Raw genomic sequence first — 288,358 nt, 5'->3', positions numbered from 1 at the left:
ACTCTATGAACTGGCAAATAGAGAATAATAATTACAGTTGTGTTTTTTTCAAACTTTTGTCCCCAGAGAGACATGTCTGCTGCCAGCTCTCTACTGACGGAGGATCAGTTTCTGTGCTCCATCTGTCTGGATGTGTTCACTGATCCAGTCACCATACCATGTGGACACAACTTCTGTAAAGCCTGCATCTCTGAACACTGGGATAGAAATGTCCCGAGTCAGTGTCCCAACTGTAAAAAGGTTTTCAACATAAAGCCTGAGCTGCAAGTCAACACTTTCATCTCTGAGATGGCTGCTCAGTTCAGACAGTCAGCTCAACAGAAAGCCAGCAGCAGCAGCTCAGAGCAACAAGTGGTCAAACCAGGAGAAGTTCCCTGTGACGCCTGCACTGGAACCAGACTGAAGGCCCTGAAGTCCTGCCTGGTGTGTCTGGCCTCCTACTGTGAGACTCACCTGGAGCCTCATCTGAAAAATGCAGGCTTCAAAAGACATCAGCTGATCGACCCTGAGGAGAACCTGGAAAGCAGGATGTGTGTGAAGCACTTTAAACTGCTGGAGCTGTTCTGTAAGACCGACCAGGTGTGTGTCTGCATGCTCTGCACTGTTTTAGACCACAAGACACATGATGTTATTCCTCTGAAAGAAGGATATGAAGGAAAGAAGGCTGAGCTGGGGAAGACAGAGGCTGAAATTCAGCAGATGATCCAGAAGAGACGACTGAAGATTCAGGAGATGAATCGCTCAGTGGAGCTCAGTAAGGAAGGAGCAGACAGAGAGATAGCAGATGGTGTTCAGGTCTTCACCGCTCTGAAGGAGTCTGTTGAGAGAAGCCAGGCCGAGCTCATCGACACGATCAAAGAGAAGCAGAGAGAGACAGAGGAACAGGCTGAAGGCTTCATCAAAGAGCTGGAACAGGAAATCTCTGAGCTGAAGAAGAGAAGCTCTGAGGTGGAGCAGCTGTCACGCTCTGAAGACCAGCTCCACCTCCTCCAAAGCTTCACGTCCCTGAACGCTGCTCCACCCACCAAGAACTGGACAGAAGTCAGGGTCCGTCCACCTTCATATGAGGGGACTGTGAGGAGAGCTGTGACTCAGCTGGAGGAGACGCTCAGTAAACAGATGAAGAAGCTGCTCGAGCTGAAGAGGGTCCAGCAGTATGAGGTGGAGGTGACTCTTGATCCTGATACAGCACAACCCAGACTCATCCTGTCTGATGATGGAAAACAAGTTAAACTTGGTGATGTGATGAAGAATCTCACAGACAATCCAGAGAGATTTGATTCTTGCCCTTGTGTTTTAGCAAAGCAGAGTTTCTCTTCAGGAAGATTCTATTACGAGGTTCAGGTTAAAGGAAAGACTGAGTGGGATTTAGGAGTGGCCAGAGAGTCGATCAACAGGAAGGGAATCATCTCACTGACTCCTCAGGATGGTTACTGGATGATAGCGTTGAGGAATGAAAATGAGTACATAGCTGGTGCTAGTCCTCCAGTCCGTCTCTCTCTGAAGTCTCAGCCTGAGAAGGTGGGGGTGTTTGTGGATTATGAGGAGGGTCTGGTCTCCTTTTATGATGTTGATGCTGCAGCTCTGATCTACTCCTTCACTGGCTGCTGCTTCAAAGAGAAACTCTACCCATACTTTAGTCCCTGTAACAACGATGGTGGTAAAAACTCTGCCCCTCTGATCATCTCTCCTGTCAATCACACTGAGTAGAACAACCATTTGATTTTCTAAAGAAAGATTCACTCTCACTAAATTATGTACTTTGTACACATTGTACATTTTTCAGAATCTGATCACTTATGGTTCACCTCGATGAGACGCATAAAAACATCTAAAATACTGATGAGTATGTTCTAATGTACTCTAGTTTATTCTACGGATTGCACTCCCTGCCGTCATGACTTGAAGTGATCAGAAAACTATTTACTCAGAAATAAACTTGTGCCCCTTCTTTATATGTCAGGGGGACAAGAAAAGTATGTATTGTCTCAGAATTGTGTGTTCAAAAAGTGTTTCATACTTGCACACATTACTAGTGGAAGTAATGCACTCCTTTTTCATCAGTAAAATACTGTATATATATATTTTTTTTAAATAATTTTAAAAGGAAAACATTATGGGTATGTCTGGTGTGTTTTAAAGGGGACGTTCAGAATTCATTATTGAATTATAGTATATTGGTACAAAATGTATTGACAGTTACTTGGAAAATCAACAATACCTGATCATTAAACATTAGGCTGCAGTGGTTTCACAAACCAGGGGAATGTAAATGTTACATCTCAGCTGTCTGTTGTGTTATGTTAATTGTATTTCGTCCACCTCTCTGCACACTGCTTGACAGGGCTACTTGTGGCCCCACGCAAAGTTATATGATGAGGCCCTCTGTGTCGCGAGCGTCGTCGTCGACGGGGGGCGGGGGTGCTAGTGGAGCCTCGCAGCGGCAAAACTGTTGCACGCTTACACTGTAGGTGCGCCGCATTTGCGCTTCAGATGAGGCTCCCTCCGCAAAATGTAGCACCCTCCGCAAATTGAAGCACCCTCCGCAAGCTGAGGCCCCCTCCGCGAGGTGAGGCCCCACGCAGTCTGCGTGATCGGCCTGTAGGGGAAGGGCGGCCCTGCTGCTTGTATAGTCTGAACAAAACCTCAATGGATTAAAAAGAAGGAACAAAGAATGTTATTTTTTGTGTTTTTTTTTAAATGTACTTACTGAAGTACAGTTTTCACTAGTTCTCAATTTAGGGAAAGTATCTTAAAAAAATGTACTTGACTATTTCCATTTGTATATTATACATAACTACATTTGTAGTTAGATTTGGTTCTTCTGAAGCTTTATAAACTATTTAAAACCCTCTTGGATCAGCTGATCATAGATATTAAGATTGCTGTATATGTTTGTTAGAAATAAGGCCATCAACTGGTTAGCTTAGCTTAGCATAAAGACTGGAAACAGGGGAAGAAAAAGCCAGCCTGTCCAAAGGTAACAAAATCCACCTATCAGCAGCTCTGAATCCAGTTTGTTTAATCCATACCAAATCAGAGGAGTAAAAACATCAATAAGACATTTAACAGGGGATTATGGGTCGGGCTATTCTTGGCTGGGACCAAAACAAGTTGCCAAATTGTTTACGTTTCAGTTTTCGTACAGAGATATATTAAGTACACTTAAATGTGTATTTTGTCACTCACTATTTCCCCCCTTTTCCTAGTATATATGCTAAACTAAGCTAATCTTAGTGTCTGATGGCTGCAGCCTGTGTCAGTGAGAGCGGTCTGACTGGTTGGACTGCTTCTAATGATTATGATCTCATTCTTCACCTTGAACACACTCCAGCACTGCCTGTACAGGTGAGACTAACTGACTGCAAACGTCCCGTCTGACTGGGAGATCAATAAAGGTTTTTTTAAATATCAAAATTGCATGAAATATGCTTGTAAAGTCTATTTTATTAATGCCCTGTTTATAAGATGGAGCTTATCATTTGAAATGTCATTATTTTTAAAGAGGTGGATGGTGAATAATATTACAATTAAAAATGTTTCACTCACATCATGACTTTGTTTTTTATTACAGTACACGTTTTCTGAAATGTTATCTTTAAATATACTAACGCATACAGAAACATCATAGAAATGTGTACACTGGTTAAAACCAGGATCACATTCTTGTTTTATTGTCGACTTATTAGAGTCAAAGGTTTTTACAGAGGGGAGTTTTGATATGGGTTTGTACCACGACATAAATCCAGAAAAACTGTCAGCAGCCTTTAAGAAAAATCTATTCTCCAGATGTTTTTTAGGGAAACAGATGTTATAATTTGTATATATATATATAATATCTGCATGTATATTTTCTATTTCGACATGTATATTTTATATTTTATATTTTATTTTATTTTCTTTCTATTCTTGTATATTTTGTAGTTTTGTTTTATTGTAAAATGCCTTTTATGCTGCTGTAACAAAAACAATTTCCCAATTTGGGATCAATAAAGTACGATCTATCTATCTATCTATCTAATCCTTAACGCAATCATCAATAATCAGTCTATAAATCTGGCTATTGATGATATATGAACAAACCACTCAGAGTACAGATGGGAGTGAAACTCATTTTGATAACATTTAAAAAAAAGGCCTTTTATTGTGAATTTACATTTTGCAGTACACAGGTAATTAAGTTAAAAAAAATAGTAACTAATTCATATGACCACTTTTTGTGTTTGATTCTAATTTAATCTGGCATTATTTAATGATAACATAGTAAGGAATCAAAATAGCCCAACCTTTCAAAACTATCAACCAATGGTGACATACCTTCACCTGTTAGCGACACAATGCTTGAATAGCACGTTCTCTAATAGGGAGTTGGCTCAAGGAATAAGAGGTTAAAATAAGGGCAGTGTCTGCAAGATTCAATACAACCTGTCTGCACTGGGTAAACTAAAATATGCTATGAGACAGTGAACAAATGTGCAATCTCATAGTACGTCTTAACACACACAATATGTCTAAGAATACTTCAGTTGTACTGTGTGAATGAGGTCAAAGGTCATGTTATATTTCAATGTGTGTTCATTGAATTATACTGGAAGTAGTGTTTCATATGAGGGGCCGTAATTCATACTGGTCCTCTCACACACATACATTCTCCTTTTACATACTGTACATACATTTTCATTCTCACACACATATTTCAAAGCACACATTCATACATTGTCACTCACATATTTATACATTTTTCACTCACACATATATACATTTTGCTCTCATATTCATGTATTTTAACGCTCATATTTATACATTTTGCTCTTATCTTCATTCATTTAATGTTTACATTTAATATTATAAATAGTATATGCATGTCTGAAGACAATATATGTATGCAAGAGAAGAATGTATGTATGTGTGAGAGAAAGTATAGTGGAAACGGAAGGAGTATAGTTGAAACGGAAGCATTATCGTGCTGTGATTGGGTCAGAAGGTCGAGCGAGGCGGGCTCATGTTCAGAACTTCTGATTCAAATCAACATGATGGAGGGAGATTAATCCGTGTATCTTCGGACCATTTGTTTTTATTTATTAAAAAAGTAAACGGAAGAGCGTCTGCGAGGCGTTTTTGCTTTTTGTTTTTCATAAATATATAGAACCATTTCTTCAAATAATATATATTTTACATTTGAAATGAAAATAAATATATAATCATTTAAATAATAAATAAAATGTAACATTAAAATAATAATAAGTTATTTTTAATTCCTGAGGTCCAATTCTAATGCATGTTTAAAGTCATCTAAAATAATAACTAAAGAGAAATTAGAGTGTTTATGAATGTACTGTTTATATGTGTGTCATAGTCTCCTCTGACTCTCTACTGACACCAACAGGCTGAACGTGGTACTGCGCAGAACAACAATTAAAAACAGGAGACTGTCAGTGTTTGACATTTGATTTTACTTTTTTTAAAAATGTACATTACAATTTAAGAAGAGCAATCATTTCATTTAAAAAACGTACACCTATGTATACAACGACACCAGTTTATAAAACCATTGTATCCGAAAGACAGCAGCCGACAGAAAAGTTCACAACGTTCACGTAAACGACACGAAAGCAGAACCCGAGAAACCACAAAATAAACCGGGGAAGATTGAAATAAACGTTTAGACAATCAAACCATTTTTTTTTTTTTTTTAAAAGAATTCCATTTGGCAAAGAAAGAGCTTAACTGGACCAACAAAAATACCTATTGAAACTGAGTATTTATTAGAAAACAAACTGATAAATAATGTTACTAAGTCTGAGTTTTGAGCCCAACTTAGAAACAAATATTGGTGTTCAGTAATTGTACTTTTAATTATTTTAAAGAGGATATCCCTACTTATTCTGCACAGTTTGTTTTTCTGTCAAATGCAACTTTTTCATTGAAATAGAGTGAATTTAACGTCAAATAAAATTGTTAAATGCTGGATTAAAAGCTTTCAGACTGAAAATACAAATACAGACATGATTTAAACATAGCTGAATTAGCTGGGTAACAGAAACTTAATCAGGCTGCAAAAAAATATAATTTAACCTGTTAAGCCCTGAGCCTGTTTTTCAGGTCTCAGGCTCGAAAATGACATTCCCAGAACAAATGACCATATCTTCCCTTCTAAAAGGGTTAAATTAATAATCTTTTTCTCAAAGTAATGATAAACCTGTGAGTTGGATGTAGAAAAGTCAGAATCAATATAGATGTTTTTTATTTCAAAAAAAATTCAGATTTTACATAGTAAAAAACTGTAAATTATAGTGTCCGTCCAAAAATTCTTTTTTACTTATAGTGAAAACTACCCTTGGATGATGGGTTAGTAGACTAAAAGCTTTAGGAATCCAAAGTACAACATATAATAAGTACCCTGTATCAAGATTGATGCAAAACAAGTGACATTTGACCTTTTTAGAGAGATTTAGCAAAAAGAAACCACTTCTGGTGTCATTTGGGTGGATCTTCGATATCTCTGGCCCCCCTTGGTCGATTTTGATGGTTGACACCTCTTTCTGACCGTTAGAGCCAATAGAATTGAAGGGGGAGTCCCCCACACACACACTCATTGTGAAACGAAAAGGTGGGGGCATTGCGCATGTAATTTTGCATCAGAGTGAACCTATCTCTAGCTTTGACATCTGGAAACGGAAAAGCAGTTTTAATGCTTATGGATTATCAGAAATCATTTCAAAGGGACACAGACACATTGGATTAACCTATGGATTAACTTCAGCAGCGTTTTTATCGTTTTAATGCCATTGAAGACCACTTTGGAGAGACTACAGAGCCAAGGTAAAAATGTTGGCATTTTTAGCTACCGAGCGTCACCTGTTTTGATGTCCGTTTTTGCTTATAACGTCGCAAATTCGTATAATTCAGTGATAATGTGGGTACCCATCGATTCTGTGTCACCTCACGATGTGAATCGATGTCATGGATGTAGAGAAGAGATAAATAATAAGGTTTTGTGAGTGATTTTCGGTGCAGTAATCTGTTAGCATTTTTCGCTCGTTGCTAATTCAGAGGCTCAGTGTTAGCATTGTGGGTTTTCTTTTGAAAAAAAAAAAAAAAAGATCAGTTAGATGAGTTTCTTCCCGTTACATGGATATAAAACATTCATAGTTTTATTAAATGAACATGCCCTCAGACACTGTTTCCTGCAAGATGTTGCGGCAGTGCCCCGGTACCGGGGTCTCTCGGGCTTAACAGGTTAAAGAGGCTAAAGCTAACAATCCCATTACATATTTATACATTATAACATACATTTATTTAAGCCTTTTCATTTATCTCTTATTTAAAGTAAAATATATCTTAACCTCTTAAGCACGGCGGTCCCCCCATTGGACCCCTCCCACCGTTTTGTTTTCGAGATAATGTCTCAGGGCTTCTTAACATTTATGAAACTATTAATGTGTAGCACCAGATTAACGGGAAGAATCTCAGCTAACTGAAGATATGAACCATTTTTACCAAAACAAAACACAAGTCTCATAAGAAGCGTCTACATGACCCCTGAGCGAAAAAATTCTAACGCACTGCGGCACACAATTCAAGATAAAAATACCCTTATTACTTATCGTAGCTGCACATACAATATAGCCGATTAAAGCTGAGACTCCACTGATTATTTAGGTATAGTATCATCACTGAGCGATCCGAACTTTGCGACAGGGGAAGCAAACACAGACATCACAACACGTACCTTTTACGGCAGATCGTCTCACCGTAGCTGTCAATTAGGTCAAAAGACGTGTTCAATGGCATTAAAACGAAAAAAAAAAATGCTATAACTGTTGATCCATAGGTTGATAATGTACCTGTGCCTTTGAAGAAATTATTTATAATCCATAATTCCATTTTTTATGTAAAAATCGGAGCGGAAAAGTTAGCTGCTAATGGTAGCCACCAGAGTGCATGCAGCTTCCGGTTTTGGTAAGGCGTCCCTCTCACTCCTTATTTGTTAACGTTTTGGTGTGTATATAACTTTCCCTCGATTCCATTGGCTCGAGCGGTTATAAAGAGATTTCATTCATCAAAATCGAGCAAGGGGGGCCAGAGATAGGTCAAATCCACCCAAATGACCCCAGAAGTGGGGTTTTTTGGCTAAATCTCTCTAAAAAGGTCACATTTCACTTGTTTTGCATCAATCTTGATACAGGGTACTTATTATATGTTGTACTTTGGATTCCTAAAGCTTTTAGTCTACTAACCCATCATCCAAGGGTAGTTTTCACTATCTGTAAAAAATAATTTTTGGACGGACACTATAATTTACAGTTTTTTACTATGTAAAATCTGAATTTTCTTTCAAATAAAAAACATCTATATTGATTCTGACTTTTCTACATCCAACTCACAGGTTTATCATTACTTTGAGAATAAAGATTATTAATTTAACCCTTTTAGAAATGAAGATATGGTCATTTGTTCTGGGAATGTCATTTTCGAGCCTGAGACCTGAAAAACAGGCTCGGGGCTTAAGAGGTTAACTGTGATATTTTTAAAAAAGCGGCCCAGGTTAACGTTTTCAATCGGTTAGCTTGTCGATTAGCATCAAGCTAGGAGATGAAGTTCAAAGAAAATGGACAGAAATCTAATATTTTAAGTTTGTTTGTGGCTCTTTCTAGTTTTTTTAGCCATAGTTTCTTAAGTTATTGACTGTGAAGAAAGCTAAAGCATAAGATCTATAAACAATGATTAAACAAAATGTATGTATTACAGGTTGTGTCTGTTATATTAGCATTAGCTTTTACATTTTAAGCCCAAAAATAAAAGCTCCCCTGCGGTCGATTTTGTGGTTTCATTAAATCTTTCAGCACATTCATATAGAAACAAACAGTGTCCGCCCACCACATTAAAAACCCAACATACTATAATACAAACTGGCTGTAAGGCTTAGTACAACACAGAGTTACATCATGTTATAAATCCCTGAAGATATGATGTAAAGTGGTTCAAACACGGAGAGTAACGTAAAAACATTTCTCATTAATACCAGAAAATGTAATATGTTCATATTTCAGCACTAACACATTGTTAAGATGTTCAAGTATAATATTCATGATGTAGTGTAAAGACACTAAAGGAAATAAGTACGATTGTAGTGTTTTAAAATGCTCATTAGAAGAAAAAAAACTGTGATTTTCATAACTCAAAGAGGGTCAAAATGTTATATTTTGTACCAAGTACTGAACTGTAATGACCAAATAACAAGACATATTTAAAGCCAACTTTTTTGATTATATATAAACCATTTAAAGTGCAAACATGTCAGGAATTATGCTGTTTTTAGTCTCAAATATGGTAATTTCCTACTATCCTTTGCTTTTTTAATCATACTAAAGGGAATATTTATGTTAAAAGTTAAGATTGGGAGAGATCATTAACTCAAAGAGGGACATATTGCCCCTTTTCGTACAATGATTTAGAGCAGGGGTGTCAAACTCAAGACCCGGGGGCGAAATCCGGCCCGCGACTTTATTTTATGTGGCCCGCAAGAGCTCTGAAAGAAGACAATACGTTTATTATACGGTTACATGCCGCTTTACAGAAGCACGTTGCCCATAAACTACATGAACCATAATGCATCTCATTGTGTGACATGCGCACTGAAGACACTTGCAATCATTTGTCCTAAACTTCTGCTTTCAGACGTAGTTAATTATGAAGTTATCAGATAATAATCCAACGCAGAGGCAATAATGTAATATAATTCATTATTTTATATATTATATATTTATATAGTCTTAAAGTTACAACCGGCCCTTTGAGTGAACCATAATGTTAATGTGGCCTATGATGACATTTAGTTTGACACCCCTGATTTAGAGCATCAATGGCTAGTTGACAAACAAAATTGACAGTAATATAATTTTCTGATAATACATTTATAATTTTAAGTAACTTTTTATGCAAAAATGGCAGGATGTGTTTCTAAATCTCAAATTTACCAATTTCCTTCTATTCTTTACATTTTATCGTCGTAAGTGAATATTTATGTTAAGTTTTTGAGAGATCCTTAACTCAAAAAGGGTAATAAGTACCAGTAACTGTTTTTTTTTAACCGTCAAAAGTCTTTCATTACCAAGATAATCCATATATAGTTAAAACCATTTTTTAAAAACTATTACAAATTATTGTGCAGCATTCATTTTGATTTACAATTAGAAATGTCAACATAATGGATGTAGATTCAAAATATTGGGTACAGCCCATAGACTGTATCTATGGTACAGCCGTATTATACGTGGTTAATTAAGATCAATATCCTTACGCCTTCTGGACAATATTCATTAATATGCAGGACATTATTCCAGAGATAAATACCGGACATAATTGAGGATTTATCAATTAATTAGCACTAAAAATGTACCTTATTGTTTCCTGTTTTGTGGGAACTTGTTTAAGAAATCATTGGTGACAGAAAATCTGTGATTTAACGTCACCGGATTATTTAAAAACTGGTTAATTAACAGTATAACAGTCCCAGTGTGTGTGTGTGTGTGTGTGTGTATGTATGTGTGTGTGTGTGTGCGTGTGTGTGGCGGCAGCCTTGTGAAGGTGTTACTACGTCTCCGGTTCGATGGCTGTTGCCGCGGAAACGATTTTCGTGTGCTGGTTAAAGATGGCGTCGAAGGCCTCGTCTCTGTGGATCATCGCGCCGAACACCATCGGCTGCAACAAGACGGGAAGTGAGTTCAATTCAGAGGTAATAATACTTTACTTAACATGTAATCTATCAATTAAATGTATGTATACAATATAACTGGAGGGAACACAGGGATTTCACCCTAACCCAAGGGAAAAACCCCAGAAAGGCGTGCAACAAGACATCACTATGTATTACTCACGCTTCTATTGGCTCGCGCTCCGACACATTGTACGACGTGAGAGGACTCTTTAAAGTAGAGACACTACATACTGATATACACCTGGACATCAGCAGGAGAGGACTCTTTAAAGTAGAGACACTACATACTGATATACACCTGAACATCAGCAGGAGAGGACTCTTCAAAGTAGAGACACTACAGATGGAGCATCTTATTTCAGACTCCAGCTTACAGCTTCCTGCCTACTACCAGCCAGTTACCTGCCTAAGACCTGCCAAAGACCAGTATCTGGGAATGTTAAGCCCTCCCACTATTTTCCAAGAGGGCGTTGCCAGATTTTCAATTTCAGGATTTAACCAGGAGATGGCGCTATATATTAAATAACTATGGCCAAACTAAGACTTAGTTTTTCACAAGAGAAAATGCAGATATTATATAAAAAACTAAAGTTAAAATCTTGTTTTTAATGCCCCAAGAGCAATAAAAACACTTGTTAAAAAAATCCTGAGTGAGGCTTTCATAAATTGCATTTAGCTGACGCTTTTATCCAAAGTGACTTACTATTTAATAAATGATAAATGATTATTCATAACAAATATGAGTGATGTGTGATTATTATTCATGCTATATACTGATATAGGGCTAAGTAAGCAATCAATCCTGCAAAGTAACCCTTAGTTCCCTTGTTCAATATATTTATTCAGACAATGTGAGTAGAAATACAGAAATTCTGCTCCCACCTAAGGCCAACGTTGCAATATTACAAAATTTCCCTAAAAACTTACCAAAACGTAAACATTTTTAAAACTCTTTTATTTGCTCCAGAGGCCAGGGATTAAATTGGGATTTGATATGTGGGGGGGCTCTGTTAGAAGGTGCGACGGGGGAGGGGAGAGAGAGTTAGACGCTCGTGAATTGTCAACGGGGGGGGGGGGTTGACATCAGAGCATCGTCCTATGGGCTTAGCCCCGGACAGGTACAACAGGTATTCACTCAGAGGGGGGTAGGTACTAAATGCCACCCATTTACATGTAGGCAAACAAAATCAACATACAGTAGGGGGGTGGGGGATGGTGAACGGTATGGTCAATGTTTGTAAACACAATCCCCAGGATGTGTCCTTATCAAACCAAAATAGAAAATGCAGATATTACACTCAGACATTGGAAAAGTCTATGTTAAAAAGCCTCAGTCACCTTAATTCATGTAATAAAAACATCTCAGGTCAGTAACACTGAAAGCTAAATGTGCAATATCATGTTCAGCTATGTTACTATTTATAATGTTATTGTTGTTTCAACAGAAGATGTTTTTCTTTATATTGAAGTTAAATGCATCAATCTGGTGCACTTTGAGGTCAAAATTAAGAGATTTATGGATACCGCTGGAAAAAGCTGCATATGCCGAGCCTGTACGTAGCGCTGTAACTTCCTCCACAAAAGCAGCCTTCTGTTTATTCAACATGGTGGGGGCCGAGGGAACCGGGCAGAGTTTTTCGCCGGTCAACGTGTGTGAAAGTTTAAATCTTCCTTATTGAGCTTTAAAACAAATGAATAACGACTATATATAATAATAAAATAAACACCGGCTGTTGTTATGCCTGCTGTAACGTTAAATTACTCCGTTCTCCGCTTAAGTAATTATGCCGTTACAAGCTTCATAGTTGTATTTATCATCTAAATTTGGCGAAACAAGTTTAATATTCTAATAAATAATATATTAATAAGACTTTGTTTATTTGAAATCAGATGAAAACAAACTGTAACGAACCCTGCCGTGTTATCTATGATAAAAGCATGGTGATGGCAATAAATGCATTAATGAATCCCCAAAATCTACAGAATACATTTAATTTAAGGGGAGCAGTTACTGAGAAGTATATAATGAGAACTGCTACCAATGGTGGCCTATTTAGTTTATTAAGAAATACATATTTTTAGCTTTTTTTGATCTGCAGTAGGAAATGGAGCGGACCTGCAGAGAGTAGCGACAGAGAAGGGCTGGTCCAACCTGATCTGTAAAGTGATCTAACTAAGTGCTATTCATATTCTTGACGGGAAGTGCAGTGTAAATGGGGGGCCTATAGCCTATGCATTTGAAAAGCAATATAAATCACACAGTTAGTATACAATAGGCTTTAAAAGCACCATCGATAACCATTGCCCTTCTCCTATTCAAACTGAGAAACCTGAGAAATTTGTGGGTGATATGTTCATGGCCATGTTGCCATTTGACTCATATGAGAACATGGTCAAAATCACCAACTGGAGGGGGAGCAAAGGGAAAATGCCTCTTCCCCTCAATGTGAGGCAGACACTTGAGTCCAGTGTCTCCCGTCGGTTCCCAGGCCTGACCACGGACCAGTGGCATAACATTAGGAACCGGGTAAACGAGAGACTGAGGAGCCCACGAAAAACGGATCCAGAAACACCTCGCCCTGGTTTCCGCCACAGATAGGCAAACTGTAGATAGGCCAAAGATAGGCATACTGTAGATAGGCCGCAGATAGGCATAGTTTGTTAAATATAGGACCATAATATTATATATTAGGAATTTTTGTAGATTATTTTGTTAAATAAAAACATGGTGATGTTTTATAATATAATATTAGGATTTATTGTAGATTATTTTGTTAAATAAAAACATTGTGATGTTTTATAATATAAGATTAGGATTTATTGTAGATTAATTTGTTAAATAAAAACATGGTGATGTTTTGTAAATGTATGATCCTATCTGAAAAAATATTAATACTCCTAAAATAAATGGTAGACATATCAAATTGTTTCCTCTTTGTATTTGTTTTATTATTTTCTCATCTGTGATGGATAAAGAAAGTAATCCAAAAGTAATCTAAAAGTAATCTGATTACGTTACTTTTTTAAGACACGTAACTGTAACTGTATTCGGATTACTTTCAGAGCCATGTATTCAGTAATCAGTAACTGATTACATTTACAAAGTAACCCTCCCAACCCTGTTCATATCGCAATATATTCCAGAAGTCTGAAATGCAAAATGTTAGAAATTAAAATGTTTAATGTTTAATAGCATTATTTAGTCTAAAACATACCGTCAGTTTAAAAGCTGTTTTATTGTGAAAAACCCGGAAGTTCTCATAAAATCTCAATGCCAAGCTTTTATTCTGAAAATCCTTCATATCCGGTTATGACGTCAGAAGGAGTTACCGTAAATGAGAGCTGCCGTAAAAGTGTTTCTAGGATTTCTAAACGAACTATTACAGCAGCTATTATAAAGCATTAAATAAAAAGTCATGAAAGAGATAAGGAGGAGAAAAGGTTTAAGGAAGTAAGCAAGGAATACAGAATGTCGAAATCCTCTGTTTCACGCGATGAAGACAGAGGACGGCAGTCCCCCAATCTACACAGCGGGAGAACGAAGATCATAAAGCTGATCGGAGGAGACATCACGATCTTTCCCACATTAGTGCAATTCACCTATACTTAACCCCAAATAAAAGAACCCAATAAAAACAGTTGTTAAATAATAGTGAAGTCACGTTGTAATAATAACTCATCTCTCGGTTTGAGTGTTCTTTTTCTGCTCTTCTGACTATTTCTCATTATGGGGAAAAATAACACCCAGGGTCCTGATCGTTTTAATGAAGTTGAATACAGAATATTCATATTTGTCAGTGATTTCATGTCAATTCCGCGAACATAAACATAAATAATCGTGGTGAAGATGATGATTAAATTAGGATTACAAATCGGGAGAGCTGGCTGCATTTCCTATCGTTCGTTTTTTTCGACTAAACAACATTATTTTGTTAAATAACAACATGGTGATGTTTTGTAAATGATTACATGTCTTATTTAGCACAGACTATGATCCTATCCGTGACATATGGATCTTAACAAAGATCCGCTATACATTAATACCAGACATATTGTACATCCAGTTTACTGTATCGAAGTTGATTTCACATGAGCTCCAGTGTGGAACCCCACTGCACCCCCTGGTGGATCAATGATCCATTGCAGCTGGCTTCACAATAATTAAATGTATTTATCACGGGGGCGGTATCAAGTCAGACTGGGGGCCGGCTCTTCATCACGAACCGATCACGGGCCGATCACGGACCAATCACGGACCAATCACGGACCAATCACGACCCTCGCGTTTCAAACTGTCTGAAATAAGATGCTCCATCTGTAACTACTGATATACACCTGAACATCAGCAGGAGAGGACTCTTTAAAGTAGAGACACTACATACTGATATACACCTGAACATCAGCAGGAGAGGACTCTTTAAAGTAGAGACACTACATACTGATATACACCTGAACATCAGCAGGAGAGGACTCTTTAAAGTAGAGACACTCCATACTGATATACACCTGAACATCAGCAGGAGAGGACTCTTTAAAGTAGAGACAATACATACTGATATACACCTGAACATCAGCAGGAGAGGACTCTTTAAAGTAGAGACACTACATACTGATATACACCTGAACATCAGCAGGAGAGGACTCTTTAAAGTAGAGACACTACATACTGATATACACCTGAACATCAGCAGGAGAGGACTCTTTAAAGTAGAGACACTGCATACTGATATACACCTGAACATCAGCAGGAGAGGACTCTTTAAAGTAGAGACACTGCATACTGATATACACCTGAACATCAGCAGGAGAGGACTCTTTAAAGTAGAGACACTACATACTGATATACACCTGAACATCAGCAGGAGAGGACTCTTTAAAGTAGAGACAATACATACTGATATACACCTGAACATTAGCAGGAGAGGACTCTTTAAAGTAGAGACACTACATACTGATATACACCTGAACATTAGTATAATAGGGCCCCTTTAACTTGTAACAGTATTTTTACACCGTAGAAATCCATTCCAGGCTCTCTTGTTATTTGCACATTTGTTTTATATCTTAATTTAACTCATTCACTTCCACATTACATCAGATCATAGCGCCCTGTCTTCTCGTACCTTTGTTGTGGACGGCGTTGCGATGGAGATGCCGCTCCCTGACCCCGGCAGCACGGACAACACTTTGTACTGAGAAGAGAAAAAACACAAACATTTAAAAAAAACTAATTTGAAAACAAAACAACAAGAAAAACAAACTCTGATTGACCTTTATATATCAGTATAGAATACTTGATTTTAAAATGTTAGTAAATAGTGAAAAATGTTCATCCCGGTTCCTCAAAGTCCAAGATGATGTCTTTCAATGTTTTGTCACTAGAAACAACAAAGATTTTCACTTGTTTTAAATATTTAATATTGTTCTAACTTATTTATTTTTATATTTGTGTGCCGAAGGCGAGAGGGGTCTGCCTGCAGGCTCCACTCTCAGGACACCTCCACTCTCAGGACAGGAAGTGACGATTCTGACGAACACGTTTTTCCCCCACCACCGAAGGACTCGTCTGATGGAAGTTTTCAAATCACAATGGAGACTCATCTCGGAGGTGATGAGTCCGCTCACCATGCACTTTGGGTCGGCCTTGGTCAAGCCCTTTTGACCCCCCCAGCCTGGTTCCTTGTAAAAGTTGACTTAGCCATTTTTCGCTCAAATGACACCATGGAGGAATGTAACAGGAGTTGACAGGGGACTCTGCCCGCCTCACGAGTGCCTATTTTTTTTTTTGGCTATTTCACCCGGTTCCTTCTACCGGGGACACTGCCCGGTCTCGGGTGTCCCCCCACGGCCTGTGTCCAGCCGTTTCCCCACCCCCACTCATCCATATATTAACGGATTTTGACCATTTTTGTTGCATTTTTCTCCTCTCCTCTCACTGATCGAATGGCAAACGCGACCCACCATCGGAGGGCCTCTGCCGGCCCGGCCTAGTGCCGGTGCTCTGGCGGTCGGTTCTTCCTAACTGCGGGTTCGACTCTGATGGCCGGGAGGGTGTGCTGCGTTGGGGTGGGGGACTTCCCCCACTCTGCGTGTCTCTTCCTTCCCGGGCCGCCCGATATGAACCGTGACCAAGACGCACCGTCTGACTCAGGGGTCCCACCACGGGTCCCACAGCGGGGTGGAGGTTCCGGGCTGGAACCTCCGCCGCACTGCACCCGGCAAACATGGTTGTTTCTCGAACCCTCCACTGTTGTCTAGCGGCTGTGACTAAAATACAAGATGTCGTTATTTATATATATAATAAGTGTCAGTGCGATTTTATTTTGTATTAGTGTGCATTTCCTGTTTGGAAAGTGGCGCTGTACTGTGAGTAAACCATACAAGGTGTCCCTATTTATATAGGGACACCTTGTATACGATTTTATTTTGTATTTGCGTGCATTTCCTGTTTGGAAAGTGGCGCTGTACTGATAGTGGAGATTTTATTTTGTAATTCTTAGCGTGCACTTCCTGTCCTGAGAGTGGAGGTGTCCTCAGAGTGGAGGTGTCCTGAGACTGGCGCCTGCAGGCAGGCTCCCATGCCGAAGGCAGTGCTGCCCCTGGCCAAATTGGGGCCCTACGCAACATTTTGTCAGAACAAACCTTCTGGATGTCGGTGATGTCGGCCAGTTTGATGACTTTGTTCCTCTTGGAGGATCCAGATCTGGAGCTGGAGCTCTCAAAACACAGATGACTGAAAACACAGAGGAACAAACACGGATCCAGTTTTACACGTTTCACAGTATTTATTCTGCACTTTTGTTTTTTTAAATGCAACACAGTAAAGTTTGGGGAAATTTGACAATTATTTCTGATCTTCTATAAATACTACTGCCTCAGCTTGATCTCAAAACTTTAAGTATTTCAGTCTCCCTCCTCATCTGTGTTCTGTCTGAAAACATTGTGCGGGAACAATAATCAATGTGAACAGGAAGTGAGGGACTTACTTCTCGGTGACGTAGAGGTATCCGTTGCGGATGTAGTCAGTGGGCGACTTCCTGTCTCTGTTGATAAGGCAGCAGCGCCAGCCGCTCTCACACACTGACACACAAAGAGTCAAACATCACTACATGCAGGAGGGTCAGGGAGCTTCTTGTGGGAATGAGGGCGTTTCCAGTGCTTTTAGACTCAATGTATTTACTTTTAAGGGTCATACATGTATAAAGACATTTGTATTTTTCATTAGAGGTTCATTTATGTCACTGTGAAGCAAAGAAACAAATGCAAATAAACGGACGGGACAAAAATACCAATAAACAAATCAAGAAATTCAAATAAACAAAAGCAACAAACACAAACACATATCTTGAGTTCCTGCCCACCTGTCAGGGGGCGCTCGCTCTCCTGCAGGTTGAACACTTCGTGGAAAGCTCCTCTCTTGGTGCTGCTGTATCGCCCTCCGTCTTCATCCCGGCTCGCACCGAGAGGAGCCGCCGGGCCGACGCTGCCCCGCCCGCTGGTTAACGTGACCTGGAGGGGGGGGGGGGGGGGATACTAGCTTTAAAAATCAGCAGCAAGAGAGGATCTGTGGGAACGTCCTGAACATCACTGTGAGACGAGTCTATTGTTGTTCCATCCAATGGATGCATTATCAGAGCGGCGTGTTAATCACACTAATATGGATTTGACAGCTATGTTCGCTTCACAGAGTATCTTTTCCAGAGTAGATTGATGAAAATAGTGCTTTTTGAACATGAAAGACTATTCCCAGTTATGCAGAGCTTAGTATAATTGTAATCTAACCTTTAACCCGGACAACTCAGATGTGTTCAGAGCTCTTCACAAGATCCGAACCATAAGGGTCACCTTCCTTTGTTTCTGTTGTTAAAAATGTGGCTCAAATCTTGACAATGTCCTGAAGACTTAAGGATGTTTAGAGTCTTACAAAAAATGTAACGTTGGTGGTGAAGAGAAGAAGAACCAACTTCAATATTTGTTTACCTGACACAAAATTGTACCTAAAAACTAAAAAAGATGTTGATACAAACCGTTTAACATTAGTTTGGAAACATGAACATTTGGTAGGATCTAAGAGTGACCTGAGGATGGCCGCCAGAGGAAAGGGGACATTAACATATCAAGAAGAACAATTCTGGTGATCATCAATGTGTAGAAGTTTTTACCTTTATTACAAACCTGAAAGAAATTGAGTAAAAGAGGCAACATTTGACGTATAGGTTTATGATATCTCAAACTAACACCGTCACAAACTCTACCAGCAGCTGACAGGAGGGGCATTAGTGGCACTACTTATCTAACTACAATAAACACTGCTGATCTCCACCACACGCACACACCACACACAACGACACACACTACACACACACACAACACACACACACACACACACACACACACACACACACCACACAACACACACACACACAACACACACACACACACACCACACACACACACACACACACACACACACACACACACACACACACACACACACACACACACACACACACACACACACACACACACACACACACAACACACACACACACACACACACACACACACACACACACACACACACACACACCACACACACACACCACACACCACACACACACACACACACACACACACACACACACACACACACACACACACACACACACACACACACACACACACACACACACACACACCACACACACACACACACACACAGATCCTACCTGTTCAGACTCAGACAGCTGTGAGAGAAGAACAAATGCAAACTGAAAAACCAGGAACACCAGAAACCAGCTGCTGGGACCAGTAAGAACCAACGGAGGATGGAGTACTCCTTTATTTGAAGTAGTAATATTACAAGTCATTTTGTGGATGTATTTGAAGTATTTTGTCTATTTTTTCAGGATATTTTCTACACATTTTCTGGATATTTCAGAGTGTGTACTGACCCTCCTGGTGAGCGTGGAGCCGCCGTGCTCCTTCAGCTGCAGGTCGGTGGGCAGGTGGGTCCAGATGATGAACGGCGTGTCGAAGCGCTGCCTCAGCTTCGGACAGCTCTTGAAGAGGAAGTCGATGACGAAGAACTTTATACCTGCGTACACACCTGGGCAGAGAGAGACAAGTCAGAGACACTGAATCTCTAATTCAATCTGTTGTTCAACTTAATACAATGCACAGAAATGTATTAAATCCTTGGAGTTAAGATGCACGGTTACTCAAACATTCAATCAAAGTTTTGGCTTCCTACAAACTTAAAAAACATCATCAACTGCGATATCATCATATAGGCCCAATCCCAAACCGCCCCCTACACCCTACCCCTACACACTACCCCTCCGTTTGCGCGTTCGCGCGGAGAGTCCGCCACATTAAGTGCTGTTCCAAAACAACGAGTGTGGAGCGGTGTGGAGGGGGAGTGGGCTATCAAGCCCTCAAACAGCGAGTCTGCAGCGGTGCTGACTTGAGACTGGTGACCGGAGTCACGCTGTGTGTGTCCGTCAGGAAACACGCTGTTTACAAGTAGTTCCAGCAAACATCCACTGATACATTGCGATGTTAACAACCTCATGATAACCTCATATTTTTTTTAACTTAGGGTCATACCTGTGGTTAGTCTAGATTAGAAAAACGTAAATTTGTGCATTTTATTATAAAGTTGTGTATATTTACAGACTGTTGCAAAAACTAAGAAGCTTATAAACATCAGGTTTAAAACTAAAAGAGCTTTACAAAAAAGTAACACAATGAAAGATGTTTGGAGTTTTATTTGAGTTCTTAATTTACATTTTTTGTCAAAGAGATGCTGATTTGAAACCGTTGTTACATACAGTTACGGCATTTCCTGTTTCTGCCGGAGAGAGGGGAGTTTGTCCCAAAGCTTGCCGCTGTATTTACTCCCTCCATCTGACAGGAGGGAGCCTCGTTGAGCTGCGAGTGTGGCTACAGACGGAGTTCACTCCGCCACGGAGGGGTAGGGTTGAGGGGGTGGTTTGGGATTGGGCCTTAAACACTGATCAGATCGGCTGCATATTAAACTAGGTGCTTCCTAAACTAATAACCAGCCACCAGGGGGCGCTTGGAATAAGGAAACTTTGCAGCAGAGAGAAGAAGAGTAAGATACAAAAGTGTAGGAGGGCAAAACTAAAATGCACTGAATTCAGGTGAAGAAAAACGTCATGTTAAATCCTATATAGATCCAAATATGCGTTATTTAGCAGGAATTCAGCAGTTATTAAATGCTAAATGCAACGTTCTTCTTACTTAATACGGTTGTACTTTTAGTGAGTAAACTTTAATATGCAGGACTTGTAACAGAGTATTTATACAATGTGGTATTAGTACTTTCACTTAAGTAAACCATTTTAGTACTACTTAAGTACCTGTATAAGTATGTAATATAGTGTGTGTGTGTGTGTGTGTGTGTGTGTGTGTGTGTGTGTGTCGTACCTATGAAGAATCCCAGCAGTTTGAATGGCAGCAGGCAGGAGGAGATGAAGGCCAGCCACAGACCAACGTACAGCTTCTGAGTCAACTCAGGCTGAACCCAAATGAACAAACTACACACACACACACACACACACACACACACACACACACACACACACACACACACACACACACACACACACACACACACACACACACACACACACACACACACACACACACACACACACACACACACACACACACACACACACACACACACACACACACACACACACACACACACACACACACACACACACACACACACACACACACACACACACACACACACACACACACACACACACACACACACACACACACAGTATTACATTTCTGTCCACGCACCATCATTCCTCTCTGAGGTGGAGCAAACTGTGTGACTCACTTCTTGATTTTCTCCAGTCTGTTCGCCATCCTGCCAAACAGGTTCTGTGGCACAAAAGGAACATCTTTTAATAATAATAAGAAGAAGAAGTTTATTTAGTATAGCACCTTTCACAGCAATACAATTCACAAAGTGCTTCACAAGAAAGAACACAAGTTTAAAACTAAGACCATAGAAACATGAATACAATAACAACATGAGGCAGAAATGTAAGGTCAACATAAAAACAAAACACAGACCACGTAGAGTCCCGAAAGAAACAAACATAAGAACAGAACACATCACATCTCAAGTAGAAAAAAAGCCAATGTAAAAAGATAGGTCTTCAGTTGTTTGTTTGCAGTGAATCTGTCTGAGCTGTCACACGCTGACGTAGCTCCGCTGAATTCTCCGTCCCGTCTCACCTGAGCTTTCTGAGCGACGTCCAGAACCAGCGTGAACTTCTCCGACACCGTCAGGTCTTCTTTGGGAGGCTCCTGGAAAACAGAGGAGACAATAAGGAGATACAAACTGACACATGTCAATCATCTACACAACTAGTGACCATTACAACTTCCCCAGTTAATTACTCACATTAAGAAATATACCTTATGTTTGTATGAGAACTTCCACAACTAACATGTTTTTGTATTGAAACCAGGCATAACCTTATCATATATTTGTTATTACTGTATGCATACCTTTCAAGAACAGAAATCTAAAAAAGTCAGGTCTAAGAAATACAATATAGAAAAACTTAGGTAGAGTACATGAAAGTTCCTTAAAATTGAGTAAATGTACTTAATAACAATGCAAGTTACATTAAAATGTTATGTTTTTGAATGCAAATCTGGTATTATTTTAATAAATATGAGTTAATTTGAATACTTTTCAAGAACAGAAATCTGAAAAATAAGTAACACAGGTCATTTGAATTTCAAGGACATATAGAAATGTATGTAAAATACCCTAAACTACCTCAAAATTGGAATAGGTTACATGGAATTTTTTATATTAAAAAGGCACAACCGTTTTTAATACCAAATTTGAATACAAATGAATTATTTGTTAATTAAAAACCTACTTTTCATGACCATTCAAAGTAATTCCACTATTTAACATGACATAACATTAAATGACGTCCCACAGCCACCAGGTGGAGCTGTTAGTCTGTCAGACTAACTTCCTGTTCACCTGTCCAGGTAGCCTGTCAGGACACTTTCAGATTTTAAATGGATATTTCTTTTCATGTTGAAGATAAATCACAGAGAGATTTCTCACCACGGGCTCGGAGACTTCAGGTACGATGCTCCACTGGATCCTCCAGCCTCTGAGAGCAGTGCATCATGGGAACACACAGGTAGATATGAGATCATTTCACACTGTCTAAATATATCTGTGTGTCAAAGATTTTGAATTCAAGCTGCTCAGAATCATTGGTTCATTTTTAAAACACGGTGAGGCTTCGAGTGGATGAAAAGTTACCTATCTGTCAAGAATGGAATAAAAAACATCTATTAAAACCTGACTGAAGTACTTTACTCCATTTTACACTCTTAAACACATAGTTACCCCCTTTCTATTTCCCATTGAGTAGTTTTAAAGAACATACGAGTTATAAAGTTACTTATAAAACGGACAAGCCAAATCAAGCAATCTGATTGGTTCTTAGCCGTGATATACTGAGCGTATACCACGGGTAGAATTGTAAGTTACTTTTCACAACAAGTCAGTATCCCTCCGCGTCTGAGAAAAACTGTATACAGTTGGGCTGAAAAGCAAACTGCCTGCAGTTTGCTTTTCAAACTGGAACAAGAAAGCAGTGGAGAAGTAACGGGGCAGAAACCCTCCTTTTTACGCAGCGGTCCAGACATAGACATCAAACGGCAAAAACATATTCAGTGTGCAGCTCCTTTGGCATTAGGGCAGGGATATTTAGATACTTTCCAAGGTTTGACATAATGAATTGTGCTACTTTTAAAGCAAGCAACGATGTTTTCAAATCTGTAATCAAAAAGGTCCGCAAAAACGCTATCGACCAATCAGATTGCTTGATTTGACTTGTCCGTTTTATAAATATATTTACATTTCTTCCGTTACGAAACAAACTTACAGAGCATAAGATGGAAACATTTAAGATTAACTTCGACCTCCGGGGGTGTCTTACTATGGAGGAGTGGATTGAGCAGTGCCTATCTCCAGAACAAAAAGCACCTAAACGACGACATGCAGAGCTACGTGAAGAGCAGGTAGACCAACTGGAAAAGGATCACCATTCAAAAGCTTTCTGATGCGGGTCTTGAAACAAAGCAGAGAAATTATGACCGTTAGTGGCCACAGGTGTGAAAGCTCTCTCCAGAGCTACTGGAAGCCGAATCTCGGGGACCGGAGAAAGTGGAGCAATATTCTCGCCACGCCAAGCAACAGCCTAGAACAACCTCAACCTATACAAGTAACCACGTAAGCCATGCTACTGATGCTGGACAGGTTTTCAGTGGGTGCACAATAAACGGCAACATACAAATTAATGTAAATAAATAGCCAAATAATGGATCAACGCTCTCTGTCTAATATGTTCGCTAGCTGTTGTTAGTGTTGTTGCATAGCAACCACCTCGCACTATGTTTTGTGCAGAAGGCAACGGACGGACTATTTTATTTTGAACATCATTATTTAATAATAACAACTATTTAAATTAGAGTGTGTATTTTTCATTCATATTGCCACACTTGGTAACCGTTTTATAAAAGCAATAGCTCACTTCAGGCCGTGATATATGGCCATTATATCACAGTTAAGGGGGTTGTCGACCCTCTGCTTCGCGTCGGGCCGAACCACGCCCCTTAACTGTGATATAATGGCCATATACCACGGCCTGTCGTGAGCTATTGCTTAAGTATACCGGGATCTAAGTACCCTAAACGAGCCAGAATCAACAGCTCATGAATGGAGTGTCTGAGAAATAGCTGTAACTAACAATTATATTATTCAATTGATTGTTATCATAAATCCCAGATAACAGTGCCAATATCCTACCAGTTCCTCACAGGTGATGTGTTCAAATGTCCTGTTTTTTCAGTAAAAATTCCAAAGATATTCAGTTTAATATGATATCAAACATAAAAGCAGTGAATCTCTATATTTTTGTTCGAGGTGTTATCGCGTGTAGGTGTGATATCACAGATAGGTGTGATATCACACCTACACGCGATAACACCTCGAACAAATGGGCTCATTAGCATATCAAATGGGCTCATTAGCATAATTAGTGGGGGATGTGACCTGTCACTTTTTATGCATACTAATGTCATGGAAGGGGTATCAGTACTACTACTTCCATGGATCCTGGACATTGGAACAGTCCTTCGGCGGGACTCGATGACGAAGCATCCTTGAAATAGTGGCTCTGGAGCAGCTTTCCTCGACATTGAGAAACACCCACTGTCTCTGATTGGAGCCGTGTGATTGGCTGTAGGAGAGAGAGGGGCGGGGCTTACACTGACCTGGCGATAAGATAATTTAAAGAGAGGCGGACGATGGCGAGGAACAGGAACATCGGGACGGCCCAGCCGTGCCACGCTGCATACATGTAGACCTGCAACACACACACACACACAGACATTTTGAAGGTGTCTTTATATACAGGGTTCTTACACCTTTTCCAAAGTCAAATTCAAGCACTTTTCAAGCATTTTCAAGGTACATTTTCAAGCTTTTCAAGCATCTTACAGCTGTTGTAAATTACATATTTATATACACATACTTATACTCAAATGATTATTTCCCTACCTCACATTAAATCAGATGTTCTTTATGCTATAAACAACCACATGTGTGTTTCATAATAGCATTCTACATGAGGATGAAAAATTAAAAATGTTAGAAAAGAAAACTAAGTTTAATATTTCAAAATGAGTGACCCATCTGTACATAGACTGGGCATCCCATATAACCTGGCTGAGCCAATATAAAACAATCAGCCAAATAACTTTTCAATATATTATTGATTACTATTTTTGAGGTACTTTTAGGTTGGCAGTAAACACAAGTCAGAGGTAAATGGTGTACTTTTCCTCCACTACATGTATTTAATACCTTTAGTTACTTTACAGATCTGGATGAATGATGTGAAATATAATCAAGTGTTAAATCAGACTTTAGTTCCACCTGGAGTAAATTCAGAAGCTACTCTGTAGTATACAAAGTCATTCAAACTAGCTGCACCTTTACCAGCTTTGAGAACACTTTCATGATCAATCATTATAAAACATATCATATACAATTATTAGGGATGCTCCGATCGCCAATTTTGGGGCCGATCGCCGGAATCAGTATCGGCCGATACCGATATCGCTCTCTCCCCCCCTCTCTCTCTCCTGACAGCCCGTCAGTATCTCCTGCAGCTCACTGATCCAGTAATGAGCGACCCGACAGTGAAGAATACATATATTTATAACTAGTTTAGCTTGTTCCAGAGGTAGATAAAATAGCTAAGTGTGTTAGGTCTAACTCTTAATGTGTGTTCTGCTCCGTTCACCGGTCCGTCACAGCGGGTGGAGCTGCAGGATTTCTGCTTCACACACACGTTGCATACCGCTATTTTATTGTCATTTTCGGACACTTAAAATACTGCCAGACTAGTGAAGCCATTTTGGCGAGCTTGTTTTGCCGCGCACAGAGAAAAGTGTAATGTATTTTACATGCAACGATAGCCTAATCTAAAATGCTATACTATGGCGTACCTTTCGTGTGGTGTGTGGCTCGTCAACGCAGACTCTCGCATCGTTATTGTTGCACACTTTGCATGAGGCTACTCTTGGGCTTCGCTTGACCCTCGTCTTAGCCATGGCTTGTATTTGTCTTCTGCTAGCCAACGCTCGTTGAAACGGCAACCTCCTGGCATACTGTCATCTATCACTCTCATCAGAATGCCCAGGTCACACACGTAACAAAAACACTTGCCGGTCACGCGCATTGCGCGGGAAGGTCGGAGCGGAGCTGTTTTATGTAAAAGCGAAGCAATTAAGCGCGCTCCGACTTCTTTATTTTCTTTTAATCTAAAAAGCGAAGTAAAGCATTTACAATTTCAAGCACTTTATCCCAAATTCAAGCACCATTCCCAAAATTCAAGCATTTTTCAAACCTTGAAAACACCTCGTACAATTTCAAGCATTTTCAAGGATTTCCAGCACCCGTACGCACCCTGTATATAGATCATTCATGTGAATGCACACTAATAGCTGAAGATGCAATAATTAAAAAGGTGTCACGAATCAAGATGAGGTCATGACTAAATAAAAAACGTATATTTATAGTCGACAAAGTATAGTTAAACTTCAAAATGAATGCTCAAAATATACATTTATCCTTCTTAAAATGTTTTGTCGAGACTGTGTCAGTAGTTATACAAATGCTCCTTTCGTCTCATTAGTATGCATAAAAAGTGACAGGTCACACCTGCTAAGTCCCGCCCCCTACTTATGCTAATGAGCCCATTTGATATGCTAATGACCTCCTTTGTTCGAGGTGTTATAACATGCAGGTGCGATATCGCACCTGCCCGTTATATCCTTATGACGTACAGGTGTCACATCCTCCCTGTAGCCCCCACCCCTCTCAGTCCACCCCCCTCACATACAGGTGTCACATCCTCCCTGTCGCCCCCACCCCTCTCAGCCCCCACCCCTCTCAGCCCACCCCCCCCCCCCTCCTGTCCGGTCAACATGTCCGTTACAGTTTAAATCTTCCGGACAAAATTAGAAAAGTGCCGGTCAAAGGTCTTCTATGTTATTTATTGAGCTTTGAAACAAATTGATATGATTCAATATTAAACAAACTAATTATAGTAGATTAATTAGCTATTCAAACGTGTACAGTAATTTACAATAACACGGGAATAATAAACGGAGCGCTCTCCCCCTCTCCTGACAACACGCCAGTATCATGCAGCTCGCGGATCCAATAATGAGTGACCCGACAGTAAAACTAAACATATCTATAACTAGTTTAGGTAGTTTGAGAGGTAATTAAAATAGCTACGTGTGATATTCTAACCTGAAGTGTGTGTTTTGTTCCGCTCACCGCATGCAGAGCTGCGTGTCGACTCGTCAGCAGCAGCTGGTCTCTCCCGTCAGATTAGACTTTACTCGCGTTTATGTCCATATCGATCAGATCTAGCTAGTTCTAGCTAATGATATGACTACCTGCTTATTAAAAGAAACCTAAACAATAAGCGTCGCTATGCAACGGGGTGAGGCCACAAAGTATAGCACAGCATTATACATTGTTTACATGCCCACCGGAACCCCGAGGCATTACCAACAGATCAACGCGCAATCAACCCATACAGGACATCTCTTTCTCCACATTATGTGTAGACATTATAATTTACTATTCTTGTCTGTCACATACTCTTTTGTCTGTCACACACTATTCTTGTCTGTCACATAAGTGGCGCAACTGATGCGGTATTGCGCTAAGGGGATATCATTTTGACCGGACATTCTGACCGGAGAGATTTAGATTTGCCGGTCTTCAGCATATTATACCGGTCATAGTCCGGTAGTTACCGGCTAACGGGAACTCTGGGGTGGAGACAATGAGGCTTGATTTGGATCTGATCTGGAAAAACTCTGGTAAGTACTTTTAACATTATAATATCATGTCATTATTTAATGTTGTTTTGTGTGTGTGGGTACAACGAAGTCTCTTTGAGAGGAAAATTATAATTTAAAGATCTTAATACCCCCTTATTGTTTAATTACTTCACACAACTATTAAAGAATCCCTATATGAAGTTACATGAGGCTACATCTACTGGAGTGCTTTTGTTTTTGTTACTAAGATACTTTTTAGATACACTTTTGAAGTGAGCAACACTTTACAACTGGTAGAAAGTTAAGTACTTTGTATGGAATTGGGTTCTCTTTAGAGCTGTTTTCAGTGAGACAATGCAGTTTCTGATAATTTTAAGTTTCAAGTTTCAAGGCTTTATGGCATATGCCCATTAGCTACAGTGTAGATATGTCAATGAAAAACATAGGTCACAGGCTCCTCCAACAGTGCACATAAAACAGATAAAATACTGCAATAGAATGTTTTGATATGACAGATTTGTGCGTAATTCTCTCACAAAGGAACTGTAAGATACACGTTTATGTATGGAAAACTTTATAACTTGGTAAAATATTCATTCATTTGTAATGAATTGAGTTTTCTTCAAGAAGCAAACTCTAAATGGAGAGTTTGTGATTTTAACACTGTTTCGATGAAACAATGCAGTTTTGATAACTTGACTTGACTAACATTACTTTTTTTAAATACATGTTTTCAGATGCTTTACTTTTGATTTCTTTCATGTTATTTTAACACATTACTTTTTTCATATTTTTCAACATACTGTGATATTTTTTTTTTTTTCTCTACTTTTTTCCATTATATTTTTGAATATACAGACATTCAACGCAATAAGTCCCACCCCAATTAGCAAATCATCCAAAACTAAGGACCCCCACTAAGACGAACAGATTTTCTTTAAGACTGTGACTCTTAAAGGCACTTTGGGATTTTAGTAAAACAATCCAGTTTTCTGGAAATAACTTAAATGATTTTTGTTTTTTCTCCTACAAAGATACTTATAGTTACACTTTAATGGATGCAAAACTTTATAACTTGGTAAAATATTCATTAATTTGTAATGAATTGAGATTCTTAAGGAATCAAACTCTAAATGGAGAGTTTGTGATTTTAACACTGTTTCGATGAAACAATACCGTTTTGATAACTTGACTTGACTAACATTACTTTTTTAAATATATGTTTTGTTAGATGACTTTACTGATTTTTGCTTTTTTCTTCCTTGCTTTTGTTTGTGTTACTAGGATACTTTTAGAGACACTTTGAAGTGTGCAACACTTTACAACTGATAGAATAGTACTTTGTAAGGAATTCGTTTTCTTGGTAGAATATAAAGTACTTTTGTAAGGAATTGGGTTTCTTAACAATCCTGCTCCACCATTAAATCACTTAATCTGCTACTTCCAGGCAAAAGCTTTTAAAACTTGCATCGTGTATTAAGTCATGTCTTGGCAAAAATGAGAGTCCTGGGTGCTTTAAAACATTTCTTAGAACATTTTGATATATTCAAACACATAATGAACTGCAATGACTCACTGCTGCATCAAATTTATTTTACACTGCTGGGAGGACAAAACTGTGAGACTCTCAGACCCTTTTGTTGTCAATCTAATTAGCCTGTCCTCATTCTAACTCAAGTAATTTAACCTAAGTGGAGCCAACCTAAGGAGTGGGCCCTACAGTCTGGGACTAGCTTACTTTTTAACATTCTACTCAAAGGGCCCGTAAATATTATCTCCGCCAATATGCTATATTAAAATATCATTTAAAAAAATAAAATAAAAAATAAAACTCATTTCATGTTGAAATGATCAAGGAAAAGCCAGTCAATGTTATGTTAACACAAACAAAAGTTCTCTTTTATATGTTGAAATATAATTTAAAAAACAACGATATAGTATTTCCAAGTCTTACTTTAGTATGGCAAAATTAAGAATAAGTCACATTAAAGTTTGTCATGATTTTCCGTAAAAAAGTCAAGTATAGTTTGTCAAAAGAATATGAAAAAATCATTGTGTAGAGTAGTATGTTGAAAATCTCAGTGTTTAACTGAACACACCTACATGTGATAACACCTCGAACAAAGGGGTAATTAGCATACAAAGGGGGGTCACTAGCATCAGTGGGGGAGAGGTGCTACGAAAATGAACTTTGAGGAGAGGGAACTTGTAAGAATTTCCAAGGCGAGAGGGGTCTTTGATAAAAAATATGAACAGAGTTATACCGACTAATTATTTACGGCGTCCCGAACGCATACCTCGTCAACCATCTGTTTACAAACTCAAAGATTATGATGGAGAAGAGATTAAGGGGACTTTTTTATGAGAAAGAGTTTAAAAAAGTGAAGGTAGTACTTTTTTCTGAACAGATTTTCTGTAAGACTGTGACTCTTAACCTGTTAAGCACCGAGCCTGTTTTTCATGTTTCAGGCTCGAAAATGACATGCCCAAAACAAATGACTACAACTTAACTTCTAAAAGGGTTATATGAATAATTTATTTTATCAAAGCAAGGTTACATCTGTGAGTTGGAGGTAGAAGTGTCAGAATCAATATAAATGTTTTTTATTTTAAAGAAAATTCAGATTTTACATAGTAAAAACTGTAAATTATAGTGTCCGTCCAAAAATTATTTTTTACAGATAGTGAAAACTACCCTTGGATGATGGGTTAGTAGACTAAAAGCTTTAGGAATCCAAAGTACAACATATAATAAGTACCCTGTATCAAGATTGATGCAAAACAAGTGAAATTTGACCTTTTTAGAGAGATTTAGCCAAAAAACCCCACTTCTGGGGTCATTTGGGTGGATTTGACCTATCTCTGGCCCCCCTTACTCGATTGGGATCGTTGACACACCTTTCTGACCGTTAGAGCCAATAACGAAGGGGGGAGGCCCACACACACACTCATTGTAAAGAGAAAAGTTGGGGGCTTCGCGTTTGAAAATCTAGGTTAGAGTGGAGCTACATTCTAGCTCTGGCATTTGGAAACTAAAACGCAGTTTTATTGCTTATGGATTATCAGAAATAATTTCAAAGAAGGCACAGATACATAGGATGAACCTATGGATTAACTGCAGCATCGTTTTATTGTTTTAATGCCATTGAAGACCAGTTTTGACCAAGGTAAGCCATGTTAGCATTTCTAGCTACTTAGCTCCACATGTTATGATGTACGCTTTCGTTTATAGCGTCGCGAATGTTTATCACTGAGTGTTGAGGAGGGCACCGTTAGATTCAGTGTCTCCAGGACACCAAAACGAGTGGTTGGTTGTGCATCTAGGATAAGTAATAAGGGAGTTATTGTGAGTTTAGGTGCCGCTTTACGTTACATGTTTTCGCTCGTGGTGATTCAGAGGCTGAGTGCTAGCATTGTGGGGTTTTTTTGAAAAAAAAAATTAAAAAGATCAGTTAGCTGAGTTTCTTCCCGTTACATGGATATAACACATTCATAGTTTTATTCAATATTAAGATTCCTTAGACGTTGTTTCCTGCAAATGACGCGTTTATCCGCCCGGTACCGGGCGGAAGGTGCGTAACAGGTTAAAGGCATTTTCTAGTAAGACAATCCAGTTTTCTGGAAATAACTTAAAAGATTTTTTTTTTTTTCTCCTACAAAGATACTTATAGTTACACTTTAATGGATGCAAAACTTTATAACTTGGTAAAATATTCATTAATTTGTAATGAAATGAGTTTCTTAAAGAATCAAACTCTAAATGAAGAGTTTGTGATTTTAACACTGTTTCGATGAAACAATGCGGTTTTGATAACTTGACTTGACTAACATAACTTTTTTTAAATATATGTTTTTTTTTAGATGCTTTACTTTGATTTCTTTCATGTTGTTTTAACACAACATTACTTTTTTCATATTTTTCAACATACTGTGATATTTTGTTTTTCTCTCCTTTTTTCCATTATATTTTTGAAAAACTACACAGTGATTTTTATCAAAATACAACATGCAACTAATACATTATACAATATTACGACTTTTTGCGATATTTTCAACACAATATACTTGTACCGTTTTCTGTAGGGCTTCAGGATATTTGGCATGTCATGCATAAAACCGGTGTCATCTTTCCTGAAACTGACGTGCTGTCCGTTTTACAAACAAGTTATCTTTCTGCTTCTTCACCCTCTGAATTTTCCTCCCCCGTCCCTCTTCCTTCAGCCATCACAACAACAATCAAGTCAGATCTGTGAAATTAAACACCTCTTCCCAAAGAGTGACTTCCCTATTGAGGGAGTGGGGCAGTAGGGCCTAACCCGATTGGCCTAATATACTAACATGCAGAACGTATGGTATGTTTGAAAAAAAGACTAACCATCTATCCAGTTCAAGCTGTCTTTAAGATGCGACATCGCGCTCTGAATTCTGGAGAGGGTGCTGCATCGGTACAGAGAAACAATCTGCAATGGATGTCGAGTCAGTCACCCCGGCCAGAGGCAACACGATTGTCTGAATGACATTCCAGAATATTTCTTCAGAAACAATTACAACGCGTTAATGAAAAGTCTTTGGCTCGCCGACTTCATTACAGTGAATGACCAGAGTCTTAATGATAAAAAAAAAAAAACATTTACACGGCTGAATGGAGGATCCAAGGCGCTTCGGAAGCTTTTCTGTACAATCTCAAAAACTGCAGATGCCTCAAGGAGAGACTTGAAAATGCCGAGCTGGATGGAGAAGAAGAAGACTAATAACCAGCGGTTGATTGAAGCCAGGGATTTTTATTTTATTTTTTTTTTTCCCGATACTTTGACTTTTCTTTAAAGTAAAATAAAAAAATGGGTAACTACTATGGAAAACAATCTGTATATATTTATCAGAATGCAGTCAATACCTGTTTAATAAGTGTGTTGTTGATGACGATTGAAAACAGAATAAGTAGTGATCCCTGTGTAAACAGAATGGCTGAAGTTTGTAAACTAGAAGACATTTTGGATATCGTTCATTCTGGCAGTACTATTCCGGGTCATTGGGAAACGATTATAACATTTAAAGTGGTACTGGAATCTTCATTTTCCGAAACATTCTGTGACATTACCGAAGAAATGAAACAAACACCAAAAGTGTATCATGTGCTCGCATTGTAAGCTCTGTTTGTAGATGTAATGCATCTTTGTGTCAAAAACAGCATACACACGAATACTTTGGCCGAAGTGCAAAAACTCTATTATAATATTTCCCTTCATCTGGGGGATTCTGTGCTGGAGAAGATCATGGGGATGCTGCAATCAGTATAAATGTATTACTGCTTCCTATGGGGTGAAAACAATAAATTGTAAATATGAAATTCTGCAAATAATAAAAAGTGTTTTTACATTTAAAAAAACTGTTGTCTTCAAATCATAGTATAGTATTTCCTACATATCATTTTAAAAAAGAGTCACAGTGTAGAATGTCTGAACATTTTATTTTTAAAAGTACTAGTATAGTATGTTAAAAGTATCGTGAAAAAAGTCCAAGTATAGTATGTAGTTAAGAATTATATTATATAGTTTATCTGCAATGTCAGTATAGGATCTCTAAAAAAAAAAAATGAGAGAAAGTCATAGTATAGTTTGACAAAAAGATCTTGAAAAAGTCATGACATTGTGTGTTGAAATGGTTTTGAATAAACACATCAGTATTTTTAAAAAGTACAATTGTATCAAGTGCATCAGACAACTCAAATTACTCAATTTGAACCATATTATATATAAGTAAAGAATGGTCATAGTATATAGCAGGGCTGTTTAATAGTTTTCTGTGTTTCAGTGTTTCAGTGTTCTGTGTTTCTGTGTTTCAGTGTTTCAGTGTTTCAGTGTTTTGTGTGTCAGTGTGTCAGTGTTTCAGTGTTTTGCATGTCATTGTGTCAGTGTTTCAGTGTTTCAGTGTTCTGTGTTTCTGTGTTTCAGTGTTTCAGTGTTTTGTGTGTCAGTGTGTCAGTGTGTCAGTGTGTCAGTGTCGCAGTGTTTCAGTGTTTCAGTGTTTTGTGTGTCAGGCCCCGCTCACACGGGACCGTTTGCGTTTATGCACAGTATGCGTATTCAAAAAAGTCTTCCGTTCACATGCATTTGTTTCATTTAACGTGTCTGTTCAAAAGAGGCCGCTGGAAACGCTGTAGTACATATGCCGGGACTGTAAATGGCGCTGTAACTTCCGCCAAAATACACCAAAAGCAGCAAAGAAGAGCAGCCCAGCAGCCCCGCCTCAATGTTGCCATGGCTACCCTTCTGTTCATGCCCCGCGGTGTATTTAGCAACATGTAGTTCATGTAATTCTCCATGTCCACTTGTTGCTGATGGTTGTGGTAGAGGAGCTGTATATTTTTGCACTAATATCTGTAGCATGGTCAGTAGCAGTAGCACTAGCAGTAGCTACTGACAGGAGAAAGTGTGTGTGGCGATTGCTGGTATTCAGCGGGATATAGTAATTTCCTCAGCATATGGATAAATGCAACGGGGAAGTTAACTGAAAGAAACCGAATCTGTGGATATTGCATCGACCGTGGAGAGGACCCGCTCAGAAAGAGAGATATTCTCTACAAACACCGGGTGAGATCCTCCTTTGTCAATATAATGGATCAATGCATGAAATCTGACTCTGTTTATTTTGTTTAAGGAGTATATTGGGCGTTAACAATTCTGGTTTGCCTTTTATAATATTATTTCATTCAAGAACCCCTTGTGCGTTTAATTAACACAGCTATTTTTGATAGTTGGTAACAAAACATATATTTAAAAAAGTAATGTTAGTCAAGTCAAGTTATCAAAACGGTATTGTTTCATCGAAACGGTGTTAAAATCACAAACTCTCCATTTAGAGTTTGATTCTTTAAGAATCTCAATTCATTACAAATGAATGAATATTTTACCAAGTTATAAAGTTTTGCATCCATTAAAGTGTAACTATAAGTATCTTTGTAGGAGAAAAAACGAAAATCATTTAAGTTATTTCCAGAAAACTGGATTGTTTTACTAAAATCCCAAAGTGCCTTTAAGAGTCACAGTCTTAAAGAAAATCTGTTCGTCTTAGTGGGGGTCCTTAGTTTTGGATGATTTGCTAATTGGGGTGGGACTTATTGCGTTGAATGTCTGTATATTCAAAAATATAATGGAAAAAAGGAGAGAAAAAAATATATATATATCACAGTATGTTGAAAAATATGAAAAAAGTAATGTGTTAAAATAACATGAAAGAAATCAAAAGTAAAGCATCTGAAAACATATATTTAAAAAAAGTAATGTTAGTCAAGTCAAGTTATCAAAACTGCATTGTTTCATCGAAACAGTGTTAAAATCACAAACTCTCCATTTAGAGTTTGCTTCTTGAAGAAAACTCAATTCATTACAAATGAATGAATATTTTACCAAGTTATAAAGTTTTCCATACATAAACGTGTATCTTACAGTTCCTTTGTGAGAGAATTACGCACAAATCTATCATATCAAAACATTCTATTGCAGTATTTTATCTGTTTTATGTGCACTGTTGGAGGAGCCTGTGACCTATGTTTTTCATTGACATATCTACACTGTAGCTGATGGGCATATGCCATAAAGCCTTGAAACTTGAAACTTAAAATGATCAGAAACTGCATTGTCTCACTGAAAACAGCTCTAAAGTGAACCCAATTCCATACGAAGTACTTAACTTTCTACCAGTTGTAAAGTGTTGCTCACTTCAAAAGTGTATCTAAAAAGTATCTTAGTAACAAAAACAAAAGCACTCCAGTAGATGTAGCCTCATGTAACTTCATATAGGGATTCTTTAATAGTTGTGTGAAGTAATTAAACAATAAGGGGGTATTAAGATCTTTAAATTATAATTTTCCTCTCAAAGAGACTTCGTTGTACCCACACACACAAAACAACATTAAATAATGACATGATATTATAATGATAAAAGTACTTACCAGAGTTTTTCCAGATCAGATCCAAATCAAGCCTCATTGTCTCCACCCCAGAGTTCCCGTTAGCCGGTAATTACCGGACTATGACCGGTATAATATGCTGAAGACCGGCAAATCTAAATCTCTCCGGTCAGAATGTCCGGTCAAAATGATATCCCCTTAGCGCAATACCGCATCAGTTGCGCCACTTATGTGACAGACAAGAGTAGTGTGTGACAGACAAAAGAGTATGTGACAGACAAGAATAGTAAATTATAATGTCTACACATAATGTGGAGAAAGAGATGTCCTGTATGGGTTGATTGCGCGTTGATCTGTTGGTAATGCCTCTGGGTTCCGGTGGGCATGTAAACAATGCATAATGCTGTGCTATACTTTGTGGCCTCACCCCGTTGCATAGCGACGCTTATTGTTTAGGTGTCTTTTAATAAGCAGGTAGTCATATCATTAGCTAGAACTAGCTAGATCTGATCGATATGGACATAAACGCGAGTAAAGTCTAATCTGACGGGAGAGACCAGCTGCTGCTGACGAGTCGACACGTAGCTCTGCATGCGGTGAGCGGAACAAAACACACACTTCAGGTTAGAATATCACACGTAGCTATTTTAATTACCTCTCAAACTACCTAAACTAGTTATAGATATGTTTAGTTTTACTGTCGGGTCACTCATTATTGGATCCGCGAGCTGCATGATACTGGCGTGTTGTCAGGAGAGGGGGAGAGCGCTCCGTTTATTATTCCCGTGTTATTGTAAATTACTGTACACGTTTGAATAGCTAATTAATCTACTATAATTAGTTTGTTTAATATCGAATCATATCAATTTGTTTCAAAGCTCAATAAATAACATAGAAGACCTTTGACCGGCACTTTTCTAATTTTGTCCGGAAGATTTAAACTGTAACGGACATGTTGACCGGACAGGAGGGGGGAGAAGGAGGGGGGGGGGGTGGGCTGAGAGGGGTGGGGGCTGAGAGGGGTGGGGGCGACAGGGAGGATGTGACACCTGTATGTGAGGGGGAGGGGGGTGGGCTGAAAGGGGTGGGGGCTACAGGGAGGATGTGACACCTGTATGTGAGGGGGAGGGGGGTGGGCTGAAAGGGGTGGGGGCTACAGGGAGGATGTGACACCTGTACGTCATAAGGATATAACGGGCAGGTGCGATATCGCACCTGCATGTTATAACACCTCGAACAAAGGAGGTCATTAGCATATCAAATGGGCTCATTAGCATAAGTAGGGGGCGGGACTTAGCAGGTGTGACCTGTCACTTTTTATGCATACTAATGAGATGAAAGGAGCATTTGTATAACTACTTGTGTCGGCGAGAAACTCCCTCTGGGGGGAACTTTGAGATTTTAGCCTTTGCAGACCATTTACATGCACTAAAACCTATACAACACATTACAGGACCTCTTTAATAAATTAAAAGATAGGAGCGTTTTAGAAAATATGGATCTGAAATTTATCAAATGAATTAGTATGTTGGCAATAAATCGCATTTTTATAAATCCCAACATTTTTCAGTTTCCTCAAAAACACGTCATGATAAAAAAAATCATTCGTTTATTTTCTATTTTTTACTTTTCTTCTACACTATAATAGTTGTTTGTACACTTTATAGTTTTCTTTTTCATTTTCAATCTATTTCACTATATTCTTTCTTTAAAATCTGATCAATAATAGGTTATCTGTTTAATTTGTCCGCCTTTGTGAAGCTCTTGGTAACAGGGGTTTGTATTCCTATTTAAAGGTCCCATGTCATGCTTTTCCGGTTATTACCCGTCCCATTACAAACTCAGAGCCAGGCTGTGAGTGTGTGTGTGTGTGCTCAGGCTGAGTTCAGGTGAATGAGTACTTCTACCAGGAAATGACACCAGTAATCCAGCTCACACTGTCCGCTCCACGCAGCAGCGAGCCCCGCAACATCCCGCCAACACGACACACAGACCCCACGCAGCATTCTCATCTGTTTGTCATTACTGGTGTCATTTTCTGGTTGCTAACGCCATTGTAACACATAATCACTGATGTTCCGCTGTAACGGTGGTGGACTCATCAGAACAGAGTGGGCGAGCTGACCAATCAGAGCGCAGTGGGCTCATAGGGAGGGGGGGGGCAGGAGCTCCAACAAGGCGTTTAGGACAGAGAGTGAATACACATACTATACAGAGTATGAGAAACCAATGTGATTTTGGAACATTGAACAATGTAAATCTATTCTAGTAGACCTCAACAATGGAAATATGATCAGTAGAAATGACCATGACATGGGACCTTTGAAAAGCGCTCCACAAATCATTTTGTATTATTATTATCATCATCATCAGTAACCAGCGGGCTGAACTCACAATGAAGGCGATGGCCGAGGTGTAGACGGAGTACCAGCTGGACAGCGCCGTCAGGTTCCTCTTGAAGTTGGACAATGGTTTCAACCCTCGCTCTGAAAAAAACAGAAACTGACCAATCACAGACGCAGAGAAACACAGATGTATCTTGATAGCTCTTGTATTCTGTATTGTTTGTGATGAACGGTGTAGGAGAGTATTAATACTCACTGAGTCTTCTCATGTTTTCAGTCAACCTGTGTGTCGGAAACCACATGTTTAATTAGGATGTATTTATTTAAAGATATTCAGCTTTAACACATATTGTTTTTATCACAAATTGGGATTTTCGTTCGTCACAGCGGCATGTTAACAGGCATCAGACATTATAAAAAATATAATGAACAATAAATATTAAATGAAACATACAGAATAGGTTAAAATACTAAGAGGACCTACATCTATATAGTATTAAAGGTCACCTATCATGCTATTTTTAGGCAATAGCATAGGTCTCAGATATATAAAAATATATAAAAAACATGTCTATGAAGTGTTTTGCTCAAAATACCAAACAGATCACCCATTCTAGCCATGCCTCATATCCCTCTATTTCACTTCCTGTTTCAAAAGTGCTGATTTTGGGTATAAAGCTTTAAAAAAAAGAAAAAAGGAGGGGACTGAGCTCATGCGGGACCCAGCAGCTACTGTCTAAACTAAATGCTGCCGTGATGAAACGCCATATCATGGATTATCAAGGATTGTTTCTGAAACAGTATGGAGCTCAAAGGCTTTCTCTCTTGCCGGTTATACCACAAGGTGAGTTCCTTTCTATTTCCTGCTTCTTCACACACATGCTCTCCAGTACAGGTTAGCTCTGAGTGTTAGCGATGCTAATGTAAACACCGACCATATTACGTCCAAAACAGTCAGGCATTGTTTCTGATAGCAACGTTTCTGATAGGCCCGTGGGTCCACATTTCAGATATTACGTCATATCGGCAGCAAATCTGGATCAGCTCCGTTGTAGCCCCGTTTTTAGAGATTTGGGTACGGAGGAAAAGAGAGAGGGTTTTATTTTCTGATGCTGCGTGAGTTCCCCGACACACCGGGGACACATATTTATGTATGAAAGACATCAGAAAGTGCATTTTGCATGATAGGTCCCCTTTAAAATATTTCCACAAAAATTGCAAGGAAGATTCAAGAAACCTCATCAAATCAAACCTAAAAACAAACTGCCATTAAGTTTTATTTATTTATTTGTTTATTCCAAACATGGCAGTTATATTAAAACAAAACATGTACACTTATACTGGTTGTTGTTTTTTATAGCGCATGGTGGAGAGGAGCAGGGAGAAGAACATCTTATTCTACCTTCCCCTTATTACAAAAAAATTACAAAAATAAATAAAAACGAAATAACCATTAAAAATTAAAATAAAAGCAATATTCTTTCAGTCACAGTTGCTTACAAATACTGAAACATAAAACCAGAACACGATCAAAAGTCAACTTCATACTGTCTAATTACACTTTCTTTATGCATTTTCTGAAACATAAAACATTTCTTACAGCCCTTGTCTTCAACAATTAAATGAATCGCGTCTATTTGTTGTTTTAGTTTTTAGGGTTTCTGTGTTTCCCCTCCTCACCTCTTGGCGCTCAGCGGCTCATCCGTCTCCACCGTCTGCTCCTCCTGCTGGAAGCGGAAGTCCTCGATGTAAACGCCAAATCTATCGTAGAGACACTTCCGGAAGCTGCTGGACCAAGTGTCCTTCTGTTTGTCTAAAGAAAAGATGGAGGTTACATGGTTGTTGACATTTCACCACATGTATACACTGAGGTTTATACCAGACTTTGTCTTGTAGGAAAATATCAGTCATAGATATCTGAAAAATCTGGACGAATAAAACCTAAACTATAATTTTATAAAACAACAGAATTACTTATCTATAGAAGAACAAGAAAATTTTATTTATACATTTACATGTGTGTTACTCACATTCGTGTTCTGTGGTTTTTTGTATGTGTTTTATGTGTAGGTCTTAGTATAGAGTGGTGAAGGAGTGAGTCCTAAAACCTGGAAATGAGTTTGCATATCACAACTTCTTGTCCCCTTGTCTCTTAGTCAACTTTGTTTAACCATTGTTTGTTTGTGAGCCTGAAATAAGGTCTGAACAGAAAAGATTCAAAAGTTTTGTCCTACGAAATAAAATGCGTCAGTAAATACCCCACTGGTGAATTAAAAAATGTCAGTTGTCAACAAGTGTCTAAATGAGACGACTAAACGCCATCAAGCCCAACATTAGCCTCCTTTAGCTTAGTGGTGGTGACGTGAAGTCATGTGACCGTGCTGTAGTTCCTTTATAGCCCAACATTAGCTTTTTAATTCTGGAGATTGCATTTACACTTCAATTGTTATAAAGTGGTTTTAATATGTGGAGATTATCCTGCTGAACCAAACAAGTAAATATCATAAAAGTTCGATTAAGAGATTATTTTGTGCAATTTTCCGAAATGTATTGGCTTTTTGTTTAGGGAGCCCTTGCAATGCTTACTTCCGTGTTGGCCTACAAAGATACATCATCCCTGCACCACTCAAACATCCTATGACTGATGAAACAACATTTAAAAAATATTGAACGATAACGAGTTACATTACATTGCATTTAGCTGACGCTTTTATCCAAAACGACTTACAATAAGTGCATTCGACCAAGAAGATACAAACTAGAACGAGTAATGTAAGAGAAAGATAAACTCACCTGTACCGCTGACTGCAGATGTTGAAGGGGACGGTGCTTTAGGCGTCTGTGAAGGTGAGTCTTCAAGTCTGTAAAGCAACAGAAACGATCATTCAGGTGATCAGATTCAGCCATGAGACTACAGGAACAAACCGCTCTCTCTGATGGTTAGCATTAGCTCATTAAATAACGTTTATTTGTATTTAAAGGTCCCCTATTATACTGTTTTTCATCAATATATCACAGGTCTCAGATATATACAGAACATGTCTCTGATTGGCTGAAACACCAAACAGATCATTGCAGCATCCCATAATCCCCTCTGTTTCAGCCCTGTTTCCAAAGTGCTGATTCTCTGTCTGTTACTTTAGATGAAAATAAGGAGCCCCTCCCCACGCCCCTCTGAGAGAGATTTGGTTAAAAAGAACACAATGGTGCTCTAGGAGGAGATTCAGGTGATAAGGGGGGGGGGGGGTAACCTTGGTTGGTGATTGGCTAATGATTACACAAGACAAAACATCGTTATGACATCATAAAGTGGCCAAAATCTGATCAGCTCATTTTCAGACAGGTTTTTATAAAAATGGATCAGGACAAAAAGAGAGAGAATCTTTTTTCCTGAAACTTTCAGAGTCTCTTTCCACAGAGGGGACACATGTTGATGTAGAAGAGACATGAAGAAGAGGGGACACATGTTGATGTAGAAGAGACATGAAGAAGAGGGGACACATGTTGATGTAGAAGAGACATGAAGAAGAGGGGACACATGTTGATGTAGAAGAGACATGGAGAAGAGGGGACACATGTTGATGTAGAAGAGACATGGAGAAGAGGGGACACATGTTGATGTAGAAGAGACATGAAGAAGAGGGGACACATGTTGATGTAGAAGAGACATGAAGAAGAGGGGACACATGTTGATGTAGAAGAGACATGAAGAAGAGGGGACACATGTTGATGTAGAAGAGACATGAAGAAGAGGGGACACATGTTGATGTAGAAGAGACATGAAGAAGAGGGGACACATGTTGATGTAGAAGAGACATGAAGAAGAGGGGACACATGTTGATGTAGAAGAGACATGAAGAAGAGGGGACACATGTTGATGTAGAAGAGACATGAAGAAGAGGGGACACATGGTGATGTAGAAGAGACATGAAGAAGAGGGGACACATGTTGATGAAGAAGAGACATGAAGAAGTGGATGTTGCATAATAGGTGACCTTTAATAACCACCTGGGTTTCAGGACGTCGTTGATCTTCTGCTCCAGCTCGCTGCTGCGGCTGCGCTCTCTCTCCAGCTCCTGCCGCAGAGAATCCACGTTGGACTCCTCTCTGAGTTTCTTCAGCTCCTCCTCTGAAAACAGACGAGGATGAGACAAGACACGTTCATGTTACCCAAAAATAAATCATATACGAAACAGAAAACAGCAGAGGTGGAAGAAGTACTCAGATCTTGTATTTGAGTTGAAGTAGAAGTACTCCGATCTTATACTTGAGTAAAAGTAAAAGTACTCAGGTCTTGTACTTGAGTAAAAGTAGAAGTACTCAGGTCTTGTACTTGAGTAAAAGTAGAAGTACTCAGGTTTTGTACTTGAGTAAAAGTAGAAGTACTCAGGTCTTGTACTTGAGTAAAAGTAGAAGTACTCAGGTCTTGTACTTGAGTAAAAGTAGAAGTACTCAGGTTTTGTACTTGAGTAAAAGTAGAAGTACTCAGGTCTTGTACTTGAGTAAAAGTAGAAGTACTCAGATATTGTACTTGAGTAAAAGTAGAAGTACCAGAGTGTAGGAATACTCTGTTACAGTAAAAGTCCTGCATTCAAAATGTTACTCAAGTAAAAGTAGAAAAGTATTATCATCAAAATATAGTTAAAGTAGCGACAGTAAAAGTAGCCATTGTGCAGATTGGTCCATTTCAGAATAATATGTATGATATGTTTTATAATGATTGATCATGAAAGTGTTCTCAAAGCTGGTAAAGGTGCAGCTAGTTTGAATGACTTTGTATACTGCAGGGTAGCTTGTGAATTTACTCAGGTGGAACTAAAGTCTGATTTAACACTTGATTATATTTCACATCATTCATCCACATCTGTGAAGTAACTAAAGGTATTAAATACATGTAGTGGAGTAAAAGTACACCATTTACCTCTGAACTGAAGTGGAGTGGAAGTACAAAGCATAACATGTAAATACTCAAGTACAAGTGTCTCAAAATTGTACTTGAGTAAATGTACTTGTAGTTGTAACTCTTTATTTATGTGTGTGTGTGCGTCAGACGAGGTTAAGCAGGCTTATTATTAGCAGTGTGTGTTACGTAAAGCTGAGGAATAGATATTGACAGATTACCCAGCATCTGTGCTGTAGGGCATTTAACCCTGAAGTGATGCTGAAGGCCAGAGTGAGTCGACAGCCAATTAACACACAACTCTCCCAGCCACAGATTTAAAGGGACACTTTACTTTAACTTATTTCATGCTAAATTAAACCAATAAAATAACCTTGACTCGAGGTCCAATAATCAGCTTTAACCTGGCTAAAACATTCTGTGTATTTAAGTGATTTTTTTCTATTGTCTTTATTGAAATGTTGCAGATAGCGACATTATTTATTAATGGTGGTTAATTTGAGAAGAGAGAAACAAATTAATTCAAGATAAATAACACAAATAGTGGTGATTATAATAATAATAATAATAATAATAATAATAATAATAATAATAATAATAATAATAATAATAATTACTATCTACATACATTACTATATAACGATAGTTATTCAATAAAAATATAAATAAATACAAAAAAAAGAAAATAACATAATATGTTTCAGAGGAAAATGTCTAAATAAAATTGAGTTGAAGAAATATATAAGATAAATATATAAAAAATATAAATAACACGTGGTTTAAAAGAGAAAAACACAGATTATTATATATTTTTGAGATGTTATGTAAACAAAGGAACCCCACACAGAGGAGTGCAGTTCAGGTCAGATTAATCACCTAAGAAGTGTTTCTCTAACAAGGCGATTTCCAGGTGACCTTTGACCTCGTTGAGATCCGTCCTGGAGTCGTCGTGGAGAGCTGCAGAAAACGTTGCATGACTAGCCTGAGAGAAAAACACACAGTCAAATACATAAACACATAACAAACAGACGAGTTAGTTTACAGGTGGTATCTCTGGATATAAATCAAAAAACTAAACTACTTCACTATAAGTATATAAGTTAAGTGAAACATGGCGTCTAAATAAGTAGGACACAAAAAGAAACATTTTAATTGACCTTTACTTTTTATTGTATGCTACCATATACTTCCAATCTGTCTGGTTTCAGACAGAGGGTGAAAAGAGGTGCTGCAGGCAGTATGAGAAAAATAAAGAGCTTTATGAACATTAAAGCATGGAGACATGTCCCAGTAGAGACACTACATACTGATATACACCTGAACATCAGCAGGAGAGGACTCTTTAAAGTAGAGACACTACATACTGATATACACCTGAACATCAGAAGGAGAGGACTCTTTAAAGTAGAGACACTACATACTGATATACACGGAATATCAGCAGGAGAGGACTCTTTAAAGTAGAGACACTACATACTGATATACACCTGAGCATCAGCAGGAGAGGACTCTTTAAAGTAGAGACACTACATACTGATATACACGGGAATATCAGCAGGAGAGGACTCTTTAAAGTAGAGACACTACATACTGATACACACCTGAACATCAGCAGGAGAGGACTCTTTAAAGTAGAGACACTACATACTGATATACACCTGAACATCAGCAGGAGAGGACTCTTTAAAGTAGAGACACTACATACTGATATACACCTGAACATCAGCAGGAGAGGACTCTTTAAAGTAGAGACACTACATACTGATATACACCTGAACATCAGCAGGAGAGGACTCTTTAAAGTAGAGACACTACATACTGATATACACCTGAACATCAGCAGGAGAGGACTCTTTAAAGTAGAGACACTACATACTACTGATATACTACACCTGAACATCAGCAGGAGAGGACTCTTTAAAGTAGAGACACTACATACTGATATACACCTGAAGCATCAGCAGGAGAGGACTCTTTAAAGTAGAGACACTACATACTGATATACACCGGGAATATCAGCAGGAGAGGACTCTTTAAAGTAGAGACACTACATACTGATATACACCTGAACATCAGCAGGAGAGGACTCTTTAAAGTAGAGACACTACATACTGATACCACCCTGAACATCAGCAGGAGAGGACTCTTAAAGTAGAGACACTACACATACTGATATAACAACCTGAACATCAGCAGGAGAGGACTCTTTAAAAGTAGAGACACTACATACTGATTATACACCTGAACATCAGCAGGAGAGGACTCTTTAAAGTAGAGACACTACATACTGATACACACCTGAACATCAGCATGAGAGGACTCTTTAAAGTAGAGACACTACCTGATATAAACACCTGAACATCAGCAGAGAGGACTCTTTAAAGTAGAGACACTACATACTGATATACACATGATGTTCTCTTTAAAGTTCAGGGTCAGAACTTGTTTCTTTCTAAACTCCTGGTTGATATTGTGTGTGTTTGTGTACCTGAGCGTCACTCTGCTCCCCCTCCGACCTCCCTCAGCTCCTCTGAATCTCTGGCGGAGACTCGAGGTCGGCTCACGACCTCCTCGTTGCTCTCTGTGGTCGGAGGTGTTGGGAGAATCGGCCAGATCCGGGAACTCGTCCCGTCTCTGGCCCCGGAAACGGATCCTTTCCAGATGTTTCCGCATGGTGGGCCGCCGTTTAGCCGGTCGTTCTCTACCCTGTAACATGACTGCTGGCAGCACTGCAGAGACTGAAGGAGGACAGGAACACATCATTATTATTGTTATTATTATTATATTAAAGTTCCTAGGATACATTTTGATATATTGCAACATAAATATACATTTGATTTAACTACATATCAAAGAATACAACTGAACAGAATCAACATCAGTTCATCTGACACACGTTAAAGCTGTAGTTCGTTTACATCCTAATCCAAAACCCCCAAAACTATAGGTGAATAATTACATTACATTTAGCTGACGCTTTTATCCAAAGCGACTTACAATAAGTGAATAAAAATGAATCTGGTTGTAATATAAACTAAAGACTGACCTGAATGTGAGTCAACAATCACGTGACCCATTTTCAAACAGTCTGTTCAGGGAGGAGGAAGTGTTTCACCAGCTGCTCTTAAACAGGGACCATCACACAGCGTTGTGAAATATAGCTATTAATCTCCAGATGTGTAAAGAGATGTCCTTTATGTGTTGAGAAAATATTCCTACTTATGCTCAATACACTATTTGAAAAGCCTCTTGGATCAGCTGTAAAATGCATCGTCACAAAGTTAAATAACAAGCCTCAATAGTTCTTCTTCCACTCCCTCTTGGCAAACTGCCACTGAGAGGTGGGACCACACTGTAAGAGAAGAGTTTCAATTTCCCGGAAATGAAAGCTGAAGTTTGTCTGAGCGACAGCAGAGCAGCAGCCGAGACAAGTCTCTGTTTCTCTGAAGAAACACTCAACTGAATCCAGAAGCTTTTTCTCAACAACACAGCAGGACTCTGCAAACACTGGTGAGTACACTACAGACACATCACTTACTAAATATTTAGTCAAAGTTGGATTAAAATCAGAATCTGACTGTGTTACATCAGTTTACCATATAAAGAATATTATACAATATAAATGTGTCAGTTAAGATAAAACCTCAACATTTACATTAGCAACAGACAACAATATAACTACAATGTAAACTCTGGTTAAGTTAGGTTAGAGAGCATACAGTCAAAGCTAGCATTAGCTTATACTTATTTTCATATTTCCTGTATTTGAAAAGATCTTTATAAATGACTCTATTAAATAAAGTAGAATCTAAATAGTAGATTTGTTCTGGACTGTCCAAAGCAAGGGATCTGGTGTTATGTTACAAGTGTTGCTTATAAAAAGGCATGACAATTAGATATTTCATCTCATATCATTTGTACACACTGTGGTAAGTAGCCTTGAGCTTTGAACCTGTTTCTGTAGTAACTGCTGTCTGCCTTTTGAAGCTGATAACGTTTACTGTTTTTTAACAACTAGTATTAACTTCAGTGATGCTCAGCAGGAGGTTTCACTCCTCTGTTCAACAACGGCAAAATCCCCCAACAGTATTAGAGCTTACACATTGTGTTTCTTAGAGTTTAAACTGAATGCTGCTATGACTTTCCAGATTTCATTTTAACTTTAATTTGAATTCTTACAGACAAAAAACCTAAATGCTTTTGGTTGTCATTGGTCTATGTATGTCATTTCTAACATAAAACGTTGGGGTAGTTTACATTTTCGGGTTCATAGTAGGACTCTATGAACTGGCAAATAGAGAATAATAATTACAGTTGTGTTTTTTTCACACGTTTTGTCCTCAGAGAGACATGTCTGCTGCCAGCTGTCTGCTGACTGAGGATCAGTTTCTGTGCTCCATCTGTCTGGATGTGTTCACTGATCCAGTCACCATACCATGTGGACACAACTTCTGTAAAGCCTGCATCTCTGAACACTGGGATAGAAATGTCCCGAGTCACTGTCCCAACTGTAAAAAGGTTTTCAACATAAAGCCTGAGCTGCTGGTCAACACTTTCATCTCTGAGATGGCTGCTCAGTTCAGACAGTCAGCTCAACAGAAAGCCAGCAGCAGCAGCTCAGAGCAACAAGTGGTCAAACCAGGAGAAGTTCCCTGTGACGTCTGCACTGGAACCAGACTGAAGGCCCTGAAGTCCTGCCTGGTGTGTCTGGAGTCCTACTGTGAGACTCACCTGGAGCCTCATCTGACAAAGAAAGGCTTAAAAAGACATCAGCTGATCGACCCTGTGGAGAACCTGGAAAGCAGGATGTGTGTGAAGCACGATAAACTGCTGGAGCTGTTCTGTAAGACCGACCAGGTGTGTGTCTGCATGCTCTGCACTGTTTTAGACCACAAGACACATGATGTTGTTCCTCTGAAAGAAGGATATGAAGGAAAGAAGGCTGAGCTGGGGAAGACAGAGGCTGAAATTCAGCAGATGATCCAGAAGAGACGACTGAAGATTCAGGACATGAATCGCTCAGTGGAGCTCAGTAAGGAAGGAGCAGACAGAGAGATAGCAGATGGTGTTCAGGTCTTCACCGCTCTGAAGGAGTCTGTTGAGAGAAGCCAGGCCGAGCTCATCGACACCATCAAAGAGAAGCAGAGAGAGACAGAGGAACAGGCTGAAGGCTTCATCAAAGAGCTGGAACAGGAAATCTCTGAGCTGAAGAAGAGAAGCTCTGAGGTGGAGCAGCTGTCACGCTTTGAAGACCAGCTCCACCTCCTCCAAAGCTTCACGTCCCTGAACGCTGCTCCACCCACCAAGAACTGGACAGAAGTCAGGGTCCGTCCACCTTCATATGAGGGGACTGTGGTGAGAGCTGTGACTCAGCTGGAGGAGACGCTCAGTAAACAGATGAAGAAGCTGCTTGAGGTGGAGCTGAAGAGGGTCCAGCAGTATGAGGTGGAGGTGACTCTTGATCCTGATACAGCACATCCTGCACTCATCCTGTCTGATGATGGAAAACAAGTTAAACTTGGTGATGTGAAGAAGAATCTCCCAGACAATCCAGAGAGATTTGATTCTTGTGCTTGTGTTTTAGCAAAGCAGAGTTTCTCTTCAGGAAGATTTTATTACGAGGTTCAGGTTAAAGGGAAGACTGGGTGGGATTTAGGAGTGGTCAGAGAGTCGATCAACAGGAAGGGACAGATCACACTGACTCCTCAGAATGGTTACTGGGTGATATGGTTGAGGAATGAAAATGAGTACCAAGCTTGTGCTGTTCCTCTAGTCCTTCTCTCTCTGAAGTCTCAGCCTGAGAAGGTGGGGGTGTTTGTGGATTATGAGGAGGGTCTGGTCTCCTTTTATGATGTTGATGCTGCAGCTCTGATCTACTCCTTCACTGGCTGCTGCTTCAAAGAGAAACTCTACCCATTCTTTGGTCCCAGTCTTAATGATGGTGGTAAAAACTCTGCTCTTCTGATCATCTCTCCTGTCAATCACACTGAGTAGAACAACCATCTGATTTTCTACAGAAAGATTCACTCTCACTAAATGTAATACATGTATTCAACTGGGGAAGTACATTGTACACATTGTTAATGATTCAGAATCTGATCACATATGGTTCACCTTGATGAGACGCATAAAAACACATAAAATACTGATGAGTATGTTCTAATGTACTCTAGTTTATTCTACGGAGAAAACTATTTACTCAGAAATAAACTTTAGCCACTTCTTTATATGTCAGGGGGGAAATAAAAGTATTTATTGTCTCAGAATTGTGTGTTCAAAAAGTGTTTCATACTTGCAGACATTACTAGTGGAAGTAATGCTCTCTTTTTTTATTAGTAAAATACTGTATATATATCTTTTTTATATAATTTTCAATGGAGGGGAAAATGATGGGTCTCTGGTGTGTTTTAAAGGGGAGGTTCAGGATTGATTATTGAATTATAGTATATTGGTACAAAATGTATTGACAGTTACTTGGAGAATCAACAATATCTGATCATTAAACATTAGGCTGCAGTGGTTTAACAAACCAGGGAAATGTAAATGTTACATCTCAGCTGTCTGTTGTGTTATGTTAATTGTATTTCGTCCACCTCTCTGCACACTGCTTGTAAAGTTTGAACAAAGCCTCAATGGATTAAAGAAAAAGGAACAAAGAATGTTATTTTGAGTGTTTTTTTAAATGTACTTACTGAAGTACAGTTTGCACTAGTTCTCAATTTAGGGAAAGTAGGAAAAAAATGTACTTGGCTATTTCCATTTCTACTTAACTACATCTGTCTGATAGATTTGGTTCTTCTGAAGCTTTATAAACTATTTAAAACCCTCTTGGATCAGCTGATCAGAGATATTAAGATTGCTGTATATGTTTGTTAGAAATAAGGCCATCAACTGGTTAGCTTAGCTTAGCATAAAGACTGGAAACAGGGGAAGACAAAGCCAGCCTGTCCAAAGGTAACAAAATCCACCTATCAGCAGCTCTGAATCCAGTTTGTTTAATCCATACCAAATCAGAGGAGTAAAAACATCAATAAGACGTTTAACAGGGGATTATGGGTCGGGCTATTTCTTGGCTGGGACCTAAACAAGTTGCCAAATTGTTTTTACATTTCAGTTTTCGTACAGAGATATATCAAGTACACTTAAATGTGTATTTTGTCACTCACTATTTCCCCCCTATTCCTAGTATATATGCTAAACTAAGCTAATCTAAGTGTCTGATGGCTGCAGCCTGTGTCAGTGAGAGCGGTCTGACTGGTTGGACTGCTTCTAATGATTATGATCTCATTCTTCACCTTGAACACACTCCAGCACTGCCTGTACAGGTGAGACTAACTCACTGCAAACGTCCCGTCTGACTGGGAGATAAATAAAGGGTTTTTTAAATATCAAAATTGCATGAAATATGCTTGTAAAGTCTATTTTATTAATGTCCTGTTTATAAAATGGAGCTTATCATTTGAAATGTCATTATTTTTAAAGAGGTGGATGGTGAATAATATTACAATTAAAAATGTTTCACTCACATCATGACTTTGTTTTTTATTACAGTACACGTTTTCTGAAATGTTATCTTTAAATATACTAACGCATACAGAAACAGCACAGAAATGTGTGCACTGGTTAAAACCAGGATCAAATTCTTGTTTTATTGTCGACTTATTAGAGTCAAAGGTTTTTACAGAGGGGAGTTTTGATATGGGTTTGTACCACGACATAAATCCAGAAAAACTGTCAGCAGCCTTTAAGAAAAATCTATTCTCCACATGTTTTTTAGGGAAACAGATGTTATAATCCTTAACGCAATCATCAATAATTAGTCTATAAATCTGGCTATTGATGATATATGAACAAACCACTCAGAGTACAGATGGGAGTGAAACTCATTTTGATAACATTTTTAAAAAAAAGGCCTTGAATTGTGAATTTACATTTTGCAGTACACAGGTAATTCAGTTAAAAGAAATAGTAACTAATTCATATGACCACTTTTTGTGTTTGATTCTAATTTAATCTGGCATTATTTAATGATAACATAGTAAGGAATCAAAATAGCCCAACCTTTCAAAACTGTCAACCAATGGTGACATACCTTCACCTGTTAGCGACACAACGCTTGAATAGCACGTTCTCTAATAGGGAGTTGGCTCAAGGAGTAAGAGGTTAAAATAAGGGCAGTGTCTGCAAGATTCAATACAACCTGTCTGCACTGAGTAAACTAAAATATGCTATGAGACAGTGAACTAATGTGCAATCTCATAGTACGTCCCAACACACAGAATATGTCTAAGAATACTTCAGTTGTACAGTGTGAATGAGGTCAAAGGTTATATTTCAATGTGTGTTCATTGAATTATACTGGAAGTAGTGTATCAGGTTGTTTCTGTGCTGAATGACAAACTAATTGACTTAACAACTGAGTATGTGCACTTGTGAGGGATCTTAAAGTCTGTTGATAGATGCCTTACTGACTTTGACCTTTAAAAAACGAGAGCACAAAAAACCTCACTGACATTGAACTGTCTGACTGACTGAGTGCAAGTAGTGGAAGAAGTATTAAAGAGGCACTGTTATGCTTTTGGGGTTTCCCCTTTCCTGTAATGTGTTCTGGAGGTTTGTGTGCATGTAAATGGTCTGCAAAATAATAAATATTGCATAAAAAATACTCAGATCTTGTACTTGAGTAAAAGTAGAAGTACTCAGATCTTGTACTTGAGTAAAAGTAGAAGTACCAGAGTGTAGGAATACTCTGTTACAGTAAAGGTCCTGCATTCAAAATGTGACTCAAGTAAAAGTAGAAAATGTATTAGCATCAAAATATACTTAAAGTACCAAAACATTGGTCCATTTCAGAATAATATATATGATATGTTTTATAATGATTGATCATTAAAGTGTTATCAAAGCTGGTAAAGGTGCGGCTAGTTTTAATGACTTTGTATACTGCAGGGTAGCTTGTGAATTTACTCCAGGTGGAACTAAAGTAGCAACAAATGGCACTTAAGTACAGTACTGGAGTAAATGTACTAGTTACTTCCCACCACTGATTGACTGTAAGTGATTATCTGACAGGTAACTGACAGTTTAAGTGATCTGACTCTCAGTCCATCACCTGCTGATTACCTGCGGACGTCAAGCAGGTACCTGAACCCCCTTTGGTAACCAAGATAAAAGGTCTAGGAAGTAAGAAAGTAAGGAAAAGGGGAACAGAAGAAGGCTTTCTCACCGTTAAGCCGAAGAAAACTTTCCCTTCTCCTCCTTTTTACCCCAACGGTCCAAACCCGGTTGGAAAACCAGCTCACAAACCGGGTTAAATCCGCTCCAAACCGGACCAGGTTTATCTCGGACCTTCTCCAGACCTTCACCCCTTCTCTGCCCCAAACAGGTAGTCCAGGTGTGAACGTTTTAGGGTGTAAAATAAGGGTTCAAAAGACCCGGATCGTTTGTCTCTACCTGAGACAATAATCACTGCTGTGGGCGGGGTGGCCAGCGGCAGGCAAACAAGGAAGTGACGTCATCACGTTAATGTTTATGTTACGCTCTTAAAGTGAACGTCACTGTATTTTTATTTTCTTTACTGTATTTTTATTATTTGTATGTATTTTGTTCTTACTTTATACGTCCAACCCCTGAATACATGATGTTAATATATGTTCTTGAATAAATACAATTAAAAACTAAAAATTAAAATCTTAAAGTAAACGTAAGGTGTTACGCACATAGGCGGAACTTGTGCACTGCACAGCCACTTTGTCTATGCAGGAACTTTAAAGTTAGTTAGTTTGACAGGCAGTTGTTTAGTGTTGGATTGGTGTTACATTCAGTTGTTAGGAGTATTTATAAGCTGCAGGGTTTTAGTCGAGTTGCGGGCATGGTCTCCACGATCCAAAACACCGACGTGAAGCAGGTAGGACTCACCTTGGTCGGGTTATTATATTATAATGTAGGGCTGTCTCATACACAAAGACATGGTCACAAATATCCAGAACCACACCCTGTGGAAAATATTAGCAATATCACACTGTTTGCGTGCCCTTCTTAAGAGTTTTCCACCAGGTTTGAATGATCATGTATTTTAATCTTCCTCACTTCCTCACAGTCTTATGACTCGATGCCTTCTTGCAAATGCAGCTCATAATGCAACACATTATTTCCCCAACGTCCATAATCTTTAAGCTGTAAAACGTCCCATTACAGAGGGAGAACATTGAAAGGGAAACACGTATTTGTTTTATTTTTAAAATCATGCAATCTGAATGTTATGTGTGCCGAATTGATGGGTGGGAAGTATTGTTTAAAATAAAACACAAGTCTTCTTTTTAACTGTGACATACCTGCACCAGGTGGCGGGGCAATGATACAATTGTATATTCTGTAATAGGGGTTTGGACCATATGAGACTGAAAAAGTGCATTGTCTAAATGCTGTAGGTAATAGACGTGTATAGACAAGTATTTTCATTTTACTTTATACTTCTACTCCACTAGCCAATGTTGTACTTTTTACTCCACAGATGTATTTACTTGTTAGTTGATACATTCAGATGTTGACACAATACATAGGAGAAACATGATTAAAACATGATTATTTTGGTATAAATTCAACCATCCGACATTATAATTAAGGTACTAAGACCATGAGTAGGTGAACAGAAAATAAATTGACTTCAAGAAGTCTGTATATTCTGTGATAGGGGTTTGGACCCTATGACACTGAGAAAGTGCATTGTCTGCAAATACTGTAGGTAATAGACTTCACAGAACAAACAGAACTATTCCCAAAGAGAGTGAACAAATTGCCATAGCAGGGTTTGTTCTGACATAGAAACATTGGTGTAGAAATACTTATATTCTGCTATTTTGTTCCCCAATGTTCTTTATTGTTTTTTTCCACATTTACAAGTGCACAGAAAAAAGACAACAGACAAAGAAAAACATCCCCAAAAACATTTTACATTACATCACTGCTAAACTAGATAATTAACTACCATTGACATACACTCACATGACAGCACTTAAAGTGAAGAAGTACAGTAAAGTAAAGAACATAAAAAACATATCCTTATTTTTCCTCAAAAGAGCTATGAGACGCTTAGCATGGAGGAGACGCATATCAATTAAAGCTTTCCCACTTTTGGGATGCTATGAGTAGTTCCCAATATAAACAACTTAGGGTGAAAAGGTAGTTTTATACCTATCATCTTGTCTACAGCATGAAATACCTCGCACCAAAACTCTCTAACTTCCCCACAATGTCCCTTTGTGTTGTTGACACTTAATGCATAAGCTGTGGTCAAATGTATGTTGGGGCAATGTATTCACGTTACATTTTCATAGTTGAAACTCATGTTTACCGTTTATGTATTAAGTCTAGTTCTGTACCTACACATTTGAGGCACTCGTACTTTAGTATTTCAATTTAATGCTACTTTGTTCTTCTACTCCACTACATTTCAGAGGTAAATGGTGTACTTTTACTCCACTACATTTATTGAATACCTTTAGTTACTTTACAGATTTGGATTAATGATGTGAAATATAATCAAGTGTTGAATCAGACTTTAGTTACACCTTCATTTTACTTTATACTTCTACTCCACTACATTTTGGAAGCCAATTTTATACTTTTTACTCCACAGATGTATTTACTTTAGTTAGTTGATCAATTCAGATGTTGACACAATACGTAGGAAAAACATGATTAAAACATGATTATTTTTGCTATAGATTAAAGCATCCAGTGGGTTAACAGAAAATAGAGGTCTTTAATATAAATATACTTCACTGTTCCAGCTTCTTCAATGTGAAGATTTGCTGCTTCTACTTTCTGCAATGAGTACTTTAACTCCTAATACGTTTTTACTTAAGTACTATTCTTGATGCAATGCTTTTACTTGAAATTGGGTTTTTTTTCAAGTGTGGTATTAGTACTTTTACTCAAGTGAAGAATCTTCGTACTTTTTCCGCCACTGTTTGTTGTCTGAAGATGCAGATCCTGTTTCTATTTACGTGTATACACTATAGACTTTATGCAATACTTTTTATTCTGTATTTTTGTATTTTATTATATATGTTGCATTGTTGGAGGAGCTCAGGTCAGAAGAATGTAATTGCCATTTCTTCACTGTAACTTTGTGCATATGACAATAAAACCTTTAAAACCTTTGAAATCTTTGAATCTTTCCCCTTCCCTTCCCCCAGAAAGAGGCTGATCGTGCGGTGGTCGTCGCGGTAACGTCTCGGGCGGTGTTTGACTGTGGAGCTGATGATGGAGATGAGGTGTGCGAAGTGAGCGTGGCTTTCCCTCTGCTACAGGTAGACTCTAACACTGAACTATTAAAAACACTTTCTTTGGTTAGTGAAATAATGTTTTCCCCTCTAAAATGAACTCAGGTGAGCATAGCCATATTCATATATCTGTGTGTTGGGAAAATCCTGAATGTCCTCTTCCAATATGAGAGTAACATGATAACAAAGGCCCAACTGTAGCTGTGTACATGACAGGATGTATGATTACCTAGAAGAGCATCAGGACTGTTTTAGGCATATGATAGCTATGTGATTAACATGATCATTCAGCCTTTATGGAGATAGACATATGACAAGCATGATCATTTCTGACGTGGAGCTAATCTGAAGTAAACATTGAATACTGCTTTCTATTCCTCCATCTTGTGACTGTGTAACTCCCTCTCTTGGATATCAGCATGTGAAGGACACTGTTCAGGAACTAGTTGATGCTCTGTATGTGATGACTACTTCCATTCTGGAGAGGATCAGAAATACATGGATCCTGAGATTGAAGATCAAGCCGGTGACCAGTGATATTTGAACACTGTGCCATAAACTCATTTTGTGTAAAAAGTAGTTTATTTTGAGTCAATCCCACATACACACATGCTGCTGCTCCAGGAAATAGAGCAAGTGAGAAAATGAGGATTAATCCGCCACTTAAAATAGTTCCCTTAAGCACCGTGAATTGCCTTGTGTTGAAAGGTGCTATATAAATAAACTTGCCTTGCCTTCCTGTGACGAAGGTAACTTCGTCACTGTGGACTGACGGCTTCGGGCCTTGTAACTCAGCACTTTAGTGAACAGTTTGTACTTTATTAGCGTTCAAGGTTCAAGGTTCAAGGTTCTTTATTGTCAAACTGACATAGCTACAGAGTAATTATGTTGTTGAAAATCTTATGTCACAGGCTTCTCCAACAATGCAACATAATAACAATACAGACAGCAAGAGCAATACAAAAAGAAAAATAGTTATTAAAAAAAAGTGAGCATGTGGAATAGTGCAGTACGAGTCTATATACAAGTTATTGGAATGATATATATTAGATAGTAGATATATATTACTGAGTAGCAGATGAATGTTTTTGATGTTGTTTCAACAGTTCAATTGTTTAACAGTCTCACTGCCCGCGGGAAGAAACTGTCTCCGAATCTTTTTGTCCTTGCCAGGATGCTGCGGTAACGTCTGCCAGACGGCAACAGAAAGAACAGTTTGTGGCTGGGGTGATGGGGGTCTTTGATAATCCGTAGTGATTTCTTCCTGAGCCGCTGGGAGTAAAGGTCCTCCATGGATGGCAGCTCCGTCCTGGTGATGTGCTGTGCAGTTTTCACCACCCTCTGTAAAGCCTTACGATCGAGGTCGGTGCAGCTGCCGTACCAGGCCGTCATGCTGCCAGTCAGGATACTCTCTATCGTGCACCTGTAGAAGTTGCAGAGTATCCTGAATCCATTTTGAACCTCCTCAACCTGCGGAGGAAGAAGAGCCGCTGTCGAGCTTTCTTGGTGATGGTGGTGGTGTGAAGAGACCATGTCAGGTCCTCAGTGATGTGGACCCCAAGGAACCTGAAGCTTTTGACTCTCTCCACCGTAGTCCCATTGATGGCGATGGGGGTGTGTCCCTCTCCCTGCTGCTTCCTGTAATCCACAATCCGTGATTGCACAGTACAGTTTGGCATTACATATTTGCACATTTTATATAATTTATACTAATTATTGAGGTAGTATTTATTAACTGCTTAAACCGTATTGATTGGAATGTCGTCTGGCAGATGCTGGTCGGGTCCTCGGCTCCGCCTGAAAAGATAGGGGAGTTAGCGAGAGCGCCGAAAGTATTTATGCTGGTGTAAAAATGACAGCGGTTGAGAATAATCAGGGTGCAAATAATATGTTGAGCGTGTATGGGTCATGACGTTGGGTTGCATTGATTGTACGAGTTGCCACTGTGTGGAGTTGACATGTCACTCCCCCATGTCTGTTGCTGCTGATTGTGTGCACCTGGTGCCCTGTGTTGTCTCCTCCCCCCTCACCTGTGTCTTGTTGATTAATTAGTGTGTGTATTTAGGCTCTGGGTGTTTCTCAATCGCGAGTAAAGCTGCTTCAGAGCCACTATTTCAAGCATACTACGTCATTGAGTGCCGCCGAAGTACTGTTCCAATCTCCAGCATACTTGGAAATCTACCGAGCCCGGCGTACTCCGTTTGGAGAAATATCGAGGCTGCACATGAGTAGACTCCGCGGTCTTAAAATCCCCACAATGCTTTGCGCACGGACCAATTTCCCGAAATCTGTGGCCGTTTCTCAATCGCGAGGATATTGGCTTCCAAGCCAATATTTCAAGGATGCTACGTCATCGAGTGCCGCCGAAGTACTGTTCCAATCTCCAGCATACTTGGAATTCCACCGAGGCCGCGTCCTTGGTTTGGGGGAAATTTCGAGGCTGCACATGGGTAGACTTCGCGTCCTTAAAATCCCCACAATGCTTTGCGCATGGACCAATTTCCCCAAATCTGTGGCGGAAGATGTAAGGCGGGGCCTCTCATATGACGCACACCTGCACACTTGCTAGCCTGTTCCACTCTTTGTTTCCAAATGTCAGGAAGTATTCTTGACTCGCTTCTGAAGCAAGATGCTCGGCAGACATGTGCTACAAAGCAAGCGTACTCACGATTGAGAAACACCCTGTGTGTTTCCTGTTTGTAAGGGGTGCGAGATTGAGGCTGTGTCATCTGCCCGTGAGTAATAAATGCCCACACCGGGTTGTATTTTGGACGTTCTGCCTCTGCCTCCTTGCTTGGTCGGGCCGCTCAACGGTCAGCGTCACACTTCCCTACAAACGCACCATTTTCTCATATTTGGCGCACTGGTAATGACTCAGCTGTTATTTTAAATTGAACCCTAAATATACTTGTGATATGTTTGAACAGATTTTACAATGGATTTGGAGTTTTGAGAGCAAAGTTTACAATAAGAAAAAGAAAGAACAACACCAGACTAAACTTTTAAAGGAACCTTTTCAATTTAATTCATATCTCAGGCGCTGCAGAAAGTGAACGAACGTCTGTTGGAGGAGAATCCATCTGAGTCACTGCTGTTCGATGTGGTCCTGATCACCAGCGACAGTCAGCAACAGCAGCAGAGCTCCCGCATCATCAGCAACACCCGACATCACGGTAATATCACTTTTACTTATGGTTATCCAACCTTAATGATCAGCAATAGCAACAAACAGTACGGTAATAACACTTTAGCCTTAAGAAGCAATCTAACTTTAACCAGCAGCAGCAACACCCGACATCACGGTAATATCACTTTTACCTTGAGCAGCACAATCATTATTCTAACTGTGACCATAAACTCCATCACTGGACATTACGGTAGTCTTATTTCAACCATCAGCAGCACAACACATCATAACTGACTGTCCTTTATTTTATTTATTTGTTATTCTAACCTTTTATGCTCTTAACCTTTTCTATATTACCATATTTTATTCAATATGCTCCTTATAGCATCGTGAAGCACCTTGAGATGACGTTGTTTTTAAAGTGTGCTATATAAATGAAATGTATTATTATTATTATTATAATAAGGTAATCTTCAGCAACAACACAGTAATTTAACTTTAACCTACAGTAGCAGTATAACATTATGGTAATAAAACTCTAATCTTCTGTAGCAACAAACATTACAGTAATCCAATTGTAACCTTCAACAGCAGCAAAAGACCTTAGAGTTATCCAACCTTAATGATCAGCAATAGCAACAAACCGTACGGTAATAACACTTTAGCCTTAAGAAGCAATCTAACTTGAACCATCAGCAGCAACACCAGACATTACGGTAATAACGCTTTTACCTTGAGCAGCACAATACGGTATTCTAACTGTGACCCTAAACTCCATCACTGGACATTACGGTAGTCTTATTTCACCCATCAGCAGCCCTGGACACTAACTTTAATCTTCAGCAGCAACACATTAATTTAAATGTACCTTGCAGCAGCAGTATAAAACATTATGGTAATAAAACTCTAATCTTTGGTAGCAACAAACATTACAGTAATTCAATGTTAAAGGGGACCTATCATGCAAAATGCACTTTTTGATGTCTTGTATACATAAATATGTGTCCCCGGTGTGTCGGGGAACTCACGCAGCGTCAGAAAATAAAACCCTCTCTCTTTTCCTCTGTACCCGAATCTTTTTAAAAAACGGGGTGTAACGGAGCGGATACAGATTTGCTGCCGATCTGACGTCAAATCGGCAGCGGACCCACAGAAAGTTGCTCTCAGAAACAATGCCTGACGTGTTTTGGACGTAATCTCGTCTTTGTTTACATTAGCAAGCCTTGCTAACACTCAGAGCTAACCTGTACTGGAGAGCACATGTGTTTAAAAAGCAGGAAATAAAAAAAGGAACTCACCTTGTGGTAAACCCGCAAGAGAAAAAGCATTTGAGCTCCATACTGTTTCAGAAATAATCCTTGATGTGGTTTAGAACAGGATGGCGTTTTATCACAGCAGAATTTAACTTTATCTCCGGTAGAATTCTGATCAGGCATTAGCTCCGCCTCCTATTTTCTTTTTTTTTCAAGCTAAGGACCCAAGATCCGCGTTTCTCTAACAGGCCTGCAAAAGAGGGGTTTGAGCAGTATGAGGCATGGCTTCAATGGGTGAACTGTTTGGTATTTTAAGCAAAAAACTTCACAGACATGTTTTGTATAGGTATGGCCCTACAATATATTTTTCCAATATAGGATAATAGGTCCACTTTAACCTACAACGGCAGCAAAATACCTTACAGTTATCTAACCTTAATGATCAGCAGTAACAACAAACAGTACGGTAATACGGGCGGCTGTGGCTCAGTGGCTAGAGTGCTGGACTTCGAATTAGGGGGTAGCAAGTTCGAGTCCCACTGCAGTCAGCATGTCGTTGTGTCCCTGGGCAAGATACTTCACCCCAAATTGTTCCTGTGGGGATTGTCCACAGTATTGAGTATGTAAGTCGCTTTGGATAAAAGTGTCTAACAAATTACATGTAATGTAATGTAATAAGTCTTTAACCAGCAGTATCAACACCAAACATTACGGTAATCCAATTTCAACAAGCATCAGAACTACCAGAGATTACAGTAACCTAACTTTAATCTCCAACAGCACCACCAGACATTTCTGTAATCTTACTTTAACCAGCATCAGAACTACCAAACATTACGGTAATCCAATTTCATACGTCAGCAGCAACACTAAACATCACGGTAATCTCACTTTAACCAGCAGCATCAACACCAGACTTTACGGTAATCTATGGCTATCCTTTTGTCTTATTGATGCAGTGGTTGACCTTTTGTCCTGATGTCTTTCCCGCTCTGTTGCAGGTCTTGAAATAAGCAGGTTCTGTTTTTCCAGCGAGGAGGATTTCACGGAGAGTTTACTGAAAAATAACGTGCATCTCTTCCTGACGACGGACAGAGACGAGGCTGCGCAGGCGTCACAAAAAGGTCTTAATTCAAACTATCTCGGCTATTTCAAAGTCCATCCTGTCTATTGCTAGTGTGAATGTCCAGGTGAATTATCCTCCTTCTCATTGGTCCAGGTGTTTTCTCCGCGCTGCTAAATGGGAAGGTAGCTTCGTCAGAGCAGCTCAGAGTTGTGTTCTGCGGGGACGCCGTCATCCGGACCGACGCAGAACCACCATCAGCGAGCCAAGACGCCGCTCAGGTACTCACGTAAACAAAAGATGATACCTCTTTCGTCTAGATCTTTTGTGCACCAGTCAATCCTCAAATTGAATACAGAGATAAATCCCACATCAAATGTACGATAGACGGTCTTGTATGTTGTCTTAAAGGTCCCCTATTATTCTGTTTTTCATCAATATATTATAGGTCTCAGATATATACAAAACATGTCTCTGAAGTGTTTGGCTCCAAACACCAAACAGATCATTGCAGCATCCCATAATCCCCTCTGTTTCAGCCCTGTTTCAAAAGAGCTGATTCTCTGTCTGTTACTTTAGATGAAAATAATGGCTGGCTTATCAAGAGCACAACTGAAACATAACATCTGAAACGATGTAAGTCAAAGTCAAAAAGTCAAAGTCAGCTTTATTGTCAAAAATTCTACATGTGTTATACTGTACATCCAGAAATATCGAAATATCGTTTCCCGCAGTCCCACAGTGTGACATGTATACATAAAACAAAAGAAAAAGGGCCTAGATAACCGGGGTATACAGTTTAAAATGTCAATAATATATTTAAAGTTTTCAAAGTACAGTTTCAGTGCAGTAGCAGCGGAGATGGGCAGAAAAGTGACTGGTGCTGGATGTGTGTGGTGTGTGGTGTGTGTGTGTGTGTGTGTGTGTGTGTGTGTTGTGTGTGTGTGTTGTGTGTGTGTGTTGTGTGTGGTGTGTGTGTGTTGTGTGTGTGTGTGTGTGTGTGTGTGTGTGTGTGTGTGGTGTGTGTGTGTGTGTGTGTGTGTGTGTGTGTGTGTGTGTGTGTGTGTGTGTGTGTGTGTGTGTGTGTGTGGTGTGTGTGTGTGTGTGTGTGTGGTGTGTGTGTGTGTGTGTGTGTGTGTGTGTGTGTGTGTGTGTGTGTGTGTGTGTGTGTGTGTGTGTGTGTGTGTGTGTGTGTGTGTGTGTGTGTGTGTGTGTGTGTGTGTGGTAAAGTCCAGGACCATTTGGGGCAGGGGAGAAGGGTGGTAGGCAGGGTGGAGAGTTCAGGGGAGAGATGTCAGAGAGGGGGAGAGAGGGAGGGAGGGAGGGGAGGGGAGGGGAGAGAGTTCAGTATCCTGACCGCCTGGTGGAGGAAGGTGTTCCCCAGCCTGGTGGTGCCCGAGCTGAGGCTGAGGAACCTTCTTCCTGAAGGCAGGCGGCTGAGGAGACTGTTGGAGGGGTGGGTGGAGTCACCCGCAATGCTGAGTGCTTTGCGGGTGAGGCGGGTGTTGTATATGTCCTGTAGTGAGGGGAGTGAGGCACCGATGATCCTCTGGGCAGAGTTCACTATGCGCTGCAGGCTCTTGCGGTTGGAGGCGGTGCAGCTTCCAAACCACAGCGTGATGCAGCTGCTGAGGATGCTCTCGGTGGCGCCTCGGTAAAAAGACAGCATGATGGGGGGTGATGCTCCGGCTCGCTTGAGCTTCCGGATGAAGTACAGGCGCTGCTGGGCTTTCTTCGCTAGTGCGGTGGTGTTGTTTTTCCAGGTGAGGTCATCAGTGATGGTCACACCAAGGAATTTGGTGCTGGTCACCTGCGTCACAGCAGCGCCGTTGATGGTCAGGGGGAGAGGGGGTCGGCGGTGGGTTCTCCTGAAGTCAACAACTATCTCCTTTGTTTTCTCCAGGTTGAGGAAGAGGTTGTTATTTTGGCACCACAGGGCCAGCTGGTTCACTTCCTTCCTGTAGTTAGTCTCATCGTTGTTGCTGATGAGACCCACCACAGTAGTGTCGTCTGCAAACTTCACGATGTGGTTGGAGCTGAAGTTGGGTTAGCAGTCGTGGGTCAGCAGAGTGAAGAGAAGGGGGCTGAGCACACATCCTTGGGGGGCCCCCGTACTCAGTATGAGGGTGTTTGAGGTGTTGTTGTTGACCCGTACAGCTTGTGGTCTCTCTGTGAGGAAGTCCAGCAACCAGTTGCAGAGAGAGGGGCTGGGGCCCAGGTCTGTAAGTTTTTGTACAAGCTGCTGGGGGATGATAGTGTTGAATGCTGAGCTGAAGTCTATAAATAGCATTCTAACATATGAGTTATTGGTCTTAGTCTTAGTGTCCAGGTGTGTGAGGGCTGGGTGGAGAGCGGAGGAGATTGCATCCTCTGTGGACCGTTTAGCTCGGTAGGCAAACTGAAATGGGTCCAGCGATGGGGGGAGGGTGGATTTGATGTGCTTCATGACCAGCCTTTCGAAGCACTTCATGATGGTAGAAGTTAGTGCGACGGGGCGGTAGTCGTTGAAGCCGGATGGAGATGACTTCTTTGGCACTGGAATGATGGTGGTTTCCTTGAAGCACGAGGGAACAACAGCCTGGCTCAGGGAGATGTTAAAAATGTCTGTGAGGACATCTGTGAGTTCTTCTGCGCAGTCCCTCAGCACACGACCAGGAATGTTGTCAGGTCCTGCAGCCTTGCGGGGGTTAATCCTCAGTAGTGTGCTCCTCACACTGGCTGGTGAAAGACGCAAAGCCTGGTCGTCGGTGGGGGGGGTGGTTTTCTGCGCAGGTGTGTTGTTCTGTGCTTCAAAGCATGCAAAGAAGCCGTTGAGGTTGTTGAGCAGGGAGGTATTACTGTCACAGGTCTGTTTGTAGTCCGTTAGGGTCCTTATGCCCTGCCACAGGCTCCGTGAGTCCCTGCTATCCTTGAAATGTCCTGTAATTTTTCGGGTGTATTCTTGTTTTGCTTTCCTGATGCCACGGGTCAGGTCAGCCCTGGCTGCTTTCAGCCCAGCTGGATCTCCAGCTCTGAAGGCGATGTTGCGGGCCTTCAGCAGCGTGTGGACCTCCCCTGTAAGCCATGGCTTCTGGTTGGCCCGGATGGTGATGGCTCTGTTTTGTGTCACATCGTCAATGCATTTGGTGATGTAGCCCGTGACTGTCTCTGTCTATTCTTGTATATTGGTGTGATGGTTGTATGTGGCTGCCTGCTTGAACATGTCTCAGTCTGTAGTGTCAAAGCAGTCTCTGAGTGCAGCTGTGCTGTCCTCTGACTACACCCGAACCTGTTTTGAAACCGGTTTGGTGGCTTTTACCCTGGGTCTGTAGGCCGGTTCCAGCAGAACAGTGAGGTGGTCAGAGAGGCCGATGTGGGGGAGGGGGGATGCCTTCTATGCTCCCTTGATGTTGGAATAGACCAGGTCTAATGTGTTTTTCCCCCTGGTTGGTAAATCAACATGCTGATATATAAGGAGCCACTCCCCACACCCCTCTGAGAGATATTTGGTGAAAAAGAACACGGTGCTCTAGGAGGAGATTCAGGTGATAAGATGGGGGGGGGCGGGGGTTACCTTGGTTGGTGATTGGCTAATGGTTACACAAGACAAAACATCGTTATGACATCATAAAGTGGCCAAAATCTGATCAGCTCATTTTCAGACAGGTTTTTATATAAAAGAGTCTCTTTCCACAGAGGGGACACATGTTGATGTAGAAGAGACATGAAGAAGTGGATTTTGCATAATAGGTGACCTTTAAATATTTGTTAAATGATGTTGCAAACAGAGCTGCTGTGATGCAAGAAACATTTCCGACTCGATCTGACAATAAAGTAAGATAAGATAAGATAGTACTTTATTGATCCCAATTTGGGAAATGTTTGTGTTGCAGCATAAAAAGACATGGCATTGTACAATAAAGATTAAAAGAAATAAACAAGAAATTAGAAAATATACATGTTGAATATTAATAAAAGCTTATATAAGTTATTATATATACATTAGTATGTGAGGAAAGGAATATTAAATTGAATATAAATGTCAAATGTCCAGTGTGATAATATTATAAGTATAATAGTATCGTGTTAACTTTTGTACTTTTCCATAAGCCCTATAGAAGATTTTTTCAATAAAAGCTAATGCACGTTTCTTGCGTCGCAGAGTTTCTGGGCTCAGCTGGGCGAGATGCGGCGGAGGTTCGGCGTGTTGGACAGCCCCCTCAGCCTCGTGCTGCTGACGTCCCGCGGCGGGAGGGAAAGCTGCGGCGCCGCCCTCCAAACGCTACGATCACGAGGCGTAAACATGGACGAGGCGTACTCCCTGGCCGGGGCCCCGCGGATCCCCATCCTGTCCCTGCTGAGACCTCACTTCCTGCTTATCAACCACCTGGAGGACTGAGGACATCATAACTGGGATGAACTGTTACAAGATTAAAAATAAAATTCACTGTGTCTTTAACAGAGATGTCAAAAGTACACACATTCTTTACTCAAGTAGAAGTACAGATACTCGTGTTCACTCTGGTAAAAGTAGAAGTACTGACTAAACTTCTTTACTTTAGTAAAAGTACCCATAACTCGCAGCTGTTTTAAAGAGTACCTGACCTCCCTTTATATTAATAGAACAATAATGTCATTGTTAGCTAATGAATGTTTCCATGCTGAACAACGGCAACATGACAACGTTTTCATTGGGCCCTCTTCTTTAGAGAAGAGCAGGAAATGATGGATACACGGATCGTGTTCAAATCAATAGGCACGCAATGACTCTAAATAATAATGATCACGCCACCAAACACACATTCAAACTAAAGGAACCAGCCTGTTTGGAAAATGTAAGAAGTAGAAAGTTCAGGTATTTGTGTTCAAAATGTAAGAAGTCAAAGTAAAAAGTCGTCAGAAAAATAAGTAGTGGAGTAAAGTACTGATACCAGAAACATATACTTCAGTACAGTAACGAAGTAATTGTGCTCCACTACTTCCCACCTCTGTATATGTCAATTCAGCTCATTAGCGTAAAGAGCCAATCAGTGGTCCTGATTTAAAGCTCCGCCCACTTTCACAGTAGTTATATATTTTGGTATATTTTTAACTCTCAAATTTGATGATACAAATAAACCTGAATGAATCAGAATGTGTGTAACTGTTCTACAGTCCACGTCCGAGCAGTCTGTCTTTGAATCTGATCATATTAAACACACTGTCATGTTCTGGACTGATCGAAGGAGTTTGTTGTCAATGCAGCGAGCTTCTCTAAATAGGATTTCTACATTATTCTTTGTTTAGGAGGATTTTACCGGTGCCGAATTATCCACAGGGGTCTCAAACAGACCATGTTTTTAAAACTTTTAAAAGCACTGAGTTGAGAAAAAACTGCATTTCCCCAATGTTGTTCGGCTGCTACTAATGTTTTCTAAACGTATTTATCTTATATTCTTAAGATCTAGACGTCGAATGACTGGAATATATGGTTAAAAACTACCAAAATCTCAAATGATACAGTAAAAATGTGGCTTAAGACGGCTTAAAAAGTCAAATTATGACCGCGGGATACAATATAAACTTAATCTATATCACAGATTTCTTTGGGTTTGTAAAATGTTCGACACATTTGAGATAATTGAAGTAAGACAATGACAAAATATCAAACGGAGATCTAGTTGTTTTGACAATATTTATATTTGGAAAAATTACAGATGCGTTGAATGCAGAAAATAAGAGTTGAATTTAACATCTATACTGTTTGTTTGTGCCCCGATGGAAGGCTGACAGGCAGGTAGGCCATCCAGTTATTTTAGCCGGGCCGGCTAAAATGATTGGTCGTGCTTTTTATAGTACTACGGCTTCCACAGATGACATTTTTTTATGGATTTTTTGTCAAAGCACTTCAGATATTCATTGCTATCGGGATGTTAAGAGCATTCCATGGAATATAACAAAAAGTGTATCTCGAGCCGGTTTCTCAAACTTACCTACCCCACCTTTAACTTGCAGCTGATGTTGATTAAAAAGCCACCTTCTATATGCTAATCTAAAAATATTATAGTGCCAACAAGAAAAAATGCGCTGTTTCTATCTTGTGCATCTTATACATTACATTTAATTTAGCTGACAATGTTGTCCAAAGCGACTAACAATGAGTTCAATCAACCATGAAGATAGACCCCCAAAAAAGCAAGAATCCCGAAAGTACCCAAGCTATTAATAAACCCAACCAAGTGCTACGAACTAAAGTGAGAATTTTTTTTATTTATTTTTTTTATGGAAAAGGTGCAGTTGAACCAGGTGAGTGTTGATTCTGTGCCAGAAGATGTGTAGACGTTCAGCTGTCATGATATAAATTGGGAGTTTAATCCACCAGTTTGGAGCCAGGATAACAGATAGGTGTGTTCTTGTGAGAGAAACTCCTTCTGGAGGAAACACAGGGATGTTAGCATTCGCAGACCATACAAAAACCTATATAACACACGACAGGAAAGGGGAACCAGAAAAAAGCATAAAAGGACCTCTTTAAGTATGTCCTGGATGTAGGAAGGAAAAGTGCCAAAAAGTAGGCCATTACCAGTGACTTCAAGCAGATATGGGCATCTACTGATAGCCAATGGGGGGAGGGGATGGCAGGTATATTTGTGGGAGAACTGAGGGGGGTTTTAGAATAATTGGGCTGCTGCGTTCAGAATAAGCTCCAGAGGGGTTTAGGGTTGAGATTGAGATTTCTCCTCACACTACAGGTTCTTAGTAGTCTATCTCAAGCTCTTTGCAGATCACCGGGTCGACCTCACGGAGAGCGGAGAGCAGGATTGTGCTGGGATCTCGTCCCTTGTATTGCACCATCTGCAGCACCTCTCTTGCTCTTTCTTCTTGGGGTTTGGCGCGGACTGATTCAATTTGCTCATCAGTTAGAATTGTATTCTCGATAAGCACATCGAGAAGCTTCTCCAGAGTATCTGGAGATATCCCATTGCTGAGCGCTGTCCGATGAGAGATCAGCTGCATGTCTGAATAGGGCATTCGCCGGGACATTAACCATCTTGCTTCTGGAAGATAAAGAGGAAACATACTTTTGTTATACAACCAACAACACTTACAACAGAGATTAAAATAACTGTAAAGCTCAGAAGAAATTCAATGTAGTGTTCTACAGATAACATATGCTCTAAATCAGGGGTTCCCAAAGTGGGGGTCGCAGGGGGTCGCGAGATGATTCAAAATAAAAATAAATACATTTTTTAAATTTTTTTATTATTATTATCCAGTTTTTCCCACATAATTTGATTCTATTTGTAGGGGCACCGCACCCCCCCATGCAAATGGGCCATAATCTCATTAAATATGCGCATATTTTAATAAATTTCAGGAACACAATTCTGAACATTGGATAAAGTCAGGTTCAACATTTTTGTTTCATGTTGTAGTCATATTAGAATCTAAAGTTTTTACAGAAGGGATTTTGGATATCTCTTTATCACTCCACAAATCAGAAAATTTCATTTCATTTCATTTCAAACCTTTATTATACTGTAAACAGCCCTAAAATATCAATTTTCGCCATGTTTTTAGGTATAAAATGTTATATAATTCAGGCTATGAATGATATATAAACAAACCCTTCTGTAAAAACCTTCAGAATATTGATAGGAATATAACTGGAAGGTTTGGTGTATGTACGTGCTACTGAAGTGGACATTTCTCACTCAGAAGAGGAGAAAAAACTAATTTTGAGAAAACAACCTTTAAAGATTGCTAAACCCTCCTGTTCTTTGGATGACAGCTTGCGCCTCGACGCACTCCGTGAAGGTATTTCGTGTTCACTTGTTTTTTGTCTAACATTGCTTCGTGCAAGTGACAATTGTTGTCGTCTTCTCTGTGAACGTTTTTTTCGCTGTTCTTTTGCCATTTTGAGATTTAAATTTCCAGCGAAAGCTAAACCAGGAAGTGTTTTAGCACACCAGCCAATGAGATTTAGTTTTTTGGTTTAAGACCCCTTTGTACTTTCACGATTGGTTGCTGATACAAAGGAAATTACCATATTTGGATCCGATGAGATTGTTTACATGGTGCAAACAGCGGTCGCGGTACTTTATGTTACGTTAGAATGCTAACTTTTGGTGAATTTAGGAGAAACCTACAGACGCAAATAGACAAACTATAGTAAAATAAACACCTAAATGTGTATTTTGTACATTTTCCTTCCAAAAGCCTGAAAGAAAACATGTTATGGAATCAAAATAGCACAACATATCAAAATTGACCAGTGCATGAAAAACGATGTTTTTGCCTGCCGTGTCTCGCCTTAATGAGTGAGACACACCGGAGTTGAGGATCTGTGGGGTTTGTATGTCGATGTATGGGAAACACTGTTATTTTTATGAAAATTCACTAACAACCAACCCCCCCCTGTTGACAATTCACGTGGCGGGGGGTCGCCAATCTCTGGCACAGTGATTTTGGGGGTCGCGGGCTGAAAAGTTTGGGAACCCCTGCTCTAAATAACTCCTTTCTTTGCCTTTTTGTTCACTTGAAAGATGATGAGATGGAGCAAAATGCATGAAGGTGCACTACAGCTATACTGTTCTATTGTATCTTGTCTATCACTGGGCTCTGAACTTGACATCAGGCGGAGGCGGTACCTTGCAGATACACTCTGTTTTCCCAGGCTACTTTCCCACTCTGGTCCTGGAGCTTCAAGTTCAGGGACTCTGTGCTCGTGTCCAGGAAAACTTCAAATGTCGGATGGTAATTTGGTCCGAACCTGGGTGAGAATTCATCATGCTGAAAACCAGAACAGAAGAAATTAAGTGTTAACCTGGTTCTTTCATGATTGTGAATCTACATACAGCCAAAAGTAAATGTATGGTTGTTTATAAGCATTAGCGCCAGGTTCCACATTGCGACTTTAGGCTATTGGTTCAATGGATACCAATGAGAAGAGAGTGTACGCCATTGCATGAGGACTACCTTGTGAAAAAAACCTGTTGTTACCAGCTTCTTTTTACCAAGCCTTCGGAAAATATCTCAACTATCAGAGAAACACTGAGAATGTCACTGTAGAAAATGGAGAGGAAGCTTTTTGTTGACCGTGTCCTTCAGACTAAAACTATCATAAGACAATCTAATGAAACAAAATTGAGCCGATTGACTAGGATGACCCTTGATATTGCTTTCAGTGAAAACGTATAGTTGGTTTTATAGAAAACAGAAAGGCACGTTATGTAGACACCGGGCCTTCGAAGAGAAGCTGTGACTTTACTCACCATTGGCTGCAGGAACAGGTCTTCAGGATCAACGTGAATGCTGTATTTGTTACCAAAGTCCAGCTGACAGTGGCTTGGGATCCTTACGCGCTGAGCACCATTTTGTTGTCTGGAAATCTTCAGAAACAGGACATTTATATCACTTGAGTTCATGACATTTATACACAACAAATGTTGACGGTGCCAACAGAGAGCTGCAGGAATGAGTGAGTGAAGAATGAGCTAGCATTTTAAAATGTATGGTTCCCCCATCTCGAAGCCAACATTTATTTAATTTGTTGTTTTTGGTTAGTAACCTGAAATAAGGTCTGTGGTTTACACAAACTGTTCACGTGTAGGACATTAAATATGTCAGTTAATACCCCACTGGTGAATGTCAGTTTCTATCTTTCTTAAAAGCAGCGGTTGCTAACAAGTGACTAAATGAGACCTCTAAACTTCATCACGCTGAACATTAGCCACCTTTAGCTTAGCGGTCTCTGATGCGACTGTGATGTATTTCCTTTATAGCTTTATGGGGATTAGCAATAGGAACATAATTTGTAAGTATAGTTAAATATGTGTTTGCACAAGATCTAATTTTCTGCAATATTCCGAAATCCAATGGAAAAATCCCATTGCTTTTTGTCGAGGGTTAGGGTTAGGGCTATCCTACATCATCAGTGCACCACTCTACTGCCGAAAGGGATGACAACAAAAAGCAACTTGTACAGTCTAAACAAATAATGATGATACTAAAAATAAGAAACACAGACTACATAAAACCCTTTTGGAAACAGCTTAAAAGAAGTGTTGAGGCTGATGGAGAGCACATATGGCGGATGGCTTTACCTCATGCAAAGGGACGTTCTCCTGCAGGACAATCACGGTCATTATTTGAAGCTCTTTGATCGGTGTTCGTAGGTACAGCATGAGTTGGCTCCTTATTGGCCGGTTCTTTGTCATAAACCTTTTGATGATGTGCCAAACCAGGCCAAAGGAAGAGAGGTGAGGGACGTCCACGACCACGTGAGTCTCTGTCATCTCCAGCGGCTTCAAGATGCTCATTCCCTCATCAGAGATGTCAGCCACAGACAATGCGCCATCCTTCATCGCTGTGAAGGCAAAGAGCTGATCAACATTGGTTCATCTGCACCTAATTTATCCCTTAAAAGGTCCCCTATCGTGCTCTTTTTCATCAATATATTATAGTTCTCAGTTATATACAAAACATGTCTCTGAAGTGTTTGGCTCCAAACACCAAACAGATCATTGCAGCATTACCCATAATCCCCTCTGTTTCAGCCCTGTTTCAAAAGAGCTGATTCTCTGTCTGTTACTTTAGATGAAAATAAGGAACCCCTCCCCACGCCCCTCTGAGAGAGATTTGGTTAAAAATAACAAAATGGTGCTCTAGGAGGAGATTCAGGTGATAAGGTGGGGGGGGGTTACCTTGGTTGGTGATTGGCTAATGGTTACACAAGCCAAAGAAAATCGTTATGACATCATAAAGTGGCCAAAATCTGATCAGCTCATTTTCAGACAGGTTTTTATATAAATGGATCAGGACAAAAACATCTCTTAACTCACAGGGGGACACATATGGATTGATGAAAGTGGATTTTGCATAATAGGTGACCTTTAAAATGAGTCTAATGTCATCGACATCGGAGCCTCCCAACAGCTGCTTTATAACTTTTCACAGGTTTTCGATATTACTTGGTACTACTCGGTATCCTAAAAATGTATATCCTAGCATTGCAGATGTCTTTACCTTCCTTTGTTTCACCGTGGGGGAAGCGGAGCTGAGTTAGGGCGTCCTCGACAGCACTCTTGATTTCGAACAGCGGCCCTGCAGGCGTCTTTCCGCCTGAGTTGAGGAGGTCTTCGTCCCAAATGAGGGTCATGTACGTCAGCTCTGCCTCTTTAGCCATTACGAACACCAGGTTGGTCAAATTACACCGGAACGCACCGGGACCAGGGAACTTGTACCTGGAGACATAGAAGGGACACACTTTTATAACAAGCATTTATTGAGCTGTTGCTCAAATTATGTGTTTTCACTCACAGCTTCATCGGCACAGTTAGCACAACATGTTGATTTGAACATAAAACCAACAAAAAAAGTCGGTTTTACTGTGTAGCAACGACTGAAACTGCGGCGACAACTTAACTTAAAATGACGGCAGCACTGAAACTATAATTTCCAAGTCTGTTCACATTTTCCTTTCCATAAACTAGTCTTTAAACTCTGCCGAAGCCCATACTGTGTTCCCTTCAGTGTTTACTTCCTGTCTGTCTTCTTCTGCTGTTCCGGTTTGGTTAGGGTTAAAATCAGAACTCAAATATTGACAAAAATGACGATTGAAGAAGTATGGTGTTTACTGACGAAGGAGAACTAATCACAGCTGACGTTTCATTGACCAGACTATTTTGTGCGGACTAATAGAAAGCATATGGTCCTTTCATCAGAGCGTCCTTATAATAACAGACCTCTACATTTTCCAATTAACGGATCAGATTGACCAAGACTTTCAGATGGGGGATTTCCAACTGATCAGGTGGAGAGAAAGTCTTACTAGTCGGCAACAACAACCTGATTAATGCGAGGGGTTACAATTAGAAAAGCTTGAAAGCCCCTGCTATTTGCTACTTCATACATAGAGGCATTATTTAATATATGCAGGGGTGCACACAACTTTCTCAGTGAGGTACTCAGATGAGTACCTGGAGTCAGTGTTTGGTACTCCCCAACTTCTGGCGATTGTCAACGGGGGGGTGGTAGTGGAGTACAGCGCTTCGCGATTGTCAACGGGGGGGGGGGGGTGGCGGCAGTGGAGTACAGAGCTTCGCGATTGTCAACGGGGGGGGTGGCGACAGTGGCGACAGTGGAGTACAGCCAGGGGTTAAATTGGGCCGGGGCTGTCCGGGGCACATAGGACGATACTCTGACATCATCACCCTCGCAAATTTGTCATATACAAAAAACTATGTGTTAAAACTTTTTTCGTTCTTAATATAGACTATATTTAGTGTCAATATGTGTTGACTTCACTTTCAAATAGCAGATCTCTGTGACCGGATATAGTTTTTTGGCTTAGTGAGCGTGTCTCTGCTCCGATCAGGAGTTGCAGCCCGCAGCCCCCCCGCCCGGACTCCGCTGCTCCTCATTGAGGAGAGTCTGCAGCGGAGCAGCGAAACCACGTGACCCGTCCTGTAACACGGAGCCCGTTTCCTAAACCAAGCTAAATGTATGTGTGTGTGTGCATAAAGCTGAGTTCTGATCATAATAACATCGACTTTTGGTGATGATTCAATCGTTTACAGTGAAATGTACAGCATACTTTTGGCCATAATCTCGCAGCCCTATAACTGAGATTTCATCAAAAATGTTCTCTAGCAAGTGTGCAGAGCAACTATGATTTAAAAAAAGCAATTTGAAGGTTGGATATTTGTAAACATTTGTGTGTGTACATAAATAATTTAAGATGTAAATTAATTTAAATTTTTTGGCATCAATTGGTGGCATCAATGTTTGCATTTGATACAGATAATGGAGCAGTTGCTTTAGGGCCTCATATACAGTATAGCCCTTAAGGTAAAATCATGAGATCTTCGACACCCCCCTCCCCCTCCTTCCACACAGAGCCCCCCCACATATCAAATCCCAATTTAACCCCTGAGTACAGCGCTTCGCGATTGTCAACGGGGGGGGGGTGGTAGTGGAGTACAGAGCTTCGTGACCGCGCAGCGTGTGAACGTTGTGATCAGCTGTTTTAGTGGGGCTGCTGTACAGACCGACGTTAACAGCAGCCCTGTCTGTGCACACGGAGACCGACTCTGTCGTCCGGTGAACTAACCGCCTTCTGGAAAAGCTTCACATTTACGTCGGTACGCAAATGCGCTTTGTGACACAAGTGACGGTACGCATTTCAGATTGTTGCCGCGCATGCGTACCTGTTATGTGCACCCCTGAATATATGTCTACTGGAAAGAGCCTTATGTGAAATACCTGAGCATTAAACTAAATAAAGACAATGCAATGTGTCATGTTATGGGATTACCTGTATAGAGGTTGTTGGAACCTGCATTGAAACACTGCAGGTGAGAAGGTTACAAAATCCTGGAGTTATGAGAGGAAAACATTTGGTTATTTTAACAGAGAAAAATATATCAATTCTACCTTAAAGAACAAAAAACAGAATTCTAGAGCATTACATCATAAGACCAAAAACAATGTAGTTAGTCAGGATCCTCCCAATCACAGCACAGTAATGATAGACAATCCCAGCACAACAGTACCAGCCAATCACAGCACAGTCATACTAGCCAATCACAGCACAGTTATATTAGCCAATCACAGCACAACAGTACCAGCCAATCACAGCACAGTCATATTAGCCAATCCCAGCACAACAGTACCAGCCAATCACAGCACAGTCATACTAGCCAATCACAGCACAGTTATATTAGCCAATCACAGCACAACAGTACCAGCCAATCACAGCACAGTCATATTAGCCAATCACAGCACAACAGTACCAGCAAATCACCGTACAGTAATACCAGCCAATCACAGCACAGTCATACTAGCCAATCGAAGCACAGTAGTACCAGCCAATCACAAGCCGGCTAATACCGGCCTATCAGAGCACATTGGGGCGGGACTTAGCTCACAGCACATGAGCAGTTACATTTTGTTATATTATTCTTTCTTTATGTATACATTTTTAACTAACATATCTTTTTTTGTATTTGATCTATTCACCAATACAACAAAGCAATTTCCTTTGTTGATTCCATTGTTTATGAGTGGGTATCCTAAACTTTTTACAGAGTTTTTTTAAATGGAGAAAATCATTTTCATTCAACACAATAGCTGTTAACAAATAAAACGTAAGCTCACAGAATATTTAACCATTAGTTAAATGTTATCAGTGGTTAAACAGCATTAAATATACTTCTCGCTGAACCACTGCTCCTCTTTCACCTGTGCTTCTGTTGTCTCATCCTCTTTGCCATAGTGGTCATCTGATGGAGAGAAGAAGTGAAAAAGAAAGCGCCATAATAATTAGAAAACCTTTGAAAAAAAAGTGTTTCGATATGAAGAAACGCTCCTTTTGCCGTCAGACATTAATATTCACAAGTTTAAAGGTCTCCTATTATGCTATTTTTAGGCATATATTATGGGTCTCAGATATATACAAATATATTAAAAACCTGTATATGATGCGTTTTTGCTCAAAATACCCAACAGATCATGCATTTCAGACACCCCTGATATATCCCTCTATTTCAGCCCTGTTATACCCCATTCACACCAACGGTGTTTCGGGGCCGGTTCGGTGCTGGTGCTTGAAAAGCACCGGGTTTTCCTGCAAAAAGTTGTCCGTCTAGAAGCAAGAACCGCATACGTCACGCTTACGTCGGAGGGGGGCGAGATTAACCTGAGCTAACAGTTAAGGCGAGTACGGCAAATAAAAGTTGTAACAAGCAGTAGTGCTGAGCAAAGTGACTAGAACGCAACCACACACTTGTTAAAAAAAAACACACTTTATAAAGTCAGGCAACACTAACCAGGCTTCGTGTGATTCTGTTTATTTGTACCTTACTTTGACCATCCGTTCGCTGTTATTGATCATTGTGGAGAGCAGGCAGACGTTTTGTTTGTTATTATAGCAGCTATCAGATGGAATCAATACATGGGCTGCACAGGTTGTCATGTCCGACTATCACAAGTAGAATCATAATGAAAAATACGTCGGTAAAAAGTGCCTGGAGAAAACGGCTTAGCAAGTAGTCAGTTTAGCTTCGGTTGCTATGCTAACATCACCCATGTTATACCAGAGAAACTTTCATAACAGCGTTGTGATGCCAAACAGCGTCAATTCAGACTGACACACATTCACTTAAGGGGAACTGGGGATATGTATCAGCTGCTTGTGTGACAGTCAGACAGTGAATACTTTAGAGCCGTGTGAGCTAACCCGGAGCTAACGGGAGAATAAACTCCGGTGGAAGAGCAGCCAGCACTGCAGCGCTCGGTAAATGCCGCTGAAACACATTAATAAACAATGAACCACGGCACTCTGGAGAAAAGTATAAGGTTGGAGAAGTCGTTATTTAATTTAATCTGGCTTCGTATGATTAAAAGCAACGCAGTCCCCGGCCCGTTGTTGTTGTGAGGTGAGCTCCGTTGGGGAGAAAATCAGCGACGTAAACTGTGACGTCATGACGCAGCAGCGGCAGCACCAGTCGGTCTCTGAGCGGTGTGAAAAGAGCCGGAGCTAAACCGAAGTACCGGTTCTGAACCTGAAAAGCTCTAGCACGGAGCTTGAACCGGAGTTGCGTTGGTGTGAAAGCGGTATTAGAGAACTGCTAGTCTGGGTCCTTAGCTTGAAAAAAAAAAAAAGAGGAGGGGGCTAATGCCTGCTCAGAATTACCCGGCACATTCAGCTCAATGCTGCCGTGATTAAATGCCATCATGTTCCAAACTACATCAAGGATTATTTCTGAAACAGTATGGAGCTCAAATGCTTTTTCTCTCTCAGGTTTACCACAAGGTGAGTTTTTTTATTTCCTGCTGTTTTACACATGCACTCGCCAGTACAGGTTAGCTCTGAGTGTTAGCGATGCTTGCTAATGTAAACAAAGATGACCAAAACAGTCGGGCATTGTTTCTGATAGCAACGTTTCTGATAGGGCCGTGGGTGTAAAGCCCGCCCACATTTCTCATATTAAAGGGGACCTATCATGCAAAATGCACTTTTGTACGTCTTTTATACATGAATATGTGTCCCCGGTGTTCCAGGGAACTCACCAAGTGTCAGAAAACACAACCCTCTCTATTTTCCTCCATACCCAAATCTCTAAAAAAGGGGCTGCAACGGATCTGATAAAAATTGATCCAGATTTGAACACTGTCCTGGCGTCAGGACAGTGGCGCTACGGCTATTGGGCCAACTCCACCAATCAGGAGGAGATAGCCACGGCCATTGCCGTTCGAAAGCGCTGGAGACGCTGTAGTACATATGCCAGGCCTGTAGATGGTGCTGTTCTCACAGAATCTGCTCTTGCTAAAACAGAGCTAAAAAATGTCAAATTGAGCAAAATGAGGCATGGCTAAAATGCATGATCTGTTTGGTATTTTGAAAAAAAAAAAGTATAAATATGCCTTATATAGGTATGGTCCTACACTATATTATTCAAATATAGCATGATAGGTCCACTTTAAGTCATATCGGACGCAAATCTGGATCAGCTCTGTTGTTCCCCGTTTTTAGAGATTTGGGTACGAAGGAAAAGAGAGAGGGTTTTATTTTCTGACGCTGCGTGAGTTCCCTGACACACCGGGGACATTTATGTATAAAAGACATCAAAAAGTGTAATTTGCATGATAGGTCCCCTTTAATGAATGGAGGATATGGTTTCAATACTCACAGGTGTTTGATTTCTCAGGCTTGGTCTCGTCGCCCTTCAGCCTGTAGGGATGTCGAGGGTGAGAATTATTTCAACAGTCGTTCTTTTAACTATTACAACATGTCCTCGGGCAATAGTTTACATGTCTACAGTATTGAAGCGTTTGTATGGTGCTTTGAATAAAAGCAACAGCTGAATAACAGGTTATGTATTGATGATGATGCCAAAGAGCCCAGCAAGAGTTCATTTAAAGGGGTCCTTTTATGCTTTTTGGGGTCTTCCCTTTCCTGTAGTGTGTTATGTAGGTATTTGTGCATGTAAATAATAATAATAGTTGTTTAATGTTTATATATTCATGAACTCAAAGACGCTTTACAGTGTAAGGGAGGGTGGACAAACAAGGACAAACAAAGACAGTCAACAGGCAATTATTTTGGGGGGGGGGCTTATGGATAGACAGAGGTGATGGAAAATGGTCTACAAAGGCTAAAATCCATGTGTTGAATTTGTTGTTGAGAATATGGCCTCTTTAAACCCTTGTATTGTACTCTACTGTGTTTCTCTACTGAACCTTTCCGTACTCTAAATGACAGAGATATCACATGGCATAAAAACTGAATCCTCTTCTGGTCAGGTGACACCACAGACTCTACCTTTGTGTCTGAGGGTCCAAAGATTATTACTGAAGACTGGAGGTACCCTTACCATATCCTCTCCACATACCGAGGAGGGCTGGTGGCTCTAGGATTGTCCTTTCTTAAATCATCCATCTTCTCGGGTCTGACAGATTAACTGGTAATACTGGAAACACACACACACACACACACACACACACACACACACACACACACACACACGCGCACACACACACACACACACACAATGAAATGCAATTCCTTTAAATCAGAACCATCTTAATGGTTAACTTTGGTTTAAATACAACAAATTAGTGAAATCTCAGACAGGTACGTTGGCCTCCATTTTGACCGCATTGCATGCAGGAATGCTTGCTCATAAACCAGGAAATGGAAAAAGTTACATTTAAAGAAGTCATGTTGGACTCCAGGAGGTTCCTTTCTTTATCAAGACTGTGTTTTTCTGTCTAACAGTATAACAGACTGAATAATAATCTTGTAAATGGTTTTAACACTCACCCTGTTTTTTCCTCCTGCTTTGTCGAAGTGCGAAATGGAGTCTGCCTCTCTTACTTCATACTTTCAGTTTTAAAGTCCCTTCCTGTCTGCGCGCTCCTCCCTTTGTTACACAACAGGGTTTTTTTGTCAGTTGGTCTCAAGTTACACAGTTTCAGGAAGTAAATCCTGGAAGATAGACATAAGACAAATAAAAGTCCAGTTTTGGTGTAAAAAGGAGTTGAATCCTCTCCTTTGTCCTCTTATATACTCTACTACATCCCTGTGTACATCTGTGTATTGATTACATATACTATATCACTGTTTACATTACAGTTTATTCATTCTACATGTAGGCTACTGAGCACCAAAAATATTGTTATGTGTTATTCATATTTTACATCTGGCTTTCTATTCATACAACTCAACTTAGTTTTATGACGAGGGTCTGAGGAATAACATGTTTGTGTTTCCAACAACTGCTTCTTAGTTACTTATACTGTATAATAAATGAATACAGGAAGTACACATTGTCCTGGTGCTGTGTTGGTAGTAAGACTGGATCAGTGGCGCCATCTACTGTTTGTCTCAAAGAGCTGATAATAGAATAACTGCTGTGGATGGTGAAAAGAAACAGGAACCACAGAAGGGACATTTACATTCTGCATTTGACCCATCATAGTGTTAGGAGCAGTGGGCTGCCGTATGTACGGTGCCAGGGGAGCAATGTAGGGAACGGTGCCTTGCTCAGGGACACCTCGGTAGCACTTGGTCTTTCCGGGACTTGAACCGGTGGTCTTCCAGTTCCCAAGCCAAGTCATACGAACCTCACCACCCCATCATTCACTTTTTTTCTCCAAATTCAGTGCAAGATGGAGGAGAATTCAGATTTATTTAAAACAGCTCTATTATGTTCATTTATATTGTGTCCCTCTACTGTGACATGTCTCCATGCTTTAATGTTCAAAAAGCTATTTTTTCAATAATATTTGCCTTTTTGGCTCCGACAGTCGTCTGTAGAATTCCCAAAATCACAATGTGTTTTAAAGGTTATTTACAGTATTTTGCTGCAACACTGTAAATGTCCCTGCTGTGGGACTAATAAAGGAATTCTGATTCTCTGGTCACGAGTATCTGGCCCAACAACAATAGGAAAGGTTATTTAATATGTATTCTTAATATTATATTTCAGAGTTTTATAAAAAAAGTTGTACGCAAATGTGGATCAGCTCCGTTGATGTTTCATTTTGCCAGAAGATGTTATAAGAGGACTTTTTATCCAGTTGTATACCACATTTTGATCATATACCTTTTAGATACTTCTAATACTTACAGATCTTCTGTTCCTCAGCTGTGATCCACTCGTCATTGATCCTGCAGGGAAATAAATAGTAATAAATCTAAAAGAAAAACATATCATGGGAAAACCAAACAGACTATCTTTTTAGCTTTTCTGTAAAGTCCTTTCTGTTAGACAGTTGCTTTCTTACTCAAATGTTGCTTTGCATAGACAGCTTATGTTATAATGTTTGTGTCAATCAGGTCTTGACCAAACCACAGCACTGAGCCTGCTCTTGTTAAGATCTTAAATGACATGCAGTTAAAAAAAAATATTAGCAGAATCTCAGTCTTGATATCTCAGTGCTGTTTTGACACTGTTGACCACATTTTACATTTTACTAGACCAACTGGAAAGACAGATAGATAGACTTTCTGGCATAATACTAAATTGGTTTGAATCACAACTACCCTGTAGCTGTGTATATGACAAATAAACACTGTGTACCTTTGAACCTTTAAGGAACACAGCAAACTCAATAACACATTTGTATTGGACTCTATAGTATTTCTTTATTGAACTGTGCTTCACTCATGTAATTCTTTAAAAAAAGCTATCAGATAACATTACAACTGAATCCTCTTCAGTGAACAGTGAACAGACTCTTACTTTGTGTCTGAGGGTCCAGGCTCATTGCTGAAGGTTAGAGGCCATTCTTTTGACCGGTCACTCTTCAGAGACAGACCGCTGGAGCCTGAAGACTGTGCCCTCCGTCTGTGGAAACAACAAAAGTTGTACACATACATCTGTGGCAGCTCTGGCTCACAAGTTGAATGGTTGTCCACCAATTAGAGGGTTTGCAGCCCCTGCAGTCAACATGGCAATGTGTCCTTAGACAAGACACTTCACCCCAAATGGCTCCCGATAGCCAACAGTGTATCAATGTTAGCTTGCACTATTTCTATGTTTTTTTTGTTTTGTGTCTTATATATATTTGTGTTGTATTGTTGGAGGAACCTGTGACCGAAGATTCTCATTACACCCCTACCCTGTAGCTGTGTATACGACAGATAAAACCTGTGTATCTTTGAACCTTTAAAGAACACAGCAAACTCAATACAAATTTTGTATTGGACTCTATTGTATTTCTTTATTGAACTGTGCTTCAAGATTAAATATTCAAAGGCTTTATTGTCATATGCATAGTAGCTACAGTGTAGTCATGGCAATGCAAATCTGTCCCGAGCTCCTCACTCAATACAAAATAGTATATATAGGACATAAAACAATAAGAGAATTAAAAATAACAATAACATTTAAATAGTGCAAAATGAAACGGAGTAGATTAGAGTAGAAGCAAATAGTGCAGATTATGTTGCAAGACCAATGCGTAAGTAATGCAGATGAATGAAACTACTAGTCAGAAAAATAAATAAATACAATAAGCTAAATAATGCTAAATAAATGTGCTTCACTCATGTAAATGAACAGAGCTATCAGACAACATAAACATAGAATCCTTTTCAGGTCAGTTGACAGTAAACAGAGTCCTACCTTGTGTCTGGAGGTCTGGGTTCATTACTGAAGATGGAGTCGTCCTCCTCTTCTTTGAAATCACTCATCTTCTCAAGTCAGAGAGTAACACTGGACAAATACACACAGACAAGCACACTTTATAACGTTTTTTGTTTTTTTAACCCTTGTATCATGTTCACATTTTGCACTCTTTGGTTCATTTCGGGTCAAAGTGATCCGGGACATTGTTGGGGTCTAAAAGAAATACAGAAATTTAAAAATGACATTCACAATCTGTAACATATACTGTCTTTATCTCAATTCCTAACAACAAGGTAACAGTTATGATTACAGTAATACATGCAAATACTCTCTGCTAGATCCCAATAAACAATGGAAATGTCATTCATTTTATTATTTTGATGAAGTTAAAGTTTATGTAAAAGTCCAACTATTATCAACTATAATAAAGAGTTAAAGGTAGGGTAGGTAAGTTTGAGAAATCGGCTCGAGATCGCTAGAATTTGAAAATACACAACCGGAGAAAATCTGCCACTTCCTTACAGAGCCCCTCCTCCAACACACACGAACGCGCACATGACCAATGAGGGCACGAGATAAGTTTGTGCACAGATGGAAGGCTGACAGGCAGGTAGGCCATCCAGTTATTTTAGCCGGGCCGGGTAAAATGATTGGTCGTGCTTTTTACAGTACCACGGCTTCCACAGATGATATTTTTTTATGGATTTTGTGTCAAAGCACTTAAGATATTCATTGCTATCGGGATGTTAAGAGCATTCCATGGAATATAACAAAAAGTGTATCTCGAGCCGGTTTCTCAAACTTACCTACCCCACCTTTAAGTTGCAGATTCATGCTTATCTTACTCTGTAAAGCACTTTGGGCTGCATCATGCATGAAAGGTGCGTTATAAATACGTTTATTATAATATTATTATCTAGGAAAGTATAATTAAACAACTTTGTATTGTTTTTTTTATTTGTTAACTGATTTTAAACTTATTCTGATTATAATCATGTGTGTGTGTGTGTGTGTGTGTGTGTGTGTGTGTGTGTGTGTGTGTGTGTGTGTGTGTGTGTGTGTGTGTGTGTGTGTGTGTGTGTGTGTGTGTGTGTGTGTGTGTGTGTGTGTGTGTAATTTAACTTTAAATAAAGTTGTTGATATTTTGTATGCAGCATCCTCTCTCTCTCTCTCTCTCTTTCTCTCTCTCTCTCTCTCTCTCTCTCTCTCTCTCTCTCTCTCTCTCTCTCTCTCTCTCACACACACACACACACACACACACACACACACACCCACACAGAGAGAGACCGTCTCCTGCTGGAGCTCAGGGACTGAAGGACACAGTAAAGCGCAGCTGATAAGCGGCTTTAATCGGCTAATTTGGCCCTGCAGTGGCCTTTGCAGGAGGTGAACCCACCGGAGCTGAAAACACCCGAACACCCACTTCCCGGGGTGTGACCGCAGACACACTCCGGCTGCTCGCCACTCTTTCATCAAAGGACACACAGATATCCGCTTCAACTTTCCAATCATTGAAGCGTCTTTTAGCGCTTTGGATCGATGTGTTTTTACTTTTTCACGACGTTAAGAAGAGGGGAAGCGGAACTTTTGAGCAGCTGTTCAATAATTATGAGTTAGGGGTGTCTTATTTTGCAAAAGCAACCTGTTTTACGCACAGTTCCTTTGCGTAAAGAGCTCACCACGGTATATTTGAAGAAACATTGAGCAGCTGTTTAATCATCATGAGTTAGGGGTGTCTAACTTTATCAAACCAACCTGTTTCCACCCTGTTTTACGCACTAGTTTTACGCACCTGTTTCCATCCTGTGTTACGCTCAGTTCCTTTGCGTAAAGTGCGCACCGGAGCTTCTTTTTTTCCTCCATGACGACCCCACAGTAAGGGGACCAGAGTCCGGCCCGGGCTTCATGAGAGCCCGCGGGCCGGACCGTGGGGCGGACATGGCTGGGAACCTGAGCGGAGAGGTGGCCCCGGAGGCGGCCTCGGGGGGCCACAACGTGCCGGCCCTGGTGGTCGGGGTGCTGCTGATCGTGGTGATCATCGGCGGGAACCTGCTGGTGTGTCTCAGCGTGATGACGGAGAAGGCGCTGAAGACCACCACAAACTACTTCATCGTGAGTCTCGCGGTGTCGGATCTGATGCTCGCGGTGCTCGTGCTGCCACTCTTTGTGTATTCCGAGGTGAGATCCGAATTCAAGATTCAAGATGCAAGGCTTGTATTGTCATGTGTACATATAGCTACAGTGTAGTTATGTCAATGAACAGCTTAGGTCAGAGTCTCCTCCAACAGTGCAACACAATAAAACAGATAATAGTGCAAGTAAATAAAATAAAATAGAAAAGCACACAACGAAAAGTAAACAAACTGAAATAAAGCGGAAAAAGGCAGAGTTGGAGAGGAGCAAGAGAACCCGAAAAATATATTAGGACGATTATTGTTTACTGCGTGCAGAGGTTTGGTTGGTTTCTGCAGTTAGATTTAGTCCAAAATGCCACCTTAATTTAAAGTTAAGTGTTTGTTTCAAATTAAGCGAATTTAAGGATGTTTAGTTCATCCAGGGAGATTGCACAACATCTGTTAGTAAGCAGTGGAGTAAAGTAACTAAGAACATTTACTCAAGTAAACAATATTGAGGTTCTTATGGGAAAGGGAAAGTAATACACCTCATTTAGGCTTTGTATCCCTTTTTGGATCAATTAATGGATCTCTGCGCCACCTTCAGTGTTTGTTGTGAATGTGGTACTAGATTAAGGGTCATTTGGAAATGTGAATCGATTTTTATGCAGATCCAGGATGCATTACACAACATCTGCAGAATGTTCTTGGTATAGTATCAGATAATGAATAAAAGTGAAAGTCAATGGCCCTTAAAACCTACTTAACTATATAAAGTTATATAAAGTTATATAAATGTGTTTCTAAAGTAGTTTATTGTTGCTTTTCGAGAATTTAATGGATATCTTATTGCCATCTCAATTTGAATCAAAGTGTTTGGCGTGATTTCTGGATTGAATTGAGGGTTTTGTTAAGGGTTTTTTGTTCATCCCGGATGCTTTACCCAACAGCTAATTGATAAGATAATTAAGGTGAATGTGCCCCTTATCAGTAATGGTTTGTTAAATACTAAAAAATAAGGTGAAATCTTTGCACAATTCTGAAATAGATGTTTTAAGGGGGTTTGTTATTGCTTTTGAAAAAAAACAAGGTGTCTCCACCTTAATTTAAATTAAATATGTGTGTAATTTTCTGTCTTTGCTTCTTTTTCCATATTGTAGTTTTATTTACTCAAGCCGCTAAAATATAAATATAATATTTACATACAATAAGCTCAGATCATCTGAATTTGAGTGAAGTCTCACTTAAAACGTATGCAACTTTGGATAAGATATGGCTTTTTATTAAAGTGTCACAAGCCTCTGCAAAATTCTGATATATCTTTTGGAAAACTAAAATTGCCAAATTATTTTATTACTGTAATCCTCCAGAAAGTTGATCAAAGTCAAATCACTGGCTTTTTTCTGGAGCTTTTGACTAAAGATGAGAAACCCATCCGGTACTTCCCCTCTACGTCATGGCTCCTTTTTTGGATGAAAACATTTGCTGCCATTTGACTGGCTGTAAAAACAGATCCTGAGGTTTTCGGCCAATCCCATCCAAGAATTAAGAATACTGTGTCATTTTTGTTTATCTACAAATATCCCAGTGATGGTCAGCTAGGCAAACTATTAAATAATGTCATTGGAGATTGATGATTGGCGTGAATATTTAGTTAATGAAATCAATACAGGATCAATGTCCTGTAAGTCTGCCATTGGACGAGTGGCAGGCAGCAGCTAACACTTTTTCCTATGGAGCATCTACAGCCACTACTTTTACTTTTTACATTACAACTGTTTACTTTGCCGATGGACATTAGCCTCATTAGCATCGTTATCTGTGAGGATTCTTTGTTTTCACCATAAAGAGGGCGGGGCAGTCACTTTTGCCAGGTCGTATCTTAAACTGGCATTGAGGAAAAGTGGTGCTCAGAATATAATATATATGGGGTTGTATGACATTTGGGGAAATAAATACATAAGCTGATGAAGATCAGGCTTTACGCTCAAAAGCTCCAGAACAATGGAGTAAGTGGGCCTTGAGGGGGGGTTTCTTTTGTTGTCATTTATGTTTGGTCAGAGATAGAACCATTAGACTCAGATGGATAAATTATTCAAATCCCCAACACGACCCAAAAACCCAAATCCTGCAAATCCATTTGTTGTTGATAGGTCTCATTGAGAAAACAGCTCTCTTTTCCAAGAGAGTCCTGGCCAAAGATAGGCAGCAGCTCAGTTACAGACAACTTAAAACAGTCAAAACTCAATCACAGTCATAACAAGATCAGCCAAAGCATTTACAGACACAGCGGCCTGCTACAAAGTCATTTATGGCGCATTTCCATTGCAGGGCCTTGCTCGGCCTCGCTAGGCCTTGTTAGGACTGGCTCACTTTATGCTGCGTTTCCATTACAGTTTAGTAGCTGGGGCAGTAACTATAGTAACGCAGTGTAGGCGGAGCCGTGACGTCATCTTCAATGAGAACCACAAAAAAAAACAACATCAGCCGTTAGCTGTTAGCACTCAGAGTGCACAGCTCCTCATATCTGTTCAGAAACTAGACAAAAGTTAAACAAGTACAAACCACAGACTGCCTGTGTCATGGTGAATACAGTCGCTGCTTTATTTATGTCTCTATAGGCCGTTGTTGTGAGTGTGGACGGTCGGAGCATATACTGCGTTAGCTTAGCCAATCTCCATTTAGAAAACACGCATTTTAAAAGGTTTTTCGCCTGCCGTCTGTCTGCAGACTTGTCAAAGCATTAATTCATGGTTTTTACTAACCGGTATCAGTATGTTGTTACTTCGGCATCATTTTGAAACATGTATTACAATTAAATCACGTTAAAATATGTTCATCTTGTTGTAGTTGTAGCCCCCTTGCCAGCGATTCTCTCTCTCTCTAGTTTAGCATACTCAGCCCGACTCAGCCTGGTTGATGGCCCGCTAAGAACATCGATTTTATGGGGCCAGAAAAACTGTGAAATAGTACCCGCTAGCCGGTACTACGCCAAGTGGAAACGCAACCAAAAACGGGCCTCGCACGGCACGGCACGCTTAAAGCGCGCTGTAGTGGAAATGCACCATTAGAGTAGCTTTGAGTCTGTTTAATGAGACCAGTTCTCTGAGTTTCAGCTCATTTTGAAGCTGGTTCAAAGCCACAGGAGCATCGTAATTATACGTAGTCCAGTTCAGTACGGACTTTTGGGACAGTAGGAAGGAACAAGTCCTTGGAGCGGTATAATAATAATTTACAATTATCTAATCAAAACATTCATTTAATTTATGGGTATATTTTAAAGATGTTTTATTGTTAATTTATCTATTTTCTTTTTATTTGTATCTATATATTTATCAGTGTTTTATTTGACATCAGTTATCATGGTTTTAACTCTGCGTACTGTCCCTTTAAGAATCGGAACTCTAGCCGACCTTCAGCTGCAGCCCCGCCCCCTTTATGACGTCACTAAGTTCGTTTAATTTGAAAGGTCCCATGTCATGGCCATTTCTACTGATCATATTTCCATTGTTGAGGTCTACTAGAATAGATTTACATTGTGCAATTTTCCAAACTCACATTGGTTTCTCATACAGCATCTCTGTATAGTATGTGTATTCACCAGGTATTCACTCTCTGTCCTAAACGGCTTATTGGAGCTCCTGCCCCCCCCCCTCCCTGTGAGCCCAGTGTGCTCTGATTGGTCGGGACGTTGAGAGGCTCATTGCTGCTCGCCGCAGCTGCGAGCTGCAGCGAGGAGTGGACAGGCTTCCGGGTCGGCGATACAGCGAGACACAGCAAAACTCATCCTGAGCACACACAAACACTCACAGCTGAAGTAAAAACAATAAGTGTGGCTTGATATTGAGTAAGAAAGAGGTTTATAACGCTGTGAGAATGGGTCTGCAGAGAGCATTTCTCCGCCATCCCAACTCGTCTATTACCAGCGTTCAGGGAGCTCTATGCAAGTCAATGGGGACTCCCTGTTAGTTAGCCAAGGGATCCTGGTGTGTGAGGTGCTCCTCACACATCATTGGTCCATTTGGTTTTCACAGAACCCAGGAAGCAAACAATGGAAAATGAGAAATCTCCAACGAGGCGTTCTGGGGCAGCATAGACAGGTCTTTTCTGTGTTAGTGTTTTACTCACTACAGGGTGTACTTTGAGGGTTTGTGACTCTGCAGACCGTTTACATGCAGAAAAACCTTCATAACACACAAGGGGACGGGTAATAACCGGAAAAGCATGACATGGGCCCTTTAATACAATATTATATTAATATATTGTATTATTCATTAACTCAGTAATTATTACGCTTGCCCAAACTCACTGGAAACGACCCTGTTTTTTTGCAGCGATCACGACTGTCATCGTGTTTTTATAATAACAATTTAGCTAAAGTTTGAACACAGTTACAGTCAGTCTTTGTCTATTTGAGGACACCAGATGAACTGTACATTCCTCCGGAGGTCATCTCACATCCGGGGTCGAAGGTCAGCTGAAGGGGCCCCTGAAATAACAATGGGGATTTAGGAAATCAATGAAGACAATAACAACAAGTCTGTGTTTGTTACTTAGCGTTGATTCTCTGGAGCCTGTATGTTTGTTTATCCATGCATCATGTTCTTTCACTCATCACAGTTCACCTTTTGTTTGTGTGGTTATCTAAACTGCTTTTGTTTACAACATTGGAACACAACAAGTCATTTCTCATAGATATTATATTAATAAGTAAGAGCTATTATGAGAGACCGTTTATTAAAGAAAATATTCTGCTCTTTTTCAGGTGCATTTTTGTATGTTACGCTGACATGTTTACACGCTTTAATGTTTCTTTAAATAAACAGTAGTTCAATAATACTGTTGGAGCTATATATTGATTTGTTATTTAATGGTGGCGGTGGGATTGGTGCATCAGACGAGCATGTGTTTTTTTACCCGGGAACAAAGGATATTCTACAGGAGAAACCACAGGAGAGGCACCGGTGAAACCATTGTTCTGTATATGTGTAGAGAATAAAAGAACAAACACAACGTTCTCGCCTGGACATCGACTATTTACCTGCGTTAGGATTCGCTCTCTGGTGCCCAGCAGCATATTTAGGACCATACCTATTAGGGCTGTGCAATTAATCGTATTTTAATCGCAATTACGATTTTGGCCTGCCACAATTACGAAAACAACATAATCGAAAAAAACGATTATTTTGCTTTGCTAGGTTGTGACAGTGCACTGCAACATATTTGATCAAATGTATTTGTATTTATCATATTTATATATGTTTAGTAGCTTGTTGAAGTGCGCTCCAAAATATTTGTTGATCTTGTTTATTGGTATTTATTATTTTGATATTATTTATTTAAATGTAGATTTAAATGTATCATTTATTTAATTCATTGTTGTATTGGTTTTTCAGTTGAATTATACGCTCAGGGTAATCAACAGTTAAAAAGATACTGTTCAAATTATTATTTGTATTTAAAAGTTCAATAAATGGATGTTTTCAAAGTCAATGAATAATCGTATTTAATAATCGTGATATCAATTATTGACCAAAATAATCGTGATTATGATTTTTGCCATAATCGCACAGCCCTAATACCTATATAAGGCATATTTATACTTTTTTTTTTTCAAAATACCAAACAGATCATGCATTTTAGCCATGCCTCATTTGCTCAATTTGACATTTTTTAGCTCTGGATTTGCAAGGGCAGATTCAGTGAGAACAGCACCATCTACTGGCCTGGCATATGTACTACAGCGTCTCCAGCGCTTTCGAACGGCAATGGCCGTGGCTGTCTCCTCCTGATTGGTGGAGTTGGCCCAATAGCCGTAGTGCCACCGTCCTGACGTCAGGACAGTGTTCAAATCTGGATCAGTTTTTACCAGATCCGTTGCAGCCCCTTTTTTAGAGATTTGGGTATGGAGGAAAATAGAGAGGGTTGTGTTTTCTGACACTTGGTGAGTTCCCTGGAACACCGGGGACACATATTCATGTATAAAAGACGTACAAAAGTGCATTTTGCATGATAGGTCCCCTTTAAGTTACGCCGGTCCTTCCTTCAGGCTGTATAACCATCATGGTCCCTGGTAGACCCCCACACATATAACAACACAGACTATAACACCCCTTGTTGTGCAATACCAATTATGTGCATATGCCGTTGATAGCTGTGCGATATATACCTGGCTGCTATCTCTCTCAGAACTGTTACAGGATGTGTATTTTGTAAATTGTGTTATTTTTTAATCTTTAATATTTTGTATTGCTGCTTCTTAGTTAATATTAAGCTTTCTTTGGTTCTTTTCTTGCTGTAACAAATTCAAATGTACCCTCTGTGGGACGAATAAAGGTGTTCTGATTCTGATTATTTCATCTCTTTGTTTAGCCGTTACAAATACTAAGTATTTATGTTATTATTTATGCTATTACAGTTAAATGTTTAATTTTATACATTTTTTAACCATGTATTGTTTTACGTTGTATATTGTCATGCTTAAAGCTTTTAATTGCATTCACTTGGAATAATTAATTAGTATATATACATTTTTTTAATGCATTTATATATATATCTTAATGTATTTTATATTTTTTATATGTAGGATATATTTTATAGTTTTTTTTATTATATGTGCAAGTTTAATATTAACTGCACGGGTGGCCCATTTATCCTATATTTTTTCAATTGTTAATGTTTATAATTTAATTTAAGGTATTTTTTGTGCATTTTATTTAGTTTTTATATTTTTTTAAGCTAATTTTGCATACATGCAATATTATTTTAATAAAGTAAAAGCAAACACATATTATTGGCTCTGTTGAGAACAGTACTTGAGTAAATGTCTTTAGTTCACCTGTTTGCAACTTACAAATGATGTATCACTTGTATATAGACTCTTATGGCACTACTTCTATTCTATTTGATTGTATTTACTTGCAGTATTATCTGTTTTATTGTGTTGCACTGTTGGAGGAGCCTGGGACCTAAGATTGTCATTGTCATAACTACACTGTAGCTATGTACGAATGACAATAAAAGCCTTGAATCTTGAATCTTTAGTTAAATGTGTTTATGTGTGTACAGCTTGTATGTTAATGTTGATAAGTAAACATACTGTGTGTTTCTCCAGTTCCAGGACGGCGTGTGGACCCTCAGCACCTCGGTCTGTGACTACCTGATGATGATGGACGTGATGCTGTGCACCGCCTCCATCTTCAACCTCTGCGCCATCAGCGTCGACAGGTAAATATTGTTGCCGCAAGGGATTGTGGGAAGACATTATCTCCCATCCCTTAGTATTTGATGGTTCATAATTCGTGCAGTGATGATATTTTTGTAGGCCGACCTGGGAGGAAGCATCATTTTTCCGTTGGATTTCAAAATATTCCAGAAAATAGGATCTCAACACGTAAATGATACTTACATGTTTTGTTCAGCACGATATTCTCCACATATTAACCCCAAATGTAAGGTTTTTGAAGAGTAAATGTGACCGTTAAAGGTTGATAGCTAACGTGAGGCTATAAACGACCTACAGCACGGTCACATGACTTCACGTCACCACCGCTAAGCTAAAGGAGGCTAATGTTAGGCTATAAAAGAACTACCACCACCGCTAAGCTAAAGGCGGCTAATGTTGGGCTATAAAGGAACTACAGCACGGTCACATGACTTCACGTCACAACCACTAAGCTAAAAGAGGCTAATGCTCGGGGTGATGAGGTTCAGTCGTCTCATTTAGACACTTGTTAGCAACCCCTGATTTTATGAGCTTCACTCAATTACAAGTGGGTTGTTTACTGATGTCATTTATGTTGTAGGACAAACCTTGAAAATCTCTTATGTAACTTATTTCAGACATCCAACTATCAACCCTTTCAAAAAAATTTTGACTTTGAGATGAGGGAACAGGAAGTAGTAAAATGCCAACACATTTGTATGGTTTTAGGACTCATTACTGCACCGTGCTATGCTAAAACAGAAGCATTGAGGCACCTTTTCTTAGCATTTAGAGAATTTGAACAGCTCTTATCATACCTACCACTTTATAACTTGGGTTATTTCACTCAGTCAGGAAGATTCACAAGCAAAAAACACTTTTCCACCAAGGTGTTTTTCAGCTTCAGTCAGGGTCATCCAGATAATTAATCAAAACCAGAACCCTGAGGTCTTCAGCTCTCCATCTGAAGGTCGTCAGGGTCAGATAATCGAGCCACAGTTCACTCTAATGTGGAAATATTAGGACAACCTTTTTGTCTTGTTCCTGTAAAAGCCCCAAAAGAAGAAAAATCTGAGGATGCGTCCACGGTGATGAAGTGCCGGCATCACTCTGCACTCGTTAGTTTGACACAATGAGATTATCCGAACTCTCGGGCTGATGTTGAAGGATGAAACTCTGGAGCTGCCCCTCACAGCTGATGTCCCAACTCCAGATAAATATGATTAGAGCCGAGACTGATGGAGGCCGTGGAGCTAACGGGGACTGATGCTGATGATCTGAAGCTTTTTAGAGGTTTTACTGTCTGAATAATTTAACAGAGCGGGCAGGAAACAGATCGTGAAGGTCTGCAGAGTCCACCTGGCTTCTGGTTCCTCTGCAGGTTTGATTTAACATCAAACTGACTGATGACCTGCTGTCATTCAGTGATGGATTACTGAACAATGCCACGGCCCCCAGGACTGAGTGGGGCCTTTGAGATAGAGGATGTATACTATTTGTTATTGTTACCACACCAGAATGTTTTCTGTCCATGTTTTTGCTCCTGAAGTCCTAAGTTAAAGGACTCATTTGACATTCTGGCAAAACCAATTAGGTTAGCTTAGCATAAAGACATGCAACCACGTCGCCTGGAAATGGATGTTGCCGTATAACTAAACTGCATCCTCAAATACGATTCTAGGGAATTATATTTTCCCGGGTCGCAGTTTTTAATGCGTTGTTAAAATTATAAATTAAACAAAAAACGGTAAAGCTTAGAAAACATTTCCTGATTTTAGACTTTGTTCTAGGAATTCAGATTTCTTTCTCAGACCACAAAACAAAAAATCACTTTTGGCCTGATCCCCAAAATGTGGCCCTTATCCTCCTCCGTAGAATAGTGATGAAAATAGGATTTCAGATTTGATCACTCGAAAGCCAATAGGAGTTGATAAACTAAACGTCTCTCCAGAGGTTGAACCCTTTACATTTCAATGACGCCATGACCTTTCCTCTAGCAAACAAACTGTACATATTCAGTTTAGTTTACTTTATTTGTTTATAGTGTCGTGGACAGTTCCCATTAATCAACTATCACAAAAAACAGTAAACGGGGCAGTTTTAGCCAACATTGCTAATGTCCAGCTGTTGTCCCCGGCCAGATGATAAAAAACACCTTTTTAAAATCACAATACATCAACAGCATTGAGGCGCAGTGCCTTTGCACAAACTGCATTTTCATTTACGGCCATCGAACACTGGAATATTCTTCTAGTTGAACTTAAAACCTGTACTGACTTGAATTCTTTCTCTTATGGTGCAACAAAAATTGATATTAAGCAACCAGTCATGCCAACATTAATTACACTGTAATCTGGGTTTTTCAATCTTAACTGTATTGTAATATTATATTTAACTGTTCTATGTATTATTGTATTGACCTGTACTTAAATCATGTTTTATAATTGTTTGTGTGATAGAGATTATGCAATGTTTGTTGATTGTTACGTACCTGCCTAAGGACTGCAGATGGAAATGAGCTATTAGCTCAAATCTGGCATAATTAATCTCTTCTCTTTTCTGAGATTAATGTATTTGTATGCATGGTCCTTGTTGAAATGAATACATAATAATCATAAGCATTAGTTATAAAGAAAGGATGAAAGGATGTAAAGCTACATATACTAAAACCTTCTCTCCCGTGTTGCAGGTTCATCGCTGTAGTCATCCCTCTGAACTACAACAGGAAGCACGTGGACATGCGTCAGACGGTGCTGCTGTCGGCCACCTGGGTCGTGGCGCTGGCCGTGGCGTCGCCCGTCGTGTTCGGCATCAACAACGTGCCGGGCCGCGACCCCACCGAGTGCAAACTGGAGAACGACGACTACGTGCTGTACTCGTCCGTGTGCTCCTTCTTCATCCCGTGTCCCATCATGCTGCTGCTGTACTGCGGCATGTTTCGAGGCCTGAGGCGATGGGAAGAAGCTCGGAGAGCCAAGCTGAAGAACAGTATTCTGGACTGCCGAAAACTTCAAGAAGCGGCCGCCGCGCTGCCGGCGCTCGCCGCTCTGCCGCCATTACTGCCGCCCGTCATCAGAGGTGGGAAGTAGTGGAGTACAAATACTTCGTTACTACTTAAAGGTCACCTATTATGCAAAATGCACTTTAAACACGAGTATCTGTACTTCTACTTGAGTAAAGGATGTGTTTACTCTTGCCTCCTTATAGAGAGGGAGCTGACAGAGAGTCCGGAGCAGCGGTCCACCTTCAAGTCCTCGGAGTTAAAGGGCCCCGTGCCCACCGTCAGCTTCTCAGAGATCAAGTACAGCCAGGAGCCTCGCCGGAGGAAAACGGCTAAGATCAACAACCGGGAGAGGAAGGCCATGAAGGTACTTCCTGTCGTTGTAGGTAAGGTTCACTTCCTGTCTAACAAGTTACTACTATCATATGTATATACAGTATGTACTATCATATGTATATACAGTATATTATGAGCCTATATTCCTACTACTGCAGTATTTTTGACCTTCCAAAAAAAGTCCAAGTACTTTTTTTTACAGTATTATATTATTAAAGATTTATATTGAAACAGTTTTTATCCACAATTAATGACTGGATATAAAATGGGCGCTGGAAGGTACCTGAACGCCTCACACACATCTGATGTGTGTTCAGAGGCACTAACACAACAGTAAGAAAAGGTCGTCCTATTAATAGCAGTGAGTGTTGGTTCTAATGCGTAGAAGTGCTTCTCTTTAGCACACAGCGGCTAATCCTGCAGCTCCTTAATCTGAAATCCAATTATTACGTAAAGCTTGGCCATGGTCTCATGAACCTCTCATTAGCTCAGACGAGAGCACGTCTTCACAAGATAAAGGAAGTCACTCATTTGCAATTAAATGCTTGATATCAAATTCATTTCTGCAGGAAGAGAATCAGATAAGGTTGTTATTTGGTGTTGGGCTCCTCACAAGATTCTTCCATCGTAAAAACAGTACATTTACAAGTAAACTTTCGTTTTTTTAAATAAAAGATTGTTATAACCCATCCCATAGATTTAAAGAGGCCCTATTTTGGGGGTGTAGTGCATGTAAACGGTCTGCAAAGGCTGAAATCCCTGTGAGAGTAACTGTAACTCTAATGAGAATATCTGACGCAGCGTCCACACGGCGGCGTGCGTTGAAGCTTGCCGGCGGGCGTGTCTGAAACTCGACCAACAACCAATCGCATGAATCTCCCGCCCCGGACACACAAGCATGCGGTTTGATTGGCTAGAGCTTGTACTGGCATATGATTTGATTGGCTGACGCTTCCGTCGAAGCTTCAAAAGTTGAACATTGCTCAACTTTTGAAGCGAGCAACGCGAGCAAAGCGAAGCAACGCGAGCAAAGCGAAGCAACGCGAGCAAAGCGAAGCAACGCGAGCAAAGCGAAGCAACGCGAGCAAAGCGAAGCGACGCTCCCACAATGCAGTTCGGCAAAGCTTGACGTCACCCCATTCAAAGTGAATGGGCAGAAGCGTTGAAGCTTCAACGCACGCCGCCGTGTGGACGGGCCGTGACTGATACATTTTTTAGTTAAAAGCATTGTTTGTAAATATAAAATAATGTAACCTTTAAACCTGTAACACACTCTCTTAGTTCTCAGAATCCTGACATATTGTTTTCTCAAAATGTAGACTTTTTTTCTCATAATTCAGAATTTTTTCTGGGAATTCAGATTTTTTTCTTGGAATTCTGACTTTTTCTGAATTCTGAATTCTGACTTTTTTCTGGGACCTCAAAACAAAAATCCCTTTTGGTCAGATCCCAAAAAGAATTCACATGTGGCCCTTATCCTCCTAGAAAAGTGATATTTGAAATTGGAATCTGATTATATCACTTGAAAGTCAACTGGAGTTGATTGCTTAATTGATCATTTTATTAAGTTGAACTCAACGGCTTCTTCAGCTGTGCTATTTGGGAAATGTGTGTCAGAAATCCTCACCTAACCTCGCATGGCTTCAGAAGATTAGAAGCCAAGGATTAGTCACTTTCAAAGCGTTCAGCCTGACCTGAGAGCAGCGGTTTGACGACTTTCTTCTGAAACTTCCCACCTGTTGGGAGAAACTAAAAGCAGATTAAGGTTATTTTTGTTTTTGTCTCACTGTAGACTGTTAGAAAAATCTCACTCGTCACCGGCTTGAGCTTCAATCTCAGGATCCATGTATTTCTGATCCTCTCAAGAATGGAAGTAGTCCTCACATACAGAGCATCAACTAGTTCCTGAACAGTGTCCTTCACATGCTGATATCCAAGAGAGGGAGTTACACAGTCACAAGATGGAGGAATAGAAAGCAGTATTCAATGTTTAGTTCAGATTAGCTCCACGTCAGAAATGATCATGCTTGTCATATGTCTATCTCCATAGAGGCTGAATCATCATGTTAATCACATAGCTGTCATATGCCTAAAACAGTCCTGATGCTCTTCTAGGTAATCATACATCCTGTCATGTACACAGCTGCAGTTGGGATACCTTTGTTATCATGTGGACTCTGATATTGGAAGAGGACATTCAGTATTTTCCCAACAAGACACACCTGACTTCTTCTCCCTGTGTTCCTGCAGGTGCCTTCCTGTTCTGCTGGACTCCGTTCTTCGTGCTTCACACGGTGAGAGCTCGATGTCAGGACTGCTACGTTCCTCCGGCTCTGATGAGCGTGGTGACGTGGCTCGGATACTTCAACAGCGCCCTGAACCCCGTCATCTACACCGTGTTCAACACCGAGTTCAGGAAGTTCTTCAAGCGGTTCCTGCACAGCTGCTTCTCCAAGAACGCCTCATGAACACTCAAGATGCTACAGGAAGAGACGCCTTTTTTTATTCCAACGAGACACTACGGATGTTCATTTAGGGTCTGTACATGTTGCCATTGTTTCAGTGATTTTTCTACATAAGAAAGGTTTGTTTAAGCTTCCTGTGAAGAGGCTGAAGAACAAACTACCTCAAACCAACAAGAACTGATTTTATATGTCGGAATCTATCTTTTTAGAATAAATGTTTTTATAAAAAAAGACTCCAGAGAGATGCATTCACTTGTGTTGAAAACTATGGGACATATTTGATCCTACAGACTGATAGAAATGAATTGTGTGAAAACGATATGACTCTTTTTTCCTGTTATTACATTTTGCGTAAATGTCCTCTTCATCGAATCCAGATCTTCATCATCTTCATCATCCCTTCTCCTCATCAAATCCAGATCTTCATCATCTTCTTCATCCCTTCTCCTCATCGAATCCAGATCTTCATCATCACCACCAGTGTCTAGACCCCAAAAGGGGGTTTCCTAATATACTCACGGCTGCACTTCCCCCTTAAGATATATGATATCAGGATCAGGGTCTAATCGCTCAAGACTATTAACATTTCCATCATGGCGCATGCGAAAATAAATGTTCTTTAAACTGAAAATGAAGTCTCTCCTGATTGAAATATTCTCTATCTGTATCCTGCAGGTCAGAAATGGCTGGAAAGTTTAGCTGTCCTCGTGCTTTTGGCCAATTTTGTGTGTCTTAGTTTCATCATCCAATTACAATGTTTATATCAAACATTCGCTCCAATAAACCTAAACAAATAAATAATGAGATGAATAAAAAACGCTAACAAATGACAATTAGGAAGGTTTTATACAATACGTTTCAGATCATAAATCTGCTTCTTCACTGATGTATGATGATAACAATACAATATTTTTTTTTATTCTGACCTTGAGTTTTAGGACGTTTTCTGTCAGACTTCTTTCATCTCAAGATTCAGCTTAGCAGCCGAATACGAAGATTATTTCTTTAAGTTGCTAACCGTCAGCAGTCAGGTGATGTGTCTCCTGATAAATCACAGCTTCCACAATGACAGAAAAGATGATAAAAGAAAAAGATGACATTTGATTGGGTGTCTGCTGCTGCTCACTGATAGAGAAGCCGTCACACAAACTCTAAATGTATAAAAAACGTTAAAGGTCTTCTTTAAATCAGTCGCTCCCAAACCTTTTCTCCTTGAGGGACCCTTTCCTATGAACAACTAAACTGGAGACCCCTGACTCTTTTCATCCTCCTTTCCATTCATATTATATATTTGGGGGATTTGAACATTCTTTCATGAATGACTCAATAGAGAGGTGCAGGGATGACGTATTTACCCAGAAGTAAGCTGCTGGTTCCCTCGTCAAAAAAGCAACGGGATCTCTCCATAGGATTTAGGAAAATAGCTCAAAATAAGTTCTGTGGAAAACGAACCTGTTTGATAAATGCACGTTTTGTTCAGTCGGATAATCTCCACATGTCTACCCTACTTTTATCATTTTCTAATCATAAATCTAATCGCCAGATGCAAAATGCTAACGTTATGATAAACAAACTACAGCCGAGTACAGCAGCACGACTTCAACGTCACGCCAACTTAAGATCCATATTCAAACATACAGATTCTAAATGGTACGAGTTGAAGCGTTTGTTTGAACAGTTTGCAGGAGGCAGGTACTTGCTTTCAAGCAGAACAGGGCAAACAAACTTAGAGGAGTGTTTACGTGTTCGGCGTAATGACGTACAACGGCCTCGACAACTTCTGTAGTCCTATTCAGCCACTTGGTAACAACCATCGTTTTTCAGACACGTCAACTCTTCAGAAATCACCAGTGGCGTCACTGCTGATGTATTTAATGTCGTAGAACAAAACATGATCCGTCTCTTAAATGTGTCTCAACCACAGACCTTATTTACAGATATTTTCCAAAATCCTATGGAGAAATCCCATTAGCCGTACTTAGTTGCCCAGCACTTATTTGCCCAGCACTTATTTGCCCAGCACTTATTTGCCCAGCACTTAGGTGCCCAGCACAGCACTTAGTGCCCCCATGGAACATGTAAAATGCTAACTCACGTCCGGGTTTTAGGACTCGTCTCTGCACCACTCTATTGTATTTAAAATTCAATATTACTGTCTTTTTCCTAACTGCAGGATTCCCCCTGAAAATATGTCAAAGTTAATGAGGCCATATTCTGCTTTTTGAGGTTTCCCTTCCCTGTAGGTTTTTGTGCATGTAAACATCTCTAAGTGGTTGACCAATCAGAACAGAGCTGGCCAGCTAACGAATCAGAGCAGACTGGGCTCTGGTTTCAGACAGAGGGTGAAAAGAGGTGCTGCAGCACAGGCAGTATGAGAACAATAAAGAGCTTTTTGAACATTAAAGCATGGAGACATGTAGAGACACTACATACTGATATACACCTGAACATCAGCAGGAGAGGACTCTTTAAAGTAGAGACACTACATACTGATATACACCTGAACATCAGCAGGAGAGGACTCTTTAAAGTAGAGACACTACATACTGATATACACCTGAACATCAGCAGGAGAGGACTCTTTAAAGTAGAGACACTACATACTGATATACACGGGAATATCAGCAGGAGAGGACTCTTTAAAGTAGAGACACTACATACTGATATACACCTGAACATCAGCAGGAGAGGACTCTTTAAAGTAGAGACACTACATACTGATATACACCTGAACATCAGCAGGAGAGGACTCTTTAAAGTAGAGACACTACATACTGATATACACCTGAACATCAGCAGGAGAGGACTCTTTAAAGTAGAGACACTACATACTGATATACACCTGAACATCAGCAGGAGAGGACTCTTTAAAGTAGAGACACTACATACTGATATACACGGGAATATCAGCAGGAGAGGACTCTTTAAAGTAGAGACACTACATACTGATATACACCTGAACATCAGCAGGAGAGGACTCTTTAAAGTAGAGACACTACATACTGATATACACCTGAACATCAGCAGGAGAGGACTCTTTAAAGTAGAGACACTACATACTGATATACACCTGAACATCAGCAGGAGAGGACTCTTTAAAGTAGAGACACTACATACTGATATACACCTGAACATCAGCAGGAGAGGACTCTTTAAAGTAGAGACACTACATACTGATATACACCTGAACATAAGCAGGAGAGGACTCTTTAAAGTAGAGACACTACATACTGATATACACCTGAACATCAGCAGGAGAGGACTCTTTAAAGTAGAGACACTACATACTGATATACACCTGAACATCAGCAGGAGAGGACTCTTTAAAGTAGAGACACTATATACTGATATACACCTGAACATCAGCAGGAGAGGACTCTTTAAAGTAGAGACACTACATACTGATATACACCTGAACATCAGCAGGAGAGGACTCTTTAAAGTAGAGACACTACATACTGATATACACCTGAACATCAGCAGGAGAGGACTCTTTAAAGTAGAGACACTACATACTGATATACACCTGAACATCAGCAGGAGAGGACTCTTTAAAGTAGAGACACTATATACTGATATACACCTGAACATCAGCAGGAGAGGACTCTTTAAAGTAGAGACACTACATACTGATATACACCTGAACATCAGCAGGAGAGGACTCTTTAAAGTAGAGACACTACATACTGATATACACCTGAACATCAGCAGGAGAGGACTCTTTAAAGTAGAGACACTACATACTGATATACACCTGAACATCAGCAGGAGAGGACTCTTTAAAGTAGAGACACTACATACTGATATACACCTGATCATTAGCAGGAGAGGACTCTTTAAAGTATAGACACTACATACTGATATACACCTGAACATCAGCAGGAGAGGACTCTTTAAAGTAGAGACTCTACATACTGACATACACCTGAACATCAGCAGGAGAGGACTCTTTAAAGTAGAGACACTACATACTGACATACACCTGATCCTTAGCAGGAGAGGACTCTTTAAAGTAGAGACACTACACACTGATATACACCTGAACATCAGCAGGAGAGGACTCTTTAAAGTAGAGACACTACATACTGATATACACCTGAACATCAGCAGGAGAGGACTCTTTAAAGTAGAGACACTACATACTGATATACACCTGAACATCAGCAGGAGAGGACTCTTTAAAGTAGAGACACTAGATACTGATATACACCTGAACATCAGCAGGAGAGGACTCTTTAAAGTATAGACACTAGATACTGATATACACCTGAACATCAGCAGGAGAGGACTCTTTAAAGTATAGACACTACATACTGATATACACCTGAACATCAGCAGGAGAGGACTCTTTAAAGTAGAGACACTACATACTGATATACACCTGAACATCAGCAGGAGAGGACTCTTTAAAGTAGAGACACTACATACTGATATACACCTGATCATTAGCAGGAGAGGACTCTTTAAAGTAGAGACACTACATACTGATATACACCTGAACATCAGCAGGAGAGGACTCTTTAAAGTAGAGACACTACATACTGATATACACCTGAACATCAGCAGGAGAGGACTCTTTAAAGTAGAGACACTACATACTGATATACACCTGAACATCAGCAGGAGAGGACTCTTTAAAGTAGAGACACTACATACTGATATACACCTGAACATCAGCAGGAGAGGACTCTTTAAAGTAGAGACACTACATACTGATATACACCTGAACATCAGCAGGAGAGGACTCTTTAAAGTAGAGACACTAGATACTGATATACACCTGAACATCAGCAGGAGAGGACTCTTTAAAGTATAGACACTAGATACTGATATACACCTGAACATCAGCAGGAGAGGACTCTTTAAAGTATAGACACTACATACTGATATACACCTGAACATCAGCAGGAGAGGACTCTTTAAAGTAGAGACACTACATACTGATATACACCTGAACATCAGCAGGAGAGGACTCTTTAAAGTAGAGACACTACATACTGATATACACCTGAACATCAGCAGGAGAGGACTCTTTAAAGTAGAGACACTACATACTGATATACACCTGAACATCAGCAGGAGAGGACTCTTTAAAGTAGAGACACTAGATACTGATATACACCTGAACATCAGCAGGAGAGGACTCTTTAAAGTAGAGACACTAGATACTGATATACACCTGAACATCAGCAGGAGAGGACTCTTTAAAGTATAGACACTAGATACTGATATACACCTGAACATCAGCAGGAGAGGACTCTTTAAAGTATAGACACTACATACTGATATACACCTGAACATCAGCAGGAGAGGACTCTTTAAAGTAGAGACACTACATACTGATATACACCTGAACATCAGCAGGAGAGGACTCTTTAAAGTAGAGACACTACATACTGATATACACCTGATCATTAGCAGGAGAGGACTCTTTAAAGTAGAGACACTACATACTGATACACACCTGAACATCAGCAGGAGAGGACTCTTTAAAGTAGAGACACTACATACTGATATACACCTGAACATCAGCAGGAGAGGACTCTTTAAAGTAGAGACACTACATACTGATATACACCTGAACATCAGCAGGAGAGGACTCTTTAAAGTAGAGACACTACATACTGATATACACCTGAACATCAGCAGGAGAGGACTCTTTAAAGTAGAGACACTACATACTGATATACACCTGAACATCAGCAGGAGAGGACTCTTTAAAGTAGAGACACTACATACTGATATACACCTGAACATCAGCAGGAGAGGACTCTTTAAAGTAGAGACACTACATACTGATATACACGGGAATATCAGCAGGAGAGGACTCTTTAAAGTAGAGACACTACATACTGATATACACCTGAACATCAGCAGGAGAGGACTCTTTAAAGTAGAGACACTACATACTGATATACACCTGAACATCAGCAGGAGAGGACTCTTTAAAGTAGAGACACTACATACTGATATACACCTGAACATCAGCAGGAGAGGACTCTTTAAAGTAGAGACACTACATACTGATATACACCTGAACATCAGCAGGAGAGGACTCTTTAAAGTAGAGACACTACATACTGATATACACCTGAACATAAGCAGGAGAGGACTCTTTAAAGTAGAGACACTACATACTGATATACACCTGAACATCAGCAGGAGAGGACTCTTTAAAGTAGAGACACTACATACTGATATACACCTGAACATCAGCAGGAGAGGACTCTTTAAAGTAGAGACACTATATACTGATATACACCTGAACATCAGCAGGAGAGGACTCTTTAAAGTAGAGACACTACATACTGATATACACCTGAACATCAGCAGGAGAGGACTCTTTAAAGTAGAGACACTACATACTGATATACACCTGAACATCAGCAGGAGAGGACTCTTTAAAGTAGAGACACTACATACTGATATACACCTGAACATCAGCAGGAGAGGACTCTTTAAAGTAGAGACACTACATACTGATATACACCTGAACATCAGCAGGAGAGGACTCTTTAAAGTAGAGACACTACATACTGATATACACCTGAACATCAGCAGGAGAGGACTCTTTAAAGTAGAGACACTACATACTGATATACACCTGAACATCAGCAGGAGAGGACTCTTTAAAGTAGAGACACTACATACTGATATACACCTGAACATAAGCAGGAGAGGACTCTTTAAAGTAGAGACACTACATACTGATATACACCTGAACATTAGCAGGAGAGGACTCTTTAAAGTAGAGACACTACATACTGATATACACCTGATCATTAGCAGGAGAGGACTCTTTAAAGTATAGACACTACATACTGATATACACCTGAACATCAGCAGGAGAGGACTCTTTAAAGTAGAGACACTACATACTGATATACACCTGAACATCAGCAGGAGAGGACTCTTTAAAGTAGAGACACTACATACTGATATACACCTGATCATTAGCAGGAGAGGACTCTTTAAAGTAGAGACACTACATACTGATATACACCTGAACATCAGCAGGAGAGGACTCTTTAAAGTAGAGACACTACATACTGATATACACCTGAACATCAGCAGGAGAGGACTCTTTAAAGTAGAGACACTACATACTGATATACACCTGAACATCAGCAGGAGAGGACTCTTTAAAGTAGAGACACTAGATACTGATATACACCTGAACATCAGCAGGAGAGGACTCTTTAAAGTATAGACACTAGATACTGATATACACCTGAACATCAGCAGGAGAGGACTCTTTAAAGTAGAGACACTAGATACTGATATACACCTGAACATCAGCAGGAGAGGACTCTTTAAAGTATAGACACTACATACTGATATACACCTGAACATCAGCAGGAGAGGACTCTTTAAAATAGAGACACTACATACTGATATACACCTGAACATCAGCAGGAGAGGACTCTTTAAAGTAGAGACACTACATACTGATATACACCTGAACATCAGCAGGAGAGGACTCTTTAAAGTAGAGACACTACATACTGATATACACCTGAACATCAGCAGGAGAGGACTCTTTAAAGTAGAGACACTAGATACTGATATACACCTGAACATCAGCAGGAGAGGACTCTTTAAAGTATAGACACTAGATACTGATATACACCTGAACATCAGCAGGAGAGGACTCTTTAAAGTAGAGACACTACATACTGATATACACCTGAACATCAGCAGGAGAGGACTCTTTAAAGTAGAGACACTATATACTGATATACACCTGAACATCAGCAGGAGAGGACTCTTTAAAGTAGAGACACTACATACTGATATACACCTGAACATCAGCAGGAGAGGACTCTTTAAAGTAGAGACACTACATACTGATATACACCTGAACATCAGCAGGAGAGGACTCTTTAAAGTAGAGACACTACATACTGATATACACCTGAACATCAGCAGGAGAGGACTCTTTAAAGTAGAGACACTATATACTGATATACACCTGAACATCAGCAGGAGAGGACTCTTTAAAGTAGAGACACTACATACTGATATACACCTGAACATCAGCAGGAGAGGACTCTTTAAAGTAGAGACACTACATACTGATATACACCTGAACATCAGCAGGAGAGGACTCTTTAAAGTAGAGACACTACATACTGATATACACCTGAACATAAGCAGGAGAGGACTCTTTAAAGTAGAGACACTACATACTGATATACACCTGAACATTAGCAGGAGAGGACTCTTTAAAGTAGAGACACTACATACTGATATACACCTGATCATTAGCAGGAGAGGACTCTTTAAAGTATAGACACTACATACTGATATACACCTGAACATTAGCAGGAGAGGACTCTTTAAAGTAGAGACACTACATACTGATATACACCTGAACATCAGCAGGAGAGGACTCTTTAAAGTAGAGCCACTACATACTGATATACACCTGATCATTAGCAGGAGAGGACTCTTTAAAGTAGAGACACTACATACTGATATACACCTGAACATCAGCAGGAGAGGACTCTTTAAAGTAGAGACACTACATACTGATATACACCTGAACATCAGCAGGAGAGGACTCTTTAAAGTAGAGACACTACATACTGATATACACCTGAACATCAGCAGGAGAGGACTCTTTAAAGTAGAGACACTAGATACTGATATACACCTGAACATCAGCAGGAGAGGACTCTTTAAAGTATAGACACTAGATACTGATATACACCTGAACATCAGCAGGAGAGGACTCTTTAAAGTAGAGACACTAGATACTGATATACACCTGAACATCAGCAGGAGAGGACTCTTTAAAGTATAGACACTACATACTGATATACACCTGAACATCAGCAGGAGAGGACTCTTTAAAGTAGAGACACTACATACTGATATACACCTGAACATCAGCAGGAGAGGACTCTTTAAAGTAGAGACACTACATACTGATATACACCTGATCATTAGCAGGAGAGGACTCTTTAAAGTAGAGACACTACATACTGATATACACCTGAACATCAGCAGGAGAGGACTCTTTAAAGTAGAGACACTACATACTGATATACACCTGAACATCAGCAGGAGAGGACTCTTTAAAGTAGAGACACTACATACTGATATACACCTGAACATCAGCAGGAGAGGACTCTTTAAAGTAGAGACACTACATACTGATATACACCTGAACATCAGCAGGAGAGGACTCTTTAAAGTAGAGACACTATATACTGATATACACCTGAACATCAGCAGGAGAGGACTCTTTAAAGTAGAGACACTACATACTGATATACACCTGAACATCAGCAGGAGAGGACTCTTTAAAGTAGAGACACTACATACTGATATACACCTGAACATCAGCAGGAGAGGACTCTTTAAAGTAGAGACACTACATACTGATATACACCTGATCATTAGCAGGAGAGGACTCTTTAAAGTATAGACACTACATACTGATATACACCTGAACATCAGCAGGAGAGGACTCTTTAAAGTAGAGACGCTACATACTGATATACACCTGAACATCAGCAGGAGAGGACTCTTTAAAGTAGAGACACTACATACTGATATACACCTGATCATTAGCAGGAGAGGACTCTTTAAAGTAGAGACACTACATACTGATATACACCTGAACATCAGCAGGAGAGGACTCTTTAAAGTAGAGACACTACATACTGATATACACCTGAACATCAGCAGGAGAGGACTCTTTAAAGTAGAGACACTACATACTGATATACACCTGAACATCAGCAGGAGAGGACTCTTTAAAGTAGAGACACTAGATACTGATATACACCTGAACATCAGCAGGAGAGGACTCTTTAAAGTAGAGACACTACATACTGATATACACCTGAACATAAGCAGGAGAGGACTCTTTAAAGTAGAGACACTACATACTGATATACACCTGAACATCAGCAGGAGAGGACTCTTTAAAGTAGAGACACTACATACTGATATACACCTGAACATCAGCAGGAGAGGACTCTTTAAAGTAGAGACACTATATACTGATATACACCTGAACATCAGCAGGAGAGGACTCTTTAAAGTAGAGACACTACATACTGATATACACCTGAACATCAGCAGGAGAGGACTCTTTAAAGTAGAGACACTACATACTGATATACACCTGAACATCAGCAGGAGAGGACTCTTTAAAGTAGAGACACTACATACTGATATACACCTGAACATCAGCAGGAGAGGACTCTTTAAAGTAGAGACACTATATACTGATATACACCTGAACATCAGCAGGAGAGGACTCTTTAAAGTAGAGACACTACATACTGATATACACCTGAACATCAGCAGGAGAGGACTCTTTAAAGTAGAGACACTACATACTGATATACACCTGAACATCAGCAGGAGAGGACTCTTTAAAGTAGAGACACTACATACTGATATACACCTGAACATAAGCAGGAGAGGACTCTTTAAAGTAGAGACACTACATACTGATATACACCTGAACATTAGCAGGAGAGGACTCTTTAAAGTAGAGACACTACATACTGATATACACCTGATCATTAGCAGGAGAGGACTCTTTAAAGTATAGACACTACATACTGATATACACCTGAACATCAGCAGGAGAGGACTCTTTAAAGTAGAGACACTACATACTGATATACACCTGAACATCAGCAGGAGAGGACTCTTTAAAGTAGAGACACTACATACTGATATACACCTGATCATTAGCAGGAGAGGACTATTTAAAGTAGAGACACTACATACTGATATACACCTGAACATCAGCAGGAGAGGACTCTTTAAAGTAGAGACACTACATACTGATATACACCTGAACATCAGCAGGAGAGGACTCTTTAAAGTAGAGACACTACATACTGATATACACCTGAACATCAGCAGGAGAGGACTCTTTAAAGTAGAGACACTAGATACTGATATACACCTGAACATCAGCAGGAGAGGACTCTTTAAAGTATAGACACTAGATACTGATATACACCTGAACATCAGCAGGAGAGGACTCTTTAAAGTAGAGACACTAGATACTGATATACACCTGAACATCAGCAGGAGAGGACTCTTTAAAGTATAGACACTACATACTGATATACACCTGAACATCAGCAGGAGAGGACTCTTTAAAGTAGAGACACTACATACTGATATACACCTGAACATCAGCAGGAGAGGACTCTTTAAAGTAGAAACACTACATACTGACATACACCTGATCATTAGCAGGAAAGGACTCTTTAAATAGAGACACTACATACTGATATACACCTGAACATCAGCAGGAGAGGACTCTTTAAAGTAGAGACACTACATACTGATATACACCTGAACATCAGCAGGAGAGGACTCTTTAAAGTAGAGACACTACATACTGATATACACCTGAACATCAGCAGGAGAGGACTCTTTAAAGTAGAGACACTACATACTGATATACACCTGAACATCAGCAGGAGAGGACTCTTTAAAGTAGAGACACTATATACTGATATACACCTGAACATCAGCAGGAGAGGACTCTTTAAAGTAGAGACACTACATACTGATATACACCTGAACATCAGCAGGAGAGGACTCTTTAAAGTAGAGACACTACATACTGATATACACCTGAACATCAGCAGGAGAGGACTCTTTAAAGTAGAGACACTACATACTGATATACACCTGATCATTAGCAGGAGAGGACTCTTTAAAGTATAGACACTACATACTGATATACACCTGAACATCAGCAGGAGAGGACTCTTTAAAGTAGAGACACTACATACTGATATACACCTGAACATCAGCAGGAGAGGACTCTTTAAAGTAGAGACACTACATACTGACATACACCTGATCATTAGCAGGAAAGGACTCTTTAAAGTAGAGACACTACACACTGATATACACCTGAACATCAGCAGGAGAGGACTCTTTAAAGTAGAGACACTACATACTGATATACACCTGAACATCAGCAGGAGAGGACTCTTTAAAGTAGAGACACTACATACTGATATACACCTGAACATCAGCAGGAGAGGACTCTTTAAAGTAGAGACACTACATACTGATATACACCTGAACATCAGCAGGAGAGGACTCTTTAAAGTAGAGACACTAGATACTGATATACACCTGAACATCAGCAGGAGAGGACTCTTTAAAGTATAGACACTAGATACTGATATACACCTGAACATCAGCAGGAGAGGACTCTTTAAAGTATAGACACTACATACTGATATACACCTGAACATCAGCAGGAGAGGACTCTTTAAAGTAGAGACACTACATACTGATATACACCTGAACATCAGCAGGAGAGGACTCTTTAAAGTAGAGACACTACATACTGACATACACCTGATCATTAGCAGGAGAGGACTCTTTAAAGTAGAGACACTACACACTGATATACACCTGAACATCAGCAGGAGAGGACTCTTTAAAGTATTGACACTACATACTGATATACACCTGAACATCAGCAGGAGAGGACTCTTTAAAGTAGAGACACTACATACTGATATACACCTGAACATCAGCAGGAGAGGACTCTTTAAAGTAGAGACACTACATACTGATATACACCTGAACATCAGCAGGAGAGGACTCTTTAAAGTAGAGACACTACATACTGATATACACCTGAACATCAGCAGGAGAGGACTCTTTAAAGTAGAGACACTACATACTGATATACACCTGAACATCAGCAGGAGAGGACTCTTTAAAGTAGAGACACTACATACTGATATACACCTGAACATCAGCAGGAGAGGACTCTTTAAAGTAGAGACACTACATGCTGATATACACCTGAACATCAGCAGGAGAGGACTCTTTAAAGTAGAGACACTACATACTGATATACACCTGAACATCAGCAGGAGAGGACTCTTTAAAGTAGAGACACTACATACTGATATACACCTGAACATCAGCAGGAGAGGACTCTTTAAAGTAGAGACACTACATACTGATATACACCTGATCATTAGCAGGAGAGGACTCTTTAAAGTAGAGATACTACATACTGATATACACCTGAACATCAGCAGGAGAGGACTCTTTAAAGTAGAGACACTACATCGTAATTGAATCAAAAAAAGAAACACTACAGCTTCATATCTCTTAAAGATAATCCTTTTTTTTAATCATGTACATATACAAGATATTATCTTATGCAAAGATGTTCTCTGCAGAAACTGAAACGTTCACATTACATAAACTGGGTCTTTTAGTTGGAAGCAAACAAACAAAGAAACCTTGTAAACAATTCAAAGTCACTCTAATTGGAAAATAAGAAAAATACCATTAACAAAAGAGAACCGATAGCTCATGTCTTCCTATCAGCCAGGGTGGGGCGCGTTAATTTAATAATATTTCCTTTTAGTTTATCGATGTGTTGACCTTTATTCAAACCAGGACTGTGTCTGGACAGAGATTCTAAATTAGTTTAGCGTTAAAGGTCGGGAAAGTCTGTTTCATAAAACAGCAGAAAAAAAGATTCACTGAGGGAAGATGAGAAATAAAAAACACCATTAATTAAAAAACGTATAAATAAAGTGAATTACAGATTGATTGATAATGACAAAAAGTGGTTATCTGCAGCCCTATGGCATATTTTCTGGAACTTCTATCAACAAATATACAATTTATAATGTCTTTAGTTATAAATCGGGACATCCCAGACGTTCCTCTTCCTGACGAGAGGAATCTTTCACAATAAAAGTTCAAGTGAGGAGATTTTAAGTTTTGATTTCTCCTCCTCTCGGCGCCATATAAGGACTTCCTGTCTGAGGGCTTCCTTCATTTGACTTTGTCCAGTTCCAGGGCTGTGATTGGCTCCTCTTCCTGAACAGACACGCCCCCAGATGATTGACAGCAGGTGTGCTGGTGCTCCTTCCAGTCCTGCAGGAGAAAAAAAAATGAAAAAAACAATAAATGAGAAGAAGCTTCAGATTCAAGACGGAATTCAGACTTTTTCTCAGAATTCTCAGAAGTCAATTTTGTTTGTTTAAAGGTGGGGTAGGTAAGTTTGAGAAACCGGCTCGAGATCCACTTTTTGTTATATTCCATGGAATGCTCTTAACATCCGATAGCAATGAATATCTGAAGTGCTTTGACAACAAATCCATAAAAAAAGATCATCTGTGGAAGCTGTAATACTGTAAAAAGCACGACCAATCAGCCGGCCCGGCTAAAATAACTGGATGGCCTACCTGCCTGTCAGCCTTCCATCTGTGCACAAACTTATCTCGTGCCCTCATTGGTCATGTGCACGTTCGTGTGTGTTGGAGGAGGGGCTCTGTAAGGAAGTGGCAGATTTTCTCCGGCTGTGTATTTTCAAATTCTAGCACGAGTAGCTGGTTTCTCCAAAATTACCTACCCCACCTTTAAATAACTCAAAATTCTGTCTTTCTTTTTCAGACTCATCTCAGATTTTTTTTCCTATGAATTATGAGAGTCAGAATTGTTCTCCGAATTATGACTTTAAACACAGAACTCCAAAAAACAGTTTGCTTTTGGTCAAATCTAAAAACATTTTTTTTTTTACATATGGTCTAAAGTCATGAGAGGTCTATCAAATCAAATCAAATCAGGTTTTATTTATAAATAAATAATAATAATAATACGCTATCAGAAAGCGACATTTTTACTCGTAACTTTCAAATTAAATCAGAATCAGAATCCTTCATTAGTCCCGCAGTACGTTTACAAACTGGGCATCAGTGGTTTTTGTAATCTAGCTCTTGATTTCCTCTGCGTTTCGGCTGCTTCTTTTGTTCTGGAAGTGTCTATCGTGTTTCCAACCAAGTTTAGATTCAACCACGGCCACTTCTGCAATAGCATAGTTTTGCACGATGGACGTATAAAGAGAACATGTTAACAACGCTGAAGTGATTTCACGTCTACTCTAGCTTGAGAAAAAACCAATATGGGCTGTTTATCAGACCACAAAGAATGATTTAACTACCCCTCCCCACTTCCTTACCGTATTACATTGTGTTTTAATGTACATTATTTAATTTCATATTGTGTTCTTGTACATATAATATTCTATTTACATGTATATAGACTTTGTGCACAATTTTGTATCTTTGTATTTTATGTTGCATTGTTGGAGGAGCTCAGGTCAGAAGATGTTCACTACACTGTAGCTTTTTGGATATGACAATAAAACCTTTGAATCTTTGGTTGCTGCTGTATAGTAACTCCCATTGCAGTCAGTGCAAAACAATGTGAGAAACGACACAGCGGTCTGCGGCAAACTGAATATCTGCTTTCCTCTAACAGTGTTGTTTAGGAATAATTTCATGTACCCAAATACTGTACTTCTGCACACGTGACAAACCACAAAAACAGCTGTTGGGCTGCATAGTGTAGTCAATATATGGTGAGTTAAGAAATGAACATGTACTGGATCATGTACATGTTCATATTTTGTGGGATGAAAACGTGATGAAAAAGTCAAGTGTAAACATGTTTGTAAACGGTGATAGACGCGTCCCGGACAGTCCTAAATAAGAGATCTTTAACGAGGCTTAATGTGAAGGATTGACCTCACCTTCCTCTGGCAGAAGGTGGAGCAGTAGTTGACCTTATGGCAGCCCGTGCACTCACTCATCGCCATGCGCCCGCAGTTCACACACATCTGCTGCAGGGGAACACACACACACACACACACACACACACACACACACACACACACACACACACACACACACACACACACACACACACACACACACACACACACACACCACACACACACACACACACACACACACCACACACACACACACACACACACACACACACACACACACACACACACACACACACACACACACACCACACACACACACACACACACACACCACACACACACACACACACACACACACACACACACACACACGTTAAGGTGCCCGTCTTACATCTTACCTTATCTTAATATCCTTTTTTTTTTTCATTGTATATTCAGGATCCAAGAGTGTGTTGTTGTAATACTCATTTCAGCCACAGGAGGCAGAGGCGCGTCACTATACCAGGTTATAATGAGACTAAAAGGAGGCACCCTAATATGCTCCTTTTGCATTTTGTAAATATCTAAGGTGTTTGCAACTTTTGGGATAATAACTACACGACTCCACACAATAAATAACACAGGTCTATTTATTTGTAGACATTTTAATGCTTACATATTTTGCCTTTAACAGTTCCTTTATGTAAGGCCTGATGTGCTTAAGTAACCACATTTGGGATGTAATAATGTCAGCAGTACTGCTTTAATGCTTGCTGTGTGTGTGTGTGTGTGTGTGTGTGTGTGTGTGTGTGTGTGTGTGTGTGTGCGTGTGTGTCCTACGTTGATGATGATCTCGGTGATGTCAGAGCTCCTCTTGGCATCCGAGTCGTCCTGCTGCTGAAACGTGATCTGATTCTGAAACGTCTGAGTGAGACCAAACTGAACACACACACACACACACACACACACACACACACACACACACACACACACACACAGTTAATTATTACTCAAGTTATCTGGAAATATATTGGCAATGTCACAATAACTTTATCTCTACACCTGCAACTATTGGATGAGAGACAGGTAAATAATCACAGTACTAATACATTGTACTACTGCACAAATAATACTCTATTAATACACAATATACACACAGTACTACTGTGCTAATATTAAAATAGTTCTCCATCTGTATTTTTTAATTTTTGTTTTACTTTCATGTATGCACCACGACGTCAAGTCAAATTCCTCGTACATTTGTTACTCTCTTGACCGTATTGTTCTTGTATTTGTATGGTAATGTTGTATTGTTTTGTAAGTGAATACTGTTCAATGTATCATGGGTCCAATTTATAGTCACTTTATATATTATATATTAAAACTGTGTGGTGACAATAAAGGAATCTGAATCTGAAAGTCAACCTACCTGGTAATAAACCTGTTTCTGATTCTGATACACAGCACGTTTACAATTCTCTGTGTGTGTGTGCGTGCGTGCGTGTGTGTGTGTGTGTGTGTGTGTCTCTGCGCTCACCTCCTTCCTGCCGCCCTGACCTTTGACCCCCATGCACTCTGAGTGTTTGGCCTGTTCTATCAGAGCCTTCAGCTGCTGCACGTTGCTCTGCAGAGTGTTGGCCATGTCCTCCAGGTACAGCCAGCTGCTGCTCCGCCCCCCCTCGCTGGCCCCGCCCCCCTCCAGGCCCCCCATCAGCAGCCCCCCCCCCGACGGTGACCCCACCGTCACCGCCATCTTGGCCTGCAGCGACTGGGGGGCCACGGCGAGGGCAGGTAGCGCCGTGAGCACTGAGGGAAGGAGAAGAAGAAAAAAAAAGGAACGTTTTGAGACATATTTTGGTGTTTTAAAAAAAAAGGGTTAGGGTTAGCTCACACACCATAAAACAAGTAAAAACAATAGACAATTTAAAAGCAATACAAGCAACAATCTAAAAGATGTCAATACGCTAAGGAGAAGACGGAAAACAAAGGAGAGTTTTCAGAAATAATTTGGTGTTTTTCCTACATTTTGTAATCAAAGGAGAGTCCCTTAGTTAGACAACTCAGAATCAGAAACAGGTTTATTCCCAAGAAGGTTAACGCACACGAGGAATTAGCCTTGGTGTGTATGGTGCAGACATATACAGTGTGATGGTATCAGAGATGAGGTACCTGCGGTGCTGGCGAACACCTCGCTCTGGGCCGAGCTCTCCGACATGATGGCAGCAGCAGCGGCGGCCGTGACAGCGTCACTCTGAGCCGGGCGGTCAAAGGTCAACGTGCCCGAGGTCGTGAACTGTCCCGACGGAGACACCGTGACTGAAGGAGAAGAAGAAGAAGACATACTTTATGAACTCCTCCGGGGAACTTTACAGGATGTTAAATATTCTTTAAGAGGCGAACAAATATTATTTAAGAGGCGAAAGCTCTAGGTTTTACAATAAGTGGAAACCCTTCTTAACCTTCTTCAAATCTCTCTCATTTGTGTCTACTGATTAATTGACACTCCCCCCCCCCTTTCCCTCTTTATTACATATTTAGTTTTTATCTTTGTACTGTTTTATTATTATTTATTTTTGTTTTGTCCTGTTTTGGTTATAATTGGGATGTAAATATTGTACGTTCCTTCAAGAGAAGATCAACTATGTATGGCTGGTCAATTGATGAACAATAGTAGAGACTAAGCTGAACACTAGTAGCTTTGAACTGTTGAACATTTCTAACTGTGGTTCCTATCAATGTACCAAATGTCTTTTCTATGTGTCTTCAATACAAATAAATACAAATAAAAACTTTACAGGATGTTGCGACTATAACTTTAGGGTCATTTTTAAGCTATCAAATAATAATAAATGAATATACATAATATTTGTTCTCCAAAGGCTGATTTCCATACTTTAAACTGCTGATAAAACCACAGACTATCTTTTCTCTTCCTCTGCGGCCCCACTAATCTCACATCAGAGTGACGTACATGTTGTCCCCGGGGACAGCGTGATGTTTTTGGCGGAAGAAAGATCCTTCTTCGGGGAAACGACCAGAGATTCGCTGTCCTTCTTCCGTCTCTTGTACGGGACGAAGAGGCGGACCGGACCCGTCTGAAGAAAACATGAAATTAAATCAAAACGACAAAAAAAGTGGAGACGCTTCTAAGAGGTCATATTACTGTCTTTTTGGTTGTCTCTTTCCTGTAGTGTGTTCTATCGGTTTTAGTGCATGTAAATGGTCTGCAGAGGCTAAAATCCCTGTGTTCCCTCCACCTGCCTGAAACACCTTAATTCAGGAGGTGTGTGGCGCAGTGGGTTATGCGTAGGTGCTGGGATCAGGGGGTCACAGGTTCAAACCCCACTGCAGTCAGCATGTCGTTGTGTCCCTGAGACACATCACCCCAAATTGCTCCTGTGGGGATTGTCCACAGTACTGAGTATGTAAGTCGCTTTGGATAAAAAGCGTCTAACAAGTGACATGTGATGTAATGTGATAGGCTAAGAGTAGGGACATCTCTAAGCGGTTGACCAATCACAACAGAGCCGGCCAGCTAACCAATCAGAGCAGACCGGGCTCTGGTTTCAGACAGAGGGTGAAAAGAGGTGCTGCAGCACAGTATGAGAAACATGAAGAGACATGTCGTAGATGACAGAATAAGAATGCTTACCATGCTGATGTTTTCTGCTACCAGAGGTTCTTCATCCTTTGCACACTGAAGAGAGGAGCAGAGAAGCAGAAAAAAGCACAGAGCGAGTTTTACTGTCTGACTGGTTATTTATTTAAATCAACAATTATTCATTAATTGTAGTTTATCAGATATCAGAAAGGACAGCAATCCTTAAACCTGTTTTTAAAGTACGACCAAACAAACTTATTTAGTTCAGACAATGGAGTAAAACTCTATTTAACATATTTGATCTTAATATATTTGTATTTTGACAGGTATACGCTATTCTTCATCCATGTTCAATGTAGACTATTATTTGTCTTTTATCAGTGTTTTATTTGTATGTATGTACCTACCTGGCAATAAACCGATTTCTATTGCAAATAAAAACGGATTTTGTAAGCATATTTAAAGTACTTAAAATAAAAATTCCTAAAATACTTTAATGCGTTTAATATCTAGCTAGTGTCTTCTAACCCTAACCCTTATGTCAATATTTTAAATATGGAAAGACTTCTGGTTTTAATGAGTGTTTGTTTTCATGTAACACATATCTCTCACCTTGAAATCATAACCGTTTAATTTAGGCATTTTTCAAACTTCCAGGACTTTGTACAAATCGTTACAGTTACGTTTATTTTAATAATGTCATATTTTGGACAGGTGTTTTGCTTTGTCCCCGCAGCAGAGGACAGAAACAGAAATGGATGTAATGAGCTGTGGTTTTGTCCTGTGTTTCTGGGAAGGAAGACAAATCTAATTATTGTTCTCATCAGAGCGCTCCTGTAATATTCTGAGTGCAGGAAGCAAAACAAAGCCTCTTATCACAAAGTGTATCTGCAGTTACTTTAAAACCCAGTTACACAATGACAAATGATGAACCACAGGTGGAGGAAGGGCTCCGGTCAGGAGTACAGGAGTACAATTTGTTTTAACATCATATACTAAAGATCAATATTCTAAAGGCTACTTACGGAAACACTGGCATCACAATATCATCTTAAAGTACCAAGCGCAAAAGAACAATCCTGAGAAACGTTACTCACCCCCGTGAGGTCATCACAGCAGGCTGCACACGTACAGGAGGCAGCGTGAGGGTTCAGGATACGCTCCTAAACACACACACACACACACACACACACACAATCGCACACACACACACACACACACACACAATCGCACACACACACACACACACACACACACACACACACACACACACACACACACACACACACACACACACAGTCGCACGCATACACACACACACACACAGACACACACACACAGTCACACACACAGTCAGACACACACAGACACACACACACACACACACACACAGTCACACACACAGTCAGACACACAGTCACACACACAGTCAGACACACACACACACACAGTCACACACACACACACACACACACACACACACACACACAGACACACACACAGTCACACACACAGTCACACACACAGTCACAGTCACACACACAGTCAGACACACACACAGTCACACACACAAAAATAAAAATAGTGAATAATTACTTCAGTACGAGTGCAGCAGTACATTGTATTAATACTAAGTTACGAGTGTAGTATTACAGTATATAAATACTGCAGTATGGTGGCAGTACTACAGTGTATTAATACTGCAGTGGTTCACTCCCAGTGAGTTTCAGTAGTAGTGTATTAATACTGCAGTATGTGCTCAGTAGTACAGTGTATTAATGATCAGAGTATTGTTACTGCAGTATGTGCTCAGTAGTATAGTATATTATCACTGCAGTAGCACAGAGTATTAATGATGTAGTGTGGTAGTAGTACAGAGTATTAATGATGTAGTGTGATAGTAGTACAGAGTATTAATGATGTAGTGTGGTAGTAGTACAGAGTATTAATGATGTAGTGTGATAGTAGCACAGAGTATTAATGATGTAGTGTGGTAGTAGCACAGAGTATTAATGATGTAGTGTGATAGTAGTACAGAGTATTAATGATGTAGTGTGGTAGTAGCACAGAGTATTAATGATGTAGTGTGATAGTAGTACAGAGTATTAATGATGTAGTGTGGTAGTAGTACAGAGTATTAATGATGTAGTGTGATAGTAGCACAGAGTATTAATGATGTAGTGTGGTAGTAGCACAGAGTATTAATGATGTAGTGTGATAGTAGCACAGAGTATTAATGATGTAGTGTGGTAGTAGCACAGAGTATTAATGATGTAGTGTGATAGTAGCACAGAGTATTAATGATGTAGTGTGGTAGTAGCACAGAGTATTAATGATGTAGTGTGATAGTAGTACAGAGTATTAATGATGTAGTGTGGTAGTAGCACAGAGTATTAATGATGTAGTGTGATAGTAGTACAGAGTATTAATGATGTAGTGTGGTAGTAGTACAGAGTATTAATGATGTAGTGTGATAGTAGTACAGAGTATTAATGATGTAGTGTGGTAGTAGTACAGTATGTTATGAATGCAGTATTGTGACAGTAGTACCTGTATGAGGCAGAGCAGCGGCCTGCCGGCGTATCGGATGCTTCTCTTCCAGTCTTTGCTGCTCGCTCGCCCCGCCAGACCTTCAAACTCTGTGGGAGTGAACCACTGCTGGTTGTGTCTGATGCAGCGGCCCTTCCCCCCTGAACACAACAACACAACAACACAACACACACAACAAATCAACAACACACAACACCGTCAGTGTGGGTTAAAGCACAGTAACAGAGTAGTGAAGTGAGGGATTCAGTACGGCTGCAAATATCAGATAATAAATTATTTTCATCGCATGTTTATTTTCTAGATGAGTCGATTATTTGTCATGTCTAAAAAATGTTGAAAATGTCATGAATGGTTTCTAATGAAAGGGCCTCTTTAAGTTTATCTGCAAAGAGAGAAAACTAATAATTAAATTTCTCCTACGTCTAGACATTCTTATTTTGATTTCAACATCTAATTACACATGTTGCAGGATTGCAATCCTACATGGTACACGTGCTTGTCCCCCACTTTAAAGTCAAAACTGCTCCACCAATTGAAAATCTGCTCAAAGATTGAAGAGAACTTTGCGATGTTAACTTTTGCAGACCATTTACATGCACACAAACCAAAATAACAAACATACAGGAGAGGGAAAACCACAAAAAAGCATAATAGGGCCTCTTTATCTTCAGCCGGACTCACCTGATCCCAGCCGGTTCTTGTACAGGACCCCGCTGGAGTTCCTGCAGCGCACCGGCAGCTCGCTGTTGTAAACCGAAGGGTCCCAGTTGTACTTGGAGCAGGAGTCTTTGTCCTGGGGGGGCATCAAAGGAGTGGGATGAGTCTGAGAGCCTGAGGGAAACACAGGGGGGCGAAACACACACACAGATCAGTCTGAGAGAGGGACATCACTTTGTTAAAAAGAGTGGTGGGGACACTTTTTCAAGATAAAAAACCCCACAAATAATACATATACATACAGAAAGCTTACCATAAAATATGTTGACAACAAATGTAGCACCTATGCTACGCTGCTGCAAAACCGGGAGCAACTATCCTCTCTTCAATTATTACTAATATTAAACTTGTCGCAGGTCAAAATTGCACCACTTGGGTCACCAGAAATACACCCAAAAAAGTGTGGACAGTCCTGGAGATGGTTCATGTTCTCTTGAGCAAACAGTGTAGATTCTTTGTGCACGCTACTTTCAGAACATTTTAAACTAATTATCCTAAAAGTCCCCAGTATAAAGGACGCCTATGGACACTTCTACCACTCAGGGTCCTGGTGTTTTATAAACTGCTTTAACATGGACACCTCAGAACCAGTGGAATATTGTCAGTGCTAGTCACTTCGTAGATTTACTCAAGTACTGTTCAATTTTGAGGTACTTGTACTTTACTTGAGTATTTCAATTTTTTGATGCTTTGTACTTTTCCTCCACTACATGTATTTAATACCTTTAGTTACTTTCCAGATGTGGATGAATGATGTGAAATATAATCAAGTGTTAAATCAGACTTTAGTTCCACCTGGAGTAAATTCACAAGCTACCCTGCAGTATACAAAGTCATTCAAACTAGCTGCACCTTTACCAGCTTTGAGAACACTTTAAGGATCAATCATTATAAAACATATCATATATATTATTCTGAAATGGACCAATCTGCACAATGACTACTTTCACTGTCGCTACTTTAACTATATTTTGATGATAGTGCTTTTCTATTTTTACTTGAGGAACATTTTGAATGCAGGACTTTTACTGAGTATTCCTACACTCTGGTACTTCTACTTTTACTCAAGTACAAGATCTGAGTACTTCTACTTTTACTCAAGTACATCTGAGTACTTCTACTTTTACTCAAGTACATCTGAGTATTTCTACTTTTACTCAAGTACAAGATCTGAGTACTTCTACTTTTACTCAAGTACAAGATCTGAGTACTTCTATTTTTTGAGTACTTTTTCCTCCTCTGGTCAGTACTGTAACTCACCTGTTACCATAGCAGCAGCAGATTTGAGGCCGGTTGCCTGGACGATGCTGCCGTTGGTGTGAACCACGATCAGCGTGGCCTTCTGGGTACTGAGACCATCACCCAGCTGCAGGGTGGTTCCTCTGCTCTGTGACACACACACACACACACACACACACACACACACACACACACACACACACACACACACACACACACACACACACACACACACACACACACACACACACACACACACACACACACACACACACACACACACACACACACACACACACACACACACACACACACACACACACACACACACACACACACACACACACACACACACACACACACACACACACACAGTCCATATATTAGATAGAGAACAGTTAAGAGGAAGCTCAGAAATGATTGGTGATGATGTTTTTTTAAGGGTCCTTCAGAGGTTGAACACCTTTGGGAGATTTAGGAGCGACATTAAGAGTATGCACTCTCCACCACTTTTATGAAGAGCTGGAATTGAACTCCAATTAAAAAGGTTGACACTTCTCTAAGTCAACAGGTTTACTATGGTAGTGATTTTCAACCAGTGTGCCGTGACAGATCGGCAGGTGTGCCGTGGGACACTCTACAATTTCGGTAAAATAAAACGGCATTTGAGTGTCCCTGTTTGTTAACACACACACAGATACATTTACAATAAAGTTGACTTTGACTTGTGACAGGAATAAACCTGGTAGAAAGCTCAGCGTAACAGATGTCTGATTGCTCACCTGGACATCATGAAGATCATTACACGTGATTATAAATAATGATCTGCAAGCACATAGTCACACTGAGCAGCAGCGTGTGTGTGTGTGTGTGTGTGTGTGTGTGTGTGTGTGTGTGTGTGTGTGTGTGTGTATTTACCAGCACGTGTTCAGGCAGACTTCCTGACGTGGCGACCGTGGTTGTGTAAACGTTGTCGTCCGCACAGTGAACGTCTCCCACCGTCACAGCCGTCACCTCTGATCAACAAGACATTCAGATGTGTTATCATCAAACACATCTCCAGATCAACATTCAAAGACTCAAAGATATAAAAGGCTTTATCTTCATACGCACAGCAGCTACAGTGTATTTATGGCAATGACAATATTAAGTCCCAGGCTCCTCCAACAATGCAACAGAAATATATATACAGTAAAAGACATTAAACAAGAAAACTACATAAAAAACAATAAAAATAGTGCAACTACTTCTACTTTATTATAGCTACTTCAGTACTCTTGTTATGTTAGAATATATACAATTATAAAATCACAGCCAAACTGAAGTATAATCAGTGCAACACACAGAAATATATATGTAACATTTAAAATATCTCCAAAATGATCATCATATAATATATAGAGTTGTGCAATTAATTCACCAGGTAGCAGATGCATTTGCAGAGGTGGAGGAAGTACTCCGATCTTGTACTTGAATAAAAGTAGAAGTACGCAGATATTGTACTTGAGTAAAAGTAGAAGTACTCAGATATTGTACTTGAGTAAAAGTAGAAGTACGCAGATATTGTACTTGAGTAAAAGTAGAAGTACGCAGATATTGTACTTGAGTAAAAGTAGAAGTACCAGAGTGTAGGAATACTCTGTTTCAGTAAAAGTCCTGCATTCAAAATGTTCCTCAAGTAAAAGTAGAAAAGTATTATCATCAAAATATAGTTAAAGTAGCGACAGTAGAAGTAGTCATTGTGCAGATTGGTCCATTTCAGAATAATATATATGATATGTTTTATAATGATTGATCATGAAAGTGTTCTCAAAGCTGGTAAAGGTGCAGCTAGTTTGAATGACTTTGTATACTGCAGGGTAGCTTGTGAATTTACTCCAGGTGGAACTAAAGTCTGATTTAACACTTGATTATATTTCACATCATTCATCCAGATCTGTAAAGTAACTAAAGGTATTAAATAAATGAAGTGGAGTCAAAGTACACCATTTACCTCTGAATTGTAGTGGAGTAGAAGTACGAAGTAGCACAAAATGGAAACACTCAAAATTGTACTTAAATACAGTACTTGAGTAAATGTACTTAGTTACTTTACACCTCTGTGCATTAGTAGAAACCCTGAGTGAAGCTAAATATATATATATATATATATATATATATATATATAGGAGAATTGTGCAATTAACATTCATCTGCAACTTATATCAATATTCCAATTACTTGTATATAGACTATTCTGCACAATTTCTATTATATTCTATTTCATTTTATTTACTTGCACTATTTTATCTGTTTTATTGTGTTGCACTGTTTTGAGGAGCCTGTGACCTCAGATTGTCATTGTCATAACTACCCTGTAGCTCTGTACACATGACCATAAAAGCCTTGAAACCTGAAATTAACGTAAGGATCTACTGATTCCCTTCTATGAATAAGAGGTGTAGCAGAGGCATTAGTAGAAACCCCGAGTGAAGCTAAATATATAGCCTATTGGAGAATTGTGTAATTAATGTAAGGATTTATACTGATTCCCTTCTATAAATAAGAGGTGGTGGCATTCCCCAGTGTAGCAGAGACATTAGCAGAAACCCTGAGTGGAGCTAACTTCCATTTTCTGTGTGTGGGCCATCCTGCAGACTCGAGGCCTAAAACTTGCCTCCAAAAGCCGCCTCGGCCTCGTCTGAGTTCGGCAGGGACTCGGCTCCCATGTCGATGTTCCCCGGTTCCTCCATCACGGAAATCGTGGTGACTTCGGCCTCCGATTCGGTATCCGAGCCCACCTCCTCGTGCTCCACCTCCTCGTGCAACCCGAGCGCCTTCGTGGCCGAGTCGGCTTCGTCCATTTGTTCCTCTCGAGACGACAAGAGCCGAATGAGACCGAGCAGTAAGAAGAGTTTGGACCGAGTGCAGCCGAACCGGAGAACCACCGACAACACGGAGCCTGTTCACCGACAGAGGCTGGAAATAACCCGGAATGGTGAGAGAAACGTGGAGGAATCGGGAGAGCTAATCCGAAAGAGAGGGCGACCGATCCACTGTTTGTTTGTATCAAGTCCTCCAGGAAAGAGATGCACCGGAAACGGCCGAGAAAAAACGAGTCAATACGAAGCAACCCAGCGGCCAAAGAGCACATTACATTCAGAATCAGAATCAGAATCAGAATACCTTTATTAGTCCCACAGAGGGGACATTTACATTGTTACAGCAGAAAAGAGCCAAAGACAGCTTAATGTTACCAAAGAAGCATGCGTACACATTTTTCTTTTAAAATTATTATAATAAAAAAAGTTACACAATTTGCAATAAAAACACATCCAGTAACAGTTCTGAGGATTACATGTTAGATTTACATTACATGTTACATTACGTTTCATTACATGTTCATTACATTGTTACTTAGACACTTTCCCCACTGTATTTACTGCTTTTCTTAATGAAATGATCAATTAAATATTGCATAATTAAAAATACAACACTTTTACAAATGTCTAAACACCTTAATTCCTGAGTGACCATTTGTGTTTTTTGTCTGTCCTCTGTTCTTAATTAATGCCCTCAGTTTTGAATTAATGTAATGAACACTGACATGATGTGCCTTTTTCTGATGTCTTGGAAGAATTGTTCAATAAAGTTGGAAAGAAAACTTCTGCATTAAACAAGCTATTTACAAATGTCTGACAGTGGTTAAAAATGGTAACAGAAAATTGGAAGAAGTGTTTTCATTATTGTTATTAATTAGATTTTTTGTTATCGTTCTATCTAATGTGCTGATGTGAAACCCCAGTTTACATATGTGTTTTTATATGAATACAACATGGTGAAACACTTCTCATTTACTTCTGAAAATAAGTAGTTAATAGCAAAAATTGTAAATTATTTGCTCAAATTAAATCTGTTACCCTGTGTAAACAATGTGAACTGACATCCGGTTGCCAATTCATATATACCTATTATAATATGTGTTATTTTGCAACCAAGGCGGTGGTGGAAGAAGTATTCAGGTCCTTCATTTAAGACATATGGCGCGTTTCCACTACAGCGCGGAGCACGGTTTAAGAGGGCTGTGACGTCAGCGGCCCGTCTTTGGTTGCGTTTCCACTTGGCCTAGTACCGGCCGGCGGGTCCTAATTCACAGCTTTTCTGGCCTCATAAAATCGCGGGTCTAGGGCCAGAGACAACGAGGCTGAGTCGGGCTGAGTATGCTAAACTAGAGAGAGCATCGCTGGCAAGGGGGCTACAACTACAACAAGATGGACATATTTGACCGTGATTTAATTGTAATACACGTTTCAAAATGATGCCGAAGTAACAACATACTGATACCGGTTAGTAAAAACCATGAATTAATGCTTTGTCAAGTCTGCAGACAGACGGCAGGCGAAAAACCTTTTAAAATGCGTGTTTTCTAAATGGAGATTGGCTAAGCTAACGCAGTATATGCTCCGACCGTCCACACTCACAACAACGGCCTATACAGACATAAATAAAGCAGCGACTGTATTCACCATGACACAGGCAGTCTGTGGTTTGTACTTGTTTAAGTTTTGTCTAGTTTCTGAACATATATGAGGAGCTGTGAGCTCTGAGTGCTAACAGCTAACGGCTGTGTTGTTTTTCTGGGGATTTCTGAAGATCACGTCACGGTTCCGCCTACACTGCGTTACTATAGATACTACCCCAGTTCCTAAACTGTAATGGAAATGCGCCATAAAGTGAGCCAGTCCTAACGAGGCCCAGCCATACCGAGCGGGGCCGAGCGAGGCCGTGTAGTGGAAACGCGCCATTAGTGGGGACGCTCGGGACATGTCCCCACCACTTTAGGAAATGGCTAATTTTGTCCCAACCACTTTGCATTAGGATCATTTGCTAAATGCAGCATAGCATAGTTACTGCACTAGTAGTCACAAAATATATATGGTAAGCATATGTATGGGTATGAGGGGGTCCTTTAATGCAGTAGTGGTTTTTTAAATCTGAAAAAAGTGTCCCCACCAAGTGACGCCCATAATGTTTTTGACCCAAACTGTAAATAAGTAAAATAAGTCCTGCATTGAAATCAGGAAAATGTGTGCAGAGAATGCCCGTTGTGATTTCAACACTAATATATATTTAACCTGTTTTTGTTATTTTATTATAATATCATTTCATCAGTTATTACTTATTAATAAACGTAAAAGCTATTTACACATTACTCCAAATGTCTGTATAGTATGACGCTTTTTTTCTGAAACAGTGGCAACCTCTAAATTATAGAATGATATACTTTTATTAAAATATTTACAAGGAAAAACCACGAAATCCTCACATTTGAGTTTCTGGACCCATGAAATGTTTGGGATTTTACATGCCAACCCCCCAGTTTTTGAATGTATGTAATGTATATGTATGTTCTTGTATGTATATTGTTAGGTGCAGAACTTCTTCATGTGTTTTGTACGTGGAAAAATCCCCTTAATCTGTAATGTGCAATATTTCCCTCTGAAATGTATAGTAGTATGAAGTAGCATGACAAGGTAATCAAAGTAAAATCTTTATAATCTCACAGTCAAACTATGACTATAAAAATAGAAATAAACCCTTCTTCATTTAAGACTTTCTCACATATGCACACAACGTAAATACATCAGGTAAAAAGGTCCAAACATACCCAATAAGTAACAAAACAAATACATTTATTGCAGGTGTATTAATAATGTCGTCTGTGCAGACCGCTGGAATGAAAACACATTAAATCTCCTCTAGACAAAATGTGTATAATTTGACAAAACATCCAATAAACGTTTAACAGAACGACGCCCAAAATGTAATATTAATGAAAATATGGAAACCGGTACCGCCAACACACACAAAGCTTAACACTGCAACAGAAAACATTGATGTTTAAAGGTTTGTTTAAAAAAAATAGACCAGTATGTATGAACATGTTAATGATTATATACATTATTGAACAATTGAAAACAGGATAAGTTGTCCATCACAGTTTTCCCAAGAGTCCAAGTTGTTGTTTTTAGGTGTTTGGCCAGTTCAAACCCAAAAGATATTCACTTTAATTGGATTTAAAACAGAGAAAAGCGTCTAATTAGGGGTTAAAATCTGCTTTTTTTTGGCCATTTTTGGATGAATGTACCTTAAGAGTTCAAGAAGAAAATAGTTGTCGAATCTTTTTTGCAGTTCTTAACATGTGGTAAGTGTTTGCTTATAGTCTGCAGAATCAATAACATAACGAGAGCTATCTACTCTTGTTTACATATTTATTTACATCACAGTTGATTGACAGTCCTTGAAGACATGACATCATCGCCTCGTGAATTAAAGATCAGCAAAAAACAAAGATGGCGGTGTCACTTCCTGTTCTCCCCAGACGCTGTGTCTCTATTCAATTAAATATCAATTGTCATGAAATGTTTTTCTGCTGTTTGATAGAAAACATCTTTAAAAATCATTGTTTTGTATTGACAAGAAATTCATGCCGACAACTTGGAATAATTTAACCTTTCATAAAAAAAAGCATACCGTTTTCCAGACATGTAATATATGTTCCCCCATAACCTTTCTGTTAATGTCTCACCACCAAAATCACATTTTCTTTTGCAGCTTTGTTAAGTTTTTAGTCTTCAATTCTCTGTACTTTTTTGTATAATTTTGTAAACATATTAGAACTTGTGCAGTTTGAACACACTACAATGCTACGACCCAAAACGTGCGTCCAATTATTTGTTGTATTCTGGAGGTGAGACTCTTCGAGGCAAGTTGGTCATGATTGACAGGTTCATCAGCCTATCACAGAGCTGCATTCAGGCTCCACCATTCCATTGCCCATATAAGGACTTCCTGAGTACAGCAGGAAAGGAGAAAGGTAAAGTTGAAAAGCCCCAATTAGTCCAATCATGTTTTTTTTAATTGTTTCTAGTGTCTTTGGCATGACCGCGCCCATATAAGGACTTCAGGTACAGTTGAAAAGCCACCTTTAGTCCAATCATGTTACTTTTAATTGACTCCAGTATCTTCATACCAGACAGTACCACCCCCCGTTTCCCCTGCTGAGCATTTTGACACCCGCCAACGATTCAACAGAAACGTCCACTTCCTGTTTGTCTTTTTCTCACTTTGGTGCAGAATAAAAAAGTATTTTCAGATATGAGTTTTCAGTCTCAGCTCCTGTCTGATGGTGGGGTTCCCCCCCCCCCCCGTCAGCGCTGGATCCTGGAGATCATGTAGTAGACGATGAAGAAGGCGAGCACCAGGCCCCCGGAGACGTAGCAGAGGATGCGCCGGTTGTCTCTGCCGGACCGGACCATGGTGGAGAAACGCTTCACGCTGCCGCTCAGCAGCCCCGTCGCACTCAGGAAGTTCGAGTCCTGAAAGGGTGGAGGACAAGATGGAGGGAAGGGACTTTTATTAAGGTTAACGCTTCTCTTAGGGTTGCTAGGGACGCTTCTCTTACAACTTGCTAGGGATGCTTCTCTTAGGGTTGCTAGGGATGCTTCTCTTAGGGTTGCTAGGGATGCTTCTCTTAGGGTTGCTAGGGACGCTTCTCTTACAACTTGCTAGGGATGCTTCTCTTAGGGTTGCTAGGGATGCTTCTCTTAGGGTTGCTAGGGATGCTTCTCTTAGGGTTGCTAGGGATGCTTCTCTTAGGGTTGCTAGGGATGCTTCTCTTACAACTTATTTCTTATGTTGTTTATGTTTGCACCACCATACACCAAAGTAAAGTTAAGATAAGAAAAGATGGAACTTTATTTATCCCCTTGGGGAAATTCAGGCGTTTATAGCAGCAACAGGGTCAGAGTTAAAGACAGGATTCACATAAGGTCAAAATAAAGAGAAAATAGAATAGAAAATGTAAATAATAATACAAAAACAATCAAAAAATAAAGTGATAAAGTAACTGTTGAACAAGATATCACAGTGAAACGTTGAGCATTTGAATGAACATGTTAAATATATTTACATAAGTGTGTAGATGTGAGAGCAGGTTAAAGTCTTACAAACAGTGCAGGATTTATGTATGTACAGTCCTGGATACTATTTAATTCCTTGCATGTGTAAAGATACCTGGCGATAAACTCGATTCTGATTAACTTAAGAGTAAATGTCGTCCTATATTTGATTCAACCTACTATTATTTTGAACTCCATTTTAGCTCCATGACATGACAAACAAAGCCCACATGTGTATTAGTCTTACAGACAGGATGGACTCACCATGCCGTCCAGATACTCGTTCTGATCTTCAGCCTCTCGGTCGATGTCATACGCCAGCTGACAGATTCAGAGACAGGACAGAAGACACAGTTCAAGCACTTGTATTTATATTGTCTATTGTTTTGTGTTGACCTATATTGTCTTTGCAAGGTGTGAGTGTAAAACTTCAGACTGAGGAACGGACAAACAAGCAGACTTCAAGAAAAATATATGTCATAAGAAAGTTGCTAAAATCAAAAGCCACTTACTATAAATGTAAGGACTTAAATATGATATGGAAATTATATTATGGAAACATTTTCATTTTCCCTCAAAGTCCGACAATACATATTTTTTTCGAATTTATTGTACTTGAATAAGTGCATTCAAACTATTAGGACAGACGATAGCTGGTTTTATAGAATAAATAAGTGTGAATATATAAGGATATATTATTTATACTCATACACCAGCTTATTAATATCTATTCTAAGTGGAAATGTTCCCATGTTCAATTGTTAAAGCTAAAAAGAAAACTTTGGGAGAGCCAGTCTCTTTTCTTAATGTGCATAATGTTATGTGAATGTATCTGCAGTAATAATTGTACTGTTGAATGATGAATGTGACACTTATGCTATTCAATATTACACATTTAATAAAATAAAGAAAGCAGATTTCAAAAAAGAACTATAAAGAGTGGAGGGTCTGGAACAGAAATACAAAAATCTGCCTCTGAATTAAGACGAGAACGTCTTCTATGTTCACGTCAAATTCTATGTATGTTGTTTTCTATGAATACAGGGACTCATCAGTCACTTAAAACACATCAACAAACGACTCAGAAATGATGAAACTTGACTGTAACGAGAAGAACTAGTGGGGACTCACAGATTTCAGTCTGGACACTTTGCTGGCGAGGTTGTCAGTCAGGCGCTTGTTTTCAGTGTCCAGCATGTCGTCCACAGAGTCATGACCTGCAGACACAAGGGGGGGAATAATTAAGAAATGTGTCTATGTACGCTAGAAAGACATAATCATAATGTATGAGAACATCTTCATTTGATATCAAGTGAAACTGTAAGAAAAATGAATAAGCCGCTTTAAAAATGACTCTGATTATCCCATTGCAGCCTCCATATGATATGTTACATCAGGGGTGTCAAACTCTCCATTTGATTTCAGTGGTTACATACAACCACATTTGATCTCAAGTGGGCCGGACCAGTAAAATCATAGCAGCGTAATCACCTACAAATAACAACAACTCCAAATTGATCCCTTTGTTTTAGTGCAACATAAACATTATGAATAAACAAGACATCCTTATGAAAAATAAGTGTAATTTCAACTGTTTTATGCCTAAGTTTATCACTTACACCTGCATTACAACGTACAGATCCAAGTGTATCTACAAAAACATGTAGTACCCGGTATCAGGAGTTGAACAATATAGTATTTTACTTTATGATCAAAACAACTTCAAGATCTCAAAATAATTTTACATTTATTTCCACATCTGCGTAGTAATCCTGACATACCACCAGACAAAGTGCTAATACTTGTGTACTTTTACTTGAGTAACATTTTGAATGCAGGACTTTTACCTGTAACCGAGTATTCCTACACTACTTTTACTCAAGTCCAAGATCTGAGTACTTCTACTTTTACTCAAGTACAAGATCTGAGTACTTCTACTTTTACTCAAGTACAAGATCTGAGTACTCCTCCCACCTCTGGTACAAAGTAGCCTAACATGTACATACTCTGGTAAAGTACAAGTACCTCAACATTGTACTTAAATACAGTACTTGAGTAAATGTATTTAGTTACTCTCCACCACTGCTTGAAGTCTCAAACAGCTGATAACGTTAGTTAGCCTGTTAGCTTAGCTTCAGTATTTGGCTGTAAAAGTGAAATAAAAATCGAGACACTAAACACACTTCCGGTCTGACTTTTCCTTTAGGTTAAACACCCCATCATTCATCTGTAACATGAACCCCGTCCTGCTGTAGAAGGTTAAAGACTGAATATTTAGAAGTGAGGACGTGTCAAAAACAATACCTCTATTCCAGTCCGCCATGTTGACGAGTGACGTCACGATCAGCTGTTCTGCAGGTTTAGATGACGCAGGTGACGTCGCCATGGCCGCGCCTCCCGGAAGTGAACTGCTGTTTGTTTTTGTTTTTTTACAAACAACATGGCTTTCAGATTCTTCAATGAAAAGAATAGAGAAAGGACAGAATGGTGACACAATTAAACATATTAGCATTTTTGTTTTTCATTAACTTAAAGGACTTGCTTTTATGAATTTGGATTTATGAATATCTGCCCCTCTCTTTGATGTTTACTAGCACTTCCTGTCAGAGTCTTTCTGAAAGATTCATCTCTATTTTCACAACAGACCCCCCCCCCCCCCCCTCAAATCTGTTCTAACCATTGGGATAAAAACATGTGTGTCTTTTATAGATGAAGGTGGCCAGTGTGTGCAGCGAGTTGACTATAAGTGACCACTGGGTGGCAACACACACACACACACACACACACACACACACACACACACACACACACACACACACACACACACACACACACACACACACACACACACACACACATACACACACCACACACACACACACACGGAATAGTAAGCTGATCCCAGCAGGCCAACTTGCCCAGTATTGACTAAACCAGTTCACCCAGAATGATTTATGAAATGATTATATCTATTTGAGCTGAAACTGTTTTGTTTACCTTCAGACCTGAATTGTCACATGCTATTGTTGATTAAACAACAGAAATTCAGTCATGGTTTTGGGTCAGCTTGGGTCCCAAAACCTTGGGTCAGGTCTCCATTTTTTCCATGTGCGTCTTTAGAGTTTTAAGGCAGGGGTCAAAGTTCGGTGTGATCACACTACCGTGCAAAAGTGAAACAGGGATAGCAACCTGTGTGTGTGTGTGTGTGTATTCAGTTAATCCTCCTGTGTCTCTATGTGCTGTAATCCACCTGTGTGTGCGTGTGTGTGACGGTCACGTGTGTGTTTGTGTGCCACCTGACATCAGACAGCATCACTGCTGCTCAGAGTGGGGGAAGGGAAGTGTTCAAGAGTTGTGTGTGTGTGTGTGTGTGTGCGTGTGTGTGTGTGTGTGTGTGTGTGTGTGTGTGTGTGTGTGTGTGCGTGTGTGTGTGTGTGTGTGTGTGTGTGTGTGTGTGTGTGTGTGTGTGTGTGTGTGTGTGTGTGTGTGTGTGTGTGTGTGTGTACAGGATCGATATTCCATTAAGAGGGTTGCTAGGCTGTGTCTTGTTGGTTGCTAGGGATGCCAACTAGTTGCTTGAGGGTTTTCCACTTGTTGCCCACCTTGTTGTGCTCTCTGTCATTACGTCTTATCCTCAAGTCTGTTTGGACGAGTTGTAAAGAGGCAACTATACGGTTTCCCCTGTGGGAAATTATTTCAGAAAAAATATGTACACTAGTCAACAACAAGATGTTTGACTTGTGCCTTGAATTGCAAATGACATATTGATTAATTTAAAATGTAACTTTCTAAGTGAAGAAACTCACAGTGAGTGGTATTAAGTAACATTGATGTTATATGAAACCGCTCAGAAAACAGTAAAAAGATTCCAGCCATAGCTTCACCAAGACAGAACGTTATGATATAACTCTCGCAAATCGTGAGTGTTTCTTTATTTTAAAAGTATTTTCACAGTCTTACACGTCAGCAGTTATATTACAAATGTGATCTTTTGCAAAATAAGGTCCCATTGGGTCTCTAAAACTCCAATGGGAACCAGAACATTTTGCTATCAAGCCCCTCTTCTGTGGGACCGGTTTCCAGTTTGTATTCGGGCGGCAGACACCCATAAGAGTAGGCTTAAGACTTTCCTTTTTTATAAAGCTTATAGCCCCCAGTTAGGCTGCTCAACTGTCAGAGGTTTCTTCCATTTCCCCCCTTTCGCTGTGGGGTTTCATTGGGAGTTTGTCCATGTCCGATGTGAGAGACAAAAGTAAAATGTGTGATATTGGGCTACATAAACTTTGATTGATTGATGTGTGTGTGTGTGTGTGTGTGTGTGTGTGTGTGTGTGTGTGTGTGTGTGTGTGTGTGTGTGTGTGTGTGTGGTCCCCATGATCATCATTAATTTTAGGGTGAAGACTTGGTTAGGGTAAGGGTAAAGGTCAAGTGTTAGGGTAAGGTTAAGGGTAAGGGTTAGGGTTAGGCATGTGTTGGTTATGGTTAAGATAAGTCTCCAGGAAATGCATGTAAGTCAATGTAATGTCCCCTGAAGTGGTGTATACATGGTATGTGTGTGTGTGTGTGTGTGTGTGTGTGTGTGTGTGTGTGTGTGTATGTGTGTGTGTGTGTGTGTGTGTGTGTGTGTTGTGTGTGTGTGTGTGTGTGTGTGTGTGTGTGTGTGTGTGTGTGTGTGTGTGTGTGTGTGTGTGTGTGTGTAGACGTGGTGTGTTCTGCTCAGCAGGAGGAGCTGCAGCCACAGTCTCTCTGGAGCTCACTGAAGCCACAGATTGTCTAATTAGATTAAGCGAGGCTTTCCTCAGATAATCATTTAGCCGGCTCCTGTGTTTTTCCTCCGATGGAGCGCTGCTTGTCGCTGTGAGCTTGCTGAAGGTCATACAGAATTTCTGAACAAAAAAAGGCTGATTTTGGGAGTACAATTTGTGGTCCTGGAGGATCTGTGGCCGGGTTATGGGCTGTTTCTGGAGCTGTGAGTGTGACGCTGCTCAGAGTAATCAGACTGCCACTAATACCTGCTGCTGCTAACAGGAGGCGATGGGGGAAGTTTCTGTAAGTAACGCTCTTCTTCTCCGCAGAACTGAAGTAATGAAGGGACAATAGTGTTTATATCAGAGAGGATTATAGCTCTGACAGGTGTATATGTTTCCTCATTGTGTATGACCGGTTGTTAAGTCTATTCAACTGTTGATTACAGGTATAGCTTGCGTGCTGCTGGGATGACTAGCTTGTTGTTAACTAATCAAAAGAGAATTAAAAACCTATAAATGATCCTGTTGCACCCTCTCTAATGTAACCATTCAAAGGTTTCTGTATCCTGGGGGTAAGGGTTATTTCACCGGTTGACTCCATGTGTAAAATTGGTGTAATAACAGCGTAATTACTGTGTAATATGGATGAAATATTGGTGTTACATGGGTGTAATATGGCTCTAATAACAGTGTAATTACTGTGTAATATTGGTGTTACATGGGTGTAATTTGGGTCTGATAGCAGTGTAATATGGGTGTAATAACAGTGTAGTAAGAGTGTAATGTTGCTGTTACAAGGGTATAAGGGTGGTATTACGGGTGTAATAATGGTGTAACAGGGGTAAAATAGGAGTGTATTAATGTGTAATATGGGGGTAATAACAGTGTCATATGGGTGTAATATTAAAAAAATTAGTAACTTGACTGTTGGTTGGATTCAGTAAAGAAGCTTTGTGCAGCGAGAAAGAGCAAATACTATCCTCCAGTTTGCCCAGTTGATCTGTGTTCAGCCTGCTCACCTCGCTGCAGGTCTTTTCTTGAACAGGCTGCTTCTCTCTCGCTCAGATTAAGCCTCGGCTGACTGATTGACACAGATTACAGTTGAAGCACAGAGGTCACAACTTTGAGGAACAGACATACAGTAAAGGCTTTCCATTCACACACCAGCAGGCACAACACGCTCTACACTCAGAGTCTGTTCGTTGTGCATCAACAATTAGGTTTTTAGCTGATTTCTTTTAAACTATATGAATCTAAAAACAATGTCATTTCGGCGTAAAAACAGTGTAACATAGGGGCAACACGGGTATAATATGGGTGTAGTAGATGTCATAATGGTGTACCATGGGTATAATAATGTGTAAAAGGGGTGTAATAACAGTGTAATATTGGTGTAAAAGGGGTGTAATAACAGTGTTATATGGGTGTTATAACAGCCTAACTTGGATGAAACATGGATATAATAATGGTGCAATATGGGTGTATTAACAGAGTTACAACGGAGCACAATACTCTACACTCAGAGTCTGTTCGTTGTGAAGCACACAGTTCCCCGTTATGTATTTTATTTTCACAAGCAGTTCTTATTTTACTTGAAATGATCTAAGATGAGGATTAGAGTGTAAACCACACTTTATCAGAAACAAATGTAAGGAAATGACTTTGGTGTCATGTGACCAGTCCTAACTGCTGAAGCCAATCAGGCCCCTTTCTGTGGTGATACTTCTGTATTTGTTTTACTGATCTGTTTTCTCATAAGATGTCTGAAATGACCTCTTCTGTCTCTCCCTCTGCAGTCACAGAGTCCCTGTCAGGCCAGATCTGCACCTCAGGCTGAATACTGAGTCTGTGTTATTTATTGGGAGGCCTCTGAAGAGTCCCAGAGGAAGCAGACATGGCCACCAACTCTTTTCGGGGGTCCAAACATGGGCGGCGTGGCGAGACAAACCACGAGGCGGAGTTCAGCTGCACTTTGCAGGAGCTGCGCTCCGTCATGGAGCTGAGAGGAGAGGAGTCTCTCACCAGGATCAAGGAGAGCTACGGAGACGTTAACGGACTGTGTGCCAGACTGAGGACGTCACCTATCGATGGTAAATATGCTGAGAAGATATGCATCTGTGTTTCTTTTTTTAAAGGTCCCCTATTATACTGATTTTCCTGAATATATTATAGGTCTCAGATATATACAGAACATGTCTCTGATTGGCTGAAACACCAAACAGATCATTGCAGCATCCCTTAATCCCCTCTGTTTCAGCCCTGTTTCAAAAGTGCTGATTCTCTGTCTGTTACTTTAGATGAAAATAAGGAGCCACTCCCCACGCCCCTCTGAGAGAGATTTGGTTAAAAAGAACTCAATGGTGCTCTAGGAGGAGATTCAGGTGATAACATCGTTATGACATCACAAAGTGGCCAAAATCTGATCAGCTCATTTTCAGACAGGTTTTTATAGAAATGGATCAGGACAAAAAGAGAGAGAATCTTTGTTCCTGAATCTTTCAGAGTCTCTTTACACAGAGGGGACACATGTTGATGTAGAAGAGACATGAAGAAGAGGGGACACATGTTGATGTAGAAGAGACATGAAGAAGAGGGGACACATGTTGATGTAGAATAGACATGAAGAAGAGGGGACACATGTTGATGTAGAGGAGACATGAAGAAGAGGGGACACATGCTGATGTAGAAGAGACATGAAGAAGAGGGGACACATGTTGATGTAGAAGAGACATGAAGAAGAGGGGACACATGTTGATGTAGAAGAGACATGAAGAAGAGGGGACACATGTTGATGTAGAATAGACATGAAGAAGAGGGGACACATGTTGATGTAGAAGAGACATGAAGAAGAGGGGACACATGTTGATGTAGAATAGACATGAAGAAGAGGGGACACATGTTGATGTAGAAGAGACATGAAGAAGAGGGGACACATGTTGATGTAGAATAGACATGAAGAAGAGGGGACACATGTTGATGTAGAGGAGACATGAAGAAGAGGGGACACATGCTGATGTAGAAGAGACATGAAGAAGAGGGGACACATGTTGATGTAGAAGAGACATGAAGAAGAGGGGACACATGTTGATGTAGAATAGACATGAAGAAGAGGGGACACATGTTGATGTAGAAGAGACATGAAGAAGAGGGGACACATGTTGATGTAGAATAGACATGAAGAAGAGGGGACACATGTTGATGTAGAAGAGACATGAAGAAGAGGGGACACATGTTGATGTAGAATAGACATGAAGAAGAGGGGACACATGTTGATGTAGAGGAGACATGAAGAAGAGGGGACACATGCTGATGTAGAAGAGACATGAAGAAGAGGGGACACATGTTGATGTAGAAGAGACATGAAGAAGAGGGGACACATGTTGATGTAGAAGAGACATGAAGAAGAGGGGACACATGTTGATGTAGAATAGACATGAAGAAGAGGGGACACATGTTGATGTAGAAGAGACATGAAGAAGAGGGGACACATGTTGATGTAGAATAGACATGAAGAAGAGGGGACACATGTTGATGTAGAAGAGACATGAAGAAGAGGGGACACATGTTGATGTAGAATAGACATGAAGAAGAGGGGACACATGTTGATGTAGAAGAGACATGAAGAAGAGGGGACACATGTTGATGTAGAATAGACATGAAGAAGAGGGGACACATGTTGATGTAGAGGAGACATGAAGAAGAGGGGACACATGCTGATGTAGAAGAGACATGAAGAAGAGGGGACACATGTTGATGTAGAAGAGACATGAAGAAGAGGGGACACATGTTGATGTAGAATAGACATGAAGAAGAGGGGACACATGTTGATGTAGAGGAGACATGAAGAAGAGGGGACACATGCTGATGTAGAAGAGACATGAAGAAGAGGGGACACATGTTGATGTAGAAGAGACATGAAGAAGAGGGGACACATGTTGATGTAGAATAGACATGAAGAAGAGGGGACACATGTTGATGTAGAAGAGACATGAAGAAGAGGGGACACATGTTGATGTAGAATAGACATGAAGAAGAGGGGACACATGTTGATGTAGAGGAGACATGAAGAAGAGGGGACACATGCTGATGTAGAAGAGACATGAAGAAGAGGGGACACATGTTGATGTAGAAGAGACATGAAGAAGAGGGGACACATGTTGATGTAGAATAGACATGAAGAAGAGGGGACACATGTTGATGTAGAGGAGACATGAAGAAGAGGGGACACATGCTGATGTAGAAGAGACATGAAGAAGAGGGGACACATGTTGATGTAGAAGAGACATGAAGAAGAGGGGACACATGTTTATGTAGAGGAGACATGAAGAAGTGGACTTTGCATAATAGGTGACATTTAAGATATGACGCGTATGGTTTTCTTTTGTTAAACCTTCCATTCATTCAGTTAACTAGGGGAGGTATTGCCCCAAATTATATTGCAAGTTGTTGGTGTTAAGTTTGTGTGTAGAGGGAATATATGGTGTGGTGCATTCTGGGCTGTCGCTGCCATCTTTGGAGGATAGCGTCTATAGCAGCAGCAGCCTTCAATCAGCGTTTCCTCATCTGTCAGTTGTTTTGCATCCAAAATGAATAAAGTATGCGCGAAATATAAATGCCCTTACAAAGAGAAGATCTAGGCGGAAAACGAGGAGTGTTATTTAAAAATAAATAAAGGTTTATGCTAACTGAGTGCTAACAAAACGTTGGCGTATCCATGCATCATTTATCTCCCACACCAAGAGTCAAAGACAAAATCCTCTTGCTTGCATTGCTGAGGTTTTTGGACTTTTATCAGTGGTGGAAGATGTACTCAGATCTTATACTTATGTAAAAGTGTGGAAGTAGTAATTTTTAAAGTAGGTTCAGTCAGCTATATTTTAAAATGTAAAGCAGACAATCTTCTATCATAATCTCAGTGGTGGCACATCAGGGAGATCGAATGTGGGTTAGCACCAGAGGTGGGAGAAGTACTCAGATCTTGTACTTGTACTTGAGTAAAAGCAGAAGTACTCAGATCTTGTACTTGAGTAAAAGTAGAAGTACTCAGATCTTGTACTTGAGTAAAAGTAGAAGTACTCAGATCTTGTACTTGTACTTGAGTAAAAGCAGAAGTACTCAGATCTTGTACTTGAGTAAAAGTAGAAGTACTCAGGTCTTGTACTTGTTCTTGAGTAAAAGCAGAAGTACTCAGATCTTGTACTTGAGTAAAAGTAGAAGTACTCAGATCTTGTACTTGAGTAAAAGTAGAAGTACTCAGATCTTGTACTTGAGTAAAAGTAGAAGTACTCAGATCTTGTACTTGAGTAAAAGTAGAAGTACTCAGATGTTGTACTTGAGTAAAAGTAGAAGTACCAGAGTGTAGGAATACTCTGTTACAGTAAAAGTCCTGCGTTCAAAATGTTACTCAAGTAAAAGTAGAAAAGTATTCTCATCAAAATATAGTGAAAGTAGCGACAGTAAAAGTAGTCATTGTGCAGATTGGTCCATTTCAGAATAATATATATGATATGTTTTATAATGATTGATCATGAAAGTGTTCTCAAAGCTGGTAAAGGTGCAGCTAGTTTGAATGACTTTGTATACTGCAGGGTAGCTTGTGAATTTACTCCAGGTGGAACTAAAGTCTGATTTAACACTTGATTAGATTTCACATCATTAATCCAGATCTGTGAAGTAACTAAAGGTATTAAATACATGCAGTGGAGTAAAAGTACAACATGTACCTCTGAATTGTGGTGAGTAGAAGTACAAAGTAGGAAAAAATGTGCCAATGTACTGAAATACAGTCCTTAGTTACACCACTGGTTAGCATGTTTGTTTTTCTTCCATTTACATCCCTCGCGGGGCAACGACCACCACACACACACACACACACACACACACACACACACACACACACACCACACACACACACACACACACACACACACACACACACACACACACACACACACACACACACACACACACACACACACACACACACACACACAGGATCGCAGTAGGACTCCCTGAGGTCAGTCTGGCTCACAGGACTGTTGACTCATTGAGGGTCAGAGTCTCTATGACCTGCAGCCTCTGTTAACCCTGAGAGGTGGAAGAAGTATTCAGATGCTTTTCTAGAGTAAAAGTACCAAAACATTATGGTCAAAATACTGCATTACAAGTCCTGCACTGTAAGGCTGAAACGTTGACTTTGAAAGCACACTAAAAGTATTGAAAACGTTGACTTTAAAGTGGACCTATCATGCTATATTATAATAATATAGTGTAGGACCATACCTATATAAGGCATATTTATAATTTTTTTCTTTCAAAATACCAAACAGATCATGCATTTTAGCCATGCCTCATTTTGCTCAGTTTGACATTTTTTAGCTCTGTTTTTGCAAGGGTTGATTCTGTGAGAACAGCACCATCTACAGGCCTGGCATATGTACTACAGCGTCTCCAGCGCTTTCGAACGGCAATGGCCGTGGCTGTCTCCTCCTGATTGGTGGAGTTGGCCCAATAGCCGTAGCGCCACCGTCCTGACGTCAGGATTTTTTTTTATCAGATCCGTTGTAGCCCCTTTTTTAGAGATTTGGGTATGGAGGAAAATAGAGAGGGTTGTGTTTTCTGACACTTGGTGAGTTCCCTGGAACACCGGGGACACATATTCATGTATAAAAGACGTACAAAAGTGCATTTTGCATGATAGGTCCCCTTTAAGTAAATGTATTATGTCAACAAATGTCACATAACTGTATTAAGCTTGTTGAAAGCAATACTATTATATTGAACTTCATGTTTTTTTATTTAAATGTACCAAATACAATTATGTGTAATATGTTGACATAATACATTTAATTAAAGTCGACGTTTTCAATATTTTTAGTGTGCATTCAAAATCTTACGTACAAAAGTATTATCAGCAAAATGTAAGTAAAGTATAAAAAGTAGAAGACATTATTGTGCTTATAATTATATTTATATATGTGACATTTATAGATAATATTGTTGCATCAAGTCGCATTTTACTGCTGTAGACAAACAGAGTTCTGAAGTAGAACAAGTACAAAGTAGCATAAAACGGAAATACTCAAGTAAAGTAGAAGCCAAAACATCGTTATGACATCATAAAGTGGCCAAAATCTGATCAGCTCATTTTCAGACAGGTTTTTATAAAAATGGATCAGGACAAAAAGAAAGAGAATCTTTGTTCCTGAAGCTTTCAGAGTCTCTTTACACAGAGGGGACACATGTTGATGAAGAAGAGACATGAAGAAGAGGGGACACATGTTGATGTAGAAGAGACATGAAGAAGAGGGGACACATGTTGATGTAGAAGAGACATGAAGAAGAGGGGACACATGTTGATGTAGAAGAGACATGAAGAAGAGGGGACACATGTTGATGTAGAAGAGACATGAAGAAGAGGGGACACATGTTGATGTAGAATAGACATAAGGAAGAGGGGACACATGTTGATGTAGAAGAGACATGAAGAAGATGGGACACATGTTGATGTAGAAGAGACATGAAGAAGAGGGGACACATGTTGATGTAGAAGAGACATGAAGAAGATGGGACACATGTTGATGTAGAAGAGACATGAAGAAGAGGGGACACATGTTGATGTAGAAGAGACATGAAGAAGAGGGGACACATGGTGATGTAGAAGAGACATGAAGAATAGGGGACACATGTTGATGTAGAAGAGACATGGAGAAGAGGGGACACATGTTGATGTAGAAGAGACATGAAGAAGAGGGAACACATGTTGATGTAGAAGAGACATGAAGAAGAGGGGACACATGTTGATGTAGAAGAGACATGAAGAAGAGGGGACACATGTTGATGTAGAAAAGACATGAAGAAGAGGGGACACATGTTGATGTAGAAGAGACATGAAGAAGAGGGGACACATGTTGATGTAGAAGAGACATGAAGAAGAGGGGACACATGGTGATGTAGAAGAGACATGAAGAAGAGGGGACACATGTTGATGTAGAAGAGACATGAAGAAGAGGGGACACATGTTGATGTAGAAGAGACATGAAGAAGAGGGGACACATGTTGATGTAGAAGAGACATGAAGAAGAGGGGACACATGTTGATGTAGAAGAGACATGAAGAAGTGGATTTTGCATAATAGGTGACCTTTAAGTACAGTACTTGAGTAAATGTACTTAGTTATCTCCCACCTCTGCTCTGTTGTCTCTCAGCTTCAGGACCATATGAGACAAACTAAGTATTTTCCCGTCTGTAAATAATGAATTTAAATTAAGATAATTTGAATAGAGGATTGACTGCAGCAAGCACAATATGATTTATCTTGCTGTTTCCGAGGCGGTGTTAGTAATGTTGTACAACGTTTGACTGAAAAGGCTTCAGGAGGTTGACATTTAACTATTGGTGTTGCTGTGAGTCTTTAATGAGGGACGCACCGATCATTTAATCAATGAGTTATGATTGGTATTGATTCTGATAGGGACCTCATTAAGCAGAACAGGTGGGGTGCTGGTGTGGTTGTGTGAGGCAGGACTCATGAAATGCATTAACATACTTTATTACATACATTTCACTAGATTGATAAGTCCTAAACTCATTGGCCTTGCGAGGTTCAGGGCTGATTTTGATTACATTTTTTTTTATTTCATGAGAAATGTCAATATAAACACCATCATTGATTTGTTTCGTCGCACAACAGCAATATTATATCACAAAAACAAAGGCTTAAGTATGCCTCTTTAACAAGCTTAGGCGAAAGAAGCCTGTACTTAAATATTATTAGCAATGACTGTTTGGTGCTGTTTTTTGTGTGGATGTTTCTCTGTTATTGTTGTAAAAGGAAAACTTGAAATGTCAACAACTATTTTAACCCTTAAATGGTTTCAGTATCCTGGGGTATACATTTATTTAACAGGCTTTGTCGAATATTAACAACCTCTGAGATATCCAAATTGACCAATCATAATTGAGTATTCAACTAAGCCGTGTAATAATATTAACAAGCGGAATTAAACACCATGTCTATATGCGCACTTTTTGGCAACGTGAGTTGAGACACGGTCACCTCCTGTGGCTTTGGAAAGTTTAAAACCCAGGATTAGCCTCTTCACAGTGTGTCTCGTGCCGACCTACAGACAGCCAGAGATGGCCAAAGTACACACATCCTTTACTCAAGTAGAAGTGCAGATACTCGTGTTTAAAAATACTCTGGTGAAAGTAGAAGTATTGACTAAACTTCTTAAGTCAAAGTAAAGAGGGCTTTGAAATGTCCTTCAGTAAAAAGTACCCATAACTAGCAGCTGTTTTAAAGAGTACCTGACCTCCCTTTATATTAATAGAACAATAATGTTCTATTAACAATGTTCATTGTTAGCTAATGAATGTTTCCATGCTGAACAACGGCAACATGACAACGTTTTCATTGGTCCCTCTTCTTTAGAGAAGACCAGGAAATGATGGATACACGGATCGTGTTCAAATCAATAGGCACGCAATGACTCTAAATAATAATGATCACGCCACATTCAAACTAAAGGAACCAGCCTGTTTGGGAAATGTGAGAAGTAGAAAGTACAGGTATTTGTGTTCAACATGTAAGAAGTAGAAAGTACAGGTATTTGTGTTCAACATGTAAGAAGTAGAAAGTACAGGTATTTGTGTTCAACATGTAAGAAGTAGAAAGTACAGGTATTTGGGTTCAACATGTAAGAAGTAGAAAGTACAGGTATTTGTGTTCAACATGTAAGAAGTAGAAAGTACAGGTATTTGGGTTCAACATGTAAGAAGTAGAAAGTACAGATATTTGGGTTCAACATGTAAAAAGTAGAAAGTACAGATATTTGGGTTCAACATGTAAGAAGTAGAAAGTACAGGTATTTGTGTTCAACATGTCAGAAGTAGAAAGTACAGATATTTGGGTTCAACATGTAAGAAGTAGAAAGTACAGATATTTGGGTTCAACATGTAAGAAGTAGAAAGTACAGGTATTTGTGTTCAAAATGTAAGAAGTAGAAAGTACAGATATTTGGGTTCAACATGTAAGAAGTAGAAAGTACAGATATTTGGGTTCAACATGTCAGAAGTAGAAAGTACAGGTATTTGTGTTCAAAATGTAAGAAGTAGAAAGTACAGGTATTTGTGTTCAACATGTCAGAAGTAGAAAGTACAGGTATTTGGGTTCAACATGTAAGAAGTAGAAAGTACAGGTATTTGTGTTCAAAATGTAAGAAGTAGAAAGTACAGGTATTTGGGTTCAACATGTAAGAAGTAGAAAGTACAGATATTTGGGTTCAACATGTAAGAAGTAGAAAGTACAGATATTTGGGTTCAACATGTAAGAAGTAGAAAGTACAGGTATTTGTGTTCAACATGTAAGAAGTAGAAAGTACAGGTATTTGTGTTCAAAATGTAAGAAGTAGAAAGTACAGGTATTTGGGTTCAACATGTAAGAAGTAGAAAGTACAGATATTTGGGTTCAACATGTAAGAAGTAGAAAGTACAGATATTTGGGTTCAACATGTAAGAAGTAGAAAGTACAGGTATTTGTGTTCAACATGTTAAAAGTCAAAGTAAAAAGTCATCAGAAAAATAAGTAGTGGAGTAAAGTACTGATACCAGAAACATGTACAGTACTTAAGTACAGTAACGAAGTATTTGTACTCCACTACTTCCCACCTCTGCAGACAGTGGACGTTGTGTCTCTCACTCTGAGTCTCTGCCCCTTGACATTTAGTCCTCGTCATCATTAATTCACTCCGTGTGTCTGTCTGGTTCACACTCAGTAAACACTCAGAGTGTTTGGACTCCTGCTGACACACAGAGGTGAAATGTCAGCAGCAGCTGGACAACTGGAAAATCCATCACTCTGCTTTACTGCTCTGTGCGTCTGGGGACAGCAGGGGGACATTTATTATTATTAGTCAATTTATTGAAAAGGTCAGAAAGAATTTTTTTTTCTTCATAATAATAATAATAATACTTATAACAAAGAGATGCAAAACAAAAAAACAGAAAGAAATACGTTCAAGGTAAAAAAAAAAAGAAGAAATTCTCAAATAGTCTCCGTCATATTCAAAAGGCGCAAGAAGAAGCTTAAAAACTTTTCTGGTCCCCCTCTAGCGTACATTTGTCTTGAAAATAAAAGATTATGTCGTTGTCATCAGCGTCATGTTCGTCATGTTGTAAACAAATACTTTTTTTTGTACAAAACAACCAAAAAAGAAATAACTTTTACAATGACAAAAAATGACAAGTATGAGTTCACAGGTCCTGCTCAGAACCATTAACGATTCGGTTTCTAAATAATAGTTTTAGTTTAAACTTGTCCAATATTTCACTTAGTTTACAGTGAAATCAGACTCACCTGAAAGCAGAGGGCTCGCTCTCTGAGTTTCAGTTGCTGAGTCAGGGAGTCCCGAGGGATCTGAGCGAGTCCCAACATGTCCTCCTGCTCCTCGGAGGAAACACATCTACAACAACACACCACTGCTGAGAGACAGGATAAACCACGCGTCATGTTGGTTTATCGTGTGTCAAGGTGGCAAGAAATACATTTTTCCACCTGAATAACATTGCCAGACACTATTACTTAACGCTTGGACTGTTGAAATTCCATTTTTATTGTTTTAAATATCTTGAATTGCAATTCATTCAGAATTCTGCGGGCAAGATTTTAACAAACAAACCAAACATGGATCACATTTCCCCGCTGCTGGCATCACTGCACTGGTTACCGGTGTCTTTCAGAGTTGATTTGAAAGTGCTTTTAATGATTTACAAGGCTTAACGTAACCCTCCATCTTTGCAAGAATCCTTTTAGAAGTACCAAAAGTATTACACAAGAAATCTGGGGAGGCTGCCTTCTGCTTTTATGGCCCCTTGGATCTTAGCAAACCCCCTTTGAATTGTTAAAAGTCAATTAAAGACCTACCTTTTTGATGTGGCTTTTGATTTGGGGTCATTTTGTGGTATCACTGTTACTGTTTTACGGTTTTGTGATCTAACTCTTTCTGTGTTGTTTTTAATTATGTTTCTTACTATTTATGTTCACTCATTGTTATTGTTTGTATGTATTTGATCTGGCTCTGTAAAGCACTTTGGGCTGCACCTTGCATGAAAGGGGCTACATAAATAAAGTATTATATTATTATTATATTTTAAAAGACAACACTGAACTTATTCAAATTCATTACATTTCATTTTCATTTAGCTGACGCTTTTATCCAAAGCGACTTTTACCAATTGCAGGGACATTCTCCCTGGAGTAACTAAGGACTAAGTGCCTTACTCAAGGGCACACTAGTGGTGGTGTTCCTGGCGGGATTTGAACTCACAACCTTCCAATCTTCAGCCCACCTCACTATCCATTAGACCACCACTATCTACCACTATCCCTAAATTCAACTTTATGCTATAGCGTTATCTGACAAGGCCTTGCTAAATGATGAGCAACTGTTGCTAATAGTTGTGCTAAGTAACTGTGTGCCCATTTACACACGGTGGAAAGTAAATGTATTCAATACTCAAGTTCTACTTAAGTACTTTTTTGAGATACCAGAGTATTTTCATTTTATGCTACTCCATTATATTTTAGGAAATATCATACTTTTAAATCCACACAGTTTAATGTACTGTATGTTTTATTATGGATGAGAGAATGAAAGCCACGTGAATGCATCACTGTACTACGGACATATAATATATATTATTCCCAAAATGGCCACTTTGGATAATGAGTTATTTTTGATTTGGTACTTTAAGTATATTTTGATGCCAATACCTTAGCTACTTTTACTTGAGTAACATTTTGATTGCAGGTCTTTTACTGTAACAGAGTATTGCTACACTCTGGTACTTCTACTTTTACTCAAGTACAAGATCTGAGTACTTCTTCCACCTCTGATTAAAGTAGGTTATCTGGGATCAACAGTTGTTAAATGAACCTGGTCTAACGGTGTGAACGAGGCTCACAGGAGGACATGTCTCTGATGATGTCAGAGGCGTGTGGCGCAGTAGACAAGTGCGTAGGTGTTCAGATCAGGGGAGCACAGGTTCAAACCCCACTGCAGTCAGCATGTAATTGTCTCCCTGGGCAAGATACTTCACCTCAAATTGCTCCTGTGGGGATTGTCCACAGTATTGAGTATGTAAGTCGCTTTGGATAAAAGTGTCTAACAAGTAACATGTAATGTAATGTAATGTCTCTGTGTCTCCTCCCGCAGGTTTGGACGGGACGTCGGAGGACATCGACAGAAGGAAAGAGGAGTTTGGACAGAACCTCATCCCTCCTAAAAAGCCAAAAACCTTTTTGCAGTTAGTATGGGAAGCCTTGCAGGATGTCACACTCATCATCCTGGAGGTGGCAGCCATCATTTCTCTAGGCCTTTCTTTCTACAATCCACCCAACGCCGAAAGACAGAGTGAGTCTGGATTTTAAACACTCCGATGAAACCTTTACATCTTCAGATAAGTTACTTTCGATTACTTGTATTTTGAACCTGTGTGTAGGCATCTCACAGCGTTCAAAAACCAGCTATTTACAACTTTGAAGCAGGTTGTTGCTGTTGCCAAAGCCGTTGTTCCAGCCCACTTGAGATCAGATCTGGCTGTATGTTGCCCCTGAACCAAAATAAGTTTGGCATCCCTGCTCTAAGAGTTAGCTGAGATTTTAACATCAAAGCAGAAGTATCTCACCCCTCCTAAAGTCAGTTGGTCTTGAATCCTCGTGCACAGGAAGGTCAGATGCTCCATCACATCTAACAACATTTAAAAACAACTACTACCAACCTGAGCAATCCAGAAAGTTAATAATAAAATTCGGACTTTTTCTCAAAATTCGGACTTTTTCTCAAAATTCGGACTTTTTCTCAAAATCTCAAAATTCGGACTTTTTCTGAATATTAAAAATGTTAATAATCACTCGTCACCGGCTTGATCTTCAATCTCAGGATCCATGTATTTGTGATCCTCTCCAGAATGGAAGTAGTCCTCACATACAGAGCATCAACTAGTTCCTGAAGAGTGTCCTTCACATGCTGATATCCAAGAGAGGGAGTTACACAGTCACAAGATGGAGGAATAGAAAGCAGTATTCAATGTTTACTTCAGATTAGCTCCACGTCAGAAATGATCATGCTTGTGATATGTCTATCTCCATAGAGGCTGAATCATCATGTTAATCACATAGCTATCATATGCCTCAAACAGTCCTGATGCTCTTCTAGGTAATCATACATCCTGTCATGTACACAGCTACAGTTGGGATACCTTTGTTATCATGTGGACTCTGATATTGAAGAGTACATTCAGTATTTTCCCAACAGTTAACATAAGACAGTTTCCTAAGACAAAACAAAGGCTGGAGCTCCTTTTTGCACACAGCTTCACAATTTGCTTCAAAGATCAATTTTGAGTCCTTTGAGATATGGTTAAAAAAGCAGAGTTCATGACTCTAAGGTCGACACAGAAAACTAAACTCCAGCCTCTCGTTGTCTCTGTTCAGACTGCGGCAGTGCGGCCGGCGGCGTGGACGAGGACGGCGAGGCGGAGGCCGGCTGGATCGAGGGCGCCGCCATCCTGCTGTCGGTGGTCTGCGTGGTCCTGGTGACCGCCTTCAACGACTGGAGCAAAGAGAAGCAGTTTCGAGGCCTCCAGAACCGCATCGAGCAGGAGCAGAAGTTCACCGTGGTGCGAGGGGGGCAGATGCTCCAGATCCTGGTGTCAGAGATCGTCGTAGGGGACGTCGCACAAGTCAAATATGGTGAGAGATCATAATGCATAGTGGCTATAGTACAGCCAGTGGTGTAAAGTAGTGAACAAAACAAAGAATAACTCCAGTTGTTGTTTTTCGTCTAAATGCTGAGACTTTAAATCGTGTATAATCTCAGAGCTGCATCTTAATAGCTGAAGATCTTATTCAAGGGTGTCTGAGTTCATTCATTTATCTTTCTGTTTACATGTTCCTGGTATTACAAAATACAAAATGACCCTTTCAATCTAAGTACAAGGATTTTTGTTATATAAAAAAACACAGGAAAGGTTATTTCTATTCATAGACTTAAAAATAACACAACCAATTAAAATGACCAAAGGGTTTTCCAAAGTGACCTTGTTGATGCTGCAGTGCCCTAAGCCCATTTCTGCTGGATTGCTTTCCCCTTTTTTACTCATAGAAAATAAATGTGGTACAAGTTACAAATGTTCAACAGTTCAGAGCTAATAGTGTTCAGCTTAGTCTCTACTATTGTACATCAATTGACAAGCCATACATAGTTGATCTACACTTGAAGGCGTGCAATATTTAAACCACAATTATAACCAAAACAGACCATATAGCCAAAATGTAAGAGAGTGTTGTACAGAAGAATAAATCAATACAAAAAAAAACTGAACCGCAGTGATTTTCTCGATTCATCATAGAGCCTTCTTTCAGCAGAACATTGGCATGTTTAAAGAAAATGTGTTTTTTGAGTATAGAACGCTGCAGAAAGTAATTTCAAGCAACACCTTCTCACTCCCAACTCGTCCTATAGTGACGTTATGTCAGGATCCTTTGGCGTCACCATCAAACTCAGTGGGGGGCCCTTTAGCGTCGATTTCCAACTATCAGGGAGTCCCATAGACTTGCATAGAGCTCCCTGAACGTTGGAAATAGACCAGTTGAGATCATGGAGAAATGCTCTCCGCAGACCCATTCTCACAGCGTTTATCAACCTTTTTCTTACTCAATATCAAGCCACACTTTTTACTTCTTTATTTTAAATGTATTATATCGGACTTTTTTGCCGTCAGTGAGGGGGAGAGTAGGGTCTCAGAATACTGACATCTGTATTGAGTCGGGAGTGAGAATGTGTTGGAGAGAACCAAACGCATCAGCTATAGTACAGCTCATCATCGGCTGGAAGTTATATTGAAAAATGTTATTTGTATTTAAATCTCAACATCACTATTTAAAAGTGGAATATTTCATTGTTGGTTGTTTTCCTCCATCTGTATTCATGTGACAGACTTAATGTTGTAACACAGAGACGTGATGAAGGAGAGCTGTTGTTACAGTGTACCTGTGTGTGTTTTGCGGTTCCAGGTGACCTCCTGCCGACTGACGGCATCCTGATTCAGGGCAACGATCTGAAGATTGACGAGAGCTCTCTGACCGGAGAGTCGGACCACGTGAAGAAGAGCGTCGACAAGGACCCCATGTTGCTGTCAGGTAATGAAGATCTGAATTATTTCAAGTCAAGTCAGTTTGCTAAATAACACAGTGGTCTTTACAATGTGTACGGCATATCACACCGCCTGTTGTTTCTCGCCTTGCTTCAATAAGGGACATTGACATTGAAGAAACCTCAGAAATAGCAGACATTCATATTGATTCAACCAATTAGTTCATAATTCAGTTTTTACTAGAACAGAACATTTTTCATGAATGTACAGTATCCTCTTAATTTTACACTCACCAGATTGATGCATTTGACTTTGTAGGCCACAAAATATTCTTCATAAATGCAAGATTTGTTCAAAGTCAGAGAGTAAGTGCATTATCCCGCTTATTACACGGTCACATACTAAATAAACAAACTATTTCAAGGTTCAAGGTTCGAGGTTCTTTATTTTGTCATACGAACATAGCTACATTGTAGTTATGCCGATGAAAATCTTAGGTCACAGGCTTCTCCAACAGTGCAACACAATAACACAGATAAACATAAAAATATAGTGCAAGTAAATAGTAAATAGTAAATACAAAAAGAAAAATAGTTTAAAAAAGTGAAATAGTGAAATAGTGCAATATTTGACTCCCAATATTAATTGAAAATGGGACAACAACAACGTAACTTTAAATGACAGCGTCACTTACAGTATCAAGGTTTTCTGTAACTGTCAAAGTCTATTCACGTTTATTTTCCACTAACAAGTCCTTAAACACTGCCAGAGCCCATACTGTGTTCCCGTTAGTGTTTACTTCCTGTCTGTCTGTCTTCTTCTGCTGTTCCCGTTAGTGTTTACTTCCTGTCTGTCTTCTTCTGCTGTTCCCTGTAGTGTTTACTTCCTGTCTGTCTGTCTTCTTCTGCTGTTCCCTTTAGTGTTTACTTCCTGTCTGTCTTCATCTGCTGTTCCCTGTAGTGTTTACTTCCTGTCTGTCTTCTTCTGCTGTTCCCGTTAGTGTTTACTTCCTGTCTGTCTGTCTTCTTCTGCTGTTCCCGTTAGTGTTTACTTCCTGTCTGTCTGTCTTCATCTGCTGTTCCCTGTAGTGTTTACTTCCTGTCTGTCTTCTTCTGCTGTTCCCTGTAGTGTTTACTTCCTGTCTGTCTGTCTTCTTCTGCTGTTCCCTTTAGTGTTTACTTCCTGTCTGTCTTCTTCTACTGTTCCCTTTAGTGTTTACTTCCTGTCTGTCTTCTTCTGCTGTTCCCTGTAGTGTTTACTTCCTGTCTGTGTTCTTCTGCTGTTCCCTTTAGTGTTTACTTCCTGCCTGTCTTCTTCTACTGTTCCCTTTAGTGTTTACTTCCTGTCTGTCATCTTCCAACGCATCGTCCAATGCTCTGTCTTTTAACATCTTTCCTTCTCTCTTGATCGTCCTTAGCAATGTTCATTATTTTGCTTAGCAGCGGTGTGTTATTGCTTATTAACAACCTCTGAAGTGTCCAAATTGACCAATCAGAATCGAGTATTCAACTTAGCCATGTAATAATCGTGTTTATAATGTCTATCTCAATATTAACGGAAGTAATTGTGATTCGCCTTCATCTCTCTCCCAGGTACCCATGTGATGGAGGGCTCTGGTAAGATGCTGGTCACGGCTGTGGGGGAAAACTCTCAGACTGGGATCATCTTCACGCTGCTCGGCGCTAGTGAAGACAGTGATGTGGACGAGAAGGCTGAGAAAGAAAAGAAGGAGAAGAAAAAGAAGGAGAGGAAAGACAAGAAAAGTAAGTTCAGAGAATAAAGGGATCGGTTTAATAAGACTGTCAACAAGTTCTCCTCATAGTTCTGGTGACTCGTTAAGAGGAGCAATATAAAATCTGAGAACTACAGACAAAATACAACTGGTAAATATCACCTGAACCTGTGAAGCTCTGATTTCACTCCAACCACTCTGTGTTTATCAAACTGTTAGGGGTTAACAATGAAACTATACAAGAGCAATTCAAGACGGAGATGTTTTGCACACTTGTCAGGACTTGTGAACAATTTGATATTTTTGGGGTTTCATAATTGATGCAAGTGAAATGTCTCTCCAGTATAGCACCCTGTACAAATTTGCTAACAAGCAGCTCCTCATTGTACTTTCACCTACAAGTCTGACATTTGGTAGGCAAATGTAGGATGGTGAGATGCACAAGAAACCCTCTTGGAGACATACTGTAAACCCAACAGGAAGTCGGCCATTTTAATTTGATGTACAAGACCTGGCCATTTCTTGCACTTTTTTAGCCCCATATTTGAGCTAACTCCTACAGTTTTATTCGGATCGACTTTAAATGTGGTCAGTATCATGTAAAGACCATGAGGATCAAAAGTTATCACAAGCTTTTTGTCTACATCATGTCTTTTAACTTGTTTTAGCGCCTACCGTATTTATTTACTTACTAACGTCCTAGCCGTTGCGTGCCGGCAAAAAAAGCACCTTTCGCCAAAAACCACTAACTGTTGCATGTTTTTCTCTTACAGGTAAAAAAGAGGAGAAAGCAAAGAAAGGTGAGCAACCCAAAGCTGCTTTAGTTCTGTGAGGTAGTGTAGTTTATGACTGAGTGGATGTCTGATCTAAGGCAGACTCCTGGTTCCAGGTCCCTGTCCAGTCTTCCTGGTTCTCCCACATGGTGCAATGTGTGTCCCTCTGAGCAGCAGCAGGTGCTCCTGACTCTGTTGCTGGTGATTAGGACAAAACAGATTATCGGCCTTAAGCTCGGCAGCTGCTTTCTTCTCCTGCCTGCCTGTCCCCTAATAAACTCATTACTGAGATGGGATCAGCATGCTCTCACACACAGAGAAACAAACACACACACCTGCAGATACCCTCACTCTCCAGGGCTTCTTCTAATCCGGCCCGTGCACCCTCCCACTGCCTGACAGATTGAACTCTGTTTGTAGTCACATACTGAACGAAGGACCCTTCTGTGAGGTGAAGAGTTATAAATACACAGCCTCAGGACAAACGTCCCTCTCTGCGGGAGAAAGAGGAACTGCTGTAACTTTATTCAACCATATTCTTTATCAGCAGGGAAAATAAAACTCCAATTCTTCTTTGGTGGCATTCTTTTTTGTAAACGACGACTCTAACTGTGATTAGTGAGCTGCTTAGTTTTTGCAAAGTCCCTGTAAATCAAGAACAACACTTCACATCTACTGTTTTCTAGAGACGGGTACATTTGATCCTAATATAATGTAACCTTCAAGTTGTTAAAGTCTATTACAAGAATACATATCTGTCTTAATTGGCTCAGTTAACTATTTGTCGATTATATATGTTTTTATAATGGAGGAAAAAAATGTAATCGTATCTTGAAGTGTGTTTAATTCCCTTGTTTTCTTTAGGAAAAAAAAAGGATGGAGGCCCGGTGGAGATGCAGCCGCTCAACGATGATGGAGAACCGGAGAAGAAGAAAAACCTCAAAAAGGAGAAGTCCGTCCTCCAGGGGAAGCTGACCAAACTGGCTGTGCAGATCGGAAAAGCAGGTACGATACCAATCTGATGAATCAACTGAGCGTCAGTATCATAGTACTCTTCATCAATGAAGCAATCCATTTCACTTTGGTTGTAAAGATGATGATGCCACATATGGGTTTAATTCATTTTGAACAGGACTTGTATAGTTATTCCTCTCCTTCAGAGCTTTTTTATATTAGGGCCCCTTGTAATGTGCTAGGGCTAATTTCATTTTCATGATGCGAGTTGATTTAGTTTGACATGTGTTATTACACCCATATTACACCCATATTACTCTGTTATTACACCACAGTTACACTGTTATTAGACCCATATTACACTGTAATTACATTGTTATAACTCCCATATTACATGGTTATTACAAACCTATTACACTGATGGCACAATAATACATCCTTATTACGCCCATGTGACCCTTTTATTACATCCGTTTTACACCCATATTACTCTGTTATTACACTCATGTTACACCATTATTACAGCCATATTACTCTGTTATTACACCTATATTACCCTGTTATTAGACCCATATTACACCTTAATTACACTGTTATTAGACCTATTTTACACACGGACACAGCTTGTCAAATAAATGTATCCCCCAGGATACAGAAACCGTTTTAGGGTTAAGCACCTACTACATAATAATGACTGATTTTAAATGCCATTTTCGTAATGTCTTTCATTTTTTGTAAAGCACTTTGAATTGCCTTGTGTTGAAAGGTGCTATATAAATAAACTTGCCTTGCCTTGCCTTACACAACTAGCAAATAGTTAAATATGAGATTAAGGATTTGCTATGACTTCATATTGTTATTATATTTCTGTATGTGACACATAGAGCCTACACATATATACTTTTTGACCCCTTATTGTCTTATAATACACACTCAAAGAGGTTGCCTTTTTGTAGATCCATGATAGTTAGGATAAGAACAGTGACTTCACACTCTCTCCAAGGGTTTGTCCTTTTTGTGGACCGTAGAAAACACTTCCTTGATTACTCTGAGTCTATGAGGACAACAGGCTTTTTATTTTTACTTACACTCTCAGTGTCATCTCTAGGCATTGACATAGAGACAATCATTTTCATTTCATCGTTTATTTGAACCGGGACAGTGCACATTGATGAACACTTTAAAACAAAATAATGCTTACAAGTGTAAATGAAAACTATTGAGAGTGGGACAATCCCGTATCTCAGTTGGGAGGCTATTCCACAATGAGCTGCCTTTAATGGAGAGGACATTTTGTCCAAAAGTGGTCCGTCTGCGGTGGACTTCACAGTCTCCTCTGGTTTCTGACCTAGTGCAGCGTCCAGTGTGTTTTCTGTGGATGAATTCCCCTAAGGGAGGGGGGGCCAGTCCATGTAAACATTTATAAAAAAACACATACTTTCAAAATACTTAAAATTGTCAAAACTCAAGAAATTGTGTTTTTCAAGGATGGTACAGTGGTGGCATGAATTTGGCTTTCTGTCAAAAACCTTGATAGCTCTCTTGTACAGCTGTAATCCTAACTTCTCCTTACTGTGCTCAGCATGTGTTGTGCTTATGATCAGGTTTATATCTTTTATATGCGCCATCTACACCAAAGCAAATTCCTCGTATGTGTAACCCTACTTGGTAATACAACCGATCCTGATTCTGAACTAACTTTCACTGTCTCTCTTTGTCTTTCTGTCTTCAGGTCTGTTCATGTCGTCCATCACTGTCGTCATCCTCATCACTCGCTTCCTGATCGACACCTTCTGGATTCAGGGCGTCACGTGGACCAGCGAGTGTGTTCCCGTCTACGTTCAGTTCTTCGTCAAGTTCTTCATCATCGGCGTGACGGTGCTGGTGGTGGCCGTGCCTGAAGGTCTTCCTCTGGCCGTCACCATCTCCCTGGCCTACTCAGTCAAGGTGTGTTAGTATATAACATCACTTATATATCACGACCTATTGGCACCGCTCAAAAGACTTGTAGTGTCAAGAACTCCCAATGAGGTTTGGAAAAAACTTTGAGTTAAATCACTGTAGAATATTCAATATGAAATACCTGAGAATATTCAACAAAAATACAACACAACCAGGGCTAGAAGAACAGAGAGTATTTGATAATAAAATGGATTTAAAAACTGGGATATTCTGATAAAGGCATGACAAAAACAACAAAGGCACTCTCTGATGGACCAGAGAGTGCCTTTAGTGATAGAAACGGTGTTGAAGGGGGAGACCAAGTGGTGGACCTGGGTTCCTTGAGCCAGATTTTAACCCACGTACTGTTATTTTATATACGATTTTGTAAAAACTTTCTACAGTTTTATAGTGCTAATGCCATTTTAACGTAATTTTAGTAGCACACAGAATTGTTTTGGAGCAGTGACCACCTAGAAAAGTAGGTGTGTTAGTGTATAACGTCACTTATATATCACGACATATTGTCACTGCTCAAAAGACTTGTAGCGTCAAGAACTCCCAATGAGGTTTGTCGCTGATGGACCAAAGAGTGCCTTTAGTGATAGAACCAGTATTAAAGGACTTGGCCTGTAAGTTCCTCGAGCCAGATTTTAACCCACGTACTTTTATGTTTTATATGATTTTGTAAAAAAACGCTCTACAGTTTTAAAGTTCTAATGCCATTTTAACGTAATTTCTAGCACTCAGTAGCACCCAGAATGGTCTTTGGCTCTTCGTGGTTGGAGCAATGACCACTTTGGAAAGTAGGTTGATGGACCAGAGAGTACATTTATTGATAGAAACTGTATTAAAGGGGGAGACCAAGGGGAGGACTTGGCCTGCAGGTTCCTCGAACTGGATTTGAACCCACGTACTGTTATTTTCTATATGAATTTGTAAAAATGTAATGTCATTTTTAGCACACAGAATGTTTTTTGGCTCTTCGTGCTTGGAGCAATGGCCACTTTGGAAAGAAGGCTACTAATGGGCCCGTCTGACCCCATTCACACTATCCTGGATAAGAACATTGTTCATACTGTAAATGCTTTGAGTACATTAAAGGTATAGGTAAGTTTGAGAAACCGGCTCGAGATCGCTAGAATTTGAAAATACACAACCGGAGAAAATCTGCCACTTCCTTACAGAGCCCCTCCTCCAACACACACGAACGCGCACATGACCAATGAGGGCACGAGATAAGTTTGTGCACAGATGGAAGGCTGACAGGCAGGTAGGCCATCCAGTTATTTTAGCCGGGCCGGCTAAAATGATTGGTCGTACTTTTTACAGTATTACGGCTTCCCCAGATGAAATTTTTGTATGGATTTGTCAAAGCACTTAAGATATTCATTTCTATCGGGATGTTAAGAGCATTCCATGGAATATAACAAAAAGTGTATCTCGAGCCGGTTTCTCAAACTTACCTACCCTACCTTTAAGAACAAAGCACTCTAATTTAAAGGTCACCTATTATGCAAAATCCACGTTTTCATGTCTTTTAAACATGTGTCCCCTCTGTGTAAAGATATTCTGAAAGTTTCAGGAACAAAGATTCTCTCTCTTTTTGTCCTGATCCATTTATATAAAAACCTGTCTGAAAATGAGCTGATCAGATTTTGGCCACTTGATGTCATAACGATGTTTTGGCTTGTGTAACCATTAGCCAATCAGCAACCAAGGTAACCCCCCCCCACCTTATCACCTGAATCTCCTCCTAGAGCACCATTGTGTTCTTTTTAACCAAATCTCTCTCAGAGGGGCGTGGGGAGGGGCTCCTTATTTTCATCTAAAGTAACAGACAGAGAATCAGCACTTTGGAAACAGGGCTGAAACAGAGGGGATTATGGGATGCTGCAATGATCTGTTTGGTATTTCAGCAAAACACTTCAGAGACATGTTTTGTATATATCTGAGACCTATAATATATTGATAAAAAACAGTATAATAAGGGACTTCTAAGTAATGCTGCGTTTCTTGTTTATTCCAGAAAATGATGAAGGACAACAACCTGGTCCGCCACCTGGACGCTTGCGAGACGATGGGCAACGCTACGGCCATTTGCTCCGACAAGACCGGCACGCTCACTATGAACCGCATGACAGTGGTGCAGGCCTACATCGCGGGACAATATTACAAAAGGTTGCCGGATCCGAAAGACATCCCGGCATCAGCCATGGACCTGCTCATCCAGGGAATAGGGGTCAACTGCGCCTACACCACCAAGATTATGGTGAGCGGTTAAAAATAGCCGGCCGTTCAGGAAGCGCCATGAGAGTTAAGCATTTGGCTGAGAGAGCGGGTTGGTTTGGAGAGCAGCCACAGCTCAGGACTCATCTGATCACTGCAAGGATCACAGCACATGCATACATGATACCAACAGGTGTAGCTTTTAGGGTTTAAGTTCTGTCCAACACACTTTCAACAGCTAATAGCTTATATTCAATTAAAGACTCAAGATGCAAAGGCTTTATTCTCGTATGCACAGTAGCTACAGTGTAGTTATGGCAAGGGAACTTTTAAGTCTGAGGCTCCTCCAACAATGCAACATAAATACACTGAAAAACTGAACCGTTGACTTTAATTAAGTATATATTATTTCAACAAATGTCACACTCTATTGACTGTATTAGGTTAGTCGAAACCAACTACTTTAAAGTGGACCTATTATGCTATATTGGAAAAATATATTGTAGGGCCATACCTATACAAAACATGTCTGTGAAGTGTTTTGCTTAAAATACCAAACAGTTCACCCATTGTAGCCATGCCTCATACTGCTCATACCCCTCTTTTGCAGCCCTGTTAGAGAAACGCGGATTTTGGGTCCTTAGCTTGAAAAAAAAAAAAAAGAGGAGGCGGAGCTAATGCCTGATCAGAATTCTACCGGAGATAAAGTTCAATTCTGCTGTGATAAAACGCCATCCTGTTCTAAACCGAATCAAGGATTATTTCTGAAACAGTATGGAGCTCAAATGCTTTTTCTCTTGCGGGTTTATCACAAGGTGAGTTCCTTTTTTTATTTCCTGCTTTTTAAACACATGTGCTCTCCAGTACAGGTTAGCTCCGAGTGTTAGCGAGGCTTGCTAATGTAAACAAAGACGAGATTACGTCCAAAACACGTCAGGCATTGTTTCTGATAGCAACTTTCTGTGGGTCCACTGCCGATTTGACGTCATATCGGCAGCAAATCTGTATCCGCTCGTTTTTAACCTGTTACGCACCATCCGCCCGGTACCGGGCGGATAAACGCGTCATTTGCAGGAAACAACGTCTAAGGAATCTTAATATTTAATAAACTATGAATGTTTTATATCCATGTAACGGGAAGAAACTCAGCTAACTGATTTTTTAAAAAAAATATCCAAAAAAACCCCACAATGCTAACACTCAGCCTCTGGCTTACCTTGGTCAAAACTGGTCTTCAATGGCATTAAAACGATAAAAAAACGATGCTGCAGTTAATCCATGGGTTAATCCTATGTGTTTGTGTACTCTTTGAAATTATTTCTGATAATCCATAAGCAATAAAACTGCTTTTTCGTTTCCAAATGTCAGAGCGAGAAATCGGTCCACTCTGATGCAAAATTACATGCGCGCAGCCCCCACCTTTTCTCTTCACAACGTGTGTGTGTGGGGGCCTCCCCCTTCGATTCTATTGGCTCTAACGGTCAGAAAGAGGTGTCAACCATCAAAATCGAGCAAGGGGGGCCAGAGATATGGAAAAAAAAACATTTTCACCCAAATCACCTCAGAGGTGGGGAGGTTTTGGCTAAACCTCTCTAAAAAGGTTAAATGTCACTTGTTTTGCATCAATCTTAATACAAGTACTTTGGATTCCTAAAGCTTTTAGTCTACTAACCCATCATCCAAGGGTAGTTTTTGTTACGAACTCAGACACTTAGGATGTAGGACCCAATTGCACGACCCGGGAGACAGAGGTAAAGTATTAGTAAGATACTTTATTTTCCGAAATACAGCAATGAACAACAAAAAAGGTAACTATCAAATCTCTAACCGAGATGACAAAAATAGAGGAACAAAATGAAAGCGCTCACGTAGTGAGGAATCAAACTTTACAAGAGTACAAAGAGCATAGACCTGACCATAGCAAGAGACAATACGAACTGACAAAGAACACTTGGGAGACAGGGGAATATAAGCACAGGGTAACTAGACACAGGTGGGACCAATCAGGGGCGGGGCTGACATTGATGAGCACAGGAGACACAGGTGAAAATAATCAGGAAGCCTGGAATGAGAGAAAGCAAACGTAAATAACATGCATCTCTCTAGCATTTCTGTCGGTGCACAACAGTACCCCCCCCTCTAGGGCCAACTCCTGATGGCCCAGGCTGATTGTAAAAATCGTGGATAAGCGTCTTGTCTACGATAAATGACGCAGCTACCCAGCTTCTAGCCTCAGGACCGTAACCCTTCCAGTCTACCAGGAATTGCTTCCCCCCTCCCCCTATTACGGACCTCCAGTAGCTTACGGACCTTGTAAACCTCACCCCCTTCAAAGAACTCGGGCGGTGGAGGGGGCTTGGAGGCGGGAACAAGTGTGCTCTCGCACACCGGCTTGATTTTACTGACGTGAAACGTCGGATGTACTCTCATAGTTCTGGGGAGTTGCAAGCGTACAGACACCGGGTTGATGACTCTGGACACCGGGAAAGGACCCACAAATCTCGGAGCCAGTTTCTTTGAGGCGACATGGAGTGGTAAGTCCTTAGTGGAAAGCCAAACATTTTGGCCTGGTCTGTAGGAGGGAGCGACCCTGCGATGGACGTCTGCAACAGCCTTCATCCGAGCTGAACTTCGGAGAAGAGCCTGGCGAGCACCAGCCCAAACTCGTCGACAACGTCTGATCATGGCATGAGCCGATGGAACCCTCACCTCTTCCTCGTTGTTAGGGAAAAATGGAGGCTGGAAACCATTGACACAATGGAATGGAGAGAGACCTGTGGCTGCCGTAGGAAGAGTATTGTGGGCAAACTCGACCCATGTGAGGTGGTCACTCCAGGTAGTCTGGTTCCGGGAGACGAGACAACGTAGCGTAGTCTCTAGTTCCTGGTTCAGACGCTCTGACTGTCCATTTGACTGAGGATGATATCCTGATGACAAGCTGACGGTGGCACCTATGAGTCGACAAAACTCCTTCCAGAAAACGGAAATGAATTGTGGACCCCTGTCGGAAACAATGTCATCAGGGAATCCATGGATCCTGAATATGTGATTCATCATGACCTCTGCGGTGACTTTGGCAGAGGGAAGCTTGGTCAATGGGATGAAGTGAGCCATCTTTGAAAATCGATCCACCACTGTTAGGACCGTAGTCTTGCCTCTGGATGAAGGAAATCCTGTCACAAAATCCATTGAAATGTGTGACCAAGGACGTTGGGGAATCGGCAGGGGCTGGAGCAAGCCCATCTTGACTTGTGATGAGGTCTTATTACACGCACACACCGGACAAGCCGCTACGTACTCTGCCACATCTTTCTTCATGGCTGGCCACCAGAAACGTTGTTGTATCCTGAACATTGTCCTTGTTACCCCCGGATGGCACGAAAGCACAGATGAGTGAGCCCAGTGGATGACCTTGGAGTGAAGAGCCTCAGGAACAAACAGCAGATTGTTGGGACACTCGCTAGGTGCTGGATTCTTGACATTCGCCTTTTTTACGTCCGACTCCACTTGCCAGGAAAAGGCTCCGATCACACGGTTAAGTGGAAGGATGGTCTTGGGCTCTACCGCAAGTGGTTCCGGATCATAAAGACGAGACAAAGCATCGGGTTTTTGATTCTGAGACCCGGGACGAAAAGAGAGGGTGAAATTGAACCTACTAAAGAATAGTGTCCACCTGGCCTGACGGGAGTTGAGACGCTTAGCCTTTCTTATATATTCCAGATTCTTGTGATCTGTCCAGACTAAAAACGGCTGCTCTGCACCCTCTAACCAGTGTCTCCATTCCTCGAGGGCAGCTTTTACAGCTAACAGTTCCTTGTTCCCCACGTCGTAATTCCGCTCTGCCGTTGTCAGTTTCCGCGACAGGTAAGCACATGGATGCATCTTGTTGTCTTCTGCAGAACGTTGAGACAGTACTCCTCCAATTCCCTCATTGGAAGCATCAACCTCGACCATAAACTGGCGCTGGGGATCTGGAATGGTGAGTATGGGGGCTGATGTGAATCTCTCTCTGAGACGTTGGAAAGCGAAGTCCGCCTGGGGAGTCCACTTGAAAGGAACCTTAGGAGAAGTCAGAACATGTAGAGGGGCAGCAACAGAACTGAAATTCCTAATAACTTCCTATAGAAGTTAGCAAACCCTAGAAACTGTTGGACCTTCTTCCTGGAGTCTGGTGTAGGCCACTGGGATACTGCACTGATTTTAGCCGGATCCATTTGCATATGATTAGGTGAGATTATGTATCCTAAGAAGGATACCTCTTTTGTGTGGAACTCACACTTCTCTGCCTTGACATATAACTGATTCTCTAGCAGTTTCTGCAAAACCTGACGGACATGGTTAACATGAGACTTAGTGTCTGGGGAGAAAATCAGAATATCATCCAGATACACAAACACTGAAATATTCAAAGATTCCCGTAAAACCTCATTCACAAGAGCTTGAAACACAGCCGGTGCATTGCATAGTCCAAAGGGCATTACTAGATACTCATAGTGACCACTCTGAGTGTTGAATCCTGTCTTCCACTCATCCCCTTTTCTTATTCTAACCAAGTGATATGCATTTCTTAAATCTAACTTGGTGAATATTTTGGCAGTTTGAAGTAGTTCAAAGGCAGATGTCATGAGTGGCAGAGGATAGCGGTTCTTCACCGTAATGTCATTTAGTGGACTGTAGTCTATGCAAGGTCTCAGAGACCCGTCTTTCTTTCCCACAAAGAAAAATCCCGCTCCGGCTGGAGAAGATGAAGGACGGATAATTCCTGATTTGAGTGAAGAGGAAATGTATTCGTCCATTGCTGCTCTCTCAGGTCTCGAAATCGAATAAAGTTTCCCCTTGGGAATGGGGGCTCCCGGTAAGAGATCAATGGGACAGTCAAAATCTCGGTGAGGAGGTAGCGACATGGCTTTGGATTTGTTAAAGGCTTCCTTTAAATCATGGTAACAGGAAGGTACCTTCTGTAGATCAGGATAGTCGGGGTGATCTATAATGATTTTACTAGAGTCTGTTGGTGCATTAACAGGTTGTGAAAGTTTACACCTGCCCATACAATCCTCTCCCCATTCCTTAATTTTCCCTGAACGCCAGTCAATGTGAGGATTGTGGATCTTTAGCCATGGAAACCCCAAAATAATCGGGTGCTGAGCCGACTCAAAAATATGGAATTGCATGCTCTCGGTATGGTCCTTATTCACAGTAATCTGAATGGGCTCAGTGCAATGGGTGACTGTGAACAACAAGCGGCCGTCTAAGGCACTGGCATTAATAGGATGAGATAGCGGAACAGTCTTTATTTCTAGCTGATTTACTACGCCCCAGTCCATAAGACTTTCGTCAGCCCCTGAGTCTATTAACACACCCTGGTCAATGGTTTGATTGTTAATACAAATGTTTACCTGCGTAACAGGTCGAGGAGGAAAGTCTGCGGGAAACTTGCTCACCAGCGCCCTCCTTTTGACTGGTGAGCACGATCTTTTCCCGGGCATGAAGCGAGTTGATGATCCGACTGGCCGCAGTAGAAACAACAACCCTCCCGTAGACGGCGCTGCCTCTCCTCCAGAGAAAGCCTGGTTCTTCCCAGCTGCATGGGTTCCCCGGAGTCATTCGGAAGTGTAATCCTCTGACGGTGTGGTAACATGGGCTGGACATCCTCGGCTGGCGGCGCGACCCACCAAGATGCATTCTGGGAGCTGGGAATAACGTCTCGGTTGCGTCGACGCTCCCTCTCTCTTTCCCGAAGACGGTTATCGATCCGGATGGCCACGGCGATGAGAGATTCCAGATCCCGGGGTGTCTCCAGTGGAGCCAGCTGGTCTTTTATCGGTTCCGAAAGTCCCGTCATGAAGGCGTCACGAAGAGCCGGAACATTCCATCCGCTGTCCGCTGCTGCTGTGCGAAACTCGATGGCGTAATCAACCACCTGGCGGTTGAGCTGGCGTATATGAAAAAGTTTTCTGCTGGCCTCTGTAGCAGGCGATGAGTGGTCAAAAATACGACTCATAGTCTCTATGAAATCGGTCAATGAGTGACATAGTTCAGTTTCTCTTGACCATTCTGCAGTAGCCCAGGCTGCAGCTCTTCCCGTTAAATGAGACACAATAAACGCCACTTTACCATGGTCCGATGAAAAGGCTCCTGGGTTGTGTTGAAAATGCAGATCGCACTGTACCAAAAAGGCTCTGCAATTAGAAGAATCTCCGGAAAATCTCTCCGGAAGAGCCAGCCGTAAAGGGGAAGAAACAGCCTGACTTGGGAAATCAGCTGGAGCATTGACAGGCAACCTCTCAGTTGTGGATGACGTCACCGGAGGAGCAGTCTGTTGGTGAGTGAAAAAATGATTCATTTGGACAGCCAGTTGTTGCATCTGTGTGGATAATGCTTCCTGAATCCCGGCCTGGCGTCCTCTTAGTTCTTGCATTTCCTGGTTGACTAGGCCCAGCTGTTCCTCGTGATGAAAGATCTTCACGCCCTGTGCTGACAGCGCTGCGTGAAGCGTTCTTGGGTCGGCTGGGTCCATAATGGTCAGTTCGTTCTGTTACGAACTCAGACACTTAGGATGTAGGACCCAATTGCACGACCCGGGAGACAGAGGTAAAGTATTAGTAAGATACTTTATTTTCCGAAATACAGCAATGAACAACAAAAAAGGTAACTATCAAATCTCTAACCGAGATGACAAAAATAGAGGAACAAAATGAAAGCGCTCACGTAGTGAGGAATCAAACTTTACAAGAGTACAAAGAGCATAGACCTGACCATAGCAAGAGACAATACGAACTGACAAAGAACACTTGGGAGACAGGGGAATATAAGCACAGGGTAACTAGACACAGGTGGGACCAATCAGGGGCGGGGCTGACATTGATGAGCACAGGAGACACAGGTGAAAATAATCAGGAAGCCTGGAATGAGAGAAAGCAAACGTAAATAACATGCATCTCTCTAGCATTTCTGTCGGTGCACAACAGTTTTCACTATCTGTAAAAAAGAATTTTTGGACGGACACTATAATTTACAGTTTTTTTACTATGTAAAATCTGAATTTTCTTTAAAATAAAAAACATCTATATTGATTCTGACACTTCTACATCCAACTCACAGATGTAACCTTGCTTTGATAAAAAGAAATTATTCATATAACCCTTTTAGAAGTTAAGTTGTAGTCATTTGTTTTGGGCATGTCATTTTCGAGCTTAACAGGTTTGGGTACGGAGGAAAAGAGAAAGGGTTTTATTTTCTGACGCTGCGTGAGTTCCCCGCCACACTGGGGACACATATTTATGTATAAAAGACATCAAAAAGTGCATTTTGCATAATAGGTCCCCTTTAAGTTAAACCAAATGATAAACTTAATATAATTGCTTTGAACTAACCTAATACATTTATGTGAAATACGTACATAATACATTTTTATTAAAGTCAACGGTTCATTTTTGTGTGTGTATATATAGGACATAAAACAATAGAACTAATTATAATAATAATAGTGCAAGAAGAAACAGAGTAGAAATTAAATAGTGCAATATTACCGTATTTTGACCAATGAGTATAAAAGGTGAAAGTACTTGAAACACTCTTCATAGTGCACAATACTTTTTTTATATTATACTATTTATTCCGTTTTTTTAATACTTATACTGCATCTTTGTCAACGTTTTTTAACCCCTGATGATGTTGCATGCCTCTATCTGTTAGTGAGCCGTCCAAAAAAATTCTCAATTGTTTTGTGAACAAGGGGGAGAATATCATGTCCAAAGATCCAGCCCTGGCCCTTGCATTTTTTCCATTTCCATCTTAATTCTTATTCTTTTACCCCATTTCAACCCATTGCATTTTCAGTGTCAGAGAGTATAGTATCCCAAATCAACCCCTCCTCCTGTATCCTAGATATTATCCCTACTAAGCTGTTCAAGTATTTTCCACTGCTGGTAATGTTTTTATAGCAATACTTTCATTATATTTGGTCTGGCCTTTTGCAGACAGTTTTAAATGTTCCATTGTTAACCCATTACTAAAGAATACCAGTTGGACCCCCTGTCCTTAAGTTACAACAGCCTAATCTCCAGAATGGCTTCTTTCTATCTAAGGTCCTTGACATTAAACATATCTGTTTTCTGTTTGTTTAAATCTGTGTTTTGGTCCTGTGCTGCTGCATTTATGAGTTTGATTCCCACACAAGATAAAGATTTGTCATGATATAAATCATGGGTCTGCAACAGGAGTCCCGTGGGCCATTGTTGGCCCGCCAGCAATAATATTTGGCCTGGAAATTTGAAAATAAAAAATATATACATTTTATTTTTTTTTATTCAATTTTTACAATATCGGACCGACAGTCGCACATATAGGCTATAATGTCCGAATAGAGAATCTACCCAACATGCGGTGTGTGGTTTGAAAAAAATAACACCAGCTCACTAAATCATTCCAACGTAATGTTTACTTATATGTGAACAGTAACAAAGTTCAGTCAAAACATTGACTACAAAATCGGAGAAGCCGCTTGATCATGGAGGCCGTTACAAGCTTCAAAGTTGTATTTATCAGTTGAATTTGCCGAAACAAGTTTAATATTCTGAAAGCCAAGACTTTGTTTATTTGAAATCAGATGAAAACAAACTCTCACGGGCCCTGCCGTGTTATGATTACTATACACGCCTTACATTCATAACTTAGCGGGAGGGAGGGAGAGCGGTGCTGCGGAACAGCAGAGTGCGAGTGAGAGGTGCCTGTCATCTTCCCTTCACAAGCTTCAAAAATATATTTATCGTTTGATTTTGGAAATAAAAGTTTCATATTCTGAAAGCCAAGACTTTGTTCATTTAAAATCAAACAAAAAACCCAAACCCCGAAATACAATTTTTTTACACAAATACACGTTTATTTTTAAATGAGCCGTTGCGACTTCCGACTGATTTCGATAGAGCGGGTAACATATACATGCACATGTTTAAGCATGTATGTATATTATTAAGGAATAATTATTCTAGATATCTAACCTTTTGCTCTGTGACATTTTATGATCTACTCTGACGTCTGTTATCTCCTTTAAGGAAAGGCATTGGTGCCATATGTGTTGTTGTCACCAGTTTGTGACCGGTCAACTTGTCTGGCACGAATGGTACTTGTTGTGAGAACGCTGAGGCACTTCTTTATCTGTGTTTGTGAACTCTAAGATGTGAAATCTTTGAGGCCATGAGTGTCGGACGCAGGTGGCTCAGTGTTCCTAGCTATTTAGTCTACTCCTTCAGAGATGTTGATTCTCTGTGAACCAGTTAAAAGGTCTAACATAGAGAGAGGCTCTTCAGAATTGACGTGGCAACTCTACCGTGAAGTCGGAACCTCTGACTCTTTGATTTGTGATGTGAATCCTCCGGCCGAATACTCTGAATAAACCCATCAGTGTTTAACATCAAAGCTCCAACTCTCACCGTGTCTCCTTCCTGAGTCGGTGACTCCATGCATTGCTACACAGAAGTTTCCTCCACATATATGATGTGTGGTTGTGGGGAACCAGGTAAATTAAAGTACTTATTTAACTATTAAATAAATTGAGTTTGATTAAAATACTTGGTTACTGATTAATTTAGGTTATAATATATTAAATAAATTGCAAAGTAAAATATGCTGTAATTTATCAGATTTTTTTCTGAACCGGGGAACAGGGGCGCTGCGTCCTCTTACTTTTAGTGTGCAAAATCAATTACTTAAATTAACCTTTGATTATGTTCTGGCCCGCCATCTAGTGGCTCAGAAAAAAATTGTCCCAAGTCCAAACTTACTTGCCTACCCCTGATATAAATGAACCTCCTGCTGTGCTGTAACCCCCTCTCTGCTGCTGTTTCCTGCAGCCTCCAGAGAAGGAGGGCGGCCTGGCTCGCCAAATAGGAAACAAGACTGAATGTGCCTTACTGGGATTCTCCCTCGACCTGAACCGAGATTACCAGGCCGTCCGCAACGAAATCCCAGAAGAGAAACTGTTCAAGGTCTACACCTTCAACTCTGTGAGGAAGTCCATGAGCACCGTGCTGAAGAACCACGATGGCAGCTATCGAATGTTCAGCAAGGGCGCCTCTGAGATCCTGCTCAGGAAGTACGTTTGGGAGTACTTTTGGTGGTATATTTTTGATGCAGATACTTTTGTATTTTTACTTAAAGTTCACCTATTATGCAAAATCCACTTTTTCATGTATTTTATACATAAACATGTGTCCCCTCTGTATATAGATTATTGATTAAAAACAGTATAATAGGGGACCTTTAAGTAAGATGTCGAATTAAGGACTTTTACTTGTAACAAGTTAAGTAACGAATCTGAGTACTTCTTCCACACCGCTGCTCACACAACTCTGCGCTCAGTTATATGATGATTTCATGACTCCTTCCTGTTGTTAAAGGTGCTGTAAGATCCTGACCACTACCGGCGCAGCCAAACCCTTCAAATCTTGCAACCGAGAAGACATGGTGAAGCAGGTGATCGAGCCGATGGCGTCGCAGGGCCTCAGGACCATCTGCCTCGCCTACAGAGACTTCCCCGCTGCTGAGGGAGAGCCCGACTGGGAAGACGAGGTGCACATCCTCACCGGACTCACCTGCCTCGGCGTGGTCGGCATCGAAGACCCTGTCCGACCCGAGGTACGTCAGACCAGTTGTTATCTACGCGCATCCACATTAATGATCAGATATCGCCGTTTATTTATAGTGGACCTATCATGCTATATTATAATAATATAGTGTAGGACCATACCTATATAAGGCATATTTATACTTTTTTTTTTTTCAAAATACCAAACAGATCATGCATTTTAGCCATGCTTCATTTTGCTCAGTTTGCACTTTTTTACCCCTGTTTTTGCAAGGGCTGATTCAGTGAGAACAGCACCATCTACAGGCCTGGCATATGTACTACAGCATCTCCAGCGCTTTCGAACGGCAATGGCCGTGGCTGTCTCCTCCTGATTGGTGGAGTTGGCCCAATAGCCGTAGCGCCACCGTCCTGACGTCAGGACAGTGTTCAAATCTGGATCAGTTTTTATCAGATCCGTTGCAGCCCCTTTTTTAGAGATTTGGGTATGGAGGAAAATAGAGAGGGTTGTGTTTTCTGACACTTGGTGAGTTCCCTGGAACACCGGGGTCACATATTCATGTATAAAAGACGTACAAAAGTGCATTTTGCATGATAGGTCCCCTTTAAAGAAAAACTGACGAAATACTAAACAAAACTCTAAACTCTTAAACAAAAGATTCAAAGCCATTCGGCGTATCTTGGGTACATTTTCTCATCCAGATTTCACCATGCGGTCTCAATCGTGCGGTTAATAAATAGTTTGCCTTCCACTCATCGTGAAAACCTGTCACCTGTCGTCTATTAAAGGGCCAAAACCACGCCTATGTGACGCCACCATAATAATACATTGATAGTCGGCATCAATCAAAAACATTCATAATATTTAATTATAAATATGAATAAGATAGAAATGCAAAATGGCTTCAACACCAGTCTTCACCTAGGGTAAAGTACAAACTAGAGAATGCAATTCCTGAAGAGATTGCGGTGGGAATGCTGTATGTAAGTTATGTAAAGGGGAGGGGCTAAAGTATGGGGCGGAGCAAAGCTTCACCGATGAAACACGAACTCTGTGCTGAGTACGATGATATTTCCAACGAGAGACTATGGCAAACTGTTCATAAGTTGTGTAAGTTTGAAGAGTTTGACAATTATCTCAATGGGGGAACATTTTGAAGAATTATGGTTAATATTTCTGGAATTATGAAAGATGTCTAGATTAATAGCGGGCATGTCCTAATTGAGCTGCACGTTTAAATGTTCGAACAGAGTTTCTGCGATGTAAAATGTGGCAGAGAAGGGGCAAAAAAATGCGGGGGAATAATAATTTTCCCGATGAAGAACATATGTTGTGAATGTTGACACAGCATTCACAACAAATATACTTTATTTTAATTACTTAATGAAGATTTTTCACTCGTAAAATGATGGCATGAATGTTGTTTAAGCTTATCAGATAAAGGAAATAAGTTTGACTACTACCTGTGCTAATATCTGGAATTCTGAGTTTATCAACAGTAACAGTTTTTGTCATTTAAGTTTCTTTAAATCTAAGTTTCTTTGGTTGTTCCCATCAGGTCCCAGATGCGATCAGAAAGTGCCAGCGGGCGGGGATCACTGTCCGCATGGTGACCGGAGACAACATCGACACCGCCCGCGCCATCGCCACCAAATGTGGCATCATCCAACCTGGAGACGACTTCCTGTGCATTGATGGCAAAGAGTTCAACCGACGCATCCGCAACGAGCAGGGAGAGGTCCGTGTCGGTTTCTAAATCAAATTTTAATATAGTACAGATTGAAAGACCCTATTACATGTCTTCTAGCTCCACCCTTCTGGCACTATACAGATTGTGTCAGTTCTAAAATATAAGATTTTGTGTTGAAGACTTTTGTCAATTTTGGTTTATTTCCTGCCACATAAATGTTCTGTTTTTCCATGCTTTAGGGGACAATTGGTCTGCTAAACTTAAATGAATAAATGTTTTGCAACCAATGCTTCATATTTATGTCTTCTCTCTTTTTATACAGATTGAGCAGGAGCGTATCGACAAGATTTGGCCAAAGCTGAGAGTCCTCGCCAGATCTTCTCCGACAGACAAACACACTCTGGTCAAAGGTTAGTAACTATAGGAGGACAAAGAGACCTGAGGGACACAGAGAGTCAAAGAGTCATACAGGCAGAGATGTTTTTTTAACCTATGTAAAAATGTATAGAAAACAAAGCATGAAATGGGAACCCTGATATCAAATGAAACCAAGAAATCAACAGCTCATCACAGTGGAGAAAACTGGCATTAAGGTGTTTTTAAGGTCCGTCAGAGTACATTAGCTATCGTCCTGATTTGGTCCATGAATTTGTGTCTCATTTTTGTTTCTGCTGTCATTTCTCAGGTATCATCGACAGCACTGTGCTGGAGAAGCGTCAGGTCGTCGCTGTAACTGGAGACGGAACAAATGACGGCCCCGCCCTCAAGAAAGCAGACGTCGGCTTCGCTATGGTGAGGATTTCATCAAACTGCTGCCTTTAGCAAACTTTGTAACATTTCCCATCGAGTAGTGAGAACAATCTTTAATATCAACAAACAAATGTCCAGCAGAACTTTGAACGTCCTGGTTGCTGTGGCTCCGCCCCCAGATCTTCAGGTTATTCCAGGTTTTTTTTTTTTTTCAGGTCATGTTCTGAATCTATTGTTTATTCCATCGACTCAAATTTGACGATTGATTGTGCTTTTTTACATTTTTATCAACTAGTTTCTCCATTCCTCTCAGAAAGGACAGTTTCTCTATCCACCCCTTACTGTTTCTCAATGGGATCCACTGATGGTTAGACCAATCGGAGTTGTGTGAAAAGCATTTTAATGGTTTTAGATCATTCTTCACGTACAAACAGACAGCGGCAGGTTCAGAATCTCAATCTCAATCTTTATTCATTTATATAGCACATTTAAAACAACCTCAGGGGACCAAAGTGCTGTACAGGCAATACAAACAATGTAAAATAACACAATGGGAGTGAAATAATAAAACAATAATTAAAAACATGATGAAAAGCACAATAACTAGAAACATATAAAAACACACTAGTACTAAAAGCCAGGGCAAAGAGTTTAGTTTTTAGCTGAGATTTAAAAAGTTCAATAGACTAAGCAGCCCGGATATGTACTGGGAGGCTGATTAAGTGGAAGGATTATAACTTTATAACACTTGCTTTGTTGTGCAGGGCATTGCGGGGACGGACGTGGCAAAGGAGGCGTCGGACATCATCCTGACAGACGATAACTTCAGCAGCATCGTGAAGGCTGTGATGTGGGGCAGGAACGTCTACGACAGCATCTCCAAGTTCCTGCAGTTCCAGCTCACCGTCAACGTGGTGGCCGTCACCGTGGCCTTCACCGGAGCCTGCATCACCCAGGTGAGAAACACTGAAAACACTGAAATAACCAGAGATGGCAAAAAAAGTACACACATCCTTTACTCAAGAAGAAGTACGGATACTCGTGTTTAAAAATACTCTGGTGAAAGTAGAAGTACTGACCATACTTCTTTACTCAAGTAAAAGTAAAGAAGTATGGGCTTTGAAATGTACTTCAGTAAAAAGTACCCATAACTAGCAGCTGTTTTAAAGAGTACCTGACCTCCCTTTATATTAATAGATCAATAATGTCATTGTTAGCTAATGAATGTTTCCATGCTGAACAACGGCAACATGACAACGTTTTCATTGGTCCCTCTTCTTTAGAGAAGACCAGGAAATGATGGATACACGGATCGTGTTCAAATCAATAGGCACGCAATGACTCTAAATAATAATGATCACGCCACCAAACACACATTCAAACTAAAGTAACCAGCCTGTTTGGAAAATGTAAGAAGTAAAAGTAAAAAGTCGTCAGAAAGATAAGTAGTGGAGTAAAGTACTGATACCAGAAAAATGTACTTAAGTACAGTAACAAAGTATTTGCACTCCACTACTTCCCACCTCTGGAAATAACATAAGCCTTTGATAGTCTTAATAGTCCAACAGCGTCTGCAACCAGAACATCTAATGGCTCCTGGCTCAGAGATTTTGACTTTGTAGCCCATGATTGAAATGAGCAGGGAGAAGATAGTCCTATTTAACCCCTTACTCAAAAATAGATGGTCTGTCAATCACAGCTGCTCACAACCAATACTTACAGTAACATGAAACCAAAAACACAAATCTAAAGTCAACACAGCAATCTATCATCGGAAAAACAAGTATCATCATCCGGGTTGAAGGTCACCTATTGTGCAAAATCCACTTTTTCATGTCACTTCTTCATCAACATGTGTCCCCTCTGTGTAAAGAGACTCTGAAAGCTTCAGGAAAAAAGATTCTCTCTCTCTTTTTGTCCTGATCCATTTATATAAAAACCTGTCTGAAAATGAGCTGATCAGATTTTGGGCACTTTATGATGTCATAAAGATGTTTTGTCTTGTGTAACCATTAGCCAATCACCAACCAAGGTAACCCCCCCCCCCCCACCTTATCACCTGAATCTCCTCCTAGAGCACCATTGTGTTCTTTGTAACCAAATCTCTCTCAGAGGGGCGTGGGGAGTGGCTCCTTATTTTCATCTAAAGTAACGGACAGAGAATCAGCACTTTTGAAACAGGGCTGAAACAGAGGGGATTATGGGATGCTGCAATGATCTGTTTGGTGTTTGGAGCCAAACACTTCAGAGACACGTTTTGTATATATCTGAGACCTATAATATATTGATGAAAAACAGTATAATAGGCGACCTGTAATTATTATTTTCCTCATACATCATATCCATGTGTGTGTCTCCAGGACTCCCCTCTGAAGGCAGTGCAGATGTTGTGGGTGAACCTCATCATGGACACCTTCGCCTCGCTCGCTCTGGCCACCGAGCCGCCCACCGAGGATCTGCTGCTCCGGGAACCGTACGGACGCAACAAGCCGCTCGTTTCCCGCACCATGATGAAGAACATCCTCGGACACGCCATCTACCAGCTGACTGTCATCTTCACCCTCCTCTTCTTGGGTCAGTGAATTAGTGATGGGAATTATGGCTCTTTGAAGGGAGCCGGATCTTATGGCTCCGTTCCTTTCAAAGAGCCGTTCAAAAGAGCCGTTTTTTAAAAGGGGGCGGGGTTACTAGGTTTATCTGCGAAATAATCACCAGGATAATGATTGACTGTATTGTCAGACCTAATGTCAATAATCGGCATTGTAAACATGACACAAGGTGGCGCCATATCCATGTCATCATGTCAGTGAATGTACTTTGAATTTACCCTCTGTATGTGTTAAGTAAATAAAGTTGCCTTGCCTTGAATGAAATTCATGCAACTCTTAATATTAGATAGTGTGTTTTTAAGTGGCGATGGAGATTATTTGTTGACCCTGCTTTAAAGGATATTTTGCCTTTACAAATGGTACGCTTTATCACTGCCTGGGTTTTGGTTGAAGTGCATCCAAATGCTGCTGCGTTTTCGCGTTTGGCTCATTTTCCATCCGAAAAACACATCATCTACCTGTCCTGTACCACTTGTTATGACTTCTCTCTCTCGCGTATTCCGTTAAGATCAACCCCACCTAACTCCTCGTGCTGAAACCTACCAATCAGAGTAGGGGCGGGTCTTCACAGAATACGTTTGGGGAACAAAATCAAGCTTTTTAAAAGGTGAGTGGATTTTGGCAGGCAGTGAGTGCGGACCAACGATTGAACGATAACAAGAACGGCTCTCACCAAGGAGGACTCGGTTCCCCTCGTTCGTACCAAAGAGCCGTTCAAAAGAATCGGCTCGTTCGCGACCGACACATCACTACAGTGAATGCAGTAAATCTCACCAGAGGTGGAAGTAGTGGAGTACAAATACTTTGTTACTGTACTTAAGTACATTTTTCTGGTATCAGTACTTTACTCCACGACTTATTTTTCTGACAACTTTTTACTTTCTACTTCTTACATTTTCCAAACAGGCTGGTTCCTTTAGTTTGAATGTGTGTTTGGTGGCGTGATCATTATTATTTAGAGTCATTGCGTGCCTATTGATTTGAACACGATCCGTGTATCCATCATTTCCTGGTCTTCTCTAAAGAAGAGGGACCAATGGAAACGTTGTCATGTTGCCGTTGTTCAGCATGGAAACATTCATTAGCTAACAATGACATTATTGTTCTATTAATATAAAGGGAGGTCAGGTACTCTTTAAAACAGCTGCTAGTTATGGGTACTTTTTACTTAAGTACATTTCAAAGCCCATACTTCTTTACACTTTAGTTGAGTAGAGGATATGTGTACTTTTGCCATCTCTGAATCTCTGTCCACATTTCTTTCAGTGTACAATTTATGTATTTTTGTATAAAAACATGGACAGATTAAATGGGTTAACTTGACCCTCTCTTTCTCAGGTGAGAACGTGTTCAACATCGACAGCGGCAGGTATGCCCCCCTCCACGCGCCGCCCTCCGAGCACTACACCATCGTCTTCAACACGTTTGTCCTCATGCAGATCTTCAATGAGCTCAACGCCCGCAAGATCCACGGCGAGAGAAATGTGTTTGACGGCGTCTTCAAGAACCCCATCTTCTGCTCCATCATCCTGGGAACCTTCATCTTACAGGTGAGCTGTGAGGGGCGGAGCTAGACCTACGATACGATAATACTTTATAGTCAGCTCAAGTTGGAAATGTTTCTTCCTTCAAGGGGAAATATTAAGACATGAATACAAGGAAATAGACATTTAAAGGGGACCTATTATGCAAAATCGACTTTTTCATGTCTTTTCTACATCAACATGTGTCCCCTCTGTGGAAAGAGATTCTGCAAGTTTCAGGAAAAAAGATTCGCTCACTTTTTGTCCTGATCCATTTATATAAAAACCTGTCTGAAAATGAGCTGATCAGATTTTGGCCAGTTTATGATGTCATGACGATTTTTTGGCTTGTGTAACCATTAGCCAATCACCAACCAAGGTAACCCCCCCCCCACACCTTATCACATGAATCTCCTCCTAGAGCACCATTGAGTTGTTTTTTACCAAATCTCTCTCAGAGGGGCGTGGGGAGGGGCTCCTTATTTTCATCTAAAGTAACAGACAGAGAATCAGCACTTTGGAAACAGGGCTGAAACAGAGGGGATTAAGGGATGCTGCAATGATCTGTTTGGTGTTTCGAGCCAAACACTTCAGAGACATGTTCTGTATATATCTGAGACCTATAATATATTGATGAAAAACAGTATAATAGGGGACCTTTAACATAACATTAGAATCACTGAAAAACAACTTGATTGACTGGTGCAATGCTTCAGTCTTACTTCATCAAATACCCTGTAGCTCATATTCGATGGTATGAATTCAGATTCAGTATTCAGGACATTGTTTTGGTCAAAGACAATGTTGTTTGCCAGCCTCACTATGTTGTTATGGTAGGCTGAATCATAGAGTTTCTCACTGACCTACAACCTCCGCCCAGGTCACAAACTGTTCCCACAAACTGATACAGGGGCTTTAAAACTCGGACAAACAGACTCAAAAACTTCCCCTGAGCCACCAGGCTGCTAGCCCAACAGTCCTAAGTGCAATACCTTTCAATGACCTAACTCATATGCATTTTATGTATGTTTTTAATGCACTTTATAGCTTGTAATGCCATTGCTATTAACTATTTATTCCCCACTGGATAAGTGTTTATGTTCGTCTGCCCTACTAGGGTGTTGTTATTGTTTGTCTGCTGTCGTTACTCAGACTATGACAGGGTTTGACTCCAAAATCTTGTTGTATATTTTTGTACAATGACATTAAAGGATTTATTTTCCATTCTCTTCTGTATGACGATGTTTTTCTCTCCTCTTGTAGATTCTAATTGTCCAGTTTGGTGGTAAACCGTTCAGCTGTGTGTCTCTGAACATGGAGCAGTGGCTGTGGTGCGTCTTCCTGGGTATCGGCAGTCTGCTGTGGGGACAGGTGAGGCTACTTTTAATTTGATATGAGACAGGAAGTGATGGGAGAGTAAGGCAAGGCAAGGCAATGCACGTTTATTTATACAGCACCTTTCGACAGAAGGTCATTCAAAGTGCTTTACAAAGATTGAAAACATTAAGAACATTAAAAGTCACCTATTATGCAAAATCAACATGTGTCCCTCTGTGGAAAGAGATTCTGAAAGTTTCAGGAAAAAAGATTCTCTCTCTTTTTGTCCTGATCCATTTCTATAAAAACCTGTCTGAAAATGAGCTGATTCTTTTTAACCAAATATCTCTCAGAGGGGCGTGGGGAGGGGCTCCTTATTTTCATCTAAAGTAACAGACAGAGAATCAGCACTTTTGAAACAGGGCTGAAACAGAGGGGATTATGGGATGCTGCAATGATCTGTTTGGTGTTTGGAGCCAAACACTTCAGAGACACGTTTTGTATATATCTGAGACCTATAATATATTGATGAGAAACTGTATAATAGGGGACCTTTACGAACATTAAGAAATAGTGCAGCAGAAACACATTGCAACATGGGATTTAAAAACAGTCATTAAAAGGCAAAGAGAGTAAAATAAACACAAGACAAGCTAATATAGAATAACACAGGTATAAAATACATGAATAAAAAGTTACAGTGCAGATAACCTCACCCTCAGGTGGCAACATACTGAGGTCCCACAGGAATTGCTGTTGTTGTGTCTGACTGCAGTGTGTGTTGTGTGTTTCCTCCTCTCAGGTGGTGTCCAGTGTTCCCACCAGCTGGCTGAAGTTCCTGACGACGGCGGGTCACGGCACTCAGCAGGACGAGATCCCCGAGGAGGAGCTGGAGGACATGGACGACCTGGACGAGATCGACCACGCAGAGATGGAGCTGAAGAGGGGACAGGTGCTGTGGTGCCGAGGACTCAATCGCATCTCCACACAGGTACTGGACTCATCTTTAGCATTTTCATTGCTTTTATTTTACATTTTAAATTTTGTTTTTTAAATTGTTTTATTTTAACCTATTTTAATTTATTGGCAGCTTTATTTCAATGGAATTTCATTAGGTACACTGTAGATGTTTTATCATGTTCTGTATTTATTTTTAATATTATTTTAATATGGCTGCTTTCTGCATGAAAGGTGCTATACAAATAAAGTTTATTTTTATATTATTATTATTATTATTAGAAGGAAAATTCCTATGTTTCGTTCAGGTGATTGAGTTCGGGTCCAAATCATAGAAAAACTGAGAAGATGTTAACTACAATTTTCACAACTTTTATGTATTAGGTATGTATAGATGTTATACATTTACATGGCAGGGGGATAACTTAACCTTCTTCCTCAATAGTTCCAACTTTAGTTTGTATCGTGGACTATCAGTTTAGGTGGTCGGGATTACTAGATGTGGAAAAGCTAGTGAATTCATTTAAATTTTCCGCACTCTCGCGGGAATATCTCCGCAATGGAGTGAGCTTAAGTTTCACTTTCGATTGAATGATATAGCCCAGCGCAACACCTTCGTCAAACATGTTGCCACTTGTTTGTACCATTTTCAGGCGATTTGTAATCTGTTCTAGAAAAACAATGTGTTTTTTAGGATTTCAAGAAGCGTATAAAACAAACAATGGATGTATTTCATGAACCTTTATCCATGCTGAAAGTAGATTTAGATGTTTTAGGAGTGAGATAGAGATTATTATCTAATATATGCATCCAATGAAGCATTGCATGAAGTCTGTTGATGATCAGAGGCTGTTGTTGGGGCTGCATAAACGTTTTTTTATTTTTGTTTAGGCAGACCATGCAGGCCTCAGAGAGTTAAACTTGGGCCTGCGACCATAGTTTTACTGTATTATGTTTTGAAAACAGAGGTTTGTGTCGTACTACATGCGGTGTGTTTTGCATATCTCTCAGTAGTCTGTTGTCTCGGACATAAACTCCGTAATAAATATAGTCTACATTTCATAAGAGGTGTAAAACCTGAGAGCATTTTAAATCGCATTTGAACAAAATGCTTATGATCTGTAGTTGTATTTGTATTGTTGATTTATTGTGTGAACGAGGCGATACAGAGAAGGTTAAGCTGTCATTATTAGGCTGTTATGTACTGTTGGAGTGGTAAGCAGGCCTATTGTTTTTGGATAGTGTTTTTTTATTGGTTAATTGTCCTTGGTATGAAAATGTTTGAGAAACACTGCGCTAGTGGATTGTCAACGGGTGGAGCCTCGCTGCGGGGAAATTATACAGATGGCCAGTCCGCCCCTGAAAAATGTCTATGCACACGTTATTATTAATAATATTTTTTTTATTTACAATTTGTATTTTGTAATCATCTCGGGTCGCGACCCCCACTTTGGGAACCCCTGACCTAGAAGAGCATCAGGACTGTTTTAGGCATATGATAGCTATGTGATTAACATGATGATTCAGCCTCTATGGAGATAGACATATGACAAGCATGATCATTTCTGACGTGGAGCTAATCTGAAGTAAACATTGAATACTGCTTTATATTCCTCCATCTTGTGACTGTGTAACTCCCTCTCTTGGATATCAGCATGTGAAGGACACTGTTCAGGAACTAGTTGATGCTCTGTATGTGATGACTACTTCCATTCTGGAGAGGATCAGAAATACATGGATCCTGAGATTGAAGCTCAAGCCGGTGACGAGTGATATTTTTCTAACAGTTTTCCTTTGTGTTTTACAGATTCGTGTAGTGAACGCCTTCAGAGACACGAAGTACGAAGGACTCGAAACAGTTGAGTCTCGCAACTCCATCCACAGCTTCATGAGCAACCCGGAGTTCCGTATCCATGATTCAATGCCTCAGATCCCCCTGATCGATGAGGCCGATTGTGAGGACGAACCCCCGACCAAACGAAACTCCACCGTTCCTCCGACGCCAGAGACCAAGCCGTCGCCCCAGCCGTCGCCTCAGCCGTCGCCCCAGCCGTCGCCCCAGCCAACACTCCCGACAACGCTCCCGACTTCGCCCAACCAGAACAACAACGCGACGGAGCGCAGGATCCCTCTCCCCGGCCTGGCAGCGCTTAACTCAGCCGGGTTACCTCCGTGTCCGGGGAGCCCGCTGCACAGCCTGGAGACGTCACTCTGAGGCCCACATACAACCACTTCCTGTCACGAATGTCTCAACGAGAGTTCTGGTTCTTCCGAAAGAACGAAAATACATTTTAAAAACTTGTTTCGATTGGTTCCCGTCAGGACTTCACCTGCCGGTTTTTAGAATCCAGGAAGCAGAAATGTTTCCGCTGTGTTTGTGTTTGTGTACTGAGCGGCGGTGCAGCTTCACACGGACTCAAGTTTCTTTATTTTTACTAGACATGAACTCTGCAGTTGTTGTTTAGAAGAAGACGTGTTTGTAAGGTGATCAATAATCCGTTTCTGATCTGTAAATATTGATGTTGGTGTTCAGACGTAGTTTCAGTTTGTCATCAACGAGCTGATTCAGGTTAGTTTTGTGTCGAGTTTTTAACTTTGAGGATCTGTGACTGAAATGTTTAGTCAGTCACCTTTGATGAGGATGGGTGGGGGGCTGTTCTTACAAAAATATGTGTTTGTAGACAGAAAAGTTTTAAGTAATTGTTTATTCATTGGATTTTATTCTAGTATTTTTGTAAAACAAAACGTTATAGGTTGTTGTCGTTTCAAAAGATGTTAAAACCAAAAGTAATTAAATTTTAAAAACAACAACAGAGTGGGATATTTGTCATATCAGACAGAAAAATAAATGTTTCAGTTAATACAGAGAAACTGATAATTTTACCTTCATATCAACCTTCAAAGCTCTGCACCATTTAAAATGTATTTATGACACCATCTAGTTCTCCTTTATTTGCTGTGGGTAAATTAATCTACAGCTTGCACCACATTCTATAAAGTTATCAAATGTGTGTAGCTTTGTCCTGTGAGACCCACGTATCTCTAAAGAGTAATTTTTCATGAGTTTTTCAGAAAAACAGCCTGTTTTCAACTTTGTGGCAATGCATTTTCCAGCTGATCCAAGAGAAGACTATATTTAGCCTATCATAAACATACTTGTTTTTCACCTGACAGGAAGGGAGTGTGGAGCAGAAGTATTACGTTGATTTGAGTGGAAGTGCAAATCTTAAAGGTAGGGTAGGTAATTCACTTCAGAAACACTTTTTGTTATATTCCATGGAATGCTCTTAACATCCCGATAGCAATGAATAAATTAAATGCTTTGACAATAAATATATACAAATATTTCCTCTGTGGAAGCCGTGGCTGTAAAAAGCACGACCAATCATCTGAGCCGGCCCGGCTAAAATAACTGGATGGCCTACCTGCCTGTCAGCCTTCCATCTGTGCACAAACTTATCTCGTGCCCTCATTGGTCATGTGCGCGTTCGTGTGTGTTGGAGGAGGGGCTCTGTAAGGAAGTCTGAAGGAAGGGGCAGATTTGTTTAGGTTGTGTACTTTCAAATTCTAGCGCACTCGAGCTGGTTTCTCCATTCTTACATACCCTACCTTTAAGTACAGTATTTAGTAAATCGAGTTAATTACAATTCACCTTTGATGAGAGGCGTGTGGTGCAGTGGGTTGTGCGTTGGTGTTCGGATCAGGGGGTCAGGTTCAAACCCCACTGCAGTCAGCATGTCGTTGTGTCCCTGGGCAAGACACTTCACCCCAAATTGCTCCTGTGGGGATTGCCCACAGTATTGAGTATGTAAATCGCTTTGGATAAAAGCGTCTAACAAGTGACATGTAATGTAATGTAATGATCCTGACAGGAAACAACAGCTCCCCCTGGTGGATGATTTGCACATGGTTCCTGCTTCACACTGGAAGCTGCCCAGTTCAACCACTAAGTTGTGTGTTCTCCAGCTCAAAATGTTATCACATTCTGCAGGGATCTTCTTCTTACAATACATTTTCCTAATCGTCATTAAATACTTTTAATCAGGTACCATTCTCGATGCAAATTGAGTATTTTTACAGTGTGGTATTATCACTCTAACTCAAGTGAAGATTCTGAATACTTTAACCACTTTAACCATTGGAAATCGGATGATCTGATACAGTTTAGTCCCTGCAAAGACTAAAGACAAATAACCGATACAACTCAAGAGCATCACTCTGACGTGTATTTTAGTTTTTCTATTATTTACCGTCAAGTTATAAATTGTAGCCCAGAAACAACAAAACGGTAGTTTGGTAAAGTTAGCAAGATATTGACGGATTCGAACTTGACGACCAATAATTAAAGCACATTGTTAAAAAATTAAATAATAAGTGGCTGCCGGGCTTAGAAAAGTAGAAAAATAAATAATTATAATTAAAACAATTAAATAATACAAGAAAAACAATACAAATAAATAAATAAAATATAATTATTCAATTTCATAATTTGTAGAAAAAAATATAATAAAAACATACAATAAATATTATAAATAATAATAAGGTACATAAATGCATTAATAATAATACAACTATTCCAAACAATATAACCACAACACTGCCATAAATACAATTAAATTATAACAATAAAGGAATATCCTTAAAATATAATAATAAAAACCATAATAATAATAATAAAACAATACAAAATATAATAACAAAAAATACAAATATAATAACTATATAATTAATAATGTATATAAAAAGTATGAAAATAAAACATCAATAAATGACGAGGGACGGGTGACAATTCTGGTCATGTGATCAACTGAGTCCAGATCAATTCCTCATTGATCAAGCAGCTGCATGGCTCAGTTGATAGAGCAGGTGTCCCGTAACTTTGTGTATATGGGTTCAAATCCCATCCTTGGCAGTACATTTCAGTATAGATACATAGATACATCAGCCTTTAACACTGTAGGCCTATCTGCAAAAATACTTTCACCCAAATCATGCCTTAAAAAATATATTTCTAAAAAGATATTAACCAAAATTCAACATATACATTTATTTGATCAAATAAAAGTATTTGTACCCTAAACAAAGTATTAATGTAATGTAGAATAACCAGCAGGGGAAGTGTTAGACGATGTGTGAAGTGACTTTGATCATTTTTCGGTGTTGCTGCACCTTGCAGACGACGGTGAACGGGACTACAACCCCCAGAGTTCTGTTCACGCTCGCGTCACCAACTTCCAGCCAATGGTTGACTGACTACGGGTCACCTGACCAGCACCGCAGCAGATTTGAATGTGTGTGGTGGTTTATGTGTTTTCCGTGTCGCCGTTTTGAATGCAGAGCAGAAAATAACCTTTGAGAGTTGTAAGAGGCGCTTCAGGTTTGTTGTGTTTTAATGTAATGACACTGTGACTTCCGTGGACTTAACGTCATGTTGGAATTCTCAATGTAAAGCTATTAATTAGTTAACATTTGCTTCAGCTGGTTTGCGAACCAACGGGCTAGCATGCTAAAGTTAGCATGACGAGTAACGTTCGTGTTTTAACTGTTAATCAGTGGTGTAAAGTAACTAATTACGTTTACTCAAGTACTGTATTTAAGTATACTTTTGAGATATTTGTATTTTAATATTTCCATTTTATGCTACTTTGTACTTCTACTCCACTACAGTTCAGAGGTAAATTGTGTACTTTTACTCCTCTACATGTATTTAATACCTTTAGTTACTTCACAGATGTGGATGAATGATGTGAAATATAATCAAGTGTTAAATCAGACTTTAGTTCCACCTGGAGTAAATTCACAAGCTACCCTGCAGTATACAAAGTCATTCAAACTAGCTGCACCTTTAACAGCTTTGAGAACACTTTAATGATCAATCATTATAAAACATATCATATATATTATTCTGAAATGGACCAATCTGCACAATGACTACTTTTACTGTCGCTACTTTCACTATATTTTGATGAGAATACTTTTATACTTTTACTTGAGGAACATTTTGAATGCAGGACTTTTACTGTAAAAGAGTATTCCTACACTCTGGTACTTCTACTTTTACTCAAGTACATCTGAGTACTTCTGCTTTTACTCAAGTACAAGATCTGAGTACTTCTACTTTTACTCAAGTACAATATCTGAGTACTTCTACTTTTACTCAAGTAAAAGATCTGAGTACTTCTATTTTTACTCAAGTACAACATCTGAGTACTTCTCCCACCTCTGTTTGTCAGAAGTTATTATACAATGTCATAACATGTGTTAATGTACTGTTGCTGCAGGTGTGATCTGGATCAATCTGTATCCCACAGAGAGGAGACAACATCGGGATGGACTGTCGAGCTAACAGCGGTAGGTTAACACTAAAGCCAGAGTCTGTGTGTATTTAAACACACCATTTGTTTTGTTACCTCTTTTAAACCCGTGTTTATGTCTCCATACAGATATGTTCTTTCTGGCTGATGAGAAATTTGACTTCGATGTTTCTCTGTCACCTGCCAGGTAATTTCCTCTCAGCTGTGATTCAATTTAAATAGCTTTATTGGCATGACCATAATGACATACAGTATTGCCAAAGCTTTGTACAATTATGATATCCATACATAATCCTTAAAGGTGGGGTAGGTAATTTTGGAGAAACCAGCTCGAGTGCGCTAGAATTTGAAAATACACAGCCGGAAAAAATCTGCCACTTCCTTCCAGAGCCCCTCCTCCAACACACACAAACGCGCACATGACCAATGAGGGCACGAGATAAGTTTGTGCACGAGATGGAAGGCTGACCGGCAGGTAGGCCATCCAGTTATTTTAGCAGGGCTCAGATGATTGGTCGTGCTTTTTACAGCGCCACGGCTTCCACAGATTAAATATTTGTATATATTTATTGTCAAAGCATTTAATTTATTCATTGCTATCGGGATGTTAAGAGCATTCCATGGAATATAACAAGTGTTTCTGAAGTGAATTACCTACCCTACCTTTAAGATTTGCACTTCCACTCAAATCAACGTAATACTTCTGCTCCACACTCCCTTCTTGTCAGGTGAAAAACAAGTATGAAGGCTGACAGGCAGGTAGGCCATCCAGTTATTTTAGCCGGGCCGGCTCAAATGATTGGTCGTGCTTTTTACAGTATTACGGCTTCCACAGATGACATTTTTTTATGGATTTGTTGTCAAAGCACTTAAGATATTCATTGCTATCGGGATGTTAAGAGCATTCCATGGAATATAACAAAAAGTGTATCTCGAGCCGGTTTCTCAAACTTACCTACCCTACCTTTAATAAACGTTTTAAACAAAAGCAATTATAACACAAACTAGAAATCCTTTAACTGTGCCTTTATCGTTGCATTTTTAGCTACAACCATTATTTTATCGCTTTTATGAATTGTCTTTTTTGTCTTTGTTTTGTTTTGAATTATTATGTGTTAAATGCCTATGTAAAGCCCTTTGAATTGCCTCTGTTTCTTAAAATGTGCTATACAAACAAACTGACCTTGAACCTTGATTAAAATAAACAAACAATAGAAAAAGTTGTTCTATCTAAAAGTTGATATTTCTCTCTGCAGCTCCAAAGGTGATGAAGATGAGGACGAGGTGTTCATGGGTCCGGTCAGCCATGCGGAGAGGTGCGTCTCTGTCAACGTGACGTCGCGTCTTGAGAATGTCGGCGGCGTGCGTGCGAGCTGGAGTCCTCTGAGCGGAGATCAGCTGGATGCCGTGTGTCAGGAAGCACACAGACTGGCCGACCAGCTGCAGGACAGAAAACCCAATCAGAGCATCAACGTGACCGCCGACGTCACCGCCAACATGACCACCAACGTGACCGCCGACGTAACCGCCGACGCCACATCTCACAGGGACGAGTTTGTCCAGAACGCTGAGGCCAAACTGGGCATGTTGGATCGCATCCCGAGTGCTCTGAGCCCCATCAAACGGGAGACCTTCTGCGTGCAGGACAGTCCCATGAAGCAGCTGCCGCCCGCCGTGCAATTCCGCCTGCTCAGAGGAAGCAGCTCCAACACTATGTCATCCACCCAACCTTCAACCACCAACACTGTGCCATCCACCAGACCTGCTTCCACCAACACAGCTTCCTCCACCCGACGCTCCTCCGTTACCCTCCCTTCATCCTCCCGCCCCGCAGCCACCTCCAGACTCAGCACCTCCACCTCCATGGCGGGGGGGGAAGCCTCAGCTCAGGACGGGGCTTCGGGGGAGGGCGGCGCTGGGCAACGTGCTGCCGAGCAAACCTGCCGCCCCGACAACTTCCTGTTCATCCAGCAAGAGCCAGGTGGAGAAAACCAGACTGCAACCGCCGAGACAAGTAGGAGAGACGTTTTTCTTTTTCCATCTATTATGCAAAATCCACATGTTCATGTCTCTTCTACATCACCATGTGTCCCCTCTTCTTCATGTCTCTTCTACATCAACATGTGTTCCCTCTTCTTCATGTCTCTTCTACATCACCATGTGTCCCCTCTTCTTCATGTCTCTTCTACATCAACATGTGTCCCCTCTTCTTCATGTCTCTTCTACATCAACATGTGTCCCCTCTTCTTCATGTCTCTTCTACATCAACATGTGTCCCCTCTTCTTCATGTCTCTTCTACATCAACATGTGTCCCCTCTTCTTCATGTCTCTTCTACATCAACATGTGTCCCCTCTTCTTCATGTCTCTTCTACATCAACATGTGTCCCATCTTCTTCATGTCTCCTCTACATCAACACGTGTCCCCTCTTCTTCATGTCTCTTCTACATCAACATGTGTCCCCTCTTCTTCATGTCTCTTCTACATCAACATGTGTCCCCTCTTCTTCATGTCTCTTCTACATCAACATGTGTCCCCTCTTCTTCATGTCTCTTCTACATCAACATGTGTCCCATCTTCTTCATGTCTCCTCTACATCAACACGTGTCCCCTCTTCTTCATGTCTCTTCTACATCAACATGTGTCCCCTCTTCTTCATGTCTCTTCTTCATCAACATGTGTCCCCTCTTCTTCATGTCTCTTCTACATCAACACGTGTCCCCTCTTCTTCATGTCTCTTCTTCATCAACATGTGTCCCCTCTGTGTAAAGAGACTCTGAAAGTTTCAGGAACAAAGATTCTCTCTCTTTTTGTCCTGATCCATTTATATAAAAACCTGTCTGAAAATGAGCTGATCAGATTTTGGCCACTTTATGATATCATAACGATGTTTTGTCTTGTGTAACCATTAGCCAATCACCAACCAAGGTAACCCCCCCCCCCCCCCCCCCCCCTTATCACCTGAATCTCCTCCTAGAGCACCATTATGCGCTTTCACACCGCAGTACTTTTCCCACGTTCCGATATAGTTCTGAAATGTTGCGTTCACTCCAAAAAAACTGACTAAACTAAAATTAGTTAATGAGAACCTTATTACCCCCTTTTCCGTCAGGGACTTCCGTGGTTCTGATTGGCTGGGCTGATTGCAAACCGCGCCCCGTTAAACTCCCAAAAAGTTTTGTGAAGCCGCCATTTTATTATCCTCGCATTAGCATTATTAGCATTAGCCCAGCGCACGAACGCAGAGAGACTAACTTATGGCAACACAAAAGAAAACATGGGAGCGGTGGAGATGAGGAGGTGTCGGCGTTCTGGCGATTTACTCGGAAGGCTTCAGTAGAAGCTGCTGGGAGTCCCAGCAGCTTCGACTGAAGCCAGTCCCCAACCCCGGGGACTTCCGGCCGGGGACTTCGGGTGGCAGTATACACCGTGAAGTTGTTTGCGGCCTGCCAGTAAACCCAAAGCAGAAGAAGAAGTGACGTCAGCGGCTTCATTTGCCTAATCCTCCCCCAGGGACTTATTCCGGTGTGAACGCGATCTGTCCTTAGTTCATGAGAACTAAAGAGTTCGTATTGACCCGAATATAAGACGACCCGTCTTATATTCGGGTCAATACGGTACTTTGTTTCATCTGTAGAACAACTGAACATCCACAATTTGCTGCCTTTTTATAGGAGATGTATATTTGTACTGCTGTATTTCTTCGTTTCAAAGAGTTGTTGTTGTTGGTAGAAACCACGGATTTGTGTCTCTTTTTGTCGTGTTTCAGGCGGTGGGGGGTTGGAAGCGCAGTCCGTCGTCTCGCCCCTCCAGCAGGGTGGGGTCAAGCGAGGATCTGCTCTCTGATTCGGCGAGCGTGGCGTCCGACATCAGCGACTCCTCCTTCAACTCCAGCCTTCTGGGGAAACGCATGCTGGCTCCGCCCACTAAGGTAACACACCTGTTCAAAAGTGGTCTACAACAGGGGGAGAGAAACAAGTCAAATCCCTTGCAAGCGTACACATACTTGATACATTGATTTGATCACTTTGGGGGGATTCAAGTCCATCTGAAAGGACAGAGAACAAGAATCCATTGGTCGATGTGATTGCTCTTTTATCCCATAATTTAAGTCATTTTAAAATAGTTTTTATGTTTTATAATAGTTTATTTTATTTTGCGTATTGACTGGTTAATGTGCCATTTCGTTTGTGTTTTACGACCGCTGTATTCCTCTGCCTGTGTTTGTTTTGTGTCCATTTGTTGTAACTTTGTTCATGCTGCCCTCTTGGCCAGGTCACTCTTGGTTAAATAAAGGATATATAAATTGACCTTGATACTGATTTCTAGTCACACAGCTCCACCTGCAGACCAACACACTAAATTAAACTGATATTATCTTATTATTAACTTCCTTTATGTTTCATGTTTTGGTCCGTTAGAGTGCTTTGAGGAACATGTCAGGTGTGAAAGCTCCACCTCTTCAGAGGAGGAGGGTGACGGAGAGGAACAACACATCCTCTTCCTCGTCCTCAGTGTCCAGCTTCAACTCCAGCATCTCTCTGTCCCCAGCCAAAGGTACGCTGACATAATGTAAAGAGTATCCATGCTGTGTGAGGGGCTTACAAAACTACACCATTGTCCAAAAAATCTGACCACTTTTCCTTAAACTAAGTAAAAAAAATGCCATGGGGTTAAGGGAAAAACGTGAAAGATAATTCATCAGGACTAAAGCTCCTTACACACCAAGCCGATTTTTGCCGTCGATAGATGTCTGGCCGTCGATGAGCGTCCTGTCGCCCTACTCAGATTGGTGTGTCCCGCCCCGTCGTGTCTTTTCGGCCGTGCCGACACCTTTCGCCGCAGATTCGACATGTTGAATCGGGAGGCTGTCGGCAAAAGGCCGTCGGCTAAAGAAATCACTCTGATTGGCTGTTCAGCTAGCGAACCAGTGCATGAGAAGCGAAACGGAAGTGAGGGACCCAAACAAACGATTAAGAAGGCAAATCTGAGATTTCATTTAACTCCAGCTCTCGACACAGGTTGGGGAAAGCCCCATGAGCTTCTTGCTGTAGAGTGAAAATGGAACGCACACGCTATTTGTTGTTTGTTTATATCACGCAGTCTGTTCTTCTTCTCTCGGTGTATCACGCAGTCTGTCTTCCGGTTGTTGCCTCTTTTGAATGACGAATACACACTACCGCCGCCTGCTGGTAAGGAGAGTTATTGCCACTCACGCATGCGCAGTTCGTACGTGCTTCTTGGCCGTCGGCTGAAGTCTTTGCGGTGTGTTCCAGTGCGACTGTTGGCCAAGACGCAGGAGACGTGAGGCGACACAACAGTCGTGTTCTTTGGTGTCAGATTGGTGTGTAGGGGCCTTTAGGGAAAGAGACTGCACTGATAATGGGAGATGGGAGGAAAACATTAAATTACAACATGTCTTGGTTTAGAAAAAACTACACCCTTTGATGGTTTCCTTTTTAGGAAAATAAAACTCAAGCTAATGAGAATGGGAAGAAAATACGGTCTCACTCCTGTAAAGCAGCAGCAGATGAAAAGTGACGTGCGTCTGGGTGAGGAAACAGCCATGTTTCAAAGATGGACTAACAACAGAGTTTCTAAATACTTCCCTATGCTCTCTTATCACGGTCTTTCTTGCTGGCTTTATAAACATAGACAAATAAAGGTCTTAATTTCCAAGGTTGGAATTGAAATAATGTAAAAGGAAACGTTGCTTACCCTCTTGTCCACTCGTATTAATCAACATGAATCCCGATTAGTATGATAGTATGAAACTGTTTGAATAAATAATACTTTCACTACTTCAATTCAAACATGTTGAGTTAATTAAAGCCTGGGAAACACCATGAAATGCTCTTTTTAAATGACCTAATTTGATCAAGATTTGACAGTTCCCAAAAACATATAAGCACTTAAGCAAGTTATGGAATAAGTTGTAAAATGCTTAATAAGCACAGTGGCTTATACGATCTTTATTTGTCTGTCAAAGTATTTCAAAAAGAAAATGTTGAAGCTCAGGGTGTCCGCGGGGTCTTAAAAAGTATTAAAAGTTGATAAATCAATTTAGCGAAAATGAAGGCTATTAAAAAGTATTAAACGGCATTTTCCAAGGTATTACATTTTGTAGCTTGTTTTCAATAAGTATATCAATGGTCCAAAGAGGTTGTATTCTACAGTGTGCCTGAATGTAATCATTGCGTAGGTGTGTAGTGTGATTCTGTGTAGTTTATTTATGGCATCCCGTTGGATTTGACGTCATCTGAACAGGACATCGCACGCTCACTGCTTGATAGCGCAAAGGCCCGTTTACGCCGGTTGTTAAACAACATCGTTATGGGGAAATGCAAGTCTGCGTCCAAATGGTTGGAAGATAAGGAGGAAGGACAATCAATACTGTGTATAGTAAATGTGAGGTAAAGTGTGTCGCCAAGGTAACCGGTTAAAACTCCAAGTGGCGATGAGGTCTTAAAATGTATGGAAAGGGTCTTAAAAAAGGTCTTAAAAGGTATTACATTTGTCTTCAGGATTCCTGCATATACCCTGAAGCTCTTTCCGTATCGGTTAGAGAAACCGAACAGCTCTTATCATGGCTGCCATTTCAGGTTCATTTCTCTCTGTTAGAAACCTTCCTGCGAGGAAAAATACTATCCGACTGTAACCCTGTTGTTGTGTCTCCTCTCAGGTAGACTGAACTCCTCTCTGAGCGGCCCCGCCCCCAGCAGACCGGCCAATCAGAGCCGCCCTCGTCGCTCCACCATCAACACGGAGCCAACATCTTCCTCCACCATCGCTGGCCGCCGCTCGATGTCTCTGCAGAACAGGAAGCTGTCCGAGGTGGAGCGCGTCAAAGTGGTCAGATCCACGCCGCTGAAGAGGTCCGATTCCACGCCGGTGCAGCTGACCCCCGTTAAGAGAGGGTTGGAGAAGAGCACCCGGCCTCTGAGCGCTCTGAGGAGCAGATCCAGACCTGAGGCGCTCGTCCTTCTGACACCAGGCGGAGGATTCAGAGGAGTCCGCAATGCAGACGGTGAGAGCAGTTTTAATAGGAGCATCAGTCAAAGTCAACTTGATTGTCTATCTTTCAGTTTGTGTGTACAGACAGAGAGATGGAAATACCGTTTCCCACAAACCTGAATACAAATATATATAAAAATATGTATATCCTTTTGATACACACAATCAAGACACATTCATACATATGCACACATTAAGACATACATAAAAGCACAACAATCAATATATACAAAAAACAGTCACTTCAATTTGTTTGTATGTTTATGTTTCTCATTGTGCCTGTGATGCAGCACCTCTTTTCACCCTCTGTCTGAAACCAGAGCCCAGTTTGCTCTGATTGAAACTCCCTCTGGAGGGAACACACTAGGGCTGTGCGATTATGGCAAAAATCATAATCACGATTATTTTGGTCAATAATTGATATCACGATTATTAAATACGATTATTCATTGACTTTGAAAACATCCATTTATTGAACTTTAAAACAAATACAAATAATAATTTGAACAGTATCTTTTTAACTGTTGATTACCCTGAGCGTATAATTCAACTGAAAAACCAATACAAAAATAAATAAAATAAATGATACATTTAAATAAATAATATCAAAATAATAAATACCAATAAACAAGATCAACAAATATTTTGGAGCGCACTTAAACAAGCTACTAAACATATGTAAATATGATAAATACAAATAAATGAGACCAAAATAAATTAGATCAAATATGTTGCAGTGCACGGTCACAACCTAGCAAAGCTAAATAATTGTTTTTTTCGATTATGTTGTTTTCGTAATTGTGGCAGGCCAAAATCGTGATTGCGATTAAAATACGATTAATTGCACAGCCCTAGAACACAGGGATTCTAGCCTTTTAGCAGACTAAAAACCTGTATAACAAACTACTGGAAAGAGCAAACCCCCAAAAAGCAGAGTAGGGCCGCTTCAAAGCGAGCTAATCACCAAGAGCAGACTTGATGCTACGCTTTGACACATTATTTATCAGATATATAGACCTATTTCATTTTCCATTCCCTCTTCTTGTATGTTTTGACATTTAACAGGACTGTAATAAAGTAATCAAAATGACTGCATGAGACCGAATGCAGAATTCAAAGCTGCAGCCCTTTCTGTTATACCGCCACAGAACCTCCCTGTGGTAAATGAAGACACACTTAATGTTTGACTTTAGAAAGTTTAGGAGTAACGGTTCTGGTCCTTACCTTTTAGAAATAATCGGCTTGAATTTAAATGTCTTTGTTCACACCAAATAAAACAAAGTCTTTATTCTGTTTCACGATCTCATTGTGTTCTTGTTTTTAGCTCCAGAGGTCTCAAAGATGTTGAAGCCAAAGGCGCTGACGTCAGTGAGCAGCGTGGACAGGTAGGTGGCGCTAAATACTCCTTTTTAAAAGAGCAGCTTTTACCATCATCTGTCCTGTTACTCTGCTGAGTCTAGATCTGAAGTAGTTTCACATTTCCGATATTACGTCATATCGGACGCAAATCTGGATCAGCTCCGTTGTAGCCCCGTTTTTAGAGATTTGGGTAAGGAGGAAAAGAGAGGGGGTTTTATTTTCTGACACTGCATGAGTTCCCCGACACACCGGGGACACATGTTTATGTATAAAAGACATGAAAAAGTGCATTTTGCATGATAGGTCCTCTTTAAAAATAATCAGATTTGAAATGTACTTCTGTGTTGCGATCGCGTCTAAATGTGTTTTGGGGGAAACGTCCGGGCTGCAAAGTAACCAGTACGTTAAGAGCCTTTCAGTTCCCCCCAACAATTTGTATTGAAATAAATCAACATGGAACCAGTAATCACTAACTTTGTTTCCCCCCGGCCCCTTATCGTAGAACACCCAGCTAGTAAATAAAAAGTCTTACATTTGAGTATGACCCAAGCCCCCAGGAAGTGCGCCGGACTCGGATGAAAATATTCGTGCTGGCCAAACGGCGGTACTACACTTCCTTTTGGTTGCCAGGCCCGGAAACACTTTTTCCCATTGACTACATTGGGGAAAGAGTGGTCTGTAAATCGTTGGATAATTTTTTTTAAACTAAATAAACTACCCAGTATGAACACTTGTATAGCCCTTATTAAAAAACATTCGTTCCTCAAGTTGTAAAAATGTGCTAATAACGTTATTCTGTGAGTTATTTCCCTCTGCATTATGAACGCGCATCTAACCCACGGGACCGTGCCGCCCGGCACGTTCATGTTACGTGTTCAGCACTACATGCGTTTATCTTTACCCATGGATGCACAATAAGAACGGACCCATATCGCCTTATTGCCAGCCCACGAGCTGTAATAATGGATATATTGCACATGTTTGCTGTAATTCATCATTTGTAAAATATTATACTACATGGGCTGTATGATTAAATCTTGTACCGTAAATGTTGTATTAAATAAAGTTAATATTACCGACGTAGATTAACGTCCCTGTAGCTTCTTATTGCACTAAGAAGCTTATTGCACTGTATATATATATATATACATATATATATATATATATATATATATACATATATATACAGTGCAATCATTCTTTCATGCTAAATGAAGCTCTGTTGCTTGGATATCACTAGATCCTGTTACAAAGCGTAATATAAAAGTACATAACGATTGATGTGTAAATTAGCATAATTACTAGCTAACCGCTAGCTGCTAACTGCCAACTGCCGCCTTCGTTAATATCAAATCTATCATAACAACCATTACCATGCTGTCATGAACGTGCGGTGCTGTTACGTGTACGCAAATTGACGTGCTTGATGTGAACGAGCATTTTGGGGGGCATGGTTAAAGTTGCGCATAGCGCTATGAGCGCACATACGGGTCCTTCTCAGGCATTGCCGGGTAATCTGTGACGTTTCGCTCTCTCAAAAGTTGGGCCATTTTATCATCATGCGCGAATGAGCAACTCTCATAGGATGAATGAGGCCCCGCCTCCCACGCTGTATCCAGTTCTTATTATACATCCATGGTATGACCTTGGGCAGATCATTAATCATTTCCCTCTCCTTCTTCTCCTGTAGTCTCCAGAAGTCCTCCGGCCCTCTGACGCCCCCTGCTGTCCGGTCACTGCAGGTGAAACCTCAACGTCCCTCTGCCCTCCCGACCCCCGTGAAGCGCAGGATGTCCTCCATCCCCGTCGCTACGCCCACCACCAAGAGCCGGGCCAGCAGACCGCCCTCTGACCCAGACTCTGACCCCGCCCACACACCCTCCTCCACCAGGAGGGACAGGAGCTGCTGGTAAGGCTGCCGTTGACCAATAGGAACACCCCTTGTTATATATATATATATATATATATATATATATGGCCGTTAATAACTGTGCAATATATACCTGGCTGCTAAATCCTCAGAACTGTTACAGGATGTGGTATTTTGGTAAATTCTTATTTTCTTATATTTTTTTATCTTTACGTTTTTTTGTACGCATGCTTCTTAGTCAACATTAAGCTGTCTTTGGCTCTTTTCTGCTGTCCCCTCTGTGGGACTAATACAGGTATTCTGATCGCTGCTTTAAACCCCATACAGAGGTCTCAATGGACGACATTTTAGAAATGAGATGCTGCACAAGTCATGTTGGTTTCCCCCAATGTTCTCAGGATACTCACTAAAGTAATATTGGACCCATTTGTCACGAGAGAAACAAGAACCATCTTACTTCTGACACTAAAATGGCATTTTATGACATGTCTCAACAACTTCTCGCTGAGATTTGGCAACAGGGAAGGTTTCTCATTTCTCTAATTCCCCTCCTCGACTCCTATCCTCGTGTCTTAGTCCCGCTCACAGGAGATGCGAGCGGAGGAGTCGAGGAGGGGAACCGAGGAGAGAGGAGGAGCACGGTAGTGAACTGTCAACGGGGGGGGCGGGGTGCATGCCCACTGCACCTCGCGGGAGCGTGCACAGCGTAAATCCAAAACTCAGACATTTCAATGATCTGTACGACAAAGTTAGGTTTGGAAACGGTATCATTTCCTTTTGGCGGGCATGCATAACACCGGAGCCTCGCTGCGGGGAGACTTTGGCGCTGTTCCGAGTTTGTTCTAATCTGTCAAAATGACAGACTGCTTTCAGATTTTTCCGTCATTGTTAAAAGAAATCTGTCATAGACGGAAAATATTCGGTTAACGCGACCTCTGACACACACATATTTATATAAATATATACAATTTCAGAATCAAACAAGTATGAGAGCACTCTCATAATAACGTAACACTATCAGAGTCTTGATATATCCCCCCCCCCCTTCTCTGGTCGCTACAATGGGGAATCTCACTCAATTTAAATTACGGCCAAAAGTTTTATTTACAAGTATTAAAGGGGACCTATCTTGCAAAATGCACTTGTTGATGTCTTTGATACATAAAGATGTGTCCCCGGTGTGTCAGGGAACTCACGCAGCATCAGAAAATAAAACCCTCTCTCTTTTCCTCCGTACCCAAATCTCTAAAAATGGGGCTACAACGGAGCTGATCCAGATTTGCGTCCGATATGACGTAATATCGGAAATGTGGACCCACGGCCCTATCAGAAAGTTGCTATCAGAAACAATGCCTGACTGTTTTGGACGTAATATGGTCGGTGTTTACATTAGCAGAGTGATATATATTATACACACTGCTCTGCTTTCTGCACGGACCTCACAACTGTAAACATTGGGTCGCGATGAAAGCAGTTAATAAAATAATATCCAGGGGATGCATGCAGAGCTGTCATTGGCTGAGATAAGTCCGGCCGTGCCACGACTCTTTTAAACATCTCTGTTGCCGGAAATACATCCGCGGAGGACCCATCAGTGTATCCTCGATCATAGCTCCTCCAGAGAGCCTCCTCGATCCTCGGTCCTCGGTCCTCGATGTGCATTTAGAGAAATGAGATGTCCTTCAACATGGCGCGCTGAAATCCATTTCCGGGTCACAACCGGAGGACCGAGGAGTCGAGGAGGGGAAATTAGAGAAATTAGAAACCTTCCGGGTGTTCACATTAGGCTTCTTTTTTGTTTTAGATTGTTTATGTTCGCACCACCAGATACCAAAGCAAATTCCTTGTATGTGTTAACGTACCTGGCAATAAACTTGATTCTGATTCATGTTGATTAGCTGTGTGTGCCCATTTAAGAGACAGAAAGTGTATATCATGTCTTATAATAAGTGGAATTGGCAAATTTCTTCTTGAGAAAATAGAAACATTAAATATCTTCGGACTCATTCGGTTGTTTGTTTTGGTTTTTGTAGCCCCGCCCCCGTGGAGATGCAGGAGGCGGAGCCTGTTGAAGTGCCTGTCATCCAGCCTTTCTGCCTGGAGGAGGAGGAGCTTCCTGCTGCCCTGCCCACCAGCTCACCACATTCCGACCAATCAGAGAGCACAGAGGCTGGAGCACCGAGTCAGGGCCAATCAGAGTGTACAGTTCCTGCAGCACAGAGTCACAGCCAATCACAGAGCACAGTTCCTGCAGCACAGATTGAGAGCCAATCAGAGAGCACAGATCCTGCAGCAGCGAGTGAGAGCCAATCGGAGAGCACAGTTCCTGCAGCACGGATTGAGAGCCAATCAGAGCCCAGCAGGAACCTGATCGAACCTGAAACTAAAGAGGAGAGCCACCACAAGACACAGGAGGTCAGAGGTCACGCAAAAATAAAAACACACACACCTCATATAACTCAACATTTCTTCTGTTTTCAACTGTATTTATTTCTGCCTTTTGTGTGGCAACCAATGAGTGTCTGAGAGTTCACTTCACTTCTTGTTTCTCTCCTCAGTTTCTCCTCCTGGATCTCCCCGTTCCGACGCTGCTCCCTCAGGAGAAGATGCTCATCGACCTGAGCAACACCCCCGACCTGATCCGCACCAGCAGCAAGTCCTGCTCCAACTCTCAGGTACTCACACATTACCTTTAGCTGACGCTTTTATCCAAAGAGACTCCCAATAAGTGCATTCAACCATGAAGAAACAAACTCAAAGCACGATACATGTGCAGGTACATGTCCTCTCTATGAGCCCAACTCGATTAAGTGCTACTCCGACACATCCCTTTACAATATTATATCCACAAACACAAAACCTATAATGTAAAAATATTACACACGCATTACATTACATGCTTTTCTGCATAGGAGCCCAAATTAGGCCAGGGGCAGCACTGCAAACACCTAGCTATAAATAGTCAAACCAGAGAATCTGATTCGGCTGCTGTGTTTGTGTTTTTTAGATATATGTATTTGAGTTGTATAAATAAACAAAAAAACTGAAATAAAATAACCTAAGAAGCGACCGTTTGAGTCGGAAGACAAAGTAAATGTAATTTTAAAGCATTTTTTATGCGTTACTTTAACTTCTGTGTGGTTTAAAAAAAAACACACCCGGCACAAATTATTCTTATGTTTTAAAATATCTCTTCAGGGGAGCTTTAATAATCTTTATTTGCATATATTGGACTTGCAGTTCAAAGTGTAGACGGTAGACATCTCCTAGAATACTCACAGAATATATCACATAGAATACAGTTACAAGTACAAGACATAAAACAAACTTAAAAATAGCAAAGAATAGACATAATAGGTACGACGTGCATTAAAAGGAGGATAGTGCAAATACAACAAAGTCAGGTGACAGGTTAAAAGGCAGCAGAAAGCAGGAGTTCGCTTCCTAAAAGGCTAAATTGTACAAATATGTTCTGAGTCCCTGATGACTCGAGGCATTTTGTTCCATAGCTTTGAGGAATAGTTTAAAGGCCAATCTTTAAATACAGTGTTTTCTCTCAACCTGTGTTTATATAAATCTCTATTTTCCTGCAGCTGATCGACCTGACCTCTCCGCTCATCAAGTGGAGTCCTGAAGACAAGAGGGAGAACCACGCTCCGCTCATCAACCTCTCCTTCTGATCTTCCTCTTCGTCCTCTTCATCCTCCTCCTCATCCTCCTCCTCAGGATCTTCCGTAAACTGGACTCTTAATTATTATAATTTAGTAAAAATGACCCCTAAAGTTTTTATCAGCGTAGCCTTAACTGAGTATTATGTTTTTTAAATGGTGAAAATATTCAAAGGTTGCAGAAGGTGTTTCTGCACCGGATTGTACTTCTATTGTCTCAGTCTTGCTCTTATTGATGTCTGAATAAATGTTGATTATGTCACGGCTGTTTGTTTACTTTCTGTGGTTATAATATGTCCTCTTTACTTGATTGAGGTAAGAGTTAGGTAGTAAAAAAACACTAGAATATATATTTAATAAACCTCCAATCAAAGATTTTGTTGTAAAGATCTGGCATTTGAAATGATGAAAAATTGAAAAAAATGGTCAAATAATCTCAGATATTTTTATTTTTCCAGCAAAACAAACTCCTGTAATTATGCAACAGATTATTCCAATTCAAAATGAAATAAAACCAGACAAATGAACATGTGTTCCATGATGAAACATAAGAAATCTCATGCTCTATAGACACAGTGTGCTCGCTCTCACAGGGTGGCAGGAAGTGTTTTCTTCTCGCTGCCCCAGCACATTTCGCGCCAAAGTGACTCTTATCGCTGAGTGTGTTTTCCTCAGCTGTTATATAATAAATATACTGCAGGCTTTAAAAGCAGCAGGTTCAGGTGTGTGTTGTTCACCTGAAACATGGCTCTCTTCACGTGCACTATCCTCGTCTTCCTCGCGCTCTCCGACTGCAGCTGGGCTGAAGAGCAGATGAGGAGCTTTGTCATATCTTGACTTAAAGTGGACCTATCATGCTATATTTGAATAATATAGTGTAGGACCATACCTATATAAGGCATATTTAGACTTTTTTTTTTTTCAAAATACCAAACAGATCATGCATTTTAGCCATGCCTCATTTCGCTCAATTTGACCATTTCTAGCTCTGGGCAGATTCAGTGAGAACAGCACCATCTACTGGCCTGGCATATGTACTACAGCGTCTCCAGCGCTTTCTAACGGCAATGGCCGTGGCTGTCTCCTCCTGATTGGTGGAGTTGGCCCAATAGCCGTAGTGCCACCGTCCTGACGTCAGGACAGTGTTCAAATCTGGATCAGTTTTTATCAGATCCGTTGCAGCCCCTTTTTTAGAGATTTGGGTATGGAGGAAAATAGAGAGGGTTGTGTTTTCTGACACTTGGTGAGTTCCCTGGAACACCGGGGACACATATTCATGTATAAAAGACGTACAAAAGTGCATTTTGCATGATAGGTCCCCTTTTAAATAGAACATTTTATTTTTTAATTTCTGATCTAAAATATTTTGATTGCGTTTCGACAATGCATAAACCAAGGGGTGTCCAAACTACGACCCGGGGGCCACATGCGGCCCGTTGCTCACTTTTAATCGGCCGTCAGCAAATGCTAAAAGTATGAATGAATATCAGAAATGTGTGCTTGTCTTACATTTTACGTTTATTATGTTAAAATAAACTACACAGTATTCACGTGTTAAAGGTAGGGTAGGTAAGTTTGAGAAACCGGCTCGAGATACACTTTTTGTTATATTCCATGGAATGCTCTTAACATCCTGATAGCAATGAATATCTTAAGTGCTTTGACACAAAATCCATAGATCATCAACATCCATAATTTTGTTACCTTTGGACAGGCTGGCTTTGTCTTCCCCTGTTTCCAGTCTTTATGCTAAGCTAAGCTAACCAGCTGATGGCCTTATTTCTAACAAACATATACAGCAATCTTAATATCTATGATCAGCTGATCCAAGAGGGTTTGAAATAGTTTATAAAGTTTCAGAAGAACCAAATCTATCAGACAAATGTAGTTAAGTAGAAATGGAAATAGTTAAGTACATTTTTTTTAAGCTACTTTCCCTAAGTTGAGAACTAGTGAAAACTCTACTTCAGTAAGTACATTTAAAAAACACAAAAAATAACATTCTTTGTTCCTTTTTTTTTAATCCATTGAGGCTTTGTTCAAACTTTACAAGCAGTGTGCAGAGAGGTGGACGAAATACAATTAACATAACACAACAGACAGCTGAGATGTAACATTTAAATTTCCCTGGTTTGTGAAACCACTGCAGCCTAATGTTTAATGATCAGGTATTGTTGATTCTCCAAGTAACTGTCAATACATTTTGTACCAATATACTATAATTCAATAATCAATCCTGAACTTCCCCTTTAAAACACACCAGAGACCCATCATTTTCCCCTCAATTGAAAATTATAAAAAAAATATATATACAGTATTTTACTGATGAAAAAAGAGTGCATTACTTCCACTAGTAATGTGTGCAAGTATGAAACACTTTTTGAACACACAATTCTGAGACAATAAATACTTTTCTTGTCCCCCTGACATATAAAATAAGTGGTAAAAGTTTATTTCTGAGTAAATAGTTTTCTGATCACTTCGAGTCATGACGGCAGGAAGTGCAATCCATAGAATAAACTAGAGTACATTAGAACATACTCATCAGTATTTGATGTGTTTTTATGCATCTCATCAAGGTGAACCATATGTGATCAGATTCTGAAACATTAACAATGTGTACAATGTACTTCCCCAGTTGAATACATGTATTACATTTAGTGAGAGTGACTCTTTCTGTAGAAAATCCAATGGTTGTTCTACTCAGTGTGATTGACAGGAGAGATGATCAGAGGGGCAGAGTTTTTACCACCATCATTATGACCGGGACCAAAGTATGGGTAGAGTTTCTCTTTGAAGCAGCAGCCAGTGAAGGAGTAGATCAGAGCTGCAGCATCAACATCATAAAAGGAGACCAGACCCTCCTCATAATCCACAAACACCCCCACCTTCTCAGGCTGAGACTTCAGAGAGAGACGGACTGGAGGATCAGCACCAGCTGTGTACTCATTTTCATTCCTCAACATTATCATCCAGTTACCATCCTGAGGAGACGCTGTGATCTGTCCCTTCCTGTTGATCGACTCTCTGGCCACTCCTAAATCCCACCCAGTCTTCCCTTTAACCTGAACCTCGTAATAAAATCTTCCTGAAGAGAAACTCTGCTTTGCTAAGACACTAGGACAATGATCAAATCTCTCTGGATTGTCTGGGAGATTCTTCCTCACATCACCATCTTTAACTTGTTTTCCATCATCAGACAGGATGAGATCAGGATGTGCTGTATCAGGATCAAGAGTCACCTCCACCTCATACCGCTGGACCCTCTTCAGCTCCACCTCAGAGAGCAGCTTCTTCATCTGTTTACTGAGCGTCTCCTCCAGCTGAGTCACAGCTCTCCTCACAGTCCCCTCATATGAAGGTGGACGGACCCTGACTTCTGTCCAGTTCTTGGTGGGTGGAGCAGCGTTCAGGGACGTGAAGCTTTGGAGGAGGTGGAGCTGGTCTTCAGAGCGTGACAGCTGCTCCACCTCAGAGCTTCTCTTCTTCAGCTCAGAGATTTCCTGTTCCAGCTCTTTGATGAAGCCTTCAGCCTGTTCCTCTGTCTCTCTCTGCTTCTCTTTGATGGTGTCGATGAGCTCGGCCTGGCTTCTCTCAACAGACTCCTTCAGAGCGGTGAAGACCTGAACACCATCTGCTATCTCTCTGTCTGCTCCTTCCTTACTGAGCTCCACTGAGCGATTCATCTCCTGAATCTTCAGTCGTCTCTTCTGGATCATCTGCTGAGTTTCAGCCTCTGTCTTCCCCAGCTCAGCCTTCTTTCCTTCATATTCTTCTTTCAGAGGAACAACATCATGTGTCTTGTGGTCTAAAACAGTGCAGAGCATGCAGACACACACCTGGTCGGTCTTACAGAACAGCTCCAGCAGTTTATCGTGCTTCACACACATCCTGCCTTCCAGGTTCTCCACAGGGTCGATCAGCTGATGTTTCTTCAGGCCTGGCCTTGTCAGGTGAGGCTCCAGGTGAGTCTCACAGTAGGACTCCAGACACACCAGGCAGGACTTCAGGGCCTTCAGTCTGGTTCCAGTGCAGGCGTCACAGGGAACTTCTACTGGTTTGACAACTTGTTGCTCTGAGCTGCTGCTGCTGGCTTTCTGTTGAGCTGACTGTCTGAACTGAGCAGCCATCTCAGAGATGAAAGTGTTGACCAGCAGCTCAGGCCTTGTGTGGAATAACTTTTTACAGTTGGGACACTGATAGGGGACTTTAGTATCCCAGTGTTGAGAGATGCAGGCTTTACAGAAGTTGTGTCCACATGGTGTGCTGACTGGATCAGTGAACACATCCAGACAGATGGAGCACAGAAACTGATCTTCAGTCAGCAGACAGCTGGCAGCAGACATGTCTCTCTGAGGACAAAACGTGTGAAAAAAACAAAAACTGTAATGTATATATGATTTAATCTCTTGTATCTGTTTGCTATAAGTCAAATAGATGGTGATACTGAACTCTGCTGATGTATCATGATTATGCGGAGGGTGAAAGATTGCTCAAATTTGCAGTACACTGTTATTGTTAAATGTTAAACAAATCTCTCTGTTTGTTAATATTATAAATAAATCTGGAAAATCATAGCAGCATTCAGTTTAAACTCTAAGAAACACAATGTGTAAGCTCTAATACTGTTGGGGGATTTTGCCATTGTTGAACAGAGGAGTGAAACCTCCTGCTGAGCATCACTGAAGTTAATACTAGTTGTTGTTGTCGTGTGCTGTGCTGAAGCGCAATCATCCTTGTACATTACTGTTTTATATACAGTACTGTATTCACTGTATTTATTATTATCTGTGTATTTATTCTTATTTATACATTTCCCATCTATTTACCTTTATTTTGTATCATTTATTTTGTACATACTTCTGATAATTGTGTATATAACTGACTGTTTTGCACTCTGGTTAGACCCTCCTTCATTTTGTTACACTGTGCTTGCATTTTGTAATGACAATAGAGTAATCTGATCTAATCTAATCTAAATGTCACTACCCGATCTGCCGCCCTGCCCTATCTGCAGTGCGCATGTGCGAGATGGTCCGCCATATTGCACAACTCCGTACGGCAACCCAACTAGGACACTTGACACAGTGGCATTTGGCAAAGCACACAAAGAAAACTCCGAAAACCGAGAGAGATGAGTTATTGTTATTACAACGTGACTTCACTATTATTTAACAACTCTTTTTATTGGGTTCTTTTATTTGGGGTTAAGTACATTGTCAGAATAAGTGAGACATGGATTTAACTTCTGTTAGACAGCTATATGCTATACATTTTAGCATACATTCACAGTAAATATTTATTCATGTAACGTTCGACAAAGGGAGTCGGAAATAGGCTTCAAGTTCTTGGTGTTTAATAGCTCCTTTGTTCGCACACGGTCACAGGTTACATGTTACAGGTTGCAGGTTCATCAACACTCTGAGCTCTACTCCCTCACTCCCAGACACAAAACAGGGTCAACGTCACGACACCCCAGCCCTCCCCCCTCTGCTCCCCCAACCACAGGCCCGCACACCGACCAGCATTACTGTGCAGCTCCGTGATTGGCAGAGAGACGGGGGACGCTTGAGTGACACACCCAGCACCCTATGCAGGGTCGCTACACTACCCCCCTACTACAAAGTTCCTCGCCCACGAGGGACACATAAAAAACTAGAACAAAACCTGCAACTAAACACTAACCCACAGCAGCGAGAACGTGTAACACATTTTTCTTTAGTTGAACTAGGAAGGTCTGGGTGGACTACCATCCCTTCCAGTGAGACCAGGGCGCATTCTTGCCCTCTACAGGAACCGAGGGGTCTCACTATAAACTTTAACTACCACACAAAGTCTCTGAACCGACTTGGGGGTCGTGTCTGCCTTCTCGGCAGGGGGGCTGGGGTCAGGGGGACAGGGGGTGCCGGTTCTGGTCCAGGCGGGGGAAAGGGGAAGAAAGTGGGGGGGGAACTCAGTCACTGACGGGGGGCTGCTGCTCTGCTCGCCGGGGGACCTGGGTGGGGGTGTCGAGGGGGAGGCCGTGGGCCCCGGTGTCCCTTGGGCATGTGGAGAAGCGACTCCTCTGTAAGGGGCCAACCTGTCTCTGTGGAGCACAACTTTTCTCCCCTTGGGAGGCAGCTGCACTCTGTAGACGACTTCCCCCACCCTCTCCAGTACTCTGCAGGGACCAACCCACTGGCTGTCCAGTTTTGGGCACCGGCCTTTTTTCCGTTGTGGGCTGTAGACCCAGACCAGCACCCCGGCCTGGAAGTGCTGCCCTCTTGTCCTGGTGTCATAGTTCCGCTTCTGTCTCACCCCAGCACTTTTCTGCTGATCGCGGGCAAAAGCGTGAGCGGAATCCAGGCGGTCTTGAAGTCTCCTGGCGTACTCAGGCCCTGGAGGAGTGTCCAGGGAATCTGGCGGTTGACCAAACGCCAAAACAGCAGGGGTGCGAAGCTCTCTCCCTAACATGAGGAGAGCAGGAGAACAGGCTGAGGACTCCTGGACTGCAGAGCGACATGCCATGAGCACAAGGGGCAGATGTTCGTCCCAGTCACGCTGGTGCTGAGACGTGAGGATGGCCAGCTGCTGGCCCATGGTGCGATGGAATCTCTCGACTAGTCCGTCGCTCTGAGGCCGCAAGGGGGAGGTGCGTGTTTTTCGCATGCCCAGTTGTGTGCACATGGAGGCGAACACCCGGGACTCGAAGTTCCTCCCCTGGTCACTGTGCAGGGACTCCGGCACTCCAAACCGGCTGAACATGCCGGCCACCAAAGCATCTGCGACTGTCATTGCTTCCTGATCAGGGAGGGCATACGCCTCTGGCCATTTTGTGAAATAGTCTATGGCAGTGAGGACGTAGCGGTTACCCCTGCTTGACAGAGGCAGAGGCCCCACCACATCAACCGCTACTCTCTCCATTGGGGCCCCCACGGGAAACTGTTGCAGTGGAGCATGGGAACGACCAGGGGGACCCTTACGAGCCATACAAGGGTCACAGCGGCGACAAAAGTCTTCGACATCCCTCCGGCACCGCCCCCAGTAGCAGCCCTGGCGAAGGCGGCGGAGAGTCTTAGTGACGCCAAAGTGCCCGGAGCCTGCCGTTCCATGCATGGCCTTGAGTACCGCCTCTTGCAGACCCTTCGGGACCACCACCTGCCATCTCTTCTCTCCCGTAGCTGGCTCCTTCCACGCACGCTGCAGTACGCCCTGACACAGGCGCAGAGCCTCAAACTGAGACCACAGCCCCTTGGTTGATTTGGAGAACACTGCCACTTCCTCCCACGGTGGCCGCTGCTGCGCCTCGACCCACTGCAGTACAGGCTGTAGGTCTGTGTCCAGCTCTTGCTGTTGCTTCCACTCTGCCACGTCCACTGTCTGGAGCTCCCGGCAAACGACCTCTTTAACTTGACGAGCTGCAGCACAGACGGTGTCCTCCTCCAGCAGCTCCTTTTCACGGGTCTCTCTCTTCTCACAGTAGTGGCATCCGCCGGCGGCACACGGGCGGCGGGAGAGAGCGTCTGCGTTTGTGTGACGCACTCCAGCCCGGTGCTCCACCCTGAAGTCGAAAGCTTGGAGCTCTTCTAACCACCTGGCGACCTGCCCTTCTGGCTCCTTGAATGTCATGAGCCACTGTAATGCAGAGTGATCAGTCCTCACCGTGAACGCCTGGCCACACAGGTAGTATTTAAAGTGCCTGATGGACAGCACCACTGCCAAGAGTTCCCTGCGAGTCACGCAGTACCGTCGCTCGGCTTTGTTGAACGCCCGGCTGAAGTATGCCACCACCCGCTCCCCCTCTGGTGTAGTCTGTGAGAGCACTCCGCCTACGCCCACTCCGCTAGCGTCTGTGTCCAGGGTGAAAGGCAGACTGGGGTTGGCCGGGGCGAGAACCGGGGCTTCACTCAAGGCACGCCGAAGGCTGTCAAACGCTGCTTGACATTGCTCAGACCAGAGGAAATCACTGTCTTTCTGTAGCAGCTGGAACAGGGGTGCAGCAGTGCAAGCAAAACCCCGTACAAACTTCCTATAGTACGAGGCCAGGCCCAGGAAACTCTTCAGCTCCTTCTGGTTGCGAGGATTTGGCCAGTCCGCGACCGCCTGCACTTTCTCTTGTAGGGTGCCGATGCCTTCGCCCCCCACTTTGTGGCCCAGGAAAGTGACCTCTCTCTGCATGAAATGGCACTTCTCTGGGTGTAGCTTCAGGCCAGCGGCTCTGATCCTTTCCAGCACCACTCTTAGAGATCCCAGGGCCGCCTCAAACGAGCCGCCATGCACCAGGATGTCGTCCAGGTAAACCAAGCACTGCTGACGGGGAATACCAGACAGCACCCTGTCCATCAACCGCACAAAGGTGGCAGGGGCATTACAAAGCCCAAAACTGAGGACCTTGAACTGCCATAGTCCCCGGCCGGTGCAGAAAGCAGTTTTTGGCCTGGCCTCTGGGGCCAGAGGGACTTGGTAATACCCACTGCGGAGGTCCAAGGAGGAGAACCACGACGACCCGGAGACCAGGTCCAGGGACTCATCGATGCGGGGAAGTGGGTATGAATCCTTCTTAGTGACCCCGTTCACCGGCCTGTAGTCTGAGCACAGCCGCCAGCCACCTATCTTCTTTGGGACCATGACTACAGGTGCTGCCCACGGGCTGTCGGAGGGCTCGATGATGTCTGCCTGCAGCATGCTCTGCACTGCCTCGTCACAAGCCTGCTGACGAGCCAGGGGAAGTCGGCGAGGGCGACACTTGATGGGGCGCGAGTCCCCTGTGTCAATCTCGTGTTCTACCAGATGAGTTCGGCCCACCTCCCCCTCACTCATGGCGAAACTGCCCTGGAACTCTAGCAGCAGCTGCCACAATTGCTCTTGCTGCTCGGGATTAAGGCCGCCACAGTTCTTCCTCCACACCTCCCATACTGCCGGCTGAGCCTCTTCCACCCCAGTCTGGGGTAACTGGGGAGGGGCTGTGGTCGGGTGGCACAGGCCGGGGGCGACAGGTGTGGAGTTGCCCTGAGTGGGCGTCACCGGGGATAAAGGCAAAGAGGGAGGATTATTTTCCGTTTCCAGGGTACTCACGGGGTGTGTCCCAGCCGGTTCAGCAGGGGTGTGGATACGGGTCATAGTGATCACAGGCCCCCCGTGGAAACTCACTGTGCCTGCCTGAAGGTCCAGGTGGCAACCAGACGCCCTCAAAAAGTCCAAGCCCAGAATACACGGATCCTGTACATCTGCTATCCACACCGGATGCTGCACTTTAACTCCCCCCACCGACACAGTCAGCATGCCTTTTCCTTTCATAGGTGCCAGCTCTCCCGTGACTGTGCGTAGACGCACCGCTGTCGGTTCTAATTGAGTCCCACTGGGCAACACATCTGATCTCACCAGGGTCACTGTCGAGCCTGTGTCCACCAGCGCAGTGCAGGGCACCCCTTCCACAGTGACAGGGACATAACAGGAATCCCCACCACCAGCACGGCCCACCGCGACGACAGGCTCCAAGCCTGTGCTGTCATCTTCTTCAGGAAGGAGTAGAGCCTGGCTCCCCCGGCTGTGCTGTCGGGCTCCTTCCTCGGCTGTCTGTGTTGGTGGCAATACGGCTGTGGTTTGGTTGGTGGGTTTTTGGGCCTGGATCCGCATCTTCCCCTTTATGCGGGCCCCCCGTCGTTTCCCTGGGACCGGCGTGCCTTGGGGCAGTCTCTGGCCAAATGTCCTGGCTGACCACACTCCCAGCAGACCCTGCTACTTGGCCTGCGTGTTGACTGCAGAGTCACAGCCCTTATCAGTTCAGTCATTTCGGCAACCCATGCAGGCTTCTCCTCCTCTCTGCAGCTCCTCACAGCCGGTAGTAACGGCCCTCCGCTGCTCCTAGCAGCTACACTCCACACATTCTCTCTCTCCACAGCCATCTCCAAAGCCGCCTGCAAGGACTGTGGATGCTGCAGCTGTACCTCGACCCTCAAGTCCGCAGGGAGGAGGGCCCTGATGAATTGATCCCGTGCCAGCTCACTCTGCACTCCGGGTGGCATGTGTGCATACGCCCGCCGCGTCAGGCTTTCCACGTCGTTAGCCAACGCCCGCAGCGTCTCCCCAGACTTCCTACAGCGGTTATTTATTTCATTCCGGAGCAGCTCTGACGGGAAACACTGTCCAAACCGCCTCTTCAAAGCCCCCGCTAACGCTTCATAGCTGTGTCGGTCCTCAGGGCTAAGTAGTAGCAGGCATGAAAGAGCCTCGTCTGTGAGGCACAAAGCTAACTGTAGCGCTTTAGTCTCTATTGACCACTCCCCGGCATGTGCTAGCAGTTCAAATTGGGCATGGAAAGCCTCCCAGTCTGACCTACCCGACTATTTGGGTGTTTTCACGGACGCGGCGGCTGCTACTGTTTGCTGGGCGCCGCCATTGTTGTTTACATCCAGAATGTCAATGGCGCGAAACGCCGCTGAGGAAGGAGTCATCCCCGCGACTCTCTCAGGCGCTCTCTCGCCTCCCGTGCACTCTTGAACTCCCTACTCATGTCCTTCGACCACCCGCATGCTCCATCCTCCTCTCCGTCACTATTTTCTTGCTTCACTCCCATCCTGCCGAACTCATCCATCTCCGCTAGCTCACCGGCTAACTCCGTGACGCAGTTACGAGCTCCCGTCAGGATAGACGTCCTTCGTTCGAAAAAGTCACTTCTGACACCAATGTAACGTTCGACAAAGGGAGTCGGAAATAGGCTTCAAGTTCTTGGTGTTTAATAGCTCCTTTGTTCGCACACGGTCACAGGTTACATGTTACAGGTTGCAGGTTCATCAACACTCTGAGCTCTACTCCCTCACTCCCAGACACAAAACAGGGTCAACGTCACGACACCCCAGCCCTCCCCCCTCTGCTCCCCCAACCACAGGCCCGCACACCGACCAGCATTACTGTGCAGCTCCGTGATTGGCAGAGAGACGGGGGACGCTTGAGTGACACACCCAGCACCCTATGCAGGGTCGCTACAGTATGATAGCTGTCTAACAGAAGTTAAATCCATTTCTCACTTATTCTGACAATGTACTTAACCCCAAATAAAAGAACCCAATAAAAAGAGTTTTTAAATAATAGTGAAGTCACGTTGTAATAACAATAACTCATCTCTCGGTTCTTTTTCTGCTTTGCCAAAAGCCACTGTGTCAAGTGTCCTATTAGAGTTGCCGTATGTAGTTGTCAAATATGGCGGACCATCTCGCACATGTGCACTGCAGATAGGGTAGGGCTGCAGATCGGGTAGTGACACTAAACACGTTGTTGAACAGAGGAGTGAAACCTCCTGCTGAGCATCACTGAAGTTAATACTAGTAAAAAACAGTAAACATTATCAGCTTCAAAAGGCAGACAGCAGTTACTACAGAAACAGGTTCAAAGCTCAAGGCTACTTACCACAGTGTGTACAAATTATATAAAATGAAATATCTAATTGTCATGCCTTTTTATAAGCAACACTTTTAACACAACACCAGATCCCCTGCTTTGGACAGTCCAGAACACATCTAATATTTAGATTCTACTTTGTTTAATAGAGTCGATTATAAAGATGTTTTCAAATACAGGAAATATGAAAATTAGCATAAGCTAATGCTAGCTTTGACTGTATGCTCTAACCTAGAGTTTACATTGTAGTTTTATTGTTGGCTGTTGCTAATGTAAATGTTGAGGTTTTTATCTTAACTGACACATTTATATTGTATAATATTCTTTATATGGTAAACTGATGTAATACAGTCAGATTCTGATTTTAATCCAACTTTGACTAAATATTTAGTAAGTGATGTGTCTGTAGTGTACTCACCAGTGTTTGCAGAGTCCTGCTGTGTTGTTGATAAAAAGCTTCTGGATTCAGTTGAGTGTTTCTTCAGAGAAACAGAGACTTGTCTCGGCTGCTGCTCTGCTGTCGCTCAGACAAACTTCAACTTTGATTTCTGGGAAATGGAAACTCTTCTCTGACAGTGTGGTCCCACCTCTCAGTGGCAGTTTGCAAAGAGGAAGTGGAAGAAGAACTATTGAGGCTTGTTATTTAACTTTGTAACAATGCATTTTACAGCTGATCCAAGAGGCTTTTCAAATTGTGTATTGAGCATAAGTAGGAATATTTTCTCAATACATAAAGGACTTCTCTTTACACATCTGGAGATTTATAGCTATATTTCACAAAGCTGTGTTATGGTCCCTGTTTAAGAGCAGCTGGTGAGACACTTCCTGTTTGAAAATGGGTCTGTACTTAAGTGCCATTTTTTGCTACTTTGTACTTTCACTCCACTACATGTATTTAATACCTTTAGTTACTTTACAGATCTGGATGAACGATGTGAAATATAATCAAGTGTTAAATCAGACTTTAGTTCCACCTGGAGTAAATTCACAAGCTACCCTGCAAAGTCATTGAAACTAGCTGCGCCTTTACCAGCTTTAATAACACTTTAATGATCAATCATTATAAAAACATATCTATTGTTCTGAAATGGACCAATGTTTTGGTACTTTAACTATATTTTGATGCTGATACTTTTCTACTTTTACTTGAGTAACATTTTGAATGCAGGACTTTTACTGTACAGTAACAGAGTATTCCTACACTCTGGTACTTCTACTCAGTTGTTAAGTCAATTAGTTTGTCATTCAGCACAGAAAACAACCTAATACACTACTTCCAGTATAATTCAATGAACACACATTGAAATATAACCTTTGACCTCATTCACACAGTACAACTGAAGTATTCTTAGACATATTGTGTGTGTTGGGACGTACTATGAGATTGCACATTTGTTCACTGTCTCATAGCATATTTTAGTTTACTCAGTGCAGACAGGTTGTATTGAATCTTGCAGACACTGCCCTTATTTTAACCTCTTATTCCTTGAGCCAACTCCCTGTTAGAGAACGTGCTATTCAAGCATTGTGTCGCTAACAGGTGAAGGTATGTCACCATTGGTTGACAGTTTGAAAGGTTGAGCTATTTTGATTCCTTACTATGTTATCATTAAATAATGCCAGATTAAATTAGAATCTAATACAAAAAGTGGTCATATAAATTAGTTACTATTTGTTTCATCTGTAGAACAACTGAACATCCACAATTTGCTGCCTTTTTATAGGAGATGTATATTTGTACTGCTGTATTTCTTGGTTTCAAAGAGTTGTTGTTGTTGGTAGAAACCACGGATTTGTGTCTCTTTTTGTCGTCTTTCAGGCGGTGGGGGGTTGGAAGCGCAGTCCGTCGTCTCGCCCCTCCAGCAGGGCGGGGTCAAGCGAGGATCTGCTCTCTGATTCGGCGAGCGTGGCGTCCGACATCAGCGACTCCTCCTTCAACTTCAGCCTTCTGGGGAAACGCATGCTGGCTCCGCCCACTAAGGTAACACACCTGTTCAAAAGTGGTCTACAACAGGGGGAGAGAAACAAGTCAAATCCCTTGCAAGCGTACACATACTTGATACATTGATTTGATCACTTTGGGGGGGATTCAAGTCCATCTGAAAGGACAGAGAACAAGAATCCATTGGTCGATGTGATTGCTCTTTTATCCCATAATTTAAGTCGTTTTAAAATAGTTTTTATGTTTTATAATAGTTTATTTGATTTTGCGTATTGACTGGTTAATGTGCCATTTCGTTTGTGTTTTACGACCGCTGTATTCCTCTGCCTGTGTTTTGTTTTGTGTTCATTTGTTGTAACTTTGTTCATGCTGCCCTCTTGGCCAGGTCACTCTTGAAAAAGACTTTTACCTGGTTAAATAAAGGGTATATAAATTGACCTTGATACTGATTTCTAGTCACACAGCTCCACCTGCAGACCAACACACTAAATGAAACTGATATTATCTTATTATTAACTTACTTTATGTTTCATGTTTTGGTCCGTTAGAGTGCTATGAGGAACATGTCAGGTGTGAAAGCTCCACCTCTTCAGAGGAGGAGGGTGACGGAGAGGAACAACACATCCTCTTCCTAGGGCATATGGCACTCTCAACTCTTTCCAGCACATGCCGGGGCCCTGCCTGCCAGTAGCTTTGCCGATATCTGTGTTGATAGGTAATAGATTAAGAGCGGTAAATCAGCTTAGAAACAGGAAGTGCTCAAACGTTTGTGTGAGGTTATCAAATTTAGCAGTGATTCCATGTCAGCCACAGCTTGTCACAAATGTTTTTACTGATAGTGTATTTAACAAACTTAAACTAGCTTTATTAAATGTCAGGTCTTTGGCAGGAAAAACATTTTTAATCAATGATTTTATCACTGAGCACAATCTGGATTTTATGTTTTTAACGGAAACTTGGATTGAACAAAATAACAGTGCAGCTGTTCTTATCGAATCAACCCCTCCCAACTTCAGTTTTATGAGTCAGGAAAGAATGCATAAGAAAGGGGGTGGAGTTGCTATTTTGTTCAATGATGCCATTCAATGCAGGAAGACATCTTATGGGGACTTTGCTTCTTTTGAATATGTGGCCCTTCAGCTGAAATGCTCCTCTCGAGCTCTGTTCCTAAATATCTATAGACCACCCAAATACTGTGCAAGCTTTTTTGATGATTTTACTGAACTGCTGTCTATAGTGTGTATTGACTTTGACCGTCTAGTCATTGTTGGTGATTTTAACATCCATGTTGACAACCCCCAGGACAGAGGGGCTAACAAACTGTTTTGTGTTCTTGATAACTATGGACTGACTCAGCATGTGGCGGAGCCCACGCACAATAAGGGGCACACTCTGGACTTAATTATCTCAAAGGGTCTGAATATCTCAAAGGTTGTGGTGACTGATGTTGCACTCTCTGACCATTCCTGTGTTTTCTTTGAGAGCTCTATTTCTGTTCACAAAAATGTTCAGAAAGAGGTAACCACAAAGCGATATTTAACTGAAAATACTAGGGAAATGTTTACTCATAATTTTTCATCCACACTTGCCCCTGTTAACATCTCAGTAAATGAGCTAGTAGATCATTTTAATTAAAAAATGTAAAATGTTATAGATACCATTGCTCCAACTAAGGTAAAGGAAGTGATTAGCAAGAACATATCTCCATGGAGAAAGGCCATGACCGTGAGAACAGAAAAAAGAGAGTGTCGAAAAGCTGAACGTAGATGGCGAAAAACAAATCTCCAGGTTCACTTTGAAATCTATAAAGAGAGACTTGGCCTTTATAATTTGGAATTGAAAAACGCACGACAGTCTTTCTTCTCTGACATCATAACCAAAAACAAAAACAACGCACGTGCCTTGTTTGCTACCGTCGACAGACTAACAAACCCCCCAGTGTCAGTAGCCTCTGAATTTCTATCCACCAGGGCGTGCAATGATTTTGCCTCCTTCTTCACTGACAAAATTCAGAAAATTAGACAAGCAGTCAGTGCCTCTGCATCAGGTACAGGAAATGTGTTGTCCCTATGTCCACCTAATATCAATTCAAACACCATGACACAATTCCATCAGATTAATGGTAAAAACTTAGAGGACATTATTCAACTTCTGAAATCCTCCTCCTGCTGCCTTGATATTATTCCAACAGGATTTTTCAAAGATGTTTTTCCTTGCATGGCCTCAGATCTACTTCATATAGTAAACACATCTCTTCACTCAGGTATTTTTCCAGAGGCCCTGAAAACTGCAGTCATTAAACCGCTCTTAAAAAAGAATAATCTAGATGCTTCAGCAATGAACAATTACAGGCCAATATCAAACCTGCCATTTCTAGGTAAAATCATTGAAAAAGTTGTATTTCAACAGTTGAGTAACTTCTTGCATTTAAATAACTCTTTGGATGTGTTCCAGTCAGGATTTCGTCCAAACCACAGCACTGAGACTGCTCTTGTAAAGGTCTTCAATGACATCCACTTAAACACAGACAGTGGCAGAACTTCAGTGTTAGTATTATTAGATCTCAGTGCTGCGTTTGACACTGTTGACCACAACATATTACTAGACCGACTAGAAAACTGGTTGGGACTTTCGGCAACAGTTCTAAATTGGTTTGAGTCCTACTTAAAGGACAGACAAAACTTTGTTTCTATAGGTAAATACACATCTGAGTTGACAAATATGACATGTGAGGTACCTCAAGGCTCCATCTTGGGGCCTCTTCTCTTTAACATCTACATGCTACCACTGGCTCAGATAATGAAAAACAACAAAATAAGTTACCATAGCTATGCGGATGACACACAAATTTACGTAACAATTTCACCAGGAGATTATGCTCCAATTCAAACACTGAGTAAGTGCATTGAACAAATCAATGACTGGATGTGTCAGAACTTTCTCCAATTAAACAAAGATAAAACTGAGGTAATGGTTTTTGGAGCCAAGGCAGAACGTATAAAAGTTAGCGCTGAGCTTCAGTCTGCAATGTTCAAAACAACAGATGAAGCCAGAAATCTAGGTGTAGTCATGGACTCTGACCTGAGTTTCAACAGTCACATTAAAACAGTTACTAAATCAGCCTACTATCACCTAAAGAATATATCTAGGATTAAAAGACTAATGTCACAGCAGGATTTGGAAAAACTTGTCCATGCTTTTATCTTCAGTAGACTGGACTACTGTAATGGTGTCTTTACAGGCCTCACTAAAAAATCTATTAGAAAGCTGCAGCTAATTCAGAACGCCGCTGCTTGAGTCCTCACTAACACTAAGAAAGTGGATCACATCACTCCTGTTCTGAAGTCCTTACACTGGCTTCCTGTGTGTCAAAGAATAGATTTCAAAATACTGCTGCTGGTTTATAAAGCTTTGAATGGTTTAGGCCCAAAATACATTTCTGATCTACTGCTAAATTATGAACCATCCAGATCTCTCAGGTCTTCAGGGACTGGTCAGCTTTCTGTCCCCAGAGTCAGAACTAAACATGGTAAAGCAGCGTTCAGTTATTATGCTCCAAGTATCTGGAACAAACTCCCAGAAACCTGCAGGTCCACTGCAACTCTTACTACTTTTAAATCCAGGCTGAAGACTTTTCTTTTTGCCGCTGCTTTTAATTGAACTATTCACATCTTAAACTGCACTGTAACTTTTAACTTTTATCCATGTATTTTTTCTTTTAATGTTTATTTTATTATCTTTTCTTTTTAATGACTGATTTTAAATGCCATTTTCATAATGTCTTCCATTTTTGTAAAGCACTTTGAATTGCCTTGTGTTGAAAGGTGCTATATAAATAAACTTGCCTTGCCTTGCCTTGCCTTGCCTTGCCTTGCCTTGCCTTCCTCGTCCTCAGTGTCCAGCTTCAACTCCAGCATCTCTCTGTCCCCAGCCAAAGGTACGCTGACATAATGTAAAGAGTATCCATGCTGTGTGAGGAACTTACAAAACTACACCATTGGCAACAAAATCTGACCACTTTTCCTTAAACTAAGTAAAAAAATGCCATGGGGTTAAGGGAAAAACGTGAAAGATAATTCATCAGGACTAAAGCTCCTTACACACCAAGCCGATTTTTGCCGTCGATAGATGTCTGGCCATCGATGAGCGTCCTGTCGCCCTACTCAGATTGTTGTGTCCCGCCCCGTCGTGTCTTTTCGGCCGTGCCGACACCTTCCGCCGCGGATTCGACATGTTGAATCGGGAGGCTGTCGGCAAAAGGCCGTCGGCTACAGAAATCACTCTGATTGGCTGTTCAGCTAGCGAATCAGTGCATGAGAAGCGAAACGGAAGTGAGGGACCCAAACAAACGATTAAGAAGGCAAATCTGAGATTTCATTTAACTCCAGCTCTCGACACAGGTTCGGGAAAGCCCCATGAGCTTCTCGCTGTAGAGTGAAAATGGAACGCACACGCTATATTTGTTGTTTGTTTATATCATGCAGTCTGTTCTTCTTCTCTCGGTGTATCACGCAGTCTGTCTTCCGGTTGTTGCCTCTTTTGAATGACGAATACACACTACCGCCGCCTGCTGGTAAGGAGAGTTATTGCCACTCACGCATGCGCAGTTCGTACGTGCTGCTTGGCCGTCGGCTGAAGTCTTTGCGGTGTGTTCCAGTGCGACTGTTGGCCAAGACGCAGGAGACGTGAGGCGACACAACAGTCGTGTTCTTTGGTGTCAGATTGGTGTGTAGGGGCCTTTAGGGAAAGAGACTGCACTGATAATGGGAGATGGGAGGAAAACATTACATTACAACATATTTCTTGGTTTAGAAAAAACTACACCCTTTGATGGTTTCCTTTAGGAAAATGAAACTCAAGCTAATGAGAATGAGAAGAAAATACGGTCTCACTCCTGTAAAGCAGCAGCAGATGAAAAGTGACGTGCGTCTGGGTGAGGAAACAACCATTTTTCAAAGATGGACTAACAACAGAGTTTCTAAATACTTTCCCCTATGCTCTCTTATCACGGTCTTTCCTGCTGGCTTTATAAACATAGACAAATAAAGGTCTTCTTTTCCAAGGTTGGAATTGAAATAATGTAAAAGGAAACGTTGCTTACCCTCTTGTCCACTCGTATTAATCAACATGAATCCCGATTAGTATGATAGTATGAAACTGTTTGTATAAATAATACTTTCACTACTTCAATTCAAACATGTTGCGTTAATTAAAGCCTGGGAAACACCATGAAATGCTCTTTAAATGACCTAATTTGATCAAGATTTGACAGTTCCCAAAAACATATAAGCACTTAAGCAAGTTATGGAATAAGTTGTAAAATGCTTAATAAGCACAGTGGCTTATACGATCTTTATTTGTCTGTCAAAGTATTTAAAAAAGAAAATGTTGAAGCTCAGGGTGTCCGCGGGGTCTTAAAAAGTATTAAAAGTTGATGAATCAATTTAGCGAAAATGAAGGCTATTAAAAAGTATTAAACTGCATTTTCCAAGGTATTACATTTTGTAGCTTGTTTTCAATAAGTATATCAATGGTCCAAAGAGGTTGTATTCTACAGTGTGCCTGAATGTAATCATTGCGTAGGTGTGTAGTGTGATTCTGTGTAGTTTATTTATGGCATCCCGTTGGATGTGACGTCATCTGAACAGGACATCTCACGCTCACTGCTTGATAGCGCGCGAAGGTCCGTTTACGCCGGTTGCTAAGCAACATCGTTATGGGGAAATGCAAGTTTGCGTCCAAATGGTTGGAAGATAAGGAGGAAGGACAATCAATACTGTATATAGTGAATGTGAGGTAAAGTGTGTCGCCAATGTAACCGGTTAAAACTCGAAGTGGCGATGAGGTCTTAAAATGTATGGAAAGGGTCTTAAAAAAGGTCTTAAAAGGTTTTACATTCGTCTTCAGGATTCCTGCATATACCCTGAAGCTCTTTCCGTATCGGTTAGAGAGACCGAACAGCTCTTATCATGGCTGCCATTTCAGGTTCATTTCTCTCTGTTAGAAACCTTCCTGCGAGGAAAAATACTATCCGACTGTAACCCTGTTGTTGTGTCTCCTCTCAGGTAGACTGAACTCCTCTCTGAGCGGCCCCGCCCCCAGCAGACCGGCCAATCAGAGCCGCCCTCGTCGCTCCACCATCAACACGGAGCCAACATCTTCCTCCACCATCGCTGACCGCCGCTCGATGTCTCTGCAGAACAGGAAGCTGTCCGAGGTGGAGCGCGTCAAAGTGGTCAGATCCACGCCGCTGAAGAGGTCCGATTCCACGCCGGTGCAGCTGACCCCGTTAAGAGAGGGTTGGAGAAGAGCACCCGGCCTCTGAGCGCTCTGAGGAGCAGATCCAGACCTGAGGCGCTCGTCCTTCTGACACCAGGCGGAGGATTCAGAGGAGTCCGCAATGCAGACGGTGAGAGCAGTTTTAATAGGAGCATCAGTCAAAGTCGACTTTATTGTCTATCTTTCAGTTTGTGTGTACAGACGGAGAGATCAAAATACCGTTTCCCACAATCCTGAATACAAATATATATAAAAATATGTATATCCAGGGTTCGAGTTACGTGGGAGCCAATGGGAGCTGAGCTCCCATAAGGAGGGGCCTGAGCTCCCACGGACCCAGTAAATTTAACATCTGTGGGGGTCGCTAATATACATTACCAACAACCATTATTTTGATCACAAATAATGCATTTTTCAATGTAATGAGTATTATTTACGTTAACGAGGTAAATAGGCAAACAAAACAACGTTTTCCAAAAGAACTACGCATCGTATTCTCTCTTGAATGACAATATGCCTGCACTTCACCTCTAAGGTGCGCAATAAAATATTGCGCAATCTATGCCTGTGAGGCTGTGAACGTGCTGCGCGCGCCCGAAGAATGAACCGTTATATCAACAGACATTCAAATATATTGACAGGATACACACATACATACTATGAGTACCGTAGGCTAGCAGACGATTAGCATGCCGCCCAAAAAAAGGCCACTGCCGCCGACGGGGTCTACAAGCCTGGCTAGTTTTGGTTTTCTCACAAAGAAACAAAAAACAGCTTTTGACAACCAAAATGCACCTGCTAGCGTGACAACTAGTACTAACCTTGCTGCTACGGAGGATGCTGTCTTTGCTAGCGGACCTGATGCTGTTGAATGTGGGACCACCAGCACACACGTAGAAAGTTCCGAAGCAGAGCGGTATGAGGAGGCAGGAGGTACTGCTACAGAAGGACCGCCACTTAACTGGGGACACAATCAGTGGAGATCCTGGAAAGAAAGAAACCCCTGGCTGTTTTCAAAGGAGGGTGGTCTTGGATGCCTCGTCTGTAAGGAAACCAAGACTCTCTTACTTTCGGAGAAAAAATATGGAACGCATTTGGCGGATGCCTGGATCAATGGGACTGTGAGTAGCCCTGTGCAGAAGCAGTTGCGAAAAAATTTTTACATACACCGCGACTCTATTGCTCATAAACGAGCTGTTGAAATAGCGGAGCTCAAACTAAAAGAAGTGCTTCCGAAGAAAGTTGCAGAACTCAGCTCCAGCATGTTTAATGAGACAGCTAGTTCGTTCAGGGCAGCCTATACTGTCGCTAAAGAAAGGTTGCCTTATACAAAATTGAATCCCATTATGCAACTTAATGAAATGAATGGTGCGACAGTCGGCCCTGCTCACAGATCCGATCATTCATGTGCCCAGATTGTAGAGCACATTGCACAAGAGATGAAAAAGACATTTATTTCTAATATCAAATCACTTGATTCCCGTATTAGTCTAACACTAGACGAAAGCACAATTCATGGACGCGCATACATGATTATTTATGTCAGGTGCGATGTCACTGGGAATGGAGAATTGGACAATGTGTATTTTGACATTGTTGAACTGGACCAGGGCACTGATGCAGAGTCGCTGTGTAGCGCACTGAAAAACAGCCTCCAGGCGGGGGGAATGGATGAAGAGTTTCTTCGTAAAAACCTAATTAGCATAGCCACAGACGGTGCTGCCGTGCTAACCGGGAGACAGACTGGACTCATAGCCAGGCTGAAAAAGGATTTCCCTCGTCTTCAGGCAGTTCATTGTCTAGCTCATCGTTTGGAATTAGCGGTGAATGATTCATTGAAGGCTGTGGCAGGCTGTAATCATTTAGAGTTTTTCCTCGCTAAACTCTATTCTCTTTACCACCAGTCCACGAAAAACGCCAGGGAGTTAGAGGAAGCGGCTGCGGAACTGAACATGCAGATTCTGAAAATCGGACAAGTCTTTACAATTAGATGGGTTTCCAGCAGTTACAACACTGTCAAAGCTGTGCTGAAGGACTTCCCAGTGTTAGCACATCACTTTAAATCTGCGAGTGAAGATGGCTCACGTTCTGGTGCAGAGAAAGCCAAGTACGCTGGTTTACTAAAGCATCTGACATCCACTGGATTCCTCACTGATTTAGCGACAATGAAAGACGTGTTACGTGAACTACAAAGTCTCTCTCTGAAACTACAGAAACGCGACACGTCCCTGGTTGATGCAAGCCGCTACATACATCAGACGATCGAGGTGCTCTCTGCCACGAAGGACAACGATGGGAAAACTGAACTAAAAGTCAAAGCGGGCATAACAAGCGGCCAGTTCAAAGGGGTTGATATTAGAGAAACTCAACCTAAAGTAAAGAAGTCCCAATTTTACCAGTCAATCATTGATAATCTCACCAGGCGTCTTCCCGATAGTGAGCTGGTAACTATGTTGAAGCCTATGGATCAGCACTTCTGGCCAAAAGAGAGGACAGAGCTTGTTCTGTTTGGAGAAAGGGAGGTGGGGAAGTTTGCTAAACTTCTCGGAGAGTCCGCAACTGAAGCTGTCAGTGAGTTCAGAGACTGGAAACTACAACAACAAGGCAAGGAACATCAGGGTAAAACCTTGAAAAGACTGATAGTGGCGAGCAACACTGTTCTTCCGACATCTGCAGAGTGCGAGAGGGGCTTTTCTGCATGCAATGACACCGACTGTAAGACCAGGAACCGGCTGCGAGCCAGAAGCCTCAACGCATTGTTGTTTGTGGATTTAAATGGGCCTCCTATCAACAAATTTGACCCTTTCCCATTCATCCAATCGTGGATAAATAAAGGACATCGGACTTCCACATCATGGGTTCCAGGACCGCGACCACAGCCTGCTGAAAACAGACCACTTTGGGCTATTTTATCTGCGTAAAGGTATGGGCGTGTGTGTGTCTGTGTCTGTCTGTGTGTGTGTGTGTGTGTGTGTGTGTGTGTGTGTGTGTGTGTGTGTGTGTTTGTTTGTTTGACCACGTAATTAGCAGTGAAGTCAGTCTCTCTCTCTCTCGTTTTATCTGTGAGAGCTAATTTTTGTATTTTCTTTATAGCTCTTACGTTGTTATTGATTGTGTACGAGTTCATGTGTTTGAGCATGCGCAGTCTGTCCTGAAGTTGTGGAGAGAGTAAAACGTAATAAACGGAGGCGCTGTTTGTGACGCTCCACAAGTACAGAGTTCCTGAGTTTTTGTGATTTTGTAATTATCTTTGAAGCCCTAACACATCAGACACTAATTGTATACTCACAAGGGTGTGCAATATATACCATCAGTTGGAGTCTGCACCTCCAAGGTGCGCAATACATTATTGCGCAATCTATGCCTGTGACTGTGCGTGCGCGCCTGCACGCACGCGCGCATGCGCTAGTTTTAAAGACCCCCATAGAGCTCAGTTTATAACTCGAACCCTGGGTATATCCTTTTGATACACACAATCAAGACACATTTATACATATGCACACATTAAGACATACATAAAAGCACAACAATCAATATATAGAAAAAACAGTCACTTCAATATGTTTGTATGTATGTTTATGTTTCTCATTCTGCCTGTGATGCAGCACCTCTTTTCACCCTCTGTCTGAAACCAGAGCCCAGTTTGCTCTGATTGAAACTCCCTCTGGAGGGAACACACTAGGGCTGTGCGATTATGGCAAAAATCATAATCACGATTATTTTGGTCAATAATTGATATCACGATTATTAAATACGATTATTCATTGACTTTGAAAACATCCATTTATTGAACTTTAAAACAAATACAAATAATAATTTGAACAGTATCTTTTTAACTGTTGATTACCCTGAACGTATAATTCAACTGAAAAACCAATACAAAAATAAATGATACATTTAAATAAATAATATCAAAATAATAAATACCAATAAACAAGATCAACAAATATTTTGGAGCGCACTTCCACAAGCTACTAAACATATATAAATATGATAAATACAAATAAATGAGACCAAAATTAATTAGATCAAATATGTTGCAGTGCACGGTCACAACCTAGCAAAGCTAAATAATTGTTTTTTTCGATTATGTTGTTTTCGTAATTGTGGCAGGCCAAAATCGTGATTGCAATTTAAAATACGATTAATTGCACAGCCCTAGAACACAGGGATTCTAGCCTTTTAGCAGACTAAAAACCTGTATAACAAACTACTGGAAAGAGCAAACTCCCAAAAAGCAGAGTAGGGCCGCTTCAAAGCGAGCTAATCACCAAGAGCAGACTTGATGCTACGCTTTGACACATTATTTATCAGATATATAGACCTATTTCATTTTCCATTCCCTCTTCTTGTATGTTTTGACATTCAACAGGACTGTAATAAAGTAATCAAAATGACTGCATGAGACCAAATGCAGAATTCAAAGCTGCAGCCCTTTCTGTTATACCGCCACAGAACCTCCCTGTGGTAAATGAAGACACACTTAATGTTTGACTTTAGAAAGTTTAGGAGTAACAGTTCTGGTCCTTACCTTTTAGAAATAATCGGCTTGAATTTAAATGTCTTTGTTCACACCAAATAAAACAAAGTCTTTATTCTGTTTCACGATCTCATTGTGTTCTTGTTTTAGCTCCAGAGGTCTCAAAGATGTTGAAGCCAAAGGCGCTGACGTCAGTGAGCAGCGTGGACAGGTAGGTGGCGCTAAATACTCCTTTTTAAAAGAGCAGCTTTTACCATCATCTGTCCTGTTACTCTGCTGAGTCTAGATCTGAAGTAGTTTCACATTTCCGATATTACGTCATATCGGACGCAAATCTGGATCAGCTCCGTTGTAGCCCCGTTTTTAGAGATTTGGGTACGGAGGAAAAGAGAGAGGGTTTTATTTTCTGACACTGCATGAGTTCCCCGACACACCGGGGACACATGTTTATGTATAAAAGATATCAACAAGTGCATTTTCCATGATAGGTCCTCTTTAAAAATAATCAGATTTGAAATGTACTTCTGTGTTGCGATCGCGTCTAAATGTGTTTTGGGGGAAACGTCCGGGCTGCAAAGTAACCAGTACGTTAAGAGCCTTTCAGTTCCCCCCAACAATTTGTATTGAAATAAATCAACATGGAACCAGTAATCACTAACTTTGTTTCCCCCGGCCCCTTATCGGAGAACACCCAGCTAGTAAATAAAAAGTCTTACATTTGAGTATGACCCAAGCCCCCAGGAAGTGCGCCGGACTCAGATGAAAATATTCGTGCTGGCCAAACGGCGGTACTACACTTCCTTTTGGTTGCCAGGCCCAGAAACACTTTTTCCCATTGACTTACATGGGGAAAGAGTGGTCTGTAAATCGTTGGATAATTTTTTTTAAACTAAATAAACTACCCAGTATGAACACTTGAATAGCCCTTATTAAAAACATTCGTTCCTCAAGTTGTAAACATGTGCTAATAACGTTATTCTGTGAGTTATTTCCCTCTGCATTATGAACGCGCATCTAACCCACGGGACCGCGCCGCCCGGCACGTTCATGTTACGTGTTCAGCACTACATGCGTTTATCTTTACCCATGGATGCACAATAAGAACGGACCCATATCGCCTTACTGCCAGCCCACGGAGCTGTAATAATGGATATATTGCACATGTTTGCTGTAATTCATCATTTGTAAAATATTATACTACATGGGCTGTATGATTAAATCTTGTACCGTAAATGTTGTATTAAATAAAGTTAATATTACCGACGTAGATTAACGTCCCTGTAGCTTCTTATTGCACTAAGAAGCTTATTGCACTGTATATATATACATATATATATATATATATATATATACATATATATACAGTGCAATAATTCTTTCATGCTAAATGAAGCTCTGTTGCTTGGATATCACTAGATCCTGTTACAGTGTAATATAAAAGTACATAACGATTGATGTGTAAATTAGCATAATTACTAGCTAACCGCTAACTGCCGCCTCGTTAATATCAAATCTATCATAATAACAAATTACCACCATTACCATGCTGTCATGAACGTGCGGTGCTGTTACGTGTACGCAAATTGACGTGCTTGATGTGAACGAGCATTTTGGGGGGCATGGTTAAAGTTGCGCATGCGCTATGAGCGCACATACGGGTACTTCTCAGGCATGCCGGGTAATCTGTGACGTTTCGCTCTCTCAAAAGTTGGGCCATTTTATCATCATGCGCGAATGAGCAACTCTCATAGGAATGAATGAGGCCCCGCCTCCCACGCTGTATCCAGTACTTATTATACATCCATGGTATGACCTTGGGCAGATCATTAATCATTTCCCTCTCCTCCTTCTCCTGTAGTCTCCAGAAGTCCTCCGGCCCTCTGACGCCCCCTGCTGTCCGGTCACTGCAGGTGAAACCTCAACGTCCCTCTGCCCTCCCAACCCCCGTGAAGCGCAGGATGTCCTCCATCCCCGTCGCTACGCCCACCACCAAGAGCCGGGCCAGCAGACCGCCGTCCAACCCCGGCTCTGACCCAGACTCTGACCCCGCCCACACACCCTCCTCCACCAGGAGGGACAGGAGCTGCTGGTAAGGCTGCCGTTGACCAATAGGAACACCCCTTGTTATATATATATATATATATATATGCCGTTAATAACTGTGCAATATATACCTGGCTGCTAAATCCTCAGAACTGTTACAGGATGTGTATTTTGTAAATTCTTATTTTCTTATATTTTTTTATCTTTACGTTTTTTTGTACGCATGCTTCTTCGTCAACATTAAGCTGTCTTTGGCTCTTTTCTGCTGTCCCCTCTGTGGGACTAATACAGGTATTCTGATCGCTGCTATAAACCCCATACAGAGGTCTCAATGGACACATTTTAGAAATGAGATGCTGCACAAGTCATGTTGGTTTCCCCAATTTCTCAGGATACTCACTAAAGTAAATATTGGACCCATTTGTCACGAGAGAAACAAGAACCATCTTACTTCTGACACTAAAATGGCATTTTATGACATGTCTCAACAACTTCTCGCGAGATTTGGCAACACAGGGAAGGTTTCTCATTTCTCTAATTCCCCTCCTCGACTCCTATCCTCGTGTCTTAGTCCCGCCCACAGGAGATGCGAGCGGAGGAGTCGAGGAGGGGAACCGAGGAGAGAGGAGGAGCACGGTAGTGAACTGTCAACGGGGGGGCGGGGCGCACGCTCGTGAACTTTTAGCGCCGTGTTATGCATGCTCACTGCACCTCGCGGGAGCGCGCACAGCGTAAATCCAAAACTCAGACATTTCAATGATCTGTACGACAAAGTTAGGTTTGGAAACGGTATCATTTCCTTTTGGCGGGCATGCATAACACCGGAGCCTCGCTGCGGGGAGACTTTGGCGCTGTTCCGAGTTTGTTCTAATCTGTCAAAATGACGGACTGCTTTCAGATTTTTCCGTCATTGTTAAAAGAAATCTGTCATAGACGGAAAATATTCGGTTAACGCGACCTCTGACACACACATATTTATATAAATATATACAATTTCAGAATCAAACAAGTATGAGAGCACTCTCATAATAACGTAACACGATCAGAGTCTTGATATATCCCCCCCCCCCTTCTCTGGTCGCTACAATGGGGAATCTCACTCAATTTAAATTACGGCCAAAAGTTTTATTTACAAGTATTAAAGGGGACCTATCATGCAAAATGCACTTGTTGATGTCTTTGATGTGTCCCCGGTGTGTCAGGGAACTCACGCAGCATCAGAAAATAAAACCCTCTCTCTTTTCCTCCGTACCCAAATCTCTAAAAATGGGGCTACAACGGAGCTGATCCAGATTTGCGTCCGATATGACGTAATATCGGAAATGTGGACCCACGGCCCTATCAGAAAGTTGCTATCAGAAACAATGCCCGACTGTTTTGGACGTAATATGGTCAGTGTTTACATTAGCAGAGTGATATATATTATACACACTGCTCTGCTTTCTGCACGGACCTCACAACTGTAAACATTGGGTCGCGATGAAAGCAGTTAATAAAATAATATCCAGGGGATGCATGCAGAGCTGTCATTGGCTGAGATAAGTCCGGCCGTGCCACGACTCTTTTAAACATCTCTGTTGCCGGAAATACATCCGCGGAGGACCCATCAGTGTATCCTCGATCATAGCTCCTCCAGAGAGCCTCCTCGATCCTCGATCCTCGGTCCTCGATGTGCATTTAGAGAAATGAGATGTCCTTCAACATGGCGCGCTGAAATCCATTTCCGGGTCACAACCGGAGGACCGAGGAGTCGAGGAGGGGAAATTAGAGAAATTAGAAACCTTCCGGGTGTTCACATTAGGCTTCTTTTTTGTTTTAGATTGTTTATGTTCGCACCACCAGATACCAAAGCAAATTCCTTGTATGTGTTAACGTACCTGGCAATAAACTTGATTCTGATTCATGTTGATTAGCTGTGTGTGCCCATTTAAGAGACAGAAAGTGTATATCATGTCTTATAATAAGTGGAATTGGCAAATTTCTTCTTGAGAAAATAGAAACATTAAATATCTTCGGACTCATTCGGTTGTTTGTTTTGGTTTTTGTAGCCCCGCCCCCGTGGAGATGCAGGAGGCGGAGCCTGTTGAAGTGCCTGTCATCCAGCCTTTCTGCCTGGAGGAGGAGGAGCTTCCTGCTGCCCCGCCCACCAGCTCACCACATTCCGACCAATCAGAGAGCACAGAGGCTGGAGCACCGAGTCAGGGCCAATCAGAGTGTACAGTTCCTGCAGCACAGAGTCACAGCCAATCACAGAGCACAGTTCCTGCAGCACAGATTGAGAGCCAATCAGAGAGCACAGATCCTGCAGCAGCGAGTGAGAGCCAATCGGAGAGCACAGTTCCTGCAGCACGGATTGAGAGCCAATCAGAGCCCAGCAGGAACCTGATCGAACCTGAAACTAAAGAGGAGAGCCACCACAAGACACAGGAGGTCAGAGGTCACGCAAAAATAAAAACACACACACCTCACATAACTCAACATTTCTTCTGTTTTCAACTGTATTTATTTCTGCCTTTTGTGTGGCAACCAATGAGTGTCTGAGAGTTCACAGATCTTCTTGTTTGACCTGAGAGTTCACTTCACTTCTTGTTTCTCTCCTCAGTTTCTCCTCCTGGATCTCCCCGTTCCGACGCTGCTCCCTCAGGAGAAGATGCTCATCGACCTGAGCAACACCCCCGACCTGATCCGCACCAGCAGCAAGTCCTGCTCCAACTCTCAGGTACTCACACATTACCTTTAGCTGACGCTTTTATCCAAAGAGACTCCCAATAAGTGCATTCAACCATGAAGAAACAAACTCAAAGCAAGATACATGTGCAGGTACATGTCCTCTCTATGAGCCCAACTCGATTAAGTGCTACTCCGACACATCCCTTTACAATATTATATCCACAAACACAAAACCTATAATGTAAAAATATTACACACGCATTACATTTAGGGCTTTTCTGCATAGGAGCCCAAATTAGGCCAGGGGCAGCACTGCAAACACCTAGCTATAAATAGTCAAACCAGAGAATCTGATTCGGCTGCTGTGTTTGTGTTTTTTAGATATATGTATTTGAGTTGTATAAATAAACAAAAAAACTGAAATAAAATAACCTAAGAAGCGACCGTTTGAGTCGGAAGACAAAGTAAATGTAATTTTAAAGCATTTTTTATGCGTTACTTCTGTGTGGTTTAAAAAAACACACCCGGCACAAATTATTCTTATGTTTTAAAATATCTCTTCAGGGGAGCTTTAATAATAATAATAATAATAATAATAATAATAATCTTTATTTGCATATATTGGACTTGCAGTTCAAAGTGTAGACGGTAGACATCTCCTAGAATACTCACAGAATATATCACATAGAATACAGTTACAAGTACAAGACATAAAACAAACTTAAAAATAGCAAAGAATAGACATAATAGGTACGACGTGCTTTAAAAGGAGGATAGTGCAAATACAACAAAGTCAGGTGACAGGTTAAAAGGCAGCAGAAAGCAGGAGTTAGCTTCCTAAAAGGCTAAATTGTACAAATATGTTCTGAGTCCCTGATGACTCGAGGCATTTTGTTCCATAGTTTTGTTCCATAGTTTAAAGGCCAATCTTTAAATACAGTGTTTTCTCTCAACCTGTGTTTATATAAATCTCTATTTTCCTGCAGCTGATCGACCTGACCTCTCCGCTCATCAAGTGGAGTCCTGAAGACAAGAGGGAGAACCACGCTCCGCTCATCAACCTCTCCTTCTGATCTTCCTCTTCGTCCTCTTCATCCTCCTCCTCATCCTCCTCCTCAGGATCTTCCGTAAACTGGACTCTTAATTATTATAATTTAGTAAAAATGACCCCTAAAGTTTTTATCAGCGTAGCCTTAACTGACTATTATGTTTTTTAAATGGTGAAAATATTCAAAGGTTGCAGAAGGTGTTTCTGCACCGGATTGTATTTCTATTGTCTCAGTCTTGCTCTTATTGATGTCTGAATAAATGTTGATTATGTCACGGCTGTTTGTTTACTTTCTGTGGTTATAATATGTCCTCTTTACTTGATTGAGGTAAGAGTTAGGTAGTAAAAAAACACTAGAATATATATTTAATAAACCTCCAATCAAAGATTTTGTTGTAAAGATCTGGCATTTGAAATGATGAAAAATTGAAAAAAATGGTCAAATCTCAGATATTTTTATTTTTCCAGCAAAACAAACTCCTGTAATTATACAACAGATTATTCCAATTCAAAATGAAATAAAACCAGACAAATGAACATGTGTTCCATGATGAAACATAAGAAATCTCATGCTCTATAGACACAGTGTGCTCGCTCTCACAGGGTGGCAGGAAGTGTTTTCTTCTCGCTGCCCCAGCACATTTCGCGCCAAAGTGACTCTTATCGCTGAGTGTGTTTTCCTCAGCTGTTATATAATAAATATACTGCAGGCTTTAAAAGCAGCAGGTTCAGGTGTGTGTTGTTCACCTGAAACATGGCTCTCTTCACGTGCACTATCCTCGTCTTCCTCGCGCTCTCCGACTGCAGCTGGGCTGAAGAGCAGATGAGGAGCTTTGTCATATCTTGACTTAAAGTGGACCTATCATGCTATATTTGAATAATATAGTGTAGGACCATACCTATATAAGGCATATTTAGACTTTTTTTTTTTTCAAAATACCAAACAGATCATGCATTTTAGCCATGCCTCATTTTGCTCAATTTGACAATTTCTAGCTCTGGGCAGATTCAGTGAGAACAGCACCATCTACTGGCCTGGCATATGTACTACAGCGTCTCCAGCGCTTTCTAACGGCAATGGCCGTGGCTGTCTCCTCCTGATTGGTGGAGTTGGCCCAATAGCCGTAGTGCCACCGTCCTGACGTCAGGACAGTGTTCAAATCTGGATCAGTTTTTATCAGATCCGTTGCAGCCCCTTTTTTAGAGATTTGGGTATGGAGGAAAATAGAGAGGGTTGTGTTTTCTGACACTTGGTGAGTTCCCTGGAACACCGGGGACACATATTCATGTATAAAAGACGTACCAAAGTGCATTTTGCATGATAGGTCCCCTTTTAAATAGAACATTTTATTTTTTAATTTCTGATCTAAAATATTTTGATTGCGTTTCGACAATGCATAAACCAAGGGGTGTCCAAACTACGACCCGGGGGCCACATGCGGCCCGTTGCTCACTTTTAATCGGCCGTCAGCAAATGCTAAAAGTATGAATGAATATCAGAAATGTGTGCTTGTCTTACATTTTACGTTTATTATGTTAAAATAAACTACACAGTATTCACGTGTTAAAGGTAGGGTAGGTAAGTTTGAGAAACCGGCTCGAGATACACTTTTTGTTATATTCCATGGAATGCTCTTAACATCCTGATAGCAATGAATATCTTAAGTGCTTTGACACAAAATCCATAGATCATCAACATCCATAATTTTGTTACCTTTGGACAGGCTGGCTTTGTCTTCCCCTGTTTCCAGTCTTTATGCTAAGCTAAGCTAACCAGCTGATGGCCTTATTTCTAACAAACATATACAGCAATCTTAATATCTATGATCAGCTGATCCAAGAGGGTTTTAAATAGTTTATAAAGTTTCAGAAGAACCAAATCTATCAGACAAATGTAGTTAAGTAGAAATGGAAATAGTTAAGTACATTTTTTTTAAGCTACTTTCCCTAAGTTGAGAACTAGTGAAAACTCTACTTCAGTAAGTACATTTAAAAAAACACAAAAAATAACATTCTTTGTTCCTTTTTTTTTAATCCATTGAGGCTTTGTTCAAACTTTACAAGCAGTGTGCAGAGAGGTGGACGAAATACAATTAACATAACACAACAGACAGCTGAGATGTAACATTTAAATTTCCCTGGTTTGTGAAACCACTGCAGCCTAATGTTTAATGATCAGGTATTGTTGATTCTCCAAGTAACTGTCAATACATTTTGTACCAATATACTATAATTCAATAATCAATCCTGAACTTCCCCTTTAAAACACACCAGAGACCCATCATTTTCCCCTCAATTGAAAATTATAAAAAAAATATATATACAGTATTTTACTGATGAAAAAAGAGTGCATTACTTCCACTAGTAATGTGTGCAAGTATGAAACACTTTTTGAACACACCATTCTGAGACAATAAATACTTTTCTTGTCCCCCTGACATATAAAGAAGTGGTAAAAGTTTATTTCTGAGTAAATAGTTTTCTGATCACTTCGAGTCATGACGGCAGGAAGTGCAATCCGTAGAATAAACTAGACTACATTAGAACATACTCATCAGTATTTGATGTGTTTTTATGCGTCTCATCAAGGTGAACCTTAAGTGATCAGATTCTGAAACATTAACAATGTGTACAATGTACTTCCCCAGTTGAATACATGTATTACATTTAGTGAGAGTGACTCTTTCTGTAGAAAATCCAATGGTTGTTCTACTCAGTGTGATTGACAGGAGAGATGATCAGAGGGGCAGAGTTTTTACCACCATTGTTGTTACAGGGACAAAAGAATGGGTAGAGTTTCTCTTTGAAGCAGCAGCCAGTGAAGGAGTAGATCAGAGCTGCAGCATCAACATCATAAAAGGAGACCAGACCCTCCTCATAATCCACAAACACCCCCACCTTCTCAGGCTGAGACTTCAGAGAGAGACGGACTGGAGGACTAGCACCAGCTATGTACTCATTTTCATTCCTCAACGCTATCATCCAGTTACCATCCTGAGGAGACGCTGTGATCTGTCCCTTCCTGTTGATCGACTCTCTGGCCACTCCTAAATCCCAGTCAGTCTTCCCTTTAACCTGAACCTCGTAATAAAATCTTCCTGAAGAGAAACTCTGCTTTGCTAAAACACTGACACAATAATCAAATCTCTCTGGATTGTCTGGGAGATTCTTCCTCACATCACCATCTTTAACTTGTTTTCCATCATCAGACAGGATGAGATCAGGATGTGCTGTATCAGGATCAAGAGTCACCTCCACCTCATACTGCTGGACCCTCTTCAGCTCGAGCAGCTTCTTCATCTGTTTACTGAGCGTCTCCTCCAGCTGAGTCACAGCTCTCCTCACAGTCCCCTCATATGAAGGTGGACGGACCCTGACTTCTGTCCAGTTCTTGGTGGGTGGAGCAGCGTTCAGGGACGTGAAGCTTTGGAGGAGGTGGAGCTGGTCTTCAGAGCGTGACAGCTGCTCCACCTCAGAGCTTCTCTTCTTCAGCTCAGAGATTTCCTGTTCCAGCTCTTTGATGAAGCCTTCAGCCTGTTCCTCTGTCTCTCTCTGCTTCTCTTTGATCGTGTCGATGAGCTCGGCCTGGCTTCTCTCAACAGACTCCTTCAGAGCGGTGAAGACCTGAACACCATCTGCTATCTCTCTGTCTGCTCCTTCCTTACTGAGCTCCACTGAGCGATTCATCTCCTGAATCTTCAGTCGTCTCTTCTGGATCATCTGCTGAGTTTCAGCCTCTGTCTTCCCCAGCTCAGCCTTCTTTCCTTCATATCCTTCTTTCAGAGGAACAACATCATGTGTCTTGTGGTCTAAAACAGTGCAGAGCATGCAGACACACACCTGGTCGGTCTTACAGAACAGCTCCAGCAGTTTATCGTGCTTCACACACATCCTGCCTTCCAGGTTCTCCACAGGGTCGATCAGCTGATGTTTCTTCAGGCCTGGCCTTGTCAGATGAGGCTCCAGGTGAGTCTCACAGTAGGACTCCAGACACACCAGGCAGGACTTCAGGGCCTTCAGTCTGGTTCCAGTGCAGGCGTCACAGGGAACTTCTACTGGTTTGACAACTTGTTGCTCTGAGCTGCTGCTGCTGGCTTTCTGTTGAGCTGACTGTCTGAACTGAGCAGCCATCTCAGAGATGAAAGTGTTGACCAGCAGCTCAGGCCTTGTGTGGAATAACTTTTTACAGTTGGGACACTGATAGGGGACTTTAGTATCCCAGTGTTGAGAGATGCAGGCTTTACAGAAGTTGTGTCCACATGGTATGGCGACTGGATCAGTGAACACATCCAGACAGATGGAGCACAGAAACTGATCTTCAGTCAGCAGACAGCTGGCAGCAGACATGTCTCTCTGAGGACAAAACGTGTGAAAAAAACAAAAACTGTAATGTTTATATTATTTAATCTCTTGTATCTGTTTGCTATAAGTCAAATAGATGGTGATACTGAACTCTGCTGATGTATCATGATGATGCGGAGGGTGAAAGATTGCTCAAATTTGCAGTACACTGTTATTGTTAAATGTTAAACAAATCTCTCTGTTTGTTAATATCATAAATACATCTGGAAAATCATAGCAGCATTCAGTTTAAACTCTAAGAAACACAATGTGTAAGCTCTAATACTGTTGGGGGATTTTGCCATTGTTGAACAGAGGAGTGAAACCTCCTGCTGAGCATCACTGAAGTTAATACTAGTTGTTGTTGTCGTGTGCTGTGCTGAAGCGCAATCATCCTTGTACATTACTGTTTTATATACAGTACTGTATTCACTGTATTTATTATTATCTGTGTATTTATTCTTATTTATACATTTCCCATCTATTTACCTTTATTTTTGTATCATTTATTTTGTACATACTTCTGATAATTGTGTATATAACTGACTGTTTTGCACTCTGGTTAGACCCTCCTTCATTTCGTTACACTGTGCTTGCATTTTGTAATGACAATAGAGTAATCTGATCTAATCTAATCTAAATGTCACTACCCGATCTGCCGCCCTGCCCTATCTGCAGTGCGCATGTGCGAGATGGTCCGCCATATTGCACAACTCCGTACGGCAACCCAACTAGGACACTTGACACAGTGGCATTTGGCAAAGCACACAAAGAAAACTCCGAAAACCGAGAGAGATGAGTTATTGTTATTACAACGTGACTTCACTATTATTTAACAACTCTTTTTATTGGGTTCTTTTATTTGGGGTTAAGTACATTGTCAGAATAAGTGAGACATGGATTTAACTTCTGTTAGACAGCTATATGCTATACATTTTAGCATACATTCACAGTAAATATTTATTCATGTAACGTTCGACAAAGGGAGTCGGAAATAGGCTTCAAGTTCTTGGTGTTTAATAGCTCCTTTGTTCGCACACGGTCACAGGTTACATGTTACAGGTTGCAGGTTCATCAACACTCTGAGCTCTACTCCCTCACTCCCAGACACAAAACAGGGTCAACGTCACGACACCCCAGCCCTCCCCCCTCTGCTCCCCCAACCACAGGCCCGCACACCGACCAGCATTACTGTGCAGCTCCGTGATTGGCAGAGAGACGGGGGACGCTTGAGTGACACACCCAGCACCCTATGCAGGGTCGCTACACTACCCCCCTACTACAAAGTTCCTCGCCCACGAGGGACACATAAAAAACTAGAACAAAAACCTGCAACTAAACACTAACCCACAGCAGCGAGAACGTGTAACACATTTTTCTTTAGTTGAACTAGGAAGGTCTGGGTGGACTACCATCCCTTCCAGTGAGACCAGGGCGCATTCTTGCCCTCTACAGGAACCGAGGGGTCTCACTATAAACTTTAACTACCACACAAAGTCTCTGAACCGACTTGGGGGTCGTGTCTGCCTTCTCGGCAGGGGGGCTGGGGTCAGGGGGACAGGGGGTGCCGGTTCTGGTCCAGGCGGGGGAAAGGGGAAGAAAGTGGGGGGGAACTCAGTCACTGACGGGGGGCTGCTGCTCTGCTCGCCGGGGGACCTGGGTGGGGGTGTCGAGGGGGAGGCCGTGGGCCCCGGTGTCCCTTGGGCATGTGGAGAAGCGACTCCTCTGTAAGGGGCCAACCTGTCTCTGTGGAGCACAACTTTTCTCCCCTTGGGAGGCAGCTGCACTCTGTAGACGACTTCCCCCACCCTCTCCAGTACTCTGCAGGGACCAACCCACTGGCTGTCCAGTTTTGGGCACCGGCCTTTTTTCCGTTGTGGGCTGTAGACCCAGACCAGCACCCCGGCCTGGAAGTGCTGCCCTCTTGTCCTGGTGTCATAGTTCCGCTTCTGTCTCACCCCAGCACTTTTCTGCTGATCGCGGGCAAAAGCGTGAGCGGAATCCAGGCGGTCTTGAAGTCTCCTGGCGTACTCAGGCCCTGGAGGAGTGTCCAGGGAATCTGGCGGTTGACCAAACGCCAAAACAGCAGGGGTGCGAAGCTCTCTCCCTAACATGAGGAGAGCAGGAGAACAGGCTGAGGACTCCTGGACTGCAGAGCGACATGCCATGAGCACAAGGGGCAGATGTTCGTCCCAGTCACGCTGGTGCTGAGACGTGAGGATGGCCAGCTGCTGGCCCATGGTGCGATGGAATCTCTCGACTAGTCCGTCGCTCTGAGGCCGCAAGGGGGAGGTGCGTGTTTTTCGCATGCCCAGTTGTGTGCACATGGAGGCGAACACCCGGGACTCGAAGTTCCTCCCCTGGTCACTGTGCAGGGACTCCGGCACTCCAAACCGGCTGAACATGCCGGCCACCAAAGCATCTGCGACTGTCACTGCTTCCTGATCAGGGAGGGCATACGCCTCTGGCCATTTTGTGAAATAGTCTATGGCAGTGAGGACGTAGCGGTTACCCCTGCTTGACAGAGGCAGAGGCCCCACCACATCAACCGCTACTCTCTCCATTGGGGCCCCCACGGGAAACTGTTGCAGTGGAGCATGGGAACGACCAGGGGGACCCTTACGAGCCATACAAGGGTCACAGCGGCGACAAAAGTCTTCGACATCCCTCCGGCACCGCCCCCAGTAGCAGCCCTGGCGAAGGCGGCGGAGAGTCTTAGTGACGCCAAAGTGCCCGGAGCCTGCCGTTCCATGCATGGCCTTGAGTACCGCCTCTTGCAGACCCTTCGGGACCACCACCTGCCATCTCTTCTCTCCCGTAGCTGGCTCCTTCCACGCACGCTGCAGTACGCCCTGACACAGGCGCAGAGCCTCAAACTGAGACCACAGCCCCTTGGTTGATTTGGAGAACACTGCCACTTCCTCCCACGGTGGCCGCTGCTGCGCCTCGACCCACTGCAGTACAGGCTGTAGGTCTGTGTCCAGCTCTTGCTGTTGCTTCCACTCTGCCACGTCCACTGTCTGGAGCTCCCGGCAAACGACCTCTTTAACTTGACGAGCTGCAGCACAGACGGTGTCCTCCTCCAGCAGCTCCTTTTCACGGGTCTCTCTCTTCTCACAGTAGTGGCATCCGCCGGCGGCACACGGGCGGCGGGAGAGAGCGTCTGCGTTTGTGTGACGCACTCCAGCCCGGTGCTCCACCCTGAAGTCGAAAGCTTGGAGCTCTTCTAACCACCTGGCGACCTGCCCTTCTGGCTCCTTGAATGTCATGAGCCACTGTAATGCAGAGTGATCAGTCCTCACCGTGAACGCCTGGCCACACAGGTAGTATTTAAAGTGCCTGATGGACAGCACCACTGCCAAGAGTTCCCTGCGAGTCACGCAGTACCGTCGCTCGGCTTTGTTGAACGCCCGGCTGAAGTATGCCACCACCCGCTCCCCCTCTGGTGTAGTCTGTGAGAGCACTCCGCCTACGCCCACTCCGCTAGCGTCTGTGTCCAGGGTGAAAGGCAGACTGGGGTTGGCCGGGGCGAGAACCGGGGCTTCACTCAAGGCACGCCGAAGGCTGTCAAACGCTGCTTGACATTGCTCAGACCAGAGGAAATCACTGTCTTTCTGTAGCAGCTGGAACAGGGGTGCAGCAGTGCAAGCAAAACCCCGTACAAACTTCCTATAGTACGAGGCCAGGCCCAGGAAACTCTTCAGCTCCTTCTGGTTGCGAGGATTTGGCCAGTCCGCGACCGCCTGCACTTTCTCTTGTAGGGTGCCGATGCCTTCGCCCCCCACTTTGTGGCCCAGGAAAGTGACCTCTCTCTGCATGAAATGGCACTTCTCTGGGTGTAGCTTCAGGCCAGCGGCTCTGATCCTTTCCAGCACCACTCTTAGAGATCCCAGGGCCGCCTCAAACGAGCCGCCATGCACCAGGATGTCGTCCAGGTAAACCAAGCACTGCTGACGGGGAATACCAGACAGCACCCTGTCCATCAACCGCACAAAGGTGGCAGGGGCATTACAAAGCCCAAAACTGAGGACCTTGAACTGCCATAGTCCCCGGCCGGTGCAGAAAGCAGTTTTTGGCCTGGCCTCTGGGGCCAGAGGGACTTGGTAATACCCACTGCGGAGGTCCAAGGAGGAGAACCACGACGACCCGGAGACCAGGTCCAGGGACTCATCGATGCGGGGAAGTGGGTATGAATCCTTCTTAGTGACCCCGTTCACCGGCCTGTAGTCTGAGCACAGCCGCCAGCCACCTATCTTCTTTGGGACCATGACTACAGGTGCTGCCCACGGGCTGTCGGAGGGCTCGATGATGTCTGCCTGCAGCATGCTCTGCACTGCCTCGTCACAAGCCTGCTGACGAGCCAGGGGAAGTCGGCGAGGGCGACACTTGATGGGGCGCGAGTCCCCTGTGTCAATCTCGTGTTCTACCAGATGAGTTCGGCCCACCTCCCCCTCACTCATGGCGAAACTGCCCTGGAACTCTAGCAGCAGCTGCCACAATTGCTCTTGCTGCTCGGGATTAAGGCCGCCACAGTTCTTCCTCCACACCTCCCATACTGCCGGCTGAGCCTCTTCCACCCCAGTCTGGGGTAACTGGGGAGGGGCTGTGGTCGGGTGGCACAGGCCGGGGGCGACAGGTGTGGAGTTGCCCTGAGTGGGCGTCACCGGGGATAAAGGCAAAGAGGGAGGATTATTTTCCGTTTCCAGGGTACTCACGGGGTGTGTCCCAGCCGGTTCAGCAGGGGTGTGGATACGGGTCATAGTGATCACAGGCCCCCCGTGGAAACTCACTGTGCCTGCCTGAAGGTCCAGGTGGCAACCAGACGCCCTCAAAAAGTCCAAGCCCAGAATACACGGATCCTGTACATCTGCTATCCACACCGGATGCTGCACTTTAACTCCCCCCACCGACACAGTCAGCATGCCTTTTCCTTTCATAGGTGCCAGCTCTCCCGTGACTGTGCGTAGACGCACCGCTGTCGGTTCTAATTGAGTCCCACTGGGCAACACATCTGATCTCACCAGGGTCACTGTCGAGCCTGTGTCCACCAGCGCAGTGCAGGGCACCCCTTCCACAGTGACAGGGACATAACAGGAATCCCCACCACCAGCACGGCCCACCGCGACGACAGGCTCCAAGCCTGTGCTGTCATCTTCTTCAGGAAGGAGTAGAGCCTGGCTCCCCCGGCTGTGCTGTCGGGCTCCTTCCTCGGCTGTCTGTGTTGGTGGCAATACGGCTGTGGTTTGGTTGGTGGGTTTTTGGGCCTGGATCCGCATCTTCCCCTTTATGCGGGCCCCCCGTCGTTTCCCTGGGACCGGCGTGCCTTGGGGCAGTCTCTGGCCAAATGTCCTGGCTGACCACACTCCCAGCAGACCCTGCTACTTGGCCTGCGTGTTGACTGCAGAGTCACAGCCCTTATCAGTTCAGTCATTTCGGCAACCCATGCAGGCTTCTCCTCCTCTCTGCAGCTCCTCACAGCCGGTAGTAACGGCCCTCCGCTGCTCCTAGCAGCTACACTCCACACATTCTCTCTCTCCACAGCCATCTCCAAAGCCGCCTGCAAGGACTGTGGATGCTGCAGCTGTACCTCGACCCTCAAGTCCGCAGGGAGGAGGGCCCTGATGAATTGATCCCGTGCCAGCTCACTCTGCACTCCGGGTGGCATGTGTGCATACGCCCGCCGCGTCAGGCTTTCCACGTCGTTAGCCAACGCCCGCAGCGTCTCCCCAGACTTCCTACAGCGGTTATTTATTTCATTCCGGAGCAGCTCTGACGGGAAACACTGTCCAAACCGCCTCTTCAAAGCCCCCGCTAACGCTTCATAGCTGTGTCGGTCCTCAGGGCTAAGTAGTAGCAGGCATGAAAGAGCCTCGTCTGTGAGGCACAAAGCTAACTGTAGCGCTTTAGTCTCTATTGACCACTCCCCGGCATGTGCTAGCAGTTCAAATTGGGCATGGAAAGCCTCCCAGTCTGACCTACCCGACTATTTGGGTGTTTTCACGGACGCGGCGGCTGCTACTGTTTGCTGGGCGCCGCCATTGTTGTTTACATCCAGAATGTCAATGGCGCGAAACGCCGCTGAGGAAGGAGTCATCCCCGCGACTCTCTCAGGCGCTCTCTCGCCTCCCGTGCACTCTTGAACTCCCTACTCATGTCCTTCGACCACCCGCATGCTCCATCCTCCTCTCCGTCACTATTTTCTTGCTTCACTCCCATCCTGCCGAACTCATCCATCTCCGCTAGCTCACCGGCTAACTCCGTGACGCAGTTACGAGCTCCCGTCAGGATAGACGTCCTTCGTTCGAAAAAGTCACTTCTGACACCAATGTAACGTTCGACAAAGGGAGTCGGAAATAGGCTTCAAGTTCTTGGTGTTTAATAGCTCCTTTGTTCGCACACGGTCACAGGTTACATGTTACAGGTTGCAGGTTCATCAACACTCTGAGCTCTACTCCCTCACTCCCAGACACAAAACAGGGTCAACGTCACGACACCCCAGCCCTCCCCCCTCTGCTCCCCCAACCACAGGCCCGCACACCGACCAGCATTACTGTGCAGCTCCGTGATTGGCAGAGAGACGGGGGACGCTTGAGTGACACACCCAGCACCCTATGCAGGGTCGCTACAGTATGATAGCTGTCTAACAGAAGTTAAATCCATTTCTCACTTATTCTGACAATGTACTTAACCCCAAATAAAAGAACCCAATAAAAAGAGTTTTTAAATAATAGTGAAGTCACGTTGTAATAACAATAACTCATCTCTCGGTTCTTTTTCTGCTTTGCCAAAAGCCACTGTGTCAAGTGTCCTATTAGAGTTGCCGTATGTAGTTGTCAAATATGGCGGACCATCTCGCACATGTGCACTGCAGATAGGGTAGGGCTGCAGATCGGGTAGTGACACTAAACACGTTGTTGAACAGAGGAGTGAAACCTCCTGCTGAGCATCACTGAAGTTAATACTAGTAAAAAACAGTAAACATTATCAGCTTCAAAAGGCAGACAGCAGTTACTACAGAAACAGGTTCAAAGCTCAAGGCTACTTACCACAGTGTGTACAAATTATATAAAATGAAATATCTAATTGTCATGCCTTTTTATAAGCAACACTTTTAACACAACACCAGATCCCCTGCTTTGGACAGTCCAGAACACATCTAATATTTAGATTCTACTTTGTTTAATAGAGTCGATTATAAAGATGTTTTCAAATACAGGAAATATGAAAATTAGCATAAGCTAATGCTAGCTTTGACTGTATGCTCTAACCTAGAGTTTACATTGTAGTTTTATTGTTGGCTGTTGCTAATGTAAATGTTGAGGTTTTTATCTTAACTGACACATTTATATTGTATAATATTCTTTATATGGTAAACTGATGTAATACAGTCAGATTCTGATTTTAATCCAACTTTGACTAAATATTTAGTAAGTGATGTGTCTGTAGTGTACTCACCAGTGTTTGCAGAGTCCTGCTGTGTTGTTGATAAAAAGCTTCTGGATTCAGTTGAGTGTTTCTTCAGAGAAACAGAGACTTGTCTCGGCTGCTGCTCTGCTGTCGCTCAGACAAACTTCAACTTTGATTTCTGGGAAATGGAAACTCTTCTCTGACAGTGTGGTCCCACCTCTCAGTGGCAGTTTGCAAAGAGGAAGTGGAAGAAGAACTATTGAGGCTTGTTATTTAACTTTGTAACAATGCATTTTACAGCTGATCCAAGAGGCTTTTCAAATTGTGTATTGAGCATAAGTAGGAATATTTTCTCAATACATAAAGGACTTCTCTTTACACATCTGGAGATTTATAGCTATATTTCACAAAGCTGTGTTATAGTCCCTGTTTAAGAGCAGCTGGTGAGACACTTCCTGTTTGAAAATGGGTCTGTACTTAAGTGCCATTTTTTGCTACTTTGTACTTTCACTCCACTACATGTATTTAATACCTTTAGTTACTTTACAGATCTGGATGAACGATGTGAAATATAATCAAGTGTTAAATCAGACTTTAGTTCCACCTGGAGTAAATTCACAAGCTACCCTGCAAAGTCATTGAAACTAGCTGCGCCTTTACCAGCTTTAATAACACTTTAATGATCAATCATTATAAAAACATATCTATTGTTCTGAAATGGACCAATGTTTTGGTACTTTAACTATATTTTGATGCTGATACTTTTCTACTTTTACTTGAGTAACATTTTGAATGCAGGACTTTTACTGTACAGTAACAGAGTATTCCTACACTCTGGTACTTCTACTCAGTTGTTAAGTCAATTAGTTTGTCATTCAGCACAGAAACAACCTAATACACTACTTCCAGTATAATTCAATGAACACACATTGAAATATAACCTTTGACCTCATTCACACAGTACAACTGAAGTATTCTTAGACATATTGTGTGTGTTGGGACGTACTATGAGATTGCACATTTGTTCACTGTCTCATAGCATATTTTAGTTTACTCAGTGCAGACAGGTTGTATTGAATCTTGCAGACACTGCCCTTATTTTAACCTCTTATTCCTTGAGCCAACTCCCTGTTAGAGAACGTGCTATTCAAGCATTGTGTCGCTAACAGGTGAAGGTATGTCACCATTGGTTGACAGTTTGAAAGGTTGAGCTATTTTGATTCCTTACTATGTTATCATTAAATAATGCCAGATTAAATTAGAATCTAATACAAAAAGTGGTCATATAAATTAGTTACTATTTGTTTCATCTGTAGAACAACTGAACATCCACAATTTGCTGCCTTTTTATAGGAGATGTATATTTGTACTGCTGTATTTCTTGGTTTCAAAGAGTTGTTGTTGTTGGTAGAAACCACGGATTTGTGTCTCTTTTTGTCGTCTTTCAGGCGGTGGGGGGTTGGAAGCGCAGTCCGTCGTCTCGCCCCTCCAGCAGGGCGGGGTCAAGCGAGGATCTGCTCTCTGATTCGGCGAGCGTGGCGTCCGACATCAGCGACTCCTCCTTCAACTTCAGCCTTCTGGGGAAACGCATGCTGGCTCCGCCCACTAAGGTAACACACCTGTTCAAAAGTGGTCTACAACAGGGGGAGAGAAACAAGTCAAATCCCTTGCAAGCGTACACATACTTGATACATTGATTTGATCACTTTGGGGGGGATTCAAGTCCATCTGAAAGGACAGAGAACAAGAATCCATTGGTCGATGTGATTGCTCTTTTATCCCATAATTTAAGTCGTTTTAAAATAGTTTTTATGTTTTATAATAGTTTATTTTATTTTGCGTATTGACTGGTTAATGTGCCATTTCGTTTGTGTTTTACGACCGCTGTATTCCTCTGCCTGTGTTTTGTTTTGTGTTCATTTGTTGTAACTTTGTTCATGCTGCCCTCTTGGCCAGGTCACTCTTGAAAAAGACTTTTACCTGGTTAAATAAAGGGTATATAAATTGACCTTGATACTGATTTCTAGTCACACAGCTCCACCTGCAGACCAACACACTAAATGAAACTGATATTATCTTATTATTAACTTACTTTATGTTTCATGTTTTGGTCCGTTAGAGTGCTATGAGGAACATGTCAGGTGTGAAAGCTCCACCTCTTCAGAGGAGGAGGGTGACGGAGAGGAACAACACATCCTCTTCCTAGGGCATATGGCACTCTCAACTCTTTCCAGCACATGCCGGGGCCCTGCCTGCCAGTAGCTTTGCCGATATCTGTGTTGATAGGTAATAGATTAAGAGCGGTAAATCAGCTTAGAAACAGGAAGTGCTCAAACGTTTGTGTGAGGTTATCAAATTTAGCAGTGATTCCATGTCAGCCACAGCTTGTCACAAATGTTTTTACTGATAGTGTATTTAACAAACTTAAACTAGCTTTATTAAATGTCAGGTCTTTGGCAGGAAAAACATTTTTAATCAATGATTTTATCACTGAGCACAATCTGGATTTTATGTTTTTAACGGAAACTTGGATTGAACAAAATAACAGTGCAGCTGTTCTTATCGAATCAACCCCTCCCAACTTCAGTTTTATGAGTCAGGAAAGAATGCATAAGAAAGGGGGTGGAGTTGCTATTTTGTTCAATGATGCCATTCAATGCAGGAAGACATCTTATGGGGACTTTGCTTCTTTTGAATATGTGGCCCTTCAGCTGAAATGCTCCTCTCGAGCTCTGTTCCTAAATATCTATAGACCACCCAAATACTGTGCAAGCTTTTTTGATGATTTTACTGAACTGCTGTCTATAGTGTGTATTGACTTTGACCGTCTAGTCATTGTTGGTGATTTTAACATCCATGTTGACAACCCCCAGGACAGAGGGGCTAACAAACTGTTTTGTGTTCTTGATAACTATGGACTGACTCAGCATGTGGCGGAGCCCACGCACAATAAGGGGCACACTCTGGACTTAATTATCTCAAAGGGTCTGAATATCTCAAAGGTTGTGGTGACTGATGTTGCACTCTCTGACCATTCCTGTGTTTTCTTTGAGAGCTCTATTTCTGTTCACAAAAATGTTCAGAAAGAGGTAACCACAAAGCGATATTTAACTGAAAATACTAGGGAAATGTTTACTCATAATTTTTCATCCACACTTGCCCCTGTTAACATCTCAGTAAATGAGCTAGTAGATCATTTTAATTAAAAAATGTAAAATGTTATAGATACCATTGCTCCAACTAAGGTAAAGGAAGTGATTAGCAAGAAAATATCTCCATGGAGAAAGGCCATGACCGTGAGAACAGAAAAAAGAGAGTGTCGAAAAGCTGAACGTAGATGGCGAAAAACAAATCTCCAGGTTCACTTTGAAATCTATAAAGAGAGACTTGGCCTTTATAATTTGGAATTGAAAAACGCACGACAGTCTTTCTTCTCTGACATCATAACCAAAAACAAAAACAACGCACGTGCCTTGTTTGCTACCGTCGACAGACTAACAAACCCCCCAGTGTCAGTAGCCTCTGAATTTCTATCCACCAGGGCGTGCAATGACTTTGCCTCCTTCTTCACTGACAAAATTCAGAAAATTAGACAAGCAGTCAGTGCCTCTGCATCAGGTACAGGAAATGTGTTGTCCCTATGTCCACCTAATATCAATTCAAACACCATGACACAATTCCATCAGATTAATGGTAAAAACTTAGAGGACATTATTCAACTTCTGAAATCCTCCTCCTGCTGCCTTGATATTATTCCAACAGGATTTTTCAAAGATGTTTTTCCTTGCATGGCCTCAGATCTACTTCATATAGTAAACACATCTCTTCACTCAGGTATTTTTCCAGAGGCCCTGAAACTGCAGTCATTAAACCGCTCTTAAAAAAGAATAATCTAGATGCTTCAGCAATGAACAATTACAGGCCAATATCAAACCTGCCATTTCTAGGTAAAATCATTGAAAAAGTTGTATTTCAACAGTTGAGTAACTTCTTGCATTTAAATAACTCTTTGGATGTGTTCCAGTCAGGATTTCGTCCAAACCACAGCACTGAGACTGCTCTTGTAAAGGTCTTCAATGACATCCACTTAAACACAGACAGTGGCAGAACTTCAGTGTTAGTATTATTAGATCTCAGTGCTGCGTTTGACACTGTTGACCACAACATATTACTAGACCGACTAGAAAACTGGTTGGGACTTTCGGCAACAGTTCTAAATTGGTTTGAGTCCTACTTAAAGGACAGACAAAACTTTGTTTCTATAGGTAAATACACATCTGAGTTGACAAATATGACATGTGAGGTACCTCAAGGCTCCATCTTGGGGCCTCTTCTCTTTAACATCTACATGCTACCACTGGCTCAGATAATGAAAAACAACAAAATAAGTTACCATAGCTATGCGGATGACACACAAATTTACGTAACAATTTCACCAGGAGATTATGCTCCAATTCAAACACTGAGTAAGTGCATTGAACAAATCAATGACTGGATGTGTCAGAACTTTCTCCAATTAAACAAAGATAAAACTGAGGTAATGGTTTTTGGAGCCAAGGCAGAACGTATAAAAGTTAGCGCTGAGCTTCAGTCTGCAATGTTCAAAACAACAGATGAAGCCAGAAATCTAGGTGTAGTCATGGACTCTGACCTGAGTTTCAACAGTCACATTAAAACAGTTACTAAATCAGCCTACTATCACCTAAAGAATATATCTAGGATTAAAAGACTAATGTCACAGCAGGATTTGGAAAAACTTGTCCATGCTTTTATCTTCAGTAGACTGGACTACTGTAATGGTGTCTTTACAGGCCTCACTAAAAAATCTATTAGAAAGCTGCAGCTGATTCAGAACGCCGCTGCTCGAGTCCTCACTGACACTAAGAAAGTGGATCACATCACTCCTGTTCTGAAGTCCTTACACTGGCTTCCTGTGTGTCAAAGAATAGATTTCAAAATACTGCTGCTGGTTTATAAAGCTTTGAATGGTTTAGGCCCAAAATACATTTCTGATCTACTGCTAAATTATGAACCATCCAGATCTCTCAGGTCTTCAGGGACTGGTCAGCTTTCTGTCCCCAGAGTCAGAACTAAACATGGTAAAGCAGCGTTCAGTTATTATGCTCCAAGTATCTGGAACAAACTCCCAGAAACCTGCAGGTCCACTGCAACTCTTACTACTTTTAAATCCAGGCTGAAGACTTTTCTTTTGCCGCTGCTTTTAATTGAACTATTCACATCTTAAACTGCACTGTAACTTTTAACTTTTATCCATGTATTTTTTCTTTAATGTTTATTTTATTATCTTTTCTTTTTAATGACTGATTTTAAATGCCATTTTCATAATGTCTTCCATTTTTGTAAAGCACTTTGAATTGCCTTGTGTTGAAAGGTGCTATATAAATAAACTTGCCTTGCCTTGCCTTGCCTTGCCTTGCCTTGCCTTCCTCGTCCTCAGTGTCCAGCTTCAACTCCAGCATCTCTCTGTCCCCAGCCAAAGGTACGCTGACATAATGTAAAGAGTATCCATGCTGTGTGAGGAACTTACAAAACTACACCATTGGCAAAAAAATCTGACCACTTTTCCTTAAACTAAGTAAAAAAATGCCATGGGGTTAAGGGAAAAACGTGAAAGATAATTCATCAGGACTAAAGCTCCTTACACACCAAGCCGATTTTTGCCGTCGATAGATGTCTGGCCGTCGATGAGCGTCCTGTCGCCCTACTCAGATTGTTGTGTCCCGCCCCGTCGTGTCTTTTCGGCCGTGCCGACACCTTCCGCCGCGGATTCGACATGTTGAATCGGGAGGCTGTCGGCAAAAGGCCGTCGGCTACAGAAATCACTCTGATTGGCTGTTCAGCTAGCGAATCAGTGCATGAGAAGCGAAACGGAAGTGAGGGACCCAAACAAACGATTAAGAAGGCAAATCTGAGATTTCATTTAACTCCAGCTCTCGACACAGGTTCGGGAAAGCCCCATGAGCTTCTCGCTGTAGAGTGAAAATGGAACGCACACGCTATATTTGTTGTTTGTTTATATCATGCAGTCTGTTCTTCTTCTCTCGGTGTATCACGCAGTCTGTCTTCCGGTTGTTGCCTCTTTTGAATGACGAATACACACTACCGACCCGCCCTGCTGGTAAGGAGAGTTATTGCCACTCACGCATGCGCAGTTCGTACGTGCTGCTTGGCCGTCGGCTGAAGTCTTTGCGGTGTGTTCCAGTGCGACTGTTGGCCAAGACGCAGGAGACGTGAGGCGACACAACAGTCGTGTTCTTTGGTGTCAGATTGGTGTGTAGGGGCCTTTAGGGAAAGAGACTGCACTGATAATGGGAGATGGGAGGAAAACATTACATTACAACATATTTCTTGGTTTAGAAAAAACTACACCCTTTGATGGTTTCCTTTAGGAAAATGAAACTCAAGCTAATGAGAATGAGAAGAAAATACGGTCTCACTCCTGTAAAGCAGCAGCAGATGAAAAGTGACGTGCGTCTGGGTGAGGAAACAACCATTTTTCAAAGATGGACTAACAACAGAGTTTCTAAATACTTTCCCCTATGCTCTCTTATCACGGTCTTTCCTGCTGGCTTTATAAACATAGACAAATAAAGGTCTTCTTTTCCAAGGTTGGAATTGAAATAATGTAAAAGGAAACGTTGCTTACCCTCTTGTCCACTCGTATTAATCAACATGAATCCCGATTAGTATGATAGTATGAAACTGTTTGTATAAATAATACTTTCACTACTTCAATTCAAACATGTTGCGTTAATTAAAGCCTGGGAAACACCATGAAATGCTCTTTAAATGACCTAATTTGATCAAGATTTGACAGTTCCCAAAAACATATAAGCACTTAAGCAAGTTATGGAATAAGTTGTAAAATGCTTAATAAGCACAGTGGCTTATACGATCTTTATTTGTCTGTCAAAGTATTTAAAAAAGAAAATGTTGAAGCTCAGGGTGTCCGCGGGGTCTTAAAAAGTATTAAAAGTTGATGAATCAATTTAGCGAAAATGAAGGCTATTAAAAAGTATTAAACTGCATTTTCCAAGGTATTACATTTTGTAGCTTGTTTTCAATAAGTATATCAATGGTCCAAAGAGGTTGTATTCTACAGTGTGCCTGAATGTAATCATTGCGTAGGTGTGTAGTGTGATTCTGTGTAGTTTATTTATGGCATCCCGTTGGATGTGACGTCATCTGAACAGGACATCTCACGCTCACTGCTTGATAGCGCGCGAAGGTCCGTTACGACGCCGGTTGCTAAGCAACATCGTTATGGGGAAATGCAAGTTTGCGTCCAAATGGTTGGAAGATAAGGAGGAAGGACAATCAATACTGTATATAGTGAATGTGAGGTAAAGTGTGTCGCCAATGTAACCGGTTAAAACTCGAAGTGGCGATGAGGTCTTAAAATGTATGGAAAGGGTCTTAAAAAAGGTCTTAAAAGGTTTTACATTCGTCTTCAGGATTCCTGCATATACCCTGAAGCTCTTTCCGTATCGGTTAGAGAGACCGAACAGCTCTTATCATGGCTGCCATTTCAGGTTCATTTCTCTCTGTTAGAAACCTTCCTGCGAGGAAAAATACTATCCGACTGTAACCCTGTTGTTGTGTCTCCTCTCAGGTAGACTGAACTCCTCTCTGAGCGGCCCCGCCCCCAGCAGACCGGCCAATCAGAGGCCGCCCTCGTCGCTCCACCATCAAACACGGAGCCAACATCTTCCTCCACCATCGCTGACCGCCGCTCGATGTCTCTGCAGAACAGGAAGCTGTCCGAGGTGGAGCGCGTCAAAGTGGTCAGATCCACGCCGCTGAAGAGGTCCGATTCCACGCCGGTGCAGCTGACCCCGTTAAGAGAGGGTTGGAGAAGAGCACCCGGCCTCTGAGCGCTCTGAGGAGCAGATCCAGACCTGAGGCGCTCGTCCTTCTGACACCAGGCGGAGGATTCAGAGGAGTCCGCAATGCAGACGGTGAGAGCAGTTTTAATAGGAGCATCAGTCAAAGTCGACTTTATTGTCTATCTTTCAGTTTGTGTGTACAGACGGAGAGATCAAAATAACCGTTTCCCACAATCCTGAATACAAATATATATAAAAATATGTATATCCAGGGTTCGAGTTACGTGGGAGCCAATGGGAGCTGAGCTCCCATAAGGAGGGGCCTGAGCTCCCACGGACCCAGTAAATTTAACATCTGTGGGGGTCGCTAATATACATTACCAACAACCATTATTTTGATCACAAATAATGCATTTTTCAATGTAATGAGTATTATTTACGTTAACGAGGTAAATAGGCAAACAAAACAACGTTTTCCAAAAGAACTACGCATCGTATTCTCTCTTGAATGACAATATGCCTGCACTTCACCTCTAAGGTGCGCAATAAAATATTGCGCAATCTATGCCTGTGAGGCTGTGAACGTGCTGCGCGCGCCCGAAGAATGAACCGTTATATCAACAGACATTCAAATATATTGACAGGATACACACATACATACTATGAGTACCGTAGGCTAGCAGACGATTAGCATGCCGCCCAAAAAAAGGCCACTGCCGCCGACGGGGTCTACAAGCCTGGCTAGTTTTGGTTTTCTCACAAAGAAACAAAAAACAGCTTTTGACAACCAAAATGCACCTGCTAGCGTGACAACTAGTACTAACCTTGCTGCTACGGAGGATGCTGTCTTTGCTAGCGGACCTGATGCTGTTGAATGTGGGACCACCAGCACACACGTAGAAAGTTCCGAAGCAGAGCGGTATGAGGAGGCAGGAGGTACTGCTACAGAAGGACCGCCACTTAACTGGGGACACAATCAGTGGAGATCCTGGAAAGAAAGAAACCCCTGGCTGTTTTCAAAGGAGGGTGGTCTTGGATGCCTCGTCTGTAAGGAAACCAAGACTCTCTTACTTTCGGAGAAAAAATATGGAACGCATTTGGCGGATGCCTGGATCAATGGGACTGTGAGTAGCCCTGTGCAGAAGCAGTTGCGAAATTTTTTTTACATACACCGCGACTCTATTGCTCATAAACGAGCTGTTGAAATAGCGGAGCTCAAACTAAAAGAAGTGCTTCCGAAGAAAGTTGCAGAACTCAGCTCCAGCATGTTTAATGAGACAGCTAGTTCGTTCAGGGCAGCCTATACTGTCGCTAAAGAAAGGTTGCCTTATACAAAATTGAATCCCATTATGCAACTTAATGAAATGAATGGTGCGACAGTCGGCCCTGCTCACAGATCCGATCATTCATGTGCCCAGATTGTAGAGCACATTGCACAAGAGATGAAAAAGACATTTATTTCTAATATCAAATCACTTGATTCCCGTATTAGTCTAACACTAGACGAAAGCACAATTCATGGACGCGCATACATGATTATTTATGTCAGGTGCGATGTCACTGGGAATGGAGAATTGGACAATGTGTATTTTGACATTGTTGAACTGGACCAGGGCACTGATGCAGAGTCGCTGTGTAGCGCACTGAAAAACAGCCTCCAGGCGGGGGGAATGGATGAAGAGTTTCTTCGTAAAAACCTAATTAGCATAGCCACAGACGGTGCTGCCGTGCTAACCGGGAGACAGACTGGACTCATAGCCAGGCTGAAAAAGGATTTCCCTCGTCTTCAGGCAGTTCATTGTCTAGCTCATCGTTTGGAATTAGCGGTGAATGATTCATTGAAGGCTGTGGCAGGCTGTAATCATTTAGAGTTTTTCCTCGCTAAACTCTATTCTCTTTACCACCAGTCCACGAAAAAACGCCAGGGAGTTAGAGGAAGCGGCTGCGGAACTGAACATGCAGATTCTGAAAATCGGACAAGTCTTTACAATTAGATGGGTTTCCAGCAGTTACAACACTGTCAAAGCTGTGCTGAAGGACTTCCCAGTGTTAGCACATCACTTTAAATCTGCGAGTGAAGATGGCTCACGTTCTGGTGCAGAGAAAGCCAAGTACGCTGGTTTACTAAAGCATCTGACATCCACTGGATTCCTCACTGATTTAGCGACAATGAAAGACGTGTTACGTGAACTACAAAGTCTCTCTCTGAAACTACAGAAACGCGACACGTCCCTGGTTGATGCAAGCCGCTACATACATCAGACGATCGAGGTGCTCTCTGCCACGAAGGACAACGATGGGAAAACTGAACTAAAAGTCAAAGCGGGCATAACAAGCGGCCAGTTCAAAGGGGTTGATATTAGAGAACTCAACCTAAAGTAAAGAAGTCCCAATTTTACCAGTCAATCATTGATAATCTCACCAGGCGTCTTCCCGATAGTGAGCTGGTAACTATGTTGAAGCCTATGGATCAGCACTTCTGGCCAAAAGAGAGGACAGAGCTTGTTCTGTTTGGAGAAAGGGAGGTGGGGAAGTTTGCTAAACTTCTCGGAGAGTCCGCAACTGAAGCTGTCAGTGAGTTCAGAGACTGGAAACTACAACAACAAGGCAAGGAACATCAGGGTAAAACCTTGAAAAGACTGATAGTGGCGAGCAACACTGTTCTTCCGACATCTGCAGAGTGCGAGAGGGGCTTTTCTGCATGCAATGACACCGACTGTAAGACCAGGAACCGGCTGCGAGCCAGAAGCCTCAACGCATTGTTGTTTGTGGATTTAAATGGGCCTCCTATCAACAAATTTGACCCTTTCCCATTCATCCAATCGTGGATAAATAAAGGACATCGGACTTCCACATCATGGGTTCCAGGACCGCGACCACAGCCTGCTGAAAACAGACCACTTTGGGCTATTTTATCTGCGTAAAGGTATGGGCGTGTGTGTGTCTGTGTCTGTCTGTGTGTGTGTGTGTGTGTGTGTGTGTGTGTGTGTGTGTGTGTGTGTGTGTGTTTGTTTGTTTGACCACGTAATTAGCAGTGAAGTCAGTCTCTCTCTCTCTCGTTTTATCTGTGAGAGCTAATTTTTGTATTTTCTTTATAGCTCTTACGTTGTTATTGATTGTGTACGAGTTCATGTGTTTGAGCATGCGCAGTCTGTCCTGAAGTTGTGGAGAGAGTAAAACGTAATAAACGGAGGCGCTGTTTGTGACGCTCCACAAGTACAGAGTTCCTGAGTTTTTGTGATTTTGTAATTATCTTTGAAGCCCTAACACATCAGACACTAATTGTATACTCACAAGGGTGTGCAATATATACCATCAGTTGGAGTCTGCACCTCCAAGGTGCGCAATACATTATTGCGCAATCTATGCCTGTGACTGTGCGTGCGCGCCTGCACGCACGCGCGCATGCGCTAGTTTTAAAGACCCCCATAGAGCTCAGTTTATAACTCGAACCCTGGGTATATCCTTTTGATACACACAATCAAGACACATTTATACATATGCACACATTAAGACATACATAAAAGCACAACAATCAATATATAGAAAAAACAGTCACTTCAATATGTTTGTATGTATGTTTATGTTTCTCATTCTGCCTGTGATGCAGCACCTCTTTTCACCCTCTGTCTGAAACCAGAGCCCAGTTTGCTCTGATTGAAACTCCCTCTGGAGGGAACACACTAGGGCTGTGCGATTATGGCAAAAATCATAATCACGATTATTTTGGTCAATAATTGATATCACGATTATTAAATACGATTATTCATTGACTTTGAAAACATCCATTTATTGAACTTTAAAACAAATACAAATAATAATTTGAACAGTATCTTTTTAACTGTTGATTACCCTGAACGTATAATTCAACTGAAAAACCAATACAAAAATAAATGATACATTTAAATAAATAATATCAAAATAATAAATACCAATAAACAAGATCAACAAATATTTTGGAGCGCACTTCCACAAGCTACTAAACATATATAAATATGATAAATACAAATAAATGAGACCAAAATTAATTAGATCAAATATGTTGCAGTGCACGGTCACAACCTAGCAAAGCTAAATAATTGTTTTTTTTCGATTATGTTGTTTTCGTAATTGTGGCAGGCCAAAATCGTGATTGCGATTAATATACGATTAATTGCACAGCCCTAGAACACAGGGATTCTAGCCTTTTAGCAGACTAAAAACCTGTATAACAAACTACTGGAAAGAGCAAACTCCCAAAAAGCAGAGTAGGGCCGCTTCAAAGCGAGCTAATCACCAAGAGCAGACTTGATGCTACGCTTTGACACATTATTTAGCAGATATATATAGACCTATTTCATTTTCCATTCCCTCTTCTTGTATGTTTTGACATTCAACAGGACTGTAATAAAGTAATCAAAATGACTGCATGAGACCAAATGCAGAATTCAAAGCTGCAGCCCTTTCTGTTATACCGCCACAGAACCTCCCTGTGGTAAATAAAGACACACTTAATGTTTGACTTTAGAAAGTTTAGGAGTAACGGTTCTGGTCCTTACCTTTTAGAAATAATCGGCTTGAATTTAAATGTCTTTGTTCACACCAAATAAAACAAAGTCTTTATTCTGTTTCACGATCTCATTGTGTTCTTGTTTTAGCTCCAGAGGTCTCAAAGATGTTGAAGCCAAAGGCGCTGACGTCAGTGAGCAGCGTGGACAGGTAGGTGGCGCTAAATACTCCTTTTTAAAAGAGCAGCTTTTACCATCATCTGTCCTGTTACTCTGCTGAGTCTAGATCTGAAGTAGTTTCACATTTCCGATATTACGTCATATCGGACGCAAATCTGGATCAGCTCCGTTGTAGCCCCCGTTTTTAGAGATTTGGGTACGGAGGAAAAGAGAGAGGGTTTTATTTTCTGACACTGCATGAGTTCCCCGACACACCGGGGACACATGTTTATGTATAAAGATATCAACAAGTGCATTTTCCATGATAGGTCCTCTTTAAAAATAATCAGATTTGAAATGTACTTCTGTGTTGCGATCGCGTCTAAATGTGTTTTGGGGGAAACGTCCGGGCTGCAAAGTAACCAGTACGTTAAGAGCCTTTCAGTTCCCCCCAACAATTTGTATTGAAATAAATCAACATGGAACCAGTAATCACTAACTTTGTTTCCCCCGGCCCCTTATCGGAGAACACCCAGCTAGTAATAAAAAGTCTTACATTTGAGTATGACCCAAGCCCCCAGGAAGTGCGCCGGACTCAGATGGAAAATATTCGTGCTGGCCAAACGGCGGTACTACACTTCCTTTTGGTTGCCAGGCCCAGAAACACTTTTTCCCATTGACTTACATGGGGAAAGAGTGGTCTGTAAATCGTTGGATAATTTTTTTTAAACTAAATAAACTACCCAGTATGAACACTTGAATAGCCCTTATTAAAAACATTCGTTCCTCAAGTTGTAAACATGTGCTAATAACGTTATTCTGTGAGTTATTTCCCTCTGCATTATGAACGCGCATCTAACCCACGGGACCGCGCCGCCCGGCACGTTCATGTTACGTGTTCAGCACTACATGCGTTTATCTTTACCCATGGATGCACAATAAGAACGGACCCATATCGCCTTACTGCCAGCCCACGGAGCTGTAATAATGGATATATTGCACATGTTTGCTGTAATTCATCATTTGTAAAATATTATACTACATGGGCTGTATGATTAAATCTTGTACCGTAAATGTTGTATTAAATAAAGTTAATATTACCGACGTAGATTAACGTCCCTGTAGCTTCTTATTGCACTAAGAAGCTTATTGCACTGTATATATATACATATATATATATATATATATATATACATATATATACAGTGCAATAATTCTTTCATGCTAAATGAAGCTCTGTTGCTTGGATATCACTAGATCCTGTTACAGTGTAATATAAAAGTACATAACGATTGATGTGTAAATTAGCATAATTACTAGCTAACCGCTAACTGCCGCCTCGTTAATATCAAATCTATCATAATAACAAATTACCACCATTACCATGCTGTCATGAACGTGCGGTGCTGTTACGTGTACGCAAATTGACGTGCTTGATGTGAACGAGCATTTTGGGGGGCATGGTTAAAGTTGCGCATGCGCTATGAGCGCACATACGGGTACTTCTCAGGCATGCCGGGTAATCTGTGACGTTTCGCTCTCTCAAAAGTTGGGCCATTTTATCATCATGCGCGAATGAGCAACTCTCATAGGAATGAATGAGGCCCCGCCTCCCACGCTGTATCCAGTTCTTATTATACATCCATGGTATGACCTTGGGCAGATCATTAATCATTTCCCTCTCCTTCTTCTCCTGTAGTCTCCAGAAGTCCTCCGGCCCTCTGACGCCCCCTGCTGTCCGGTCACTGCAGGTGAAACCTCAACGTCCCTCTGCCCTCCCGACCCCCGTGAAGCGCAGGATGTCCTCCATCCCCGTCGCTACGCCCACCACCAAGAGCCGGGCCAGCAGACCGCCGTCCAACCCCGGCTCTGACCCCGACTCTGACCCCGCCCACACACCCTCCTCCACCAGGAGGGACAGGAGCTGCTGGTAAGGCTGCCGTTGACCAATAGGAACACCCCTTGTTATATATATATATATATATATATGCCGTTAATAACTGTGCAATATATACCTGGCTGCTAAATCCTCAGAACTGTTACAGGATGTGTATTTTGTAAATTCTTATTTTCTTATATTTTTTTATCTTTACGTTTTTTTGTACGCATGCTTCTTAGTCAACATTAAGCTGTCTTTGGCTCTTTTCTGCTGTCCCCTCTGTGGGACTAATACAGGTATTCTGATCGCTGCTTTAAACCCCATACAGAGGTCTCAATGGACACATTTTAGAAATGAGATGCTGCACAAGTCATGTTGGTTTCCCCAATTTCTCAGGATACTCACTAAAGTAAATATTGGACCCATTTGTCACGAGAGAAACAAGAACCATCTTACTTCTGACACTAAAATGGCATTTTATGACATGTCTCAACAACTTCTCGCGAGATTTGGCAACACAGGGAAGGTTTCTCATTTCTCTAATTCCCCTCCTCGACTCCTATCCTCGTGTCTTAGTCCCGCCCACAGGAGATGCGAGCGGAGGAGTCGAGGAGGGGAACCGAGGAGAGAGGAGGAGCACGGTAGTGAACTGTCAACGGGGGGGCGGGGCGCACGCTCGTGAACTTTTAGCGCCGTGTTATGCATGCTCACTGCACCTCGCGGGAGCGCGCAGAGCGTAAATCCAAAACTCAGACATTTCAATGATCTGTACGACAAAGTTAGGTTTGGAAACGGTATCATTTCCTTTTGGCGGGCATGCATAACACCGGAGCCTTGCTGCGGGGAGACTTTGGCGCTGTTCCGAGTTTGTTCTAATCTGTCAAAATGACGGACTGCTTTCAGATTTTTCCGTCATTGTTAAAAGAAATCTGTCATAGACGGAAAATATTCGGTTAACGCGACCTCTGACACACACATATTTATATAAATATATACAATTTCAGAATCAAACAAGTATGAGAGCACTCTCATAATAACGTAACACGATCAGAGTCTTGATATATCCCCCCCCCCCCTTCTCTGGTCGCTACAATGGGGAATCTCACTCAATTTAAATTACGGCCAAAAGTTTTATTTACAAGTATTAAAGGGGACCTATCATGCAAAATGCACTTGTTGATGTCTTTGATGTGTCCCCGGTGTGTCAGGGAACTCACGCAGCATCAGAAAATAAAACCCTCTCTCTTTTCCTCCGTACCCAAATCTCTAAAAATGGGGCTACAACGGAGCTGATCCAGATTTGCGTCCGATATGACGTAATATCGGAAATGTGGACCCACGGCCCTATCAGAAAGTTGCTATCAGAAACAATGCCCGACTGTTTTGGACGTAATATGGTCAGTGTTTACATTAGCAGAGTGATATATATTATACACACTGCTCTGCTTTCTGCACGGACCTCACAACTGTAAACATTGGGTCGCGATGAAAGCAGTTAATAAAATAATATCCAGGGGATGCATGCAGAGCTGTCATTGGCTGAGATAAGTCCGGCCGTGCCACGACTCTTTTAAACATCTCTGTTGCCGGAAATACATCCGCGGAGGACCCATCAGTGTATCCTCGATCATAGCTCCTCCAGAGAGCCTCCTCGATCCTCGATCCTCGGTCCTCGATGTGCATTTAGAGAAATGAGATGTCCTTCAACATGGCGCGCTGAAATCCATTTCCGGGTCACAACCGGAGGACCGAGGAGTCGAGGAGGGGAAATTAGAGAAATTAGAAACCTTCCGGGTGTTAACATTAGGCTTCTTTTTTGTTTTAGATTGTTTATGTTCGCACCACCAGATACCAAAGCAAATTCCTTGTATGTGTTAACGTACCTGGCAATAAACTTGATTCTGATTCATGTTGATTAGCTGTGTGTGCCCATTTAAGAGACAGAAAGTGTATATCATGTCTTATGATAAGTGGAATTGGCAAATTTCTTCTTGAGAAAATAGAAACATTAAATATCTTCGGACTCATTCGGTTGTTTGTTTTGGTTTTTGTAGCCCCGCCCCCGTGGAGATGCAGGAGGCGGAGCCTGTTGAAGTGCCTGTCATCCAGCCTTTCTGCCTGGAGGAGGAGGAGCTTCCTGCTGCCCCGCCCACCAGCTCACCACATTCCGACCAATCAGAGAGCACAGAGGCTGGAGCACCGAGTCAGGGCCAATCAGAGTGTACAGTTCCTGCAGCACAGAGTCACAGCCAATCACAGAGCACAGTTCCTGCAGCACAGATTGAGAGCCAATCAGAGAGCACAGATCCTGCAGCAGCGAGTGAGAGCCAATCGGAGAGCACAGTTCCTGCAGCACGGATTGAGAGCCAATCAGAGCCCAGCAGGAACCTGATCGAACCTGAAACTAAAGAGGAGAGCCACCACAAGACACAGGAGGTCAGAGGTCACGCAAAAATAAAAACACACACACCTCATATAACTCAACATTTCTTCTGTTTTCAACTGTATTTATTTCTGCCTTTTGTGTGGCAACCAATGAGTGTCTGAGAGTTCACAGATCTTCTTGTTTGACCTGAGAGTTCACTTCACTTCTTGTTTCTCTCCTCAGTTTCTCCTCCTGGATCTCCCCGTTCCGACGCTGCTCCCTCAGGAGAAGATGCTCATCGACCTGAGCAACACCCCCGACCTGATCCGCACCAGCAGCAAGTCCTGCTCCAACTCTCAGGTACTCACACATTACCTTTAGCTGACGCTTTTATCCAAAGAGACTCCCAATAAGTGCATTCAACCATGAAGAAACAAACTCAAAGCAAGATACATGTGCAGGTACATGTCCTCTCTATGAGCCCAACTCGATTAAGTGCTACTCCGACACATCCCTTTACAATATTATATCCACAAACACAAAACCTATAATGTAAAAATATTACACACACATTACATTTAGGGCTTTTCTGCATAGGAGCCCAAATTAGGCCAGGGGCAGCACTGCAAACACCTAGCTATAAATAGTCAAACCAGAGAATCTGATTCGGCTGCTGTGTTTGTGTTTTTTAGATATATGTATTTGAGTTGTATAAATAAACAAAAAAACTGAAATAAAATAACCTAAGAAGCGACCGTTTGAGTCGGAAGACAAAGTAAATGTAATTTTAAAGCATTTTTTATGCGTTACTTTAACTTCTGTGTGGTTTAAAAAAAAACACACCCGGCACAAATTATTCTTATGTTTTAAAATATCTCTTCAGGGGAGCTTTAATAATAATAATAATAATCTTTATTTGCATATATTGGACTTGCAGTTCAAAGTGTAGACGGTAGACATCTCCTAGAATACTCACAGAATATATCACATAGAATACAGTTACAAGTACAAGACATAAAACAAACTTAAAAATAGCAAAGAATAGACATAATAGGTACGACGTGCTTTAAAAGGAGGATAGTGCAAATACAACAAAGTCAGGTGACAGGTTAAAAGGCAGCAGAAAGCAGGAGTTAGCTTCCTAAAAGGCTAAATTGTACAAATATGTTCTGAGTCCCTGATGACTCGAGGCATTTTGTTCCATAGCTTTGAGGCATAGTTTAAAGGCCAATCTTTAAATACAGTGTTTTCTCTCAACCTGTGTTTATATAAATCTCTATTTTCCTGCAGCTGATCGACCTGACCTCTCCGCTCATCAAGTGGAGTCCTGAAGACAAGAGGGAGAACCACGCTCCGCTCATCAACCTCTCCTTCTGATCTTCCTCTTCGTCCTCTTCTTCCTCCTCCTCAGGATCTTCCGTAAACTGGACTCTTAATTATTATAATTGAGTAAAATGACCCCTAAAGTTTTTATCAGCGTAGCCTTAACTGAGTATTATGTTTTTTAAATGGTGAAAATATTCAAAGGTTGCAGAAGGTGTTTCTGCACCGGATTGTATTTCTATTGTCTCAGTCTTGCTCTTATTGATGTCTGAATAAATGTTGATTATGTCACGGCTGTTTGTTTACTTTCTGTGGTTATAATATGTCCTCTTTACTTGATTGAGGTAAGAGTTAGGTAGTAAAAAACACTCAAATATATATTTAATAAACCTCCAATCAAAGATTTTGTTGTAAAGATCTGGCATTTGAAATGATGAAAAATTGAAAAAAATGGTCAAATAATCTCAGATATTTTTATTTTTCCAGCAAAACAAACTCCTGTAATTATACAACAGATTATTACAATTCAAAATAAAACCAGACAAATGAACATGTGTTCCATGATGAAACATAAGACATCTCATGCTCTATAGACACAGTGTGCTCGCTCTCACAGGGTGGCAGGAAGTGTTTTCTTCTCGCTGCCCCAGCACATTTCGCGACAAAGTGACTCTTATCGCTGAGTGTGTTTTCCTCAGCTGTTATATAATAAATATACTGCAGGCTTTAAAAGCAGCAGGTTCAGGTGTGTGTTGTTCACCTGAAACATGTCTCTCTTCACGTGCACTATCCTCGTCTTCCTCGCGCTCTCCGACTGCAGCTGGGCTGAAGAGCAGATGAGGAGCTTTGTCATATCTTGACTTAAAGTGGACCTATCATGCTATATTTGAATAATATAGTGTAGGACCATACCTATATAAGGCATATTTATACTTTTTTTTTTTTTCAAAATACCAAACAGATCATGCATTTTAGCCATGCCTCATTTTGCTCAATTTGACCATTTCTAGCTCTGGGCAGATTCAGTGAGAACAGCACCATCTACTGGCCTGGCATATGTACTACAGCGTCTCCAGCGCTTTCGAACGGCAATGGCCGTGGCTGTCTCCTCCTGATTGGTGGAGTTGGCCCAATAGCCGTAGCGCCACCGTCCTGACGTCAGGACAGTGTTCAAATCTGGATCAGTTTTTATCAGATCCGTTGCAGCCCCTTTTTTAGAGATTTGGGTATGGAGGAAAATAGAGAGGGTTGTGTTTTCTGACACTTGGTGAGTTCCCTGGAACACCGGGGACACATATTCATGTATAAAAGACGTACAAAAGTGCATTTTGCATGATAGGTCCCCTTTAAATAGAACATTTGATTTTTTTATTTCTGATCTAAAATATTTTTATTGCGTTTCGACAATGCATAAACCAAGGGGTGTCCAAACTACAACCCGGGGGCCACATGCGGCCCGTTGCCCACTTTTAATCGGCCGTCAGCAAATGCTAAAAGTATAAATGAATATCAGAAATGTGTGCTTGTCTTACATTTTACGTTTATTATGTTAAAATAAACTACACAGTATTCACGTGTTAATAAAAGCACTTTTCAAATAAATCTAGTCAATTCAAGTTGGAAACATGTTCTAACATATCTTAGTTGATAAGGAAAAAGCCCAATGACTTGTTTACATAACAAGCTTGAAATAAACCCTTCATATTTCTCCTTATTATAATCAATGTGATGGCTTTGTTTTAAGGGATAAGCTGCCAACAAGATACATGAAACCCTCTGGAGAGCTGTGAGCTGTTTTTCTTAAAGCATATTCAAGTATCAAGCATCATTTACCTACATTTGATTGAGTTTGCTAACTGATAACTGAACTTATGAGGCGATATACCTCGAGTGAGTAGCCCAGCCCTTCGTATATTTCTCTGTATGTGGCCCTCGGGGGGGGAAAGGTTGGGACACCCCTGGGATAAACAGTTAGTCATTCAGAGATGGAAAGCAAAATATATAATGAGACAGGGGTCTGTACTGATTGTATGTACAAAGAACACAAACAAACAATAACAACGACTAAAGTAATTCCCTACATTCACTGCCAGTGAGCCTCAGACACACGATTATTGATCAGGAGCAGAGGAGCATTTTGATATCTGGACTTAACTAGAACAACAGTTTTAATGTTAGGATTATATGGGGCTTAAATGTGTTATTTTTTTAGCCATTAATCTAAAAATCTTGTTTGTTTTCTTTCAAATTGTGCTTGCATTATTGTTTTTCACGACCCCTGTGAAAACTAGATGGTACATAATCAAACTTCACACTTTCATTTGGTACAAAAACATTGATTTAATAATAAGTGAAGATAAAATAATGACTTAATGGGAGAAAGATAGATAGCACATTCACAATAGAAAAGACATATATCACGAGAGAATCTGAATAATACACAATATGAAGGGATACTGAATCATTTGAATGTAAAATCTCTATAAAATGCAGGAATATATAAACATATAATACAGACTACAGAAGGAAATAATAGAAGTTAACTTTTTCTGAATTGCATCCTTCAAAACCAAGAAGATTTGTCATAACGAAATCCAAAATCTAAGACATTTATCACAATATGTGTTGTCAGGATGCTAAAGATGATTCTTCATTTGCACCTGTCGGCCTCCATACTTATCCATGTCAGTTTTGGTTTAAAGTAAACTTCAACACTGTCTCACAGCTAAAAAATACTGCAAAAAAAAAAAAAATGTGTTCTCCATTTACAAAATGATTATACTAAATAACAGCTTTTTTTTTTTAAAGACTTAAAGGTCACCTATCATGCTATTTTTAGGCAATAGCATAGGTCTCAGATATATACAAATATATAAAAAACATGTCTATGAAGTGTTTTGCTCAAAATACCAAACAGATCACCCGTTCTAGCCATGCCTCATATCCCTCTATTTCACTTCCTGTTTCAAAAGTGCTGATTTTGGGTAAAAAGCTTTAAAATAAAAAGGAGGGGGCTGAGCTCATGCGGGACCCGGCAGCTACCGTCTAAACTAAATACTGCGGTGATGAAACGCCATATCATGGATTATCAAGGATTATTTCTGAAACAGTATGGAGCTCAAAGGCTTTCTCTCTTGCCGGTTATACCACAAGGTGAGTTCCTTTTTATTTCCTGCTTCTTCACACACATGCTCTCCAGTACAGGTTAGCTCTGAGTGTTAGCGATGCTAATGTAAACACCGACCATATTACGTCCAAAACAGTCGGGCATTGTTTCTGATAGCAACGTTTCTGATAGGGCCGTGGGTCCACATTTCAGATATTACGTCATATCGGACGCAAATCTGGATCAGCTCCGTTGTTCCCCCGTTTTTAGAGATTTGGGTACGGAGGAAAAGAGAGAGGGTTTTATTTTCTGACGCTGCGTGAGTTCCCCGACACACCGGGGACACATAGTGATGTATAAAAGACATCAGAAAGTGCATTTTGCATGACAGGTCCCCTTTAAGATCGTTCAAACATGAAGAGTTTTTCTCTCAGAAATCTTCCTGCACCGAATCAAGCTTCTGTAAAAGGACATTTAATCATTGCTTCATATATATACATTATATATATATATATTACGTGTATATATTTAACTTTTTATTTACTAATGAGCAGGTTTTCTCTCAGGAGCCGTCTGTCTCTGAGCTCCTGTGGAGGGCCAACAAGGATGTGGGTAAATCAACATGCACATTTATTTATTTATATTTTAGAAGTAGATTATTCTTAACTATATAATATATTGCAAAAAACAACAACAAATATCTCCAAAAAAAGATAGAAACTGCAGAACATTTCCACACGTGTCTAATGTTGGTGGTATGTTTTTATTTTGAATCGGCATATTAAGAGTATTCTTATTTATTCTTTATATTTTATATAAGCTATTCTATAGATATGTTTTAGATATATACATCTTTCTAGTGTTGATATGTATATTTTACTTTTTACATCTGCTAATTGTGAATGCTACCTTCCCATTAATGCATCCCTACTAATGTTTTTTATTAAAATAATATACATAAATGTGTAATTTACTTTTATTTTAATACATTTAAAAATCGTATTGTGTCTATATTTATATGCATTGACTTCGTTCCTCACTGCTAGATCCTGTGATTATATTATTTATACTTATATTATATTGTATTCCTGTCCTCCTGCAGTGCGCACAGATAAGGAACCCCTCGTTATGGATGACATTGCATACGACAGTGAGAGCGAGAGGAACGCTGACCCCTGCACCTCCGCCAGCTGCATGTGGGCGAAATCTGCAGATGGGAAGATCTACGTGCCGTATGTCATCGCCTCGCACTACGGTACGAGACTAAATCAAGTTTTATCTGCAAAGGAGAAGCATAGGTGGGAAGTAACTAAGTAGATTTACTCAAGTACTGTATTTAAGCACCATTTTGAGGTACTTGTACTTTAGTATTTCCATTTGTTGCTACTTTGTCCTTCTACTCCACTACAGTTCAGAGGTAAATGGTGTACTTACTCCACTACATGTATTTAATACCTTTAGTTACTTCACAGATGTGGATGAATGATGTGAAATATAATCAAGTGTTAAATCAGACTTTAGTTCCACCTGGAGTAAATTCACAAGCTACCCTGCAGTATACAAAGTCATTCAAACTAGCTGCACCTTTACCAGCTTTGAGAACACTTTAATGATCAATCATTATAAAACATATCATATATATTATTCTGAAATGGACCAATCTGCACAATGACTACTTTTACTGTCGCTACTTTAACTATATTTTGATGATAATACTTTTCTACTTTTACTTGAGGAACATTTTGAATGCAAGACTTTTACTGAAACAGAGTATTCCTACACTCTGGTACTTCTACTTTTACTCAAGTACAATATCTGAGTACTACTTTTATTTCTCCCACCTCTGAGGAAAAGTCTAAGAACCTGAATGTGACCTTTGACCTAGTTTGACCTCCATTGAACCACAGCTACTTTTACTCAAGTACAAGATCTGAGTACTGAGATTGCACATTTGTTCACTGTCTCATAGCATATTTTAGTTTACTCAGTGCAGACAGGTTGTATTGAATCTTGCAGACACTGCCCTTATTTTAACCTCTTATTCCTTGAGCCAACTCCCTGTTAGAGAACGTGCTATTCAAGCATTGTGTCGCTAACAGGTGAAGGTATGTCACCATTGGTTGACAGTTTTGAAAGGTTGGGCTATTTTGATTCCTTACTGTGTTATCATTAAATAATGCCAGATTAAATTAGAATCTAATACAAAAAGTGGTCATATGAATTACTTACTATTTGTTTAACTTAATTACCTGTGTACTGCAAAATGTACATTCACAATACAAGGCCTTTTTTTGATTTTTTTTCTCCAAATTGTTTTCACTCCCATCTGTACTCTGAGTGGTTTGTTCATATATCATCAATAGCCAGATTTATAGACTGATTATTGATGATTGCGTTAAGGATTATAACATCTGTTTCCCTAAAAAACATGTGGAGAATAGATTTTTCTTAAAGGCTGCTGACAGTTTTTCTGGATTTATGTCGTGGTACAAACCCATATCAAAACTCCCCTCTGTAAAAACCTTTGACTCTAATAAGTCGACAATAAAACAAGAATTTAATAACATTTCTGAACATTTCAGAAAACGTGTACTGTAATAAAAAACAAAGTCATGATGTAAGTGAAACATTTTTTAATTGTAATATTATTCACCATCCACCTCTTTAAAAATAATGACATTTCAAATGATAAGCTCCATCTTATAAACAGAGCATTATTAAAATAGACTTTACAAGCATATTTCATGAAATTTTGATATTTAAAAAACCCTTTATTTATCTCCCAGTCAAACGGGACGTTTGCAGTCAGTTAGTCTCACCTGTACAGGCAGTGCTGGAGTGTGTTCAAGGTGAAGAATGAGATCATAATCATTAGAAGCAGTCCAACCAGTCAGACCGCTCTCACTGACACAGGCTGCAGCCATCAGACACTTAGATTAGCTTAGTTTAGCATATATACTAGGAAAAGGGGGGAAATAGTGAGTGACAAAATACACATTTAAGTGTACTTAATATATCTCTGTACGAAAACTGAAATGAAAAAACAATTTGGCAACTTGTTTTGGTCCCAGCCAAGAAATAGCCCGACCCATAATCCCCTGTTAAACGTCTTATTGATGTTTTTACTCCTCTGATTTGGTATGGATTAAACAAACTGGATTCAGAGCTGCTGATAGGTGGATTTTGTTACCTTTGGACAGGCTGGCTTTGTCTTCCCCTGTTTCCAGTCTTTATGCTAAGCTAAGCTAACCAGTTGACCAGCCTTATCTCTAACAAACATATACAGCAATCTTAATATCTATGATCAGCTGATCCAAGAGGGTTTTAAATAGTTTATAAAGCTTCAGAAGAACCAAATCTATCAGACAAATGTAGTTAAGTAGAAATGGAAATAGTTAAGTACATTTTTTAAAGATACTTTCCCTAAGTTGAGAACTAGTGAAAACTGTACTTCAGTAAGTACATTTAAAAAAACACAAAAAATAACATTCGTTGTTCCTTTTTTTTTTAATCCATTGAGGCTTTTGTTCAAACTTTACAAGCAGTGTGCAGAGAGGGTGGACGCAATACAATTAACATAACACAACAGACAGCTGAGATGTAACATTTTAATTTCCCTGGTTTGTTAAACCACTGCAGCCTAATGTTTAATGATCAGGTATTGTTGATTCTCCAAGTAACTGTCAATACATTTTGTACCAATATACTATAATTCAATAATCAATCCTGAACTTCCCCTTTAAAACACACCAGAGACCCATCATTTTCCCCTCCATTGAAAATTATAAAAATATATATACAGTATTTTACTAATGAAAAAGGAGTGCATTACTTCCACTAGTAATGTGTGCAAGTATGAAACACTTTTTGAACACACAATTCTGAGACAATAAATACTTTTTTTGTCCCCTGACATATAAAGAAGTGGTAAAAGTTTATTTCTGAGTAAATAGTTTTCTGATCACTTCAAGTCATGACGGCAGGTAGTGCAATCCGTAGAATAAACTAGAGTACATTAGAACATACTCATCAGTATTTTATGTGTTTTTATGCGTCTCATCAAGGTGAACCATATGTGATCAGATTCTGAAAAATTAACAATGTGTACAATGTACTTCCCCAGTTGAATACATTTATTACATTTAGTGAGAGTGAATCTTTCTGTAGAAAATCAAATGGTTGTTCTACTCGGTGTGATTGACAGGAGAGATGATCAGAGGGGCAGAGTTTTTACCACCGTTGTTGTTACAGGGACAAAAGTATGGGTAGAGTTTCTCTTTGAAGCAGCAGCCAGTGAAGGAGTAGATCAGAGCTGCAGCATCAACATCATAAAAGGAGACCAGACCCTCCTCATAATCCACAAACACCCCCACCTTCTCAGGCTGAGACTTCAGAGAGAGACGGACTGGAGGATCAGCACCAGCTGTGTACTCATTTTCATTCCTCAACAATATCACCCAGTAACCATTCTGAGGAGTCAGTGTGATCTTTCCCTTCCTGTTGACCGACTCTCTGGCCACTCCTAGATCCCACTCAGTCTTCCCTTTAACCTGAACCTCATAATAAAATCTTCCTGAAGAGAAACTCTGCTTTGCTAAGACACAAGGAGAAGTATCAAATCTCTCTGGATTGTTTGGGAGATTTTTGCTCACATCACCTGGTTTAACTTGTTTTCCATCATCAGACAGGATGAGATAGGGATGTGCTGTATCAGGATCAAGAGTCACCTCCACCTCATACTGCTGGACCCTCTTCAGCTCGAGCAGCTTCTTCATCTGTTTACTGAGCATCTCCTCCAGCTGAGTCACAGCTCTCCTCACAGTCCCCTCATATGAAGGTGGACGGACCCTGACTTCTGTCCAGTTCTTGGTGGGTGGAGCAGCGTTCAGGGACGTGAAGCTTTGGAGGAGGTGGAGCTGGTCTTCAGAGCGTGAGAGCTGCTCCACCTCAGAGCTTCTCTTCTTCAGCTCAGAGATTTCCTGTTCCAGCTCTTTGATGAAGCCTTCAGCCTGTTCCTCTGTCTCTCTCTGCTTCTCTTTGATGGTGTCGATGAGCTCGGCCTGGCTTTCTCTCAACAGACTCCTTCAGAGCGGTGAAGACCTGAACACCATCTGCTATCTCTCTGTCTGCTCCTTCCTTACTGAGCTCCACTGAGCGATTCATCTCCTGAATCTTCAGTCGTCTCTTCTGGATCATCTGCTGAATTTCAGCCTCTGTCTTCCCCAGCTCAGCCTTCTTTCCTTCATATCCTTCTTTCAGAGGAACAACATCATGTGTCTTGTGGTCTAAAACAGTGCAGAGCATGCAGACACACACCTGGTCGGTCTTACAGAACAGCTCCAGCAGTTTATCGTGCTTCACACACATCCTGCCTTCCAGGTTCTCCTCAGGGTCGATCAGCCGATGTTTCTTCAGGCCTGGCCTTGTCAGGTGACGCTCCAGGTGAGTCTCACAGTAGGACTCCAGACACACCAGGCAGGACTTCAGGGCCTTCAGTCTGGTTCCAGTGCAGACGTCACAGGGAACTTCTCCTGGTTTGACAACTTGTTGCTCTGAGCTGCTGCTGCTGGGTTTCTGTTGAGCTGACTGTCTGAACTGAGCAGCCATCTCAGAGATGAAAGTGTTGACCCCGCAGCTCAGGGCTTTATGTTAAAAACCTCTTTGCAGTTGGGGACACTGACTCGGGACATTCCTATCCCAGTGTTCAGTGATGCAGGCTTTTACAGAAGTTGTGTCCACATGGTGTGCTGACTGGATCAGTGAACACATCCAGACAGATGGAGCACAGAAACTGATCTTCAGTCAGCAGACAGCTGGCAGCAGACATGTCTCTTTGAGGACAAAACATGTGAAAAAAACAAAAACTGTAATGTATATATGATTTAATCTCTTGTATCTGTTTGCTATAAGTCAAATAGATGGTGATACTGAACTCTGCTGATGTATCATGATTATGCGGAGGGTGAAAGATTGCTCAAATTTGCAGTTCACTGTTATTGTTAAACGTTAAAAAAATCTCTCTATTTGTTAATAATGTAAATAAATCTGGAAAGTCATAGCAGCATTCAGTTTAAACTCTAAGAAACACAATGTGTAAGCTCTAATACTATTGGGGGATTTTGCCATTGTTGAACAGAGGAGTGAAACCTCCTGCTGAGCATCACTGAAGTTAATACTAGTAAAAAACAGTAAACGTTATCAGCTTCAAAAGGCAGACAGCAGTTACTACAGAAACAGGTTCAAAGCTCAAGGCTACAGTGTGTACAAATGATATAAGATGAAATATCTAATTGTCATGCCTTTTTATAAGCAAAACTTTTAACATAACACCAGATCCCTTGCTTTGGACAGTCCAGAACAAATCTACTATTTAGATTCTACTTTGTTTAATAGAGTCAATTATAAAGATGTTTTCAAATACAGGAAATATGAAAATGAGTATAAGCTAATGCTAGCTTTGACTGTATGCTCTCTAACCTAACTTACACAGAGTTTACATTGTATTGTTGGCTGTTGCTAATGTAAATGTTGAGGTTTTTATCTTAACTGACACATTTATATTGTATTGTAGTGCCGAGAGAAGGGAGACGGAGGCGGTGCATCGAAGGTGCAAATCTGTACTTTATTGCGGAGCAGAAATGCACATGCTGTCGTGTCGCTGCACGAGACAGAAGAGAAAGTGAAAGAGGAGGACACACAGTAGGTACCCCGGAGGGTACCGTCAACATATAGTCCGGGCGGAAACAATACCCCCAACCTGTAGTTCCCGGATTGAATTATGTAACCCCAGTGTATGAATCAGTGATCACTACAGTATAATGTTCTTTATATGAATCCAGCTTTGACTAAATATTTAGTAAGTGATGTGTCTGTAGTGTACTCACCAGTGTTTGCAGAGTCCTGCTGTGTTGTTGAGAAAAAGCTTCTGGATTCAGTTGAGTGTTTCTTCAGAGAAACAGAGACTTGTCTCGGCTGCTGCTCTGCTGTCGCTCAGACAAACTTCAGCTTTCATTTCCGGGAAATTGAAACTCTTCTCTTACAGTGTGGTCCCACCTCTCAGTGGCTGTTTGCCAAGAGGGAGTGGAGGAAGAACTATTGAGGCTTGTTATTTAACTTTGTGACAATGCATTTTACAGCTGATCCAAGAGGCTTTTCAAATATTGTATTGAGCATAAGTAGGAATATGTTCTCAATACATAAAGGACATCTCTTACAAATCTGGAGATTTATAGCTATATTTCACAACGCTGTGTTATGGTCCCTGTTTAAGAGCAGCTGGTGAAACACTTCCTCCTCCCTGAACAGACTGTTTGGAAATGGGTCTTGTAAGAAATATGAGGAGTAAAGGCTTGTGGAGTTATACAATAAACACACAACGTCTAAATCCTCTTATTAGATGCGATATTAATCACAGAGGAACGAACCCGGGAGGAAGACCCGCCCCCCGTCGAGACCGGCCAATAGGAGAGGACTAGAGACTATAACATGATGGACAGGAAAGTACACTCTCTCTCTACCCCGGCCACGCGATAGACAACAGCTTGGAGGAGGCAGCGGCACCCCACGCGAACGGGAGAGCCGCACCACTCTTACACATTCCATTTGTATCACCGTATCATTTGTTTAATTAAATGCTGTTAACTTTTAAATAAGCTTCCTTGGACTCTTTTCAGCTAATCCTGCTCTCAGGTTTAAATCACCTTTAACAGTCTGTACTTAAGTGCCATTTGTTGCTACTTTGTACTTTTACTCCACTACATGTATTTAATACCTTTAGTTACTTTACAGATCTGGATGAATGATGTGAAATATAATCAAGTGCATGGGCGTCGCAGCCATTATATGAGGGTGGGACAAGTCCCCCCCACTTTTTTCAAATAATTAGTTTAGACCCCCCCACTTTTACTATGCGGAAAGTCCGTGAATCGGTCTATCCCACTCGCCGCACTTTGTAGAGCGCTTTGTCAGTGCTTTACTATCAAATGAAATCCATTCCACTTGCTTATTGAGAGAATGCCCAAATCAATGAAACTCCGTACCATGTTTTCACTGCTACTTTGTACCAAGGCAGATTCTCACATAGCGTGCGCATGTTCAAGGAGTGTTGTCATAGTTGGACAGCTCAGGGGCCTCATTTATAACGCCTTGCGTAGGATTGACGTAGGAAGGTTGCTTACGTAGTACAAAGCACAAAAATAGGTACATACATTTTCCATTTTCCGATTCACAAAACATTGCGTACCGGCGAGGGAAGTGCGTACGGCACTCCCTACGCCTGTTTCCCTTGATAAATCACAATCGACTCGTAACGCCCATATTTGCCTATACACAGTCAAAGAAACGCCCATTCATTCATTCCTTTGACTGACTGCATGAAGAAGATCGCAGGAAATTACGATATAGAACAGCTAAAAAAGACATCTCACACCGTGTCAGATTTTGGTTATTGTGGGGAGGTCGAGATAAATCATATTGTTTGGTGGATGCAGTTTGAACCAGAGTAGCAGCATGGAGGTCGGATCGTCACCAAAATAAATAAATAAGTGGTCCGAAAAAAGTTAATGACAAAAAAAATACACATAACCTAACCTTCCTCAGGCAGTGTGTTGTCCCGGGGACAGGAGACACCCCCTTGATGAGAACTGTAAGAAATGATGGGGGGAATCCCTCCGGAGTGGAGTCATGACGACTGGATCTGAATTATTTTGTTGTATTTGGTGGTTTGTGTTCCAGCTGTCGATCAGCAAACTATATATCCATAATCCACCAGTTAAAGGAAATACAACTAATGTGTTGTGTTATATTAGCTGTACAATTTACCGCATATGGTGTTCTTAGTTTCCATACCTCCTGTGTTTTACGAGCGACTTATCAAGTCTTGGCAAACGGCATAAAACACGATTAAACGTGATAGTATATAAAACCATGCTCGTATCTACAACCTATAGAAATGCAAAACGGCGTCAGTTTAGACGTAATTCTGTCCTCCTGCTTACCGCATCATTTATGAGAAAACATTTCATAACATTAACACAACATATTCGAGGTGGTTTTAAATAGCATATCCGTATTTATTTATTTCTCCAAGTTATGTTTTTGTGTGCACTGAGGAGTCTCAAACAGGCGTTTGTTTAATCATTTAAAGATTGGCTTTAATCAATGTTTGAAAATGAATTCTTCATATTTGATAAATGAGAGGTAACATTTTATTTATGGTATTATTTCCACATATTTCTCTCCATTCTTCCTTCTGCCAACGGTGTCGCAGTTTCTCGTCTCTCCCGTTTGTGTGCTTAGTGCATACGCATGGGTTAGAGTTTGCATGGAGGACAGCACATTTTCCCGTCAAGTTAGTATTTTATAAATCGCAAACATTGCGTAGAAACTGGCGTACGCCATTTTTTTAGCGTATATCCCTTTATAAATGAGGCCCCAGATCTGTTGTATGAAGCGATGCTGGTAGCGGAGGTAAGGCACACACACCAAATGTTCAGGAAATGGTTAATACAGCGAAAATCAAAGCTGACGATCTCTTGGTTTGATATGTTTTCTCCCCCAGACAACATGGACATAAGAACATTTTTTTCAAAGAAGAGGAAAGTAAGTCATCAGCTGGTAGCAGTTAATCAGTTAACAGTGATGGCGGCGTCTCACTTCTGGAGAGGAGTTTCGTCTTTATGTCATGATAGAGAGATACAAATACTGAATAGTTTAGATGAGAAAAGGCATCGAAATGCCAGGTTACTAGTATTTATCATGTAAACAGGGAACATGAATAACCCGATCTCTCTGTGCTCATGTAAACACCATATCCCCAATATGATCATAACCGGGATAATACTCATAAACGGCTTACTGATGTCCATGTAGAGACGCAGTCAGTGTGTTTTACTGGAGCCTCAGTTCGATAAGAGATTATTTTCTGAATTCTTTAACTTATGTACTCTCTCTCAAAATGGTAATGTGCATTATGTTTTAATTATACTTATCATTCAGAAGCTTTTTGTGTGTGTTTATGTTTTACTGAGTGCTTATAGGCTATTTCCATCCCAGTATTCAGTTAACTATTTATTTTCTGTGCACATTACATAGACTAGCTAATATTCTACCTACTGCTTGGGACTTTGAGTCTTCAAAATGTCCAATGTCACAGACTGGGACTTACTTTAGAGTCAGTTGTATTTACATTCAGTATGACTTGTTATGATTCAATGTGAAAGAGTATACTGCTCAATAAATAATGATCACTTCACCACCTCTCTTGACATCTAGGCACTTGAGAGTGAGTCAGAGGCAGAATACAGGGACAGTGGAGAGAGGTCCATTGCTGAGGTGAGTGATGAAAGGGAAATGACAGTTGAGAGTAAATTGTGATGTGGACTCTCATCCCAGGATTTTAAGGAAATCAGTGGGGATATTGAACAGGAAACATTTCAGTCAAGGGGCATCATATGACCAATATAGACAGAAGAGCAACATTTATTTGAACATTTAAGTCAATGATACCATTCCTATGCATCGGGTCTGAAACCGCGCCCTATTATGCACATTTTCAGGTGTATCTTGTAAGGTTAAGATCCCTCACAAGTGCAAATACTCAGTTGTTAAGTCAATTAGTTTGTCATTCAGCACAGAAGAAACAACCTGATACACTACTTCCGTATAATTCAATGAACACACATTGAAATATAACCTTTGACCTCATTTCACACAGTACAACTGAAGTATTCTTAGACATATTGTGTGAGTTGGGACGTACTATGAGATTGCACATTTGTTCACTGTCTCATAGCATATTTTAGTTTACTCAGTGCAGACAGGTTGTATTGAATCTTGCAGACACTGCCCTTATTTTAACCTCTTATTCCTTGAGCCAACTCCCTGTTAGAGAACGTGCTATTCAAGCATTGTGTCGCTAACAGGTGAAGGTATGTCACCATTGGTTGACAGTTTTGAAAGGTTGGGCTATTTTGATTCCTTACTATGTTATCATTAAATAATGCCAGATTGAATTAGAATCTAATACAAAAAGTGGTCATATGAATGAGTTACTATTTGTTTTACTTAATTACCTGTGTACTGCAAAATGTAAATTCACAATACAAGGCCTTTTTTAATTTTTTTCTCAAAACTAGTTTCACTCCCATCTGTACTCTGAGTGGTTTGTTCATATATCATCAATAGCCAGATTTATAGACTGATTATTGATGATTGCGTTAAGGATTATAACATCTGTTTCCCTAAAAAACATGTGGAGAATAGATTTTTCTTAAAGGCTGCTGACAGTTTTTCTGGATTTATGTAGTGGTACAAACCCATATCAAAACTCCCCTCTGTAAAAACCTTTGACTCTAATAAGTCGACAATAAAACAAGAATTTGATCCTGGTTTTAACCAGTGTACACATTTCTGTGCTGTTTCTGTATGCATTAGTATATTTAAAGATAACATTTCAGAAAACGTGTACTGTAATAAAAAACAAAGTCATGATGTGAGTGAAACATTTTTAATTGTAATATTATTCACCATCCACCTCTTTAAAAATAATGACATTTCAAATGATAAGCTCCATCTTATAAACAGGGCATTAATAAAATAGACTTTACAAGCATATTTCATGCAATTTTGATATTTAAAAAACCCTTTATTTATCTCCCAGTCAGACGGGACGTTTGCAGTCAGTTAGTCTCACCTGTACAGGCAGTGCTGGAGTGTGTTCAAGGTGAAGAATGAGATCATAATCATTAGAAGCAGTCCAACCAGTCAGACCGCTCTCACTGACACAGGCTGCAGCCATCAGACACTTAGATTAGCTTAGTTTAGCATATATACTAGGAAAAGGGGGAAATAGTTAGTGACAAAATACACATTTAAGTGTACTTAATATATCTCTGTAAGAAAACTGAAATGTAAAAACAATTTGGCAACTTGTTTAGGTCCCAGTCAAGAAATAGCCCGACCCATAATCCCCTGTTAAACGTCTTATTGATGTTTTTTACTCCTCTGATTTGGTATGGATTAAACAAACTGGATTCAGAGCTGCTGATAGGTGGATTTTGTTACCTTTGGACAGGCTGGCTTTGTCTTCCCCTGTTTCCAGTCTTTATGCTAAGCTAAGCTAACCAGTTGACCAGCCTTATCTCTAACAAACATATACAGCAATCTTAATATCTATGATCAGCTGATCCAAGAGGGTTTTAAATAGTTTATAAAGCTTCAGAAGAACCAAATCTATCAGACAAATGTAGTTAAGTAGAAATGGAAATAGTTAAGTACATTTTTTAAAGATACTTTCCCTAAGTTGAGAACTAGTGAAAACTGTACTTCAGTAAGTACATTTAAAAAAACACAAAAAATAACATTCGTTGTTCTTTATTTTTTAATCCATTGAGGCTTTGTTCAAACTTTACAAGCAGTGTGCAGAGAGGTGGACGCAATACAATTAACATAACACAACAGACAGCTGAGATGTAACATTTACATTTCCCCTGGTTTGTTAAACCACTGCAGCCTAATGTTTAATGATCAGATATTGTTGATTCTCCAAGTAACTGTCAATACATTTTGTACCAATATACTATAATTCAATAATCAATCCTGAACTTCCCCTTTAAAACACACCAGAGACCCATCATTTTCCCCTCAATTGAAAATTATAAAAAGAGATATATATACAGTATTTTACTAATGAAAAAGGAGTGCATTACTTCCACTAGTAATGTGTGCAAGTATGAAACACTTTTTGAACACACAATTCTGAGACAATAAATACTTTTCTTGTCCCCCTGACATATAAAGAAGTGGCAAAAGTTTATTTCTGAGTAAATAGTTTTCTGATCACTTCAAGTCATGACGGCAGGAAGTGCAATCCGTAGAATAAACTAGAGTACATTAGAACATACTCATCAGTATTTTATGTGTTTTTATGCGTCTCATCAAGGTGAACCATATGTGATCAGATTCTGAAACATTAACAATGTGTACAATGTACTTCCCCAGTTGAATACATTTATTACATTTAGTGAGAGTGACTCTTTCTGTAGAAAATCAAATGGTTGTTCTACTCAGTGTGATTGACAGGAGAGATGATCAGAAGGGCAGAGTTTTTACCACCATAATTCAGACTGGGACTAAAGTATGGGTAGAGTTTCTCTTTGAAGCAGCAGCCAGTGAAGGAGTAGATCAGAGCTGCAGCATCAACATCATAACAGGAGACCAGACCCTCCTCATAATCCACAAACACCCCCACCTTCTCAGGCTGAGACTTCAGAGAGAGACGGACTGGAGTACCAGCACCAGCTGTGTACTCATTTTCATTCCTCAACCCTATCATCCAGTAACCTTTCTGAGGAGTCAGTGTGATCTTTCCCTTCCTGTTGATCGACTCTCTGGCCACTCCTAAATCCCAGTCAGTCTTCCCTTTAACCTGAACCTCGTAATAAAATCTTCCTGAAGAGAAACTCTGCTTTGCTAAAACACTGACACAATAATCAAATCTCTCTGGATTGTCTGGGAGATTCTTCCTCACATCACCTTGTTTAACTTGTTTTCCATCATCAGACAGGATGAGTCTGGGATGTGCTGTATCAGGATCAAGAGCCACCTCCACCTCATACTGCTGGACCCTCTTCAGCTCCACCTCAAGCAGCTTCTTCATCTGTTTACTGAGCGTCTCCTCCAGCTGAGTCACAGCTCTCCTCACAGTCCCCTCATATGAAGGTGGATGGACCCTGACTTCTGTCCAGTTCTTGGTGGGTGGAGCAGCGTTCAGGGACGTGAAGCTTTGGAGGAGGTGGAGCTGGTCTTCAGAGCGTGACAGCTGCTCCACCTCAGAGCTTCTCTTCTTCAGCTCAGAGATTTCCTGTTCCAGCTCTTTGATGAAGCCTTCAGCCTGTTCCTCTGTCTCTCTCTGCTTCTCTTTGATCGTGTCGATGAGCTCGGCCTGGCTTCTCTCAACAGACTCCTTCAGAGCGGTGAAGACCTGAACACCATCTGCTATCTCTCTGTCTGCTCCTTCCTTACTGAGCTCCACTGAGCGATTCATCTCCTGAATCTTCAGTCGTCTCTTCTGGATCATCTGCTGAATTTCAGCCTCTGTCTTCCCCAGCTCAGCCTTCTTTCCTTCATATCCTTCTTTCAGAGGAACAACATCATGTGTCTTGTGGTCTAAAAGAGTGCAGAGCATGCAGACACACACCTGGTCGGTCTTACAGAACAGCTCCAGCAGTTTATCGTGCTTCACACACATCCTGCCTTCCAGGTTCTCCACAGGGTCGATCAGCTGATGTTTCTTCAGGCCTGCCCTTGTCAGGTGAGGCTCCAGGTGAGTCTCACAGTAGGAGGCCAGACACACCAGGCAGGACTTCAGGGCCTTCAGTCTGGTTCCAGTGCAGACGTCACAGGGAACTTCTCCTGGTTTGACAACTTGTTGCTCTGAGCTGCTGCTGCTGGCTTTCTGTTGAGCTGACTGTCTGAACTGAGCAGCCATCTCAGAGATGAAAGTGTTGACCAGCATTTCAGGCCTTGTGTGGAATAACTTTTTACAGTTAGGACACTGATAGGGGACTTTAGTATCCCAGTGTTCAGAGATGCAGGCTTTACAGAAGTTGTGTCCACATGGTGTGCTGACTGGATCAGTGAACACATCCAGACAGATGGAGCACAGAAACTGATCTTCAGTCAGCAGACAGCTGGCAGCACACATGTCTCTCTGGGGACAAAACGTGTGAAAAAAACAAAAACTGTAATGTATATATTATTTAATCTCTTGTATCTGTTTGCTATAAGTCAAATAGATGGTGATACTGAACTCTGCTGATGTATCATGATTATGCGGAGGGTGAAAGATTGCTCAAATGTGCAGTACACTGTTATTGTTAAATGTTAAAAAAATATCTCTGTTTGTTAATATTATATATATATCTGGAAAATCATAGCAGCATTCAGTTTAAACTCTAAGAAACACAATGTGGAAGCTCTAATACTGTTGGGGGATTTTGCCGTTTTTGAACAGAGGAGTGAAACCTCCTGCTGAGCATCACTGAAGTTAATACTAGTTGTTGTTGTCGTTTGCTGTGCTGAAGCGCAATCATCCTTGTACATTACTGTTTTATATACAGTACTGTATTCACTGTATTTATTATTATCTGTGTATTTATTCTTATTTATACATTTCCCATCTATTTACCTTTATTTTTGTATCATTTATTTTGTACATACTTCTGATAATTGTGTATATAACTGACTGTTTTGCACTCTGGTTAGACCCTCCTTCATTTCGTTACACTTTGCTTGCATTTTGTAATGACAATAAAGTAATCTGATCTAATCTAAAAAACAGTAAACGTTATCAGCTTCAAAAGGCAGACAGCAGTTACTACAGAAACAGGTTCAAAGCTCAAGGCTACTAACCACAGTGTGTACAAATGATATAAGATGAAATATCTAATTGTCATGCCTTTTTATAAGCAACACTTGTAACATAACACCAGATCCCTTGCTTTGGACAGTCCAGAACAAATCTAATATTTAGATTCTACTTTGTTTAATAGAGTCAATTATAAAAATGTTTTCAAATACAGGAAATATGAAAATTAGCATAAGCTAATGCTAGCTTTGACTGTATGCTCTCTAGCCTAACTTAACCAGAGTTTACATTGTATTGTTGGCTGTTGCTAATGTAAATGTTGAGGTTTTTATCTTAACTGACACATTTATATTGTATAATATTCTTTATATGGTAAAATGGATGTACTGTAATACAGTCAGATTCTGATTTGAATCCAACTTTGACTAAATATTTAGTAAGTGATGTGTCTGTAGTGTACTCACCAGTGTTTGCAGAGTCCTGCTGTGTTGTTGAGAAGAAGCTTCTGGATTCAGTTGAGTGTTTCTTCAGAGAAACAGAGACTTGTCTCGGCTGCTGCTTTGCTGTCGCTCAGACAAACTTCAACTTTGATTTCCGGGAAATGGAAACTCTTCTCTTACAGTGTGGTCCCACCTCTCAGTGGCTGTTTGCCAAGAGGGAGTGGAGGAAGAACTGTTGAGGCTTGTTATTTAACTTTGTGACGATGCGTTTTTCAGCTGATCCAAGAGGCTTTTCAAATAGTGTATTGAGCATAAGTAGGAATATGTTCTCAATACATAAAGGACATCTCTTTACACATCTGGAGATTTATAGCTATATTTCACAACGCTGTGTTATGGTCCCTGTTTAAGAGCAGCTGGTGAAACACTTCCTCCTCCCTGAACAGACTGTTTGAAAATGGGTCTTGTAAGAAATATGAGGAGTAAAGGCTTGTGGAGTTATACAATAAACACACAACGTCTAAATCCTCTTATTAGATGCGATATTATTCACAGAGGAACGAACCCGGGAGGAAGACCCGCCCCCCGTCGAGACCGGCCAATAGGAGAGGACTATAGACTATAACATATGATGGACAGGAAAAAACGCTCTCCCTCTACCCCGGCCACGCGATAAACAACAGCTGGGAGGATGCAGCGGTACTAGTGATGGGAATTCCGGCTCTTCTTGGTGAGCCGGATCATTTGGCTCGGCTCACCAAGAAGAGCCGGCTCTTTCGGCTCCCAAACGGCTCTTCAGTTTACCACATATTATACCTTTTATAATTCAATCAAATGTAGCCCTGTTTTGACTAATGATTTATATGTGTACACATATCACTTAAATTATTCAATACATCCTTTGTACTGAAGTATTCAAAAGTAAAAATTACATGTTTAATATCAATTATTTGCTGTGGCCAATTGTTTTCATTGCATTTACAGACCCTTGTATCTCTCTGATACCATCCAATGAATGCACTGACTTGCTTGTAGAACCACGCTACACAAAGCAGATAGCAACACAAAAACTTAAGCATAGACATTTAAAAAAAAGGGCTACTGTATCGACATTTTAAAATTATATTTAAAGAAAAGGCCCTGACAAAACAGCAGGGCTCTATTTCAGTATTAACTATAGAAAAAAAGACAGCAACAGCTGACATCAAATCTTTGCTGAGCCCAAGGATAATCATAAATAAATAACATAGTGAAAATAAATATATTGCTATGCTCAGTACAGCAGCATCCAACCGTCTCTAATCATAAAAAAACATAAGAAAAATAAATGTATTGCAATGCTCAAAACAGCAGCATCCAACAGTCTCTAATCCTTGGATATTACATGTCACTGCATGCATGCACGGAGCAGCTGTAGCGCGGAGATCATCATATCATTCTGTCTTGTATTACTTAAAAAAAAATTAAAAAATTAAAATTAAAAAAAAAAAAAAAAAAAAACGGCTCGTTCGCGGGCGCGAGCCGGCTCCCGTCGTTCACTTAAAAGAGCCGGCTCTTTGAGCCGGCTCGTTCGCGACCGACACATCACTAAGCGGTACCCCACGCGAACGGGAGAGCCGCACCACTCTTACACATTCCATTTGTATCACCGTATAATTTGTTTAATTAAATGCTGTTAACTTTAAAATAAGCTTCCTTGGACTCTTGTCAGCTAATCCTGCTGTTTAAATCACCTTTAACAGTCTGTACTTAAGTGCAATTTTTTTGATACGTTGTACTTTTACTCCACTACAATTGATTAATACCTTTAGTTACTTTACAGATCTGGATTAATAATGTGAAATATAATCAAGTGTTAAATCAGACTTTAGTTCCACCTGGAGTAAATTCACAAGCTACCCTGCAGTATACAAAGTCATTAAAACTAGTTGCACCTTTACCAGCTTTGAGAACACTTTAATGATCAATCAAATAAAAACATATCATATTAGCAGGACATTTATTGAGTATTCCTACACTCTGGTACTTCTACTTTTACTCAAGTACAGATCTGAGTACTTCTCCCACCTCTGAGGAAAAGTCTAAGAACCTGAATGTGACCCTTGACCTCCATTGAATCACAGCTGCTTTGTTTCTTTCTCCTCAGCTTCTCGTGAGCGCTCCATCATCGAGCGCGGCCTGACTTCCTGAACATCCAGTCAGACGGCGGGTAAACCTCGTATTTGTAAACCTACTTTGCAAAAAAACAAATTATTATTCTTAAAGGTCTCCTATTATACTATTTTGAGGCATCCTTTTTTTTATTTCCTGCTTTTTTACACATACTCTCTCCACTACAGGTTAGCTCTGAGTGTTAGCGATGCTTGCTAATGTAAACAAAGACCATATTACGTCCAAAACACGTAGCAACATGTCTGATAGCAACGTTTCTGATAGGGCCATGGGTGTAAAGCCCGCCCACATTTCCGATATTACGTCATATCGGACGCAAATCTGGATCAGCTCCGTTGTTCCCCCGTTTTTAGAGATTTGGGTACGGAGGAAAAGAGAGAGGGTTTTATTTTCTGACACTTTGTGAGTTCCCTGACACACTGGGGACACATCTTTATGTACAAAGGGCATGAAAAAGTACAATTTGCATGATAGGAGACCTGTAAATGTTTTGTGTTTGTTGCAGCTGCTACTCGTTACGTGGGGCGTCGGGGGCTACTCCCAGACGGTTTTTTTTGTCTCTGGACCGGCAGGGCTGCCTGTATCACAGCACGGTTCAACACGAGCTGCTGCACGCGCTCGGGTTCAACCACGAGCAGTGCCGCTCCGACAGAGACCAGCACATCCGCATTCATCCTGTGGGAGAACATCCAGTCCGGTCTGTATCCTAAACTGTTTCTTATTATACATCCATGCTCTAAAACACCCTCAAATAAGGCCTTAATAAAGTATTTTTTAAAACATCATCCGAGGCGTGTCCCATGTCTCACCTGCGCCACCTCTCTAGACCTCGGCCTGGGTTTTAAACACTTTTAGGGACACTTGGTTGACTTTATTTTAAGATATGTTCCCTCCCTGTGTGCCTACGAACCCGTGTGTATTTTATATTTTACATTTTACATATTTGTTTTATATTTTACATATTTTAACATTTGGGTTGATGTGATTTTTATTACCAGCACTTATTTTTAAAAGCACTTGTTTAAAAAAAAAAAGCACTTTTATGTATTTATTTTATCATTTTTTTAACATTAATTTGACCTGCATGCCGATTTTAAACAAAGTCAACCTCGGTTCTTTTAGCCAGATGTTTTTAACCCACTTACCAGAGGCCTTTACTACGAAGCCGGATTTTCCTAACCTGGATATGTTTGAGTTAGCCGGTTGGCCCAATCCAAAACATACGCGCTCTCGCTAAGCTGTACTACGACGCTGGTTATCAAGTGGATCGCTCAAGCCAGCCGTGTCCTATCTAGTTAGGTGCGCGTTCACATGAAAGGGGTGGTATTTGGAGCATTCGACCAATCTCAAACATGGACAAGCGTACTGACAGCGCAGCGTCATACTTCCTGAATGAAAAGTGAACTTTAATATTAGTCAAATATGAAGAAGTTAACTTTAAACATCCATGACTTAAACACTTTATCCAGGATAAAAGCCACATAGCTGCACCTGCAAGGTGAATACAGCTGGTAAAAGAAAAGCGTTTGAATGCGTACATTAACAGGTTTATGATATCACTGCCCCGTCTAAGACACGATCTGACTTTAATTACATTTGACTCGAGTGTTTCGTCAACTTAATGTGTTGCTTAAAATAATACTTCTGCATACAGTATGTGACACTGTGAGTGTTGCACGGCCAGATACGGCTCAAGAAGCTGACTCAGATAAGGAAATATATGATACATTATGATGTGATATGATATGAATGATAATGGCACACATCGACGTCTGCACTCACAGTGCCGCGGACTGTACTTAATGTTACTCTGATCCGGTTACTTATGTTGTGGCAGATATTTAAGTAAGCTTTCTTAACGCTAATGTTATAATAGTCAGATTGCTCTGAAGATGGGAGGGGATATTCTATTAATGTTCACGTTCACACAGTCGGTGATTTTTGCCGGCTGTCTTTCCTGCAACGGCAGTTTTTCTGTATTTCCTTTATCCTGTAATATGACTTGATCGCTTTAAACTCCGCACACGGAGCTCTGATTGGTCAGCAGGCGGTGCTTTCACTGAGTTGATCTCTTAGCCTGCAACCTCACCTGCTCCGGAGCAGGTTTGCCGCTCAGCATAAGTTACCATGGAGATCTAGCCTGCTAAAAGAGAACCAGCGTCGTAGGACCGGAAAGCCCGAGTTTTCCCTGAAGTCAGCCGGCTAAGCAAAAATCCTGATTCGTAGTACAGGCCTCAGGGGCCTATACTACGAATCAGGATTTTTTGTTTAGCAAGCTAACTTCAGGGAAAACTCGGGCTTTCCGGTCCTACGACGCTGGTTCTCTTTTTAGCAGGCTAGATAACTTATTCTGAACGGCTAGCCTCCGGAGCAGGATAGGTTCCAGAATAAAAGCACTGCCTGCTGACCAATCAGAGCTCAGTGTGCGGAGTTTTAAAGCGATCAATTCATATGACAGGAGAAAGGAAATATAGTTTAAACTGCCGTTGCAGGAAAGACGGCCCGACCAAAATCACCGACTGTGTGAGCGTGAAAATGAATAGAATATCAGCTCCCATCTTCAGAGCAATCTGGCTATTATAACATTAGCGTTAAGAAAGCTTACTTAAATATCTGCCACAACATAAGTAACCGGATCAAAGTAACATTACGTAGCCTACAGTCCGCGGCACTGTGAGTGCAGACGGTGATGTGTCCCATTATCATTCATATCACATGATATCACATCATAATGTATCATATATTTCCTTATTTGAGTCAGCTTCTTGAGCCGTATCTGGCCGTGCAACACTCACAGTGTCACATACTGTATGCAGAAGTATTATTTTAAGCAACACATTAAGTTGACGAAACACTCGAGTCAAATTCTCCTAATTAAAGTCAGATCCACTCGTGTCTTGGACGGGGGCAGTGATATCATAAACCTGTTAATGTACGTATTCAAACACTTTTTCTTTTACCAGCTGTATTCACCTTGCAGGTGCAGCTATGTGGCTTTTATCCTGGATAAAGTGTTTAAGTCATGGATGTTTAAAGTTTAACGTCTTCATATTTGACTAATATTAAAGTTCACTTTTCATTCAGGAAGTATGAGCTGCGCTGTCAGTACGCTTGTCCATGTTTGTGATTGGTCGAACACTCCAAATACCACCCCTTTCATGTGAACGCGCACCTACCTAGATAGGACACGGCTGGCTTGAGCGATCGAGTTGATAGCCAGCGTCGTAGGACCGTTTAGCGAGAGCGGGTTTTTTTTGGATTTAGTCAACCGGATAACTCAAACATATCCAGGATATGTTGAACTAGATTCGTAGTATACCCCCCAGGTCTTTTACCAGATGTTGTGGTACGCAGCCTCGGACACCCCACAGGAGTTTTTAAACAAGTTTCTAAACAAATAATATTGACCCGAGAGCCCGTGCACCACGCCGCTCGTTCCCCAAAACCCTAAAGTCCCCACACGTGATTGTGTAAACAACTTTTGGTCCCCACAAGGATAGTGATGCTAGGTCACACACACACACACACACACACACACACACACACACACACACACACACACACACACACACACACACACACACACACACACACACACACACACACACACACACACCACACACACACACACACACACACACACACACACAGTGTTTTGTGGTGTTAGCATCATTGAATGTATCTCTTACTCTTGTTGACTAGAACTCAAGGAGGGACATTTCCGCTCTAATCGAGGAAATAAAAGGTATTTTCTTTATTAAAACCTCAATAATGTGAAGATGATTTTCCACATCTTTCTTCCGATACTCCAAAAAAAGAAGAAGGTGTTTGAACGTTTAATGTTGATATTGATTAACAGCTTCATTCTGCAGATCGTTGCTCGGCTTTTAATGAATGATCAACGATGGCTTTGTACAGAAAGGACTCTGATAGAATGAATGACAGGGGTAATAACACAGTGTACTTTATTTGAATGACAAATTAATACATAAAAACATATTCAAGATAAAAATAAAGTACCTCAGAATGTAACTACAGTAAAAATCTTGACTGCATGTAGTGTGGATGTTTGTCCACTAGGGGGCGACACATCCTCACAGTTCACATGGAGAGACCTGCTAACACACCTTTACAGAACTGCTTTAATGACACAGGTATTTAAGCATCACCACTAAAACTATTGTGTTTTCCTCAGAATGGAAATGGAAAATCAGCATTTACTTTAATGAGAAGTTTCAAATGTACGTCTCAATCCAGAAATGTGTCAACATGTCAGAACTGCTTTTACTTTCAGGCAGAAGAGAGGCCATGTTGTTCGTGTCCTTTAATTGTCTTCATATAAGGCCAGACAGAAGAGGTCAAAGCATAAGAGAGTATGCATCAGAATCAGAATCAAGTTTATTGCCAGGTACGTTTAAACATACAAGGAATCTGCTTTGGTATCTGGTGGTGCGAACATAAACAATCTAAAGAAATAAGTTGCAAAGTATATATGTTAGAGCCAGTATTTTGTTTTAATAAGAAAGGCCACCTAATCGTGACGTCTGTAGTCAACACACTATGAAAGACTACAATTCCCACGGCGCCTCCTTTAAGTGACAGTGATGGGCAGCAACCTGTCAGAAAGACGCCGTCGAGGAACAGTTTTTAACCGTTCAATTACCCTTTAAGTTATTAAGTTATATTTCAAGAAAGAAAGAACACCTAAGTTGTTTGTAATTTTATTTGAGTTTTACCTATTTGTTTTGACTATTGTAAAGGCCTCTTTTCTTTGTTGCATGTGTAAAAGTTAGTTATTTTATTTTGAGCAAACACATCGCATCATATCATCAAAATCATCGGAGGCCAAGCAACTCTTCAACTGTAAGTAACACAAAGATAAAGGAAAGAAAACGAGGTTAAAAATGTCTGTTTAAGGCGTCTAGTGGCTTGATAGAAAATAAGGAAGGAAGCCACGACAATATATATATAAGGAAAATATAGAATAAGTATTTTTAAGAAACAATTCAGCATTAAAGATGTACAGTATTTACAAACACATTCAAATATAACTATATACAAATAACCTTGAAGCTAAAGAACATGGGTAGTATTGTGTGTGCATGCTGTGTGTGAAATGAACAGAAACAATAGCTCTAATAACTCTAGAAGAAGCAGTACTAACATCCCTTAAGTGCCAAAATACCAGGATGTACTTCTGCATGGGGTCACATTTTCCATTTAAGCGTGCTTTCCTTACGGTGGCCTACAGGTGCAAATGCGTTACAATGGACCACAAGAAGAAACATCTTCACCAACTTGAGGAAACATGTGTAGCGTTTACTAAAAGAGAACAAAACGCTGCAAATAAAGAAACTAAATAAACAACACGGACCCTAAAAAGTGACGCACACAGTTGGGACCGGAGCACTTAGGGATGTTCAGGGATTATAAAGTCTGCCAACTGTCTCTGTTGTTGGAAACTTACCTAAAATAAAAATGTTTACTGACTTATTTTAACAATGCGATCGCACGATTCCTTCCAATATTATTGCAGATCTGCTGCAAGTTAGCTAGCTAACCTAGCATGTGTTGTAACGGGGGTAAAGATATTTGTTTTGACTCAATCAAGTTTTATCTGCAAAGGAGAAGCAGACGTGGGAAGTAACTAAGTAGATTCACTCAAGTACTGTACTTAAGCACAATTTTGAGGAACCTGTACTTTAGTATTTCCATTTGTTGCTACTTTGTACTTCTGTTACACTTCAGTTCAGAGGTAAATCGTGTACTTTTACTCCACTACAATTGATTAATACCTTTAGTTACTTTACAGATCTGGATGAATGATGTGAAATATAATCAAGTGTTAAATCAGACTTTAGTTCCACCTGGAGTAAATTCACAAGCTACCCTGCAGTATACAAAGTCATTCAAACTAGCTGCACCTTTACCAGCTTTGAGAACACTTTAATGATCAATCATTATAAACATATCATATATATTATTCTGAAATGGACCAATCTGCACAATGACTACTTTTACTGTCGCTACTTTAACTATATTTTGATGATAATACTTTTATACTTTTACTTGAGTCACATTTTGAATGCAGGACTTTTACTGTAACAGAGTATTCCTACACTCTGGTACTTCTACTTTTACTCAAGTACAAGATCAAAGTAATTCTACTTTTACTCAAGTACAATATCAAAGTACTTCTACTTTTACTCAAGTACAAGATCTGAGTATTTTTGATGTAATATTTATTATTTTGCAGACCATTCACATGCACACAAACCTCCAGAACACACTACAGGAAAGGGGAATCCCCAAAAGCATAACAGTGCCTCTTATAAGAATACTTCTTCCACTACTTGCACTCAGTCAGTCAGACAGTTCAATGTCAGTGAGTTCTTTTTCTGCTCTCGTTTTTTAAAGGTCAAAGTCAGTAATGGCGCATTTCAGACGGGACGTTTGCAGTCAGTTAGTCTCACCTGTACAGGCAGTGCTGGAGTGTGTTCGAGGTGAAGAATGAGATCATAATCATTAGAAGCAGTCCAACCAGTCAGACCGCTCTCACTGACACAGGCTGCAGCCATCAGACACTTATGGCGCATTTCCACCACACGGTCGGCCTCGGCCACACTCGGTACGGCACGGTACGGCTTGGCCGCGTTGGGCCTTAACAGGGCCGACTCACTTCATGCTGCGCTTCCATTACAGTTTAGGAACTGGGGTAGTATCTATAGTAACGCAGTGTAGGCGGAGCCGTGACGTCATCTTCAACGAGAACCCCAGAAAAACAACACAGCCGTTAGCTGTTAGCACTCAGAGCTCACAGCTCCTCATATATGTTCAGAAACTCGACAAAAGTTAAACAAGTACAAACCACAGACTGTCTGTGTCATGGCGAATACAGTCGCTGCTTTATTTATGTCTGTATAGGCCGTTGTTGTGAGTGTGGACGGTCGGAGCATATACTGCGTTAGCTTAGCCAATCTCCATTTAGAAAACACGCTTTTTAAAAGGTTTTTTCGCCTGCCGTCTGTCTGCAAACTTGCCAAAGCATTAATTCATGGTTTTTACTAACCGGTATCAGTATGTTGTTACTTCGGCATCATTTTGAAACGTGTATTACAATTAAATCACGGTCAAATATGTCCATCTTGATGTAGTTGTAGCCCCCTTGCCAGCGATCCTCTCTCTAGTTTAGCATACTCAGCCCGACTCAGCCCTGTTTGTTGGCCCCGATAGAACCACAATTTTGTCGGGCCAGAAAAGAGGTGAAAAAGTGGCCCCGGGCCGGGCCGGGCCGTAACTAGGCCTAGTGGAAGCGCAACCAAAAACGGGCACGGCACGACACGGCACGCTTAAAGCGCGCTCCGCGCCATGGTGGAAGTGCGCCATAAGATTAGCTTAGTTTAGCATATATGCTAGGAAAAGGGGGGACATAGTGAGTGACAAAATACACATTTAAGTGTACTTAATATATCTCTGTACGAAAACTGAAATGTAAAAACAATTTGGCAACTTGTTTTGGTCCCAGCCAAGAAATAGCCTGACCCATAATCCCCTGTTAAACGTCTTATTGTTGTTTTTACTCCTCTGATTTGGTATGGATTAAACAAACTGGATTCAGAGCTGCTGATAGGTGGATTTTGTTACCTTTGGACAGGCTGGCTTTGTCTTCCCCTGTTTCCAGTCTTTATGCTAAGCTAAGCTAACCAGCTGATGGCCTTATTTGAAAAAAACAAAAACTGTAATGTATATATGATTTAATCTCTTCTATCTGTTTGCTATAAGTCAAATAGATGGTGATACTGAACTCTGCTGATGTATCATGATTATGCAGAGGGTGAAAGATTGCTCAAATTTGCAGTTCACTGTTATTGTTAAATGTTGAACAAATCTCTCCGTTTGTTAATATTATATATAAATCTGGAAAATCATAGCAGCATTCAGTTTAAACTCTAAGAAACACAATGTGTAAGCTCTAATACTGTTGGGGGATTTTGCCGTTGTTGAACAGAGGAGTGAAACCTCCTGCTGAGCATCACTGAAGTTAATACTAGTAAAAAACAGTAAACGTTATCAGCTTCAAAAGGCAGACAGCAGTTACTACAGAAACAGGTTCAAAGCTCAAGGCTACTTACCACAGTGTGTACAAATGATATAAGATGAAATATGTAATTGTCATGCCTTTTTATAAGATAAACTTGTAACATAACACCAGATCCCTTGCTTTGGACAGTCCAGAATAAATCTAATATTTAGATTCTACTTTATTTAATAGAGTCAATTATAAAAATGTTTTCAAATACAGGAAATATGAAAATAAGTATAAGCTAATGCTAGCTTTGGCTGTATGCTCTCTAACCTAACTTAACCAGAGTTTACATTGTAGTTATATTGTTGGCTGGTGCTAATGTAAATGTTGAGGTTTATATCTTAACTGACACATTTCTGTAGTATAATATTCTTTATATGGTAAACTGATATAATACAGTCAGATTCAGATTTTAATCCAACTTTGACTAAATATTTAGTAAGTGATGTGTCTGTAGTGTACTCACCAGTGTTTGCAGAGTCCTGCTGTGTTGTTGAGAAAAAGCTGCTGGATTCAGTTGAGTGTTTCTTCAGAGAAACAGAGACTTGTCTCGGCTGCTGCTCTGCTGTCGCTCAGACAAACTTCAGCTTTGATTTCCGGGAAATGGAAACTCTTCTCTTATGGCGCATTTCCATTACAGTTTAGGAACTGGGGTAGTTACTATAGTAACGCAGTGTAGGCGGAGCCGTGACGTCATCTTCAATGAGAACCCCAGAAAAACAACACAGCCGTTAGCTGTTAGCACTCAGAGCTCACAGCTCCTCATATATGTTCAGAAACTAGACAAAAGTTAACAAGTACAAACCACAGACTGCCTGTGTCATGGCGAATACAGTCGCTGCTTTATTTATGTCTGTATAGGCCGTTGTTGTGAGTGTGGACGGTCGGAGCATATACTGCGTTAGCTTAGCCAATCTCCATTTAGAAAACACGCATTTTAAAAGGTTTTTCGTCTGCCGTCTGTCTGCAGACTTGTCAAAGCATTAATTCATGGTTTTTACTAACCGGTATCAGTATGTTGTTACTTCGGCATCATTTTTGAAACGTGTATTACAATTAAATCACGGTCAAATATGTCCATCTTGTTGTAGTTGTAGCCCCCTTGCCAGCGATTCTCTCTCTAGTTTAGTATACTCAGCCCGACTCAGCCTCGTTGTCTCGGGCCCTAGACCCACGATTTTATGAGGCCAGAAAAACTGTGAATTAGGACCCGCCGGCCGGGTACTAGGCCAAGTGGAAACGCAACCAAAAACGGGCCCGCTGACGTCACAGCCCTCTTAAACCGTGCTCCGCGCTGTAGTGGAAACGCGCCATTACAGTGTGGTCTGTTAGAAATTAAAATCAATGTTTTATGGCATAATTTAGTCTAAAACATACCGTCAGTTTAAAAGCAGTCTTATGAAGAACTCATTGATTTCAGTATTGTGTTCACACCATAGATTGTATATATAAATGGACGTAGGGTCCGTGACGTCACCCATAGGATTCTGCAGAGTTGCCGAGAAGCCCTTAGTAGCGGAGTCGGCCACTAACGGCTCGACAGTGACGTCTGAGTCTACCTCCCGCCTGCCTCCAAATAAGGGCAAAGAGGCGGAGCCGAGGCGGGACCTTCTGCCTCCAAGCTGGGAAGTAACAGAGCTAGCTCAAGCTAAGAAAGCTAAGCTAACATGGTCCCCATCTGCACACTGCCGTCACATTTTACGTTTCTAAGGTAAGCGGACATGAAACTATTCAGCAAAACTATAAATAATAATCTAAGTTATTGAGTTTTTAGCATAATACTTCAGGAATCTTAAAATCCCTTAACGTTTGTATGCAATGTGCTAAATGCAACAACTGGAATCAAGCAAATATTAATATGTTTGCATGACATTAGTTATTTATATTTTGCTATCACTTAATTATACGTTTAATACATTTAAGTCAAGCTAAGGTACAGTACATGTGATGGTAGCTAGTTAGTGCTCTTACCTGTGAGGCCTCCTCCAAACAGCATTATAACCAGGACTGTATCATTAAAACTATAAGTACCAGTTCTAGATCCTTGACTTTAGACAAACAATTCAAAAGACAAAATGTATTTAAAGACCAATCTTATTTGAAGGTGCCTCTAACCTGGGAATATTAGTTATACAGTAATAGTATTGACAATCTAAAAAAAACTGAGCAACTCAACAGTCAACTTTATATTTCTTATTGTCTAAAGCATTTATTATTTCATTTTCCCCCACTCATATTCAGTGTGGACGGATTGAGACAGCGTGGTGTCCAGAGAGCTGCAGAGACTTCAGGGAGAAACCTCCGTGTGATGGACGTCCAGTCTGTTGGTTTGGAGAGAACTGAGGGTCTTTCCTCTGCGAGGAGGACCAGGCCTGATGGAGCCCATGCATAGCTGATACCAACTGCACAGGCCTTGTCTGTCACTTTATTTGACTAAATGTGTTTACTTATACATTTAATAGGTTTACACCTTCTGTCCATATGTGTCTTTTTATTTTAAAACATGTTTGATTAACTTTTGGTTCAGATTTCAATAAATTGAATTGTATTTGCACTCCTTTTGTCCATTATTCTTACTGAAAATGTTAGATTACACATTCACATCTGACTGAAGATTGGCCCCATTTATTTGTGACGTTGCAAACTCTGCTGTACACGGTACATGTTGTGAAGCTCATAAAGTGAGGCAAATAGAAATAATCAGCTGATGGAGTGCAGATGTCGAAATAGGTGCATTCGATCAGCTGACTTCATCAATAAAGTAGTTTCTTAGTGAATGTCCTGTACTGGTCTTAACATCTCATAACATCAGCTTTTAATTTTCCTCTTGGATGTTCTTCTTGACCCTCAGAGAAGGAGAAAATGTTGAGTCGTGTCTTTCAGGCATGTCCTTTCCTAACAAAAATTACAGGAACATAAAGCATATTATTGCAGAACAAGTGTGTTATTTATGAAAGAGGTGTGCTTGTGTTTAGGGGCTGTAGATATAATTATTTTG

The 288,358-nt window shown here is 41.1% G+C and overlaps 13 protein-coding genes and 3 pseudogenes across 14 annotated transcripts in view; 8 read left to right on the top strand and 8 right to left on the bottom strand.

The window, feature by feature from the left end:
• LOC117470623 (E3 ubiquitin-protein ligase TRIM21-like) overlaps positions 1 to 3,550 on the top strand; it is a 4,447-nt gene extending 897 nt beyond the window's left edge. The window contains exon 2 of the mRNA XM_034115440.1: positions 67 to 3,550. Within this exon, the coding sequence (XP_033971331.1) occupies positions 73 to 1,710 (1,638 nt within the window). The 5' untranslated portion in view covers positions 67 to 72 and the 3' untranslated portion in view covers positions 1,711 to 3,550. The remainder of the gene's footprint in view (positions 1 to 66) is intronic.
• Positions 3,551 to 9,527: 5,977 nt separating this feature from the next.
• Positions 9,528 to 52,821, bottom strand: LOC117470576 (annotated as a pseudogene).
• LOC117470596 (E3 ubiquitin-protein ligase TRIM21-like) lies at positions 46,704 to 50,725 on the top strand. Its single transcript, XM_034115412.1, has 2 exons — positions 46,704 to 46,841; positions 47,678 to 50,725. The coding sequence occupies exon 2, from the start codon at positions 47,682 to 47,684 to the stop codon at positions 49,323 to 49,325; it is 1,644 nt and encodes a 547-aa protein (XP_033971303.1). The 5' UTR covers positions 46,704 to 46,841; positions 47,678 to 47,681; the 3' UTR covers positions 49,326 to 50,725.
• A 240-nt stretch (positions 52,822 to 53,061) lies between the features above and the next one.
• LOC117470835 (cytosolic 5'-nucleotidase 1A) lies at positions 53,062 to 65,499 on the top strand. Its single transcript, XM_034115719.1, has 6 exons — positions 53,062 to 53,238; positions 55,532 to 55,645; positions 58,656 to 58,791; positions 61,000 to 61,122; positions 61,218 to 61,342; positions 65,203 to 65,499. The coding sequence occupies exons 1-6, from the start codon at positions 53,203 to 53,205 to the stop codon at positions 65,437 to 65,439; spliced, it is 771 nt and encodes a 256-aa protein (XP_033971610.1). The 5' UTR covers positions 53,062 to 53,202; the 3' UTR covers positions 65,440 to 65,499.
• Positions 65,500 to 67,269: 1,770 nt separating this feature from the next.
• LOC117470739 (caspase recruitment domain-containing protein 8-like) lies at positions 67,270 to 78,936 on the bottom strand. The gene is made up of 10 exons (XM_034115591.1): positions 78,847 to 78,936; positions 78,398 to 78,493; positions 77,714 to 77,754; positions 75,264 to 75,304; positions 74,338 to 74,396; positions 72,048 to 72,265; positions 71,126 to 71,388; positions 70,295 to 70,411; positions 69,671 to 69,812; positions 67,270 to 68,077 (listed from the first exon to the last, which is right to left on the bottom strand). The coding sequence occupies exons 2-10, from the start codon at positions 78,460 to 78,462 to the stop codon at positions 67,776 to 67,778; spliced, it is 1,248 nt and encodes a 415-aa protein (XP_033971482.1). The 5' UTR covers positions 78,463 to 78,493; positions 78,847 to 78,936; the 3' UTR covers positions 67,270 to 67,775.
• Positions 78,937 to 83,596: 4,660 nt separating this feature from the next.
• Positions 83,597 to 96,781, top strand: LOC117470765 (D(4) dopamine receptor-like). The gene is made up of 5 exons (XM_034115641.1): positions 83,597 to 83,836; positions 90,887 to 90,999; positions 93,666 to 94,054; positions 94,184 to 94,363; positions 96,564 to 96,781. The coding sequence occupies exons 1-5, from the start codon at positions 83,597 to 83,599 to the stop codon at positions 96,779 to 96,781; spliced, it is 1,140 nt and encodes a 379-aa protein (XP_033971532.1).
• Positions 96,782 to 109,905: 13,124 nt separating this feature from the next.
• deaf1 (DEAF1 transcription factor) lies at positions 109,906 to 123,478 on the bottom strand. 2 transcript variants are annotated; one of them, XM_034115301.1, is made up of 13 exons: positions 123,071 to 123,478; positions 121,333 to 121,430; positions 120,436 to 120,562; positions 119,140 to 119,289; positions 118,459 to 118,598; positions 117,006 to 117,071; positions 115,960 to 116,004; positions 115,279 to 115,402; positions 114,477 to 114,623; positions 113,845 to 114,113; positions 113,148 to 113,246; positions 112,347 to 112,436; positions 109,906 to 110,689 (listed from the first exon to the last, which is right to left on the bottom strand). In XM_034115301.1, the coding sequence occupies exons 1-13, from the start codon at positions 123,255 to 123,257 to the stop codon at positions 110,588 to 110,590; spliced, it is 1,644 nt and encodes a 547-aa protein (XP_033971192.1). In that variant the 5' UTR covers positions 123,258 to 123,478; the 3' UTR covers positions 109,906 to 110,587. The 2 variants fall into 2 exon arrangements, with proteins under 2 accessions (XP_033971192.1, XP_033971200.1); XM_034115309.1 differs by having other exon boundaries at positions 112,347 to 112,433.
• Positions 123,479 to 125,931: 2,453 nt separating this feature from the next.
• Positions 125,932 to 130,753, bottom strand: bet1l (Bet1 golgi vesicular membrane trafficking protein-like). Its single transcript, XM_034115709.1, has 4 exons — positions 130,659 to 130,753; positions 129,486 to 129,571; positions 128,619 to 128,675; positions 125,932 to 127,772 (listed from the first exon to the last, which is right to left on the bottom strand). Exons 1-4 carry the CDS (start codon positions 130,738 to 130,740, stop codon positions 127,605 to 127,607), a joined length of 393 nt encoding a protein of 130 aa, XP_033971600.1. The 5' UTR covers positions 130,741 to 130,753; the 3' UTR covers positions 125,932 to 127,604.
• Positions 130,754 to 133,356: 2,603 nt separating this feature from the next.
• Positions 133,357 to 178,571, top strand: LOC117470746 (plasma membrane calcium-transporting ATPase 1-like). The gene is made up of 21 exons (XM_034115603.1): positions 133,357 to 133,403; positions 134,899 to 135,192; positions 146,317 to 146,514; positions 147,597 to 147,854; positions 149,178 to 149,303; positions 150,850 to 151,020; positions 151,763 to 151,789; positions 152,627 to 152,767; positions 154,449 to 154,663; positions 156,687 to 156,929; positions 166,738 to 166,979; positions 167,284 to 167,521; positions 169,031 to 169,210; positions 169,485 to 169,572; positions 169,848 to 169,954; positions 170,677 to 170,868; positions 172,273 to 172,486; positions 173,860 to 174,071; positions 175,308 to 175,415; positions 176,164 to 176,352; positions 178,126 to 178,571. The coding sequence occupies exons 2-21, from the start codon at positions 134,997 to 134,999 to the stop codon at positions 178,531 to 178,533; spliced, it is 3,753 nt and encodes a 1,250-aa protein (XP_033971494.1). The 5' UTR covers positions 133,357 to 133,403; positions 134,899 to 134,996; the 3' UTR covers positions 178,534 to 178,571.
• A 3,016-nt stretch (positions 178,572 to 181,587) lies between these two features.
• On the top strand, positions 181,588 to 196,805 carry LOC117470566 (G2 and S phase-expressed protein 1-like). The gene is given in 13 exon segments (XM_034115390.1): positions 181,588 to 181,695; positions 182,600 to 182,669; positions 182,762 to 182,819; positions 183,889 to 184,513; positions 184,515 to 184,646; positions 186,402 to 186,563; positions 187,054 to 187,189; positions 189,315 to 189,659; positions 190,971 to 191,031; positions 192,696 to 192,914; positions 194,909 to 195,290; positions 195,434 to 195,550; positions 196,469 to 196,805. Coding segments are annotated over 12 exon segments (2,346 nt in total). The 5' UTR covers positions 181,588 to 181,695; positions 182,600 to 182,647; the 3' UTR covers positions 196,556 to 196,805.
• A 1,739-nt stretch (positions 196,806 to 198,544) lies between these two features.
• Positions 198,545 to 208,478, bottom strand: LOC117470548 (E3 ubiquitin-protein ligase TRIM21-like). Its single transcript, XM_034115369.1, has 2 exons — positions 208,338 to 208,478; positions 198,545 to 200,895 (listed from the first exon to the last, which is right to left on the bottom strand). Exon 2 carries the CDS (start codon positions 200,887 to 200,889, stop codon positions 199,243 to 199,245), a length of 1,647 nt encoding a protein of 548 aa, XP_033971260.1. The 5' UTR covers positions 200,890 to 200,895; positions 208,338 to 208,478; the 3' UTR covers positions 198,545 to 199,242.
• A 1,161-nt stretch (positions 208,479 to 209,639) lies between these two features.
• Positions 209,640 to 226,656, top strand: LOC117470751 (G2 and S phase-expressed protein 1-like; the record flags this gene model as incomplete). Its single annotated transcript, XM_034115618.1, is given in 10 exon segments — positions 209,640 to 209,900; positions 210,410 to 210,488; positions 213,742 to 213,798; positions 215,927 to 216,148; positions 216,151 to 216,270; positions 220,771 to 220,831; positions 222,479 to 222,709; positions 224,712 to 225,093; positions 225,266 to 225,382; positions 226,320 to 226,656. Coding segments are annotated over 10 exon segments (1,617 nt in total), but the record flags the coding sequence as incomplete, so codon positions are not given.
• A 1,737-nt stretch (positions 226,657 to 228,393) lies between these two features.
• On the bottom strand, positions 228,394 to 238,310 carry LOC117470555 (E3 ubiquitin-protein ligase TRIM39-like). The gene is made up of 2 exons (XM_034115379.1): positions 238,178 to 238,310; positions 228,394 to 230,734 (listed from the first exon to the last, which is right to left on the bottom strand). Exon 2 carries the CDS (start codon positions 230,726 to 230,728, stop codon positions 229,091 to 229,093), a length of 1,638 nt encoding a protein of 545 aa, XP_033971270.1. The 5' UTR covers positions 230,729 to 230,734; positions 238,178 to 238,310; the 3' UTR covers positions 228,394 to 229,090.
• A 284-nt stretch (positions 238,311 to 238,594) lies between these two features.
• On the top strand, positions 238,595 to 256,480 carry LOC117470718 (annotated as a pseudogene).
• Positions 256,481 to 262,835: 6,355 nt separating this feature from the next.
• On the bottom strand, positions 262,836 to 266,317 carry LOC117470732 (annotated as a pseudogene).
• Positions 266,318 to 271,685: 5,368 nt separating this feature from the next.
• Positions 271,686 to 275,242, bottom strand: LOC117470726 (E3 ubiquitin-protein ligase TRIM21-like). Its single transcript, XM_034115566.1, has 2 exons — positions 275,127 to 275,242; positions 271,686 to 274,005 (listed from the first exon to the last, which is right to left on the bottom strand). Exon 2 carries the CDS (start codon positions 273,997 to 273,999, stop codon positions 272,356 to 272,358), a length of 1,644 nt encoding a protein of 547 aa, XP_033971457.1. The 5' UTR covers positions 274,000 to 274,005; positions 275,127 to 275,242; the 3' UTR covers positions 271,686 to 272,355.
• Between the last annotated feature and the right edge of the window lie 13,116 nt (positions 275,243 to 288,358).

Source organism: Trematomus bernacchii, unplaced genomic scaffold, assembly GCF_902827165.1.
Source record: "Trematomus bernacchii unplaced genomic scaffold, fTreBer1.1, whole genome shotgun sequence".
Taxonomy (NCBI): domain Eukaryota; kingdom Metazoa; phylum Chordata; class Actinopteri; order Perciformes; family Nototheniidae; genus Trematomus; species Trematomus bernacchii.
Note: the sequence above shows the minus strand (reverse complement) of the source record. Positions and strands in the feature narration are given on the sequence as shown.

Excerpts from the sequence above, each read along its gene's own strand:
- LOC117470596 (XM_034115412.1), top strand. The coding sequence starts at position 47,682 with ATGTCTGCTGCCAGCTGTCTGCTGACTGAGGATCAGTTTCTGTGCTCC.
- LOC117470835 (XM_034115719.1), top strand. The coding sequence starts at position 53,203 with ATGGTCTCCACGATCCAAAACACCGACGTGAAGCAG. Across the intron at positions 53,239-55,531 it reads AAAACACCGACGTGAAGCAG|AAAGAGGCTGATCGTGCGGT; the intron begins GTAGGACTCACC and ends CCCTTCCCCCAG. Across the intron at positions 58,792-60,999 it reads CAGCAACACCCGACATCACG|GTCTTGAAATAAGCAGGTTC; the intron begins GTAATATCACTT and ends GCTCTGTTGCAG.
- LOC117470739 (XM_034115591.1), bottom strand. The coding sequence starts at position 78,462 with ATGGATGATTTAAGAAAGGACAATCCTAGAGCCACCAGCCCTCCTCGG. Across the intron at positions 77,755-78,397 it reads CGGTATGTGGAGAGGATATG|GCTGAAGGGCGACGAGACCA; the intron begins GTAAGGGTACCT and ends ACATCCCTACAG. Across the intron at positions 72,266-74,337 it reads TTCCAACAACCTCTATACAG|GTACAAGTTCCCTGGTCCCG; the intron begins GTAATCCCATAA and ends CTATGTCTCCAG.
- LOC117470765 (XM_034115641.1), top strand. The coding sequence starts at position 83,597 with ATGGCTGGGAACCTGAGCGGAGAGGTGGCCCCGGAGGCGGCCTCGGGG. Across the intron at positions 91,000-93,665 it reads TGCGCCATCAGCGTCGACAG|GTTCATCGCTGTAGTCATCC; the intron begins GTAAATATTGTT and ends CCCGTGTTGCAG. Across the intron at positions 94,055-94,183 it reads ACTGCCGCCCGTCATCAGAG|AGAGGGAGCTGACAGAGAGT; the intron begins GTGGGAAGTAGT and ends GCCTCCTTATAG.
- deaf1 (XM_034115301.1), bottom strand. The coding sequence starts at position 123,257 with ATGGACGAAGCCGACTCGGCCACGAAGGCGCTCGGGTTGCACGAGGAG. Across the intron at positions 118,599-119,139 it reads CAAGAACCGGCTGGGATCAG|GGGGGAAGGGCCGCTGCATC; the intron begins GTGAGTCCGGCT and ends TGTTGTGTTCAG. Across the intron at positions 110,690-112,346 it reads CCACCTTCTGCCAGAGGAAG|GACTGGAAGGAGCACCAGCA; the intron begins GTGAGGTCAATC and ends TTTCTCCTGCAG.
- bet1l (XM_034115709.1), bottom strand. The coding sequence starts at position 130,740 with ATGGCGACGTCACCTGCGTCATCTAAACCTGCAGAACAGCTGATCGTG. Across the intron at positions 129,572-130,658 it reads CATGGCGGACTGGAATAGAG|GTCATGACTCTGTGGACGAC; the intron begins GTATTGTTTTTG and ends TTGTGTCTGCAG. Across the intron at positions 127,773-128,618 it reads ACGAGTATCTGGACGGCATG|GACTCGAACTTCCTGAGTGC; the intron begins GTGAGTCCATCC and ends CCACCCTTTCAG.
- LOC117470746 (XM_034115603.1), top strand. The coding sequence starts at position 134,997 with ATGGCCACCAACTCTTTTCGGGGGTCCAAACATGGGCGGCGTGGCGAG. Across the intron at positions 154,664-156,686 it reads CCCTGGCCTACTCAGTCAAG|AAAATGATGAAGGACAACAA; the intron begins GTGTGTTAGTAT and ends TGTTTATTCCAG. Across the intron at positions 156,930-166,737 it reads CCTACACCACCAAGATTATG|CCTCCAGAGAAGGAGGGCGG; the intron begins GTGAGCGGTTAA and ends TGTTTCCTGCAG.
- LOC117470548 (XM_034115369.1), bottom strand. The coding sequence starts at position 200,889 with ATGTCTGCTGCCAGCTGTCTGCTGACTGAAGATCAGTTTCTGTGCTCC.
- LOC117470555 (XM_034115379.1), bottom strand. The coding sequence starts at position 230,728 with ATGTCTGCTGCCAGCTGTCTGCTGACTGAAGATCAGTTTCTGTGCTCC.
- LOC117470726 (XM_034115566.1), bottom strand. The coding sequence starts at position 273,999 with ATGTGTGCTGCCAGCTGTCTGCTGACTGAAGATCAGTTTCTGTGCTCC.